This window comes from Pituophis catenifer, unplaced genomic scaffold, assembly GCF_029215685.1.
Source record: "Pituophis catenifer annectens isolate HBS135680 unplaced genomic scaffold, rPitCat1.0.hap2 SCAF_12, whole genome shotgun sequence".
NCBI lineage: Eukaryota > Metazoa > Chordata > Lepidosauria > Squamata > Colubridae > Pituophis > Pituophis catenifer.
In genome coordinates, this window is record NW_027256892.1 from 11874197 (window position 1) to 12129214 (window position 255018).

Genomic DNA, 255018 nt, shown 5'->3' on the forward strand with positions numbered 1-255018 from the left:
AGAAAAGTTGTAAAATGGGGCAAAACTCACTTAACAAATGTTTCACTTAACAACAGAAATTTTGGGCTCAATTGTGGCTGTAAGTTGAGGACTACCTGTATAACAGTTTGATATTAAACCAGAATTAGAGGGGCTCATGTCCCAGTCTAATTCTCCAGCTGAACATGGAACAATTTAACTTTCAATCCAATCTATTTTGCAGAGTTCTTGTAAGGAGAAAAAGAGATCTCCAAGTTTGTTGTTTTGAGCAATCAATCAGGCCGAGAATAATAATAATTAATTATAATTAATAATAATATATTTTTTAAAAAAAGAAAAATAGCAACAACTCATCCTATTCCAACCAAATTTAGTTTATAAAAATCCCATTTTTTAAAGCATTGAAGAGGTTTCCATTCTCCATTTTACTGGCTGCTCATACAACAGAATTCTTTTGCACTGGATTTCAGATGTATAAAAGATGTAAAGTATTCTTCAATTATTCATGCAGCATTTAAATATGAATCTTCTACTGCTGCAAAATTACAAGGAAAAAAAAAGAGTGGTGGAAATGAAAGACCATTGCCTCATTTTTCCCTTTTTCCCTTTTAACTGAATGGGGACAGTTTTTCATCTGATGTATAAGATGAAAATGAAGAGAGGACAGACAGACAGACGGACAGACAATGACTAATTCAGCAAGCTATACCTGCTACCCATGATGGAGCTGCATTTCCTGGGATATCCAAGGAGTTCTTGGATAAGAACAGGATTTTCTATTCAGACAAAGCAAAGCCAATTGTATATCCTATGAGTTACACAGAAAGCAGATATCTGGACTTTTGGTTTGTACTTCTAATGCTTCTCCATCTCTGACACATCAGAGAATAAGGTGTAGAGCCATTTGTTTGCAAAGAAAAAAGAAGTCAACCATTTCCAGACCAATTTCTTCTCAAATTATGGAATGAAGAAGAGCAGAACAGAAAATGAGCCTTGTGTTCTTCTAAGGTGGTGATGTACACATCATAGCTTTAAGTCTCTGTGTGGATCAAAAGAAGTTTTGAATATACTCCAGACCAAACTTTTCCAAAACTCACTGATTTAAGTTTCTCCTTCGTTCTAGGTTGCTTCTTTCCTTGATTAGGTTCCATCCATTGTTTCTTGTCTTACGTTCAAGTGCTTTGGAGAATAGGTTGAGCCCCTCTTCTTTGTGCCAACCCCTTAGATATTGGAACACTGCTATCATGTCACTTCTAGGAGTATTTGCTTATTGAGATGCATAGGTGCTAACTTGCAAGCCAATGCACAATTTCAAATATATGTAAGTTAAAGAGAAAAAATAATAATACTTTTCAGCAGAGAAAATCTCTGCTTTGTGTATACGCTCAGCCTCAAAACCAAATGCTTGATATTGATCGGCAATACAAATCATTCCCCCCCCCCTTTTATGATTTTTTAAATGGACTTGTATTGTGCAGCCCTTCAAACAGGCTGTCAGCCTCAGCTTGCCTGCTTCAGCTGCCATAAGAAACGGGGAGGGATTAGTTATGGAGCAAAGGGGGGGAAGGGAGCAGGAGGTGGTTTGTCTTTGTAGGAGGGGACTTCGTGAGAAACGAAACTGAATCTTCAAAAGGGGACGGCTGACCAACTGTCCAACATTCCTGATGAATGACGCTGCCAGACGTGTTGCCACCTGACCTTTGGAAGACCTTTGGATTGGCTGATGATTTATAAACATGAGGGGGGGAAGAAGCTTAGTAGATGCATTTCGCGCGTTTTGCTCACTTCCAGCTTTAACTGGGTTGTTAATCATTTCATATTCAGTAAAAGTACCAAATTCTTCAAAATGCTTGAGTTTGGGGTTTTCTTTCCTGGATATTGAAGGAAGCATACCTGACACAGGCTATTTTTTCAGAGCTGTTCAATAGAAGATCACAACTGTGCTGTGGCTGCTGGTTGCACTTTTGTTTTTAAACAACTGCCCAGACCTTTATTTTAAAGCTTTTTATCTCAAAAGTTTTCTTCTCATGATCAGTGGCTGTTCTTTGGAATTATTCTTGGGTTACTTGAAAATTTATGTAATTGTATGCATAGCATTTCTGAGTGTCTATGGAGAGTCTCAGTTATCAAGTTCATGGTTGTCCCAAAGGTGCTTTTTTTCTGTTCTTTGTCTAAAGGCAACTGGGCTTTGTTTTTCCTTGAAGATGTTTCACTTCTCATCCAAGAAGCTTCTTCAGTTTATTTCTAAGCTTACTTTATGTGATGGAAGGATGCTACCACCAAGGTTGCTGTTTTCTTTTAGGCCTTTTTCAACAATCCTAGCCTTACAATGCACCCTTATATAGTCCAATCGACCCCCTCCCCATCCCAAAAGACTAGGAAAGGTGTTGTTTCTTATTGGGTTGTTTTATTAAAAGAGGCACGTGGTCTTAATGGGCCTCCAGGGACTAGAACAAGGAGGTTGGGGAGCCACATGCAATCCACTGACGTTCCACTTCTGAAACACTGCATGCTTTCAAAACTCTTTAATCCACTGTTAGCTTTCTACATTAAGAATTAACATCCTTTGGGACATATGACCATCCTGGATTCTGAGATATTTGTAGGAAAACATCAGCAGATGATTCCACGGGTTTTCTAGACCTCTTTAAGAGTAGACCTCCTTTCATTTCCTTGTGAAACTAATGAAACTTTTTAAAATTTTCTTTTAATACAAAACATTCCATCATTCATTAAACAGTGTGTCGTCTGGGTACAAATTTTTGGTGCCATAACAATTAAAGCTTACCACCATATTCATTATTTATATCTACACTTATTTTAAAATTAATGTTTAATGCTTAACATATGTATTATCATAACATTTCTCTTCTTAACATTTAATTTTATTATACATTATTTTCATATTTATTCTCTAATCATTGATAAAATAAATCCCATATATTGTAATAATCAGATATTGTTAGATTTCCTTGTGAAACTGAGGACATCTTTGAACAGACTGAAAGAGGAATACAGGTAGACCTCAACTTACAACCACAATTGAGCCCAAGTGTTAACTGAGGCAGTTGTTATGTGAATTTTGACCCATTTTATGACCTGACTTGCCACAGTTGTAAAGTAAATCATTGCAGTTATTAAGTTAGTAACATGGCTGTTAAGTGAATCTGCCTTCCCCATTGACTTTGCTCACCAGAAGGTCACAAAAGGTGATTGCATGGCCCTTGAGATACTGCAACAATCATAAATATGAACAGTTGTCAAGCATCTGAATTGTGACCATGTGACCATTGAGATGCTGCAACGGTCATGTGATAAATGGTCACACGTCACTTTTTTCAATGCTGTTGTAACTTTGAATGGTCATTAAACAAATGTTTGCAAGTCGAAGACTACCTGTAGCTTCAAGGCAAGAAAACGTGCCATGCCAGGTACCCTGTTAGAATCCTGGCAGCTGCATTTGGCTCACAAGCACTAGTTTTATGGAGATGAATAGGAATCCTGCAACATCACCCAATGCTTTTGAATTGCTCCAATTTATTCCAATGCAGCTACATAGGAGTAGTGCCCAGAGTTGTTTTTTTTCCACATGCAGCCCGGCATGGGAACTGCAAGATGCAAAACATAAAAATCCTGATAAACATAAGCACAGCTTGATGCTCACTAATTACCCAGCAATACTATTTATATGCTGCTGGCACTCCCAGAAATGAAACTTCGACTAAGGGAAGTCCACATCAATATTAATGCTGCCGCTGTCATGTTAATACCCTGAGTTGTGAAGAGACAAAGACACACATTCAGGCAAAGGGAAAGGGAGAGGTGTGGGTGAGGGGGAAAAATAGTTCAGAGGATCACACACACACACAAATCCAGGCAGAGAGAAGAAAGAAATCTGCATAAAAGGAAAGATTAAGGTAAATTGTACAGCACCTGTGGTTAACTCTTTCTGTCCAGCCAGGGTTTTTGAGATCTATTTACAGCTGAAAATGAAACCACATAAAGGAAGAAATATACCTTAATGGGCACATTATGTCCATGATAAAAGGGGTGGTAATAGAATTTGTTCATGTTCAGATGTCCTGCACGTTCCAGATGGGTTTAAATCAAGACTTATATACCGCTTCACAGTGCTTTACAGCCCTCTCTAAGTGGTTTACAGAGTCAGCCTATTGCCCCCAACAATCTGGGTCCTCATTTTACTGACCTCGGAAGAATGGAAGGCTGAATCAACCTTGGCCGGTCAGGATTGAACTCCTGGCAGTGGGCAAAGTTACCTGCAATCAATGCTGCATTCTAATCACTGGGCCACCATGGCTCAAGATGTGATCCCGTTTTCAGCGTACCCTTGTTCTGCTGTTTGTTTCATGTACTGTATGTTACTTCAATTTCTGAATTAGTGGGCCACAAGACAAATTTCCATCATTTTGGAATACACGGGGGCTTTCTTAAAAACAAAATCTCTATGCATTACAAACTAAAACATATTATTTTATACGCTGCTTCCTTCAGTTGTTCAACTTAAAACCACACAGCAAAATTGACTAAACGACACAAATCAACCATTTTCCAGTCTGCTAATGAGACCAAGAATAGCAAATCAAATCGATCTGTTTATAAATGGGGGCCATTTATAAACAGAGCATCTCTGGGTGTTACTTCAGAGTCATGCTTTTAAGTCCTTAACTTGTGATCGATCACTTAATGACTGTTCTAAGTTATGACAGACCCCACCAGAGCTGCTTATGATCCATTTTCAAAGTTACAATGGCTGTACTGCCCTCACCCTCACCTCCCTGGTCACATTATGGGCGATTGGCAACCAGCTCACCTTCACGTCCGTTTGCAATATTCCGCAGTCATGTGACCATGTTTTACAATGCTTTTTGCAGTTTCCAATATTTACTTCTAGTTCTGGCAAAAAAAAAAAAAAAAATGCCCATTGGGAAAAATGGATTTGCTTAACAACCGCAGTGTTTGCTAAATGACTGTTGCAAAAAAAAAAAAAAAAGTCAAAAATTCAGATCATAGAATACCTCAGTCTATGACTGCAATGACTTACGACCATAATTCTGGGCTTAGTTATGGTCGTAAATCAAGGACTATCTATAGTCAAGATTGAGAAATGTTGCTCTAGACATTCTCCCATGCAATGGGCTTCCTAAGCCACAGAGAAAAATGTCAGGAATTTTCTATATGTAAAATCTCTGGTGTCTTTGTGCTCTTATCATTGAGCTGGTAATACAAAGCAGGCTTGAATACAACCATCAGGCCTGGTCCTGTGGATGCATTTTTCCCAAGGAAAATAATATGTGTCGCAATCTCTTGCGAACAATTCTTAAAACCAACACTTGCTTGTTGCAATTGTTAGAAAGCTTTGTCTTTTTCCTGGAGATCTTCAGCAGACATCACATCAAGGTTCTCCATGAAAGCAGCTGTCAAGAGAACTAGAAAATAATGCAAAAGGAAATTCTCCATTTGCTTTGCAGTCTTCTCCCTCATTTTATGAAACAGGACATGCCAGTTAAGAAGTTTCTGGCCCCAGTTAGCAATCACCATCATTTTTCATCTTGTCGCTGCTCTATGTGCAAAAATCCTCTCGACTGCATATATTTTAAGAGCCTTCTTCCCTCAGTAGCAGCAGTGCTGCATTCCAGTTCTTTAAGGCACATTAAATTCTCAAACAAGCTTTAAATCACTGCCTGCACCAGAAAGGAATTTCTTTGGAATGAGATTTTCAGGAGGATCTCTCAGCGTGGTACATAAATACATACCAATAATGCAATTCCTTTTGGGAAAACAGCATTATGTAGGGAACAGAAAAAGAAGACATACTAACCCCCCCCCCCAAATTAAAATCACAATATAAGAAACAGAAACAGAATTACAATGCGTTTATACCAAAACTATTCCCTGTATTTCTTTATACTTTCTACCTTTACAAGCACTCTTTGTTCTACTACAGTAGTCCTCGACTTACAACAGTACATTTAGTGACCATTCGAAGTTACAGTGACACCGAAAAAAGTGACTTATGACCATTTTTCACACTTATGACTGTTTCAGCAGCCCCATTGTCACGTGATCAAAATTCAGACCCTTGGCAACTGGCTCATATTTATGACAGCTGCAGTGTCCTGGGATCATGTGATCCCCTTCTGCAACCTTCTGACAAGCAAAGTCAATGGGGAAACCAGATTCACTTAACAACCGTGTTACTAACTTAACAACTTCAGTGATTCACTTAAAAAAGTCATAAAATGACTTGGTTTAGCTCAACAGACAGAAGCACTGTAATTTAACACCAGCTGTCTGCAATTAAAGTAAGATCGAATCTCGCCAGGCTCAAGCTTGACTCAGCCTTCCATCCTTTCTAAGGTAGGTAAATTGAGGACCCAGTTTGTGGGGGCAATAAGATGACTTTGTATAAATATACAAAAGTATGAAGGCTATTGCTTAATGCATTGTAAGCCGCCCTGAGTCTCCAGAGAAGGGAGGCATATAAATCAAATTTTTTTTAAAAAATGCGGCAAAATTCACTTAACAAATGTCTCACTTAGCAGCAGAAATTTGGGGCTCAATCGTGATCGTAAGTAAAGGACTACCTGTATATCTATCCCTTCACATATTGTCTTTTGTCTTTACACTTCTAACTTTTCTCTTTCTGAGGATCAACTCCATCCAAATATAACTTTCAGTCTTCTCCCTTCTCTTAATACATTTACTCTTCTAGTACTGTATTCACTGGGTTTGCAATTTATTCTTTCTACCTCAAGCTACTTTTTCCATGCTGGTTGTTTACTTTTCCATACAATCAAGATTCATTCATCACATGTGCACATATACAAACGCACATACAAAACCTCCATATATCAACCAATCCTAAATTGTCCATCAAATTTTAAAACATGGCGATTTGCCTTGAAGGATTTAAATATTTTTCCCTGAGGTTCTATTGTGGGAAAATCATCCCATTCCAATCCACTAACACTAATTTTCATAAGAAAAAACTCTCCATACTTTGTAGAATATTACTTTATCTTCATTTGGGGCATAGATTTAGAAGGGATTACCTTCTGCGCATGCCCAAGATGGCGGATTTGAGCTGAGACGCTCCCGGGAGAAAGGGGCGATTCCTTGCATTTTGGGGACCGCGGGGGCAAATTCGATCATCCTGGCCCCCAGTCCTAGCGAAAGGGGCTTCTTCCCAGCATGTAGAGAGATTTTTCGCCCTCCGGGACACCAAGACTGAGGAGATACGGCCATCAGAAGGCGCCGTGGGGTGGCGGCAGTAACAGCTGCTCGGCGGTGTTTCCCCCCCCACACTATGGTCGGTGGTGGTCGGGATGGCGGCGGCAGCTTTGCAATAGCGGCGGCAGCGAAACGGGGGTCTCCCCGCCTCTCCGGTCTCTCTGGGGTCTTCCTTAAGGACCCTGGCGTTTCTGGAGCGTGGTGGGAGCCCTGGTGGAGACGGCGGCTGCGGCACTGGTGCCTATGAGGCTTGGACTACTTTGGACGTTGGTGGAGGCGAGGGGGCAGCAGCCGAATGTGGGGAGAGGCAAACTGCCAACAACCCGGACCTGTCAGGGGCTGGCTCTATGGACCCATTTCCTGGCTGAATCCGGAGACCCCCCTGAATTGGGGCTGCAGACTGGGGATAAAAATGACTAAAGACCAGGGAGTGGGAGAGGCTGGAGGATGGCTGAGGGCTGGCCGTGGGCTCCTCGGGCCATACCCCCCCCTTTTTTGGCTTGTGTAGGCCTCATTATAGTCATTACCCCAGCTGCCTTTTACCTCGTAAGCCACTTTTTCCATCTTTCTGGGTGTCATCGAACTCTGCCCCGGGTTTACTATCTACTTCTGCCTTCTGGACTGGCTTATTCCATCCGCCCCGGACTATATGACAAACGGACAGCTTGAAGTGGGTTCCCAGGGAGTCCGGGTTACTACTACCATCCCTATTAGAGGGGACAGCTTCTGAACTTCTCCATAATATATTCCATCTGGCCAGACATCGTGAGAGGATGTCTGGGAGGAACATCCCCTAGATTTATCGGAATGGCATGGGACACCTCCCACTGTCATGAGAGGACAGTGGAGTCCAGTTACCCACGCTTCTGTGCTGCCTTTTGTCCTCAGGACCTTAGACTTTATGGAACCCTGGCCAGACGCCATCTTCACCCTTTCCCATTTTGTGGATGTATTCAACCATTGAGCTTCTTGCGCTGCGAGACTCCCCCCTCTCGCAGGTCTGGCCCTCCACATTATCGAGGGCCTACCTCGATGACGGGCTTTGGAACCCAGAGAGGTGGCATGCTGCGAAGAGGGGGTTGAGGGGTTTTTTAAGTAAATTGGGTAAATTTTTAAGGGGTCCCGGGGGGGGGAGGGAAAAATTGGAATTAGGGTTGTGGGTTTTGGGGAGGACCCACCAAGGGGAGGGTCAGGCCTGGCCACTATGCGCGACGGGGGGATGGGGGATCCGGAGGTAAGGTGGGGGGGGTCGAGCTTGTCCAGATTGTGTTTCTATCATCGGTACTGTGAGTGGGAGGGGTAGATATGGCCATATCATGTTAAGGGAGCGCGCACCCGCTGTCTTCGAGCGGTAGCATGCTCCGGCCCCCAAGGCTCCACTCGTTCTCCAGGTTGTACAGACCCTCAGGGCCTGGGCCTTCGACTGATGTTGTGCAACGCCAGGTCCGTAATAAATAAAGCCCCCCTCATTTGTGATCTGGTTCAGGAGGGGGGAGCGGACCTGGCGGGTATTACGGAGACCTGGTTGGGCCCGGAGGGAGGGGTCCCTCTGGTAGAAATGTGCCCACCAGGCTTCCTGGCATTCCATCAGCCGAGGTCACAGTGGAGGGGCGGGGGAGTAGCAGTTATTATTAGAGAACGCCTTAGGCCGAGGGAGGCCACTGTTCCTCAGACGGCCGGTTGTGAGACCCTCCTTGTGAAGTGGGGTCATGGGGTCCAGAGGGGTTTGCTGATCACATACCTGGCTCCCTGCCACGTGGCAGCAGCCCTGCCCGAGCTACTCAATGTTATTGCCGTGGTGGCGGTTGATACCCCCAGACTTATGGTCATGTGGGATTTCAACCTGCCATCCGTGGGTGAGACGTCTGAGGTGGCTCGGGAGTTCATGGCTTCCATGACGGCTATGGATCTGACCCAGCTAATTCATGGCCCTACGCACATGGGGGGAAACACACTGGACTTGATTTTTGTCTCTGGACAGTGGTTGAGTGATCTTGAGATAGGGGACATAGTCATCGAGCCCTTGTCATGGTTGGATCACTCTCTCCTTCGCCTTGACCTTCGAACCGCTGCACCCCGCTGCAGGGAGGCGGAACCGATGAGATGGTACCGCCCCAGGCGCCTGATGGAACCGGATAGGTTCCAGATGGAGCTTGGGCCAATTCCTGAGGTTCTGGCTCACGCCTCGACTGGAGACCTAGTGGCTGCCTGGGATAGGGCGGCCGCTGGAGCTCTGGACTGAGTCGTGCCTTTGCGGCCTCTGATCCGGCGCCAATCTCACCTGGCTCCTTGGTTTACTGAGGAGCTGAGGGAGATGAAGCGCCGGAAAAGACGCCTAGAGAGTAGTTGGAGGGCCAGTCGTACTGAATCTGACCGGACACTGGTAAGATCTCATATTAAGAATTACCTAGTGGCAATAAAAGCAGCGAAATGCACTTATCTTGCTGCTCTTATTGCGTCATCAGATAACCGCCCGGCCGCCCTGTTTAGGGTGACCCGCTCCCTGCTCCACCAGGAAGCGAGGAAGGACCCCTTGGAGGGAAGAGCCGAGGATTTTGTTCAGTATCTGTATGACAAAATCACTCAGATTCGGGAAGATCTGGACTCCGACTGGGTAGATCCAGTGGGGATGACGGAGGCCGGTCCTGAGAATGTTATCTGGGATGAGTTTGATTCTGTGACCCCTGAGGACGTGGACAGGATTCTGGGTAGACTGAATGCGACCACATGTTTGTTGGACCCGTGCCCCTCCTGGTTAGTGCTGGCTTCCCGGGAGGTGACGCGAGGCTGGCTCCAGGGGATTATAAATGCTTCATTGGGCGAGGGTGTCTTTCCCGCCGCCTTGAAAGAGGCGGTGGTGAGACCTCTCCTCAAGAAGCCTTCCCTGGACCCGGCAATATTGGCTAACTATCGTCCAGTCTCCAACCTTCGCTTTGTGGCGAAGGTTGTTGAGAGTGTGGTTGCACGACAGCTTCCCCAGTACCTGGATGAAATGACGTATCTAGATCTGTTCCAGTCGGGTTTCAGGCCTGGGTACAGCACGGAAACGGCATTGGTTGCATTGGTGGATGATCTCTGGAGGGCTCGGGACAGAGGCTGTTCCTCTATCCTGGTCCTATTAGATCTCTCAGCGGCTTTTGATACCATCAACCATGGTATCATGCTGCACCGCTTGGAAGAGTTGGGGGTGGGAGGCACCATATTACGGTGGTTCTCCTCCTTTTTCTCTGACCGGTCGCAGTCTGTGTTGACAGGGGAGCAGAGGTCGACCCCGAGGCCCCTTATATGTGGGGTGCCACAAGGATCGGTCCTCTCGCCCCTTTTGTTCAACATTTATGTGAAGTCGCTGGGCGAGATCATCCGTGGTTTCAGGGTGGAGTACCATCAGAACGCTGACGACACCCAGCTGTACATCTCCACCCCAGACCACCTCAACGATGCCCTTGAAGTGATGTCCCGGTGCCTGGAGGCCGTACGGATCTGGATGGGGAGGAACAGTCTCAGGCTCAACCCATCCAAGACCGAGTGGCTGTGGTTTCCGACATCCCGATATAGACAGCTGGTGCCATCGCTGACTATTGGGGGCAAAGCATTGGCCCCCACGGAAAGGGCTCGCAACTTGGGTGTCCTCCTGGATTCACGGCTGTCTTTAGAAGAGCACTTGACGGCCGTGACCGGGAGGATTTTTCATCAGGTCTGCCTGATCCGCCAGTTGCGTCCCTTTCTGGATCAGGACTCGTTACGCACAGTCACTCATGCCCTCGTCACCTCCCGTTTGGACTATTGTAACGCTCTCTACATGGGGCTCCCCTTGAGGAGCACTCAGAGGCTCCAACTGGCGCAGAGTGCGGCCGCGCGGGTGGTGATGGGAGCGACGTGGCGCTCCCATGTAACGCCTCTCCTGCACGAGCTGCACTGGCTCCCGGTGGTCTTCCGAGTGCGCTTCAAGGTTTTGGTCATCACCTTCAGAGCGCTTCATGGCTTAGGACCTGGCTATTTACGGGACCGCCTGCTGCCACCAATAGCCTCCCACTGACCAGTACGCTCCCATAGAGAGGGGCTCCTCCGGGTGCCGTCGGCCAAACAATGTCGACTGGCGGCCCCCAGGGGGAGAGTCTTCTCTGTGGGGGCACCTACGATCTGGAATGAGCTCCCCCCGGAGATACGGAGGATTCCAGATCTGCGTACCTTCCGTCGCGCGCTTAAGACGTTCTTATTTCATCAAGCTGGCCTGACCTAAATTTTTCCTCTTTTTAAATGGAAATTTTAAATTTGGTTTTAATTTATTGGGGTTTTAGAATTGGTTCAGCCAAATTTATTTAATTAGTTTTATCTCTATTTTAAATTTTGTATCTATATGTTTTATTTTATGGCTGTTCACCGCCCTGAGTCCTTCGGGAGTAGGGCGGTATACAAATTTAATAAAATGAAATGAAATGAAATGAAATAGATCTCAGTACCATATATGCACCAAATTCTGCCAAAATTCCCAGCAATGCCTGTAATTTTTGCATGTTCTTTTGCTACCTTTTCCTTTAATGTACAGGAAAAATATATGCAGAGCTCCAGCATGAGTCCAAAAGCTCAGAAAACCACACCTCTTGTCCCGGTGACTGGCCCAGACTGGATCTTGCAGGAATAATATATGCATTGGATTGGGTAATTTCAATTGTTGAGCACAAACTATTAGCTATTTGAGGTCAGCAGACATACATGTCAGGAATGCTCCTTCTTGTAGTAGATAGAATAACTGAATTTGAAAAGCCTGCCAGAGATTCTCTCTACCCCATCTTATACCAAACAAAATGAAGGCAGGGCTATTTTGAGTTTTTTTCTTTCTTTCCCCTTTTCTAGGACTCAGCAATCTTTCCCATTACCAAGATCAGGTCTACATTCCTTCACATATTTACATGCTGCACACTGCTGACCTAGGAACCACGTTACCAATCATGGATTTATGTCATTAGAATAGAATAGAATAGAATAGAATAGAATAGAATAGAATAGAATAGAATAGAATAGAATAGAATAGAATAGAATAGAATAGAACAATCATAATTGGAAGGGACCTTGGAGGTCTTCTAATCCAATCCCCTGCTCAAACAGGAGACTCTAGTCTATACCATTTCAGACAAATGGCTGCCCAGTCTCTTTTTGAAAGCCTCCAGTGATGGAACACCCACAACTTCTGAAGGCAAGCTATTCCATATTCCATATATTTCTAATGTTTGTAATACACCAGTACTTAGTACTGAAACAGTATAGGAAACATTCAGTAACCAAGAAAGTAACATTACACTATTTGTTCAATGACCACCAGCAAAGGTATAAATAGTGGGCAAAAGAAGGGAAACTTTTCAGAGGTTTCCTTTCCAGGCTTTTTTTTAATTCAGAAAACATTTTTGGGTGTACATATCTAGTGTATTAGCATTTCAAGCAGGCTAATTTCTCCAGATTGTGAGGTTCAGCAATAGGATGCCAGGGAGGAATTAAATTCTTGGAGCTCTTGGGAAGTATATGTTATCACATGCTGTTGACATTCCTTTGAAAGTTCTGATGTAGTTCTCAGCCAAAATCAAACAAAAATCAAAAATTTAAAGGAACAGGTGACTTGATAGGAAAGTGGTTTTAGATTTTGCAGTGTGGATTATTGAGAGGAAACAGACATGCTTATTTTGGGAGCCACTAGATTTAAAAATAAAGTGTTAACAGCAAGGCTCTGTGTGCATATATCAAAAGTGATCAAGAAGTGCTTCAAAATTTGCATGAGCAAAGCACATCTCTAGTGTCCATTAAACTAGAAAAGAATAAAGATGGGGATAGAAATGGAATCCACAAATGGATTTTCTGAATAGAGGTGTTTCTTCTGCTGTCAATCAAAAAGAAATAGTAGCTACTAATACTAAACATTTAGGAGGTAGAAAAACACGATATCATACGTAGAAGAAGGTGCAGGAGAAATTACGGATTTCTTAAAAAAAATAAACAACTTTTTGCTTTGACCGCATTCAGTTCATTTGAAAAGTTAACCATACAAATTTGCCAAATCTTAAACAAAGAACAGGTAATCCTCGACTTACAACAGTTCATTTAGTGACCGTTTGAAGTTACAACAACACTGAAAAAGGGACTTATGACTGTTTTTCACAGTTATGACCGTTGCAGCATATCCACGGTCATGTGATAAAAATTCAGACACTTGGCAAGTGGTTCATATTTATGACAGTCATAAGTCACTTTTTTCAATATCACTGTAATTTTGAACAGTTGTTAAACAAACTGTTGTTAAGTCAAGGATGATAGATAGATAGATAGATAGATAGATAGATAGATAGATAGATAGATAGAATAAAGTATTCCAAACAAGAGCCAAAAAAATCAAAAGAAGATAAAACAAAGCAAAATAAGTGAATTAGGAATAAGAATCACTTATTTTGAACAGTGGCTATCATTCAGAACTATCAGCCTTCTTCTTCAAGACTCCACATTGAACAAACGTTGCCAATATATAAATATATCTAAATCTATTATTTAATAATTTGAATTATCACCCTAAGCTCTATTTACAGCTTTCTCTTCCCAACCCATCATAATTCAACAAGCCTGTTAGTTCAACATCATATAGGTATCCAAGATCATACCTTGAGCAAGTTCTACTAATAGTGCATGGGCTAATCACATGAAGATATATTTTTTTCTCCTACTATTGCAATAGTAGCTTATCAAATGCTCAATCAATATAAATCAGAACTGTTCAAGTAGCTGACAGATGGCTTTGATGCGACGGGCGGGATAATGGGAGGGAGGGAGGGAGGGAAGATGAGTGGTAGGAAAAAAAATCTGCTAAGAAAATTAAACCTAGCTTAAAGTAAAGTGATTGCGCAAAAGAGGCTCCAAATGATTTCCCAGGCCATTTTTTAAAAAATCTGCCCTTGAGTAAAGGGAGGTAGAGAAAGGCATATGGGCCCTATATTAACATTTTATTAATTATATTTTTCCTTTGAGTATTTTTGCATGTCTGTGATTTACAGCACCATTTTTTCCTAGATAACTACAGAACTGAATTTCATAGCTTTAATGGATCAAATATCCTGCTGGGAGATAGCAATTTGAAGGACATTGATATCTTACAAATTAATATTCTGTTGCCACTAGTTTTGCTTTCCATTGGTACTATGTGTGGGAAATATTTGCTGGAAAATACATTTAAAAAAAATGTATAATGATCCATACGCTGCCTTTCTATTAAAAATATTCTAGTGATGATTAGAAACATCCATTAATAAGAACCAATTAAAAACTCATAGCAATTAAAGCTGCCAATATATATGGAAATGAAGAACAACATCAGGGAATTCTTTTGGTCCATATACTTAAATTCCAGATTTCTTTATATTTTGCAAATATATTCTCAGTTTGGAAATGTGCATGTTAAGAAAAATGGAGTATAAAATACATATATGGGGAAATTTGTATATGGCAGCAATAGATTTTCTTGTTGTATTTTAATAATTGGTTGATATACAACTTACAATTGAGTATTGGTAAAACTGAAAAGGAGTAAATCTGTATGCTCTAATGGAAAAATGCTCATAAAATATTTTATCTATTTATAGTATTGTTTTATGTCTGCACTTGAAAGAGATTCATCAGTCCACATGCTCTGTCTAAAAATAATTAAACACCCACCCATACAAATTATTCAATAGCGTGATATGGAATTGAACAAAATTCCCGAAGTATAAAATGTTCCATTTTTTCTTTATAAGTCCATATTCTTAACTAGAACATTTTTAACTGGAGTAATAAAAATGGTTTTTAGTTCAATGAACAAGTCAATATATAAAGCCATATAAAAGTTCAAAATATTTCACAAACATTGCCTGTGTTGAAAGCTACGCTAAACTGGTGAGCATGAAAAGACACAAACATACAGACATGCACACATAGAAACCTACAACATATACATAGTATCCTCAATTGATAGAATAGAAACATGGAGTTTCATACACTAATTGTATAAATTGTGTTCATTTGATGCTATCCATCTATTCCTCATTTTGGAAGAGATGTGAAAAGTAAGCTCATATCCATGTAATATGCATTGAACCAGGGATGTTCTGATTGAGCAAGAATTCTGGTTAGATTGTTAGGCCAGAATTGGGTGAAGGAACTACAAACACCAAAGTTTCTTTCTATTATTATGATTATGATTATGATTATGATTATGATTATTTAATCTTTAGTGAGATTCACAGCCTTTGAGGCTGGTTAATAGCTCAGCAGCTCGAGTCCTAACCAAGGACCTAGGAACTGTTAAGGTATTGTCGGAGGATGTAAGCTTTTGTAGAGTCAAAATGTTCAAGTCTGGTAAATTTAGAATCTCTAAATAGCGGGGTAGATTAGTGGGGTATTGCCTCAAGGGCTCCAATTACAATCGGGACAACACACAATTTCTTTTTCCACAGTCGTTCAACTTCAATTTGCAAGTCCCGGTACTTTGTGATTTTTTCTTGCTGCTAATCTTCAATCCGTGCATCACCAGGTATTGCAATGTCAATGAACCATACTTTTTTCTTTTCAACTATTATTATGTCAGGTGTGCTGTGGACCAAGTGCCTGTCAGTCTGAATCTTGAAGTCCCACAAGATCTTGAGTTTCTCATTCTCTAAAACTTTCTCAAATCCAAACTTCTCGCACAATTTCCAGTGAATGATCTTAGCAACGCGGTCATGGCGTTGAAGGTAGTCAGGTATTATTATTATTATTATTATTATTATTATTATTATTATTATTATTATTATTATTATTGTTGTTGTTGTTGTTGTTGTTGTTGTTGTTGCTGTTGTTGTTGTTGTTGTTATTTTATTAGTTATTTTATTTCTACACAACATTTAGCTAAAAGCTATCTGGTACTTCCTAGTTTGGTATTTATTCTGCACATAATCTATCCATTGTTTTCCACTTCCATACATAAGTCTCTTGAGTCCGGTCTTTTAAGTATGCTGATATCTTTGCCATTTCTGCAAAACTGGCCATCTTCAAAGTCCATTCTTGAATTGTAGGCATATCATCCCTTTTCCAATATTGACCAATCTAGCTGCTGTCACCATATACAATATCAACTTTGTTTCACCCACTGAAAAACCCTTAACTATACCCAGTAAGAACAATTGAAGAGAAAATTGAATTTTTTTCTTCAAGACATTTTGCATAACCCACCAAATTTTTATCCAAAAAGCCTTTACTTTCTTGCATGTCCACCATATATGATAATATGTAGCATCTAAACAATCACATCTCCAACATTTCGGTTGAACATTAGGATACATGCATGACAATTTCTTAGGATCTAAATGCCACCTATAAAACATTTTATAAAAATTTTCCCTCAAATTCTGCGACTGTGTAAATTTAACATTCTGAACCCATATTTTTTCCCAAGTTTCCATCATAACTGGTTCTCCAAAATTTTGCACCCATTTTATCATACAATCTTTAACCAATTCATTTTCTGAATCTCTTTCTAACAAAACATTATAAACCCTCTTAATATGCATTGGGCCTTTCTCTTTTATCTGTCTAACCAATTCTTCTTCATGCGACATTCAACCAGTTTTTTGATCTTCTCTCCATCTCAATTGAAGTTGATTATACTGTAACCAAGTTAAATTGATCCCTTCTTCCAACAGTGTGTTCAATGTCTTTAGTTGCCATTTTCCCCCATCATTAAAAAGTACTTCTTTGTATGAACCCCCCCCTCCGAGTGACTTTATATTTATATTCCGTATAATGTGACCAAGATCCAACCACAACGGTATTTTATAATCCCATTTGAGTCGGTGCTTCTTCCATACTCTCATCAAGGAGCTTCTAAGTATATGGCTATTAAATGCTTTATCCACCTTATTTTCATAAAATAAATATGCATGCCAACCAAATTCAAGATCATAACTCTCAATATTCAATATTCCAGTCTTTGTCCTTCCAAACCAGTCACTTGCTTGTGTAAACGCTGCAGCTTCATAATACAATTGCAGATTTGGAAGTTTAAGACCACTCCTTTCACGCACATCTTGCATAATTTTCAATTTAACTCTTGGCTTTTTCTCATTCCAAACAAACTTATTCACTCCTTTTTGCCATTCCGTCAAGTATTTATCACTTTTAAGCACCGGAATCATTTGAAACAAAAATAAAAATCTAGGTAGAACATTCATTTTAACTGCTGCTATTCTTCCAAGTAGAGACAGCTGCAGTTTTTTCCAGATTTCCATATCCTTTTGTACCTTTCGCCACAACACCTCATAATTATTTTGAAACAGTTTTATATTTGAATCTGCAACTTGAACTCCTAGATATCTCACCTTTGATACTATTTCAAAGCCTGCCTTTCTTTCCAGTTCCTTCTTTTGATCAACTGTCATATTTTTAACTATCATCTTGGTTTTTTTCTGATTCAGTCTAAATCCTGATACCATACCATATTCTTCTATAATGTCTTTCATCTGAATTATTGATTCCCTTGGCTGTGTTAGGGTAACAACCAGATCATCTGCAAATGCCCTTGTTCTGTAATCCTCTTGCCTTATCACTATTCCCTTCAAAGTGCTCGAGTCCCATATTGTATTCAACAAGACTTCTAAAGTTAGAATAATCAACAACGGGGATAACGGACAACCTTGTCTTGTACCTTTTTCTATAGTAAAATTTGTAGTTAAACTTCCATTAATAATAATTTGTGCTGTTTGTTCTTGATAAATTGCTGAAACCGCCTGTACAAACTGATCCCCAAAGTCCATCTTTTTTAAAGTCTTTAATAGAAAATTCCAATTCACTCGATCAAAGGCCTTCTCCGCATCCAAAAACACCAGCACTGCAGAGATCTGTTTATTCTTCTCAAGATATTCCAATAAATCTATAATTTGCCTCATATTATCCTTCATATATCTGCCTTCTATAAATCCTGCTTGGTCATAATGAATCACCTCTTGAATAACTGGCATTAATCTGTTGGCTAATACTTTTGCAAAAATTTTATAATCCGTATTCAGGAGAGATATTGATCTAAAATTTTCCGGTTTTGTAGAACCTGCCTCCTCTTTCGGTATCAGAGAGACAAAAGCTGCTTTCCATGAAGGGGGTATTTTTCCCCTTTGTTGTATGCTACAAAATAAGTCTTTAAGATGTTCAATCATTTCTGCTTGTAAAGTTTTATAGTACACCGCAGTTAAACCATCCGTTCCTGGAGCTTTAGCTGTTTTCAGTTGTTTAATAGCAACAATAATCTCCTCAGCTGTTATTGGTAAACTCATTCTTTCCTTTTGATCATTAGAAATTTTTATAAAAAATTTTTTTATAACTCTCTTTTCTTCTAGATATTTATTTATAAGTTCATTCTGTATATCATTTTTGGCATATAGTTTGGTGTAATAATCTAAAAAGGCTTCTTTGATTAGTCTTTGTTGAAATACTTCCTTCCCTCTATACTCAATACTCCCAATAGTCCGAGTACTCTGCTGTTTCCTCAGTGTGTAAGCCAACCACCTTCCCGGTTTATTGGCATTACAAAATGTATTGTGTTTCGCAAACTGTAAGTTAGTTGCTTCTTGTTCCGCTGTAAGCATATGGAATTGATCTTTCAAAAGCAACTGCTCTTTTTTCTTTATCTCCCCTTCCAATTCTAATCTTTTTCTTTGTCGATTTGATTTATGTTTAGAATTCATATAAATCAGTACCCCCCGCATATACGCCTTGCTCGCATCCCAAACAATTTCAATAGGGGTACCCTTATTCAAGTTCATTTCAAAAAATTCCTTCATTTGTTTTTTAAGTTCATTTACATTCTTTTCATATCTAAACAAATTTTCATTTACTCTCCAAGATCTTCTCTCATTCTTTCCCATTTCTATTTCTATCCATACCGGGCTGTGGTCAGATAAAGTCCTCGGAAATATCTTTGTTTTCTTTGTTTTTGAGAGTAAATCGACTGTAAGTAAAATAAAATCAATCCTAGAGAAGGATCTGTGTCTATCTGAAAAAAAAGTAAAGTCCAGTTCTTTTGGGTTATGCACTCTCCATATATCTTTCAATTCCAAATCTTCTTTCATATCGAAGAAAATCTGTGGTAGTTTAACACATGACTTTGCCAAGCTCTTTTTATCTTTTTTAAGATCTATTACTCCGTTCCAATCTCCCATAATTAAAATAGATCTATAATCCCATTGTAATATTTTGGAATACAATATTTTATAAAAAATTTCTTGTTGTTGATTAGGAGCATAAATTCCAATCACCAGAATTGGACCATTATCTGTATAATGTTCAATTGCTATATATCTTCCACAATCATCTGTTTCTATAATTTTAGCTGACAATCTTTTGTTTATATAAATCACCACTCCATTCTTTTTCTCCGAATTTGAAGCTATAAATTGTGCTCCTAATCTAGAATTTATCAAATATGTTTGATCTTGTGTCCTAATATGAGTTTCTTGTAAACAAATAACATCATTATTAAATTGTCTCAAGTAATGAAATAATTTTTTTCTTTTCTGTGGTGAATTCAATCCGTTCACATTCCAAGATAAAAACTTAATTGTCATTTGGATTCTCCTGAAGCGATAAGAGCATTTGCTGAAGTTTCTGTTCCAGACCAGAAGTCTTCGGCTTAGCTCCTCCCATGGCTTCAAGTTCTTGTGTTTTTCCCTTGACTCCCTTCTTGTCTTGTGGTGGCTTAGACCTCTGCTGTTGTTGTTTTTCTAGAATTTGCTTATAAGCTGCTCGATTTATACGCTGATCTTTAGCTTGACAGGACATCAAGTCAAGATCCAACGCTACTTCTCTTGTATCTTTAGGTGGTCCAGCTATAGCCTTTAAGGGAAGATCCAACAACGGCTCATCCACAAAGCCCCCTGTCTTATACTTGTTGACCATGGAGTCACTGATGGGAAAAACAGGTCTATTTATTCCTCCTTCTGCTATTCAGATATATGTAACAGAATAACAGAACAAAAGAGTTGAAAGAAACCTTGGAGGTCTTCTAGTCCAATCCCCTGTTCAAGCAGAAGACCCTACCATTCCAGACAAGTGGCTGTCCAGTCTCTTCTTAAAAACCTCTAGCGCTCACATCTTCAGAAGGCAAGCTGTTCCACTGATTATTTGTTCTAATTGTCAGGAAACTTCTCCTTATTTCTAGGTTGATTCTCTCCTTGATTAGTTTCCGGAATAACGATGTGAAAATGTTCATATGAGCTTTACTGCAAAAATCACAGAATGTACCGCAAAGAATAGTAGTAGGTTACATACACCATGAAGTCAGGCTGCAAGAGAGATAAGAACTGAAGCCTAGTTTTCCTAGCCAATAGGCATATTTTTATACCAACAAATGTAATAAAATCTTTCGGCTAAGACTTCTTCAATGAAACCAGTGGTGGGTTCCTCCCGGTTCGGTCCGGTTCGGCCAAGCCGGTAGCGGTGACGATGACATCACCGAACCGGTTCTCCCCCCCTGCCCTCCCACCCCCCCACCCCCCACGTTATTCTTACCTTTTATTTGGTACCACCCCCAATCTATTGCTGCCTCCTGAGTCCCAGCTGATGACTAGAGGGGAAAAAACTGTTTAAACTCTTGCCGCGGGGCTTCAAAGGGCCATCCTACAGCTGATCAGTGTTAAAAGCAAACAAATGAGTCGGGTCGTAAGTGCGAGAACTGGTCGTAAGTGTGAGGACCTTCCAGAAATGACTCTGACCAGCTAGCCATGCCCACCTAGTCACATGACCTCCAAGCAACACCCACAAAATAAGCCACGCCCACAGAACCAGTAGTAAAAAAATTTAGAACCCACCCCTGAATGAAACCACTCCTAAAGAAAGGAGATCACCCCATATTTCCTTCAAGTAGGCACACGTCACAAACTTTCAACAAGGAATGAGCAAGAAATATTTGTCAATACCTTCTAACCAGATTCTGTGATCCATTTTCTGAATCAGCAGAAATAATTTGATTGAGAATTACAACCCTATTATCACTCCATAATATGTGAATTGGCTTAACTTTTTTGTGCTAATATTGTTGAGTTGTTTTTTCAGCAGCAACAATATCAAAATAAGATATCTTGGCTGCCCTGTACACAACAGCAAAGGTCCCATTATTGATTAAAAGTAGCCCTCATTTAGCAATCATTTGCAGTTATGATGGGGGTGAAAAAGTAATTTTACAAGCAATCCTTGCATTTATGATCTTCACAGGTCTGTAAAATAAAGGAAATCTGAATTTACAATAGCAAAATCATGATGTTTCACTTAGTGCCTGCTTCACTTAATGATTGGGGGAACCAAGTTGATGGTCCCAATTGGGGGAACCGGGTTGATTGTCCCAGTGAAGATTACTTGTTGAAGACTGCCTTATGCAGCTCAAACTATGCCTATTTAACCTAACATTGGGTACTCTGCTTAAGAGATTTTTTCCAGTACTTCCTTAGAGTTTTATCCATGCAAAACAAGAGCAATATCATAGTTATTATTCTCCCATTAATCTCATCAACAGTTATGCCAGACAGAAAATGAATAGATATGCAGTGGGCAGTTACCATGGATTTTTCAAGAAATAGCATCTTCTGAGGCAACTGACAGTAATTGACACAATAAATGTAATTGATTAAACATATAATGCATTAATCTGAAATAATTATTGGATAGATTAAGAATCAATTGAAAATTCATACCTAGAAATTACTTTTTAATGGATTGTTTTGCAATTGGCAAGAGGTAGTAAGTGCAGTTCCTCAGTTCTCGTCTATTCAGATTCTGTTCACTGTGCCCATCAATGGCATAAATTAAAATGTGGAGAATGGTCCATCAAGCTTAAAGGCTTTACAGTTTCACCATGGACCATCGATAACTTGGTAGACAGGATAAGAATTCAAATCAATCTTCATCAGTGGAAGGAACGACCTGAAAAAAAGCAATTCACAGTTTACCTATATAAACATCTAAAATATAGAGACAGATGGGAACATGTGATCTTCCAGATGTTGCTGAACTCAAGTCCCATCAATCTTCACTACTGACCATGAGTGTAGCATCTCCATCTATCTCCACAGATAATGCAGTTCTGAAGTTTGGAAGTTAAATATTCATGTGCAAAATTCTGGAAAGGATTAGTTCTCTTATTAGGATAAATTTTGCTATTATTAAATTTATATACCGCCCTACTCCCGAAGGACTAGATAAAGGTGATTCTGCAGGACATACAGTGATGTGTATCATGCATCGTAGCTGGCCATCCTTTAATCTTGCCGCTGCTGTAGAGAATCCTTTCCTGTTCCTAAAACTGTAGTAAATGGCTTTTAAAAAAATGGATTAGGAGAAGTTTAACAAATTCTCTGTTGCTTTTGGGCAGAATCTATCTCTTGGTGATGGTCATGGAGGAAGATGGGAGGGAACAAGTGAGATGAACAGACTGATTAACTTGAATTCACTGAGAATTTTCATTAATATAAATGGAATGGAATGGAATGGAATGGAATGGAAGTGAGTGGAACAGAATGGATTGGAATGGATGACCAGGGGTGTCAAACTCAAGGCCCAGGGCCGGATTCAGCCCATGGGGTGCTTAGATCTGGCCCATGGAGCCACCTGGAAACAGTGAAGAACCGGCCTGTGGTGCCTCTGCCAGTGAAAACGGAGGTCGGGAGGGCTGTGTGCTGCCCTCACGACCTCCATTTTTGCTGGCAGAGGGATGCAGGAGGCTATCGCAGCTGAAAACGGAGCTCACAAGGGCTGTGGGCAGCACTCTCAAACTCCGTTTTTGCTGGAAGAGGGTTGCAAGAGGCCATCGCAGCCGAAAATGGAGCTTGGAAGCCTGGTTTCACTGGCAGAGCACTCGGGCCGCCACAGGTGCCCCCGACACGAGTGACGTCGAGCTGGACATGACCACTCTGGCCATGCCCACCCCAGCCCCCCAAGGTCAAACACAACCCTGATGCGGCCCTTAATGAAATCAAGTTTGACACTCGTGGGATAGACAGACAATCTATAAAAAGAGGTTACATCAACCAAACTTGTATGGAGTGTCCATGATATAAGCCCATGGATATTTTCATAAACATTTTCAGCACCTTTAAATATTGTTTTCATAGTAATGGTTTGAATCACAGGCCAAAAGTTGACTTTTGAATGATGTGCCAGAAACCATACTCAAACAAGCTGATTCAGCTAGAACAAAACCCATTTTTTTTATTACAAGGTGGAGGCCGCTTTTAGAGAAATTCCCAAAATTGGAAGCAAAGCTTTTGAGGCAAAGGGTTGCATATCACTGAGACCCCCATTTGTGTATATTTTCTACCAATTCAGGAGATGTCCACAACATGGATTGTTTGCAATGGTGAAAGCCTTATTCAAAATGGTAGCTCTGATGGAGCAATTCTTTAAGTTCACTTTTTTTTTTACTGCATTTCCCCGTTTTTTTCACAATTATTCACCCTGAGTGGTTCTTTACACTGTAGGCTATGGAAAAGACAGCATAAACTCAGTTCTGAGGATTCAAGTCCATCAGGAGGTTTATAACAAAGCCAACATTTAAAAACTGCACAGGGAATTTGGAAATTATCTTGTCTTACCACAGTCGTAGTTCTGACTCATGTTTAATTAAAACCAAGTTAAACATACATACACATTCAGAGAGTAACTATTTCAGATACCACTTTATTGCATAAATAAAGTTTTTATCATTGATTTTTTAATTTAGTGAAAGAACCATCCAACTGGATATTTGTTTATATTTTTTCAAGGAAAGAAAGAGAGAGAGGTTTATTATATATATCCCCATTATACAGTATATAGTAATATATGTGTCGAGCCTCGGTTGGGTCTCGCCATCACTTGGGAGGACGACGAGGAGGGGGCAAGCTGCTGGACTCTCCGGGGGCGTGTCATCAGCTGTTTGAGAAGTCTTTACCACTCGCGCACAAAACGAAGCAAACTCTTTCATCGGAGTTGGGGGGGCATGGAGTTTGCAGATGACGCTGTCTTGTGATGTAACAGAGGCGCGCTCCTCCTTCAGGCCAGCTAGGGGAAGGAGGGATGATGTTGACTGTTTGATTGCTAATTGATTTATTGTGCTCCTCCTACAGGCCTACTAGAGGAAGGAGGGGTGATGTTAACTGTTTAATTGCCACTTGATTTATTGCTGCGTATATAAAAGGCGCTACACTGCGATTGCATGTAGCGCTAACTTTAAACCTTGTTTCCGGCTTGTGCCTTTCTCCTGCCTGTGTTTGCTGTGCTGAACCTAATTAAAGGATTGCAACTGCTTTATTCCATTCTGGTGTTGGCTTGTTTCCAGTGCAGTTGGGTGGACTGGCCGAGAGAAAGTTAGCGCTCCCCCCACCCACCAATTTCAACTGACTACATTCCCTAGCTGCGGTCCGGTGAGAAAGGCTGTCAGTGATGGCAGAAGGGACGGCGCTAGGTGATTCAGAATTGGAGGTCCCTCTAGAGGTTGACGTGGAGGAGGTGGTTGTGGAAGAAGAGAAGCTACAAACAGCAACCCCTCACCAACCGGTGGTCAGACCCAAGCTGCACCAACCATGTGAGGAGGACTGTGTGGAGACGGCTGGTGCGCAGAGTCAAGGGCTAGACGCTTCGGGACAGGTTTCCGGTGGGGGCTGGTGGCCTAGTTCTACTCATACCGGGCCCCAATGGCCATCTACCCCCCCATTGGGTCCGTCATTTAGAGGTTGGCGGGAAAGACGTAGGACAGACGACGAAGAGGCGGATTGGGGCTATGATACTACAGGGCCTGAACCCAGTGATATGGATGCCATAAGAGATCGGTTTGGAGAAGGGAGTTTCCGGGACGCCCCATCTTGGCAACCCTGGGCCACTGGGGCGGAGCCGTTACAAGGCACGTCTTGGCAGGATGAGGGCCTTTCCAGGCCAGAGGCTCGGTTTCGCATTGCTAGCCCCAAATTCTGAAGGGAACAGGAAACAGGAAAAGGAAAGGGCCAAATCGAAGACTGGGACTACCACCTGCCTAAGAGGGAGGATAGCACCAGGGGCTCCGAACAACCATCGACCAGAAGACCAGAAGAGAGGTAGGAGCTGGAAGGTGGGCACAACGTCCTGTGGGGGAACGGAGGCCCGTTGGAGACCTGAGGAGAGATGGGGAGAACAGACCGCCTGTACCACCCCCAGCATGGATCCCGGTTCCTGGGATGTGGGCACCACCTCCAATCTGGGGCCCTCCTGCACTGCAAGCCACCTTTGACGGGAGCCCAGACCATGTGGCGTTGTTCTTAAGCCAGGTGGTTAGTCATCTAGACCAGTATGGTCGCTGGTATCCATCACAATGGGCCATGGTGGTAGCCATTACGGCTGTGTTAACCGGCGATGCAGCAGACTGGGTGGCGGGATTACATCGCAACCATGCTAGAGAACTGGTGGACGTGGATAGGTTCTTGGAGGCTCTCTGGTCTGCTTTTGAGGATGACTCCAGTGTACAAATCGCTGAAGGAGATCTTGTAGTCCTCAAACAGCAGGGTGTTCCTGCAAAGGACTATGTATGTGATTTCCGGAAAATTGCTAGTTGCTTAAGGGACTGGCCCGAACGGATGCTAGTCCAGCAATTTCGGATGGGGCTGGATCGTGAGTTACGTCAAGCCTGTGCGTACCGAGGCCTGGCTCCGCGCCTGGCTGTTTGGTTTAAAGCCGCTATTGAACTGGACATTACACTCCGGGAGTTTAGGCCTCGGTCGGAAGTTAATGTGGGACAGAGACGGGTTCCTATGGAGAGGGCCTCAGAAAAGCCGCCAACCACGCGGGTTCAAGTACCTCTGCCCAGCAGCGTCCCACCTGAAAGGTCTCAGCGACCGACGTTTCGTTGTTTTCGCTGCAATCAGATAGGTCACAGGGTGGCTGAATGCCCTGTACCTCCGTTACGAGTACAGGCCCAAAAGCCGGCTACGGGGGTAGCGACCAGAGGCCGACCACGGCAGCCACAAGAACGTACCCAAGCACTTCAAGGACCAAAGTCCGTCGTAGACCATCAGGCTCGTGATATTACACCAACCACTGTGGCGGGGAGATTCCCGGTGGTGTCGGGGGACAGTGATGACGACGAGCCAGAGGACCCTATGGTGAGCAAAACTGTGTTCCCTTTTGTCATACCTGTGGTGCTGAGGAATCCCCGAAGTTTTCAGTATGGTGCTTTAATAGACACTGGATGTACCCGTTGTCTGGTGCGGAGAAGTGTGGTGGATGCTCTGGGCCTACAGATAAAAAAGCTAAAAGTTCCTGTGAAGTTCGAACAGATGGACGGGTCGTTATTGGGGGGGGGGGGGCGCCTGCTAACCACGTAAATGAACAAGTGTTGTTGGCGATAGGTGAACATCAAGAGTCCATCCAGTTTATTGTGGTTGAAAAAATGATAGAGCCAGTTATTCTGGGTCTCACATGGTTAGATAAATGGCAACCTCACATCTGGTGGGAGGGAGGTTATCGTAAGCTTAGAATCCCTTTGGGACCTGCTGTCCCGTCCACTGCTTCTTCAGTGGGACAGTCGAGTGAAGGACAGGACAATAGCTGTGCCTCCACAGAGGTGTTGCTTACACCGGACTTTCCTATTGTTTACCAAGTCCTTTCAGCCGTGTTTAGTGAAGAGGAATGTGAAGTACTACCCCCCCATCGGACTACGGATTGTGCTATCGAGTTGGTGCCTGGGGCTAAGTTACCGAAATCTCGAATGTATTCCATGACCCAACAAGAATTATCCGAGTTACGACAATATATCGACAAAAATTTAGCTAGAGGTTTCATCGTCCCTAGTAGATCTAGGATGGCTGCCCCAGTCTTCTTCAGGGAGAAGAAGGACGGTGGGGTTCGGTTATGTGTTGACTTCCGAGATTTGAATGGAGTATGTATAGAACATCTATACCCCCTTCCGCTTATGAAGGATTTGTTAGCTGCGCTATCTACAGGACGGGTATTTACAAAACTCGATTTACGGGAAGCGTACTACTGAGTACGTATCAAACAGGGCGATGAATGGAAGACCACTTTCAACTGCCCTCTTGGTAGCTACCAATATAGAGTTATGCCGTTAGGACTTCAAGGCACTCCAGCGGTGTTCATGCAGCTTATCAACGAAGTTTTGCATGAACATTTGTATAGAGGAGTTCTTGTTTATTTAGACGACATTCTAATATATAAGCGCACATTGGAAGAACACGTTGTGTTAGTCCATCAGGTTTGGAGAAGTTGTTAGCTGCTAAACTGTTTATAAAACTTTCGAAATGTGAGTTCCATAAGTCAAAAATAGATTACCTCGGGTACAGGATCTCAAGCGATGGGATAGAAATGGATCCACGTAAAGTCCAAGCTATAGTTGAGTGGCAAGCACCGAAAACCAGGAAACAACTCCAAAGTTTCCTTGGTTTCGCGAATTTCTATCGCCAATTCGTCCCCGCATTTGCCGCTATAGCACTGCCGTTAACAGACCTGTTACGCACTAAATCCCCTGTGATAAAACCAAGACCAAACCAGTTATTGCAATGGACAGCTCAATGTCAAAGTGCGTTTGAACAATTGAAATATCTTTTCACCAGAGAACCAATACTTAAACACCCTGATCTGTCTCGTGAATTCATCGTTCAAGCCGATGCTAGTGACGTTGCTGTGGGAGCTGTGTTGCTGCAAAAAGATGAACAGGATAGGATACGCCCTTGTGCTTATACCTCACGCAAATTAAACACCACAGAGCGAGGATGGGCGATCTGGGAAAAGGAGGCCTTCGCTGTCCGTTGGGCTCTACTTACGTGGCGTCACATCCTGGAAGGGGCTACTATCCCGTTTGAGGTATGGACAGACCATAAAAATTTAGAGGCATTACAAACGCCTAGATGTCTGTCCCCAAAGCAACTATGCTGGGCACAATATTTTCAAAGATTCAATTTCAGACTCAAATATGTGCCAGCAGGAAAGAACTTCCTCGCCGATGCACTTTCTCGTATGCCACAATATAACAGTAAGCGCGAGGAAGTAGTGGAATCTCTTATACCACCTATTGAGAGTGGGCATGCGGTTGCGGCAGTGTTACGGAAAGAAGCGTCTTTCTTAACGAATCTTCGGATAGCTATCAGCCAGGATACGTGGATAAATCAAAACCAAACGTCAGTAATCCTACGAGATGGATTAGGGTGGAATGGGATCGTTTATACATTCCAGAACCGCTTCGAGCTACAGTTTTAAGACGGTGCCATGATGCCAAACCAGCAGGTCACTATGGTTTCCTTAAAACACTTCACCTGATTAGGCATCAATTTTGGTGGCCACGAATGCGTGGTGAAATTGAACGTTACGTAAAAACGTGCCCAACATGCGCGGCAGCAAAACCATGGTCAGGGAAACCACTCGGTCGATTACAATTGGTGGCTGATCCTAGTCGTCTGTGGGAGGAGGTGGCGATGGATTTTATAGTGGACCTTCTGCCCAGCAATGGACATACCGTTATTTGGACAGTAGTAGACCTATTTTCAAAGCAGGCGCATTTTATACCCTGTTGGGGTTTGCCATCTGCCCGACGATTGACAGACATGTTTATACAACATATCTACCACCTTCACAGGGTCCCGAAACGTATTATATCAGATCGGGGTGTCCAGTTCACCGCCCAGTTTTGGAGGTCTTTCATTCATAGGATAGGGTCTACTCAAGGATTAAGTTCAGCCTTCCATCCCAGTACAAATGGAGCAACCGAACGAGCTAATGCCGCTGTGGAACGATATCTACGTTGCTATGTTTCGTATCAGCAAACTGATTGGTCTGCCTTACTCCCGTTTGCTGAAGTCGCGTACAACAATATCAGCCACCGTAGCACGGGATTTTCTCCTTTCCAAATCATCTATGGAAGAGAATTCCCTGCCATACCTGAAGTAGAACCTCCAGCTACAGGGGTATCTACGCATTCCGGTTGGGCCGACAAGATCCGACAAACGTGGCCAGCAGTAAAAACGGCACTTCAAAAAGCAGCAAATGAATACAAACTTTATGTTGATAAAAAAAGAGCTGACCCAAAACCGTTTTCTGTAGGGGATCACGTGTATCTATCTACAAAATACTTGAAATTACGATTACCTAGTAAGAAACTAGGTCCCAAATACATAGGTCCTTTTCCTATAACACGTGTGATCAACCCTGTCACTGTCATGCTTAAGCTACCTTCACTGTTAGGAAAAATACATCCTGTTTTTCATAGCAGCCTCCTTAAACCTGTCAAAGAGGAAAGGCCCACACATCAGCCTGTTTCCCCGGGACTGAGTCATTCAGATCAATATGAGATAGATAAAGTATTGGATTCATGTCTACGTAGAGGCAGGTTACAGTACTTAGTACGGTGGAAGGTTATCCACTAGCACAAGCATCTTGGGTGGCAGCTCCAGACGTTCATGCCAACCGGTTGCTCCGTCGGTATCATCGTAAATATCCAAATAAACCAGGTCCCAGTGGGTAGAACGGTTGCTATGCTAACATCTTTATTTTATTCCTGCAGGTGGACTCCTGGTAGAGAGGACCCACCTGTCGAGCCTCGGTTGGGTCTCGCCATCACTGGGGAGGACGACGAGGAGGGGGCAAGCTGCTGGACTCTCCGGGGGCGTGTCATCAGCTGTTTGAGAAGTCTTTACCACTCGCGCACAAAACGAAGAAAACTCTTTCATCGGAGTTAGGGGGGGCATGGAGTTTGTAGATGACGTTGCCTTGTGATGTAACAGAGGCGCGCTCCTCCTTCAGGCCAGCTAGGGGAAGGAGGGATGATGTTGACTGTTTGATTGCTAATTGATTTATTGTGCTCCTCCTACAGGCCTACTAGAGGAAGGAGGGGTGATGTTAACTGTTTAATTGCCACTTGATTTATTGCTGCGTATATAAAAGGCGCTACACTGCGATTGCATGTAGCGCTAACTTTAAACCTTGTTTCCGGCTTGTGCCTTTCTCCTGCCTGTGTTTGCTGTGCTGAACCTAATTAAAGGATTGCAACTGCTTTATTCCATTCTGGTGTTGGCTTGTTTCCAGTGCAGTTGGGTGGACTGGCCGAGAATATGTGTGTGTATACAAACACACACACACATGCACACACACTGTACATATATAGCTAATCCCCCATAATCTCCTAGAGTTGCACCTAAAACACAGTTTCTTGCAAGTGACCTTTTGCAGAAAGGCTGTTTCTATGGCAACGGCATTGTTCACTTCAGTTACAAGAAAAATACTGCATGAGAGGAGCAAAAAAACAAAAACAAAAAAAACCCCTAATTTTGCTGCATTTGATGTCACATTTAATATGGACAACTTGCCAACGATAAGTAAATCTCGCCATACTGGTGTTTCTCTGAAATTTAGCACCCCAGCTCAGAATGAACCTAATAAGAAATAAGACAATTCCGGCAATATTTTGGATGGAAAACCAAGGTACCAATCTCCATTGAAATGCACATATAGGTAAGCACGTACAGTTTTACAGAGTGGCTATTATTGCAATTATAATGCAACTGTCATTTTGCATAAGACAGCTCATAAAAAAACTCAAGCAGTAATTACTATGTAAGGTGATGATTTCTGTCATTGGAGATTCTCAGTCATCCAAGTCATGGTTGCCTCAAAGATGCTTTTTCAAAAGGCAACTGGACAATGTTTTTTTTCCTTGAGGAAGATGTTTTGCTTCTCACCCAAGAAGTTTCATCAGTTCTAATGAAGCTTCTTGGATGAGAAGCAAAGCGTTTTCTTTCTCAAGGGAAAAAAAACCAAAGTCCGGTTGCCTTTTGAAAGAGCACCTTTGTGATAACTTCTGGTTCAATTATTGCAAATCTCCAAGGGCAATGGCAGACAATGTACAAAGACTCAAAATTTTCCAGTGTAATATATTAAGGAAAGGGCCCACAACTTGGGCATCCTCCTGGACGCACGGCTGTCTTTAGAAGAGCATACGACGGCCGTGGCCAGGGGGGATTTCTATTAGGTTCGCCTGATACGCCAGTTGCGCCCCTTTCTAGATCGGGACTCCTTACGCATGGTCACTCAAGCACTTGTCACTTCTCATCTGGACTATTGTAATGCTCTCTACATGGGGCTTCCTTTGGGGTGCACCCGGAGGCTCCAACTGGTGCAAAATGCAGGTGCGTGGGGGATTATGGGACGGGGCGCTCCCACATGACACCTCTCCTGCGCGAGCTGCATTGGCTTCCGGTGGACTTCCGGGTGCACTTCAAGATGTTGGTGACCACCTTTAAAGCGCTCCATGGCTTAGGGCCGGGGTACTTACGGGACCGCCTTCTGCCACCAATTGCCTCCCACCAGCCGGTTCGCTCCCACAGAGAGGGCCTCCTCAGGGTGCCGTCAGCCAGACAATGTTGGCTGGCGACCCCCAGGGGGAGAGCCTTCTCTGTGGTGGCACCTACCCTCTGGAACGATCTACCCCCAGAGATACGAGTGATCCCAGACCTCCGGACTTTTCTTCGGGCCCTAAAAACTTACTTTTTTCAGTTAGCCGGGCTGGCCTGATTCCATGTTGGTTTTAACGTTTGATACTGATTTTTAATTGATAGGTTTTAAATTATGGGCCAAATTTCATTTAATTATTTTTAATAATTATTTTAACTTTTGTGTACAAATGTTTTTATTTTGGCTGTTCACCACCCTGAGTCCGAAAGGAGAAGGGCGGTATACAAATCTAATAAAAGATAAAGAAAAGATAAAGATAAGGATCACATCCAAAGAACTATAGAATTCTTCAGTTTCTAGAGCTGTGTTGGAAAAATGGTTGATATTTTAAGTGTTTGTGAATACTTTCAATTTAAGGTCTTCCTGGCTTCCTATCCTTCACCAAAATCCTAATGGGAAACCCAGGGAGATTTTCTGAGAGGAGAAGTTTGGTGTTCAGAAGATTGAATACAACTACAGAAACAATTCCCTCTACCATTTCCAAGAGAATAACTAACTAAATAAAAACAAAATAAAATCTCCAAGAGAAATCCAAAAGAATTTCTCAAACTTCCTGAAAACAAGGTAGAAAAAGAACATCTTCTTTCACATAGAAGAAATTGGGGAATTGGAGATACTTCAGTTCTTCTCCAGGAATCTTATGTTTCTCTTCTATCAGTTCTATATGTGTGCTTGGAAACTTTTTTTTTCTAAATGGGAGTGATGTTCTTTTGCATTGGTGCCCATTTTCTCAGGTTCATGCTTCACAGAGATTTAATAAAGGATCAAACTAGAAATAGGCTGATCTTTTTTCCAAAATATTCCCAAAAGAGTTTTGCCTGTTTTGAATCCCCCTCCCTTTATTATCTGAAATATACTGGCATTTTCCTCTTTGGAAGCTCTTTGACTTTCACCTGTTCTTATCCCCTGTTCTAACCTTCTTCCTTTCTTTTTTTCGGCTTTATCCCTATCCCTCTAATCCTCCTTCTGTGATTGGCATTATAGGTAGTCCTCAATTTACAACCACAATTGAGACAAAAAATTTGTTGGGTCATTAAATGAGGATCGTGTGATTGCGCCTGATTTTACAGCTTATTTGCTGCAACGCTTTAAGCAAATCACTACGGTCATTAAGCAAGCCATCACGTGACCGTGACTTGTGACCTTTCCTGCTGGCTTCCCCATTGACAGGAGCTGGTTGGGAAGGACACAAATGGCTATCGTGATATCCCAGGATGTTGCAATCATTGTAAGAGTGAGCTGGTTGCCAAGCATGCAGATCACAAACATGTGACTTGAGTATGCTGGGATAGTTTGCAAGTGTGAGGTCCAGTTGTAGGTCATTTTCTTTCGGTGCCGTCATAACTTCAAAGAGTCACTAAATGAAGGGAATGATTTTTAAAGTGTTTCATACAAATGAACTATACAAAACCATATTAACGTCCATCCAAAGTTGAGTCAGAAGTTGAGAAACATTGGAGGGGGAAAACAAGTAGCAACCTGTGACCTTCCTCAACAATAATCAGAAGACATTTGTTAGGGAATACTGGTGGTGACAGGGAAAAACAACCCAGACTTGTGCAGTCATTCACACATTACAGTCAAACATTGCCTTTGATCACTACCTAGCATCCAATTCAAATGCTTCTCTCTGTGAATGTTTAAAGTTGGACATTGCATGCAGCAATGATGAAATCAAAGACATCTCTGACGTTTTTGAGATGAGATGGTTGAAGGCATGACTTAATGAAAGAGATCCCTTAAAAATGTTGTTCAAATTCAAGCTAAACTAATTCAAATCTTCCCTGCCCTGTTCCTGAAAGGAACCTGGGTAAGCAGCTGGAAAAGTCATCATACTTCAGTGTCTTCTAAAGAGATCAAGACAAACTATATCACAGCCACACCAGCTGAACAAGTTGTGTGTAAATGCTTGCAATAAGTTATCTCTAGCCACAAGGGGAAGCCAAGCATCACGTTTAGTGCCACCACCATTCAAAAACTAGATATGGGGAAAAACTGGCTTACCAAAAAGTAACATTCCTTATCATAATGTCCAGCTAGATAATAGTCTGCTACTCCCTTTCTGTAGTTAAAGCTATCATGTGATATATACTGTATATAGAACTTTCTCACAAATAGTTATTTACTTGAAGAACGTAAACAACTGTTGATAAAGTGGGAATAACAATCCAGATTTGCACAACTTTTTTCTGTTTTCTGTTAACTTTTGGACTTGGTTTCTGATTGCAACTGAAACATTTTGGAACTACAATAGGAGCTTCATCTAACCAAGAACTTAACAGAACAGAATAACAGAGTTGGAAGGGATCTTGGAGGTTTGCTAGTCCACCCCCCTGCAGAAATAGAAACCCTATACCATTTCAGACAAATGGTTGTCCAATGTCTTCTTAAAAGCCTCCACCGTTGGAGCACCTGCAACTTCTGGAGGCAAATCATTCCACTGGTTAATTGTTCTCACTGTTAGGAAATTCCTCCTTAGTTCTAGGTTGGTTCTCTCCTTGATTAGTTTCCATCCATTGCTTCTGGTCCTGTCTTCAGGTGCTTTGGAGAACAGGTTGAATCTCTCTTCTTTGTGGTCCGGTCTTCTTGTATGCAAGATAAACAATATAAAGCTATATGATGCTATTCCTACCCAGCCAGCCATTCTGAAATATCATTTTTTTCAATACCTGGGACATCCAGCAGCATGTCTTATCAATGGAATTTGTTCACCAAACACCTTCCAATGGTCTTCACTCAGAACTTTGTCCTTGGACAGCAGAGGGGTTAGATATCTCTCTCACCTGACAATTTGAAAAGATGACAGGCTTGTTTCCAGTTTATTTATTTTTTAAAAAAAAACTAATTGTTTTTCCCCCCTCCAGGCAGAAGTAAGGAACTTGTTAGAGCCCTGAGAGACTCATCAGAAACTACATCATGAGCAGTAGGAAATGTAACTCATTTGCATACTTTAGCGGCATGTAATCAACATAATTTGGATATCATTTTCATCATGAAGAGAAAAGATGATTCACTGTAGCCAGTGGATACTTTGCAATTAATCTGCAGAAATGACGGGTCTTAGATGAGCTCCTGAAGAAGCTGAACAACATGGGCTTGAAAAAGCACAAGGGAAAGCACACACTTGCCCCGCAGAAACAGAATTTATTTATATCAAATACTCCAGCATTTTCCCCACAACATTTTCCTTTGCAGCCTTAGGAATGCGGTAAAACCAAATGGTTCTTTCTGAGACAAATATGCAACCTCTGAATATATCGGTACGCATATATAAGGATTGTATATCAGGCTAGCCTTGGCCTAGCCCTATTTGCATAAACTCACTGCAGAATCCATTGTCTTGATTTCTGGAATGCATTCTGTAATGCATGTAATATCCTTTGTGCATGTAGGAGATTACATAGAGGTCTGTCAGACACAAGAATCAGGTTAGGTTGCAACACAGAAGATACTGTATATTCAAGCCTATACGCAAGAATATGGTCAACTAAAATTCAATACTAAATTGGCATCAGATAAGGGCCAACAAAATTCAGGAGGGGTTGGTCTTGGATTGTTTGTGGCAACATAATGATTTTTTTTTTATTTGATTTATATGCTGCCCTTCTCCGAAGACTCAGGGCGGCTTACAATGTGCTCAGCAATAGCCTTCATCCTTTTGTATATTTATACAAAGTCAGCTTATTGCCCCCACAACTGGGTCCTCAATTTACCTACCTTAGAAAGGATGGAAGGCTGAGTCAACCTTGAGCCTTGGCGAGATTCGAACCCTGCAGTAATTGCAGGCAGCTGGTCTTAATAACCAGCTTAATAGGGTGCCTTAAACCCCTGTACTACCAAGGCTCTTAGCTGATGACGTACTTGACTCCTCCCCCCAACTCTTCCTGCTCTTCTCCTACAAGATCAGAGTATCTGATTGTTCATGTAAAGCCCTTGGCCCCTTTCTGTAAAGTAGGACCATCTGTAATTACTGGGCCCCAGGACTACCTAAAAGATGTCCTAGCAGTCATTCCAGAAAAGTGCTGCTTCTATTATATTGTTAGTTTTATCTTTTGGTGACAGTCAATATTTTATAATAAGTAATTAGAATGCCCATTACTCAGAAGACTGAAAACTTGATATTGTATGTAGTTATAATGAAATATGGTCATCCTTTACTGAAAGTTGTGTAAATCTTTACATTAATATTTATATAAGAAGTCCTCACACATTTACTTCCCCATTCCTCCATAGTTTCTTTTCTTTGTTCTGAGCAGAAGGTGTCAAAGGAAGCTGGATGGAGGGGAACGACTGCAAGAAAACAGCTTCACCCAACTTAGTCCTTACCACAAAAAAAGATCAACAAAATATTGTCACCGGTAGAGGCAAGCTGTGTATTCTCATCCCAGGGTTATTACCTTAAAGACAACCAATAGCACAAGACCATAATATTCCTTCCACTCAAGAAATTCGTCACCCTCTGCAAAATTACATATTTAGTTAAGGAAGACATACTTCCTAGGAGCACCATTGAAGTTGTAATCAAGAGGGAGGAGCGGACCTGGCGGGTATTACGGAGACCTGGTTGGGCCCGGAGGGCGGCGTCCCTCTGGTCGAAATGTGCCCACCAGGCTTCAGAGTATTCCATCAGCCGAGGGCCCAGGGGAGGGGCGGGGGGGTGGCGGTTATTATTAACGAGGATCTGGGTCCGAGGGAGACCACTGTGCCTCAGATAGCTGGATGTGAGTCCCTCCTTGTGAGGTGGGGTCATGGGGTTCAGATGGGCTTGTTGCTTACGTACCTGGCTCCCTACCGTGTGACAACAGCCCTACCTGAGCTACTCGACGTGATAGCCACGGTGGCAGTAGATACACCCAGGCTTTTAGTCATGGGTGATTTCAACTTGCCATCCGTTGGTGAAACGTCTGAGGTGGCTCGGGAGTTCATGGCTTCCATGACGGCCATGGACCTGACCCAGTTAGTTCATGGCCCTACTCACAGGGGAGGTCACACTCTGGACCTGATTTTTGTCTCTGGCCAGTGGTTGAGTGGTCTTGTTATTGGGGATATAGATATGGAACCCTTGTCATGGACTGACCACTCACTCCTTCGCCTGGATCTTCGAACCGCTGCCCCCCGCCGCAGGGAGGCGGATCCAATTAGATGGATCCGCCCCAGGCGCCTGATGGATCCTGAGAGGTTCCAGATGGAGCTTGGGCCATTTCCTGAGGTTCTAGCACATGACTCGGCCGAGGACCTGGTAGCCGCCTGGGATCGGGCGGCTGGTGGGGCCTTGGACCGAGTCGTGCCTTTGCGGCCTCTGACCCGGTGCCGATCCCGTGCAGCTCCTTGGTTCACTGAGGAGCTGAGGGAAATGAAGCGCTGGAAAAGACGCCTGGAGAGCGGTTGGAGGGCCAGTCTCGCTGAGTCTGATCGAACACTGGTAAGGTCGCATATTAAGACCTACCTAGTGGCGATAAAGACGGCAAAGTTTAATTACTTTTCCGCCTCTATTGCATCATCAGGGAATCGTCCGGCCGCCCTGTTTAGGGTGACCCGCTCCCTGCTCCATCCGGGAGCGCGGGAGGATCCCTTGGAAGGCAGGGCGGAGGATTTTGGACAATACTGTATGACAAAATCACTCAGATCCGGCGGGATTTGGACTCTGACTGGGTAGATCAGGGCAGAGTGACAAGGAATAGTCTTGAGAATGTTATCTGGGAGGAGTTTGACGCTGTGACTCCCGATGATGTGGACAGGATTTTGGGGAGACTTAGTGCGGCCACATGTTTACTGGACCCGTGTCCCTCCTGGTTGGTACTGGCTTCCCGGGAGGTTACACGAGGCTGGCTCCAGGGTGTTATCAATGCTTCGCTGAGTGAGGGCCACTTTCCCGCTGCCTTGAAAGAGGCGGTGGTGAGGCCTCTCCTCAAGAAGCCGTCCCTGGATCCGGCAATATTGGCCAACTATCGTCCTGTCTCCAACCTTCGCTTTATGGCGAAGGTTGTTGAGAGTGTGGTCGCGCAACAGTTCCCACAATTCCTGGAGGAAACATCTTATCTAGATCCGTTCCAGTCGGGTTTCAGGTCTGGGCACAGCACGGAAACGGCATTGGTCATGTTGGTTGATGATCTCTGGAGGGCTCGGGACAGGGGTTGCTCCTCTGTTCTGGTCCTGTTAGATCTCTCAGCGGCTTTTGATACCATTGACCATGGTATCATGCTGCACCGGCTGGAAGAGTTGGGGGTGGGAGGCACCGTGTTGCGGTGGTTCTCCTCCTTTCTCTCCGACCGGTCACAGTTTGTGTTGGCAGGGGGGCAGAGGTCGACCTCGAGGCCTCTTATCTGTGGAGTGCCGCAGGGATTGGTCCTCTCGCCCCTTCTGTTCAACATTTATGTAAAGCCGCTGGGCGAGATCATCCGTGGCTTTGGGGTGAGATACCACCAGTACGCTGATGACACCCAGCTGTACATCTCCACCCCAGGCCACCCCAATGATGCCCTTGAAGTGATGTCCCAGTGCCTGGAGGCTGTGCGGATCTGGATGGGGAGGAACAGGCTCAAGCTCAACCCTTCCAAGACTGAGTGGCTGTGGCTCCCGGCATCCCGATATAGTCAGTTGACTCCATCACTGACTATTGGGGGAGAGTCTTTGGCCCCCACAGAAGGGGCTCGCAATCTGGGAGTCCTCCTGGATAGGCAGCTGTCCTTGGAGGAACATCTGACAGCTGTAACCAGGGGGACCTTTTGTCAGGTTCGCCTGATTCGCCAGTTGCGGCCCTTTCTTGATCAGGATTCCCTGTGCACAGTCACTCATGCCCTCGTCACTTCTCGCCTTGACTACTGCAACGCTCTCTACATGGGGTTCCCCTTGAAGAGCACCCGGAGGCTCCAACTGGTCCAGAATGCAGCAGCGCGGGTAGTGATGGGAGCAGCTTGGCGCTCCCATGTAACACCGCTCCTGCGCGAGCTGCACTGGCTCCCAGTGGTCTTCCGGGTGCGCTTCAAGGTGCTGGTTATCACCTTTAAAGTGCTCCATGGCATCGGGCCTAGCTATCTTCGAGACCGCCTGCTGCTACCAACGACCTCCCATCGTCCCGTGCGCTCCCACAGAGAGGGCCTCCTCAGGGTGCCATCAGCCAATCAATGCAGGCTGGTGACCCCCAGGGGGAGGGCCTTCTCTGTGGGGGCACCTACCCTCTGGAATCAGTTGCCCCCAGAGATAAGGAGAATCCAAGACCTTAGCGCCTTCCGCTGTGCCCTTAAAACCCACTTTTTCCAGTAAGCCAGGCTGGCTTAAGAAGAAATTTTAAATGTTTTAATTGGTTTGTATTTTTAATTTTGGGCCAAATTTATACATATTTTAATTGTTTTTAATATTTGTATTTTATGTTTTTTAATTCTGGCTGTACACCGCCCTGAGTCCTCAGGGAGAAGGGCGGTATATAAATTTAAAATAAAATAAATAAAATAAAATAAATAAAAAATCTGATTTTAAGAGTTTTAAGGAGATCTAAGAAGCTGTTTCTCCACCCCTTGTACTGTGTTGATACATTAAAACATAGGGCTTAGATAAAGATTCTAATTAATTTTGTGTAATCTATATAACTCTTTGATTATTGCAACAAAACTTGTAATTCAGACTTGAACATATTAATATTTCTGCAGAGGTCTAATATATCCCAATCATAAATAGGCAGCAATTTATTGTGTTGGAACACAATTTATTAATAACAACCTGTGTTGGTTTGAAACAGATTGAAGGAGCTATTTACCCACACCATGTGTTGTGCTGACTTGTTCCAAAATACACAGTTTAGATAAAGAACTCGGAAGGAATTCAAGTGCCAAAGTTAGTGGCCAATGATTACAACTTCACAGGAGAACAAATGTTTCACTCAGAGAAAGGTTTGAGGCTGGATGGCTTCAGTTACACCACTGTATATATTTGGGGACTATATCTGCTCAAAATCTAAGACACCTGTTGTCAGCCTGATTTTGTAGGAGATGACCAGGCTGAGCCCAAGAAAGGGGTCAAATGACATAAGTCATGAGCCCCTGTGTGCCTGCCTTGAATGCCTCTCTTATCTCCCATGCATTTCCCTTGACTGTTATTTGGTTGGATTCTTGTAGAGAGCTTAAGCTTGCAATAAATCTTTATACTCATTTGAATTGCCTGAATCTCCTGATTTCCCCAGTGCCTGACAGATTTAGCATTCGCTTAAGCATTAGACCCTGTAGCATTTCGGGCATCAAGGGATCTCCATCATTTTTGGTCATCGGCTACCGTCATCTTCCCATGTGATGTTTAGAGTCTTTAAGCCTTCCGTGAATGTTCTTCACCATGTATTTCAAGGGGATCCTATTGATGGTTTTGCATCCAAGGGGGGTGCGGGGTGGCAGGCACAGGGGTCCATCTCACTGCCACCATGGGAATTCAATTGTTCTCCATGCGGAGAATATGACCTGCAAGTTGGGGTCTTCTGCGTGTGACAATGTTGTGTAGTTTGCAGGAGAAATTCTTTTGGAGCACTTCTTTGTTAGTGATATGGTCAAAATAGTGAATCTTCAGGATTTGGCGAAGGCATCTTTGTTGGAAGACATCATTATTAATACTTGCTAATTCCAATAGCTTGCTATTATTTGTCAACTTGACTAATAAAAGAATATTGAAGTAGATGGATCCATGATCTACAATGCAGCTTTCATTAGCATATCCTATTTGCATGATGTATTGGAAAAGTTTTAAAATGTTTTCTAATTCAAGGAAGAAGGTTGGATCAGAGGTACGACAAATTTCCCGCCAGGTCTAATCTTCAAAGAATGCTATTAGATCATGCAAATGAATTACCCAAGGAAGAGCTTTGTGCATCTTTGAAAAAGTCCTGCAGGTTATTGCAGAGTTTTCCTGAAGGTTGTGCAAAGCCTCAGAGAAGCAGGCTGCCTCAATTGTAGGCTTGCTTTCCCGAACAGACTCTTTCTGGCTATTCTGCAAAACCTCAAAGGGGCCCAAAACATATCAAAGCTTGACGTGGCCAAGTCCCATCAAAGCAGCCACTTCAAGGGATTTTGGCGGTCTACTGCCTAATGTTTATGCATGGGCAGAAGCATAAGGACAACAGAAAAGAGGGGAGGGGGCTCAACTAAAGTTGCAGGCAGCGAGCCATCCTGCTTCCTCAAAATCAAGTCTTGTACAAATTGGATCATTCCTTTGAACCAGTTAAAGGCAGCTGCACTCTGAACGCCCCTCATTTTCACAGAAGCAATGAATTCACTCCACTTCCTGACCCACTGAAACAATACTTCCCAATGCAGAAGAATAGATAAAACAAGATTCCACCTGTAAGGTATGTGGGAGCCTTATGGGGGACCTTTTAGCCCTTTTCACAACAGAAGGCTTGGCCTTCTTTCGCTCTCTGTTCTTTTCTCTCCAATGGTTTAATTCAACAAGCTTTAACAGAATACAGGTACTCCTCCACTTATAACCACAATTGAGCCTAACATTTTTGTGGCTAAGTGAGACATTTGTTAAATGAGTTTTGTCCCATTTTATGAGCTTTCTTGCCACAGTTGTTAAGTTAGTAACGTGCTTGTTAAGTGAATCTGGTTTCCCCATTGATTTTGCAAAGGGATCACATGATCCCAGGACACCGCAACCATCATAAATATGAGACAGCTGCTAAGAATCTGAATTTTGATCGTGTGACCCTGGGGATGCTGCAACAGTCGTAAGTGTGAAAAATGGTCATAAGTCACTTTTTCCAGTGCTGTTGCAACTTTCAATGGTCACTAATCAAACTGATACAAGTTGAAGACACCTGTAACAGAGTTGGAAGGGATCTTGGAGGCCTTCTAGTCCAACCTCCCACTCAAGCAGGAAGCTGCTGTAGGAAAGAAACTAAATCATTGCTGGGCAGATCAGTTACAGAAAACTGAAATACAGTAGCCTCCTTCACACATCTATCCAATTTGTCAGCCTTTCCCAAATTCTTTGAAAAATGTTCAAGCATTTTGAGAAAGAGGTAGAAGGATAGAATCCTCTCTTGCAGAAGAAGGAAACTTGGGAGCCTACTTTTCCAGCCTTTGATTTCCTATGTGATAGTAACTGGCCTCCAAAATTGGAAAGTGGAGTTTCAAAAATTCCCTGAAAATCAAGATATCAAACTCTGGTTTCAACAAATTTGCTCAGATTAGAATTTCTTTTAGATGTTGTGGGAAACGGCATTGTAAGAAGCCAAGAAATGTTGTCTTAATGCATGAGAGAAAGAGGAAAAGAGGTGATATAGACAGTATAATCATTTCCACTCCAACAAACTAGGACAAATATTGTAATAACTTAATCATACCACTGGGTATCTCTTGACCAACATTATACAGTCTAAGATAAATACTCATGTTTCTGTCTAGCCACAGAAGATGGAGTTTCAATTAAATCTACCAACTGAGACTCCAGTGAGTGCTTTCATATACAAATTCTGAAGTTTGAAAATAGGATACTTCAAAACAAGTACAGAATAAAGAGATAACTTAATGGTCATTATTACATTGCCACTTACTCGGGAGTTTTGAAGCAGGGAAAAGCAGATGCCAGCTAAAAAGCTACAGTGAAACTATTGAGACTGTGTAACTGAACTGTCCCCAGCTCTGATTGGCCGATAACTTTTCCATGAGTTTTCCATGAAGGTTTTAAATCACTGCATTTCTTTCTGGGACTTGGAATGGCTTTTTAAAACAACTTTCCTTATTTTTATGTTCTTAAGATGCATATGAATTCAACTGCCACTATGCCAAGTAAAAATGTGTGATTCCTCAGTAGGACAATTCTCCCAGAGCGGGGGTGTACTGGTCAACGAGAGACCATCAGCTAGTGTAATAAACTGGCAACAGAAGGGACCTTGAAGGTCTTCTACTCCAACCCCCTGCTGAGCCAGGAAGCCCTTTACCATTTGAGACAAGTGGCTGTTCAGTCTCTTCTTAATAACCTCCAGTAATGGAGCACCCACAACTTCTGAAGGCAAGCTGTTCCACTGGTTAATTGTTCTCACTGTCAGGAAATTTCTCCTTAGTTCTAAGTTGCTTCTCTCCTTGATTAGTTTCCATCCATTGCTTCTTGTCTTGCCTTCTTGTGTTTTGGAAAATATGTTGACCCCTTCTTCTTTGGGGCAGCCCCTCAAATTTATTAAGGGTTGGACTAGAAGACTCCCAAGGTCCCTTCTATTATTCTATTCTGTTATTCTTCCACTCCAAGCCCCTGCTCAAGCAGGAAACCCTATACCAGACAAATGGTTGTCCAAAGATGCTAGACAAATAGTTGTACAAGATGCTACAAAAAGTCACATGCAGCCTATGAGCTACTTGGGGCCTCTCCCTGAAATAGAGAATGGACTTTAATAACTTTAGAACACAGGACTGTCCGGTCAAGGACATCAAGTGGCTCAAGATATTTTGTGGCAACTGGTATATATTAATCCACAGCACTTGGTAGCTAAATGTGATTTTATGCTCTGGACAGAAAAAGATAGGTCTGCAATGAATGCAAACAGTCAGTAAATACAGATCATTCCCTGCAAAGGAACTAGTTTAACTGAACACCACAAAACAACCCAAAGCTTCTAAATGTTTCTTCTTAAAAATTCCCCTTTTATCTTCCAATAATCATTCCAATTATTGCAATAATTTCAAGAGGTTACCAGCCTCTTAAGGTGACCAGCTTAGACCAGGGTGACTTAATGAGCTTAATGGCTGAGAAGGGCTTCCTAGCCCTTATCTACTCTTGCTCACTGGAGAAAGCAAGTATGTTTGGAAGAGTTACCAGTAAAAGGAAATTAGACTGCCAAAGAACACAATGGCTGGACACCGTCAAAGCTGACCCCAGCCAGAGCATAGAAAAACTCAAAGAAGCAGTGCAAGATCAGAAGAAGTAGAAAGACCTGGGCCATAGAATTGCCAAAAGTCAGACACGACTGAATGGATAGCATCATGATCATCATTCTTGCACCCTCTAAGAATAGTATAGTATAGTATTAGTATTAGTATTAGTATTAGTATTAGTATTAGTATTAGTATAGTATAGTATAGTATAGTATAGTATAGTATAGTATAGTATAGTATAGTATAGTATAGTACAGTACAGTACAGTACAGTACAGTACAGTACAGTACAGTATAGTATAGTATAATATAGTACAGAACACTTAGACACATGAGGAAATTGTCTTCTTTGTGAATAGAGACAACAGTTCTCAACTAACAGAAGCAAGCTGAGAATTCTGATTCTTTTTAGATTTCCCAAACATTGCACTGCTGATCACCGGCCACATTCTTAAACTGGCTTATGGCTTCTGAGCTTGGATTACTTGAGTGAAAATCAGAACCCCCTAGATGGCTGAGAAGTTATCTTCTTGAAACTTGGAGGAATTATATGCAGATATGTACTTTATATCCTGTTTCATCAATACCGTATGAAGAAGCAGACCAGGGCACAATCAAGGGACTTGTGCACAGCTGCCAATTTCATTTTTACTGTTGTGGTTTTTTCTCCCTCTCCCCAAATTTTAAGATACCCACCTTTTCATCCCACCAAAATCTCTCCCTTCAGGGTGGCCAGACGAATACCACCCCTTTCCCCCTCTCCCTCCTCCTACTGCATCTCAAGGGTTAAGAAGAAATTCAAAATATACACCCCCTAGACCTTGCTAACCTAGTGCTCTTGGAGACGCATACCCATCGGCTGAGCTAACTCTCCAACTCAGCCTGAGGAGAGGAATTGTTCTGCAGAAGTAGCCCATTGGCTGGTTGCTATGGAGACCGACATACCACAGTTCTGACCCTTGAGAGGTTTAGCACTCGGCGCAGCAAGGCTGCCAGCAGCTGGACTGCAGCTGTTGCTGGGTAAGATTCAGCCTGGTTGTAAGGGAGAATTCCCTCCTGCCACAAACAACTCAGCTTGGGCTGCCAGCAAAGACAGCCTGCCTTTGATTGAGATGAATTAATATTTGCTTAGGGCTGGGGCTGTTGTCATTGTGCAAAACAAGATGTACAAGGCCGCAGCATCCATCCTGCATGGGAGACCTTAGCAACCGTAAACGTGGAGAGAGCTAGCTGAATGGGGGGTCTCCTGAATTGGACAGGTGTGAAGATGGGCTGTACACATTGAGCCATTTATTATAGGTGACCTTGATAGGTAGGATCTAGTGCTGAACCCCAAAGATCTGTCACACTCAGACACAGACACATGCATAGTAATGCACAACAGCTGAGCTCCTAGGGAAGGCATCTCTATCCGACATGTGCACCCAGAAAAGCAAATCAGAAGAGCAAAGACATTTGCCATCCAAGGCAACGGCCCTAAATAGGAGTCTCTTTCTGCAAACAATCACCTCTACTAATGCATTGGCTAATGCTCTCAAAGAAATACCATCTGATGGTGGTTGGAAGCGGTGATGATAGCAGAGGAGAGAACGGCCTCTCTCCCTTTTATTTCAGGTGAAATTTAATGGTTCTGGTTTCAAAAAGATCATCTATAACAATCCCATCAGAGTAGAAAATTGTTCTACCTTGGACATTGTGAAGTCATTTAAGGAAAGAGGAAAACAATTAACATGTTCCGCACTTAGCCATTAGCTGAAATCCCACAATCCCTTGCTCTCCCCAAGTGGTCCTAGCCATCCCCGGCTAAAGAGGCTTTGGGTGTAAATGGCAAAGCAGCAGGGCTGCAATCAGTCTGATCCAAACTGGTGTTTGATCTAAATAGACTAAATGCAAGTAATTGGGTGATGTGTGTATGAAGTATGCATGTATTTGTGTTCATCAGTCAGAAACAGCGGAAGGTCCGGAAGGTCCGGAAGGTCCGGAAGGTCCTTTGTTGGTTTGCGCAGTTTTGCTAACTGGATTGTTGCCTCTTCTCTCACCACTCTATATATTCCTCAAATAAAACGGGTCAAGGCAAAGAACAAGTTTTTGCTGGCTTGCTTTTTTAGAAATGGGCATTTAGGAGCAGCACAGTCATTTTGTGTCTCATTAACACAAAGCTTCTCTTGCAAAACTCCCCTGAAAGAGCTTTCCTGTCTTGCATTGAGGCTTCAGGGATTACCTGCGCAGAGAGTGTTGCTGAAGAAAAGCCTGGTGTGGTTCCTGATTCACCCTTCCCTCATCTTTTAGGACTGGGTGGGGGTGGGGGTAGGGGAATGGAATGGAATGGAATAAACCTGGCATGGTGCTGTTTAAGGAATCCTGCCAAGGAACGGATTGTCGAAAGTCTTGTAAATAAATCAATTCAACCAGTAGCACCTGCATGGCATTTGCCCTGAAGAGGATAGTCCGGGTTCCCCGTGCTTTGACTGAGTTGCAAAATAGCCCTAGTTTATTTGGAGGCTGCAGTTCCTGCAGACAGACTGAGCTTCATAGGGACCCTTTTCAATTTTGCAGAAAGAAAGTGGAATGCGTGCTATGTCAGCACTACCTCCCTAATATTCTAGTCTAGAGCAGGGAATGGGATCCTCACCTTGGTTATGGACTGTACGTAGTCCTTGACTTATAACCATTTGTTTCGTGACCATACGAAGTTACAACGGCATTGAAATAAGTGGTTTACAGCTGGTCCTCTCACTTACAACCATCCTAGCATCCCCCTGGTCATGTAATCAGAATTCTGATGCTTGGCAACTGGCGTGTATTTGATGGTCCTGGAGTCATGTAATGACCATTGGTGACCTTCCGAGGTGGCTTCTGGCAAGAAAAGTCAATGGGGGAAGCTCGATTTGCTTAAAATGACTGCAAGATTCACTTAACAACTGCAGTGATTCATTTTTAGCAATGATGGCAAAGAGGTCATAAAAATGGGCATGACTCCGCAACATTCTTGCTTAACAATGGAAATTTTGGTCCCGATTTGGTCATAAGTCAAGGAATACCTGTATAATTCTGCAGTTGTATGACTCAGTTCCCACTACAGAAGAAGTGGAGAATGCATTCCTTACAGTAAACTTCATTTGCCCTTCTGGTTTAGTGCAGTGCTAAGAAAAAAGCTCATAAATCTGTCATGCAGCACCCAACATCCACAACAACAGTTTCTAGCACCAAACATCAAACCCTAGGAAAACGTGGGAATAAACACAAAGTTCTTGATCTTAAACAGAAGAAGCAGATTAGATCGGCTACCAACTCTCATTTCCTAACATTTTTGTTGTTGTTGTTCTGAACCTCTGGGATGCTGTCATGCTTCTGTCATCCATAAAGAGCTTGTCATACAGATTCATTTAGTCTGTATTTTGCCCAGAATATTACACAACGGGGAAACAAAACTGGCTGTATTGAAAGCCTGGAGGCCCTTCTGCAATTTAAGGTACAATTAGGGTGGAACTTGGGCCCTTCCAATATCTGTATTTGTTTATTGAATAGCCCAAAGGCCTTTTCAAACAAAACAGAAAAGAAAAAGGAAAAAAGGCAAAACAGTTACAGAAATAACAATCTAAAAATATATGATATATGACATTAAAATTTTACAATATCAGATTTCAATAGCTAAGTTGCCAAGACTAGATAACCCAAATAAGATAGCTCCTCTCTAACTCAGCTCATCTTTCTTACAATCAATGAAATTCTTTTTGATATAACTGGCTCGTATTGCTGTCATCCTTTTAAGATAGCGAATGATAGCCCTTACCATGGGAGGAGAGTCAGCCTTCAACAGAAATGCTAATTTATGCCTTATATTCCAGTGGGGAAATTTATTTATAATTGGGGACAGATATTGTTTTCTTACTTCCTCATACAGCCTACATTCGAATATTATATGCGCCGTGTCCTCCACGACGTTTAACCCACATATACATGTTCTTTTGTCATACGGGATTTTCCGGTAACGGCCGAATTTAACGTTGGTATCTAAAAGTTCGAATCTAAACTTAACAAATAACTGTCTCTCCACTGATGGCATTTCTAAATGTAAATACTTTTCCAGGGTGAAAGTTGTTTTAACTGCTGTCAGCAGTTTAAGGGAATGATTAGTTGAAAGAGTTGCCATGTCCATTTGCCCATGTATATCTTTAATCCGTTGTTTAACTTGCTTCAGTGTGTCACACAACGGGAACCCTACGCCATATCGGTTCAATATTTCTGACAGCTGGGTTAGCCAGGAATACCTTTGAGGATTTGAAATCTGCTGTTCCTCTAGGCAGATTTTGGGGAGTCTGCTGGCTTCCATCTGAGTCATTTTTAGCCAGTAGGCTACCGCCCTAGTGATTGTATAGGTGTAGAGTGAGAAATGTCCCAATTCAGCTCTGACGGCTGCAGCTGAAGTGGAATTGTTTACCCTGAGCATCCTCCTTAACAAATTATTTTGAGTTCTCTCCAATATGGGGGCCTCTGTAAAACCCCAAATTTCGGCACCATAGAGCATGATCGGAACAAGTTTAGCCTGAAAGACTTTACGAAGAGGTAAAATGGAGGTTGGTTGGATACGTTTACTTAATTTGGATACAAGGCTTGCTCCTGCTCTGACCTTTTGAGAAAGGTATTGATGGTGCGGAGTCCAACCTCCTGCACTGGAAAAAAACAATTCCAAGATAAGTATATTGGGTAACTTGCTCAATCTTTGTGTCATTAATCTGCCAATTGTGCTTTTTATTCTTATTGCCAAAGACTAAAACTTTTGATTTAGCTACATTTATAGTCAAGTGGTTTGTAGTACAATAACGTGTGAGCTTGGCAAGAAGTCTCCTCATTCCTATTTGGGTTCTAGAAAACAGCACTAAGTCATCGGCGTACATTAATACGTTAATAAATCTAGAGCCTATTTGGGGGCTATGCATCAGAAGATCTTCCAGCTGCGCTGCGATATCATTTATATAAAGGTTAAAAAGAGTAGGGTCCAGCAGGCAGCCCTGCCTCACTCCTCTAGTTGTCGGTATGCTGTTTGTTGAGGCCCCATTTGCTGCATATCTGACTCTAATTGCCATATTAGTATAGAGAGTCCTGATCAACAAAATAAGTCTGGGGTCCATCCCCATGACTTGTAGTTTCCTCCACAAATGGTTCCTATCTATAGAATCAAAAGCAGCGGTAAGGTCAATAAAGGCGGTATACAGCTTTTTCTCCTGGGTCTTGTATTTATTAATTAAATGGGAAAGGACAAAACAATTGTCAATGGTAGACCTACCTGATCTAAAACCTGCCTGCTCATTTGCCAGAATTTCCTTATCCAAGCACCAGTCCTCTATTTTATTTAGCAGATGTTTCGTATACATTTTTGAAATTATATTAAGAAGACTGATGGGTCGGTAGTTGGATGGGGCGGCTCTGTCACCTTTCTTGAAAATTGGAAAAACTATAGCTAACCTCCACCCTTCAGGGATTATACCTACTTTATTGATATAAGTAAACAGTGCTACCAGCACCGGTACCCAAAAGTCAATGTTGGACCTAAAGAGTTCAGGAGGCAGCAAGTCCTCTCCAGGGGCCTTCCCGGCCTTTAAGGATTGAATTATATGTTTAACTTCGGTAGAGGTAACTGGTGTCCATTCCGGACATTTCCTTAATTCCTGCTGGAGAATATCCAGTTGCAAGACATTTGTTGTATTATTACCATCAAATAAAGCAAGATAGTGCTTCTGCCATTTTACTGCTGATATATCAGTGTCCATAAATGGGGAACGTTGTTTTAATATACCGGCTATCTTATGCCAAAAGATCGTAGGGAATTGGGATTTCGCTGCCATTTCTACCTCTTTCCACATCCTGGTATTATAGCTACTTTTCTTGTTTTTCAGGAGGGATTTGTATGCTCTCCTGAGTTGAACCATATTTGAATAATCACCATTCTGTCTGGACCGGTTAACTTTCCTAACTGCGGCTCTTAGATTTGACCTCAAGCTATGGCAATCGTCATCAAACCACTTTCTAGAGATCCCATCTACTTTTCTATCATTCTGAATCATTAAGTTCTTAAGAGTAGAAGTTAGCTCTATATAAGCTGGCATTGGGGTGTTGTCTCCGGGCTTAGATTGGGAGATTTCCCTTGCTAGCTGCCTGGCTTCGTCTGAGCCCAAATAAGTGGTCACAGATTTGACATCAAGTCTGTGCCAATATAACCTTTTGTAGTTATAAACCCGGGCGTTTACTAAGGTGTCAATTTCCTCTCTTGAATGAGGCCTAACTTCTGAAGAGAGTGAAACCAGAGCCGTGATGGGAAAGGGGTCACTTTCCTCTCTAAATATAGCTCTTACATCTGAAAAATGGTGTACTAAACTAGAGGAAGTGCAGATATAATCGATAGAGGCTGATGTTTTGTTGGACGAGAAAGTATAGGGATATATATACCCATCACTCAAGCCACTAAGTACTTGCATATCATTCATAAACAGCAGGGAAATTAACCTCTGGGCATATTTATTGGTCCTCTTGTCCATTGAGGACCAGGTGAACTCATTATAAAAGTATCCAGTTGGTACCAGGCCTCGGTTAGCATAGCTCTTCATTGAAAGGCCTAGTCTTGCATTAGTATCTCCAGCTAATATAATTTTTGCTTGGGGAAAGCGTCCCTTTAAGGTAGCTAATACTGAATCTAATTCATCCCACAAATCCCTTCCTAGAAGGTGGAATGAAAAAGGAGCGATATATACATTAATTAAGATTAAGTCCATCCCACTGAACGAAAATCTAATAGGCAGAATATATTGGAATTGAGGGTCTAAAGAAATTTCTTCACCCTTCCATCCCGTATCCCTTTTGACCATCATGGTTAAGCCCCCAATTGCCCTCCCTCTTAAATTGACTTTGCCTGCCGGTTTATGCCATGAGGCAAAGCCCGGTAAGCTGATCTGTGGATCATTAGTAGTCAGCCAGGTTTCTTGAAGGAGGATGAGATGATGTGTTGAAATCAGTTTTATAAAATCCATCCGGTTTGCAATGCCTTTCCAGCCCGCTATATTCCAGGACAGGAGGGAAAGGCTAGGGATATAAGATACCCTAGTTATTTGTTGTCTAGTCAATCACCCCGAGGCACTACTCCTTGTGTCTCTTCCTCCACCCTTCTGGTGGAGGGGTCCGGAATTACAACCACCGCCTTCTCTGGAGTGCCAAAGGAGTCAAAAGTGGCCTCTGATTGTTGCGGAAGTGCCTCCCCCGTTCTTAAGGAAGACGAGACAGGTGAGGGCAGTTGCACAGTTGGGGGAGGGTGAACTTCTGCCACTACATTCATGGTCTTTGTTTCTTTGAAAGGTCTTTTGCCTTCCCTTCTATCCCGCTGGACGGACTTAACAACTTTAGGCCTTGTCTGAACATCTTTCCCCGTTCTTCCAACTTGGATAGCCTTCTCGTTGAACTGCAGGCTTCTGCTAGTGAAGATCTTAATAAGTCAAATTCAATTAACATCGACCTTTGCTCCTTTGGAGACAAGGAGACAAATTCACTGATTATAACATCCTCTGGCTTGTCGGTGCTTGCCTTCATATGTGGGACCTCCCTGGTCTGGCCTGCCTCTATAGCTTCTCCGGATTCTAGAGGAAAGACCCTGGAGGTAGCAGAGTGGTTCCTAGGTACCATTTTTGATGTTTGGTTAAGTCCTTGTAAAAGCGGTTTAATAGGCCCACTCAAGAAGACTCTTGTAGGAATGACTTCAAATCTGAGCAGGGATCCTTTTTTTTTCATTACAGCATTCGGAATAGTATTGCTGTCAAAATGCAGTATTAGTCGAACACAATTGCTATGCTGGGGAAGTTTTTCGTATCTGAGTAGATCTATTAATAAAGGATCAGATTTCAATAACTGTGCAAGTGAGAGGATTATCCTTTCCTTTGAAGTCCATCGTCCTCTATTGCATGGGATTTTCCTTATCCTTAAAGCAATTTGTTTCTTTAACAACCTTCTTCCTTGATGAGGGTTAGCGTCAGTACTTGCAATGCTTTGTTGTTTGGGTTGAGGTCTTATACCCTTCCACTCTCTCCGTGCGTCAGGACGGTGTGCAGTCTCACCCTCCTTAGCTGCAGGGTAAGGGCCATTTAAGAATTGGAAGATCCTCTCGATGTCTCTTTTGATTGATGTCAATAAATCATATATTGAATCTACTGTGTGCGCAGTTAACATACTCTGAGTACAGACCATCTCTCTGAGGTCTGAATATGTCGGAACTTCTTTTAAACAGCTAGAAGTAGGAGAGGGGATAAAGCTTGAAAAATCACCCATTCTAGCAGGCGAGTTTAAATCTGAAATCCGGGAAGAAAGCTCCCTTTCTGTATCTCCCTCTCCCAATGATACAGTCAACAGAGACAAAGTTCGAAGTTCAGATTGGGGTTCTGGATTACACCTCTCCATAAAGTCATCCAATTTAAACTGTTTAAGAGGCTTGGAGTAATTAAGTTTTGTCATAGATTTTGGGAAGAGAGAGTAAGCTGTCTGCCTCTTACTCTTCTTCACCATTCTGGTAGATAGTTGATCCAGTATCTCCCAGCGAAATTAAATATCGCAACAATTTATCCTCCCTCGGCAATCATAGTTAAGGTAGGCTTTAATGATGGTCTCAGCCGAGGCACCACGGAGGTAAAAACCAATCTCCTTTCCAAACAACGGCTTGTCTTTTACTCCCATTTCTTTGCTATCATCTATTTTCAGAATTGTTTAAATTGTTTAAATTATTTCACAGGGGAAATATGTGGGAGAAAGAGACTAAAAAGCTGATAGAGTTTCATTAAAAGCAGGCCTACCGAGAGCGTCTGCAGCCAGCCAGTTCCTTACTGTACTCGTTCCAAAAACAAACAGCTCAAAATCCCCTCCGAGGTTAGGGGCCTCCACTGAGGTTTGTCAACAAGTCTGGTAATCCGGTTTTAAATTTGTCGGGGCCAAAATTATTTAATTTGATTTTATTCTATTTTTAAATTTTGTATGTATGTGTTTTTATTGTTTGGCTGTGCACCGCCCTGAGTCCTTCGGGAGTAGGGCGGTATAGAAATCTAATAAAATAAATAAATAAATAAATAAATAAATAAATAAATAAATAAATAAATAAATAAATAATCCAAATTTCAGGCCTTGCAAGGAGAAGTCACAGGAGTAGCCTAAGCCAGGAATGCAGGTTGTAGTACTGTTAAAATATGTCTAAAACAAACAGTAGCCACACTATATGTGCTTTGTAAAAGTCCAGTATAAATTAAAAATAGATTAAAAATGAATTAAAAATATAAAAATACTTATAAAAATACTTTAAAACGTTAAAAAAGAAAAACCTAATTTGCTTTTGGGAGAGCTCCTTACAGCCGTTGCTCACCTCCAACCAGCTCCTCCACACACAAGAGAGACACCTGGGTAATTTTCTGCAGCTGGAAAAGGAGCCCGAGCGGCATTGCCCACCTGCTCGGGGAACTCTGCCCTCTCTCCGCAGATGGAGCTGGGGATGGGCGGGCCGGGCACCGGTCGACCGAAGAAGCTTTCCAATATCTGTTGCTCAGTGGAGGGACTGATTCGGAGACTACAGTTGGTCCAGAACACAGCCACGCGAGCTGTCGTGGGTGCACCTAGGTACACCCACATTATACTAATTCTCCGCGAGCTGCACTGGCTCCCTATTGGTCTCCGGTCACAATTCAAGGTGTTGGTTATTACCTTTAAAGCCCTACATGGCTTAAGGCCAGGTTATCTTCGAGACCGCCTTCTGCCGCATAGCTCCCAGCAACCAGTAAGATCCCACAGAGTTGGTCTCCTCCAGATCCCGTCAGCTAAACAATGCCGGCTGGTGGGCCCGCGGGGGAGGGCCTTCTCTGTGGCTGCCCCAGCTTTCTGGAACCAGTTACCTCCTGAGGTCCGGACCATCCCACCCTATTGGCTTTCCGAAAAGCGGTGAAGACCTGGCTTTTCCGGCAGGCCTGGGGCCGTTGATCTCGCTTTTGTGATCTGGCGAGATCCAGCCATGAATGGCGTGAATGAGTTTTTAATGTTTTTAATTTTTAAATGTTTTTATAATGATTTTTTAAAATGTATTGTGAGCCGCCCTGAGTCTTCGGAGAGGAGCGGCATATAAATTGAATAAAATAAATTAAAAAATTAAATTAAATTAAATTATTAAATTAAATTAAATTAAATTAAATTAAATTAAATTAAATTAAATTAAATTAAATTAAATTAAATTAAATTAAATTAAATTAAATTAAATTAAATTAAATTAAATTAAATTAAATTAAATTAAATTAAATTAAATTAAATTAAATTAAATTGTCTGCAGCAGATGTGCTGTTTCTGGGCTGCAGGGGTGATAAGGCCAGTTTTGCTGAGTCAGCCTCTTTCTCAGCACAGTCTACCTTCCAGAGTTGTTGTTAGAGGGAAAAGAAATTGAAGGAGGGAATATTAAGTACAGGGAGTTCTGAACTTACAACCATTAGTTTAGTGGACGTTCATTTCGTGAAGTTACATACAGCACTGAAAAAAGTGTATTGGTCTTTGTAGTTCCAAACATTGCAGCATCCCCACTAGATCAAAATTTGGGTGCTTGACAATGGACATGCATTTATGATGGTTGCAGTGCATTTGGGGTCATGTGATTACCATTTGGGACCTTCCCAGCCAATTTTTGGCAAGCAAAGTCAATGGGGAAACTGGATTTGACCATACGATTAATAATTGCAGTGATTTGCTTAATAACCAGGCATGGTTATAATCAGGTGTGACTTATTTCAACCACTGCCTTGCTTAGCAATGGAAATTCTGTTCCCAAATTTGGCCATAAGTTGAGAACCAGCTATACCCTACTTGAGAGCTCCATCCAAGCTTCATTTGCAGGTCCTTGCAAAATCCTTCTTGGCAAGACCTTCTCATGAACCATCTAAAGTATATAAACAGTTATGAACTATACCTCCTCATGTTAGACAGGAGTTGAGCTTCCTTTGCTGAATTAGAGGTGGAACTCGACATCTTGAAGATACAGATCCAAGGGTCTCTCCAGCAAGAGATCAGGTTCACCTTGGTCGCCACCAACTAATCTCAGTCACATAATGCTCCTCACTTACCTACACAACTCACATTTTTTGGCTATGAAATGGGGGTTTCATAGCACCTTTGTGGCTAATAGTCCTTAATAGTCATCTGTCTCGCTTTCTGTAAAGATCATTGTTATAGCTCATGCCTGTAAATTCAACCTGGGTTTTAAATAAGAATATAAAAAATAATAAACTGAATGAATTTTTGTTGATGTAAGTGGACTCTGTCATAGCACAGGCTGCAGGAGCAAAATGTTTTTAGCACGCATATTCTTTATTGCAGAAATGTTATGAAAAACAACATTTATTTTAGAAAGTTCCCTATAAAACGGCATATGTTTGTAAAGTTGCATAGCCAAAAGCAAGTGTGTTAAGAGCAGCCAAGTACAAAAACTGTATTATTTAACAGGTGGTTAAATAAATTGAGTACAGAAACACACACAGTACTGTGAGCCTATCTGCAACAAATATATTTTAAGTGAATTTCTAAAAACCCAGTTTGCTTAGTGACTAAACAGAGTAACTTAAGAGTACCTGTAAGGTACTGAAAAGATAATATTAACTTGTTGGTAAAGTTCAGGAAAAGATGCTTCAGAAAAGCAATATAATTAAAAAATGTTTAAGGAAGGGTGCCAGATTAGAGCCACGATTGTCTACTTCAAAAAAGATCCCACTATTTGTTTTTGTTTTTTTTAATTTGATTTATATGCCGTCCTTCTCCGGAGACTCAGGGCGGCTTACAATGCGTTAAGCAATAGCCTTCATACTTTTGTATATTTATACAAAGTCAGCTTATTGCCCCCACAAACTGGGTCCTCAATTTACCTACCTTAGAAAGGATGGAAGGCTGAGTCAACCTTGAGCCTGGCGAGATTCAAACCTGTAGTAATTGCAGACAGCTGGTCTTAATAACAGGGTGCTTTAGATCACTGTACTACCAAGGCTCTTTTCCTTTGTTTCCTAAAACTTCAGAGATGAATTGCCTCCTAAATCATTCCTGATGAACATGATCCCAAAACACTATTATCAGGCCATAAGACTAATGTTAAGTATCATTATATTACCATCATGGTGCAAGGAGTGTCTTATATTCTCTCTGAATTGGTTAAATCAAAGAGTTCCCTTCTACTCTGCTGAACTTACAAAGACCTGTATTTATTGCATAAATCAAGGGTTTTTCTTTCCATTTAGAGTTTGTCATTATGAAAAGCAAAAAAAAGAAGCAGAAACTATGCTGCTTTTCCCCAGACATCAACCACACCGTTTTAACTGGACCTGCTTTTTTTCCCTCCGATCTTTGGCAATAAAAACAAGCCTATAAAATGAATGTGAAAATGTATTCATTAGGGATTTATAATGCTCATTACAACTGCCTGGGTAGGAAACCATGACTGAGATCCAGAGAAGAAGGGGGAAAATGCAAATTGTAGCACATGAGATGGGAGAGACAGGAGAATTTCTCTAATCGACCAATCCAATGGCAGTCCAATTAACTGTGGCCAGCCCAATGGGTTAAAATTATACCATTCATTCTTGGACACAGTGTGGAGTCTAAAAAGTGTTTCATTTTAATAAAAATGAGATCTGGACACTGCAGAAACCAGTTTCACTAATGATGTGTTTACACAGAAGACAACAATTTCTATTTAATGGTGATTACTACCAAGAACAAATTAAACTTCCTGAAGTATATGGGTTAGAGATAATGGGAATTGAGAAGGGTGGGGAGAGTGACAAGGAAAGAATGTATGCAAATGTGTGCATAAGATACACACTAAACCTAGTACACTCAGTACTTCAGCAAAGCAATAATAGAACCAGTATGGTCTGGTAGTTAAGGAATCGGGCTAGAAAATGGGAGATTGTGAGCTCAAGTCCTGCCTTAGTCATGAAATCCAGCTGGGTGGCTTTGGACCAGTCACACTCTCTCTCAGCCCAACTCACCTCATAGGGTTGTTGTTTTGGAGAAAATAGGAAGACGAAAGTGTGCTGGATATGTTTGCTGCCTTGAGTTATTCGTAAAAATAAAAATGGTGGGATAGATGGATGGATGGAAGGATGGATAGACAGACAGACAGACAGACAGACAGACAGACAGACAGACAGACAGAAATTTAAATTTCGATCAGCTTTCATAGTGAGGAATAATGGGATTTGCAAACTGGCAATGTACAGAAGACTAGATATTTTGAGCTCATGATATTCAGTCTAGGTAAACATAATTATAAAAGGCTAAGGGGACATTCACATATAGAACAGGATATTTTGGTCAAAATGATTAGGCTTTAACTAAAATGAAAACAGAGATGTGGGAAAAACTTCACCTGGTTCTGAAGCCATTTCAGATCTTTCTCTGCATGATTGAAAGTTTGCTTGAGAAAAGTGTTCTTGTGCTGATTTGGGTTTCACAAATGGAAACTGGCTACATAATACCAGTTGGACGTCTATTCAGAAAGAGGGAAAGGATGCTTCCTTCTCTGTTGATTGATCGCATGATGAGGTGACGCTTCTGTCTCTGTGATCTGTGACAGTTGGAACTGCTTTGAGGCTGGTTTGTCTCAGGAGAAAGCCCATTTTTGTTTCTGTTTCTGTTTTGCAATGCCAGAAGTACAGATTGAGAAAAGCAGCCATTGCCAAGACTATCCAGAAAAAAAAGGAAGCCTGAATATTTAAATCTTATGAATATGTATGAGTGGAGCAGAGGGAGGTAGAAGACTTTTTTTAAAACAAAAATGTTGAACATCTATTTTATCTAATAAAAATAAAATGTTAGAATTCAAACAGACAAGCACCTGCTATATAACACTCCAGACTTAATAACTGTTGATAAGAAAGATAAAAAAAAGTTTGGATAGTGGATGTGGCAGTGCCTGGAGACAGCAGAAGAGAAAGAACTGGAGAAAATCACAAAATACAAAGACCTGCAAGTAGAAATAGAACGATGGCAAAAGAGAGCAAAGGTAGTAGAGATAGTAATAAGATGCCTTGGATGCAATCCCAAAACCACTGGAGCACCACCTGAACACCATCAGCAGTGACAAAAACTTCAGTCAATTGCAAAAGGCAGATTTACTTGGAACACCTTACATCCTGCAATGATATCTTAAACATAATCAACATATCTGCCTATCCCAAATCCTTCAGAAGGACTTGAAAGAAGGATAAAAATGTCAAATCCTGCCTAAATATTTGGCTGTGTGACCAATCATCATAATAATAATGTTAAAACCTGAAAATAAACTGGTTATAAATATTGCAGGGTTATCAATATACAAACTGATAAATCTTGGCTCATAACAAAATATTTTAACTGTGGTTGAAAAGTGTGGAAAATTAATGTGGCACTACCAGGAGACAGCATACAGCAAAGAATTGGAGAAGATCACAAAATATCAAGATCTGAGATTCAAAATTGAAAGATTATGGCATAAACTGGCCATAAGATTTACAAGAGCCTTGGACTTCTGGCGATGACGTCATCACGAACGGGTGAGGAAACGGAGGCTCCATCTCTGATACCCAAATTTCCTCATTAATTGCTCTTTAAGGGCATTCCCGAACTTGGAGGGATCGGGAAACGAAAGAGGAACTCGTGAAGCCCCCTGGTGTTGCGCTGTCATCAGGGAGGTCGAGTGATCAACTTCTTAAATTGGTGGAGAAGAAGTCGGCCTTATCGGCGGACAGGAGTGATGGCGTCCGCCTAGATCGAAGCAAATAGTGGAAGCAAATCCGAGTGACTGTCAGATAGATCACCTACAATAGAGGCGGTAAACAGGAGAGGCGCGATCGAATCAGAGGAAGACAAGTGAGTTACAACAGCGGCGGTACAAGAGGAGAAGGAAAAAAGGGGAAACAACTACAGCGCGGAAGAGAGGAACCCATAGAATGACTAAGCAAACATAAGAAAAGGAGAAATAGCGCTCGAAGCGGTGTGAGTGCGGACTTTTACAGTTGAGCAAAGGGAGCAGCCTGTGGACTCTGTGGATATAGACAAGCCGTTTGAACCTGGGAACTATAACTGACTCAAACCCAAAAATATCAGAAAACTGAGTGCAGAGACTGAAATACCAGACTAAGTGGTGAAATTCACGGATACAGAAGACCTGTCTGGATTTCGGACTTTGGATTTACAAATAAGTTTGGACAATAAGAACTTAAGTTTAAAAAAAAGATTTGAAAACTGAATGCAGAGATCCGATTACTGGGAGAAGTTAAAAAAAAAAAGACTGAGACGGACACAGATCGTGTTTTTATGACTGTGAAAGAACTGATCAAGAGAGGTAAAGCAAGAAGACAACAAAGACCAAAGAAAATAAAAATTAAGACAAGAGGGAAGTGAATTATTAATTTTGAACTGTTTAATTAGTTAATAAGTTTAATATTTAAAAGAAATATATAAGTAGATAATATTTTATAGCTATAAATTGTATTGTGAAATTGTGGTTAGATAAGAAATTATTGTTAAAGTGAAAGATTGATTTTTATACAAAATAACAAATGAGTTGACTGTATGTTTGAGATAGACTGATTGAAATAGGGGTAATTGAAAAGATTGCTAATTAGAAAATTAAGAAAATTAAACTAAAATCTTGATTGATAAGTAAATTGATTTATACTGTGAATAAGAATTAATTGCTCAATTGGGATAATTGGCAATATAATATAATATAACTATATATACGCTGTGCGGTGTATAAGCAGCGTTTGGAGGGGAAAAGAGATACTAAGGAATAACTTAATAATTGATGTTAAGGTTGGAAAGCTTTACACGAATATTGAAAATGTCTACAACATCCACCATAACAAAGACAGGGAAAAAACCTACAACCAATACGTTAGTAATGACTTCTACCACCTCACAACAAAAAACAATAGATAGCATGATGGGGAAAGAAAAAGAAAAAGAAAAACTGGAAATGGCACCAAATGTAATACAAGATATGTTTCAAACGATCCAGGAAACACTGCTCCAAACACAAGAAAAATAGCTGAAAATCAGGAAGAAATGAGAACGTTCCATGCAGAGATTAGAAATGAAATAGGAGAAGTCAAGGAGGATATCAAGACCATGAAGGATAAAATTGGGGGAATTCAAAATTCTATAGCAGAAAATGAACAGAGAATTAGGAAAACAGAAACAAAAATAAATCATGTGGAATTAAAAGTAGAAGCAATGGAACAAAAAACCCTACAACTAAATAAAGAAATGTCAGATTCCTTGGCCATGCTCGAAATGGAAAAGGCCTCATACTTCTTGCGTTTTCAAAATATTCCAGAAGGAAAAAATGAGGATTTAGAAGGGAAGATGGTGGAAATTATCGCAGGAATGACACAAAAAGAGCCAGAAGAAATAAAAGGACAATTGGAAGAAACTTACCGCGTACAAACAAATTATATAAGAAAACAGACTGGCGAGAGAAGTCCATGTCAAATTCTTAAAAAAATCAATCCGAGATGAAGCCTATAAGAAATCTAGAGAAGAAACGGTGATCTATAATGATAAAGAAATTATAATCTTAAAACAGATACCCCGAAGAGTAAGAAATTTATGACAACAATATCAGTTTTTAACACAACTATTGATCAAATATAAGATAATGTACAGATAGAGGGGATAATGTCCCCAATAGAGGGGATCTTAATTACATGGGAAGACAAAAAATATAAAATAGACACTCTAGAAAAGGCAAGAGAATTCCATAACACACACTTTAGACTAGAAGAAGAACAGGAAAGCAAGGAGGAAACAGATAGTAAAAGTCAAGAAGAAGAACCAATAGAAACAAATCAAGAAAAAGAAATAAGACAGAGGCAAGAAAAAGAGGGAGAACAGAGAGAAGGTGCAAAAGCTAAAGTAGGGATGGAAACAAGAAACACAAAAAAACAGATACGATAGGCAATGGATGAACAGATCAAACTCTTTTCGGTAAATATTAATGGCTTAAATGCCCCAAAGAAAAGGAATCAAATTTTCACAAAATTACGAAAATTAGAAGCAGATGTGATATGTCTGCAAGAAGTACACATTCAAAAAGACTATCAAAAAATCCTAGAAAACCCCAAATTAGGAAAACTATATTCATCTCTGGCCCAAAAAAAGAAAAAAGGAGTAGTGATTTATGTAAAAGAAAAAATACAATCTAAATTAGTTTATACTGATGAGCAAGGTAGAGTGGTGATGGTAGAACTAGAAATAGGAAAGAGGAAAATGTTAATTGTAGTGATTTATGCACCTAACCAAAAACTACAGGTTTTTTTTTAAAGATCTACACATAAAATTAGCAGAATTAGAATATGACGATATTTGTGTAATAGGGGATTATAATGCAATAGTAAATGCAAAGAAGGACTACAAAACTGGGAAAAAAAAAACAAAAGAAAAAAGAAATACTTCCAAAAGAATTCTTTACTATGGCTGAAAAACTAAACTTGGCAGATGTATGGAGGGAAACACATGAAGAAGAGGCCCAATACACCTTTTACACCCATCCGCATAACTCCTGGTCAAGATTGGACATGGCATGGATGACCCCAAATATCAAAATAGAAGTAGAAAAAATTGAGATAGGCACAAACCAATGGGCAGACCACAATCCACTATTCATAAACTGGAAAGGGGAAAGAAGATGTAAGAAATGGACAATGAACCAAAGATTATGTAAAGAAAAAGAATTTAATTCGATGTTAGAAAAGGAAGTAAAAATATTTTTTCAGATAAATAAAATAGAGGAAACCTCTTTACAAAACACATGGGATACTTTAAAAGCATATATAAGGGGCCTAGTAATAGCATATACGAGGAAAAAGAATAAAGAGAAGAAAAAACAATTAGATAATTTAGAGAAAGACCTAAAACAAATAGAACAAAAACTCCAGGAAAAGCCCCAGAACAAAACAATAAGAGAAGAATGGGAAATGATTAAGCATAAATTGAATTTGATAAACCAAATAGAACTAGCCCAAAAAATAAAAATGGTGAAACAAAATTATTTCGAACACGCAAATAAAACGGGCAGATAGCTAGCCTATAAACTGAAAAAAGAACAGAAAAAAAAGAACAATATACCAATTGAAAGACGATAAAGGAGAAATTCAACATAGTAAAGAGGCTAAAAAAGAGATTATTAAGAAATTTTATGCGAATTTATATAATCAGGGAAAAATAGAGGAAGACAAGATAAAACAGTACATAGGGAAATCAGGAATGCCAAAAATCACAGAAGAACAAAGAATAACTCTCAGTAGGCCAATAACCAAATTAGAATTAGATGAAGTACTGAAAAAGCAAAAAAACAATAAAACACCGGGACCTGATGGGCTACCGGTAGAAATATATAAAACAATGCAAGAATTATTGGGAGAGAATATGTTGCGATTATATAATGAAGCTATGGAGAAAGCCAAAATACCAAATTCATGGACAAAAGCCATAATAACAATCATTCCAAAAGAAGATATAGATCTCCAGTTAATTCAAAACTACAGACCTATTTTATTATTGAATGCCGATTACAAAATATTTGCAGCAATCTTGGCCAAAAGGATTAAATCAGTATTAAATACATATATACACCCAGACCAAAATGGATTTCTGCCGGGACGCCAAATAAAGAACAACATGAGAATAGTACTTAATGCTCTAGAATATTATGAATCACACCCGGAGAAGCAGGCGGCGTTGGTTTTTCTTGATGCCCAAAAGGCCTTCGATAATCAAAATTGGAAATTTATGATTGAACAATTACAAAATATGCAAATTGGGGAAAAATTTGGGAAAATTATAGCAGAAATCTATATCAAGCAATCAGCAAGGATAATTATGAATGATGATATAACAGACAAATTTAACATAACAAAAGGAGTCAGACAAGGCTGTCCACTTTCCCCCTTACTATATATTCTATCATTGGAAATCCTGTTGAAAAAAATTAGAGAAGACCAAGGAATTGAAGGTTTAAGGATCAATAGAGAAGAATACAAAGCTCAGGCCTTTGCTGATGACCTAGTGTTTTTGATAGAAAATCCTATGGAATCTATACCTAATTTGTTCCAAAAAATAGAAGAATTTGGAGAAGTGGCCGGACTAAAAATCAATAAAAGTAAATCGAAGCTAATTGTAAAAAAAACCTTACGGAAATCCAAACAAAAGAATTGACAGATAATATACAAATCCAAACAACAACAAAAATAAAATATCTAGGAATCTGGTTATCTACAAGAACATCAGCAATTAAAGAAAACAATTATGATAAATTACTAGAACAAACAAAGAAAGACTTAGAAAAATGGGAAAATTTATACATTTCATTCCTAGGAAGAATTTCGGCCATCAAAATGACTATATTACCTAAATTTTTATATTTGTTTCAGGTCACCCCAATTAAAATAGATAAACCGTTTTTTGAAAAGCTGAATAAAATAACATCTAAATTTATATGGCAAGGGAAAAGGCCACAAATAAAATTTAAACTGCTTCAGGACACAAAAGATAGAGGTGGAGCTGCACTCCCTGACTGGGACGTATATTACCAAGCAGCAGTACTATCATGGGTCAAAGATTGGATAGAATTAAAGGACTCTAGAATTTTAACAATTGAAGGACACGAACTCCAAACTGGCTGGCACTCCTTTATGTGGGATGAGAAATACAAAACACATTCATATTTTAAAAGACACACAATAAGAAACTCATTATTACAAATTTGGCTTAAAATTAAAAAACAACATTATATGAAGATACCAAATTGGCTAGCACCGGCAGAATCAATTAGACACCCAAATTTAACAGAGAAGACAAAAATAATTAGATATAAAGATATAATTGACTATCAAGGCAAATTAAAGACAAAACAACAATTGGAGACAGATTTACACAGAGAAATAGACTGGTGGACTTATACTCAAATACAATCCAAATACAGAGAACATATAAAAACATATGAAATTTATAATCAAAAACAAGAAATAGATAAATTATATTAGATTCAGAAAATAAATTAATTAGTAGAATTTACAAATTTCTTCTACGCTATAAATTGGAAGAAGAGACAGTCAAAGAAACGATGATTAAGTGGGCTCAAAACATCAAACACACAATACCTTTGGAAAAATGGGAAAAGTTCTGGCAGGAAAACCTAAATTTAACAAAAGCAACAGCGTACAAGGAAAACCAACTGAAAATGTTTTATAGATGGCATATGTCTCCAACCAGATTGGCAAAAATACAACCTAAAAATAGCCCGATTTGTTGGAAGTGCAAAAAGGCACAAGGGACTTTCTATCAATTATGGTGGACTTGCCCGGCAGCAAAGAAATTTTGGTCTAACATCAAAAAATGGTTGGATAAATAACAAAAACACAGATTGAAAAAGAACCAGAAACATTTCTATTAGGAATCTTTAACAAATCATACCCTAAGAATATCAAGTATCTCACAATTCACATATTAACTGCTGCAAGAATAACCTATGCAAAAAATTGAAAGCAAGAAAAAACACCAAGTGAAACAGAAGTAATAGGAAAAATTTTAGAATGCGCTGAAATGGATAGGTTAACCAAAGAATTACAAGAAAGAGAAGAATCAGATTATTACAAAATATGGAATAATTGGTATAATTGGTTAAAAATCAGAAATATACAAAAAATATAGGGGGAAAGATTACCAATTTAAATATATATATATAATAAAAAATGTTATTAGATTAAGGAGCGGTGAAGGAATATATCATAAGTAGAATTGTAGAATGTCACTCTGAAAAAATGCTTAAGAAGAAATTATACTCTTTTTGTGTATATGTTGTATAAATGTTTGTTGTGTATATGTTACGTATGTCTTTTTTAATATTTATATTCAATAAAAAATATTTTATAAAACTGTAAAAAAAAAAGATTTACAAGAGCCTTGGTGGCGCAGCAGACTAAAGTGCTGTTAAGTAGCATCAGCTGCCTACAATTACTACAAGTTCAAATCTCACCAGGCTCAAGGTTGACTCAGCCTTCCATCCTTTCGAGGTAGGTAAAATGAGGACCTGGATTGTGGGGGCAATAAGCTGACTTTGTATATAAAAAAAAGAACACCGTTTAGGGGGGATGAAAGCCCTACTAAGCAGGTACTGTATATACAAAAGTATGAACACTATTGCTTAACGCATTGTAAGCCGCCCTGAGTCTCCGGAGAAGGGCGGCATATAAATCGAATAAATAAATAAATAAATAAATAAATAAATAAATAAATAAATAAATAAATAAATAAAATGGTCCCAGTGGATATTAGGACACTGCATACTATACCAACAAATCTTGGATGGCACATAGAAAATGTACGCATTGACAACATTTCCATCTGTCAGTTGCAAAGGACCACACTGCTTGGATCCACACTATGCAGATACATCATGGCATTCTAGGAAGAACTCGGTGCATATGAAGGTCAACACCAACTAAAGAATTGGCAGTTGTGACTGCACATTTTCATGCGTATACTACTATTTCTAATGATAATAATTCATTAAACTCGTCTACCCGACTCCAATTACTGTTGTTGAAATAAATTCCCATAAGAATTTGATATTCATTCTAAAAGCACATCTTAGTAATGGAATGGGGAAACCACTTTTGGAGCAAGGAAAGAAGCCAATAATGGCTGTGCTGCTCCATTCACACACCCTAGTACTCAAGTAAGACTAATGAGTGTATGTAGTTTTGCACAAACAATAAATTGAATTGTTAGCTTCCTGTAACTGCCTGGGAACCCAAATTGCTTTCTAGGGGGAGGAAAGGGACAACTGTCATGATCATTAGCCATTAATGAGCTCTTTGGCAACCCTGTATTTAATAATTAAAACAATTAACATTTTTTGCAGCCAGTTGCCCATGAGTGTGTCATGTCCCACTTATTCTCTGGTTGACTTCATATTGGGAGCCTTGGATGGTATTTTATACTTTCTGGAAACTTCAATATGCATGCTACAATTTAAATCAGAATGGCCAAATTTTTAAAACAAGACAAAACAATTGATCTTTCTGATTTAACAGCAATTGGTTTTTCTGATTTAACAATTAATCATTTTGATTTAACAGCAATTGATCTTTCTGATTTAACATTAGGTGCTCTTATGTCCTTATAATTCCAGAAATTTGGAGGTTTTCTTTTTTCACCAATGCACAAGTAAGGCACTACTTTATCAGAAAGCTGTTTTGCAACTGTAGGAAACTGAGATTTGCATCACCAAGTAATCACAATTGCAAACAGAGCTCAAGCTATAAGCCTGTACTGTGGAAGGTTATGGGGATAAAAAAGCCAACTTTCAGGTGAACTGATTTTTCCATATTTGACGATCATCACAGCAATATGCAAAGCACTTCCCACTTCACTGCTTCCATTGTGACAAATCAGCCCATAACTATGGAACCCCTGGGGTAGCAGTAGCTTTAAGAGACAATGCAAAAAAGCAAGCTTCACTTCAAAGATATGACATATGGAATGAACAATCACAAAGCATAAAATGTAACCTATGCCAGGCATAATTTTTGCCTTTGTTCCAATACAGCATTCATGATGACCTCTTCAACACTTCGCCTTGCTTTGTTGATTCATTTGACTGATAAAGATTTCTTTTGCTCTCTGTGTCGAAGAATTAAACTCTCATCCACACTCATTTGTTTCTTTGGCTGCCAAGGCAGCCCCGAACAAAGCTAAAATGCCAACTATCTAACTGGGGTTATAGAAAAAAAAACCAGAAACAAAAACAAAGCATCACTATTCAATGTTAATATTGTTTGTTTTCTAAAGGACAACACTCCATCCTTTGCCAAAGTAAGCTTGGATGTTAATGGTTAGCAGTGCAGGAATTTAAGTTCAAAGGCAGTGTGTCTACGAAGATTTAATAATAAGAAAAATTGTGATTTTTCAGCATAATGAAAAAAGAATGTACCACAAACAGACATACAAACTCCACAATTAGCCTTTGTTGAATAGAGATCTGTTCAAAGCAACAGTAAACAATGTGTTGAAATACAATTCAATTATCTTCTGCCTTAAAAGGCACAAACCAGAATGTGATAATGTGACTGTGGGATAGGGTGGGAGTGAAGGCAGCAGTCAGAACTTTAAAGACATAAGTAGATCTGGGGAAAGTCCCTTGTAACTTTGAATGGTAACTAAGCGGTCACTTGTATGTTGAGGATTACCTGTATTGGCTTTCAGCCATTTTGGAACACACCATGTAAGTAGCGTTCAAAGGGGCTTGACATAGTTTAAGACCAAAGACGACACAATACAAGGTGTTGTGCTCTCAAAACTTCTCTCCTAAACCAGATAAACAACTGCAACTATAGGAAATCCTGGCTCTGTCCCATTCCATTGAGGACATATATACTGCACGAGTCAAAAAGAGGTCTGTGAAAATATTGACAGACCCCTCGCATCCTGGACATAAATTGTTTCAATTCCTACTCTCAAAACGACGCTATAGAGCACTGCACTAGACACAAGAACATTTTTTTCCCAAACACCATCACTCTGCTAAACAAATAATTCCCTCAACACTGTCAAACTATTCACTAAGGCTGCATTACTATTACTATTAGTCTTCTCACCCTTCCTATCACCCATCTCCTCCCACTATGACTGCATGACTGTAAATTTGTTGCTTGCATCCTTATGATTTATATTGATATTGTTTCCTGATTGCTTATTTGTATCCTATGACTACCTTTAAGTGTTGTACCTTATGATTCTTGATGAATGTATCTTGTCCTTTTATATACCCCGAGAGCATATGCAGCAAAGACAAATTCCTTGTGTGTCCAATCACACTTGGCCAATAAAGGATTCGATTCTATTCTATTCTATTCTATTCTATTCTATTCTATTCTATTCTATTCTATTCTATTCTATTCTATTCTATTCTATTCTATTTATATATACACACACGAGGACCCAGATTGTTGGGGAAATATACTGACTCTGTAAACCGCTTAGAGAGGGCTGTAAAGCAATGCCATCCATACCCACTTGGCATAATCACATTAGAAATTTTAACCATGATCCTAACAACCCTAGAATTCCCTTCCTAGTCCTTGACTTACAACAATTTATTTAGTGACCTTTCAAAGTTACAACAGCATTGAAAAAGGTGATTTATGACCATTTTTCACACTTATGATCACTGAAGCAACCCCATGGTCATATGATCAAAATTCAGACGCTTGGCAACTGTCTCATATTTATGATGGTTGCAATATCCCAGGGTCACGTGATCACCTTTTGTGACCATCTGGCAAGCAAAAATCAATGGAAAAGCCAGATTTGCTTAACAAGCATATTACTAATTTAACAATTGCATGATTCACTCAACAACTGTGGCAAGAAAGGTTGCAAAATGGAGCAACATTCATTTAATACCTGTCTTGCTTAGCAACAGAAACTTTGGGGCTTAATTTTGGTCCTAAATCGAGGACTACCTGCATTAGAATTCCACCTGCTTAAAATCTGACTGGAGATAAGAGTTGTTTGGACAGGTTTAGCACAAGAGCAGCAGCTCTTCCTCAATATGAATAAAACATGGAGTGACATGCCAAGACTGTCATTCCCAAAGCATATGAGGCAGAATAACCTGGATGAAGTCAGAATGAGATCCAAATTTGATGTAATTAAAATACAACTAAAATAAACCTAATACAATGATCTCCCACGCATCCTCCTGCCAGGGGTGAAATCTACTTACCTTCCCTACTGGTTCGGAAGTGCACGCACTGCGCACCATTGTCAGATCCAATTTTTGACCCTCTGAGCATGTGCAAAGCCTTCTGCACATGCGCAGAAGGTCAAAAACGGGTTACTTCCTGGTTAAAACCAAGAAATAATGACGTCTGGGCAGGTGGGTGGAGCCTCGCACTGCTGCAGCTACTGGTTCACACAAGCCGGACAGAACCAGCAGGATTTCACCACTGCCTCCTGCCCCACGGTCAGAGAATTTAAACTTACCATGGCACTTTCTGGAACAATTCCAGTAACCTCAACCAGACTTTATGGAGGCCACAGGTCTGTCTGTGTACCTTGGACTTCTTTGAAACAATCCAACACTTCCAAACAAGTCTGCATTCCCAACCTCCGGAAATTACTTTCATCCCCAACTGCAAATTACCACAAAAAATCCATTTTCTGCAATGGAGCAATTGACGTCCACCAGGTGCAGAACTCAAGAACTTTGAATATGGTATTAGGCTGATCAGGGGGTTTTCATGTTTAAAGAATGAGGTTTGTACATCCTCATCTGCCATTGATCTGCCATCAATCTTTGGAAGAGAAATATAGACAGGACTAGATATTCCAAAATCAAGCTCATCTCTGCTTGTGGTAAAAAAAAAAAAAACTTTATTGCATCAATAAAGGCAAAAGCTAAAAGTAAGGGTTGAAATGTAAACCATTGAGCCCTGGTGGTGCAGTGGTTAGAATGCAGTACTGCAGGCAAACTCTGCCCACAGCCTGGAGTTTGATCTTGACGGAGCTCAAAGTTGACTCAGCCTTCCATCCTTCTGAGATTGGTAAAGAAAGAGACCGAGATTGTTAGGGGCAGTGTGTAAATAATGCTTCTACATTGTAAACTACCCAGAGGGTCCTGTAAAGCTCTATGGGGTGGCATATAAGCCTAAATGATATTGCTATCTGCATGGATTATTTTTGGCAATTGCCTTTAATCAACAATGTGCATCAAGTCACTTTTAAAGGAGAAAAGACCTCAACTTTTTCTAGAGGTGGATTCAGGAGCTCTTTTCCCAATCATCTGCCGGAAAGAAGGAAGGATAGGAGAAAATTAAGGGTTTTCCTTCCATAGGCGGGTGAGAAATTGTGCTTTGGGAATTCAGCAAAATGTTTCAAAACATTTTCTGGTTTTCATTAACACTGTTTAACTCAAGGTTTGGTCTATTAATATTTAATGGTTAAATGGGTTCTTCTCTCAGTTGGTTAAGCTAGAAACTCTCTTCTTGCATCTATTAATTTGCAAGCCTGTCTCAGAAGAGCTATACTGGCTTCCCAGGTTTTGGCTTTGCTGAGGGATGCACTCGGAGAAACAGAATTTTCTGTAAAGTAAAACATCCTTTGAGTCAAGTTTGACTTCTATTGAACTCAACAATGCAGCTATCTTGACAGCAATACAGAGGTGATTCACTGTTGCCTCCATGGGAATGTCTTTTCCCACATCTCAATCTAGCCAACATCTCTGATATTCGCTGACATTCTCCCATCCAACCTCTCACCTGGTCTAATCCTGCTTATCTGCCCAGCCCAGCCAAGATTAGCGATGCTTTGGACCTAACATCAAGGCCTGAGACCATGAATGCAGATGTGCTTTCCCATTCCAGAATTCTCAAACTCAATGGCTGATTAGCATAGCACACAAATGTGTATTTTGTAATAAATTATTGGACATGCCTAGAAAAAGTCAAGATTGGATTGTCTATGGAGATTCTCAGTCATGCAGGTCATGGTTATCTCAAAGGTGTTTTTTCAAGAAGCAACTTGAAAAGTTTCTGGTTTTTCTTTGAAGATGTTTTGCTTCTCATCCAAGAAGCTTCTTCAGTTCTGAGAGAGCTGAAGAAGCTTCTTGGATGAGAAGTGAAATATTTTCAAAGAAAATCTAGAAACTCAAGTTGCCTCTTGAAAAATCACCTTTGGGTCAAGGTTGAATTCCATATGCCTTGGCGCTATGGGCTATTTTGACCATTAGCTACCCTCTCAGATTTAATAGTGTTTGTGAAAGCAAACGGCAATGTCACACCATGCATTTCTCTTACACCAAGTCAGATCAAGCACTATTGACTCGATATCAACTTTCTCTGAGGTTCAAGGACTTTGAGTTATAGACCCTGTTAAACCGCTGAACTAGAGGCCCAATCATGTCATATGTAGATCTACCCTTCAAACGGTTGCTCGAATGACATTACAAATACTAGGGTTGGATGTGGGCATGCTTGTTTTAACATCCCCTCTTTCTAAAAATCTGTTTTCCGGATTGATCCCATAAACAGTTTTATTGCCAAGTGACAAAATACTGCTTTATCAACAAAACAAAGTCTGACATCGACCCCCCCCTCCACCCGAATGTCACAAACTAGTGAAACAACTCTCAATAACTCTTTCATAATTTTAAGTGCATTCTGAAGAATGATTCGGGCTGATAGGATAATAGTTACCATCAGGATAAACAGTACGTAAAGCTGCTCTAAGAGATTTAATAGCAGCAAATAAAAAGATTCTGAGCTTAGCAGGACTCCTTTCCCCCAAAGAGTTTCTTTTAAAGAAAAAACATCCTTTTTTAAGGAAACAAATTAATAGTTTAAAAGTATCTATTATTGTCTGAATACTGTTCGGATAGAAACAGCAAGGACAGAATTGTTATTATTAGAAAAGCAAAGCAAAATAAAATGGGTGGGATATAGGCAAGATGTTTATTCCATTTCTGCCGCTATTTTATGGATTTGAATAGGGAAAATGTATGCATATCAGCCAGAGATTTCATCAACCTGCAGAGAACTGATTGTCTGCCCTGGGGAGTTGGCACACATAGAATGACTATTTTAAAGAAAGGAATTCGCAATCATTCGGGTATTAATAAGGGAAACATGTTATCTATACATGGTTGGGCTAAGGAGCAGTTGTCCCAGGACTAAACTGAAATTTCAGCTGATGGGCAAATCTGTCCACGTCAGTGTTACTCAGTTTCTCACTTTTCTAACTGTAAATTGGGCTCATTGCACAAAAGAGGAAGGAATAGCAATAGTACTTAAACTTATATAGTACTTAAACAGTACTTATATAGTACTTAAACTTCATAGCGCTTTACAGCCCTCTCTAAACATTATTTGTATATTGCCCCCAACAATCTGGGTCCTCATTTTACCAACCACAGAAGGATGGAAGGCTGAGGGAAGGAAGGAAGGAAGGAAGGGAGGGAGGGAGGGAGGGAGGGAGGGAGGGAGGAAGGAAGGAAGGAAGGAAGGAAGGAAGGAAGGAAGGAAGGAAGGAAGGAAGGAAGGAAGGAAGGAAGGAAAAAAAAACACACAGACTTCCATACATACTTTTTTATTCAATAAATGCCCTCTATCTAATGCAGAGATGTCAAAGGCCCGGGGGCTGGATCTGGCCCACAGGGCTGTCCTGGAAACAGAGGCCCCTGGTGCCTCTGCCAGCAAAAACGGAGCTTGCGAAGGTCATCCGCGGTCCTCCCAAGTTCTGTTTTCACTGGCAGAGGGTTGCAGGACACCATTGCCACCAAAAATGGAGCTCTAGAACCTGTTTTTGCTGGCAGAGCGCTCGGGCCACCACAAGTGCCCCCTCCGATATGAATGATGTCATGCTCACCACGCCCACCCCAGCAAGCCCCCCCACCCCCTGAGGTCAAACACAACCCTAATGCAGCCCTCAATGAAATCAAGTTTGACACCCCTGATCTAATAAATATGTGCATATGCCATTTTTCCCCTAATATTTATAATTTTTTTCAAAGCTTTTTCTCATGTACAGTATGCATTCTGATTGAATGCTTTTGAGTAATGAACTTATCACATTGAAAACTTTGGACAAGAACAATGAAGGTTGGATACAGTGTTCTCCTAAGATTTCAGGGTGCCTGAGTTGGGTAAGAAGGAGAAGGCAGAGGAGGAGGAAGAAAATCATTGACCAGGAGGCATCATACTTATTAAAGAAGAGTTGTAAATCCAAATCATAATTACCTCAACTACCTCCAGGTCACTCTGGGATGGGCAGCATGGGAAAAGAGCACTGCAATGAATCTTTGGAATCTATGCACACTCCCTATATGCACACATTATGTTGTCAAAGTGTGTGAGCTGACCACAGCAAAAGAGGCAAAGCAGAATCCTTTATCAGATGATGTTCTGGGCTACAAGGGATTGGCTGAGTCCAATTCTAGTTCAAAGGGGAGGGGAGAACAGGCACTTCAAAATTACTCATCAACTTGGACAGCAAACTGAAGCCACATATAGTCTCTCCAGCTCTGTCAACCATCTGCACTCTGCTTTGATGTGTTAAGAAAATGTGAATTCTCTTTGTGGTACGTAAGGAGGGGGCAAGCAAAGAATCAAGGGCCTCCTATCAATATGGGTACTAGCTGCAGATAGAGAAGTTCAAGACCCAGCCAGGATTGATACAAAGCAGAACGCCCTTATAAGGTTAACATGCAAAGCAGAAAATCTGTCCAAGAAGTAGACCGAGGAGGGATAAAACTGTAAACCTAGAGGAACAATAATAATATTCAAGAGGTTTGGTTTGCAGCAGCTGCTGTTCAGAAGTGGCCTTAGTTTGACATTGCCTTGCAAGGCTGGGAATATGACTCAGAAAGGAAAAGAACTCATGGATGCAAGATTCTGATAATTGGCAGGCTGAGAAAATATGAGCACAGGAGAAGGGAGGGTTGCTCACTCGTAATCATTCTACACATTGCAGGCCCAGCCTTTGTACAAATAGGGGAAAATCAGAGAGAACTGCATGGCCTACAAGCTAGTAGGGTTGGCAAGCCTATATTGGCATCTTGGGTACGGTAATATTACTGAAGCCGGCAGAGATGGTAAAATTAACTGCTTTGATTAGAGATAATGGAGTAGCCAACCTTATAACAGACTGAAAACCATTTATGGACTTTGTATGTGCTAAATATAATAACAGATGATTTGAAGATAATAACAGGGATTTGAAGATTAATGTAATGTTTAGCTCAATCTGTTGACTGCCTTTTTTATAATTTTTTTTTTTAATTTGATTTATATGCCACCCTTCTCCAGAAACTCAGGGCGGCTTACAGTGCGTTAAGCAATAGTCTTCATACTTTTGTATATTTATACAAAGTCAGCTTATTGCCCCCACAAACTGGGTCCTCAATTTACCTACCTTAGAAAGGATGGAAGGCTGAATCAACCTTGAGCCTGGCAAGATCCGATCTTAAGGTTGACTCAGCCTTCCAGATGTCAGCACTTCAACCTGCATTTAATCTAGTGCTGACATAAGAAGGAGAAGAGAGGGCAGCTAGCAAGAGGACGCTTGACTTCTCACCTACTTATTTTCCCTGAAGATAATATCCCCTAGGAGATGAGATGGGAGGGGGGACATTCCTGGGAGCTGAAGTAGTAGATATGGGGAGAGTGATTTGGGAAGAGGGCCAATGAGATGCAGAGAATTGGGGAACGGAAAGGGAAGGTTTGGGGTCAGAAAGTCAGTATTGGCTACGCCACAATCGGGGACAGGTTGTCATGCTTAATAAAAATGAAAGATTTCTTCAAAGACTATTTGTTTGGAAATGCAATTTATTTTATTTGAGACGACATCGAAACCTGACACCATTTTTCTGAGGTTGGTAAAAGGACAATTGTTGGGGGGCAATATGATAACTCTATAAACCGCTCAAAGTGCTATAAAGCACTATGTTGGCAGGGGCCAGCCCCTCGCTCTCTCCAGGGCAGCCCCGTGGGCCAGATCTAACCACATCATGGGCCGGATCTGGATGGCGGGCCTTGTGTTTGACATGTCTAAACTAAATACTCTGGCTTCCTCTAATTTTGGATATATTTTAAATACATTGTTGTATCTGGTGCATCTATTGTGCCTTTAAATAAATTAACCAAGCCATCAGTATGGCTATGAGTGTTTCTGAGATGGGATGTAGACTCCCTTGTCTCTACTGCAAAGATTGGAAATGTACATGAATAAATATTTTTATCCACTAATAATGTAGCATAGACAATTCTATTTTTTCCAATTATAGATTTTACCAAAAGCATGTAATTTCTCTACAGCTGACAATCACCAATCTTAACCCATTCTCCAGGACGCTAATCAATGCCAGAGAGGTGAGTTTGGAAAATGCAGTCTTAATCCTCCATACTGTGTCTAGTTTGGGGAAAACATGGGAAATTAAACTGGGACAGGCACCTTATTTCCATGCCAATATAACTGAGCTCTGATTTCATGCATTTCTTCTGTTATTTCATTTTGCTGGGATTGCCATGATATCTTTTACAAACTCCCCCCCCCCACACAACAGTGATGTCCTACATGGGCTTCTATTCATTAAATGTATATTCCACCTTCTCACCAACAATGTGTAAGACTGTAATGTTCAACATTTGTGAATTTATTAAGCTGGAAAATAACAAATAATTGATTCATCGCACCCCAAAGGATCAAAACGTAATACAGCAAGATGTAAATTTAAATTAAAAAAAAATGTATATACCCTTGATGCACCTGGAGAATGCCAAGTTGAAGTAGCCTATTATAAATTAAATTTGAAATTTATTTGATCTTTTCAGGTTTAGTAGAATGTTAAAGATCATGAGATGAATTCATTCTTAATCTTACTTATAAATCTACTTCAATAGTAAATCTATTGAAACCCCAGAACACAAATCAGTCATAACCTACTTGATCAATTGATTATGGTGACCTGCCTAAACCTGATCCATCTCAAGGACAGGTAGTCCTTGACTTACGACCACAACTGAGACCAGAATTTCTCTTGCTAAGCAAGGCAGGTGTTAAGTGAGTCACACACAATTTCATGACCTTTTCTCCCCATGGTTGTTAAGCAAATCATTCCAGAAGCCAGCTGGGAAGGTTGCAATCACATAATTCCAGAAAGTTGCAACCCTCCTAAATACTTGGCTGGTTGCCAAGTTCTCAAATTTTGATCACGAGACCAGGAGGATGCTGCCATGGTTGTAGTGTAAGGATTGGTTGTAAGTCACTTTTTTCAATGCCATTGTAACTTTGAGTGGATGCTAAACTAATAGTTGTAAGTCGAGGACTACCTGTATTTAGAAACAATGGTCATATAATGAATATATAAGCATGGCAACACTACTCCTTTTCAGATGTGTCACAACAAAAATGAGAGGGCAGAATATACTAATCAAGTAATAACTAACATCCATTAACCTTAACTCAACAAATATTAAGGTGATTCAATAAACAAAAGTCTTTCCACCCAGTGCCAAAAACATTATAAGTTTAAACAAGTCATTCCCTCAAAGGTAAATTTAGGAACAGTGATTTAGCAAAGATATTAAAGCCCATCAGTAAACCAGCATGTGAGGTGGTTCCAGAGAACAGCCCTTAGCACGGATGAATTCATTGTCTTCTCTGACAGCTAGGACAAAACAAATGGTAATATTTTATTAGCATATCAGTGTAAGAAGCCAATAAAAACATTGGTCTTTTCCCTGATGGAACCAATTACCATCATTCACCACACTAAAATAATTCCAGGAGATGCAAATGAAGCAGTTTGCTAAAGCTGTACTGATCTCGGGCTGGGCAGTAGCTTTTCCCAAGTCTTCTACATGCTAAGCATCATGTCCTATCAAAATGGAAAGAGGGACGATAAGAAGAACTGAAGGAAAGCACATATTGATGGATGAAATAAATAAGGACTTCATTGGTGGTGCAAGTGAGACCATTCATGAAATCACCGACGTTCACTAATATCAGCTTTAGGGACATAGTGAATTCCCCAATACAGGTAATCCTTGACTTACAACAGTTCGTTCAGTGACCATTCAAAGCTACAACAGCAGTGAAAAAAATGACTTATCACCATTTTTCATATTTATGACTGTTGCAGCATCCCCATGGTCACTGACTCACATTTATGACGGCTGCAATGTCCTGGGGTCACCTGACCATCTTTTCTGACAAGCAAAGCAAATGGGGAAGCCAGATTTATGTAATAACCAGGTTACTAATTTAGCAACTGCAGTGATTCACTTAACAAACATGGCAAGAAAAGACATAAAATGGGACAAAACTCACTGAGCAACATAAATTCTGGGGGGGTCAATTGTGATCGTAAGCCTAGGATTACCTGTATTAGCAATAGGAAATTATTTATTTATATTTTTACTAATATCGGCTCTAGGAAAATACGAATGTATTTAAATGGCTACTTAAATATTACTGCAAATCATTTTATTGTTTGTTTTTAAGTTGTATATCAGACATTTAAAATAAAGGAGAAGACATAAAGGCAGCAATTAAATTTTCCATATATCCATTTTTTTAAAACAAGGATCTTAGGGAAGAAATATAACATACACACACAGAGAGACAGAGACATGCAGGGATCTTGATCTGGATGGGTCCACTGTATGCATATTCAAATGTAAAAACAAATGAAAGACTAATTCGGTGCTTGTTTTTAACATATTGTGCAATTTGGTCCTTAGAGTCTTAAAACTAATTTAGTTTTAATGAGTGCTCTGCCAATTTTTTTTCCTGCATTATTTCAGCCATTGTCATTCAATCTGATGGAAAATAAATTGCTTTCAATTTTTCCCCCCAAAGAAGAAAATTTTGCTGAAATTCTCGCTGCTTAGCTGCCACTTTTTGGTGCTTAACTTAATTATGAAATAGATCAGAAATATGAGCACATGCAGAAATAGTCTTCTCTTTCCTCCATTGGCTTCCCACATTTCCTTTTCCATCAAATTCCAAGAAGATACATCTTGATGTATCATACATTATAAAGGAAGTTATATTATGGAGGAATTTACATCATGAAGAAAGTTATATTATGGAGGAACTTACATCATGGAAAAATTGACTTAATGTCTTAACCATGGATGTCTGGATGCAAGAAATATACAGTACGTAACTGGAACTGCTCTACCTTTCATTGAGCAATCATCTTCTCAGAGTCCTCCAGTCTTCCTAAATTCCAACTTTCCATTAAATCCCAAGAGAAGACCTCCTGAAGGAGCTTTCTGCTATAGGTCTTTTTTTAGACTAGCCTACATGGTCAGCTGCTGTAGGAAGGAAGCTAGATCACGCTAGGAAGATCAGTTACAGAAGACTGAAATGCAGTAGCCTCCTTTACAATCCAATCAATACATCAGCTCAAAACACTCTCCCAAAATTCTCTGAAAAATGCTCAAGCACCTTGAAAAAGAGGCAGAAAGGCAGAACTCTCTCTTGCAAAGGAAGGAAACTCAGAACCTAATTTCCCAGGAGATTTAGGCCTCCTGCCATCATCTAAGTGGAGTCTGAAGAAATGCTTAGTAATAGGTGTTTGAACACCTTAGCTCCTGCACCAAGAATACTTTTTCAAAAGGCAACTGGACTTTCTCTGTTTTGCTTGAAGACATTTCGCTTTTCATCCAAGAAGCTTCTTCAGTCCTGATGAAAAGTGAAACATCTTCAAGAAAAAAACAAGGAAGTCCAGTTTTCTTTTTAAAAAAAGCACCTTTGGCACAAGCATGACCTGGATGGCTGAGAATCTCCATAGACTATCTCCTGCAATTTTGTGTAAGAAATCCTGCAAGGTGATTGCTGAGAAGACTGAACAAGACAAAAAAAAATGTTAATGCCATTGTACCTTCATCTGGAGGGTGAGTTGGGCAGAGATAGACTGTTCCTATAATGAAAGCTACATCCAAACAGGAGAAATTATCTCATTTTTGAGCAACAAACTGCTGCTTCCTCAGCCTTTCTTGCATTCTAACTAGGGTAGGCAGTGGAGAAAAAAAAAACTGTGAGCGTACAAGCACATGGAAAAACAAAACCTTGCTTGCCACTAGAAGTTGCTCCCTACAATTTGAAAGAAAAGAAAAGAAAGAAAAAAAGCTGTTTAAATGTCTCCTTTCCAAGTCAGCCCCACAGAGTCTGAGCTGCGAATACATTAGCCTTTAATGAAGTGAAACTCTCATCTTGCTGGAGACACCTCATTTAGCGCAATTGTTTCAGAGCCATTACAGAAAGACAATTACAAGGAAGCGGCGAGAGTAATTGGAAATGCTGGCAGGAGTTGGGCGAAATGATAATAAATAAAAATATTCACCCTAATAAGCTTCCAGGAGGGGGTGGGCTGAAGAAAATCAACATAATTAGAACTGAACCTTGGCAAGGAAAAACAGACAGCAGGGTGGCAAGTGCTTGGCGGGTATGGGAAGAGGAGGGGGACAGGGGACCAAAGTGAAATGAACTCAATTATTTACTGGATCTTCAGATCTCAGCACAGGAGTGACCCGTAGAGAAATGGACGAGGGAGATGCTCTCTGTGCAGGCAAGATCTGGGATGCCAAAAATGATTACAAAGAGTTGGTCTTGAAAAGCCAGGCCAGAAATCATTTTTGCCAATGTTTGGGCTTGCAACTCAAAAAGAACTTCTCCACGTTTTAAAATCAGTGGATTGTCTTCTGAAACAGAGAGATCCTCAGCAAATGCTTGCACAGATCACCAGGTTCTTCTGGCTTCCTCTAAAAGGAGCTTGGCAAAGTGAAAGTCTCAATAGTCACAAATTCTTCCATAAAACCAGGATGGGAACAAAGATGGTTTGCAAGAGAAGACATGACATGAAATAGATCGTGAATAGGCTACGATCCCTCATCCCAGCAAATGTGGTTTGTTTCATTCTGCCTGAACCCCCTCTATGTGAATCAGTGATTCAAGAGGAGTGCAAAGTAGGAAGCCTGAATGAACCACACTCTAGCCTGGTTCAAACTGTAGGCTTGCCTGGCTAGCTTGTTTCTTATTTATTTGCTTTTGGCCAAGCATTTTGTGTGAATCCAACTATTGCAGTTTGCAAAGTGTGCTTAGAGCACTGTGATAAGGATTCAGTTTTTCTACCTGATTCTCAGGCTTCTTGAGAATTCTTTCTAATTTCTCTTGATGGTGCTTTTGAGCTTTGTTTATTGATGGAAAGACGGTAGTTGGTTTCTGTATCTATCTTTTCAGCTCTCAGCAGCTTTCCAGCTAACTAGACCTCCCAATTGAAGATGACATATGGGAGGCAATCTCCCATGAGGTGTGCCTTATGGGTTTTCTTAAAGGATGGGGAGTTACAGACTGTTGTAAGGAGACAGTATGATAAAAGACAGAACATTCACATATGTTCTGTTCACAGTTGAAACTAAACAGTTGCAGGTATGAGGATTTCACTCAAACTCTTTCTTCCTCTGAAAAACATTTTACAAGTTTTTCCTCCTTAGAGTAAGGACAGGCGATATGAAAAAAGTACATATTTTAAAGTACAAATATGAGATATGAGTTTGCCTTAAGGTACATTTAAAGCAAAGTTTGAAAGTTGACCTCAGAGCAAGTAAGGAGAGAGAGAAAAAACCAAGTATTGCGATATCATGATGAATGCTCTGCTGGTGGTATGTGATTTATGAAACTGGATGTATGAATGTAAGGATGTGTTTTGGTATATGGTTTTGTATGGATCAAGTGTCTAGATCCCATCTAATTTTTGCTTTACATTACGTTTTTATTGCTCAATATATTGTGAGCCATCCAAAATCAGATTGGAGTTGAGTGATAAATATGTTTAAAGAAATACATACAGGCATAAGAGGCAGAGTTTGCAACACTCAGATTCTAAAAATTTTGCCTCATTTCAATTGGAAGTTGGAAGAAAAAGAAAGCATGGCAAAGTTTTGACAATGATCCTCCTTCTCAACTAGGTGCATTCAAGCAAAAATCAAGATTGACAGGAATCTATGAAGGAGGATGAGGAGGAGGAATTTATGTTCTTGAATCAGGAAAAAGTGAATTTCTCTCTTTCTTTCTTTCTCTCTCTCCCTCCCTCTCTCTCTCTCTCTCTCTGTCTTCTACTTACTTTCCCACTATCACTTAATTACATTCCCTCTAGCCCCAGGAAAACTTACCTTCATAATGGCAACCACATTATATTTTATTTTATGCTTGCCAGAAAGACATCTGATCTACAGAAGGAACTTTAAGCATTATTCTGCAATATCTATATGAAAGAAGAACGTGAGAAAGAAAAGATTACCTATGGGAAAAAATAATTTCTTTGGGCTGGGTGGAAATGATGTTAGTTTGCAAGAAAAGGAAAAACAAGAAACTGTGATATAGGCTAGTTTGTCAGAAAAAAATCTGGCAATAAAATCTATCATTATAAGGGATAAGCCATTATCTATTTACTGTAATTTTTTAGGCAAGAGTTATGGGATTAGATGCAATCCTTTTTATTTAATGTGAAAACATTTCTTTATTAAGAGAAAAATGTTGACTCTGTACATCATCTCTCATGCAAATGCCTTTTCAAGACTTGTGTTTATATCTACACTTAGCAATAGCACTTAAATTGCCTTTATTTTGGCCTCTTTTTTCCCCTCCAATCCTTTAATATTCCTTTTTTCAAGCTGACTTGGAGTCAAGCATTCCTGGGGCACATAGATACAGGAAGAATGTTTGTGTTTCTGCTCTTAGGTTTACAGACAGAATTTAAAATCTAGTCCTAGGAGTCCTGCACTCTTCCCATCAAAAATACAGATATGTAACTCTTGAGCTTCTGTCTTCATTGAAAATGTTTGTTTGGTTTTTCCTGAGCAATAGTAGCTACCAGATACAGTAATTCAAGCAGAAGAGACATTGGGGAAAAAAATCAAGTCCTCGTCACCTCTTTCCTAAGAACTGCACTGTACATTTCTGAGTTTAACCCCTCAGATGTTGGTTGTATGCTAGAACATTCAACGAAACACAGCACAATAGGGACAAAGGAAAAATGCTACAACCATTCAATCAGATTTTGTCTCCAAAGGAGGCATTCTTGGCAGTTCTGTACACTCACATTAAATTAGATGAACCCAAGAACAAAGGTAGCTCCCCAGGTTTAACTATTGCAAAATATCACAGGAAGAAATCAGTACATATTACATACTGCCATAGCTTCCCAGTCTGTCTGTCTGTCCATCCATCCATCCAAATTTCTATACTATCCCAATTTCATAATTCTGGTATACAAGAATATCAATAGCAATCTTAAATTATAATCTAACAAGTCAAATACAACTAATCAAAAGTACAAAAAAGATAGCTATCGTTCTTCCCCAGGTGGCTTCAGATATCAACAGACCACTTTAAAAGGAAGGTTTTCAGTAGTCTATCGAGATTCTCAGTCATCCTGGTCATGGTTGTCCCAAAGGTGTTTTTTCAAGAGGCAACTGGACTTTCTTGTTTTTCTTTGAAGACATTTTCAACATGGTGGATGGGAGGGGCAGATATGGCGGGAGCAGAGGACCTTATCTTGTGCCGGGGGTGCGCACTCACTACTTGAGAGCGATTGCACGCCCCGGTCCTCAAGGCTCCCCTCGGATACTAGGTGGCTCAGATACTCAGGACCTGGGCCTCCGGCTGATGCTGTGCAACGCCAAGTCCGTGGTAAATAAGGCCCCCCTCATTTAGGATCTTATTCAATAGGGGGGAGCGGACCTGGCGGGTATTACGGAGACCTGGTTGGGCCCGGAGGGAGGGGTCCCTCTGGTTGAGATGTGTCCACCAGGCTTCAGAGCATTCCATCAGCCGAGGGCCCAGGGGAGGGGCGGGGGGGGTGGCGGTTATTATTAACGAAGGTCTGGGTCCGAGGGAGACCACTGTGCCACAGATTGCCGGGTGTGAGTCCCTCTTTGTGAGATGGGGTCATGGGGTTCAGATGGGCTTGCTGCTTACGTACCTCGCTCCCTGCCGCGTGGCAACGGCCCTGCCCGAGCTACTCGACGTGATAGCCACGGTGGCAGTTGATACACCCAGGCTTATGGTCATGGGTGATTTCAATCTGCCGTCCGTTGGTGAAACGTCAGAGATGGCTCGGGAGTTCATGGCTTCCATGACGGCCATGGACCTGACCCAGTTAGTTCATGGCCCCACTCACAGGGGGGGACACACGCTGGACCTGATTTTTGTCTCTGGCCAGTGGTTGAGTGGTCTTATTATAGGGGATATAGACATGAAACCCTTGTCATGGTCAGATCACTCACTCCTTCGTCTGGACCTTCGAACCGCTACACCCCGCCGCAGGGAGGCGGACCCAATTAGATGGATCCGCCCCAGGCGCCTGATGGATCCTGATAGGTTCCAGACAGAGCTTGGGCCAATTCCTGAAGATCTGGCACACGACTCGGCCGAGGACCTGGTAGCTGCCTGGGATCGGGCGGCTGGTGGGGCCTTGGATCGAGTCGTGCCTTTGCGGCCTCTGACCCGGTGTCGATCCCTCACGGCTCCTTGGTTCACTGAGGAGCTGAGGGAGATGAAACGCCGGAAAAGACACCTAGAGAGCGGTTGGAAGGCCAGTCTCGCTGAATCTGACCGAACACTGGTAAGGTCGCATATTAAGACCTACCTAGTGGCGATAAAGACGGCAAAGTTTAACTACTTTTCCGCCTCTATTGCGTCATCAGGGAATCGTCCGGCCGCCCTGTTCAGGGTAACCCGCTCCCTGCTCCATCCGGGAGCGCGGGAGGATCCCTTGGAAGGCAGGGCGGAGGATTTCGGACAATACCTGTATGACAAAATCGCTCAGATCTGGGGGGATTTGGACTCTGACTGGGTAGATCAGGGCAGGGTGACGAGGAATAGTCTTGAGAATGTTACCTGGGAGGAGTTTGATGCTGTGACTCCGGATGATGTGGACAGGATTTTGGGGAGACTTAGTGCGGCCACATGTTTACTGGACCCGTGTCCCTCCTGGTTGGTACTGGCCTCCCGGGAGGTTACACGAGGCTGGCTCCAGGGTGTTATCAACGCTTCGTTGAGTGAGGGTCACTTCCCCGCCGCCTTGAAAGAAGCGGTGGTGAGGCCTCTCCTCAAGAAGCCGTCCCTGGATCTGGCAATATTGGCCAACCTTCCTGGCGAAGGTTGTTGAGAGTGTGGTCGCGCGACAGTTTCCACAATTCTTGGAGGAAACATCCTATCTAGATCCGTTCCAGTCGGGTTTCAGGCCTGGACACAGCACGGAAACGGCATTGGTCGCGTTGGTTGATGATCTCTGGAGGGCTCGGGACAGGGGTTGTTCCTCTGTTCTGGTCCTGTTAGACCTCTCAGCGGCTTTTGATACCATCGACCATGGTATCATGCTGCACCGGTTGGAAGAGTTGGGGATGGGGGGCACCGTATTACGGTGGTTCTCCTCCTTTCTCTCCGACCGGTCGCAGTTTGTGTTGGCAGGGGGGCAGAGGTCGACCTCAAGGCCTCTTATATGTGGAGTGCCTCAGGGGTCGGTCCTCTCACCCCTCCTGTTCAACATTTATGTGAAGCCGCTGGGCGAGATCATCCGTGGCTTTGGGGTGAGATACCACCAGTACGCTGATGACACCCAGCTGTACATCTCCACCCCAGGCCACCCCAACGATGCCCTTGAAGTGATGTCCCAGTGCCTGGAGGCTGTGCGGATCTGGATGGGGAGGAACAGGCTCAGGCTCAACCCTTCCAAGACTGAGTGGCTGTGGCTCCCGGCATCCCGATATAGTCAGTTGACTCCATCACTGACTATTGGGGGTGAGTTGTTGGCCCCCACAGAGAGGGCTCGCAATCTGGGAGTCCTCCTGGATAGGCAGCTGTCCTTGGAGGAACATCTGACGGCTGTAACCAGGGGGACCTTTTGTCAGGTTCTCCTGATCCGCCAGTTGCGGCCCTTTCTTGATCGGGATTCCCTGTGCACAGTCACTCATGCCCTCGTCACCTCTCGCCTTGACTACTGCAACGCTCTCTACATGGGGCTCCCCTTGAGGAGCACCTGGAGGCTCCAACTGGTCCAGAATGCAGCAGCGCGGGTAGTGACGGGAGCAGCCTGGCGCTCCCATGTAACACCGCTCCTGCGCGAGCTGCACTGGCTCCCAGTGGTCTTCCGGGTGCGCTTCAAGGTGTTGGTTATCACCTTTAAAGCGCTCCATGGCATAGGGCCTAGCTATCTTCGAGACCGCCTACTGCCACCGACGATCTCCCATCGACCTGTGCGCTCCCACAGAGAGGGCCCCTCGGGGTGCCATCAGCCAAACAGTGCAGGCTGGTGACCCCCAGGGAGAGGGCCTTCTCTGTGGGGGCACCTACCCTCTGGAATCAATTGCCTCCAGAGATAAGGAGAATCCAAGACCTCGGTGCCTTCCGCCGTGCCCTTAAAACCTTCCTTTTCCAGCAAGCTGGGCTGGCCTAATTTTTTAAGTGTTTTTAAGTGTTTTGTTTATTGTTTTTAATTAATGGGGCCAAATTTATATATGTATATTTTAATTGTATTTTAATATTTGTATTTGATGTTTTTACTTGGCTGTTCACCGCCCTGAGTCCTCAGGGAGAAGGGCGGTATACAAATTCAAAATAAAATAAAATAAAATAAAAATAAATTTTGCTTCTCATCCAAGAAGCTTCCTTAGCGCTGACTGGATGGTGGGGAATGGAAGGATTTATATTCCTTGCAGACAGCTGGTCAACGACTCTCTAAAAGCATGCAAATGACTGGTCATTTGCATGATTTTAGAGAGTCATTGACCAGTTGTCTGCAAGGATTTAAATCCTACCATCCAGTCAGAGCTGAAGAAGCTTCTTGGTCTTCAAAGAAAAACAAGAAAGTCCAGCTGCCTCTTGAAAAAGCACCTTTGGGACAAGGTTTTCAAAAGCTTCCTAAACAGCAAGAGTGAAGCTACCAACTGTATCTTTGGAACCAATACACTACATACCGCTTTGGTCACAACAAAGAAGACTGGCACACACCCCTCGTTTCATGTAGGGGCAATACTCATAACTATGTTGGCATCGGAGAAATTGGACATTGAAATCCAATTCATTGAGATGGTACCAAGTTGGTGAATTAGAACCCTAATATCCCATATAGTTCTTCATATACACCATCCTCAGCATCGGAGCTCTTGAGATAGGGACATCAGAAAGTAAACACACATGTGCATATGCACATAGAAAAACACATAGAAAATGAGGATGTCGTCAAGATACACGAGATACACTTGATACAAGTGCTCATGTAACACCTCATTGATCAGCTGCATAAATACAGCTGGAGCCCTCTGCAGGCCGAAAGGACAGTCATATGGACAGTCATCGATTTATTTTCAAAACAGGCCCATTTTGTATCCTGCCCTGGCTTACCATCAGCACGGAAGCTGGCTAAACTGTTTCTGTTACATATCTATCGTCTCCACAGTGCGCCATGGAGAATCATTTTGGATCGGGGAGTCCAATTCACGGCCAAGTTCTGGCGGGAATTTGTCAGGATGCTAAGGTTGTCCCAGGGATTAAGCTCAGCATTCCACCCGAATACTAATGGGGCAGTAGAGAGAGCTAACGCTATAGTGGAACAATATCTTAGGTGCTATGTGACTCTGCTTGCTGTCTTCCAGGTGCGGTCCTGGTGAGGGGAGCCACCTGTCAAACCCTGATGTCTGGGGTTTGCCATGATGGGGCAGGATGGGGCAGCACTGGTGAAGGGGGGGGTGTCGGGACCATAGTGATGGAGCAACAAAGCACCAGTGATGGAGTGTGTAGGGAAGGCTGCAGAGGCAATGGAGGCAGCGACGGGGCTCAGCTGTGAAGCGGGGAGGCGTGGCAACATGAGGAAAACTGCCAGCAGGGATCAAAAGCTCCAAGCGATGACCAGCTGTTCCGGCCCAACAATCAGCTGTTCCGGGGCAAGGAACGGCCGGGCGGAGCCCCACCAGCTAGGCTAACACATGACTGATGACAGGGCAAGGCCAGCCAGGGGAAAGAGTGCATGACTCACCTTGATAAAGCATGCTGGGAGGCAGAAGCTTCCAGCGCTGACTTTGCATCCTTACAGACTGTTGTTTTGCTGCTGTGCCAGAGTCTGGCTGAATAAAGCCAGTTATTTTATTTATTTATTTATTTATTATTATATTTCTATACCGCCTTTCTCCCGTAGGACTCAAGGTGGTGTACAGTCAAGAAAAATATAGACACACAAACATCATAAAATTGCTAATTAAAATTATTACTTAGTTTGGTCAATTAAATAAAACCCAGAATTAGATCACATTTAAAAATCATTCACATGTTCATATGTTTAGCCCCGCCTGTTGGAACATCAGGGTCTTGAGGGCACGGCAGAAAGCACGGAGATCAGGGATATTCCGTATCTCCGGGGGCAGTTCATTCCAAACGGTTGGAGCCCTCACAGAGAAGGCCCTCCCCCTGGGAGTCGCCAGTCGACATAATTTGACTGACGGTACCCTGAGTAGTCCCTCCCTGTGAGAACGAACTGGTCGGTGGGAGGCTATTGGTGGCAAAAGACGGTCTCGTAGGTACCCAGGTCCTAAGCCATGGAGCGCTTTAAAGGTGATAAATAACACCTTGAATTGCACCCGGAAGACCACCGGGAGCCAGTGCAGCTCGCGTAGGAGAGGTGTTACAGGGTGTAATGAGCTGCGCCCATAATCACCCGCGCAGCTATGTTCTGGACCAGTTGGAGCCTCCGGGTGCTTTTCAAGGGGAGCCCCATGTAGAGAGCATTACAGTAGTCCATACGGGAGGTAACTAGGGCATGAGTGACTGTGTGCAAGGCATCCCGATCCAGAAAGGGACACAACTGGTGGATCAGGCGAACCTGATAAAAGGCACCATTGGCCACAGCTGTCAAATGATCTTCTAAAGATAGCCGTGAATCCAGGAGGACACCCAAGTTGTGGGCCCTCTCTGTGGGGAGCAAGATCTCATCCCCTATTGTCAGTGATGGTACCAGCTGACTATACTGGGACGCCGGAAGCCACAGCCACTCGGTCTTGGAGGGGTTGAGTCTGAGCTTGTTTCTCCCCATCCAGATCCGCACGGCCTCCAGGCAACGGGACATCACAGCAAGGGCATCTTTGGGGTCGAGATGTATAGCTGTGTGTCATCAGCATACTGATGAACACTCACCCCGAAACCACGGATGATCTCGCCTAGCGGTTTTACATAAATGTTGAACAGAAGGGGTGAGAGGACTGACTCTTGCGGCACTCCACAAATAAGGTGCCTCGAGGTCGACCTCTGCCCCCCTGCCAACACAAACTGCGAACGGTCAGAGAGGAAGGAGGAGAACCACCGAAGCATGGTGCCCCCTATTCCTAACCCCTTCAGCCGGTGCAGTAAGATACCATGGTCGATGGTATCAAAAGCCACTGAGAGATCTAATAGGACCAGGATAGAGGAGCAACCTCTGTCCCGAGCCCTCCAGAGATCATCCACCAACGCGACCAATGCCATTTCCGTGCTGTATCGTGAACTGAAGCCCGACTGGAATGGATCCAGATAGATAACTTCATCCAGGTATCGGGGTAGTTGTCGCGCCACCACACTCTCAACAATCTTCGCAACAAAGCGAAGATTGGAGACTGGACGATAATTTGATAATATAGCCGGGTCCAGGGAAGGCTTCTTGAGGAGGGGCTTCACAACCGCCTCTTTCAAGGCAGCGGGAAAGACACCCTCACTCAGAGAAGCATTTATAATCCCCTGGACCCAGCCTCGTGTAACCTCCCGGGAGGCCAGTACCAACCAGGAGGGACACGGGTCCAATAAACATGTGGCAGCATTAAGCTTGCCCAGAATCCTGTCCACGTCCTCAGGAGTCACAGAGTCAAACTCTTCCCAGATAACGCTCTCAAGACCTGCCCCTGTCTCCTCCCCTGGATCTACCCAATCGGAGTCCAGGCCTTCCTGAATCTGAGCGACTTTATCATGCAGGAATTGTACAAAATCCTCAGCTCGACCCTTCAAGGGATCTTCCTGTACCCCCACCTGAAGTAGGGAGCGGGTCACCCTAAACAGCGCAGCTGGGCGGTTCTCTGCAGATGCAATAAGAGCAGAGAAGTAGCTAGACTTCGCCGCTCTTATCGCCATTAGGTAGGTCTTAATATAAGATCTCACCTGTGTTTGGTCAGATTCAGATCGGCTTGTCCTCCAATCGCTCTCCAGGCATCTTTTCCGACGCTTCATCTCTCTCAGCTCCTCAGAAAACCAAGGAACTAGACGAGATCGGCATCGGGTCAGAGGTCGCAAAGGCACGACGCGATCCAAGGCCGCAGTAGCCGCCCTGTCCCAGGCGACCACCAGGTCCTCAGTCGAGTCGTGAGCCAGAGTCTCAGGAAATGGCCCAAGCTCCATCAGGAACCTTTCGGGGTCCATCAGGTGCCTGGGATGGAACCATTTGGTTGGTTCCGTCTCCCTGCGGTGGGTAGAAGTGACTTGAAAGTCCATGTGAAGGAGAGAATGATCAGACTATGACAAGGGCTTGATGTCTATATCCCCTATTCTTAGATCATTCAGCCACTGATCAGAGACAAAAATCAAGTCCAGAGTATGATTCCCCAAGTGGGTGGGGCCTTGAACTACCTGGGTCAGGTCCATGGCCGTCATGGAAGCCATGAACTCCCGAGCCGTCTCCGACATCTCACCAGCAGATGGCAGGTTAAAATCCCCCATAACAATAAGTCTGGGGGTTTCCACCACCACCCCGGCTATAATGTTGAGCAGCTCAGGCAGGACCGCTGTTACGTGGCAGAGAGCCAGGTACGCAATCAGTAGGCCCATCTGAAGTTAGCCTACAAGCATGTAGCATTTTCATACTGGTTTAAGTCCAGAGCTTGGACCTCTAAGACCGAGATAGGATTTTCTCCCTAATTTTCTCCTTCAAGTCTGTATATTTTTACTTGTTTTAATTCTGGAAATATGTTAGCTTGGAATCGTTCTTGAGGTTTTCTTCTTGTGACACCAAGGAACTTCTTAGAGAAATTCAACTGATTGACCCCCTTATTGACAGTTACAGAATAATATATTTGATTTTAAAATATAATTAATGCCAGGGGTGGGGGGAAATGAGTTTGGCCCATATTTTAATAAAACTTAAATGAATTTATAGTTTCCAAATTGATAGGGAAACCAACATATATGTTTCTTTGTTTTTTCCACAGTTCTCCAAACATGAGGCAATGCCCTGATCGAAAGACCCATACAAAATAGACATGAAAAAGTCTTGTGCACGAGAATATGCAGACCTTTTAATGCACATGAGGTTACATACAGATATTCCTGTGGATTAGAGGAAGACGAAGGATTAAGGTGAAATGGGGGTAGAATGAATGTGCTTGAATAAAATGCAAATCTTACAGAATGCAGAACATATTCTGACTCTCCTCTCATAGTCACCCCCACCCCCACGCCACCCCGGGGATAAGTTCCCCTCACCTTATAAGTTATAACTAAATTTGTATTTTATATAACGTGATAATCCTCTTTGAGTGTAGCTTAGCTGAACACTGAAGATAAAAACTGAACAAAACCTCAATTCATTTTGCATCATCAGATTTTTGTTTTTAAAGGGCTGTGGGGGAAACCAATCAATGCATGAATTTAAGTTTTTTTCTCCCGCTCCCTTCGGGAATAATTCTCTCTTAGCACCTTCTGGAGGAAGGGAGAGAAAGCACATTGCAAATACTTGTGGTATCACTTCACATGGCCCTGATAGCTGTGGGCAGCAACAGCATATAGAACAGCTGGAACCGAGAGTGTAGTTGTACATCTCCTCCCAGAGCAGATGTTGCTGCAGGGCAAGGAGAGAAGGCTGACATACGGCTGTTTGAAATAAAGAAAATAGAATTTTGGAAGCTGCAATATGCCTAAAATAAGAGTTATTTTTTTTTTTTAAAAAAAAGGGAGGGAGGGAAGGAGGAGCTTGGAAACAGGCAAGCGAAGTAGAATCCCTCGATTGCCAAGTGGATGGAATATCTGACTGCTTCTCTTTCTCCTTCAAAAAGGGCAGCAGCTTTTAATCAATAAATGCACACAAAATCCACAAAATAAAAGTATTTTAGGCATCAATGAATCAATGTGAAGATGCTTCTTAAAGCTCATGTAAACATCACCCTTCTCTAGTCTTTCTTGACAGAAAAGATTGCTGGAGCTTTCCAACTGATCTGTGTTTTACAGAGACAATCCCTGTTTGCTGGTGGTTATTCTGTTTGATAGTATAGGTATTCCTTGAATTAAAACAGTTTATTTAATGACTGTTCAAAGTTAAACAGCAGTGAAAAAGGGATTTATGACTGTTTTTCACACTTACAACTGTTGAAGCATCCCCAGGGTCAAATGATCAAAATTGGGATGTTTTGCAGCTGACTCATATTTATGACAGTTGCAATGTCCCAGGGTCATGTGATCAACTTCTGTGACCTTCTGAGAAGCAAAATTAATGTGGAAGCCAGATTCACTTAACAACCATGTTACTAACCTAACAATTGCAGTGATTCACTTAACAACGGTGGCAAGAAAGGTGGTAAACGGGGCAAAACTCACTTAACAAATGTTTCACTTAGCAACATAAATTGTGGGCTTAATTGTGGTCATAAATCGAGGACTACCTATACTAGTTCCTAATCAAACAATAACTTTATATTTATCCTTTGGAAGTAGTTTGTTATAATCGGTACAATTTCTTTAATGCTCTTCACTGAAGACCATCTTAAGTATCTCTAGTAGGATGAATATTTATGCATCATCCCTCCAAAGATCAGAGATTGGTATAACATATGCATATGCTGATTTACATTTACAAAATTACATCAAGAAATAATTACAGGTCATCCTAACGGGGAAGACGGGTATGAGCAGTTGTTTTGAGTGCTACCTCAGTCTGTCATCTAGTTAAGAGTAAGACTCACCCCAGTCTTTATTTATTTACCAGAAACACAGTGGACATGTTCAGATTTGTTTGGAATCTCTTTTCTATCAAATTCCATTCATTGGTTGGAAAAGAATTTGTTCTGGCATTCTCTTCTCTTAAGAGAAGAAGAAACGTGCAGAAATTCTCATGGAAGGACCTTAGTGTTCTTGCGCTTTTAAAACCTATGTAAATGATTGTCTTGCTTCCATTGCATTCTGTCACTATGAGCCATAGTGGCGTAGTTATTAGAATGCAGTATTGCAGGCAAATAGCTTGTGGGGGAGAGGAAGAAGCTGAGGAAAGAACATCCCAGGCTTCTGCTGCTCAAGGGAGGGATGCAGCCGACCAGGGACCCCCAGCCTTGCAGCCCCCCCACCCCCCACAGACGTAAAAAGCCAAAAATTTCCCCCCTACCTGGGAAATATGATGGAAATCCGAAAACCTTGGGGTTTTTCCTGACCCAAGTGTGGAACCACATGCAGGACTGGGGGGAAGACTACGTATCAGATGCCGCCCGAGTGAGATGTGTCACGAACTCCCTAGAGGGATTAGCAGCTGAATGGATGGTGGTCCTCCACAATAATAACTCCCCCTTATTGACAAATTACAACCAGTTCATGCGGGCCCATGTCGCCCCAAGAAAGGCGACAAAATACCCGCCAAGACCCGCGGCACCGCCCTGAAAGGAGAAGTCATTGAGTTCGTTCCCCGAAACCAGGGTGAGTTGAGAACTCCGACCAACGATGATGACAGCGAGACGGACTCCGACTCCAACACCGACAATTGGGTGAGTCATATGGAAGAACCCCTACTAATCCCCGTAGAAGTAAGGGTTCCATCCACAGGGACCCATGCCAAAATGTTAGCCTTGTTGGACTCGGGGTGCACCAGATGCATAATTAGCCCCCAAGTGGTGGAGGAAATGGGACTAAGATTAAAAATGCTAAAAAGATCCATTGCGTTCTGTCAGTTAGACGGATCGATTGCAGGAGGAGGCCCAGCTAGTTTTATGACCGAACCCCTGGAATTGCAGTTGGGAGACCATGTAGAGAATCTCAGATTTATTGTGGCCCCTGGGATGGAAAGACCCCTTATACTTGGACTGCCCTGGCTTCGAAAATGGAACCCACGGGTAAATTGGAAGACAGGGGTCTTGCGCATCCGCACGGCAAAACCGATCCCAGAGAAGGAAAATTTAACCGTGAAGGACGAGATACAAACAGAAAGGGCGGAAGTAGCATTAGACTATATTGAAGGGCAGGAGAAGATTCCAAAAGAATATTGGGACCTCAGGGAAGTTTTTAGCGAAAGGGCCTCAGACACGCTGCCTCCCCACCGGACTACCGACTGAACCATTGAAATACTCCCCGGGGTGAAGCTTCCCAAACCAAAAATCTACCCATGACCCCTCAAGAATTAGGGGAATTGAGAAGCTTTATTGATAAGAATCTAGAACGGGGATTCGATAGTATTGATATTGGAGGGAAAGAAATTTTTCAACAAAAATTAATTAAAGAAGCTTTTGTGGATTATTATACTAACTTATATGCTAAAGAGGATGTGCAGAATGGACTTATAGAAAAATATCTAGATGATAAAAGAGCTATAAAAATTACTGACCAACAAAAGGAAAGAATGAATTATCCTATAACAGTGGAAGAGATAATAGTAGCAATTAAACAATTGCTACTGCTATTGCTGAGCACATTGTAAGCCGCCCTGAGTCTCCGGAGAAGGGCGGCATATAAATCAAATTAAAAAAAAAAAAAAAAATTAAAAACAGCTAAAGCTCCTGGTACGGATGGCTTGACTGCAGTCTATTATAAAACTCTGCAAGTCGAAATGGTGGAACAACTTAGAGATTTATTTTGCAATATTCAACAAGGGGGTAAAATACCCTCATCATGGACAACAGCTTACATATCTTTGATACCAAAAGAGCAAGCCGGTCCTAAAAAAACGGAGAATTATAGACCAATATCTCTTTTGAACTCCGACTATAAAATTTATGCGAAAGTATTAGCCAACAGGTTGATGCCAGTAATTCAAAAGGTGATTCATGATGACCAAGCGGGATTTATCGAGGGTAGATACATGAAGGACAATGTAAGGCAAGTAATAGATCTATTGGAATATCTTGAGAAGAACAAACAGATCCCTGCAGTGCTGGTTTTCTTGGATGCAGAGAAGGCCTTTGATAGAGTGGATTGGAATTTTCTACTAAAGACTTTTAAAAAGATGAACTTTGGGGATCAATTTGTACAGGCGATTTCAGCAATTTATCAAGAGCAAAAGGCACAGATTATTATTAACGGAAGCTTGACAACAGAGTTTAAAATTGAAAAAGGAACAAGACAGGGATGTCCGCTGTCCCCACTTTTATTTATTTTAACACTAGAAGTCTTGTTAAATACAATACGGGACTCTAATATCTTGAAAGGTATAACGATAAGGCAAGAGGATTACAGAATAAAGGCATTTGCAGACGATCTAGTTGTTACCCTAACACAGCCAATGGAATCAATAATCCTGATGAAGGACATTATACAAGACTATGGTAAAGTTTCAGGTTTTAGACTGAATCACAAAAAGACTAAGATGATAGTTAAAAATATGACACAAGATCGTAAACACGAGCTTGAAAGGAGGGCAGGTTTTGAGGTTGTACCAAGGGTAAAATATCTAGGAGTCCAGGTTGCAGAATCAAATATGAAATTGTTTCAAAATAATTATGAGGTGTTGTGGCGAGAGGTGCAGAAAGATATGGAGACTTGGAAAAAACTGCAACTGTCTCTACTTGGAAGAATAGCTGCAGTTAAGATGAACATTTTGCCAAGATTTCTCTTTTTGTTTCAAATGATTCCGGTGCTTAAAAGTGATAAACAATTGAAAGTGTGGCAAGCTGGAGTGAATAAGTTTGTCTGGAACGAGAAAAAGCCGAGAGTGAAATTGAAAATTATGCAAGATGTTCCAGAAAGGGGAGGTCTTAAACTACCAAACCTACAGCTACATTATGATGCAGCAGCTTTGACTCTAACAAGTGATTGGTTTGGAAGGAAAAAGACTGGAATATTGAATGTAGAAAGTTTTGATCTTGAATTTGGATGGCATGCCTACTTATTTTATGATAACAAAGTCGACAAAGTATTTAAAAGCCATATACTTAGAGACTCTTTGATGAGAGTTTGGAAGAAGCACCGATTCAAATGGGATTATAAAATACCGCTATGGCTGGATCTTGGTCATATTTTGTGGAATACAAATATAATGTCACTCGGGGGGTTTTTATATAAAGAGGTTCTTTTTACAGATGCGGGCAGATGGCAGCTGAAGACACTACAGACACTGTTGGCTGAAGGGATTAATTTAACTTGGCTACAATATAATCAATTGCAATTGAGATGGAAAGAGGACCAAAAAACTGGTATTATGTTGCACGAGGAAGAATTGGTTAGACACATAAAAGAGAAAGGTCCAATGCATATTAAAAGGCTTTATAATGTTTTGTTAGAAAGGGATTCAGAAACCGAACTAGTTAAAGATTGTATGATTAAGTGGGCTCAAAATTTTGAAGAACCAGTGATGTTGGAAACATGGGAAAAAATTTGGGTTCAGAATGTTAAATTTACACAGTCGCAGAATTTGAGGGAAAATTTCTATAAAATGTTTTATAGATGGCACTTAGACCCCAAAAAGTTATCATGTATGTACCCTAATGTTCAGCCAAAATGTTGGAGATGTGAATGTTTGAATGCTACATATTATCATGTTTGGTGGACCTGTAGGAAAGTTAAGGCTTTTTGGATAAAAATTTGGTGGGTCATGCAGAATGTTTTGAAGAAAAAAATTCAATTCTCTCCACAATTGTTTTTATTGGGTATAGTTAAGGGTTTTACATTGGGTGAAACAAAATTGATATTGTATATGATAACAGCAGCAAGATTGTTGATAGGTAAATACTGGAAAAACGAAGCTTTGCCCACTATTGAGGAATGGACTTTGAAGATGGCCAGTTTTGCAGAGATGGCGAAGATTTCAGCATACTTAAAAGATTGTTCACAAGAGACTTATGAATGGGAATGGAAAAAGTGGATAGAATATGTTCAGAACAAATATCAAACTAGGAAGTATCAAATAGCTTTTACTTGAAAATAATGTATTAGAAATTTTTTAATGTAATGAAGATAAAAAGAGAAATTATAAGGGGGAGGGAGGGGTTCAAGTTTTATACAAGTTTTATACTAAGGGGGGTTTTGTATCGGATATGAGTATATTGTGTGGAAGTCTGGGGGGAGGGGAGGGTTAGGGAGGGTTAGGGAGGTTTGGAAGTTTGGGGTGGGTGGTGGGTGGGGAAAAAAGGGGAGAAAATGTAATTGTAAAACTTTTGCAATAAAAAAAAAAAGAATCTAGAACGGGGATTCATCGAACGAGCCAAACCCAAGGTGGCGGCGCCAGTGATGTTCCGCGAAAAGAAAGATGGCTCCTTTCGTTTGGTGGTCGACTATAGAAATATAAACGCTATTTGCGTGGAAAATGTTTACCCCCTCCCACTCATGAAGGACATGTTAGCCCATTTAGGGAAGGGAAAGGTATTCACCAAACTTGATTTAAGAGAAGCGTACTACCGAGTGAGAATTAAAGAGGGGGATGAATGGAAAACAGCATTTAATTGCCCACTGGGATGCTTCCAGTTCAGAGTACTCCCTTTTGGGTTACAGGGAGCTCCTGCTGTATTCATGCAATTGATCAACGAAGTATTGCATGAGCACCTGTATAAGGGGGTGCTAGTCTACTTGGATGACATTCTTATCTACTCTGAGAACATGGCCGACCATGTCAAATTGGTGCGAACTGTCCTGAAAAAACTCAGGGATACGGAACTATATGCCAAACTTTCTAAATATGAATTCCACCAAGACAAGATCAACTATCTTGGATATCGCATATCGCATGATGGGATAGAAATGGACCCTGAGAAGGTTCGTGCAGTATTGGAATGGGCCGCACCACGCACCCGCAAACAGTTACAGAGTTTTCTGGGGTTTGCTAATTTTTATAGACAATTTATCCCCTCGTTTGCAAAAATTGCACTGCCAATTACTGACCTTCTAAAAACAAAAGGTGAAGTAAAGCCCAGACCCTCGAAACCACTGGAATGGACTATGGACTGTCAAGCCGCTTTCAAAAAATTGAAATGGCTGTTTCCGGCTGAACTAGTACTCAAACACCCAGACATGGAACAGCCTTTTGTAGTACAAGCTGATGCCAGCGACGTAGCTGTGGGAGCAATACTCTTGCAAAAGAATGAAAAAGGGGAACTACAACCTTGTGCCTACATGTCCTGTAAACTCTCGGAAACGGAAAGGAGATGGGCCATATGGGAGAAGGAAGCTTTTGCAGTGAGATGGGCCCTGTTAACCTGGAGACAATTTCTAGAAGGAGCGAAACACCCTTTTGAAGTCTGGACTGATCACAAAAATTTAGAGGCATTAAAAACACCACCTAAATTGTCCCCAAAGCAAGCTCATTGGGCCCAACATTTCAATCGCTTCAATTTCACTCTACATTACCTTCCTGGTGGAAAGAACTTCATGGCAGACGCACTTTCCAGATTGCCTCAGTACAACAGCATCAAAAAAGGAGGTGGTTCAGCCTATTATCCCCTCGACTCAATTGGCAGTACCAGTAACTACCAGAGCACAGGCAAAAGTCGAACCAAAACTCACGGGAGACTTACTTAAAAAATTGCGAGAATCTCTGGAAACTGATGAGTGGTTTAAAAACCACTCAAATGAACGTACACTCCATGACGGACTAGCTTGGATTGGGGCGAAATTGTATGTTCCGGCCAAGTTAAGAGCAACAGTATTGCAATATGCCCATGATTCCAAGGCAGCGGGACACTTTGCATTTGTCAAAACACTACATTTGGTTAAGAGACAATTTTGGTGGCCTGCACTCAAGAAGGATATACAGGCGTATGTCACTAGTTGTCCAGTGTGTGCCTCGGCTAAAAGACCTCCAGGGAAGCCACCTGGATTACTTCAAAGTGTGGCTAGACCGAATGCCCCGTGGAAGGAAATATCTATGGATTTTATTGTAGACCTGCCAGAGAGTGAAGGGTGTACTGTCATTTGGGTGGTGACGGATTTGTTTTCCAAACAAGTACATTTCATCCCTTGCTCAAAGATCCCTTCAGCAAAAACCCTTGCAAAACTGTTTATTCATCAGATTTACTGACTACATGGAGCTCCAAAAAGAATAATCTCGGACAGGGGTGTACAGTTTACTTCCAACTTCTGGAAGGAGTTTTTGAAATTGATAGGCTCCGCCCAAGGGCTAAGTTCCAGTCACCACCCCCAAACAAATGAGGCTTGTGAAAGAACCAATGGGGTTTTAGAACAATACCTGAGATGTTATGTAAATTACCAACAAGACAATTAGGTAGACTTATTACCATTTGCAGAAGTGGCATATAATAATTCTATACACAGTAGTACCGGCTTCACTCCATTTAAGGTTGCATCGAGCCAAGATTTCATACCAATCCCCGAACTACCGCAAGATGATCCCCAAAACCCTTCTTTGATGGACTGGATTGAACAATTAAAGAGCACTTGGGCAGTAACTCGAAAAGCGTTAGATGAGGCACACCGAGCCCATTAGGCACAAGCCGATAAAAAAAGGTCCCCAACACATGTCTATAAAGTGGGTGATAAAGTCTTCCTCTCCACTAAGTACTTACAAACTACCCAAAAATCAAAAAAGCTTGGTCCCAAGTATGTGGGTCCATTTCGTGTAATTAGATTGATTAATCCAGTAACAGTGGAATTAGAGTTGCCAAAAACGCTGAGACGTATACACCCTGTATTCCATGTTAGCTTGCTAAAACCTGAACACTCGTCTCCGCTGTGCAATATCTGGTGGCCTAGAAACATTTCCCTTTGTCTCAAGCTGAATGGGTAAATAAACGGGATGTCCGGGCTCCAAAGAAAGTACAGCAATTCTATACAAAATATCCAGATAAACCTTAATTCTTGTACATATTTCGTTTCCTCTTTCTCTTTTTTCCTTCTATTTAGGACTAACGTCCCTTCTGCAGAGGGGCCGAATGTCAGCCTCCGCTTTCACTGCTTCAGCTGCCATAAGAAACGGAGGGGGGGAACTAGTCAGGGGGGCGAGGGGAGGGAAGAGCGCAGGAGGTGTCTTTCCAAGAAACGAAACTTATTCTCCAAAGGAGGCGTTAGACCAACCGTCTCAAATTCCTGATGGATGACGTTGGCAGATGAGATTCCACCTGACCTTTGGGAGACCTTTAGATTGGATGATGGATGATGAACACAGGGGGGGGAAATGCTATCTAGATGCTATTTCGCACGTTTTGCTCACTTCCAGCTTTACCTGGGTTGCGATCATTTCATATTCAGTAAAAGTACTAATCTCTATAAAATATGGAGGTTGGGTCTTTCTTTCCTGGATTTTGAAGGAAGCATACCTGACAGTCCCCCACTGCCATGGTGCAGGAGGCCGAGTAGGCCGTGCTGCCATGGCCACGCCCACCCAGCAATCAGGGAGAGAACCAGTTGCTGAAATTTTTCAATCCCACCCCTGGGATTGGATATGTGGACACTGAATGGCCCCTCCCTGGCTGGGGAATAAATAGGAGGAAAGGGGAGTGGTTGTCATAGGAGACAACAGTTCGTATTTCTGAAGATTTTGCTCATTGTGTTTCGTGCCACAAAGACTGCTTGCCAGAACTTAATTTGCAGCCTTTCGGCTGGAAGCTCTCAGCCTTGCAATTATCGCAAGGAACTGTTACTGCAGTTAACTCCTTGAAGGACTACTGACTGGACTTTTTGGTGGGTGAATACAATTAATTCACTAGAGGTAAATAAGGAGGGATTTTTTCCTGACAAGAAGTTTGTTTCTTGCTTCTGCTAAGACTGGGTCAGAACAGATGGGACAAAATTCTGGTAACATTCAATCTTTACGCTTCTCCAGATCGCTCACATCTGCTCCAATTGCAGATGTGATCTAATCAGCCCAACTTACGAGACTTTAGTTTAAACGGATAGTAAAGCTTTTCGTCAAGTGAATCTTGGAGAAATGCCTTCTCATCTGCATGGTCATTTTTCTGGTGGGTTTTTGGCTGTTCTTGTAACTGAACAGGCATTTTATTCTCTACATCTTGGTTACAAACCTACAGACCTCTGGGGGAATTCCTCAAAGATGCCTCAATTATTTTGGCCTCCCTTTCTTGCTTCCTGTGGAATTGGGAGTCAACCAGTGCTATTGCTCAAGAGGCAGGAGTGGAAGCCAGGACCGCCTCCCCTTAATGGGTCCTGTTGTTTGTTTTTTCTGTTTCACAAAGTCTGAACTGGTGTCAGAGCTGTGCCCTCCGCCTCTTGCAACATCCCCCACCTCTATACCCAGGGTGGCATTCTGGGCTCCTGGCCAAATGTTTCTCACTAATGTGGATTCAATAAGGCTGGAACTCAGGAGTATTAGATTTCTGGCCACCTGTTGGGACAGCTTAAGATACATTTCTGAAGGCATTTTGTAGCACCTCAGACATGGGCAGAACTGCTTTTATTAGGCAGGCAAATAATTCAGCTACACTTTCTGTCTGGGGCTACTGGTCTTCTTTTAGCAGAAACATGCCCTGGGCTGTTGAATGCAACCCCAGTTGCAAGTGTTTCCCCAAGCTTCCTGCCTTGTCTGCAAGTATTTTCCCTGTTCATTGTTGAAAATTTGGGGATAATATCTGGCATCAGTAAATATAACAAGTGCTCTTGATTCAAGGATATATCAACTGGCCCAAGTAGAAGAGTCTTGGTGTGGTTGCTCTAGAGAACTTCATTAGCCTTATCTGGAGACATTTGGCTGTTGCGGTGGTGAGTATATTTTTTTACAATGTTCTTTGTCAGTGGTTGGAGAGATTGTGGAAGTCTCAGGTTCAAGTCCACTTTTAGGCACAGAAATTCCTTAGGTAGGATAATCATTATCTCTCTGTCTAACCCAATTCAACTCAACTCAACCCAACCAAACTCAATCCAATCCAATCCATAAAAGGTTGTGGAGAAAAATGGAAGGCAGGTATGCTGTGGGTACCACTTTGATTTCCAGAAGGAAAGATGTAGTATAAAACTAACAACCAAGCAACCAAATAAAGAGAATAAAAGCAGACAGCTTTTAAAAACAAACAAACAAACAAACAAACAAAAAACACACTGCTTAAAAATAAATGAAAAATAAACTTTTGGTAGGTAGAAAAAGGATTTCAAATATGAAGTTTGTTCTCAAGCAGCTAAATACCCCACGCACATCCACAAAGGCTAACTTGAAGAAAATAATTGTTTGGAGCCCTCATTTCATAGACTGAACAATGGCACGTTGTGTTTCTTTTTCCTGCACAAGATTCTGATGATGGGCTAAATGTAAGAAGAGAGGGCTTAGTTCAGGCTTCACGAGAGATCTCTTTTATACCTTGCCAATTTTTTCACCAATCACACTGCAAGTGAAGTATCCCTGAACTGATTTAAAAGGAGGACAGCACATAGGGAAGAGCAGAACTTCAAGGAGTAGAGCTACAGTTCATTAAACTGTTAGCTATGATTTACATTGCCACAAATTGCTACAGAGCATATCAAGGATTTGTCATTGACACCAGCAGGAACTGGTCGGGAGACATAAATATTGTTCATTATTGTGAAGTGCCCAACATCACTGAGATACTGCAGAATCAATTCAGTCGAGATACTCCCTCCCGACCCCATACCTTCAACTTACAGGTGAGATTCTTGTCATTATGCTTCCCTTCCAACCATGAACTTGAGGGAGAGGCCAATTACTCTTGTGGCTTTAGAAAAAGTTCAACAAAGGATAAGATTATACACCACATTAAGTTGCTGTGTATGTCCCATTTTCTTTTTGATCAGTAGGAGAAAGTGTGCAGAAGCGCAAGGTCACCTGCGCATGCCTTAAACCTCCTCAATATCTTTTCAAGTCCTTGACTGGCAAAACATTTGCCTCCATAAGCAAAATTCAAGAAATTATAAAATAGATAAGGACATTCTCCATGGCACCAATGGATTTTTAAAAATTTTCTAAGCCACTATCATGTCAGAGATAGGAACCGAATTTTGCAAATCCAATGGGCAGGGTAGGAAGTAGCAGGAATAGCCTTTTTCTTTTGGTGGAAAAGTCTTGATCTCTATCAAGCACTCACATGCTTCTACTAACATTAATGAAAAAAATGGAAGACCACCTACATATGACATTTTTAAAAACCTTGTGTAGTTCAGTCATTATTTGACTCATGTTCTACTAGTGTTTTCTTCACTTTTGTGCCCACAAGAAGCACCCTGTGAAATATATTGTTTACAGAAACTGGCTGGTCACTCAGAAAGTCTGGGAAACATTCCCTTTGAAAAAAAGTCTAGAAAATGTGTATGGCCAGCAGAGCAAATCAATCAACTGACAATGTATTCCTGCAATTTGGAAGGAGGTTCGCTGTTTTCTTCCAGTTTCCAATTCCACTGGAAAAAGTTGGTTTTCCCCTCAAAAGGATCTGCACCATTTGGAACCCAGCTTTATTATGAATCATCTTGTTCACGCACCAGAGCCAACTTTTGGTTTGAGGGGGTCCCTGGGTAAAATGGGCTTTTGATGAGCCCCTTTTTTAGAGGCTTGAAATCTGGCCAGGCTTCCATTAAAAATCCATCATGCCTCCAAGCCGTGGTTTACTTGGAGAGAGATTAAAACTGGTCTGGAAGTGGTCCCAGAGAGCTGTAAACTCGTGTTGGGCTTGCCCTATCGCAAATGTAAGGAAGAAGCTCTACTCTACTCCTGGCCAGCACAATAAATCACAAAGTATGGGGTATGGATGAACTTTCTACACCTTGGGCCAAGATGGCGTTCTCAGAGCCAACTGGCAATATGTGTCATTACTGATAGCGCTTGTTATTTCCATTTCAGCTAGCCCTGACTGAACAGAAGAACAGCTCTGAAAGGATTTAATTGTGAAATGGAGGAGAGCAATGGAGAAGATGTCCAGAGAGTCAGTGAAATATTCAGGCAATTGCAATTCCAGTGTCATACAAACTATTAGAAGAAGAAGCAAGCTTCCAGCATCATTTTATAATTATGGGATGCGTTAATTACTTGGCATCCAATGCTGGTCCTGGTTTGGAAGAGCATTTCAGAGTTAGTGGTTGTACCCAGGATCTGAATTTGCAGGGACACACTTCCGCATAGAGGAGAAAAAAATGTGGACAAAACAACTGCAGCTCCTTGATTTAGCAGAAAGCTTGAAAACCAGAGGGAAGGCTGAATAAAACTGGTTGGCTTTAAAGCTGGCTGGAAGGCCAGAAGTGTATTATCCACCCTTGCCTCGCACACAACAAAGCATCATTTCTGGGAGCTTTGAAAGCTAATTAATTTCCCAGTTGCTGTTGGGAGACAAGCATTTCTGATTTGGTTTTAGTTTTGTTTTCCTTCTGTAGGAAAATGGAAAGGTTTATTTATCCAACAGTGGGGTGAGCTTGGGGTGGGGAGAAGAGGATTCACTAACGTTTCCCCATATCCCTGTAGGGAGAGAGAGTCACACCAACCAAAAGGAGATTTAATTAGCAAAATCTCGTTAGGCAAATGAAATTATCCGTAAGACAATCCTCCTCTGGACAGGGGGTATGATTAAACAAAGCCATTAATTGAAAAAGTAGCTTCAGTAGCTCACAGAATCCATTCATCCTCTATGCTGGCTCCATTTTACCTCTTCAGGGTTGAGTTGACTAGACTCTTTTCGGAGTTTAATGGAAAGGTTTCCCCCTCCAAGCGTTTCAGAAATGTGGGTGGGAGCAGCGGGAGGGGGAAGAATCAGGGCTCTGGATTTATTTTTTATTTTTTTGCGTCTCATCAACAGGCTTTCCTTGCCAGATTTCGGTAAAAATGGCTTGATTGCATAATGCCTATTTGCATAATGTAAATTGCAATCTACTGGCAGAAGAGCCGTGTTTCTTTCTTTTTTTTTTTTAAGAAAAAGAAAAAAACCCCACAAAAGTCTATACTTTGCAGGCAGATTTGAATGGGTTAGGGGGAGGAACAACACTTACATTAAAATGAAGATGCTGCATGTCTTTGTAGATGATGCTGATTAACCAGAATAGGAGTGATGATACTGCATAAGCATATAAATGACCCTGAAGTCCTTTGATCTGTAAAATCTTTTAAGCCCGAAAGGGTTTTATTTCAGTTTGGGTCTGCCCTTAGTGGTGCTAAACCTGGAAGATTAAGTGACATGTTATCCAAATAGTCAAGGAGGCATCCAACATACTTGAATAATAAATGTTTGAAGAAAAACCAGGGAGGCACATCTACACCTGCACAACGGCAGGCAGGCTTTTCAAAACAACAAAGAATTTGGGTGTTGTGGAAGTTCCAACAGACACCTTAATCTGTATGTCCAAATCGGTTCAGTGTTTCTCAAGCTTGGCAACTTTAAGAGGTGGCTAGCTAGGAAATTCTGGGAGTTGAAGTCTACACATCTAAAAAAGTTGCCAAGTGTTGAGAAACACCGTGCTAAATGTTTTTGGAAAGGAGGTGCCTGCTGTTCAACAAAACAGGATCAAAATTTGAGCATTCTGTCAGTACATGCATCCTTCACATCCTCTAAGTATACACCTTCTCCTGCTTGCTTAGTCTTCTCCATCACTTCCTTTCATTACTTTTCATCTTCATACAGGACTAGCTTCGGTTGGAAAGAAGCCTCAACCAAATGGGCTCTGATGCCTACCTGGTGGGTTTACCTGGAAGCAGCCCTCCCAAAGGTGAGGGCTACCATATTTATCCCCCATTCAGAATAACAGAATTGGAAGGGTCCTTGGAGGTTTTCTAGTCCAATCCCTTCTCAAGCAGGAGACCCAATGCCATTCCAGACAAGTGGCTGTCCAGTCTCTTCTTAAAGGCCTCCAGTGATGAAGGACCCACAACTTCTGGAGGCAAGTCATTCCACTGATTAATCTCACTGTTAGGAAGTTTCTCCATACTTTAAGTTCTTCCTGGAGGTTCTTCCTGCAGGTTCTTGGCTCAATAAGGTATCCTCCATCAATTATGTGTATAAATAGGAGTTGAGATCATATTTCCCTGGATAACATTAGAATGTCCTAGGATGATACTAGACAACAGCAGTGCCCAGAACACAACATTCCAAGTTCCCAGCTTTACACCATATATTAATGGGATAAAATAAATGTTAGCAAATGTGGATCGGTTAGTCTGATAATGCATCATAAGTCTTGATTGTCTGCAGCAATAAGGTCAAGATGCACATTCATTTCTACTCTTCAATTTTAACCTTGGGTGAACAGGTTGAATGAATGCAGCTAAAATCACCTTGAAATGCACAGTTTGTCATGTTGCACATGGAGCAATGAAGGTTGTTTTGAACTGCTGAACAGACACTAATGTGGAGGACGATTGTGTTTTTCCAATGCATCTTTTAGCTTAATGAACAAAAGCTCTTTGGGTTGTTTTTTTTAAACACTAAAGCAAGTCTGACTACTGCAAAAGTAAATGAGCATAAGATCCAGCTAGCAAAGGGCCTTCAGCAACGTGTAATTGTGAGGCTGGGGAGCTGCAGTTCTTGGCGTGAAAACAGGGGCATTACAAGTACATAACAATGTCCTTATTTTCATCTGTGAAATGCTAGAGGATATGATATTTCACATTAATTACTCTAGTTCTAAACACCTATTAAACTGGAGCCTTGCCACACGTTTTAAAAAGGAAGGATGCATAGATAGATTCTAAATTGCAGGCTGCTACTTATGGCAATAGACCAAGGGTCTTTAGATGTAATCAATAACAAAGAATAATTCAGTATATTAAAACTGTGGACAAAGAACACAAATGATCACCCATTAGGAACACTAAGACTTTTTAAAAGGGCATTGTTGTTTTTAAATTTACCTTGATGTGATATTGCTGCCATTTGAATTGATCTTCCTAGGAACTCAATACTGGGAGTGAAAACACTGATTTTAAAAATGTAGCAGTGTTGAAAATCTAAACACCCTTGTTGTAATGTGAAGCCAGAACTACAAATTAATTATAACCTCCCCTGAGCATTCTGCTAATTCCACTTGGCTTTTTCCCTAAGTGATATAAAAAAAATCAATCTTGACTCCTGCTGACCACCTGGACTAATCCATGCAGTTTTCTTGGCAACATTTTGTGACCACGCTTGGAATACTGCATCCAGTTTTGGTCATCACAATCTAAAAAAGATGTTGAGATTCTGGAAAGAGGGCAGAGAAGAGCAACAAAAACAATTATAGGCTAAAACATATGAAGAATGGTTGCAGGAATTGGGTATGTCTAATCTAGTGAAAAGCAGGACTAGGGGAAACATGATAGCAGTGTTCCTATCTTTGAGGGGTTGCTGCAAAGATGAGGGAGTCAACCTATTTTCCAAAGCACCTGAAGACAGGACTAGAAGCAATGGATAGAAACTAATTAAGGAGAGAACCAACCTAGAACTAAGGAGAAATTTCCTGACACTGAGAACAATAAAGCAGAGGAATGACTTGCCTCAAGTTGTGAGTGCTCCATCATTGGAGGCTTTTAGGAAGACATTGGACAGCCACTAGAATGATATAGGGTCTCCTGCTCATGCAGGAGGTTGGACTAGATGACCTCTAAGATTCCTTCCAACTTCCTTAACAGTTATAGCCATAGCAATAGCACTAGTCTTATATACCACTTTTCAGCCACTTTTCAGCCCTCTCTAAGCAGTTTACAGAATCAGCATATTGCCCTCAACAATCTGGGGCCTCATTTTATTGACCTAGTTATAGTTGTTAATCACCCAATCTCTAGCCTTGAGTCTTTAACCACTACACCAAATTGGCTCCCAAGTAAGATAAACCAATTGAAGTGTTTTTATATTTTTCTGATTGAAACAAGGCACAGAAAAATATGAAAGGAGTAAATAGGGCACTCCAATTGTATGGATACGTTATTTCTGGTTCACACCAAAAAGCTGTTTGGGACAGAAATATGATCTACTATTAGAAATCTATAGAGATAGCAAAGTCTTAAAATGTCAAGAACACTTAGCATCAGTTGGTTCCCTTTTCCCTGCAAAGAAGTTATATCAACATGATTTGGGATATGAAAATTGGAGCCAATGCAAGCATGCTCTAATTTTTACCTATACAATATTGACAAAATGTACATTTAGGACAGCTGTAATCAGGGATTGCTTTGTCAATGCAAAATCTCTTCTTGGATTATGTATTTGAGATAGTTTTGCACCACCGATAGATAAAAACAGACATTTAAAGAAGATCAATAAGTAAGCTTTGGTGGCAAAAAAGAAGTTTTAAGTAATGCATTGCCCTACCAAATGTCTTGGAAACAAGTACCCAAACAGAAACAGCATGCAACATTAATTTTAAAAAAAGTCCCAGTTAAATTCCCTTAGACTTCCTATAAGGACAACACAGCTGGAATTCTGGCTATCCGTTGTATAAAACAGAATGGCGAAGAGGAGAAATGTTTCTGGGACTTCTCTACCAAACTCAAGGGAGAACTGTTCTCATTGGTTTATGAGCCATAACTAAATGAACTGGACCAGAGATGCTTAAAAGGCCAATACATCGCTCCATTCACTCCCCTTTGGAATACGCATTAATAATGTCCTTTAATGGGAGCCCAACTTCAAGCATGAATTCAATCTTGCCAGTAGGAGGAAAATCTTGAAAGAGTTTGACCAGTGGTTGCCAAATATTTCTTTACTCTCTTCTCCTTCTCCTCCTCCTCCTCCCCCCAAGGGAGAAAAAATAGAGGTGACTTTTCATGGTTTGAATAATGTTTTTGTGCTCACCTTAGTGATGAGGTAGCTGAGGTATGTAAGACCACTCTGGTTGTGTTCTTACAATCCTCTTTTCTGCAGTCTACATCCTCATTGATTTCTCATACTTCCATTAATTTCAAGAAAAGAACTCAGGAGGGAACTCCTCCTGTGCAGCTTTTTCAGATTGGGCAGCCAAGGAGGCTGCAGAGCCAGAGAGATGCCTTCAAAATAGGCCAAACAAATTCTAAAATACTCCAAGGATAAGAAAGAAAGCAAACAAAAACAAAAAACAAAACAAAAAACCTACTTTGGCAAAGGGGCTGGAAATAGAAGTTACCACTTTCATACAACCCCAAGAGGGTCTTGGGGAGACCCTAGGGGTCCTAGGGCCACAATTTAAGAAATTCTAACCTATAGATTTTTTTTCTTCAAAAGTTGGGTGACAGACATTTATGGCAAGATGAGTTTGTCCAGATCTTTGGACACACTGGTGGCGCAGTGGTTAGAATGCAGTATGCAGGCAAAGTCTGCCCACTGCCAAGTCGATCCTGACCTGCTCAAGGTTAACTCAGCCTCCCATCCTTCCAAGATTGGTGAAATGAGGACCCAGATTGTTGGGAGCAATAGGCTGACTCCTTAAACCTGTAAAGCTGTAAAGCACTATAAAGTGGTATATAAATCTAAGTGCTATTGCCAGCGCTAGTGCTATCTCAAAGCTCTGCTCCCACAACTGAATGTCTTCCATATATCCTCATAGCAAGAGTTGAGGTTATTCTGAGCATGGTTGCAACTCAGAAAAAAATAGTGTGGTATAGTTGATTGTTATTTTCTGTTGACATGGGAAGGAAGAAAGCTTTGAAATGATCTTATCTGCTCTGTAGCCATAGTGGTTCTAAGAGCCCCCCTGCCATCTTTTTCCATCAATACATTAGACATGAACATAACATACTGAATTTACTCTTTTTGTTCTCTTAATTGAGATGTTATTTTCACAGCATGCATAAGCTATTGCAGTTGGTATTGGGCGTATGACTGCTTGTTGATGATAAAGAAATAATAATGAAAAATTAGCTACGATTTACTGAACAGAAAAGCAGAATTTTTGGAAAAGGAGAAGCATGCAATCAGATCTATCACCTTTGTAGGCAAGACTGAAAATCCAGTTTTTATTTCATGCAAACATTTTGCATTTTACAGTTAATACACCTTCTCTGTTTTCAAATTTAAGTCTCCAAGTATGTTTCACAATTCCTAAGAGTTATCTTCGATTAAGCTGCTCCAGCCTTGAAAGAAAATAAAAATTTACAACCTTTCCCTCCAGCTAAGCTAGATGCTAACTTTATTTATTCTGGGCTCCATTTAAAACAGCAGCAACAGCACCACTGTAACCTGCTAATTCAATTTAAAGAAAGGACAGGTGACAAGTGACTTATCCCTCTAACCTCCTCCAGAACTGCCCAAGGGAAAAAGTTATGGATCTGTGAGTTACAACAATTAGCTACACAGACCGGGGGGGGGGGGGGGGGGGGGCTTCATATCATCATGTTGCTCAAGGCTATTCATGATCTGAATCAGCAACCTAAAGACTGTCTGCAGGGGATGGTAAAAAATCAATGCACGGCCACAAAGGAAGCTCTATCCGTTACAGGTAGTCCTCGGCTTACAACCATTCATTTAGTGACAGTTTACAATGGCACTGAAAAAAGTGACTTATGACCATTTTTCCACACTTTCCACTGGTGCAGCATCCTCATGGTCACATGATCAAAATTCAGATGCTTGGCAACTGGCATGTATTTATGACGGTTGCAGTGTCTCTGGTCACGTGATCCCCTTTTGCAACCTTCTGACTGGCAAAGTCAATGGGGAAGCCAGATTCACTTCACAACTGTGTTACTAATTTAACAATGGCAATGATTCACTTAACAATTGTGGCAAGAAAGGTCGTAAAATGGGGCAAACTTACTTAACAAATTTTGGGCTCAATGCAGTGCTGAAATCTAAAATTTGTTACTACCGGTTCTGTGGGCGTGGGTTGGGGGGTAATGTGACTGGGTGGGCGTGGTCATTTTTTTTTTTTTACTTTTAAAACCATTTTTTCTACAACCTCTTCGGCGAAGAGTTGTTAAAAAATGCTTTCAAAAAGCTCTGACGATCCCAGCTGAGTTGCCTGATCAGCAGAGGCTTTTTTTCTTTTAAATGCCTCTGACGATCAGGCAACTCAGCTTGGATCGTCAGAGGCATTTATTTATATATTTATTTGTTGGGACTTGTATGCCGCCCTATCTCCACAGAACTCAGGGCGGCTCACAACAATTAAAACAGAACAGACAAACCATAAAAACAAAAGTCCAAGTTAAAATTAAGAAATTCAATAAAACCCAGATTAAAACCCCCATCAATCCAAGACGGCCAAGTGAAATAGCCAAGTTTTCAGCCCACAAAAGGGTTTTTTCTTTTAAAAGCCTTTGAAGATCCCAGCTGAGCCGCGCGATCGTCAGAGGCTTTTTTTTTTTTTTTTTTTACTTTTAAAAGCATTTTTTGGGCGAAGAGGTTGTAGAAAAAATGCTTTTAAAAGTAAGAAAAAAGCCTCTGATGATTGTGCAGCTCAGCTGAGCGGGGGGGGGGCAGGGATTTTTGCTACCGGTTCTCCGAACCACCTGCCTCCATTCCGGTCCGAACCGGAAGCATTTCACCCCTGGCTCAATGGTGATTGGAAGTCAAGGACTATCTGTATACATATATAATGGATGCATACTGTATGTGTTACATAAAAAAATCAGAAGGAGCATCAATAGCAATAGCAATAGCATTTAGACTTATATACCATTTCACAATGTTTTACAGCCCTCTCTAAGCAGTTTACAGAATCAGCATCTTGCCCCCAACAATCTGGGTCCTCATTTTACTGACCTCGGTAAGCATGGAAGGCTGAGTCAACCTTGAGTCTGTTAAGATTCGAACTGCCAAATTGCAGTCAGCAGAAGTAGCCTGCAGTACTGCATACTAACCACTGCACTACCACAGCTCTTATTCAATCATACTGTTTGCCTGCCATTTTGATTTTTTAAAAAACATAACCTGTGGAAGGCTCCGGTTTAGAACTAAGTAGTCCTTGTCTATGGAGATTCTCAGTCATCCAGGTCATGGTTGTCCCAAAGGTGCTTTATCAAGAGGCAACTGAACTTTCTGGTTTTTCTTCTTCAGCTCTGAGTTGAAGAAGCTCCTTAGATGAGAAGCAAAACGTCTTCAAAGAAAAACCATACAGTCCATTTGCCTCTTGAAAAAGCACCTTTGAGATAATATGGTAGTCCTTAATTTACTGCCGGTAGCTTAGCAACCCTTTGATGTTACAAAGGACCTCCCCTGCCTTATGTGTGGCCTGGATGTGAAGTCCCAATGGCCTGATCACATGATCACAGTTTGGGTGCTCAGGAAGTGGTCTGAATCTACAGCTGTTATAAAAATAATAAAGGTGGGATATAAATAAAAGAGTAAAATAAAAATAAATAAATATGGCTATGTAAGATAATGAATCAAGGAAAGAGAATGGGTCCTGTCCAGTGGTGAAATCCAAATATTTTTACTACTGGTTCTGTGGGCATGGCTTGGTGGGCTTGGCAGGGAAGGATATTACAAAATCTCCATTCCCATCCCACTCAGGGGCCAGGCAGAGGTGATGTTTGCTGGGACTCCGAACTGCTCAATATTTCTGCTACCAGTTTTCCAGAACCAGTCAGAATCTGCTGGATTTCACCCCTGGTCATGTCTATGCTTTACTTTCACTACCTAGTTGCAGACTATCACAATAAAAGTTGGAGGCATTTCATAGAAGCTTGTTAAAAATTAAAACATACCCCTTTTATGTGTTTAGCTTGCATTCTGTGGTTCCTTTTTCCAAATTCTGCAAGCAAAGATCCTGGAAATGTTTTCCAGTGTATGAAATAAGCCACCCCTAGATGGAAAATTACGAAGGTTAATATTCTCTCTTCCCATTCCTCACCCACCTCTCCCTCCCGGCTCTAGAATGCAAGTGGAAGTGATATGGAAGAACTACAGATGGAAAAATATAACAACCCTAATTTTACTCATTACACAATTAAACCACAATCAAAACAAAATATGTAAATCTATTTCTAGCTGGCTACCGTGCAGCTCCACATGTGAGCGGATCCAGACAAAACAGATGGGCTTCTGTTTGACGGCATCTGGGAATATCATTTCATAGTGAAAGTAGGAAAAAAAATCTGGTGTCCAGGAACTATTTCCAGTGATACAAGGAAAAGGGAGAGCAATTTGGCCAGGCCTCCACTCTGCCATTCTCGGTCTTTAATTGCCAGTTGGGATCATTTTGTGTTGATGAAGAAGCTGTAAACCAACTGCACTTTGATGGTCTCTAAGTGTTTCAAATTGTTGTGCCAGAGGTCATCCTACAGTTCTGTAGCTTTCCTTGGTAGAGGTGGCCCTGCCAACATAGCTAGCTGGGAAACAATTATAGGCCAAGGGTGTAAAGCAATCCTCTGGGAAGGAATCCAGGGTTATTCAAAGACTATTTTCAGGCATTCAGTTCTGTACAGAGTACGCCGTTCAAAAGCTATCCAATTGGGTAATAAAAATAATTGGCTACGTTCAAGGTTCTGACTGAAAAACAAAATTGGTCTGTACAGCTGGTGGGTGGATGGTTGTGGTCATCTAAAATTTGAAATGAGGTTCCCATCTCTTCAAAATTTCTGAAGGAGACCGCACTCGCTCAAGGCATTTCTCAGAGATGAAACATTGGTCCATTATGGGCAGTACCGTTTAGGAAAAAAAGGCTACGTTGCACCATTCAGGCTGGTGCTGTCTGCTAAGCGTTTCTTCTGCATTTGTTTCTGGTTTCGTTTTGTTTTTTTCAAAATGGGGAAGAAACCTCAGTGAAATTTCATGGTGATGTGCAAGGTTCCTGTGCTTACTTAGCTACCTGGTTGATATATGTGCTGTGCATTTCTCATTGGACAGCAATCCATGGACTGGCCCCGAGCCACAGCATACCAGCAACTGGGCCATGCAAACAAATGAAGCCCCATCCATGGGATGCAGCCAGCATGCAAAACCACATCCCCTCTGGTCCTCAGAAAACTCCCTATCCACAGAACTGGTCCCTGGTGCCCAAAAAGTTGGGTGCCGCTCAGAGGTGGGTTCTAATTTTTTTTTACTACCGGTTCTGTGGGTGTGGCTTATTTTGTGGGCATGATTTGATGGTCATGGGACAATTCTTTAGGATTTAGCAGAGGTACTGGTCTACCAGGCTTTTAACTGCTTGCAGAGCTGTACCGGTTTACCCATTTGTTTTTGGAGGCACTGGTCTACCCATTTGTTTTTGGAGGCACCAGTCTACTCATTTGTTTTTGGAGGCACCGGTCTACCCATTTGTTTTTGGAGGCACTGGTCTACCCATTTGTTTTTGGAGGCACCGGTCTACTCATTTGTTTTTGGAGGCACCGGTCTACCCATTTGTTTTTGGAGGCACCGGTCTACCCATTTGTTTTTCGAGCGCACTGGTCTACCACCACACTGACTTTTAATACTGATCAGCTGTAGGGCAGCCCTTTGAAGCCCCGGGGCAAGAGTTTAAACAGTGTTTTTCCTTCTAGCCAATCAGCTGGGACTCAGGAGGCAGCGAATAGATTGGGGGCAGGGCCAAATAAAAGGTAAGAATAACATGGGGGGGGGCAGCTCCCAAACAAAGAGAACCAGTTCGGTGACATCATATCATCACCGCTACCAGCTCGGCCGAACCGGGCCGAACTGGAAGGAACCACTGGTGCTACTGTTTTGGGGGTTTTCAGTCTTCCTGGCTTTTCCTACCAGAGTTAAATTCCAATCAAAAGTTATAAACAGTTGGGGAGAGGATAGAACAATTAAAGGCATTCTCTCTCTCCCCCCTCCCTCTCTCCCCCTCCCCCTCTCTCTCCCCCTCTTCCTCTCTCCCTCCCCCTTTTCCTCTCACTCTCTCTCCCCCCTCCCTCCCTCTCCCCTCCCTCCCTCTCCTCCCCCCCCCCTCTCTCTCACACACACACACATACAAGAAGTTTCTTCAGCTTTTCATTCTTAGATGAGAAATGTCTTCTCAAAGGAAAACCAGAAAGCACCTTTGGGACAACCATGACTTATTTATTTATTTATTTAATTTATTTATTTATTTATCAAATTTCTATATCGCCCTACTCCCGGAGGACTCAGGGCGGTGAACAGCCGAGATGAAATACAGATAATACAAACATTAAAAGTCCCTTAAAATTATTAAATATTTTGGCCGAAACACAGATTAAAACACCCAGTTTATAAAACAAATCAAACGATTTAAAAAATTTAAAAGGGAGAGTTAGGCCAGGCCAGCCTGCTGAAATAAAAAAGTTTTGAGAGCACGACAAAACGTGAGCAGATCCGGGATCCTCCGTATCTCTGGGGGGAGCTCGTTCCAGATGGTAGGTGCCCCCACAGAGAAGGCTCTCCCCTTGGGGGCCGCCAGTCAACACTGTTTGGCCAACGGCACCCTGAAAAGCCCCTCTCTATGGGAGCGTACTGGTCGGTGAGAGGCTATTGGTAGCAGAAGGCGGTCTCGTAAATACCCCGGTCCGATGCCATGGAGCGCTCTAAAGGTGGTAACCAAAACCTTGAAGCGCACCCAGAAGACCACCGGGAGCCAGTGCAGCTCGCGCAGGAGGGGACTTAGATGACTGAGAATCTCCATAGACATCAGTGGCATCAGTCCGTTAAGAAAAGAAGCCCAAAAGCATCGCACACCTCCCAGGGGAATTTCATTGAAATTAGGTTCTTCTCAGAAAGGAAATTCTCCTTCATCAAATGGAATGACAATCAATGCCTTATACAGCTGGTCTTCAACTTACAACCATTCATTCAGTGACTGTTTGAGGTTACAACAGCCCTGAAAAAAGTGGCTTACAACTGGACCTCACACTTACGATGCAGCATCTGCATAGTCACATGATCAAAATTTGGACACTTGGCAACCGGCAATATATTTACAATGGCTGCAGTGTCCTGGAGTCTTGTGGTAGCCATTTATTATCTTCTCAACCAGCTTCTGATAAGCAAAGTCAATGGGGAAACTGGATTCCCTTAACAATTGTGGCAAAAAAAGAATGTTAAATCGGGTGCAACTCATTTAACAACCACTTTGCATAGCAATGGAAATTCTGGTCTCAATTGTGGTCTTTTATCAAGGACTACTTATAGTAGTGACGCTGTTGGATTAGGAAAGGGGCAAACCCAGTGTCAGCCATAAAAGTTCTCTAAATAACTGGATAATTCTTTCTCAACCCAACTGTCCTCACAAGGGAAAAACAGAAAGAATAATGTTACAAGTGCCATGCTGAACTCCTGTTCAAAAGACAGAAGGAGGAGGAGAATATGCCGAGAATATTTCAGCCCATTACTCAAATCAATTAAATCTGTATCAGTTTTCATAGGAAAGCAAATGTACCTGTATGCACTATATACTTTGAATTTATTTCAGCTAGATATTCCTCCCTGCGCAAAATGGAGTGAGTGTCTTTGCTCAAACTGCCTTCAGAAGTTTTTGTAAGTTCCTGCCTCAGTGTAAAGATTTTTTAAAAATTAAATACCCAGTTGAGGATATTTTTATCAGTTAAAAACTGTTTGATAGATTCGAGGTTTAATTCAATTCATTAAAAGGCTGTCACTGACCTCTTGAATTGAGCCTTAATTTGCTGGATTGAACTGCTTAGGGGGAAAATGATCACTACTAACCAATTAATGAATCCTTGACCAAACTGGGGTTCACTCTTCTCCGATTAATTCATATGAATCCATTGAATGCTGTTGAATTAAAGCAGATGACAGGTTTAACATTTAAGTGTACTTCACATTAACGAAAAATGGTGGCCCAAATGGAATTGGTTTCTTATTTTGAAATAGATTCTCCTGAGCATTTGAGAAACCAAAAAAGAAGCAGAAGATCACATAAGAATCCCAGTGGCAAAAGAGAAACCTATAAGGGTAACACATTAAATGAAGGCAAGCCTTAAATGTCAAATAATTTTTTCCAGTATCCTTTTATTGGACTGATCTATTGATTCAGAAAACTCAAGTCGAGATTATTAACTAGGGCAGAAGCAAACAAAAAGGCATGACATCTCAAGAAGGAACTCCTCAGAACTGATATCAGAAAATTGCCAAAGGAAATGTCAAACCAGACAGGAAACATGATCAGATAGCAACAACAATAGCACTTAGACTTATATACCACTTCACAGTGCTTTACAGCCCTCTCTAAGCAATTTACAGAGTTGGCATATTGCCCCCAACAAACTGAGTCCTCATTTTACCGACCTCGGAAGGATAGAAGGCTGAGTCAACCTTGAGCTGGTCAGGATTGAACTCCTGGCAGTTGGCAAAGTTAGCCTGCAATACTGCATTCTAACCACTGTGGCATCACAGCTCTTAGAATTAGATAAGATAATTCTACTTTATTGTAATGCTATTTAACATACTCTTGCAAATCACGATACAGCACAGAAACGGCATTGGTCGCATTGGTGGATGATCTCTGGAGGGCTCGGGACAGAGGTTGCTCCTCTATCCTGGTCCTATTAGATCTCTCAGCGGCTTTTGATACCATCGACCATGGTATCTTACTGCACCGGCTGGAGGGGTTAGGAATAGGGGGCACTGTTCTTCGGTGGTTCTCCTCCTTCCTCTCTGACCGTTCGCAGTTTGTGTTGGCAGGGGGGCAGAGGTCGACCTCGAGGCACCTTATTTGTGGGGTGCCGCAAGGGTCAGTCCTCTCACCCCTTCTGTTCAACATTTATGTAAAACCGCTAGGTGAGATCATCCGTGGTTTTGGGGTGAGTGTTCATCAGTATGCTGATGACACACAGCTATACATCTCCACCCCAGACCACCCCAATGATGCCCTTGCTGTGATGTCCCGTTGCCTGGAGGCCGTGCGGATCTGGATGGGGAGAAACAAGCTCAGACTCAACCCCTCCAAGACCGAGTGGCTGTGGCTTCCGGCGTCCCGGTATAGTCAGCTGGTACCATCACTGACAATAGGGGATGAGATCTTGCTCCCCACAGAGAGGGCCCGCAACTTGGGTCTCCTCCTGGATTCACGGTTATCTTTAGAAGATCATTTGACGGCCGTGGCCAGGGGTGCCTTTTATCAGGTTCGCCTGATCCGCCAGTTGCGTCCCTTTCTGGATCGGGACGCCTTGCGCACAGTCACTCATGCCCTAGTTACCTCCCGTATGGACTACTGTAATGCTCTCTACATGGGGCTCCCCTTGAAAAGCACCCGGAGGCTCCAACTGGTCCAGAACGTAGCCGCGCGGGTGATTATGGGCGCAGCTCATTACGCCCATGTAACACCTCTCCTACGCGAGCTGCACTGGCTCCCGGTGGTCTTCCGGGTGCGATTCAAGGTGTTAGTTATCACCTTTAAAGCGCTCCATGGCTTAGGACCTGGGTACCTACGAGACCGTCTTTTGCCACCAATAGCCTCCCACCGACCAGTTCGTTCTCACAGGGAGGGACTACTCAGGGTACCGTCAGTCAAATTATGTCGACTGGCGACTCCCAGGGGGAGGGCCTTCTCTGTGGGGGCTCCAACCCTTTGGAATGAACTGCCCCCGGAGATACGGAATATCCCTGATCTCCGTGCTTTCCGCCGTGCCCTCAAGACCCTGATGTTCCAACAGGCAGGGCTAAACATACAAACATGCAAATGATTTTTTAAATGTTATCTAATTCTGGGTTTTATTTAATTGACCAAACTAAGTAACAATTTTAATTAGCAATTTTATGATGTTTGTGTGTCTATATTTTTCTTGACTGTACACCGCCTTGAGTCCTACGGGAGAAAGGCGGTATAGAAATATAATAAATAAAATAAATAAATAAATAAATCCAAATGTACCATTCTTCCCATCTTTACAGCCCAAGAAATTAGGGAGGGTCCCTTCTTAGTCTCTTGCCCTACCCAGTATCCAGCTGCAGGCTATGCTGTCTCTTATCTGACCATTTCCTAGGCAGCATTCTTTGCCCCACTCCCAAGGTCTTTTTCACATATGATTACAGGAAAGGAGGAATGCAGAAGTTCAATTAATGACAAGTCATCCTACTTATAAGCATAGGAACTCCAAGTTTAAGCATATATGAATATGGGTGAACTGATCAACAATTGAATATTCTGAGAGGGCAGACACAACAACGTGAAGCAAAAAATGTCAGCTGCAAAGGATCAGGACCATATATTAAGTAGCAGGTCAAGATTTATTGTTCAAACCTATAGAAAAGAATCTAATTCAATACTAAATTGGCACCAGATAAGAGTCAACAGAATTCAAGAGGGGATGGACTTGGATTGTTTGTGACAACGTAATGATTCTAAGCTGATGACGCTCTTAACTCCTCCCCTCAACTCCGCTTTATCTTCTGCTGACATGAGAGCCTCAAATGCTGATGAAGAAAACTTTATTAATCAGCCCCAACTTTTTCAAATATGTCTTTTTCAAGGACTCTCTGTATAGCTGGTGGAAATCTATTGCCCTGAAAGCATTAGCACATTGCAGCTGAGGATTTAGAAAGAACTACTGATTTCAGGTCAATTGGTCTCATGCAAATCTACTAAATGCCATTTAAAAAGATGAAAATTGAAAGTATGTCATAAGGGCTCCATTTATATCTCCCAGCATTTTCTTTTTGCTCTGACTTGCGGAGTTATCTCATCCCAATGCAACCCAAAACCCCAGGTCAGATAAATCTGGTCTAGACTCTCTTTCTTGTGTTCTCCCCCAGCCAGCAGCCAACTTTGGTTAACCCATGAGAGTTAGGCTGGCATTTCTAAGTTGGCTCCCAACAGCCAGCATCCAAGATTTTCCACACTGCTGCCCCATCTCCCCTGTTGTGCAAGGAGAAAACCAGACACTTCAATCTTGAATGTCAGGGAAAAAATCCTGATCATATTGGGGATACCTAGCATCAAAGGCTTATTTTCACAGAGATGTGCCCCCGCTTCCGAGATCAAAAGGGAAAATCCCTCCAGGAGGTTTAAGATAAATCGTGTGACAAAATTACCCACCCAGCCCCAGTAGAAACCATTGTTTTGCAGTAACTGCGGCTCTCCTGCTGCTCCCTGTTTCTATCGCCACAAGGATTTTGAGCTGGCAAACTGTCTTTGTCTTAGTGGCTTTATGTTTCAGTGCAGGGATTGGGGGAAGGAAGGAAGGAGAGAAGAGGCAGGGAAGGGAAGGAAGGAAGCATGGGAGGAAGAAGAAAGAGGCAAGGAAGAGGAAGAAGAAAGGATGGGAGGGAGGAAGGAAGAGGCAGGGAAAAGAAGGAAGGAAGGATGGAAGGGAGGGAGGAGAGAAGATGCAGGGAAGGGAAGGGAAGGGAAGGGAAGGGAAGGGAAGGGAAGGGAAGGGAAGGGAAGGGAAGGGAAGGGAAGGGAAGGGAAGGGAAGGGAAGGGAAGAAAAAAGGAAGAAGGAAGGAAGGAAGGAACGCAGGCAGGCACAAGGAAGCATCTTCTTCTTTCTACAAGGCAAACTGCTTCTTCATTTCATTCTGCAGCACAATCATCTGAGCTTTTCCCCAAAGCTTTTGTGCTTACCTAGCAAAGCAGGAAAGGGTGCAAAGGGATATATGCAATCTAACAACCTGCTGTCAGTTGTACCAACTGGGGGGAGAATGGGAGGCAGGGTAGGAATAACATATTTGCACTGACTTTTTTAAAGCCAGTTGGTGCCCCCTCCCCCCTTTTTTATTACAAAAGAGTTCCAAATAAACTCCAACCTGACCCCAGGTTGGAGTTCTGGCTTCCTACAGAGAACTGCTCTGGGACATCTTTTTGCACCCAAAAATTCTGTGGAATTGTCTTTGCACATCACAACTATTCTCATCTTCAGTCCTGGGAGCTAAATTCATAGTAAACTAAGATGTGGTTTACTATTTACTGAATACAGGACAATGGTAGGCCACACAATGTAGCTTAGAATCATAGGCATCTGATGATGTGAGCTGCAGCTCATGATTTTTTAATCCCTTTGTTAGTGGGAGAAGGTGCTTCCAGATTCCTGATTTTTTGCAAAGATGGACTAACATGGCTCTCCTCTTCAAAGGGCTAAAATGTGGCTCACAGAACACATTAATCCCACCCTAACCAACCCACATTTTGACTTCATGCCCTCTAAATCTATTGCATGCATCTCAGATGGTAGTCTAGTTTTGAAACAAAGCAAAGTCCATAGCAGTGAGTGGGTTGGTTCCGTCCTATCATGAGGTTTGAATGTGGAAATCCAGCCAAGGGATCTCATGATGTGTTGAAATGCACAGCCAAAAGGAATTCCAAGAAAATACTTTAATTGCACATTACCAAATGCAGCATTACAAAGGTTCCTCTTTGCTACGCTGGTCCCACTGCTAACATTTGGTCCATCTCAGAGGCTTTATATCTGTCCTGACCTTTGACATCGATGTTCCAAGGGGATGATCAAAGGGGTTAGTTTCATAAAGAAAGCAAGAGGCGGATTTTGCTAAACAGCTGGTGAAACATGTAGAGCTCTTTTTTTTTCCTTCCCCCAAAGGGACAGAATGCGGATCTGATTATCAAGCTTTCGGGATAATGTGTGTTGAGCTTCCCAGATCAATAACAAAGGTTCAAAAACAGGAAAGACTCATGCAAACAGAATGGCTATCAATGCTTCTGAAGAGAGAAAGGAAAAGAAACCAAGCCAATCAAAAGCCAAGCATAGCATCCAAGTGACACAAAAGGAAAGCATAGCATATTTGCCACAGTAAGGATTAAAAGAGGTCTGCTGCAAAGATTTCCAGCAGCTAAGGTGGAGTTTTATTGCTGATGAGTCTAGCCATCCTTTTTCTAAAAACCATCCATGGATGAGGTTGCATTGACTTTCTAAAATTTACAAAGTCACCAAACAGCAGCACCAGGTTCTTCGAAGGTAGGACTTCTCCCATGGTGCTTCTTGCAATGGCCATGTTTCTACAAAACTGTTCAGTGGAGAAGACCCACTTCCAATAAAGCTAGAAGTGTAGGTATAACCTGGCCATTCTGAAAACCTGTCCACACACAAAATCAACCTGTGCTACCATTGCATATCTTTCAAGGTTTCTCATCAGAAAGATTTCCTACAGGAATCCCCACTTGTTTGGTGAAGTCCTTTGTGATAGTAGTCCCAAAAGTGCTTTTCCAAAAGGCAACTGGACTTTTTTTTGGGGGGAGGGGGGGAGGTTCTTAAAAATGTTTCACTTCTCAACCAAGTCTGAAAAAGCTTCTTAGATGAGAAGCAAAATATTTTCAAAGAAAAAAACCAAGAAAGTCCAGTTGCCTTTTGGAAAAAGACTTTTGGGACAACCCTCACCTGGATGATTGAAAATCTCCATAGACAACTTGTGATAGTACTGTAACTGGGATAGAGCAATTCAATGTGAAAAATTCTTAGAAGGCAGAACGCCAGTGAGTGCATACAGCTCTCTCTAATCAAACTTACATTTTTGAAGCTTTCAGATAGATTGAAGAACCTTTTTGAGGCTTGCCTCTGCTCCTTAACATTTCCTGAAAGTCTAATCCTGGCTTGAAAAAAAAAAAAACCATGAATTTTTGAACTGCAATACAGTCACTTTTCGGATGCCAGGATCAATCAGCCTCTGTCTATGATGTGACAGACATTCATAGAACTGAAATAACTGAATCTAAAATATTGTATAAACCCTGAGAACAAAAGTATACTGTGAACAGATCTTCCATGTCTGCAAAAAAATAAATAAATCAGTAACTGATAGCTCACTTATCTGCTAAAATGCTGTCATTTTAATAGCATTCCTGAGATTGTTTCACTGTTTCCATAAGATCTAAACATTTTGATTACTATTCCTTCTGTGTGGGAGGATAGAATCCTTTGCCAGTCTCCTTCCCTTCATACAATTTTAGCTGTGACTAACAGATGAATAACAAATGAACATTACTCTGCAGTCATAATTTGAACAGAAATCTGGCTGCATTTGGCTTGTAAGAATAAAACAGGAATATAAAAACAAAGAAACCTTGACTTCCAGCCCTTCTTTTAGTAACCAAAATTACAACAGCACTGAAAAAAATAATTTACAATCAAACTTCACACTTATAGCCATAGCAATAGCACTTAGACTTACAGTATATACTGCTTCACAGTACTTTACAGCCCTCTCTAAGCAGTTTACAGAGTCAGCATATTTGCCCCCAATGATCTGGGTCCTCATTTTTACCAACCTCAGAAGGATGGAAGGCTGAGTCAACCTTGAGCCTGCATTCTAACTCCTGCGCTACTATGGCTCTATTGCAATATTCCCATGGTCATGTGATCAATTTGAGCACTTGGCAATCAGCTGGCAACAACAGTTGCACTGTCCCAGAGTCATGTGATCACCATTTGTGACTGTCACATCTGGCTTCTGACAATGGGGGAAGCTGAATTTGCTTAACAGCCACATAAGACATTTAACAACTGCAATGATTTCTTAATATCTGTGATAAAAAAGGTTGGGATATTGGACAATGACTTACATAACAACTGCCTTACTTAGCAATGTTAAGTAATCCCAATCGTGATTGTAAATCAAGAGCTATCTGTATATTGATTTAGATTTAAGTTATATTGAAGCTAAAATTAACTTCAACCACCAGCAGTGGTTCTCCAGAGTTCAAGGTGTTTCCAGCCCCACCTGTAAATGCTGGGATTAAACCTGGCATTTCTCTATGCAAATATCAGTGCTACTGTGCTGGATTACATAGGAATCTGGGAGTCTTGTATCTCCTTCTCTTCTGGAATGTACTACTCTTTTATTAATGCATTTACAATGTCATAGAACAGGGGTGTCAAACTCAAGGCCAGGGACCGGATCCGGCTTGGGAGAGCTGCATGCAAGCTCCATTTTCGCTGGCAGAGGATTGCAGGAGGCTGTCGCAACTGAAAACAGAGCTCGCAAGGGCTGCGGGCAGCACTCCCAACTCCGTTTTCACTGAAAGAGGGTTGCAGGAGGCTGTCATAGCCGAAAATGGAGCTCAGGAGCCTGTTTTCACTGGCAGAGTGCTCGGGCCACCACAGGCACCCCTGACACAAGTGACGTTGAGCTGGCCATGCCCACCATGGCCACACTCACCCTGGCCCCCCAAAGTCAAACACAACCCTGATGCAGCCCTCAATGAAATCGAGTTTGACACCCCTGTCATAGGATCATTCCATGGCAGTGTTTCTCAACCTTGGAAACTTTAAGATGTGTGGACTTCAACACCCAGAATTCCCAGTTGAGCAAACATGCTGGCTGGGGAATCCTGGGAGTTGAAGTCCACATATCTTAAAGTTGTCTAGACTGAGAAACACTGTTCTATGACAAGACGATGCATCAATTCAAGACTGACTGTTAGGGAAGGGAAAAAAGGCTACTAGGTGCCATAGTTTGTCCCAAACCTCCCCACATTTCTGAAATGTCATTCTCTGTCATTAAATTTCAAAACTTCTCTTTCTTTCATAGGATCAAAGAGTGCTGAAAATGAACATTCAGTTCAACTTAAGCTTTAAGTGCCATATTGCAGACTGCCCAGAGCCAGGAGTTCAATCCTGATGGGCTCAAAGTTGACTCGGCCTTCCATCCTTCCAAGGTCAGTCAAATGAGAACCCAGATTGTTGGGGAAAACGTGCTGCCTCTATAAACCATTTAGAGATGATCAGGGGAGGAAAAGATTCAACTGCTTAACCAAGATTAAGTCTGAGTCACAGGGAACCAAAAATTAGGAATCCAGGGGAGCAAAACAGAAAGACCACTCAGAAAATCAGGTTGGAGGCGCACAGGCAAAACATTAATCCCAAGAAAATCCTCACTACTCAGACAAAATACCAGCATTAACAGGAAGCATTTGGTAGCATTTCTTCATCAAACAGGCTTCAAAGTTAAAGTCAGTTCTGAGCTAGTCAGTTCTTTGCCCAAAATATTCCAATTTATATTTCTGGAGATTTGCAGAGAACTAGAGCTTTCTTACTCTATTCACGGCCAATTCACAACACTTATGTTGTTTATCTTCAGTCCCCTGACTTTAAAATTTGTGGCAGGCCTTTTTGAGATGTTCTTCCTCCCCATCCCAAAATCATGTATTGATTAGTTATTGATGTATTATTTGATGTATGATTAGTTAATTCAGTCCACTAGGTGATATTTTCATTTTTGTCCCCAAACACACAAAGTTTTGATGTCATTTAAACTAATTTATAACTATTAACATGTTCTCCATGTAGACAGTTTTAATGACTGGAAGCAAAAAGGAAGAGAAGTTGAATAGGCATATCAGAAGTAATCTAGGAGCATTTCTTCATAGTGATGGATAGCTTCTGCTAATGTTATCCCCACCATGACTGAGGCCATTAACATTTGTACGTATTACTGTTAGTGCATACCGATGGCTGAATCACTAGTGGGGATCTTTCCTAGGATGACAGCAGCTTGAGACTTTGGCAGACTCTGCCAAGCTCATACAAGTGTCACATTTGCTAATGGGCAATAAACGTGGCTATCTGAGTTACAAACCTTATGCTGGTCTGTGACCATAATAAATATTGATACTGTTAATAAATAATATAAAGGTTAGTCAATTCATGAGATTCTGCTTCCAGCCTTGGGCTTTGGATTTTGATTATCTGTGGTTGACTTTATCCCCAGCTGAGAAGGCTACCCAAGGGTTGGGGTTACATGTGATCACAACACCCCCTCTGCCTACCTTCAAAGGAAATGATACCAGGGTGCCAAAGGCGGAATGTGGCATGATGGCCCAATGATATAAGGACTTCTGCTTTGGGCAGGGGGTTGGGACTAGAAGACCACCAAGGTCTCTTCCAGCCCTATGATTCTATACTTCTACTTTGATTGACTGAGTTACAAACCAGAAGTCAGCTTCCTTAAACAGGAGTTCTGAAAGTGTCAGGTCAAGCCAGACACTGCTTTGAAAAGGAAGAATTCATTTGGCCTTTTCTATGAAGATGATGAAGAAATCAAAGTAAATACTGGCTATTAGCTTTGTCAGCTTTATTTTTAGTATGAACTCTCAATTTTTTGAGAGTTCCAGAGGGTTGAAGTGCTCAAACATGGAGAGATTTTGCACACTGTAGTTTGTTACTCAGAAAGTCTTAACTAAAGAAACAGATTCCATATGAGCTTTTTTCCATCCAACCTGAACATATTAATCTCATTAAGCTTTTAAATAGTAAGGGCTTCGCTATAACACACCTTGTGGCATGGCAAAAACATCACACTTCTGGTATGATTTTTAACATCCAAGATCAGGATAATTTAGCAATAATTTTCCCTTACCCGCTTGAAAGACAGAAGTCTCAGGATCCAACTCCAGTAACCATCTGTGAATACAGCAAAAGGGCATTGTATTAAAAAAGGCCATAATCTCAGCAAAAATGCAGCAATGTTGACCATGTTGGAAAAAGAAAAGGACAAATCCAAAGTTGGAAAGTCGATACATAATCACAATTGTGAAAATGTAATCAGATAACTAAATCAAAAGCTAATTTATGAAGGGCAGAGCACTCTTTGGAAGTCTAAAGGATATGGGATAGAGTGTTGAAGTAGCAAGGAGATTTAGCCAAAAGATCAGGATTCTGCTAATATTGAATATCTCTTTTAAGATGGTCCCAGTAGTAATAAATCTTTAGAAAAACAAATGCATCAATCTTTCACTTCAAAAACACCTGCTAATTGATGAAAATATGTTTACAACTAGCTAGTGGTGGGATTCAAATAATTTAACAACCGGTTCTCTGCCCTAATGATTTCTTCCAACAACCAGTTCACCAAACCACTCAGAAAGTTAACAACCAGTTCTCCCGAAGTGGTGCAAACTGGCTGAATCCCACCACTGCAACTAACCCATCATCAAAGGTTAAAGCAAGATGGAAAGTTTAACTTCTGATGTATTTAAACTGCATTTCTTCATTAACTCGGTTCTTTTATTTAATTTCTTGTCACAATTGCTTTGAAAGGAAACCCAGTTTTACAGTTGCCTTTGCTGCACTGGAATTTTGTTTTATGACTGACTTTAGTCTGTAAAAGTTTTATACTGTTTTACGTCATTTGATCTGAGGATTCCCACCATTAAATTAAAATTCCCAAATATGGTATAGTGAGTGGAACACTAAACCAGCCAAAGCTCAGTTCGAACTTTCTGTCAGCAATAGTACTGAAAAGACATATAAAATAAATCTCTGATAAATTTCTTTAGGAATGGATAAATGTAAGAGTTCAAATAGTCTCTGCTTCAGCATTGAGGGGTGGAACACATTGGTTATCATCCATTTTTCTCAGATCAAAACCTTCACAAAAATGTGTATGAGCAATACGCTCAATACATCTATAAAAGTTACACATTGAAAAATGTAGAGCATTGGTGGCGCAGTGGTTAGAATGCAGAATTGCAGGTTGACTCTACCCACAGCCAGGAGTTCAATCCTGACCAGCTCAAGATTGACTCAGCCTTCCATCCTTCCGAGGTCAGGAAATGAGGACCTAGATTGTTGAGGGCAATAGGCTGACTCTGTAAACTGCTTAGAGAGGGCTGTAAAGCACTGTGAAATGGTATATAACTCTAAGTGTTATGTAGTGATGTAAAGAGAAACAGCGCTTACATTGGAAAAATGTCAATTTACAAAAGTGCATCATGGAAATTGATGTAAAGAAGATAATCAGGGAAATATATACTAAAAGGCAATTTTTTTTGAAGAATAAATGTGAAACACTACATGTATTATATTTAAGTGAAGCTATATACAGAAGCACTGAATGATAGAAAACATACCTACAAAAAAGATGTAGAATTTTAAAGCCTTGCTAGGTTAAATTATTTTATGTGATTTGGAGAATTATATAAAGAAACAAAGAAAACAGGAAAAGGCAGCTTTAGATTATAACTCCTTTTTCTCCATCCGTATAAAAAAATAACTCTTATCTCTCCACATTGCTTTCACACTTTTTTTCTCAAACTAAAGCTATTTGAATCATATGCAAAAATATTAGAAGTATCTGGTTAACAAGGTAGCCATTCATATGTTTAATTTATTACATTAATCTTGGGAATTTTTTTTCCAGTTTGTGCAGTTACCCAATGGGGAAACTGCACATGTATCTGTCCTTTACTACAAAATAACTCGTGTGAAACAGCTCATAATCTTCCAGAGTTTACAAATCTTATTCTTTTGCCTCCTTCCACTCCTCAGCCTTCCATTACCACAAATTATTCCTCTACCCCCCCACCACACCCTCCCAGCCCTCTTTTGCACTGACCCATTGTTCAAAGCAATGCCTTAAACAGTTCATATTTTGTTAATTGTACAAGCCTAATGGAGGAATGTATTGGCAAGAAGGGGAGGGTAACGGCCATCAGGCCAGCAATAAAACAAAATTAATGGTCCATAGGAAGAAATCATGTCCACTTAATATCAGCTTTGAAACTCTAATAAAATAATGTGATATCAACAGCAGCAGTGCGTTCTGTCTCATTCTCAGACACTTATACACAATGTACGCAGATTGCTTACACCACATTAAATCACTCATAAAACAGGCCCAGTTCAACTGAAGCTCACAAGATCCTCCAGGGAACATAGCAGACCAAAAATATGTTGTGTAAGGATCATTACCAGCATGCGCAGCTGCTGCAAAATCCAGCCCAGAGGCAACACAGGGGGGAGAGAAGTGTATCTAGAATAGAGAATGAGGTCTTCATCAGGGCTTTAGTAACCCATTCAAAAAATGTTGTTCTACTGAACACTTTGGAAACTCAAAGCTGGAAATCTGGCTTCACAGCAGATAATACTGGAGAGAAAGAGAAGGAGAGAACTTCAGACTTTCCATGGATGATGCTGTAATGTCACCAGGAGTAAGACAAAAGACAATACTTGGAAGATAACTGACTTTGGAAATTCTATCAAACTAGTAGAGAACATTCATGAAATACAAGTGGCTGGAGTATAATTTTCTTACCTCTTTCTTGACAAGGTAGGTAAAGGATTTAAGTGAACATCCTTGCCTTTAATTATCATCTGTTAAACCACATGCTAAATTTTATGATTTCAATAAAATCCCAAGGGAAGATATTCCCTTCCATCTGGGTTTTTCAATAGTGGGGACCTTGGAGTGTCACCCCAATAGGGAAGACTGACTCAAGCTTTCCCTTACTTGCCCAATAAATGGTAAGAAAGATCATACTGAAGGATGAGCTCCTACAGCATCATTCTTTGGGCTGCCTGGTAGCTTTTCTACCATCTCTATCTAGATTTCTTTCTCACTGGAGTTCCATCTGAGTTGAGCTCAATTCCTGATGACTTCATGGACACAACCATGAAGATTTTTTTTTTGATGTTCTTCCTAGTCTCATTGACATCCCTGGTATTTCCTAAAGTCGTCTCATCCAAATACTAACCAGATCTGGCCCTGCATAACTTCTAGGCTCCTAGATATTTTGGCCAAGAGTTACTAATTCTTTATTCAGTTTTCGTTTTTATTCAAAGGGGATGTTCCTGCATTGAATTATCCTTCCTTATACCCATTCATCTAATGAAGCAAAATCCAATCACAGAGAGGCTCCATTTGGATAAGATCACTACCATGTTCCAACACATATCAACTCTATTTCTTTGGAAACCCCAAAGCCGAACAGAAAGGTGGAAAATATTCTTCACTGCATTGTGATCCAATCACCACTTTCTGGCACATACAGCCTCTGAATACAAGATTTTAGCTGTGTGCCAAAACAAATCTAATACTCTATCAAGGGTCACTAGTTGTAGGTAAATGATGTATTCACTATAACAAGATTAACAAAATTACCTCATCTGGAAAATGCAGACCAAGGTAAATTAACAAGTGGTGGCTACAATAGAAAAAAATCATCTGCAACCATGCATAGCCAATGGTGTTTTTAAAAGGCAGTAAAAGCAAAGGTATATACATTCTTATTGTTAAAATGCAATTAGAACTTCCCTTGATATATACCACCTCTGGTCACAATGGCACGTTCCATGCTGTAGATGCAATTAAAAAAAACTCAGTTAACCAACTTATACTGTTTTCCAGGCTGCTCGGTGAAAACCCAGGCAATAAAGTGACATTTCTGTCACATTTGAACTCCCTAGCTAATTCAGAATAATCTACTTTTAATGGAAAGCAATATATAAGAGGTAGTGACATTTGGCTGAGTTCTTCTTTGTTTTAAGCTCCAAGTGTCTTGGAAGTTACCAGAGTTACCAATAAACGTATTATTTCTGCACAAGCTGGGTATATTACCATAAATATCTACAGATTTTTGAGAGGCATATTATTGCATTTCTTTTTATTTCAAGCTTCTGTATTCCATATAGGATAAAAATAAAAATAAGCATGTCTTCCATTACATTGGCTAGTAACCAACATTTTTGTGCACTGGTGAATTCTTTTACTTATTCTAAAATAAATATTCAGTACATCCATTAAGGATGGTCTCTTTTGTTCTCTTTTTTTTACTAGGCCCCAGACCTGTAAGAAATTGTCCCAAAATAACAATTTAAGTGGCACCAGATTTCAAAGGACCAGAACAATTAGATCTGCATCTTGCAGTCATTCCAGGACCTGCAGAGATGGTTCTTCTAATAGAATCCTTTTTTAAGTATCACCTATCGGAATTCTGAAGTTCAAAGACACACAGAGAAAGAGACATACACAAACAAAGGCTTACTGCTGATATGATCCAAAGACATAACATATTCCTCTGCTGCACACTGAATGATTGCAATCAATATTGCTTAAAATCAAAATGCACTTTTATTTGAAGATTAGTTCCATCGACTCTGGTGGAATTTATCTCCAAACATACTTTGAGATCCTACTCCTACTTTGAGATCCTGATTGGATCCTACTGACTAGAAAGAGATGAATGTTTGTTGGGAGAGTTGATAGTTATATTATATAGACAACTACTGGCTCTAATATCCACACTTATCTTGATATTGTTTGGGGCCTGGATTTTAAAGCAATGTCTTAAAACCCTCCAAAGCTGTTGAACCAGTAACCATCAAGGCCTGTAGTGTCCACCAAGGGCCAGGATAGGTTTATATATGTCTCCTGATTTCCTTTCAACCCTGAGATCTGATAAAACAAAGGCTAGATAAAATGAGATTTCAAAATAACCTTGCAGTTGCCCAAAGCTATATCAATTTTATAACAAATCAAGGAAACTGCAACTCACACAATATTGTACCGATATAAGTTTCCAATTCAATATTGCTGGGGCTTCTCTATACTATGGCCCAATGCCCTTCCCTCTTTAATCAGGGATGCACTTATAGCAACATAACAAGAGAAACTCCCTTTCTTATTGAAGATGCCCCTGGGCCTTTGATGAAATTGAAAGCTGAGAACATGCCTTTTTACAGTGCAGATTTTGCAAGGAAACAGCATTCCCAAGTTATCTAACTCTTAATAAAGAAACTGTCTGGCCATTCAAACCAATGGTATGTAAGAATGTTTCCAAAATGATAAGCACTCTGAAATAGCTTATACAAATGCTATATTTATAGTCCAGGGTATAAAGCTTTACTATGTTCAAACTCAACATCTTCACCAATTTATTAGAATTTGCTGATATCTGAGATTGTACGTGGTTGTTTTTAAGTTTTATGATCTAGTCTTGGAATGTAATTCATCAAGGTCCAGGAAAGGTATTACAAAACAAACCTTAGTGATCCAAAGATGCTTTTTCAAAAGGCAACTGGACTTCCCTTGAAGACGTTTTGCTTCTCATCCAAGAAGCTTCTTCAGTTCTGACTGAATGGTGGAGAATGGAAGGGATGACTTATTCCTTGAAGTCATCTGGTCATTAGCACTCTCGCTGAGAGCTGTTGAGGCCACTGGAAGGTTTATCTGTGTGCTCAGGGTCACCTGAATAGTGCAAATGGGTATATGGAACCTTCTTGGAACTGCTGAAAGGACTGTGTTGTAAACAGGAGATAGAAAGTCCATTTGCCTTTTGAAAAAGCACTTTTGAGACAACCATGACCTGGATGACTGAGAATCTTTATAAACTTCACTTTCCCTGTTTCAGCCAATATCTTACTCCAATGGATTGAAAAATGCACTGGTGTGACATAATGTTAATCAATCAGCATTAACAACATGATCAATCAACAAAGTTGATTTTAACTGTGATCTGTAATATTACAAAACCCGCTAATTATCAGCTATGGATAAGCACACTGACTAGTACCAAACATATTTAGGGATCACATAAAAAGATTGGCAATTAGGCTGTACTGAAAAAAAGAGGCCGCCTGAAGTTAATTTGACTAGTTTGAAGTTTAATTTGGTTAAACCAAGTCCATGCTAGTTTAGAAAAAAAATCATTGCTTTCTCTCCGATAGTTACATTAAGATAGGCAGCTGAAATTTATGTAGGATATCATTGTACTATCAACTCCTTTTCATGGCATATGACATCACCTGGCACTGTCCTTAAAATTCAACTCTTTCCCTATATAAATTTGTTTTATATTTTTATATATCTGCCTCAGACAGATAGAATAAATTGAATACTACTCAGCTCAAGCAACAGCCAAATAACTGAAGACACCCTATAACTATTCTAATTAATCTTTGTTTGGGCTGGATGTTTGAAAACAAAAGACACAGCTCATCCTTGCATGGTGTGTACCAGTGGTGGGTTGCTCCCGGTTTGGACCGGTTCGCAAGAACTGGTAGTAAAATCGGCAGGAGGCCCCACCCACTGCCCTGGATGTCATCATCAGCGATCTGCGCAGAAGCAAGGTGCGTGTGCGAGTGACTCAAGTGCGTGTGCGTGATCCTGTTGCGAACCAGTAGTAAAGGTAAATAGAACCCACCCCTGGTGTGTACAATAAGGCTCTTAAAACATAGGTTTATAAGTTTATGGTCTTTGTGGACAGGTTTAAAGATCAAGGGGTTTTCTTTACAGCCCACCTTAAATCTAGAGGTAGTTCTCAACTAATTAAGCCCAACATTTCTGTTGCCAAGTAAGACAGCTATTAAATGCATTGTGCCCCATTTTATGATCTTTTTGCCACAGTTCATGCCATTGTTAAGTGACTCTGGCTTCCCTAGACTTTGCTTGTCAGAAACCAGCTGGGAAGGTTACAAATGGTGATCACGTGACCCCAAGACAGTGTAACCATCATAAATACATGCCAGTTGCCACACACCCAAATTTTGATCAAGTGACCGTGAAGATACTGAAATGAACGTAAATGTGCAAACCAGTTATAAGGCCCTTCTTCCAGTGTTGTAATTTCAAATGGTCACTAAATGAACAATTGTTAAGGACTACCTGTAGTATCAAGGCCTACATCTAAGGTAGAAAAGATAGATCAGTACTAAGAAATCCGGGAACATGATTTCTGCATCTTGGACCTGCAAACAAAGCTTTTATCTAGCACATCAAGAAAGAAGGCCAAAATCTCTTCATGCTGATAAATTACACATAGAAAGATTCCTTGAGAGGAAAATAGGATTGCACCTGCCATTTCTTCTGGTGGTATGTCCAAGCGCTTGTATATTTTCCTAGGAACATGCATAGGCTTGATAGGCAGACCAGCTTAGAACAGTGTCTCATCAGTTGCAATAATGCAATGTGCCTCCTCCATGGACTTCTGCATTTCCAAAATCATCTTTAGGGATTTCCAGAAAGGGTCAGAAATGTCAGCTCTCATGTGCACAAGAAAAATGGAATGGAATGGAGTGGAGTGGAGTGGAGTGGAGTGGAATGGAATAAGGAAAGAATGAAAAGGAATAGAATAGGATAGGATAGGATAGGATAGAATAGAATAGAATAGAATAGAATAGAATAGAATAGAATAGAATAGAATAGAATAGAATAGAATAGAATAGAATAGAATAGAATAGGAAAGACTGAAAAGGAATAGAATAGAATAGAGTAGCTTAGACTGGACTGGACTGGACTGGACTGGACTGGACTGGACTGGACTGGACTAAGGAAAGAATAAGGAAAGAATAAAAAGGAATAGAATAGAATAGAATAGAATAGAATAGAATAGAATAGAATAGAATAGAATTTTTATTGACCAAATGTGATAGCACACACAAATAATTTGTCACCGGTGCATAAACTCTCAGTGTATATACAAACAACAAACTATATAATCTATGAAAACTAAGAAAAGCCCAGAAATAAGGGATAACAAAGCAATGGGACTGTACTGCTCTTTAGAAGGGGGGGTGGATGGCAGTGGTGGGCGTGGCTTGGTGGGCATCGCAGGGGAAGGATACTGTAAAATCTCCATTCCCGCCCCACTCCAGGGGAAGGTTACTGCAAAATCCCCATTCCCTCCTGATCAGCTGGGACTCGGGAGGCAGAGAATAGATGGGGGCAGGGCCAGTCAGAGGTGGTATTTACCAGTTCTCCGAACTACTCAAAATTTCCGCTACTGGTTCTCCAGAACTGGTCAGAACCTGCTGAATACCACCTCTGGTAAGTGGGCTTATTGCTTTACGTGAAGTATTTTGAAGCAACTGAAATACTCTGCCCAGCCCAATTAGGCACAGGTGTAATGATGAGGAAAAAAATAGATTATAGAAAAATTATAAACAATGTAGTGGTTAATTTACATTTATACTTATAAGAGCTGTAAAAGAAAATCGGAAATAATTTCTTTATGTTTCTTTTCTGCATTTTGGTTTCTATTCTTCTCTTATTCCTTTCCTATTCCTTTCTTCTTATAAACTTTAGTTCCTGTTAGTTTTTATCTTTCACCTTAAATTTTTTAAAAAACATATATATATATGTTTTTAAAAAAATTTAAACCTTTACCTTTACCTTTATATATATGCATACATACATACATACACACACATATATGTATGTGTGTGTGTATATATATATATATATATATATACAGACACACACACACACACACACACACACACACACATACATATATGCATATATATAAAGGTAAAGGTAAAGGTTCCCCTCGCACATATGTGCTAGTCATTCCTGACTCTAGGGGGCCAAAGAGCCAACGCTGTCTAAAGACGTCTCTGTGGTCATGTGGCCGGCATGACGAAACGCCAAAGGCACACGGAACGCTGTTCCCTTCCCACCAAAGGTGGTCCCTATTTTTCTACTTATATTTTTTACATGCTTTCAAACTGCTAGGTTGGCAGAAGCTGGGACAAGTAATGGGAGCTCACCCCGTTAGGCGGCATAGGGATTCAAACCGCTGAACTGCCGACCTTTCGATCGACAAGCTCAGCATCTTAGCCACTGAGCCACTGCATTCCTCATGCATATACATACACACACACACACACACACACACACACACACACGTGTGTTTTTGTGTGTGTGTATATGTATGTATGTATGTATGTATGCATATACGTGTGTGTGTGTGTCTGTATCATATATTTTGTTTGAAATGAGGATTCCCAATAGGATTATAAAATCCATGAGTTCACCTTGCACCATCAAAACATCTCCTTAATTTTCATCTGCAGCCCTCTGGGTGTTTATGAAAGATTAAAAATGTTCCTTGCTTACTAAACAACTTATTCCCCAGATAAAATAACAACACACTTTCTGCCTGACCCTGACATACAACCCCATCCTGGGAAGCTTGTTAATACATTCTTGTGAAATGTTTTCAGACCTCACTTTTGAAGCATGGCTTTTGTGAAGCCTTCTCAGACCTTCAACTCTGCTCTCCAACATTAAAGGAAAGAACTCAGTAAAGGGGATTTGACAGGAAGAATTATTCAAGATGCATAAGACTCATGCATTTTTAATGCTCATTCTGAACTCTAGAAGTTGAGGTCGGAAGACACATTTGTCTAGGGGAAAAAAAATCAGTTAACTATTTTTCTTTTTTCAGTTCTGGAGTTGAAAGTACAATTTGCTTCAGACACCAACAATCCTATTCTAGTAATTTGCCTACATTTGATTTGACTGTTTTATAGGATTATTTCTATAGAAAATAAACCAGATGATACAGCAGACAAACTAAACTAAAAATCCAAACTAAAAATTTAGAAAAATTTAGAGGAAACCCTGCAAGTAGGAAAGCATCTATGTGTTTTATATATTTGAAATGTTATGCTTCCAATGAACTCTGCAGAGGGAGGGAGGGACGGAGGGAGGGAGGGAGGAAGGAAGGAAGGAAGGAAGGAAGGAAGGAAGGAAGGAAGGAAGGAAGGAAGGAAGGAAGGGTTTTAGCACAAAGACATGACAAAGTCAAAGAGGGGTTATTGGTCTTCTCTGAGCTTGGTGGTTTTCTTGTAGACATTTCATTCAAACTCGGTAACATCATTCTGTCGGTAGATGACAAAGACTTGTAAATAATCTGGGGCTGAGTGTATTTTCAAACACATGTAATCATGGTAAGGCATTATTAAAATGCTTTCATTAATAAGCCTTTATCTTCTGAACATTAGGAGAGAAAAACAAGATGGAAACTAATGCTTTGGTGATTTATGACTTGCTGATTGTCAACATGGCAGGAGGTTTTTAAGAGCTAGCAGGGAAGCATTAAAGAAATATTAGTTGATGGAACTGGATCTTAAGTTAACAGAATGATTTCTTAATTCAACTTCTTCACAGGGGACTAAAAGTGTGCACATACAAACACATGAGTTATATCTCCTAATATCTGACAGAAGATAACAAAGGTGTCTGGTTGTCTGCTGTAGAATTGGACAAGGGGAGGAACAGCAAGGAACAGGGAAGGAAGCATCATTAGTCGTAGAAGACAAAATACTGAACTCTATATTGTAATATTGTTCAGACTCTTATGCATCCAGAGAACCTCATTCAAAACCAGTAAGAGGATTTACAAAATTCCCAGTATATAATAAGCATTTAAGTAGGTTCTTTTTCTTGGTTACGTCTTGCCCTTCAAGCAAATGCTGATTGGTTGCTCAAGGTGGATCCTTAGCAGATCCCAAAGACCACAATACTAAGGTTGGCTTAGAATTAAATTTCACAAATATTAGAAATAAGAACTAGCTCTTTGGGTACTAATACGGATGGAAAATAAAATATCAAATTAGTTATACTGAATCTGCCCATCTGGTAACCCAAGTTTCTGCATTATTTTGATCGTTATTAATAAACCCTGGTTTAATCCAAGTCCTTTCTATAACCATTTCCATAGCACATGAATAAAAATCTTGATACTAATCAGCAATACAGTATTTGAAGCTTCTAAAAAAAACCTTGGATCATTGAGTTATCAAATTTTAAACATAGCATTTTTAATATTTCCAGGATCAAGGTACTTTAGATCTAACTCTTGCTGGGGTAAAATATCTGTTTGGGGACTCAGACTTTTCATTGGTCCATGAAAAGCAAGATGGGTAAACAGGGAAATAAGAGAGGTATGAATCTTTCAGGAATTGTTGAACTACTATTCTCATCATAATTGTCAGGCACAAAGGATCAGGACCATATGTTAAATTGCAGTGCAGAAGATTTATCGCTCAAGTTTATACACAAGAATCTAGTCAACTAAAGTTCAGTACTAAATCGGCAGCAGATAAGGGTCAACAGAATTCAAGACAGATTGCATTTAGACTATTTATGGGAATGTAATGATTCTAAGTTGATGACACACTTAACTCCACCCAACAGCTCTGGTTTTTCTTCTCCAACAAGAGGGAGGAGAGATTGCGGAGAACTGTATTTCAGAAACATTTGGAGGGCCACAAATCTCCACCCCTAAGAAGTGGAAAAGTCACACAGGGCCACACAACTTACCCCTAAGAGGTAGAGTAGTCAAAGGAGAAACAAAGTTTAGAAATATCTGAGGTTATCATGCCTCAATGCATTTCAAAATGTTATTGTTTGTTTCCATTTTCAGAGTCGGCTGGAGAGATTAGACCTTATGTTTATCTCGTCTTTCTTCACCTTGGTCTTTTTCAGATGCTTTGAAGTCCAGACCTCTCCTATCCAGGATTATATATATTTGAAGTCTAATACTTTTGGTCAGCATAAGAATGGGAAAAACTGCTCTGTGTAATTCTGATTCTGGATTCACTGATGTAGCCAACAACTGTGGGGAACAAAAATGCCCCTGGGAATGACATTATGTCCTGATGTAGTGTCATTCCCACTGAGACATTCTCAGTAAGGAATGTCCCCAAGCTGCCATTAGTTGCAGTTCCACAGTCTCTGAAGTAGTGGAAAGCACTCTTTAAAAAGCAGTTAAAAGAAAACAGTACAGCCCACTTAATGATAACCCTCCCTTCCTTCCAAATTAACACTTTTCTACTACCCTGAAATATCAGTAAAAAAATTTGAAGAATGCAATAAATAAATAATTTGGAAGTCATTTTTTTTCCTCAGGAATTTTTTTTTTAAAAAAAGCTCTGGCTACTTGGCATCTAAAATAAATAAATAAATAAAATAAAAAGACACAAAACCTCACAACTGAAGAATTAATTTAGTCAAGAATTAATTTAGCTGACAATACAAAATCTGAGGTTAGATAAACCAAGCTAGTCTGTCTTCATGTAAGACAACTTTCATTCTTCACTGAGTTATTTCCTTTACATACCTTCTTGTTTTAAATAGAAATGTTACGGACAGATTTGCATTTTATTTTCATCAATCCCAACAGGATGTTGCAAACTGCAAAAATGAAGGAAATGAAGGGAAAAAAACTTTTCTAAAAAAGAAAAAAAAAACATCCTTCGAGGGATGATCTCAGTGTAGAATGTAAATGACTCCTTAATTCAAGAGACCAATTGCCAAGGAAGAAAACGTTACGATAAACACTGATTTTCTCACAGTGTCCCAGAGATATACCTATATCCGCCCTGCACAGGGAGGTAAGCATTTATCAGTAATTGGGCATGTTTAAACAAGCATAAAAGGAACTGAATAAGTAATGAGATTATTGCTGTGCCCCTAAAGAGTGTAACAAAAGAAACAGGATCACGCTTACTGCACAATGTTGAGTAAGCACAATTTCTCTCTGGTAAATCTACGGGCATACAATTCTTTCTTTTAATACAAGTAGTTCTTGATTTACAAATGTAATGGAGCCTGATTTCTATTCTTAGTCATCATGGTTGTACGTCAAGGCACCCACATGGACAACCTGATTTTGTGACCTTTCTTGCAAAAGTCATAAAGTGAGTCCATTCGGGGGGATCCTTGGTGCTCCCTGAGCTTGCTTGTTTTCATGCAGACATTTCATTACTCTAACTAGGTAACATTATCAGTGCTACCGGTAGTAAGGAGTGCTCTTTGCTGTCAATTTGTATTCTGGTGACTTGCTTGTCTGTGTGGGTTGAGGAGGTCTTAGGAATTCTTTGGTTGAGCTGTTTACTGATGGCACTGGCAGTTTCTTGATTGGGGTACTGCTTACTTGATTGTTGGTCTGAAATTAACCTTGAAATTAATCTATGATAATCTGGTGGAGAGGTGCTGTAGTCTTTTTCTCTTTTGGGCTGATTGATAGTCTCTTTTGCATAGTCTATAGATGTTGTTAATGTCTATGTGTCTATTGATGGCTGCTTTGTCAGAGTGCCAGGCTTCTAGAAATTCCCTGGCATTTTGGGATTTGGCCTGGTCTAGGATTGACACCTTTTCCCAATTGAAACTATGGTTAAATCTGTCTATATGTTGTGAAAATAAAGTGAGTCCATTCATTCCTACAGCCTTTTTTTGCCAGAAACTAGCTGAAAAAGCTGAAAATCAGCAAAAAAAAGTTGTAAATTATAGTCACACTATAAAGACCAACAATGTTTTCAGTGTCTTCTATAACTGTATGCCCAGATTTTCATTTTCAAGAATAAATATTACAACACCTTCTATCTTTGACATCTTCACAATTTTTCCAAATAAATCACTCAACATCCCGTGATATTTGGAACAGTCACTAATTTAAATTTGGGGAGCTGGTGGGGGTCCTACTTTCCCCAGGCCCTATTTCACCAATCCTGCAATATACAGCTCACTGTAATTTACTGCTGATAGTCTAATGCCTTGATGGCATTAAACATTTATTGATAATAGCTGCTGCTCCCTGTTTATGAGGTTGCCTTAGGGAAGAGGGCCACAGCAGACAAAAGGAGCAAACACTTCAGATATATAACATTGAACTCCCTCTTATCTCCTGCTAAGAAAGGATTTGAGATAGAAGAACTGGAAATCTTTGGCATGAGATCTTGGTGAGTTACTGCCAACCTGAATGAGTAATATCGCCTGAAAGAAACCAGTGGTTTGAAGTTCCTGAGACCTATAAACAGCCTAGTCTATGAGAAAACTAGCAATTATTGTGGCTTGTTCTGCATAAAAGCTATGGAACAGAGAAGGAGGTGGTAGGATGGCTGGAAGAATGGATGTGGCTTTGTTATTTGTTCCCAGTGATTGCTGCATCAAAAGAAGGGCTTACTCTGTACATCTCAAGACAATGGATCTGGGATTGGGCATTTCAAGGAAGAATATTCTGGGCTGATCCATTGGATCAAGGACCCTTTGGTTTTCAGCAAATGCACCAGCAACAAAGTTGTAAAGTGCAGTCAGATGTATAAAGTCCAACAATCATTACAGTCTCACCCATAACTATATGCCTAGATCGTCCATCCTTTCATTTTCAAGAACAAATATTCCATTGTTCAATCTTTGGTAAGAGAGATTTAGGCCCTTGAATCAGTTGCAAAGAAATTACTTTTCCCCTGGCTGCAAGATCAAATTCCTTATGATAGTGGGTATCTGGGCATAAAAAGTTGAGCAGGCTACATTTACAATATATACCACTTTATTTTATTTATCACTCAGTGCAATTAAAAGCAAACAAATCTTTTGCATTTGTATAATAACATGCAGCTGTTAAAAATGAATTCAAATTTCAATTGTGGTTCTTGACAAACCTGCTAAATGGCCCTTAATCCAAAAAACAGATGTTCACCATTGCCATATCCTCTCACTCAACAGCTGCATAAGGTTTTAGGTTATCTCCTAATCTATTTTACAAGGTTGTTGATGATAAAAATACATAATGTATGGAAAGTGCACGGCACATTATTCAAGCATTTTGCCACTTATTGCCACTTATTCAAGCATTTTAACCACTGTACAGTCCAGTCGTGGAAATTTCAAGGAGAGGCTTTACACACAATCTAATTCTTTTGGATGGAAATAGTGACAGTAATACACATTCCAAAGACATTGTGTATGCATGCACTGATGTGCACGCACACAAACACACTCTTCGACAGAAAGGTAGACAAACATAAATACGTAAAGAAGCTCCAAAAGAAGGTTGAAAGCCCAGAGAGTTCAATTCTACCTATGGATCTAGGCTGCATTTTAATCTGGCCTTGAAGACAGAGTTCATCCTTGGGGTATTTTAAACTTTTGAAGTTCACATTTTATTCCCTAGTGGCAAAGAAGACTTAGGAATTCTTCTCTTGTTCAATGGATTGGTAAGAGACAAAGGTCATTGGGAACCTGTCTCTTCTCCAACCTTTAGCCCCAGAAAGAAGTGATTTTAAGTGGTCTCTGTGGGATAAGAAACAGCCATGCAGTTTCTGAAGCACCTTCATATTGAATTTGTAGCAGAAGAGAAGAAAAACTCACTATTTGGGGTGCTTGCAAGAGGAAAAGAAAGGAAGAGCTGCCCAGTTCTTGAGAGTCACTTTAAATTCCTTGGGGGACGTTTTTGTTATGCTATTTCTTTTCTAACAATCGAAAAAGGGCAAGAATTTTATAGTAAGCAAAAATGGGATTTATTAATGGCCATTAAAATATGGAGATGTGAAGTACTACCAAATTATTCTTGAAACACAGGTAGTCCTCGATTTACAATAATTTCTTTAGTGACCATTCGAGGTTAAGAATGCACTGGAAAAAAGGTTCTATGCTAAATGAAGGGTATCAGTATTGTTACACAGTACTTGATTTCTGTGAAAAATGAAGTTGCAAGATTTGAGTCTCAAATACAGTTCTGGAATTATCAGTTAACTACTGTTAATTCATAGCCAGAATTGTTATGCTTTATATCCAAGCAAAAAAGATTGATTAAAGCCGTGGTGGCACAGTGGTTAGAATGCAGTATTGCAGGCTAATTCTGCTGACAGCCAGCAGTTTGATCCTCACTGGCTCAAGGTTGACTCAGCCTTCCATCCTTTCGATGGTCAGTAAACCCAGATTATTGGAGTAATACTCTGACTTTGTAAACTGCTTAGAAAGGCTATAAAGCACCGTGAAGCAATATATATACTATTAGGTGCCACATTTTTTAAAAAAGTCAATGAAAACACTAAGAAATATTGGACACAGGTGAATGCTTATTGCTTGGTGGTGGCGCAGTGGTTAGAATGCAGTACTGCAGGCTATTTCTGCTGACTGCTGGCTGCCGGCTGCCTGCAATGTGGCAGTTCAAATCTCACCAGGCTCAAAGGTTGATTCAACCTTCCATCCTTCCGAGATGGGTAAAATGAGACTCAGATTGTTGGGGGCAAAATGCTGGCTCTGTAAACCACTTAGAGAGGGCTATAAAGCACTGTGAAATGGTATATAGATCTAGCTGCTATAGCTATTGCTATTAAGTTTAGAATATACACTCCCTGCACATAGAACTGATTGGTGTGGAATAGAGAGGAGAAACATTGTCCACAGATCTAGAAAAGAACTGTTTTTAAATGCAAGTATAAAGGTTTTCACATACCATTCTTGATTGCTTGGTTGGTGGAGAAATACAGTTTGTACTCCTAAACGTATCTTCCAAATCACAAACATGTGCACTTTTAGAGTGATCAGTATACTCTGCTGTCTGTGGAGAAGAATGAAAGCTTTCTTTAAAAAAAGCAACAAATCTATACCCAGGAGCCCAAGAAGGAACACACAAACATCTAAAAGGAATTTGGGGAAGATGATAACCAGATAAAATATATAGCAAGTGCACCTACATCAGTTCCAGAATTAAAGTGGCATGGAAAGAAGGCCAAAAAGAGAAACAGAATTCAAGGAATTTATAAATGGAACTCATTTAATCTCTGAAATTTGCTATTTTGTAAAGTTTGCAAGAGTTGTTGGCTGTACTGTTAGTAAGGCACTTTACAAGGCTAAACTGCATACAGAAATGTATGTTGAAGGATAAGATGTATACAAAAATAGTTATTAAATATTTAAATGCAAATTTCAGTTTTGAAAATAAAAAAAAATCAGCAAGGGAACAGGGCATAATAAACACGTCTGAGATTAACAGGGACACAAAAGTTTAACCTGTTCTTCCCCAGTCCAATAATCCCAAGAGTTGAGAAGTGAGATTCTCACATCTGGGAGGGAAGAAAAGAGGCATCCATACTAGTATCTTCACATTCTAAGCTTGTGTCCAAGCTAAAAAAAATCATCTTCCACTTAAGAAAAAGGCATAAGCAGATTCAGAGGAATTTTGAAGTGTTGTAAAATATAACACTAATATCATCATTGAAAATTAAAAGGGGGAGGGGCAGGGGTGAAATGCTCCCAGTTCGGACCGGATCATCCAATCCAGTTGCGATGGCGGTGGATGGTTCGGAGAACCGGTAGCAGAAATCCCTGCGCACCCCCCATGCCCAGCTGAGTCGCGCGATCATCAGAGCCTTTTTTTTTACGTTTAAAAGCATTTTTTCTACAAATGCTTTTAAAAGTAAAAAAAAAAAAAGCCTCTGATGATCGCGCAACTCAGCTGCGATTGTCAAAGCCTTTTTTTTAAAAGGCTCTGATGATCCCAGCTGAGTTGCCTGAGCATCAGAGGCTTTTTTTTTCTTTTAAAAGCAAAAAAAAATGCTTTTAAAAAGAAACAAAAGCCTCTGACGATCAGGCAACTCAGCTGGGATCGTCAGAGCCTTTTAAAAGCATTTTTTTACAACCTCTTAGAAAAAATGCTTTTAAAAGTAAAAAAAAAAAAAAGCTGGCCACGCCCACCCAGTCACATTATTCCCCCACCAAGCCACACTCACAGAACCGGTAGTAACAAATTTTACATTTCACCACTGGGGAGGGGCCTAAATAATGTAATACAAATAGTACTCGACTTACAACAATTCATTTAGTGACCGTTCAAAGTTACAACAGCACTGAAAAAAGTGACTTATGACTGTTTTTCACACTGACGACAGTTGCAGCATCCCCTGTAGTCACATGATCAAAATTTGGACCAGCTTGGCAACCGGTTCATATTTATGACTGTTGCAATGTCCTGGGGTCATGTGATCTCCTTTTGTGACCTTCTGACAAGCAAAATCAGTGGGAAAGACAGTGGAATTTACTAGCAACTGCAAAAAAATGGGCATAAAATGGGGCAAAATTCACTTTTGCCCCAGAAATTTGGGGCTCAATTGTGGTTGTAAATTGAGGACTACCTGTACGTATTGACCAGCAATGATTACTTTGAAGCAGAAATAATATTTCCTGGAAGACAGTATTCCTGACTTTCTGAAGCAGAATGCTGCTGCTATAATATCCTATTAAATGTCAAATGGAAACATGGGGCTGTGCTCAAAACAAGGAGCATCTGGTAAGGCTATTTTTAAAAAAGGTTTGTTAACTTAGCTGAAAAACAATTACTTACTAAGAGTATTTGCATCCTCTAGCCACTGAATAACTAAGAGTGGAACATGAATTTTGAAGTGTGCACTATTGATCATTTTTAATTACTTGTTCTGATTTGTTCCAAATCCCCACAAATATTTTTACTTTAGAATACTTGTAAAATAACAAGATTAGAAGGGCATGAATAAATCCCAAGGCTTACACTCTCCTCGGCAGCTATTCATTAGAAATTCAATTACACAGGTTCACAAATTGGCACCTGAATTTATTTATGTTATTTTTAACCTGTTGAACTGCCTGGTTATTAGTTAATAAGTCTTGGGGAAGGCATCGTGTGCATATCTAAATTTGAAACAAAACCTTGCTACCTTACCTCAAAAGTTGCAATTGGCTTTACAATAACCAATACATAAATAAAGGCTGGGGTGACATTAGCTTTAGGAAGTAAATCCTATCTTTAGTATTATCTGCCTCAGACAGGTTTAGTGAGCTGAGCCAACATTTGTTATAATTTCCACAGAATCACTGCATGATGAAATATAAACATGTTCTTCTACAATCAATCCATAGAAGGAGATGAATAGATCAGTGGCCCCAATTTTTTGGGCACCAGGGACAAGGTTTTTCCGCAGACCAGAGGGGGTGTGGTTTTGTGTACTGCCTGCATCCGGCGGATGGGGCTTGTTTGTGTGGCCCAGTTTCTGGTATGCTGTGGACCAGGGATTGGGGACTCCTGCCTTAGATGACAAAAAGTTGGCAGAGGGATGAAGTATAGCTGAAATTTAGAGCTGAGGAAATTTCACAGTTTAAGTGCCCTCTTCTAAGCTTGCTTCCAGCTAATGCAATCTCCCATCCTGGATGGAGTGCTCTGTTATCCAAAAAGTTTTGGAACTAGCTTTAAACAGACTCACAGTGGTCCGTATACTGGACAGGTCCCTAGGCTATCACAACAAACTTAACACACAAATGTCAGCATTCTCAAGCTGTATAAAAAATAAAGGTTGTAATGATGAACTCCACGTTGTTAAGAATCCTCACACTTCAGCAGGCAAATGGAACGTAAATCACTTTTCTATGTATGCCACAACTGTCTTAACTGTCTTAAATGCATTTATTACATAAACACCCTTCATTTAACTAATTAACTTTTCCCCCCTTCATTTAACTAATTAAATTAATACAAAGATGATCTTGTAGGGTTGCCAGGTGTCCACTATTTGAGCGGACAGTCCACTTTTTTCACATTATGTTCACTATTTTTTTTCACACAAAATAGTGGACATTTTTTTTATTCAAAAGCTTTATGATGAAATGGTACGTAATCTAAAGCTGCACAGTCTAAGAGAATAAGGATAGGAGAATCGCGTTTTGTCTTTTTTTTCATAAGTTAGAATGAGACAAAGATTGAATGCTCATTGCAATAATCACATTTTACACAACAGCGCAAAAAATGCAGTTATCTTTTGATATCGAAAATGTAGTGCTGAAGGTTTTTGCTGAATTTTCGAATTCTGCGAAGAAACGAGAAGAGTTGAAATCATTTTTTGAGTTTTGCAAGTCAGAATTCCATGAAGTTTTGCGCCATGTTCCAACACTTTGGTTAAGTTTGTTTAAAGCGGTCGAAAGACTTTTTTAAACTGGATACCTCTAAAATCATATTTTATTTCTCTTGGATCTGATGAGTGCCATAAGGTTATCTGGAACCTTATTTCGGATCAGGAAAATGAACTCGCAAAGGACGATGAACCAACAATTTCAGAATTGGATTTATATTTCACGCACTTCTTCATGTCAATAATGCAAGACACCCTACTGAAGCTGGAAAGCAAGAAAATTCTTGCATGTGATCTTCACATTATCAAGTGTAAGCTGCGTGATTCTTTGCAAAAAAAATACGATGAGCAGTTTTTGGACTGAAAGTTTTATTTGCCTTACGTAAAAAACATTTGCCTGAGAATGCCGTGCAAAAGTTCAAGAAAGAAGCCATCAACATGTATCAAACAGCCATTGCGTACCTAGAAAAGTGGTATAATTTCACCGATTCAGTATATGAGATGCTAAATTGTTTCAATCTAATTGATCGCAATAATCCTCCAACTTTAGAAGAAATGACGAACATCTGGTTATTATCACCATGGCGAGAAGAACTTCCACCCAACACTCTCTTCGATGAAATTTCTGCCTTAGAAGAAGTTTATGTTCATCTGCAGGGCGATTCATCCCTTGATAAGTGGACGTACTTTTTCAAGAAAGAGCCAGCTCCGAGTTTACTGAAACTGTTCCAGTATTGTGCATCAATTCCAGTATCAAATGCAAATGTTGAACGAATTTTCAGCGTCATGGGAAATTTGTGGACTGACAAATGTAACCGACTGCTTGTACCATCAGTTCGAAGTGAACTTTGTATATTTTTTAATATTTCTCAATGTTGTACTGAAATTAAAGAATTATTCCTTAAACACAAAGAATTGATCAAAGCTGCGCAGTCAAATAAAAAATACACACGACAGCAAAGTAAAATGTAATTTAATATTTTACATATTATTATAATATATTTGATGTTTTGAATTTTAAGTAAAGTTTTGAAGTGATTATTTTAATACGTGTTAAAATGTTTGTAAGAAAATATATAATTTAATTGTAATTTTTTTTTTACTACTTAACCCCCCCCCCCCCGTTTGTCCGCTATTTTTTGGAAGCAGACCTGGCAACCCTATTGAGAACTTGAATATCTTGGTGTGTGCTCTCCTCCTTCTCCTTCTCCTTCTCCTTCTCCTTCTCCTCCCCCCTCCCCCCCACCCACTCTCTCTGCCAAACAGGAAACAAAGGGTTTAATTCTGTCTGGTTTCATGAAGAGTTCTGTATGTCAGTAGCTGGAAGCCAGCCAGTTCCTTGGACCAGCCATTACAGAGGTTGTTAGAGGGGAACCCTCCCTCCCAAACTCCTGAGGTTTTTTAAAGATAAATAAATAAATATTTTGGAGCAAGCGTATCATCAGCAAAAAGCAAAGCAGCTTGTGAACCAGCTCCAAATACCAGCTCAGCGGGGAACTGGCAAAATGAAATATCAAACTTGAAAGACAAACAAACAAATGCAGAAGCAAAGTGTGGCAAACGGAAAAATGAGGATTAATTTGAGTTCAGTATGGTATCTGCCACTTATCTCGAGATGTGAGGGGGTTTGCTAAAGCACATTCAAGAAGCAAAAATTCTAATTTGCTGTGTTCCTAGAGGGCCTGGTTTAAGCTATTAAACTGACAAATATGTCCAACAGAATTCTCCTTCTCTGCTTGCTATTCCTGACCACCCCCCTCCCATCCATCCCCAGGCGAGTTAAAGCAGACATTTGTTTCAGATGCTTGGCGCTGCTCACAACACACCTCTGCATCATCGAGGTTATTTGTGGAACAAAGGTGAGGTGTGCATTTGAGGAGGTGCAAATTATTAGTGCAATGATAAGAATTAAGACTCCCAGAATTTACCGGAGACAGGAAAATGACCCTATTTGAGATGAATTTTTCCCTGCTCAAAAGAAGATTAGATAGAAAAAAACCCCTCATCTGCACACAGTACTGTACTGTCAATGAATATAAAACACACATAAACCTCCCCAAATGCATGTGCACACAGAGAGAGAGGGAGGGAGGGAGGGAGGGAGGGAGGGAGAAAGGGAGAGAGGGGGGGAGGGAGAGAAAGAGAGAAAGGGGGGGAGAGGGAGAAAGAGAGAGAGAGAGAGAGAGAGAGAGAGAGAGAGGGAATATTTTGTTCTAAATTAAACTACAGGTCTATTTATTCTGTTCTATTTTACATCAATCTTTGGAAGATCTGAAAAACCAGATCAGACACAGATTGCCATGAAGAATATTTATGTGATTGTTAAAACTGACAATGACTTGATAGCATGTAATCAATCAATCAATCAATCAATCAATTTTACATTGGGGCACAGAGTTTGTGTTCTCCCAAAATCCTTTCAAATGTTGCCATTTAATTGTAGTCTTTTTCTTAATGGATTGATATTACATAGATAGCAATCATACAAAAATTAACTTGTTTACATAGAGTTAATATATTTAAAATTAAATGAAGCTAGAGAAGGGGACATTCTCTATCCTGGGCCCATCCTCTGGAACCACATTCCCCCCACCTCCAAGATAAGGACAGTGCCCTCTCTCAGAGGGGTCTAGAAAGCTTTTAAAACCTGGCATCTGTCCCAAGACTGGGATTAATGTATTACTGTATATTTTGGGAAGAGGGCAGCTGTTTTGTTTGATTTGTGTTGCTTTTAGTTTGGACTGTCCATATGGTTTTGTCTTAAGTGGTTTTTATGGTTTTGTACACCACACTGAATCCATTGGTGGCTAAAATAAATCTGAATAAATAAAAGGCCATTCAAATGTTAAATGTGGCCCTTAGTCTGACAAAAAATGTGCAACTCTTTTTTATACTATTCTTGCCCATAACTTGGTGCTTTTCCTATGGACTTCAACTCCAAGCAAATACGACAGATGCTTTTTTTCAGCAGTCATTAAGTCAATGGCATGGTCATTAAGCAGGCCCCTTTTTTTTCAATGGGTGGGGTTTTTTTCTAAGCAGGAAGTCCAAAAAGCAAAAATTGCAGTCTTGGGGGCAGTGCAAATGGCTGTAAGTGTGAGCCAACTGCAAAGTGTCCAAAATACGATCATGTGTTTCGGGGGACAGGCCAGTCATCGGAACGCAGAACTCAGGTCATAAGTAACTGTGGGGAACACCATTGTAACTTTGAATGGACACTAAGTGACCAGTCGTTAAACGAGGACTACCTGTATGGAATGGTTGAGATTAGGGAAGTCTCAAATTCTGACCTGCAGAATTTATTTGTTCTTGGGAAGAAGTGTTTCTCAACTTTTTGGCTTTTGCATCTGTAAACCATTCTATCACAAAACAATAGTTTTTTGTAGCAGTGATTCTAAGATTAAGAAAGTAGGAAGTAGCATTTCATTCACTGTTTAACAACCTTGATTAATGGTAGGAAAAAAATTTTTTTTTCTATTTTGGATGAGCTTGTCTTGAAAATTTCCATAGTAGTTTTCCCAGCAGGAGCTGCAATATACTGCAAGATTATGCCAAGAAGCCAACTTATTTTCCTCAAGAAGGTTCCTATAAGTATATCATCCCTTCTGCCAAAAGTAGGACTAGAATAGATCAGATCAAGGGCCCTCTTACTCCAGCATTTTGTTTCTCTCCGTGCCCGGATGATCCTGTCATTCCCAGCAAGGGGTCTCTACAAGTTGGCCAGGAGATGACATGGAGGGGTTTTATTTATTTGTTTAATGGGTTTCTATGCTGCCCATCCCACTAATACAGCAAATCTTACAATATAATAAAATATAATAATAAAAGTTAAACAGTGTGAAAAACAATTAAAGTAGAATGCAAAGCTATAAATTAAAATTAAAAACCAAGATGATGGGTAGCCTGGGAATGAGAATCTTCTCTATTCCATCAGACACCCCCAGTGGCCAAGTGGCAAGCCAAGAAGGCCAGGACTGCTGGGGTGGATCTCACCTCCAATGGGAAAATATTCCAGAGGGTAGGATAGCAGAAAAGGCACTTGTCCTGGACCTCACCAGCCAAAATTCTCTGGCCTTAAGGGAGCCAAATTAGATCATTCTACTGGTCTTACATTCTACTGATTAGTTCCAATGGTATCAGGTGCTTCCTTAGATACCCTGGCCTGGACCATGGTTGTCTTCATAAAATATATAATAGAATCAAGGTGGAGGGGAGGGAGCTGCAGAAAATGATCTGGGCTAGATTCACCTTGATTTCTGTTTGCAGAGTTAAATTTGCATAGTTTATCCAAATTATTCTTCTCAACTTTCCTATTACCTATCTCCTTATTTTCTTATGACTATAACTTTGTTGCTTGTATCTTACGATTTATATTGTTTTATTTAGTATCCTAGTATTATTTATGTTGATTGCTTATTTAGTATCCTATGACTATCACTAAGTGTTGTATCTTATGATTTATGATGAATGTATTTTTATGATGACTATGATAATGATTTATCACTTATTGCTTGTACGTACACTGAGAGCTTATGCACCGGAGACAAATTCCTTGTGTGTCCAATCACACTTGGCCAATAAAGAATTCTATTCTATCCTATTCTATTCTATTCTATTCTATTCTATTCTATTCTATTCTATTCTATTCTATCCTTCAAAAAATCCATTTCAGCAATAATTCCACATAGAAATAAGAGGCAAAAAGATATATAAAACTGTGAGCAGTTTAATTAGGCGTAATAACTCTCCCTTTGCAACCAACTGTGCAACTTGTGATATTATATACATGCACACACACACACACACACAATATACATAATACTGCCTTTCAAATTCAGATTGTGTCAACACAGATGCATGGTCGAAAACAGGAATAGAGATCAGTCATAGTTAGGGCTGGTTATTGGCTTGACTTCTGTTATTTATTTTGCTTTTCCTGGGGATTGTTAATAGGCTTTAAACAATAAAAAAGTTGGATTACTTTTTCTTACTTTCCCTTCTGCTATTTGCCTCCCTTTATATTCATTCCCTTTTTACCAGTTCCCCATCTCTCTCAGGAGCCATTCTCCACCGTTGAGTTGACTTGCTATCAACCCACCCTGGAAAGGAAAACACTCCATGACATTTGCTATTCTCATTGCTGATACCTATCCTGACTCTATTGCTTGTATTCCCAAATCGCTGGCAGTCACTGGTTTCCCCCCCCCCATGGAATTATGTGAAAAAGCCTTCAGACTTTATAGGTTGAGGTTATTGATGGCCAGTATTGGATGTGCTTCAAGGTGGTACAGCTAATGAGAACTTAAAGGCTAGGACAAGGTAAGCACAGAATCAAGGGACAAGTGGAAAATAAATATTGTCAGGGCATCTTTGTGCCATGGTTAAATGCATGGAGACAGAGCCATGGAATAAAAATGCTGCTGACATTGAGCAGCAAAGAAGAGAAATTTTGGGAAAGACTGAAAAGAAAATCATGTTAAATAGAAAAGGACATGAAATTTTAACATAATAATCATTCTTTAGACTTCTAAGAAAATCAGCATTCAGTGCTTCTGGCTGTACTATAGCTTACACCTGCTTTTTGTGTGTTTTTTCCTTAACAAAGGAGAAAAATAACCTACATTTTAAAACTATCTGGAGGTAAGTAGAAAAATACATGGGCAATACAGGTAGTCCTTGACTTACAACCACAATTGAGCCCAAAGTTTCTGTTGCTAAGCAAGACAGTTATTAAGTGAGTTTTGCTCCATTTTATGACCTTTCTTGACACTGTTGTTAAGTGAATCACTGCAGTTGTTAAGTGAGTAACACAATAGTTAAATGAATCTGGCTTTCCCATTGACTTTGCTTGTCAGAAAGTCACAAAAGTGGATCACATGATCCCAGGACATGCAACTGTCATAAATATGAATTAGTTGCCAAGCCATCTGAATTTTGATCACATGACTCTGGAAATGCTACAAGGGTGCTAAGTGTGAAAAAAGATCACAAGTCACTTTTTTCAGTAGCACTGTAACTTCAGTCACTTCAGTCAGTAACACCCACTAAATGAACTGTTGTAAGTTGAAGACTATGTATAAGTACACCAGGTAGTCATTACCAAAAGCACCCCATCTCTTCCTCTTCCAACACAACAGCAATGTGCAGAAGATATTTATCATTTTTAAGCAGAGTATCTCCAATACAATATTTGTATTTCCAATATTTGAGGGGCTTCTACAAAAACGAGGGAATCAAACTATTTTCCAAAGCACCAAAAGGCAAGATAAGAAACAATGATTGGAAACTAACCAAGGAGAAAAGCAACCTAGAACATAGGAGAAATTTCATAACGGTGAGAGCGGTCGACCAATGGAACAGGTTGCCTTCAGAGGTTGTGGGCGCTTCATCACTGGAGGCTTTCAAGAAGAGACTGGACAACCATTTGTCTGAAATGGTATAGGATCTCCTGCTCAAGCAGGGGGTTGGACTAGAAGACCTCTGAGGTCCCTTCCAACTATTATTCTATGTTCAGAGTGGCACTCAAATTTCATTTCTACTGTTTTTGCAAAGGTGACTATTAACAAGACAAATTGGCTGGGAAGAAAAAATAAATAAGGAGAGAGAGAAGGAAAGAGAACCTTATAGGAGCCCCTCCTCCTGACAAAAAGAAAAAAAAACTTTGAGTGCATCCTGCACTGCAGGTGCTATTTCTCAATCCTTCGCATAAAAGCGCTGACTTTGTTTTCACTTCTAAAAATAAAGGGTTGGCGACTTGAGAAGATCAAACAGGGATAGTCTTTCTTCTCACTAACTCACAGCATTGAACAACTCGCGTCCCCCTACCGCGGAAGTGTGCCGGCAGAATCGGAGCAATTGACTTAAGCCTAAAATGAAAAGGCCCCCCATCTGGAAGAGGCGGTGTGTGTACAGCACTCATCTGGGGGCCTGTTTTTGCAGTAATAGGCCACTCTACGCAGAAACCACTCTGCCTCGTGCCATATTTTGCAACAATGGAACTTCGTGGCTCCCACCCCAATGATGCCTTCCAAAGTCATGGCCTGCTGGGTTCCCAACTTGACAAGATCATAGACTAGAGATGGTGCACTAAGCCCCTCGAAGGGTACAATTAATTCTGAGTGAAAAGCTTTCCGTAATTCACACAGAGATAAAAGCAGAACTATGCCCAGGAATATCAACCTGGACGGGGGGAAATGGTCTTTGTGTAGAACAAAATCCAAACAGAAATGGTTATGGGGAAGGAAACAATATGGTGACCTATCTTGAGAAAACCTTGGCTGCATTCCAGCTATCTTACTAGCTTTACTAGGAAGCCAGATTGTTCACTTAAGTACCCTCTAGTGTAAGAACTTTATTTGGTATTAATTCTCCATGGAGTCTCTGACCCAACATTCTGAAAGAACTTGGGGTTCAGGCACTGGTGGGATGGGGTGGACAGAGAAAACTCAACCTGTGCCCCAACAGCTTCCTTCTTTAGAAAGAAGTATTTGAAGTTATCAACATTGAAGGATGAAGAAGGGGGCTGCAAAAAGCTTTCAATGTGAGATTGGAGAGAGGGGAGAGAGAGGGAGAGAGAGGGAGAAGATAGCAATCACATCATAAATGTATAATATCTGATAGCAGGGAGCATTTCCTAATGGAGAGGACTATTATTAGATGGTGGAATTGGCCACCCAAGAAAAACAGTGAGAACCCTGTTGCTAAAGAAATAGGACATCAAGGTCTACAGTACTTTGAGCTATAAGAAAATTAAACACTATGGGAGGGGATTAGGATTTTTTTTACTTTTTCTGATTTGCCTCCTTCATCTCTCGGAATGTCTTGATCACAAGATAGCTGGGTTTGCACAACAGATCAAAATGAGGGTGAGTATGTAATAGTGGAGTAGGTTGTGTACCTTCAATTATGCCTAATGTCACTTCGTTGCTTGTGCACAGCATGCTGAAGTGAGCACAGCCACTGCATTGTTAGTGTGGATTTAGCATATTGTTGTGAAGTGTCAGGCACAAAAAAATCAGAATCTTTTGTAAAGTGGAAGCATAGAAGATTTATTTAAACCTATACACAAGAATCTAGTAAACTAATTAAATTGGTGCTAGGTGAGAATCAATGGAATTCAAGGGAGGCTGAAATTGGATCTCTTGAGGCAATGCAAGGACTCTAAACTGATAATGCATTTAACTCCATCCTTCAATTCTGCCTGCTCTTCTCCTACATGAAGTCAGCCATTGGGGGAGATTGTCATTTTACAAACCCAAGCTTTTCTTCCATTGAAATTGGGATGCAACCTAAAGGAAATCTGCAAGATTCAGTGGTTGGCACATTTAATTCAAATGGCTGATTGCTAATCATATTGGTTACCCCAAAATGACAAGTCTGGGCATAATGTTTATATCTCTAGAAATGTTTTCTGTGCCTTTGCTGAAGAGAATTTTATGAAAGTTTTCATTGTTGCTTTATCTACTTGAAGGATGTGTGATTTCCTTGACTATTCTATTCATTCATTTTATCAGATGCCCTTGTAATTCCAGGTGCTCAAGGCCAGGGGTGAAATGCTCCCAGTTCAGACCAGTTCGGTCGAACCGGTAGCGATGGTGGCCGGTGGTTCAGAGAACCGGTAGCGATGGCAGCGCGAGGCTCTGCCCAGCCGCCCAGTCATCGTTACTTCCTGGTTTTAACCAGGAAATAATTTGTTTTTTACCCTCTGTGCATGCGCAGAAGGATTTGCACATGTACAGAGAGTCCAAGCGTGCACCGAACCAGTTGGGAAGGTGGGAACCTGCTCAAGGCCATAGATGAAAATCCAACTAACGTATTAAAAACAATCCAACTATTAAGCAAGTTTAATTAGGCTGCTATGAGATACACCTGCACGATAGCAATCCTATCTATTGTTTAAAAGGAAGTTTTTAGTTCTTTCAGTCAGAACTAAAGAAGCTTCTTAGATGAAAAGCAAAAAGTCTTCAAGGAAAAAACAAAGAAATTCCAACTACCTTTTGAAAAAGCACCTTTGTTTTTTTTAGTCATTTCAAGCTATGGTTCACCACACCAGATTCACAAAAGAACAAGGGAAGATCTAAGGATGTCATATTCACATAGGCAACTCTACAGACCCTAATTGAGTTCATATATTGCTTTATCCACAATTGGCCTATTTGTTTTTGGTTGAACCTAGCTGTTATCATTCTCAAACCATTATGTGTTATGCAAACATAGCCAATGAAGATTTTTGTTCAACAAACAATGATTAAGCAAACCATAACTTAATATAAGACAGCTGTGTATTTGAGAAATGTATCTGATACGCAGCCAAATGAGAAAAATCTTTAATTAAAGATTTTAAAAGCTTGCCTATAGATTGCTGCATGCAGCCAAGAATTAGACTATGAGAATTTTTTTAAAAAAAACCATAAGAAACTAAAGGGTCGAAGTTCCCTAGTTTTGTCGCTACCAGAGAATATTTATTCTCTTGTATCCACCAAACCCACTTTGGAATTATGATTTCAAGATGAAAAATGGGTAACACGGTTTTATATACAGGTAGTCTTTAACTTACAACCATGACCCAAAATTAATGTGAGAAATTTGTTAAATATGTTTTGCCCCATTTTACGACTTTTCTTGCCACAATTGTTAATTGAATTACTGCAGTTCATTTAGTAACGTGGTTCTTAAAGAAATCTGGCTTCCCCATTGACTTTGCTTGTCAGAAGGTCATAAAAGGTAAATCATGTGAACCTGGGACACCGCAACCATCATAAATATGAGTCAGTTGCCAAGCGTCTGAATTTTGAACACATGACCATGGGGATGCTATAATGGTTGTAAGGGTGAAAGTCGGTCATTAGTCACTTTTTTCAGTGCTGTTGTAACTTCAAACAGTCACTAAATGAACGGTTGTAAGTGGCGGACTACTTGTATGCAAACTGAAGCAGTCTTCAACAAAGGGCATTCAAGATCTGCTGCTGAGACTATAAAAATCAAGATAATCGTTTTTAATCACCTAGTCCGTAACTTACCAAAGCTAAAGGTTTAGACTTCCTTTTTCCTACTAGTCCCAGGACCAATAGAATCCATGTTTGCAAATGCTATTTGAAAATGGAAAGAGAAAGAGAAAGAAATAATTCCAGTTGGGATATAAAATTCAAAGCAATTGTTAAAAGTATATTTAAACGTCTCTGTCTCTCTCTCTCTTTCTCTCTGCTATCAACACCCACATTTGTTCCAGAACTGACCAAGATAATGACATTTTTCTCCCTGAGCACTCCAGCCACTGTATTTTGTGAGTTCTGCTTTATGGCAAACCTTTTTAGATTGCAAATGTAGTGAGCTTCATTCATAACTTAGAGGGAAGGCAAAAACTCAATCAGGACCTGCCGGAGCTATTAAATGTTTAAGCATCACCCTCCTATCAGTATTGTATTGTACAAAACGAAAAGCTCAGGAAGGCAACCAAAGTGATTGTGTAAGAGAAAGGACAGTGTGCTTAGTTCCTGATCCAAAAAGTAAGCCGAGTCTCAGCCATTATTTATTCAAGTCAGCTCCACCTTGATGTCTCCAGTTATGTTAAGATAAACACTCCAAAAATTCCCAGCCAGCATGAGAACCAATGAGTGTCCAGTTAGCAAAAGCAGATCACTCTTGTTTTAGAATTTTACTCACTTCAAATTGCCATCAATAAGAAAAGCCAAAAATGGTTTACTTGATATTGGCTTAGCCCAGGGGTGGGGTCCGGATCCAGTCCATGGGGTGCTTAGATCTGGCCTGTGGGGTTGCCTGGAAACAGTGAAGGACCGGCCCGCGGTGCCTCTGCCAGCAAAAACAAAGCTCACAAGGACCGCGTGCCGCCCTTCCGAACTCCGTTTTCGCTGGCAGAGCACTCAGGCCACTACAGGCGCCCCCAACATACCCAGCCAGGCCACGCCCACCCCAGCCCCATAAGATCAACACAACCCTGATGTGGCCCTCAATGAAATCAAGTTTGACACCCCTGGTTTAGCCTGTGTGAGTCCAGCCACTGTGGTTTTTAAATGAATGTTGACCAGACTCAACCAAACTGAATTGTTCAATATGCCATGGTCAGACCATGTCTTAAAATAATGAGTGAACCCAGCCCATATACAGAGGGAATCTCTTCTAAGAACACTATCTAAGCTTCACTTTGTCAGTAAACTCATACTGGAAGACAACTACACAACCAATTACTCATATATAAGAGCTAGAATCAAAACAGCCCCATGATCGATAGATAGACATTTCCAATTCAATTTCCAAAATCTTTAGGAAGAGCTGGGAAGATTCCTCCCTGCCTGTTGAGATACTATGGCTAATAATAGCTTATTGAAGGACCCCCAATCACCTGAATTCATACAACTCATTAGTTTATAAAACATATTAGATTATAAAGCAGTTAGAACAACCAGTGGAATATTGGTGCTCTAACACTGGAGGTTTTTAAGGAGAGACTGGACATTACAACCATTTGTCTGAAATCATATTGGGTTTATTGCTTGAACAGGGGGTTGGACTAGAAGACCTCCAAGGTCCCTGTTTTTCTGTTATTCAAAACAATATCAAAACAATCGGATTTGCACAATACATTAAGCTGATCCACAATGAAACAAACTGCAGTGGGCTCTAGTGGGATATGGGGCATATAAAGCCAGCATCCAAATACTGCTGAGTTATTAGCAACAGGGATTAGTAATAAAGATAATATTGATAATTTGCCATTCTTGCAAAGATTCTTACCTTATCTGATACACTACCACATTAAGAAAGTAATTTGAACCTACAAACATGAAAATAAATTATTGTTGGAAGATGCAAAGGTCCAATAATGTTATCTGTGTTCAACAATCACAGGCAATGAAAACATAAAGTGCATTTTTGGAATAAAATTTAAATATCGTTAAATCAATTAATATTAAGCCAGTTCACTGATCGTCGGTTCCTGGTCTCTCAAGAGAGATAGAAGGAAAGATGGAAATTCCTGCCAATGTTGTGTAATAAGTTTGGACTAAGAGCATCTTATTTAAATCCAAATATTTTTTCCTCTCCTTCTGTACTCTTCTAAACTACACCTTTGCCACACAAATCTCTTGCTCTTTGCAAACAGGTTTTCAAAATGTATTTAAATTTTTCTTTTAAAAAAATAGCCCTAAATGGCACTAAAACAATGTCTTTCAAGAACAGTTCACAAACAAAAATTTGTGAACAGGGAAAGCAGCTCAGCTGACAAAATGTTCCAGGTTTTTTTTTAAAATGCTGCTATATTAATCACTGTGGTTAGGGAGTTGGAGCTGGAGCTGCTGTTAGCTAGAAAGCAACCAACATACAAAATGTACCAGATGAAATTTCCCAGATTTTTTTCTGCACAAATGCAGAAAATTTTCTTTTATACTGGTAAGAAAATGTATAAGGAGAATAACTGTCCATTGTGAACATTTGGTATGCATTTAACTCACAGAGTTGTCCTCGACTTATGACCACAACTGAGCCCAAAATTTATGTTGCTAAATTAAACATTTGTTAAGTGAGTTTTGCCCCATTTTATGATCTTTCTTGCCACAGTTGTGAAGTGACTCCCTGCAGTTATTAACTCAGTAAGATGGTTGTTAAGTGAATCTGGCTTCCCCATTGACTTTGCTGGTCTGAAGGTCACAAAAGCTGCTCACGTGACCCCAGGACACTGCAGCCGTCACAAATACATGCCAGTCGCCAAGTGTCTGAATTTTGATCACATGACCACGGGAATGCGACAACGGTCATAAGTGTTAAAAATGGTCATAAGTCACTTTTTTCACTGCCGTGGTAACTTTGAATGGTCCCTAAGTGAACTGTTGTAAATTGAGGACTACCTGTACTGGCTTGGGGATTCTGGGAGTTGAAATCCACACATCTTCAAGTTGCTACATTTGAGAATCACTGGTCTCAATGATCCTATTTGACAAGAAGAGGGATTATTATGGTTGGTTTTACAGTCAGCCAGATGTTTAGACTGGATTTGTCATTTCTGTCCACCTATCAAGTCCTCCCCAAGGATCTAGAATAGATAGACGGTGTTGTTCGATGGTGTTAAATGTATTGTTGCAGGATACGTCTTTACTTGTTCTGAATAAAACTTTCTTTTGCAATTGACTGATGGTGTTCAAGTGAAACTCCAGACGTTTTGGAATTGCATCCAAGGGGTCTATTACCATTGGTACTATATTTCCTTTCTTTTGCCACAACTCTTCCATTTCATAAAGTCCATGCAGGACTTTATGTTTTGTGATTTTCTGCAGTTGTCTTCTATTCTGCTGTCTCCAGGTTTCCCAACATACAGCATCCAGACTTTTACCAACAGAAAATTTTTGACTCAGCTGTGGTCATAAATCGAGGACTACCTGTACATGCACATATGCATATTCCACTAAGAGACGCAAAGCAATTTTGCAGAGTTTTATTTGTCGCATGCATTAAGAAGTGACATCTCTCATTTTCACAAATTGAGGTGCTTGGATTTCCTCCCCACTTTTTCTCTCCTCTGGATTTACTGCTTAGGAGCATTAAAATGTCTGAAACAGTTTACATCCATCGTCACAGTGGGAATTTGCTGGGGGATAAAGAAGCTTGTAATTGCGATTCTAAAACCACCTCTGTATGCTTATAGTAGCGGGTTTTTTTTTTAAAGAAAACAACTTAAGGGTTTTACTAAGCTATAAAGTGCCTTCGAACAAACTTAAAAATAATATATCTTTAAAAGGATGGGGAGAGAGATTAATCTCCCGGTAAGTTATAGAGAGGGGATTACCCACTACTGATAGTTATAATGCAAAATTCTCATGCCTAATACCAGGAAAATGAAATATAAATTTAGACGGGACTAAGAGCACATCTCCCAAATAAAGGGAGAATGAGCTGTGGTTTGTTGAGTGGTTCCTTCCACAAACATAAAAGTGATTGTCTTCTTCAATATTACAATTGACTGTGAGAAGCATTTCACTTAATTTTTGGTGGGCATACTGAAGCTTCGCACTTTTTAAATCTTGTCACACATTATAGGAAATAATAGCTATGGTAAATGATCTGCCGATTTGGTAGATCTATCATAGACTTGCAAATTATTGTTGCAAAAATTCAAACCACCACAATACACTACATGGAAGCAAAAATACAGATGCTCCTCGTCTTATGACTAGTTGCTTAGTGATCATTCAAAGTTACAACGGACTCCTCAAAAGGTACTTATGAACCAATTTCAAAATTTTGATAGGCGTGCAATTTTGACAGACACCCCTGCATGGTCACGTGATCACATTTTGGATGCTTGGTTGGGGACCAGGTCACTTTTACAGCCACTTGCAATATCCCACAGTCACATGACCAAGAGTTTTGATATTTTTTTTGACGGTTTCAGATTTTTATTCCAATTTCTGGCAAAAAATTGCCCATTGGATAAATTTGATTTGCTTAAATGACTGTAGCATTCACTTAACAACTGCCACAAAAGAAGTCATAAAATTGGGTCCAGTCATATGGTAAGCTGCTTAACAACTGAAAGGACTTATGACTTATAATTCCAGGCTTAATTATGGTAGTAAGTCAAGGTCTACCTTTAAAAAAAGGGTTAGAAAACTCACTCTTTGCCATTATTTAGAGGGCATTCAGATGTTCGCAGCAAAGAGGAGAATGAATCCCAAAGGTGCTTTTTCAAAGGGCAAGTGGACTTTGTTTTTCCTTGAAGATGCTGCAGTTCTCCTCCAAGAAGCTTCTGAAGTTTTGAAAAAGCTTCTTGGATGAAAAGCGAAACATCTTCAAGGAAAACAAAGTCCACTTGCCTTTTGAAAAGCACTTTTGGGACAACCATGACCTGGATGACTGAGAACTCCACAGACAAAGAGGGGAACGCATGCAACTTTAGGCTGTGTTGAGGGAGAGATTGCTTGCAATTCACCCAGTGAACTTCCATATTGAGGATGGACACGATCCTGGATTTCCCTTCTTCTCCTAGCACACCACAATACATACTCTCCAGATACATACCAGCTGACTGAATCTAGACCAGCAATAGGTGTATGTTCAAATAAGTGACATCTCTAGTTAAAAAAAAAACGGAATCACGAAGCAAGGCAGAGAATTAGAAAACTGCCATCACCTTGAAGATTTTTTAATATTACTTCTCCCTGCCATTGCATGCAACTTTTGATAAAAGTCAAAATTTCACTTGCATCTACCTTTCCCAACTTAGCCAATTTCCCATCACAGCAGGTAAGTGGTAAAAAGATTTGAACTCAAAATCATGTTCAAATCTTTAATTTTGAATATTGTAAGACTCTCTTCCATTAATAAGCTTCAAGATGAAAATAATTATGGGTCAGTCTTTAAATTAAATTGCAATTTTAAGCATGACCCAAGAGGTTCTTCAAACATGCTTTGGTAAAGCATTTTTAAACTGTAAAATATACTCCCTTATTTTAACTATTTATTTATTTGTAAAATTTATTAGCCGCCCATCTTATTGTGTGGTAACTCTGAGTGGCTTACAATATTAAGAGATTATAAAATATTAACAATACATCTAAAAATAATCCATGTCATTTTGATTCATTAATATTGTATAGACAAGGCAGGGAAGCAACAGATTGCATGATGCTTTGTGTTTTCAAAGTGGATTTCATTTCTTTTCTTTTTGTTCCTTTCTTTTGGCAGGACAAAGCTTTATGTTGTGACTGGGGAAAAGGTGAACAGAAGTCACACTTGCTGGACAAAAATATTTTTTTGTTAGTTTTGTTTTTAAAGCACTTCATAACACCTTATTAAAATTGAAAGCTATACACATAAAATTACTAGAGGTACTTGTATCCACTGAAGTTGTATTTCATTACACCAGCTCTGGAGGAGGAGGAGGGGGAGGAGGGGGAGGAGGAGGAGGAGGAGGGGAAGGGGAAGGAGGAGAAGAAGAAGAAGGAGGAGGAGGAGGAGGAGGAGGAGGAGGAGGAGGAGGAGGAGGAGGAGGAGGAGGAGGAGGAGGAGAAGAAGAAGAAGAAGAAGAAGAAGAAGAAGAAGAAGAAGAAGAAGAAGAAGAAGAAGAAGAAGAAGAAGAAGAAGAAGAAGAAGAAGAAGAAGAAGAAGAAGAAGAAACAACTACTACTACTACTGTTGTAGCGCGGGAATAACGAGAGGTACAAGCAAGCTAGTGACAACAGCTCTTTAATTCAGGGTGAGACTTCAGCAAATAACACAGGCAACAGCCTTCCTTATATACAGTTCTGAAATAACCATTAACCAATCACAAGCATTCTATCATTCAGATCTCCCGCACAAAATGGATACAGACATAACACCCCTCCATTCCCAGAAGGCACTTATTCTATCTATTTACATATTTACATACAAAATCACGCAGGTGACCAGGGCGTGACTTCACTCTGGTTGACCTGCACAGTTCAGTTGTTGGTGAGGCGTCGAGCCGGTCAGAGGGACCTCCTGTCTCTCCTGGCTCCGCCAATGGAACCTCCTGGATTTCTCCAGAAGCGTGGTCATCCCCGGCTGGGAGTGTCGACTCGTTGGGGCAGCGCTGGAGTCTAGGCTTACCCCATAAGTAATCCAGTTTACTCGAGCTTGAGATAGCTGTTTTGGGGAAACTTTGGAAGTCAGGTTCAACAACATTTGGATTTTCATAGGCTTCACAATTTAAACGTTTACGCAATTGATCTATGTGCCTTCTCCAAATTTTACCTTGCCCAACGTCTACAGTGTACGATTTCGGGCCGGTGATTCCTACAATGGTTCCCCCTATCCACAGTGGACCACTAGCATAATTCTTTGCGAATACTGGGGTCCCTATTTGAAATTGCCTTAATCCTATTTCTTCCCCCTTGAAGTTATCTTGGGAATAGTTGGGATGCAGATGATCGAGAATACATCTAAGTTTCCGACCCATTAAAAGTTCTGCTGGACTGCGCCCTGTGGCAGTGCATGGGGTGGCATGTTATATTGTTAAGAATTGATCGATTCGAGCTTGCCAGTCCCCGCATCGAGTCGGGAGAGAGCTTCTTTGGTTGTTCTTACGAATCTCTCTGCAAGGCCATTAGAAGCCAGATGAAACGGAGCTGACAATGCGTGTCTTATTCCTAACTCGGCCAGATAACTTTCAAACTGTGTCGCCGTGAATTGGGGCCCGTTATCTGATATCAGGGTGTCTGGTAACCTGTGGGTTGCAAATAGCTTCCTGAGAACCTTGATTACTGCCTCGGAAGTGGTTGACGGCATTAGGGCTATTTCCAACCATTTGGAAAAAGCGTCAACAATTATTAGAAAATTCTGCCCGTGGAATGGCCCTGCAAATATGAATCCTCCCCCATGGTCCCTTAGGCTTCTCCCACTCTCTAACATGAGCTACAGGGGGATCCGGTCGGGACTTCTGGCAAGGCCTGCATTTCCCAACCCATTCCGTGACGTCCTGATCAAGTTGTGGCCACCACACATAACTCCGAGCCAGACCCTTCATTCTGACTATACCAGGGTCCCCCTCATGTAGCAGTTCTAAAACCCAATGCCTCAACCGTGAGGGAATGACCACCCTATCGCCCCACAATAAACAGCCACCCAGCATAGACAATTCGTTCTCTTTGGCAAAAAAATACTTGAAATTCCCCACTGTCCACCGTAGTTGGCCACCCTCTCATGACCCAGCCCATAACAGTTCGAATAACAGTGTCTTTGGTAGATGCCCTTGCCACCTCGCCAGACGACATAGGCCTCAGGGATACAACATCGAGCAACAAGACAGGGGCTTCCAGCATCAGGTTTTCCAACAACTCAGGCAAGGGGCATCGGCTGAGGGCGTCAGCATGGCCCAGAGTCCGGCCCGGTCGGTGGATTAGTCGATACAAATAAGCGGCCAGGAAGATAGACCATAATAATAATAATAATAATAATAATAATAATAATAATAATAATAATAATTTTATTTCTATACCGCCCTTCTCCCGAAGGACTCAGGGCGGTGTACAGCCTATTTAAAAACACAAACAAAACAATGATATAAAATTTAAAATAATTAAATAAATGGCTCAAATTTAAAACCCCAATAAATTTAAATACCCCAATTTAAAACTATTGTATTGATAGTCCGGCCTGGCGGAACAACAGGGTCTTCAATGCGCAGCGAAACACCCGGAGGTCAGATATCTTACGAATTTCCGGGGGCAGTTCATTCCACAGGGCTGGGGCTCCCACAGAGAAGGCCCTCCCCCTGGGCGTCGCCAGCCGACATAACTTGGCTGATGGCACCCTGAGGAGACCCTCTCTGTGGGAACGAACTGGTCGGTGGGAGGCTATTGGTGGCAGAAGACGGTCTCGGAGGTACCCGGGTCCTATGCCATGGAGCGCTTTAAAGGTGGTAACCAACACCTTGAATCGCACCCGGAAGACCACCGGGAGCCAGTGCAGCTCACGCAGGAGGGGTGTCACATGGGCATAACGGGTTGCGCCCATAACCACCCGCGCGGCCGCATTCTGGACCAGTTGGAGCCTCCGAGTGCTCTTCAAGGGGAGCCCCATGTAGAGAGCATTACAATAGTCCAACCGGGAAGTAACAAGGGCATGAGTGACCGTGCGCAGGGCGTCCCGATCCAGAAAGGGCTGCAACTGGCGAATCAGGCGAACCTGATAAAAGGCCCCCCTGGCCACGGCCGTCATATGCTCTTCTAAAGACAGCCGCGCATCCAGGAGGACACCCAGATTGCGAGCCCTCTCCGTGGGGGGCAAAGATTCACCCCCAATAGTCAGCGATGGCACCTGCTGACTATATCGGGCCGCCGGAAGCCACAGCCACTCGGTCTTGGAGGGGTTGAGTCTGAGCCTGTTCCTCCCCATCCAGGCCCGCACGGCCTCCAGGCAGCGGGACATCACATCAAGGGCATCGTTGGGGTGGTCTGGGGTGGAGATGTACAGCTGGGTATCGTCAGCGTACAGATGACACTTCACTCCAAAACCACGGATGATCTCACCCAGCGGCTTCACATAAATGTTGAACAGGAGGGGCGAGAGGACCGACCCTTGCGGCACTCCCCATGCGAGACGCCTCGAGGTCGACCTCTGCCCCCCTGCCAACACGAACTGCGAGCGGTCGGAGAGGAAGGAGGAGAACCACCGCAAAACGGTGCCCCCTATTCCTAACCCCCTCAACCGCTGCAGCATGATACCATGGTCGATGGTATCAAAAGCCGCTGAGAGATCTAATAGGACTAGGACAGAGGAACAACCCCTGTCCCGAGCCCTCCAGAGATCATCCACCAACGCGACCAATGCCGTTTCTGTGCTGTACCCCTGCCTGAAGCCCGACTGGTACGGGTCTAGATAGATAGCTTCATCCAGGTGCCGGGGAAGTTGTCGTGCCACCACGCTCTCAACAACCTTCGCCACAAAACGAAGGTTGGAGACTGGACGATAGTTGGCTAATTCAGCCGGGTCCAGGGAAGGCTTCTTGAGGAGGGGCCTCACTACCGCCTCTTTCAAGGCAGCAGGAAAGGCACCCTCACCCAAAGAAGCACCTATAATCCCCTGGAGCCAGCCTCGTGTAACCTCCCGGGAGGCCAGTACCAACCAGGAGGGACACGGGTCCAATAAACACGTGGCGGCACTAATCTTACCCAGAACCCTGTCCACATCCTCGGGAGTCACAGGATCAAACTCCTCCCAGATAACATTCTCAAGACCTGCCCCGGTCTCCTCCCGTGGACTCATCCAATCGGAGTCCAAGCCATCCCGAATCCGAGCGACTTTATCGTGCAGGAATTGCACAAAATCCTCAGCACGACCCTGCAAGGGATCTTCCCGCACTCCCCCCCGAAGAAGGGAGTGGGTCACCCTAAACAGGGCGGCTGGGCGGTTCTCTGCAGATGCGATAAGAGCGGAAAAATGGTTAGATTTTGCCGCTTTTATTGCCACTAGGTAGGTCTTGATATAGGACCTCACCTGTGTCCGGTCGGAATCGGATTGACTAGTCCTCCAAATGCTCTCTAGGCGTCTTTTCCGACGCTTCATCTCTCTCAGCTCCTCAGAGAACCAAGGAGCTAATTGAGATCGGCATCGGGTCAGAGGCCGCAAAGGCACGACGCGATCCAAAGCTCCGGCGGCCGCCCTTTCCCAGGCGGCCACCAGCTCTTCAGTCGAGTCATGTGTTAGAGTCTCAGGAAACGGCCCAAGCTCCGTCAGGAACCTTTCGGGATCCATCAGGCGCCTGGGACGGAACCATCTGGTCGGTTCCGTCTCCCTGCGGTGGGGGCAAGCGGTAGGAAAGTCTAGTTGAAGGAGTGAATGATCTGTCCATGACAAGGGTTTAATATCTAGGTCCCCTCTACCAAGATCATTCAACCACTGACCAGAGATAAAAATCAGGTCCAGAGTGTGTCCCCCTATGTGAGTGGGGCCTTGAACTAACTGGGTCAGGTCCAAGGCCGTCATGGAAGCCATGAACTCCCGAGCCACCTCTGACGCCTCACCTGCGGATGGGAGGTTGAAATCCCCCATGACAATAAGTCTGGGGGTATCAACCGCCACCCCGGCAATGACGTCGAGTAGCTCGGGCAGGGTCGCTGCCATGTGGCAGGGAGCCAGGTACGTAGTCAGCAAACCCATCTGCACCGCACGGCCCCACTTCACACAAAGGGACTCACATCCGGCTATCTGAGGAACAGTGGTCTCCCTCGGACAAAGACTCTCCCTAATGATCACCGCCACTCCCCCACCCCTCCCCTGGGCCCTTGGCTGATGAAATGCACGGAAACCTGGCGGGCACATCTCTACGAGGGGGACCCCCCCCTCTTGGCCCAACCAGGTCTCCGTAATACCTGCCAGGTCTGCACCCCCCTCCGAAATAAGATCACAGATGAGGGGGGCCTTATTAACCACCGACCTGGCATTACATAACATCAGCCGCGGACCCTGGGCCTGAGGCTCTACACAACCCAGGACACGAGTCACGCATTGGGGGCCGGAGTGCGCAATCGCTCGGAGACAGCGCGTGCGCACCCCCGACACTTGATATGACCCCCTGCGCCCGTCGTACCTGCCCCTCCCACTCATGATTTCAATTACACAGCCCTTTCTATCGTCCCCCTGCCCCCCAGTTAAATTTCCTGTCACGACCCCTCTGCTGCAGCTAACCAACCCCTCATCCCGCACAGTCGCTATCTGGACCCCCCCAGGTCCACTTTTACAACTCCCACCCGTCCATCTGGTCATTTGGGGGGAAAGAGCGGACGGGGTTGGTTTGTTGCCAGCCAAAAGTCCCAACAATGGCTGATGGTCCGTTACTAGTTCAAAAGTCCGGCCAAACAAATATTCGTGAAATTTTTTAACCCCCGCCACAGCCGCTAAGGCTTCCCTGTCCAGCTGGCTGTAATTTCGTTCTACACTGAACAGGGTGCGAGAGTAATAAGCAATGGGCGCCTCTAACCCATTCGGTAGTCTATGGCTCAATACAGTGCCCACTCCAAAAGGGGACGCATCGCAGTCCCCAAACCCAAGGAACATTTTTTCCTAACAATCTATGTAATGGTTCCGCAATGGTCACCTTATCCTTAAAGAACATAATATAAAAGTTCAGAAGTCCCAGAAATGCCTGTAATTCGGCCTTCGACTTCGGTGTGGGTGCATTTTGGATGGCCCTTACTTTGCTCTCTGTGGGTGTATGCCCGTGCCGTCAATTTGGTAGCCCAGAAATTCTACAGACGGTACTGCAATTTTACATTTAGTCTTTTTGAGTTTTAGTCCCGTTTCTCTAAATCTGGTGAGCACTTGCCTAACTCTTTCTCCAAGCTGCGCCTCATTCAGGGCACTAATGAGGACATTGTCAAAATAGGATACAACCCCCAGAAGTCCTTGAAGAAGGCGCTCCATGGTGCTTTGAAAAAGCCCTGGAGCAATGCTAACCCCAAACTGTAGTCTAGTGCATTTGAACGCACCTCTGTGCATTACTATAGTCTGCGATTCTGCCATAGCGTCATCTACTGGCAGCTGCTGGTATGCCTGTGCAAGGTCTAATTTAGCAAATATCTTGCCAGGGCCCAGGGAATGAAGCAAATGATGGACAATCGGGACCGGGTACATGCTCTGTTGGAGCGCCTTATTGATTGTGCATTTATAATCAACGCAGATTCTGATTGATCCATCTGACTTGACTGGCATGACTATTGGGGTTTCCCACTTAACATGATCTACAGGGACCAACACCCCTTGCTTAATCAGTTTGTCAAGCTCTGCGTTATTTTTGGTTTTAAGGCAAATGGTACTCGTCTTGCCTTTAATCTAATCTGGGCTACATTAGGGTCTAGGTTAAAAGAAATAGGGGTCCCCACGTACTTGCCTAGCATCTCTTCAAAAACATCCTGGAATTCGTGCAGGAGGCTGTCCTATAGAGACGGTCCGCCGAGGCTGTGGACACCCGTAAAGCCCATGCCGAGGGCCCGAAACCAACCTAGGCCCAGGAGGCTTGGTAGCGACTTGCTGACGATCGTCAGGGGAAGCTCCTTTTGGAAATCGCCGTAGGTGACCCGGAAAATGCCCACACCTTCTACAGGAACTCAGTTTCCTTGGTAATCGAGGAGGCGAACTCGTTGCCGTGAAAGCTGGTTTCTCTGGAACTTCGGTAGAAGTGACTTAAGCATTGACCAGGACATGATTGACAGGGCAGACCCGGTATCGATCTCCATGTCGCATGGTCTCCCTTCAATCTCTACTCTGGTGTAGACCTTTTCCTCTACAGATGTGCTGGCTTGGCCGATTCTCGTGCTGTAGGTGTCTCGCTTTTGATTCTCGCGCCGTTTTCTCGCGCTGCCATCTTTGGTTGGCTGGTTTAAACGTGGCGGTTCTGATTGGTCGTTGTGGTCATGTGACTTGTTATTTCTAGGAAATTGAGCTCTACAGACCCTAGCCAAATGGCCCTTTTTTTCACATCGCCTGCAAACGGCGTCTCAATATTTACAGGACTGTCTCTCGTGAGCTCCACCACAACTCGAGCAGTTTTGCTCGCCTTTCTTTTTGTCAGTGTGGAAAATGTCCTCGTCTGACTCTTCTTCCATACTGGTCCGCGCCTCCTCTCGATGAACAGGTGTTGACTTTGGGCCGTCTTTACCCGACTGTGGATGTTGTAGCGCTTCAGAAGCCTTGGTGGATGCTTTGTGCGCTCTTGCTTCGTCAAGCGCCCCGGCTAATGTCAAGTCTGGCTTTGCGAGCAGACACCTCTGTAAACGAGTGTCTCTAACGCCACAAGTCAACTGTTCAAGGAGTGCGTCTTCAAGATCCCGGTAGTCGCAATGCATTGCGGCTTTTCGAAGGGCAGCCATGTATGCGCTGACTGGTACTCCTTCTTTTTGTACTTGTTGCCGGAGCTCGTAGCGTTGTACAAACTTCGAAGGAACGGGAGTGTAGTGGGCTCTCAGATTTGCTTGCAGGACGTCCCAGGACCGTCTGAACCAGTGTAGGTTCGCAGAGAGATTCGGCCATCTCTAAAACGTCTGGCCCGCAGTGGCTCAGGAAGAGAGCTCTTTTCCGATTTGCCGAGAGACCTTGCATCTCACTTGCTTCCAGGGAACACTCGAACCTGGTTAGATACGACCCCCATTTCTCTTGGGTCGGGTCGAAGGGTTTTGGCGGAACGTAGGCAAACATCGCAGTATGTCTCCGCAGTCCGCTCGTCACCCTGGCTGAAACTCAAAGCTCTTTTTGCTTTGCTTCTTGTAGCCTCAATCCCACCTTCATCGCCAATGTTGTAGCACGGGAATAACGAGAGGCACAAGCAAGCTAGTGACAACAGCTCTTTAATTCAGGGTGAGACTTCAGCAAATAACACAGGCAACAGCCTTCCTTATATACAGTTCTGAAATAACCATTAACCAATCACAAGCATTCTATCATTCAAATCTCCCGCACAAAATGGATACATACATAACAACTACTACTACTACTATTTCAGGCTTTGTTTGCCAATATCTTTTCTCTGAGTTTCTGCAGTACCAGAAAAGCCACATCCACCATCTACTTTCAGATGTTTGTATGCATTTTACTTGAGGGCTGACAATAAATTATAGGAAAACGCACCTCTCAACAGACTGTTGTTATAAGTTTGAAGGAGATCTGGCAAGTCCCTTTACAAATCACTTCCTCCCCTCCTCCCATATTTTAACAAACCTGATGGTCATAAAAAGAGTATTCTTTAATGACCAATCTTCTTAGGAAGAAATCATCTCCTGCAGTTCAGGAGTTCAGCTTCCCTGTCCAAGGATGGAGAAATTACAAACAATAGTTTTAGACTCACAACAGATGGACATATCCTAACTGCAAATGTCTTCAAAACCAGTGGTGAAATCCTCCACGGGTTGCCACTGGTTCACTGCCCGTTCATGTGCAGTGTGCGCCAAATGCACGCTGCATGTGCATGCGCAGTGCATGCCAAACACATGCTGCATGCACGTGCATGCGCAGTGAGCACCAAATGCACGCTATGCGTGGAAAAAGGAGCTGCTTGAGGGTAAGTAGAACAGTGAGGGGGGGAACAGTTGTGCCACACGATTTAGATAATATAAATCGTGTGGCACAGCTGATCGTCAGAAATGCCAGTTTGACGAACCAATAGCTTTTTTTTAACTACCGGTTTGCCTGAACCAGTAGCTTTTATTACTACCGGTTTGCCCGAACCGGTGCAAACTGGTAGCATTTCACTCCTGCTTCAAACCTTCCCTACTTCTACTGCAAGACACGGCCTTCAAGTGATATCCTAAGTACTGTAGGATGGTAGATGAGCCGAGGTGGCACAGTGGTTAGAGTGCTGTACTGCAGCTACTTCAGCTGACTGCTAGTTCAGCAGATCAGCAGATCAAATCTCACTGGCTCAAGGTTGACTCAGCCTTCCATCCTTCCAAGGTGGGTAAAATGAGGACCCAGATTGGTGGGGGCAATATGCTATTTAGTATCCTTGGTGTAAGCCGCCCAGAGTCCTCAGAGAGTGGGTGGCATAGAAATATGATTAATAAATAACAAATAATAAATAGAGCCAAGAGCAAGCCAAGGCATAGAAGAAAAATGATATTTGATTTCATTCAAATTACACGGTATTATTTAAATACAATTCATATATTTTTTTCCTCATACATCTAATGTCTAGCACACACAAAATCAACATTCTGTGGTATATGTGATTGGGGAGTCTTCTTCTGGTGCAGTGTTTCTTTACATTAGCAACTTTAAGATGTGCAGACTTAAATTTCCATAGAGCTGGAAAGAACCTTGAAGGTCTTCTAGTCTAACCTCCTGCCAAGCAGGAGACCTTATATCATCACAGACAAATGGTTGTCCAATCCTTTTTTGAAAACCTCCAGTGATGGTGCACCCACAACTCCAAGAAGCAAGCTGTTCCATTGGTTAATTGTTTTCACTTCAGGAAGTTCCTTTTTAGTTCAACCCCCAGAATCTATTGGCTGGGAAATCCTCGGAGGTAAAGTCTGCACAACTTAAAGTTGCCAAGTTTGAAAAACACTTTTCTAGTGGATATAGATTTGAATCTTTCTGTTTTCCGATTCTTCTGCAATAAAAAAAAATAAGGACTATTCCCTTTCCATTGCCACACCGGGACCTTTTAAGCCCTTTGTGTGTTGCCACTATGCTGTTTTCATGGCTGAGTCTGGGGAATGCGATACAGCATAAGAATATTGGATTTTGTAGCAGCTGTGCAAACAGAAGAAAATAAGCACTGGTGATATAATAGGGATTTAAAGCAAGGATTCAGTTCCAAGTCAGTGTGCTTCAGTATGGTTTGGGGCCACATAACCTGCTGGCCATTGGTTGCCTTTTCTTCTCTCCATATTTATGCTTTCCTCACAATGGCCTTAAATTAGAGGGCTCTTCTCGTGACATTCTTAAGCACAAATATACCACTGGGAATGTCAGAAAAGTGAAGTTTGAGGGCTGTGTTAATACGATGTCCTGAGATAATTTTCCTTCAGGGATGATCTTTTAAGCCAAGCATAACCAATAGTTAGGGTTCCAAGATCCATGATCTACAGCCAAGTACAAAATAAAGCATGCTGTGAAATACATCCTAGAAGGAGACTACCATTCAGATTTAGCCAATTCATCCTTGGCTTCTCCGGACAGCCTTTAACCCTTCAAAGACAAGCATCAGCCACATAGTCATATGAATTTTAAGTAGACTCCATGTAGGGACTTAGATAATCTCACAGACTCAAAATGACATAAAATCTTCCCTGACAAAGAACTCCATTAACATGATCCCAACAAATTAGTTATAGCGTCCAAATTAGTTATGAGTTCCAGATTGAAAAACAGCACTTTTTAAAAAAAAATCAGAGATCACAAATGACCATCAAGTTACCAGATCCTAAGACAAATTTGGGGATTGATTTAGAAAAGTGGCTTTTCATTAGAATCTAAAGGTAAATGAGATTCTTTTATTTAGCTAAATCTGACTGTAATTGTAGAACACAGCATATTTTGAACTAATATATTTAACTTAAATCTTTGAAGAGATTATCTGGTAGAGACAATTGCTGGAGGCATCCTACAGACTCTGAGACAATTTACAGTTCATCATCCAATTAAGGTATTATCCTTGGAAATCAGACTCACATTTGGTGATCCATAGAAATACAACTCACAACCGGGAAAGGCCTCCAAATGGCTTCTCTATTGACCCTCTCCCTTTGAACTCAATAGGCAGATTATTGAATAATTCCAGGAATTTATTCAATGTATTCAATTTATAAACTTATATCATGCACAGGTCATAAACATGAGAGATTCTGTGAATTAGTTCAATGAAAATGAGACACAACTTTTTTACAATTGTCACATTCAGACCTGATGGAGATACAGTAGGATAAAAACACATGATCAAAAATCAAAACTCAATTATACATATAAAAGCAGTTGCTCGTGTTTTTCACTTCTTGAAGATCAACTCCATCCAACAGCTTTCTCAACCTCCCCCTTCCTCTCAACCCTTCACACTTCTCTCATATTTGTTTTACAATATGAAACTCATTCATTCTCCTATGACTAAACCACCTCGATGTATTTCTCTTGTATACAGGACATTGATTTTGTATACAGTCTGCACAAATTCAGCTCTCATTCATTCTCAACTCTCCCTTCTTGTTTGATGACAAACAATTGTTTGGCACAAAGAATCAGGACTATTCGTGAAGTTGAAGCATGAAGAATTATTCAAGTCTATACACAAGAATGTGGTCAACTAAAGTTCAACACTAAATTGGCACCAGATAAAGAGGATGGACCACTTGTGGGAATGCAAGCACTCTAAACTGATGATGTGCTTAACTCTGCCCCCCAATTCTTCTTGATCTTCTACACAGTTCTCATCTCAATGCAACATATTTTTAAGTTTGTCCTGACTTATCAAACTCTATCACATAATAGAATCCAGTGGTGAAATCCAAATTTTTTTACTACTGGTTCTGTGGGCGTGCCTTGGGCGTGGCAGGGGAAGGATACTGCAAAATCTCCATTCCGTCCTCACTCCTTGGGGAAGGATACTGCAAAACCTCTATTCCCACCCCACTCTGGGGCCAGCCAGATGTGGTATTTGCCGGTTCTTTGAACTGCTCAAAATTTCCGCTACCGGTTCTCCAGAACCTGTCAGAACCTGCTGGATTTCACCCCTAGTTATAATCACATTCTTATACCCAGTCATTTTTGCTTCGTTTTGAATTCTTCACAGTAAACTACCTGAGCTGCTATTTTATACCAATATGTGTGTCAAGCATGGGGGAAATCAGGAGATTCAGGCAGTTCAAATGAGTATAAAGATTTATTACAAGCTTAAGCTTTCTACAAGAATCGGACCAACTAGTGGTCAAGGGAAGTGAGCAGGAGATAGTGGGATGGACTTAGATCTCTTGAGGGTGCACAGGGACTTGTGACTTATGATGCTGATCATCCTCTATATTATGCATACCTTTGAATTTCTCCTATGTTTAGTTAATACTTAACCAAGGTATGCACCTTCATCTCAGTTTTCACCATTTATGTTTAACTAGGAATTGTTTGCTGTTTTCCTTGTCGGATGCAACTACTGTATATTGGATACATTAATTTTCAAATCCATACTCCATTGTGTCATACAATCTAATGCTTACTGCAAATTGCTCAGTCCTTGGCCACCAATGTGGCACAGTTGTCTTCTAAAACTACAAATACATTCACAACCCCATCAACACACCTGCAGTTGGATATAAATAAAATAATCATAAAATGGACCTGAAAAGTTGCCAAGCCACCTTTTTTCTTTGAGGATCTAGCTAAAGAACGTTATGTGAACTAAACATGGGATATCAGGAGCCAGAATGAATTTAAATTTTTTCTTGCTCATAGGAAAATTTGCCCACAAATTCTGCAGAACTTTATGGCTGCAGAGTGATACATTTTTCCTTTTTTTTTTTTTTTTGAAATTGCAAATACATTTCAGTTGAGCTTCTTATTAATTGGCTTAGCTGCTGAATAAAAACAGGATTCAGGAAGACTGCAAAGATTCAGTATGGAGTTAACCTAAACTGTAAAATACTCAGCAACATCAAAGAATAAAGTAGTCGGATTATTATCTCCAGATCTAGAGGTACATGGAGACAGGGGCAGTAACTGTTTTGCCCCAAAGTCATTTAATAAATAAAGTTATTCTCCATGGTGATAATTTGTTATGGTTCCCTGACATTTTCAAGAGAAGATTCTATTGTTTAAGACCAACAGATGTAAATGAATAAATAAAACTGCTAGTTTAAGGGATTTGCAAGTTCCTCTTAAGGAAACATCTTCTAAATATAAATTAAAAGATGGGGGGGGAGGAGGAGGAGGAGGGAAGCATGATTGCATCCAGCTCTTCCTGAATTAAATAGGAAGTGTGGCTAACTCCAAAGGGTAGAAGATGCCAAAAAGCCTTACATGCCGTCAGCTCAGGAGAGACAGCTGCTGATGGGGAACAAACTTCAGCTTGTATGAACAAATTCAGATATAAAAACAGGTCTTAAGTTTGCAGCTGCTTTCCTGCAGCTGCCAAGTTGTTGTATCAATTCCAATATTTACCTTCAAAGCCTGGTGATAATTTTAGATCACAAATATATCAGGGTAAAATTAAGAGAATTCAAAATGCCTTCCCCTCCTTCCCCTGGGAAAGAAGCAAAGCCAGCTCCAATCTGCTCCCTAAAACCAGCTGGCTGTACGGATGTGTAAGTCGTAATTAAACTATGGCATGTTGAGCAAATCTTAATTGGCTGGACTTATATGATGTACCCAATCATAAAGTTATATAAAGTTCAATTTGTTCAGTGATCGCAAAAACAAACAAACACTTAATGTGAAGCAAAAAATGGCATTGCGTAGAATACCTTGTGGATTCAGTCAATGGGTAAGTTAAATGCAATTAAGAGGATAATGAAGAAATTAAGGAAGGGAGGCCCTTTGGCACAGTATTCATTCATTCATTCATTCATTCATTCATTCATTCATTCATGGTTGGTTGGTTGGTTTTCCAAGTCCAAAACATCTTACATTAAAAGAGAAATATATTTAAAATTAGTATAATAATTAAATTATTATACAACCTCCCCCATGCCTGAAAAGTTTTCAATCAGTGTGTGTTACCTGTTCTAACATATGCCAATGAAACATGGACACTAACCTCACAATCGAAACAAAAGCTACGAGTGATGCAGAGACATGGAAAGATACATGCTCAGTGTCACAAGACAAGATAGAAGGACCTGCACATGGATTAGAGAACAAATGAAAGTATACGATATCATCAAGAGAGCAAAAGAACTAAAAATGGAAACAGGCTGGTCACATGGCAAGAAGAACTGGTGGCAGGTGGACTAATGGATCCCACTGGATAAAAACCGTCCATGAAAGAGACCTAAAACAAGATGGAGCCACAACATCAGCAAGTATTGCAGGCCCGATTGCAAAAGAAAGCTGAGGACCATATAGGTTGGAAACATATGTAAGAGGCCTTCATCCTGCAGTAGATGGCTAGAATGATGATGATGATGATGATAATGATCTAAATAAGGAAAACTTTCAATATATGACAAATATAAAAATTAAAACACAGAAGGAATTTCAAATGGTTATGTGAGTTTATATAGCATTTGAAGCCCAGAACATCAAAAAAACAGTTTTGTGACAGTAATTCACTGCTTCTTCTACATCAGATGTAGGAAACCAGACTGAATTCATTCTGAATTGACCTGACCCAATTAGTTCAAGGCCCCACTCACATGGGGGGACACACTCTGGACTTGATTTTTGTCTCTGGTCAGTGGCTGAATGATCTAGGAACAGGGGATCTAGACATTAAGCCCTTGTCATGGACGGATCATTCTCTCCTTCACTTAGACTTTCGAGCCGCTAACCCCCGCTGCAGGGAGACGGAACCGACTAGGTGGTTCCGTCCCAGGCGCCTGATGGACCCTGATAGGTTCCTGATGGAGCTTGGGCCATTTCCTGAGACCCTGGCACATGACTCGGCTGAAGACCTGGTGCAAATAGCAGGGCTATTTGTGTAATGGAGTTTTAAATTTGGAGTTTTAAATTTTTGGGTTTTTAATGAATCTCGGCCACAAATGTAAGAATTTTAATAATTTTTAAATTTAATTGTGATGTTTGTATTGTGTTTTTACTTGGCTGTGCACCGCCCCGAGTCCTTCGGGAGAAATAGAAATAAAATTATCTTATCTTATCTTATCTGAAGAGTGGGGCCACAGATAATCATTAACACAAAAAAAGAGGGGTGAACTCCAGTGTTTTAGCCCCATCCACCCAACTTCTGCAGAGGAGACATTTACATGCCCACCACCAAAGTACATACGGGCAGCCCTTGACTTAAATCACAACTAGAACCAGAATTTCCATTGCTAAGCAAGGTGATGGTGAAGCACCTGATTTTGTGACCATTTCTGCCATGGTTATTAAGCAAATCACTACTATGTTAGGTAAAACATTCAGTTCTTAAGCAAATCCAGCTTCCCCCACTGACTTTGTTCGTCAGAAGCCAACTGGGAACATCACAACGGATGATTGCATCACCTCAGAGTAATATAACCATGGTAAATATATGCTGGTTGTCAAGAAACAAAATTTTGATCACGTCACCATGGAGTTACTGCAACAGTCAAGTGCAAGGACCGGTTGTAACTCACTTTTTTCAGTGCCATTCTTATTTCAAATAATCATTAAATGAATGGCTCTAATTCAAGGACTACCTGAAAGACTGCTGCTATCATAGCATGTCTGCTATCTTTTTTTTCCATCGTAAATAATGCCCTCTATTTAGAAAGACACATGGAGATATGCCTATAATTAACTTGTACCAGAATGCCTTCTCGCATGCGTGGAGTGACGTAGACACCACAACAGCCAAAACTGACAGCCAAAATTGGAACATACACAAGAAAGGACCTGCATAGGAAATAAAGGGATTGGTATCAGAGGAGCACAAAGATCATGGTCTTCTACGGCTCATGGTCAAAGAAAAGGCCATGCTGATCCAGGTAGTCCCATTGCCCAATTATATCAAGGGAAGATGTTGTTTTTCATACCATTAATCCGTGGAGTCCATTAAGGTGGAAATAAGGGATAGAATTAATCTCTAGCATTTTGTGTGTGCCTGGCATGTGACATTTCTTCCACTGATTCACAATGAAGGGTGCCATCTACTGGATCATAATAGCTATTTCCAGGCTATTGAGGACAATAATAAAACACGGAGTTTTCCCTTCTTGTCACTTGCATCACATAGTTTCGTTCACCAGTGGAAAAAGGGATCTCTTATCTTTGCAAACTTAGGTTGTCCTTTTAAGGAACAGTCTGTAGAATGGTCCACTTTGCAATGACCAGGAAACTGTCATTAATTCTGTCTGTAGAGGTCATATTTGTCCCAAAGGTGCTTTTCCAAAAAGACAACTGGGTTTTCTTGGTCTTTTTCTTTGAAAATGTTTCACTTCTCATCCAAGAAAAAGCTAAACTGAAGAAACGTCTTAGATGAGAAGCAAAACCAAGAAAGTCCATATGCTTTTTGGAAAAGCACCTTTGGGACCGTCACTAATGCTACAAGCCCTCTTTGTTTCATAATCTATTCATTCTGTCTGCCAAATTCCTTGGCTGCTTGAGGAATCCAATCCAAACAATATTATCTACTGGGATGTGAAGGAGGCTGATACTTAGCAGGATCAGAATTACACAGAGGAGGCACATAACCTGGATCCGCAGCAGATCTCTGGAAGGTCCCTCTTCTGAAGCTGCTGCTTACAAGGAACGAAAACGTCACCATCCACCATGCATATAGTTACACAAACAGTAACATGTTAAGGGTCTTCCCATTCAGCTGATGCAATTTGCACATTTCAAAAGCCACAAAGAAATATTTAAATATTTAAATTGCTGCACCATTGAATTGGATTTGGTCCCTGGAGTGATCAAATGGAGCAATTCTTCTTGCTTGCAGAATGGATAAGTTAGCAGACAGCATCAACGGAGCCATCTTCTGGATCTCTTTGCTTCCTTGCCTGCTTGGAAGCTCAGGCTAAGGATTAAAGAGATGGCATTTTTCTGTGCACAAAATACCCCTTTCCTCTGGGATTTAAATAAGACCATCTTCAAGATCCACGCCAAACTTTCTGTTCTACAAGTAAGTAATAACAGAAGCCCTCTCTCACATATGAGAATCCCAGAGCTGAAGTTCTTTGCACAACAGAACACATTTTGGGTCTCAATCTCCATGCGACATCTGCCCTGTAACACGCCTTCTGCCCTGCAACATGCCTTCATAGCTTCAGCTATCAGAAACTTCTGTGACAGCAGATGGACAAATCCGTGCACGTAAAGCTTCAGCATATAAATACATGGTCACCGAGCCATAACACTTCACGTTCAATATTTCATTCGGCAAGATGTCCTGTTTTTAGAGGCTAATCCAATCATTTCATCTAGAGAAAGTGAAAATTCAGTTGGCTTTAGCATTTATGGAAGGGAGAAGGAATGCATTTACTGGAAAAAGAAGAGGTTTTCTTGCCTATAGGCAGAAGTAGCAACTAGGAGGAATGGAATGGAATCTAGGAGGAAGTGTATGGCTAGTCTAGTGAGAAGAAGGACTAGAGGTGACATGATAGCAGGGTTCCAATATTTGAGGGGCTGCCACAAGGAAGAGGGGGTCAATCTATTCTCTAAAGCATCTGAAGGCAGAACAAGAAGCAAGGGATGGAAATTAATCAAGGAGAGGCACAACCTAGAACTAAGGAGAAGTTTCCTGACAGTGAGAACCATTAACCAGTGGAATGGTTTGCCTTCCGAAGTTGTGGATGCTTCATCACTCTTCATTTTAAGAAGAGACTGGACAACCACCTGTCAGAAATTGTATAAGAGCTCCTGTTTGAGCAGGGGTTGGGACTAGAAGACCTCCAAGGTCCATTACAACTCTGTTATTCCGTTATTCTGAATTCATCACTGATGGAGATACAGGCAAGAAAACATCAAACAGAAAGCCATTTCTCCTTTAGTTCCCCACTTTATTTCTATAACTATTTCCCTCTTCTTTCAAAATCCTTCTACTTGTAGTGGCAGCTCATGGCCAGATGTTATTTCTAGTGATGTCATCATAGATATTTATAGCATACCACAATGATGCAAACATATTGCAACATACATCATGATATCACAGTTCAGGCCTTGGTCTTACGTACTTGCTTCCATCCTTTAACCGAAATACTTAAGTTATATGATTTCTAACATGATGCAAATTTTGTGGTTTCCAGCCCTTTTTCTTCTCTTAGAGGTGTCACTAAGTTTGTCTTTATTCAGACAGTACAGTGACAAAAATGTGTTGTCTCATTTACTAATTACACTACAGCAAATCTAATAAAATATAATACACACAATGTTAAAATAACACCCATTCTCTCTCTCTAATGAAACACCAGCATTTCTTGTTCTTAGTCATTTTAAAATATGTGGACTTCAAGTCCCAGAATTCTCCAGGTTATTCTCCCACTATTTATAAACTATAATAGCTGGCCTCACCATTGTAAGTACTATTGTCGGTCATAATGTCTGGTTTGGGTTTAGCTTAACATAGAAATCTGATGCTTGAAAAAATTGCATTCCTTTGTGGATTTCTTGTCTACAAGCTACTACTATGAAATCACACTGTTCTGTTCCCAATGGCAATGGTACTGGGATGAGTCCAAACTGTGACTGAGGAATAGCTAATATTGTCCAAAAAAAGTATTAAAATGTGTATTAAGAACTGCTTGTGCATTCATTGTGCATTTTCTTTTATTCTCTTAGAAGAACAGAAGCGATCAAGAAAATCAAAAACCCATTTTCAGTATATGACAATTCCTGTTCCCAAATCAATCAATCTCTCTATCATCTATCTATCTATCTATCTATCTATCATCTATCATCTATCATCTATCATCTATCTATCTATCTATCTATCTATCCATCCATCCTTCCTTCCTTCCTTCCTTCCTTCCTTCCTTCCTTCCTTCGTTTCTTCCTTTTTCTTTCTTTTTCTTTCTGGAATGTTGGCATATGCAGTATGTTGAATGGTCCCAGCTAATTGTAGTTTATTCTGCAGACAATGATAGATATTCCCAGACACGAGAGTCAGAATGTTAGTTAGAAATTGTCATGTAGTTTTCATTGGTCTGGACTGCTTTCAGTCCTTTAATTAATGCTTGTTTTACATTATATAATTGTATTGACTTTAAATGAGTAAGCCACCCAGAATGACTATTATGAGATGGCCAGCTATATAAATCAATAAATAAATATCCCAAAACATGGTTTACCATATGATGTTAGTATCCCTGGTGATACCGTGGTTAGAATGCAGTATTGCACACTTATTCTGCCCATAGCCTGAGATCAATCCAGATGGGGCTCAAGATTGACTCAGCCTTCCAATCTTCTGGGGTTGGTAAAATGAGGACCCAGATTGTTGGGGGCAATGTGCTGACTCTGTAAACTGCTTGGAGAGTTCTGTAAAGCATTGTGGGTGGCATATATATCTAACTGCTCTTGGTATATTGCTAATATAGTGCTGCTAGTTGACTGTGTTCTTTATAGAATAATATATACTCTTGAATTACAGCCCCAGGATCTTGGCTAACAAAATGTTTCCATGATACAGAAACAAAGTTCTCTTTGAGATTTAGTTTTAGGTCAACTATGTCAGGAGTACAGAAGAAAATGTGCTTCAATAGTTTTCTATAGAAGTCCTCGCAATATCATTCTCTATATATTATCCAAAACTCATATAAAGCCATATTGGTGCTAGCAGACAAAATTCTTAATAAGTTAGATATCAATTTCATCCACACCAGTTATATAGTTTAACTTCAGCTACGTTTTTGGTTGACTGTTATGTAAACCTAGCACTTTGACTGGTTGTATGGTTCAATATATTGTGTCAAATCCAAATTATAGTTAAGCATGCTGTACAAACATAGTCTTCATAGTTCATCGTTCACACTCTATTAGGAGAATCAGGTAACAGGCTTCCAGTATAACAACAGCTCTTTGACTTCTATACCACTTCATAGTGCTTTACAGCCCTCTCTAAGCGGTTTACAGAGTCAACACACTGCCCCCAACAATTTGGGTCCTCATTTTACTGACTTCAGAAGGATAGAAAGCTGAATCAAACTTGAGTTGGTCAGGATTGAACCGCTGGCAGTTGGTAGTATTAGCCTGCAATGCTGTATTCTAACCACCGCACCATCACAGCTCATGAAGTATCATGGATAGTTATTCATATATCTATTAAGTTGATTGTTAACAAACCAGAGCCACTAGCTCAGCTTTCCGGATGTTAGTGTATTTTAGTGCCTAGCACTCTCCACCACGGGCCCTGCTCAGGGAGCCCTGAGATTTCAGCAACATCTAAAGAGTCATTTCAGACAAGAGTGTTTTCCTGCCATGTCTGGAGATTAGGATCTTATGTTTTATTTTTATTTCCTTCTATTCAATTGTCTCCAATTCTCAGAGACTGCCTGGACAATTCAATTCAGTTTTCTTGGCAGGGTTTCTTGGCTTGCCATTGCCATCCTCTTAGGGTTGAGAGAGAGTGATTGCTCAAGATCACCCAGCCAGCTTTGTGTCCGAAGCAGGACCAAGAACTCACAGTTTCCCGGTTTCTAGCCTGCTGCCTTAACCATTACACCAAATTGGCTCTCGTATAGTCTCTAGTCTATTCCGACACATCAGGAAATGGTGGGTCAAGACCAGCCTTTACTAGTTGCGAGATCGGAGGCCCAGAATATATGCCATCAGCTATTATGCTATCCACATGGAACACTGTGATTCCTTGGACTACAATTTGCACAGATGTATTTGTGTATCGTACACCACTCAGAGTCACGCTTTGTATGATGGGTGGCTATACAAACTTGCTAAATAAATAAAAATAAATAAATAATGCATCCATTCTACGTCTACTAACACCTTGTTCAAACATTTCACAACAACGCAACACTCCCGCGAGAATGCTCCGGTGAGAAAATTGCTAAGGTGGGAATTAACCAAAACAGAGCCCGAGTTAAGCAGAAATATCAAGAGTTTTACCATTACAGTTATGTATACAGGTATGTGTGTTTAAAGATAAATGTCCATTTGATGGAAGATTCATCTATATTTTAAGGAATGCAGGTTAGAGGCCCACAAATCCCCAATGTATGTCTTTTAGGTTGAAAAAAACAGCAACCCAGATAGCATGGTATCTGCTTTCTCTAAACGGCTAGGCTCAATCTTTTAACATTTTCAGAGAAAATCAGAAACCAAATGCACTGGACAGATCCCTATATTTAAAAAGCTGCCTATTCATCATTCATTAGATGAAACCCAGTGTGGTGTAGCATTGGTCCAAAGCTGGAGAGATTCAGTTTTAGGATGGGGTATCATATCTAGGCTGCAAAGATCTGGACAGCTTCTAGATGGCACCAAACCCTTAGAGAAGACTTTACTGTCATCTAGAAGCCTAATTGGCATAGTCCTATTTCAAATCTATTACCCTGATTTAAAAGATCAGAAGGAGAATTCTTGCTACTTCTCAACCCATTTGAACCAAAATCAAAGGACCAAAGCTTTGTTTTTAAAAGGATCCTTGAGATGTGGAATTAAATATATTTCTAACTGGGATTTTTTTTCAAAAAAAAAAAACACTAATTACCAAAATATGGAAAGGATAATCTGCATGTGTTAACAGATACACACTTAATGATGATATACTGTATAGTTATTTGCAGAGTTGTAAAATAAATTGATGAGAATACAACTCTTTTATTATCCACTTTGTATTTGATTCCATATATTAATGTACAGTAGTCAAAGTTTGATTCCAGTGAAATACAGAAGTTACATAAGAAGAAATCTGCGACTGATACAAAATCCAACTTGGATTTTCTTATTTATACTTGATTTTGTTTTGCATTTGAGGATAGTGTAATTTTCATTTCAAATGTAGGAGATTCTGTAGCCACTGATCCTGCCGCTTTCTAATACATGGATGGATGGAAGGAAGGAAGGAAGGAAGGAAGGAAGGAAGGAAGGAAGGAAAGAACAGAAAAGTATGGAAAGATATAGTGAATGATATGGTATAAACTGGATTTAGCTGTTTTATCTCAGCACTTTTAATTTCATTAACTTTTTTTTTTAATTTGATTTTATTATAACATATAGTGATACAATTGGTACATTTTCGGTTCATTGGTGCAATTATATACATATATACATCTATATACATTATTGCTTGTCTTTTGTTAATATTGTTTCTTGAAGCTAGATTTAATTTCAAACACTTAAAAATAATAGTGCTCAACTCTCTAAGACTAAATCTAATACTATTCATATAGATTTTGTTAATTAGTTAAAATTTAATCTCTATTACCTTCTTTATTTCTTTCCCCCATCCATTCGTACCACATGTCCCACACGCTATAAAATTCTGAATCTTCTCTGTCATTAATTTCTGAAGTCAATTTGTTCATTTCGGCGCACTCCAATATTTTTCCAATAACATGTTCTTGAGGTGGTATTTGTTTTTCTTTCCAATACTGGGCAAAGGAAATTCTAGCGGCTGTCAGAATATGTATAATTAAATACTTTTTCTTTTTTGCATATTCAGTTTTCAAAATTCCCAGGAGAAAAGCTTTTGGGTCAAAATCAAAATTTTCTTTTATTATTTCTCTAATCCACACCCATATCATCCTCCAGAATTTTTGTGCCTGATTACATGTCCACCAGCAATGATAAAAAGTACCCTGCTGATGGTCACATTTCCAACATTTAGGGCTCGAATTGGGGTAAATCTTCGCTATCCTGGCTGGGGCCATATGCCATCTATAAAACAGCTTGTATTGGTTTTCCTTATAAGCCGTCGCCTTTGTCATTTTAAGGTTATTATTCCATATTGAATCCCATTCGTTCAAATTTATATTCTGTCCTATATTTTTGGCCCATGCTAACATCGGTTCTTTAACTACTTCCTCTGCCATATCGTACTCCAATAAGTAATTATATAATTTAGCTAAAATTTTGTCGTCCGTACCCATCCATATCTTGTCAAGTCCATTTATGCTCATTTCAATGCCAAATTCCTCCTTATCTTTTTTATATCTGGATTTAATTTGGTTATATGGCCACCAGTCTATAGAAATACCTTGTTCCATCAATTCTTCCCTTGTTTTAAGGTTCCCTCCCCCATCTAATAATTCATTGTATCTGACCGTTTTACCCATTTCATTAACTTATTCTTGTCTTCCGAGACCGTCTTCTGCCACCAATAGCCTCCCACTGACCAGTCCGTTCCCACAGAGAGGGTCTCCTCAGGGTGCCATCAGCCAAGTTATGTCGGCTGGCGACACCCAGGGGGAGGGCCTTCTCTGTGGGAGCCCCAGCCCTGTGGAACGAACTGCCCCCGGAAATTGGTAAGATCTCCGACCTCCAGGTGTTTCGCTGTGCATTGAAGACCCTGTTGTTCCGCCAGGCCGGACTATCAACACAATAGTTTTAAATTGGGGTATTTAAATTTTTTGGGGTTTTAAATCTGAGCCAATTTATTTAATTATTTTAAATTTTATATTGTTGTTTTGTCTGTGTTTTTAAATAGGCTGTACACCGCCCTGAGTTCTTCGGGAGAAGGGCGGTATAGAAATAAAATTATTATTATTATTATTATTATTATTATTATTATTATTATTATTATTATTATTATTATTATTATTATTCTGCACTCTGTGTAATGTTGCTTACCATGAAAGTGGATCGCATGACAGTATGTTAGATATTTCTGTATGTATTAAACTTAAATCCTAGCCTAAATCAAAGTCCTTTGTGAAGAAGCTTTGCCAGTGTACAAGTTTGTTTTATTTTCAGCTCCAATTTGCAAGGATTTACATCGGCTTCTCATCACAAACCTCTGCATTTTATCCTTTTGTCCAATTCTTGATCAAGATTAGCAGTCCAAAATAATCCATCATTCCCTTCCTTCTGAAAATACTAACTGGATTGGAAAAATCTACCTAGCTGTAACTAAAACTACTGTGAAGCAGAAGGGTTATCAGTTGTGTTTACGGGTAAGGAAAGATCTTTACATTATTAAAGATAATTCGGCAGCAGACTGACTTTCCTTTTGCTTTCTGGAAATAAAACACAGACCTTTTTGGGAAATCTCGTGGTGAAGGAACCTTCATACAATCTGTTTGGGGATCATTATCTCAGCTCTCAAATGAGGAGCACTAATTCTGCAGTCATGTGCAATCTGCTTCAGGGAAGGAAAAGCATCACAACACAAATGAGTTTAAACCCTTGCTGAGTAGAGGGATCCAAGCTAAAACATCCCTGACAATAGTTGTCCAACTTTGCTTGTACACATTCACTGAACAGGAGCTGTTCCATAAAGCTGCTCTGTTAGAAACTTCGGTCTACAACCTCCCCATGTGGAAGCTGGGAGGGAGCTCTATTAAGATGCACTTGAAAGGAAGCAGCATGGTGCATGTGATCAGGAACCCTGCTTTCTTAGGCTACCTGGCTATACAGAGACCTCAGCTCCATAGAGGTATTTAACCTGCCAATGCCAAGGATAAAAGTACAGCGAACCAATGAACTCCAGTTGCTACTTTACTTCAGATCCTCCTGCGCTGAACAAGATGTAGAGCAGGGAACTATAAGGTGGTTGAAGAGAAGACACTCGTAAAACTTCTTGCCGCAACTCTAATATTACACATATTATCTGTACTGTAGGGAGGTTGATAAATACCCACAGATCCTGGGAACAAAGTCTGGGTTCTCCTTGCCCAACCAGTTTGGTTTTGTGAAGATTGATGATACCAGAGGTCCTTTTAGTTAGATTTAACTGAACAGATCCTCCCACTTCTGTCCTTCCCATTCAAAAAAAGTGAGGGACTAAGAGGACGAGGCATAGAGACTTTAGAGGTTGAACCAATCCATACCCCTTGAGTATGTCCCAAAGAAACTTTTTTCAAAAGGCAACTGGATTTTGTTTTTGGAAAAACAAAAGTCAAGTTGCCTTTCGAAAAAAGCATGTTTGGGACAACCAAGACCTGGATGATTGAGAATCTCCATTTATCCCTTGAGTAAATCTCAGCTTTCTGTGCCTTTATGAGTACATGCAGTATTTATCATGCTTCATTGTGTTTATTATTTATCTCCCAGCTTTCTGTTTATTCAACACTTCAGGCAGCTTGCAGTGCAAACTAAAATGACAATATGAGGAGTTCAGACATAATTTTATTACTGGCAATTGTGGATTACAATTTTTGTAATTGGAGATCAACTCCCCTGCACATCATAGCGTGTTGTGCAGAGGTCTTCTCTCAACTCAAGGGATACAAACATCCCACCCTGATTTTCCAAGGGACTTGTAGAAAAGACAGAAAGAATAACAAGGGAGGAGGGAAGAATCCCACCCATTCTTGAAACCCAAACTGACATTCTGACCCTTGTCAGAGACAGCTGCCTTCCTCCGCATTCCAGCCAAAAATAATAACAGAAGAGAAGAGAGAGGTTTGAAGGAGACCTAATCTAATCTTCACTGCTTCAGTTTTAAAATATCCTGCTTGGTTTAGGGTTACATGGAGGGATGTGCGTTCAGTGAGACAGATCTTTGCGTAAAGGTCCTTCATGGAAGGTTCGTGTAACCAGAAACCAAAGAAAGCCAGCTCTGTTGCAATCCAAACAACACACACACACACACACAACTTTTCTCCAACACACTTTCCGAGCCAGCTCTGCTAAAGCTAAACTTGCAATCTCAGTAATTATGTTAATGCCACTGCATTTTTTATTAAACTATTTATAAATTGTGTTTTATTGTCTAACCTTGTGAAACAAATCTATGTGTGAGCCACTCCCCGAGTTTCCATGAAAACTTTCCCTCTTGAAATGTTTCTTCAGATATCTACATACCTGGATAATTACATTCTGAAAAAGGATGATGACTGTTTGCAAGCCAAAAAATCTGCAATTACTATGGAACAAACTGAAATGTTATTCTTTGCAGGGTGGGGAGAAAGGGACTCGGGAGGCATTTCTCCCATGTGAAATAATTAACACGCATATTATATTTTGCTAAATAAACTGGAATACAAAATTACAGGTGATAAATTATGTCAAGAAATTTGATCCTTTGGTCTTCATCTGTCTTAAGAGGAGAGCTGAGCAAATTCTTAAGGATTTTTCATGAAAAAAAAAATGGGGAGGGGACATTAAACCAAGTCTTGCCCTTTAATTTCTTACTTTAAAACCATATTGAAAGAAGTTACTAGGAATGTAAAATGTTTGAACATCCTGAAACAGAAATATTCTAAAATTCCAAACCTCATCTTGGACCATGCAGCTTCAAAATAGCTTCCAGAAGTAAATTCCTTGAGCTAGAAATTGTTACTGGGATGATCCAGCTCTGAAACAAGGCCATTTTATGTAGGCCAACATATTATAAACACTTGGTTTGAAGAACTAGTTTGGAAGATTTACTTTTAGAAACTGATTCCAGAATACAGATTTAAGATGGTTCATAGGAAGAGAAATTCTAGAATCTTGTCTTCTTGGACATTTCTTTATGAGAAGATATGCTTCCACCAGTCTAAGGGCCTTTTCCTACTTGCATCTAGTTATGAGTGACCAAGAGTAGGACCAACCATTGGAAGATCCCAACCTCTTTATCCATACAAGAAATCAACTGGCTGTCTGGTCACATATGTGAGTTGGGCAGCCATAGAAATTGGATGGATGGATGGACGGACAGATGGACAGATTTCTGCTTGAACATCTCACTGAAGGATTCATCATCACCTTTTTTGAGAATTGGTCCTAATGTCAAACTGTGCCTAACATTTCCCTCATCATTTAACTGTAACTCTCCTTTTTGGAACAAAATCATTATTCTGTACTCCAAACCCTGGGTTGATACTAACTCCTGGTGCCTGCAGTAATGAATCCCTACAATTTTCTTGGCAACCTACAGATCACTCCCTTCCTCTACGTTGCAGGTAAGTTATAGTGCTACTATCTCTCTCTCTCTCTGACATTTTTTTCTTGAGGTTAAACATATTCAACTCTTTCAGCCTCTCCTAGGACTTTATTTCTGGTCTCCTGACCATCCTTGTTGCCTTTCTTTTCATCCTTTGTCTAACTGATATTCTCTTGCACAGCATATACAACCACATCATTCCTTTTTTGCAGCTTTGCTGTTTGGTAATTTATAGGCCCATAAATCTTATGATGTTATTCAATCCACTAAAGGTGAACCAACTGGACAGAAAGCTGTGTTTCCCAATGTTTTGCCTGAGGCCACATTAACTAGTCAACTCTCCCTGGTTTATTGATAGTGTTGGACCCCCTGTATTTAATTATTTTTAAAATCACAACAGCTTTCGTGTGAGCAGTGCCTTTTATACCTGTGCTTCCTTCTCCCTATAATACAACAAGGGGTTTCAGCGTCCTAAAGCAAAGAAAGGATGAAGGTACCACCACTATGGAGAAGACAAGGTGAAATTTACTGAATGGGTATGGTTGAGGAATAGTTTTGTACTTCATTATGTAGTCTAATAACACAAAGTGAGCATTGGCAGAAAACTTTGATGGCTTAAAAGAGTTTAAACCAGCTCACAGAGGATAAGACTTCCAATTGCTGTAAATTACCTCCAGCATCAAGGGAGAGTCTGTTTGGTCTAGTGGTTAAGCACAAGGCTAGAAACCAGGGGACTGTGAGTTCTAATCCTGCCTTAAACACAAAGTCAGCTGGGCGACTTTGGGCCAATCATTCCCTCTCAGCACCAGGAAGAAGCTACTGGTGAGCAATTGCCAAAAATGACACCAGGAGTTAGGACTGATTCAAGGAACCAATAAGAATAACGTGAAACCTTTGGGATCAGAGTCAACGGGTAGCATAATGGATGCTAGGAAACACAAACAGGGATATAGTTTTAGTTCCAAAATGTTTGATCAAGATGGGAAGATTTGACCTCATGGACAAGAAGCTCTGATGATGATGTTAAAACTATTGCTATCCATAAGCATTTTCTATGAATTCCACACCAGTTATTGTCTTCCTCCTCAGTACCGTAGCATTTATTGCTCTCTGTTTCTAAAATGCAAATACCTTGCGCTGTAAAAATAGGTTGGGAAGTAGAAAGTAGGTCACCATTTCTCTGTATAGAATATATACTCTGGCAGTTCATTGAAAATCTGATCTTTGAAGACTGACCTACCAATTCCATGCTAAGATGAAGCATAAGTAATGAGACAGATCAATCCATCAACTAGGATCCATTGTGACTTATTACAGAGGTTAAACCATGATATGCAAAGTCAGCAACCATGATTACACCCTAAGTTGTTTACTAATTTTACCCCTTTTTTTCTTTATTTGTAGAATCCAATGAATCAAAGCAAAGATTCACCCCAAACTCTAACAAAGTGTAAAACTAATCAAGCTTAATGTGTTGCATGAGTGCAGCTGTAAAGCCTTTAATGGGCTCAGGTTCAGCTGCTCGGTGAACAGAACTGTTTGGGAAGCAAAAAGACAGCAGCTACGTCTTCTAAAGAAAAGCAATATTTCAAGAGGTTTGTTCAAAAATATTTTGCATCATGAACGTTTGTTGCACAGAGGACAGGTTCTGTAGGATCACCGCCCCAAGCAAACTCCAAGATCAGATCATCTTCCTCTGTTATTTTCACTAGAAGTCCATTTGAATCTTGGCACGCAAAGGTGGGATAATGTAGCCACGGAGTTGCTGAGATTTAGAAACTCTTGTTCAGATTTCCTCTCAGCCAGGAAATCTGCTTTGAGCAGAGGTCTTGCTGCTCCCTTGGTGCTAACCTATCTTCAAGGGCTGCTATAAACAAGCCTGAGATCTGTGGAGGAAGAGCAGGATTTTTTAAAAAGAGAGAAGTATTACAAAAGCCCAAGAAGAAAGGAAAGGAAAGGGGAAAGGAAAGGAGAAAGGGGAAAGGGGAAAGGAAAGGAAAGGGGAAAGGAGAGGAAAGGAAAAAAGAAAGGGGAAAGGGGAGAGGGGAAAGGGGAAAGGAGAAAGGAAAGGAGAAAGGAAAGGAAAGGAAAGGAGAAAGAGGAAAGGAGAAAGGAAAGGAGAAATAGGAGAGGAAGAAGGAGAAGGAGAGGGAAAGAGAGGAGAGGGAAACAGTGGAAAGGAAAGGGGAAGGGAAGGGGCAAGAGAGAAAAAGGAAGGGGAAGGGGAAGGGAAAGGAAAAAGAACTCACCTATCTAAATAAATACAAGAGTTAAGCTACCCATCATACTGCACACCACTTTCATTCATAGACTTTCAGGAAAAGTTGAAAAATATAGCACAAATGAGGAAATGCACTGGGGAGTGGGGTTCCTTTTGTGCATTGGGGACGCTGCGACCTTTCCTTAGAACTTCACTTGGCTTTTTTTGGTCCTGTGCATTTCATGTCCCTTTCAAATCCATCCAAGCCTGCTTCGATTACCAGCTCAGAGTCCAGCAGGTCTGTGCGCCGGATAACCGTTTTCCATAATCAAGACAAGGTACTTTTCCAAGGAAAAAAGAAGGGGGAAGCGTGGTGGAATACAGGCTGCTTTTGTTTTATTAAAAGCCAGCTTGTTGGTTTTTCTGCTCAGTCCCGCTGGGAATCAGCACCCCGCACCATCTTTTCCCCTCCGTTTCATCACTAATTTACCGCAAATCCATACATGCAATCTGTGGCTAAGTTACTGCCCGCCCAAGGGCGAGGGGCTCGGAGTTCACCACGCGCGGCTATCGGGCCCCTCGGAAGGACAACCAAAGGCGCGGCCGAAGAAGCCGCCGACGGGGAGAAAGAGAGAGCGCGAGAGAGAGAAAAGGAGAAGAGGCTAGAGAGGGGGGAGAGAGAAAGAGAAGGAGGGAGAGAGCGAGAGAGAGAAGAAGGAAAAGAAAGAGAAAGGGAGAAGAGAGAGAGAGAAGAAAATAGAAGAAAATAGAGAGAAGGAGAGAGAGAAAGAGGGAGAGAAGAAGGAAAAGAAAGAGAAAGGGAGAAGAGAGAGAGAGAAGAAAATAGAAGAAAATAGAGAGAAGGAGAGAGAGAAAGAGGGAGAGAAGAAGGAAAAGAAAGAGAAAGGGAGAAGAGAGAGAGAGAAGAAAATAGAAGAAAATAAAGAGAAGAAGAGAGAGAAAGAGAGAGAGAAGGAGGAGAGAAGAAGAAAAAGATCTATTCTCTGTCTGAACCGACCCAACGAAGAACCTTCCCATCGGAAAAAAAAAACTCAAACCAAGAGGTTTTGCTTTATAAATTTACAATAGTGCGGTTGTTTCATAAGCCCACTAAATCAACAATCGCGGGAAATTTATCCGAATCTCCGCAGCCACCAAAGCCGGCGCCTCCAGCTGCCCAAAGGGATCCCAGCCACCCTCGCTTACACGGAACTGCGCTTCCCCGGATGAAAAGCGACCGGTTTCCTAACGACGGAACCCTCGCTAGAGAAGCCCCCTCAGCCGCTTCTTAAGGGCGGGCGAAAGGCGGCCGGGGACGCCGCTTCGGCTCTCCGCTCTCTCGCCTGCATTTCGGGAAGCCGGCCCAGCTGTCCGCGGGCAGGAAGAGCCTGGATTGTCCGCAGCCCGCCGAGCGGCTTTCCTGGCGAAGTGCGCCGCACCGGCCTCGCTGGCTTCCGAGGCGCCGAGATCGCCGCCCGCTTTCGGCAAAGAAGGGTTGGAAAGCCGGTCATTGGCGAGCCGGCGGAAGACGCCGCGGCGGGGACGGAAAAAGCCCAAAGGAGGCGACGACGGAGAGCTCCGCTGTCCCCGCGGCCCCCCGGCGGCTGGGCGACGGCAGGGGGGGAGTTGCCCGGGGACAGCCACGCGCCTCCCTTTGTCTCCCCGGCAAAAGAAGCCGCGGCCAGTTGAAGTTGCGGCCCGGAGCCCCAGCCGCTTCGCCTCCCCTCCCCTCCCCTCCCTCCGTCTGGTCCTCCGCAGCCCCGGAGACACTGCGCGGCCCCTCCGTCCGGGAGAAGCCGCTCCAAGTCCCGCTCCGTCCTCCGCCCCGCCTCCCTATCGGCTTCGCCAGGCCGCCGCCGCCGCGCGGACGAGGGATCGCCCCGCCCGCCTTTGACTGCAAGCGCTGCCCGCCAGGCCCCTCCGAAGCCGCCCCGGCCGCTCCTTCCCGCGCCTGCCCCTTCCACCGAATCTCCGGCCCCAGCCGGCGACGAAGCGCTTGGGTGGCAGTCCGGCTCGGTGTCCGGAGTCGCCCGCGGCAGCCTCGCCCCTCCGCCGCTACCCCAAGCCCAGCTCCGTTCCCGGGCGCGCGCGGGGCTCCTGGCCGCCTTGAGCGGAGCCCGCCGGCTCTCCCGCAACTTCTTCGCCTTCGCCTCGCCAACTCCCCCCAACGAGCCCCCGCTCCCCTCTCCCCGCCCCTTTCGCCCCCGCCCCCCCCCCAAGCAACTCGACCCACTCGCCCCGGCTGGGTCCCCTTTGCTTCCAGCCCGCCTGCGGGGCTCTCCTGCCCGGCTTCCCCGGCACCCGCATCCCACCTGCAGCGCAGCCCTGGAACCCTCCCCCCTCCCCCGTCTCCAACGCCGAAATCCCGGACTAGTTTCTCTCCCCGCTCGGTCAGCGACTCTTTGACCCCGTCCGCCCCAACCGGCGGCGCCCCTCTTCCCTCCGCTCCAAGGCTTAAGTGAGCCGAGCCAAAGTTCAGGGCGAGGGAGGCCGGAGGGACCGGAGCCGTCGGCGGCGGCAGCAGCCCCGAAGAACGAGCCCCGCTCGCCTCCCTTCCTCCCCCGTTGCAACGCTCGCTGGCGGCCGGTGCCCGCTTAGCCCTTCCCGGCTGCTGGAGGAGCAGCAGGAGCGGCTGGTTGTTGCTGCTGCGAGCGCCAGCCCGCTTTGCCCGCCCCTGCGAGGCTGCGACGCGCCGCAACTCGGCTCTCTGAATGACAGCTTACCTGCATGCCAATCTTCATCAGACTGACACCGGCCTGACAGCGCAGCCTATACTCACTGCCTGGCCCTGCCGCGCGTCAAAGCGGCCCCGCCCTCCGCGGCCACACCCCCTCCTGCCGCCCGCGCACCGCCCCCAGGCCAGCCCCGAGCGCAGGAGCCGCCCCCGACGCGCGCGCACACGCGACCCCCCCCTCCCCTCCCCTCCCCTCCCCTGCGGTCCTCGGCCTGTCTCCCCCTAGCGGACTCGCTCTGCTTAACCGCCGCTGCGGACACGTCGGGAAGCGAGCCGTGGGTTGTGTGCCCAGACGCGAGGCTGGGAGAGAAGCTGTTTGCGAGGCTCTAAAGCAGGGGTCTGCAACTTTGGCCACGTTAAGCCTGGCGGACTTCAACTCCCAGAATTCCCCAGCCTGGGAATTCTGGGAGTTGAAGTCCGCCAGGCTTAACATGGCCAAAGTTGGAGACCCCTGCTATAAATCAGCGTTTCTCAAACTTGGCAAACTTTTAGCACTTGTGGATTTCAACTCCCAGAATTCCCCAGCCAGCCGTGGGTGAGGAAAATTGTTGCTGTTGGATATTTTTTGTGGGGCAGGCATTAAGGAGAAACAAACCAAACGGCTGGAAATAAATTCTCAAGCAGTCGAACCAACCTGTGGAGATAGCAGGGTTTTATTTTTTTCCCCTAACTTATTTCTATACTTTTCTTCAACTCAGGCGGAGAAACGGGGTATGCTATGAAACTAGATTGGATAAACCACAGGGCCTTCGAAGCCAAAAGTGTGATTGATAACACCTAATAGTTTGTGTTCGCACACCACACCTAGGAGTTGTGGGTTCCAAACTCGATTTATTTCAGTAGTTCGATTCATTTAGTGATCATTTGAAATTGCGGTGGCCCTGAAAAAAGTTACTTGCAACCAATCCTTGCATTTAATAACCATCCCAGCGTCCACAGCATCATGTAATCAAAACTAGGGCACCTGATTTGCTTAGAATTAGTTGAACATATTGGAAAGTTTTTTTTATTTTATTTTTTCTTGTATGCTGCCCAGAGTCACTTTTTCATCAGAAGGTCACCCATACAAATTGGATAAATAAATAAACAAACAAACACAGAAATATTCCTTATAGTCCCCATCATTTCAAAATGTGCTTGTATTACAAAATCAGCCCACTGGGGCTTCTAAATATTTATTCATATTTTTAAAGCCATAATTAAAGTAAAGCGGAACTACTTCTACAAAAAGGGGAAGCTCACCATTTGATTGAAAATGTCTTCAGATCAAAAATAGAGCAGCGGCTTTCTAAATCAGGATTAGAGGAGGAGGAGTGGTTTATTCAAGTAAAATGCCCAGGGGAACTGGGCAGCATATAATTTTGTTAAGGCTGGTCTCCAGGTTAGTCAGATATTTAGGCTGGTTTTGCCATTTCTGTCCATCTTTAGAGTCTTTCCCAAGGACCTGAAATTGGAAGATGTTGTTTAACAATATTGAAGGTATCATTGCAAAAAGAACTGGAGAAAATCATGAAATACAGAGATCTGAAAATAGAAGTAGAAGGGTTATGGCAAAAAAAGCAAAGATAGTAACAACAATAACAACAACAACAACAATATTGCAGCTTCCTGCAATAACACCAGCAGAACTGCAAAAAACTATGCTACTCGGAACATCATATATTTTAAGAAGATACTTGATTGATACCTAGGACGCTGGCAGCCACCCGTATCAACCATTAGCACCAGTCAATCGTTTTCGTGACACATTTTTAAGTGTTCAGTTGACTGAGTTTCATGTTTAATGAATAAAAGTTTTATTATTATAATAATAATAATAATAATAATAATAATAATAATAATAATAATAATAATAATAATAATCCCGATTGTAATTGGAGCCCTCGGAGCAATACCCAAAGGGCTACCCCGCTATTTAGAAATTCTAAATTTGCCGGACTTGAACATTTTGACTCTACAAAAAACCACCTTACTCGGAACAGCTTACATCCTCCGACGATACCTTAACAGTTCCTAGGTCCTTGGTTAGGACTCGAGCTGCTGAGCTATTAACCAGCCTCAAAGGCTGTGAATCTCACTAAAGATTAACCAATAAATAATAATAATAATGCTGGCAGCAACCCATATCAACCATCAGCACCAATCAATAATATTTGTGATACATTTTTAAATGTTCAGTTGACTTGAGTTTAATGAATAAAAGCTAATAATAATAATTATAATTATAATTATAATTATAATTATAATTATTATTATTATTATTATTATTATTATTATTATTATTATTATTTTAAAAAGTCATGGGAACATAAAGTGGAAAAAGTTGTCAATGAGAAGGTGAAGATCTCTAATACAGACAGATCATCATTTAGAACACAATACACAAGATATTACAGTTGTCAAAAACTGAAGCGTACGATTTGTTGATATCGCTGTACCAGGAGATGCCAGAGTCAAAGAAAAAGAACTGGAAAAAATCACGAAATATCGCGACCTGGCCATCAAAATTATGCGATTATGGATGTAACAGTGATACCCCTTGTCATCAGAGCACTTGATACCATGACCAAGAATTTTACAAAATACATCAATAAATTGCACCTGCAAGAACACCAGTGGAACTGCAGAAAACTGTGCTACTCAGAACATTGTACATCTTAAGAAGATACTTGGTTGATACCTAGGATGCTGGCAGCAACTTGTATCAACCATCAACGCCAGTCAATAATATTTGTGATGTATTTTTAAATGTTCAGTTGACAGAGTTTCATGTTTAATAAATAAAAGTTTATAATAATAACAACAGCAGCAAAAACAACAACAATAATAATACACCTTGGATGAAATCCCAAAACAACTGGCACACCATTTGAACACCATTGGTTGCATTGACAAATTCACCATCGGTCAATTGCAAAAGGCAGCTTTATTTGGAACAGCTTACATCCTGTGTCAATACCTTTAACATCACCAAAAACCAACTTCTGCCTATCCCAGGTCCTTGGGAAGGCCTCAATAGGTAGATAAAAATGCCAAATCCAGTCTAAACAGCTGGCTAACTGTGTGAACAAATGTAATAATATTTTAAACTGGAGTTCTTTTAAGCATGGGGATGACATGCCAACCTAGCCATTTGTACACTTAGGAAAGTGGGAGTTTATTTCTTGATACAGTTAATATGAATTCATATCAATAGGTCTTCAGTTACCATGAGGCTTTTTGGCAAATTTCCGTTATGTTTAAATAGCAGTAGCACCATATGGCTCAATTTAAGATTTGAATAAAAAAATGCAGAAAGAAGAGGAAGGCAGAAAAAGATAACAGAAGGAGCGGGGGGGGGAGAGAGAGACAAGCAATTGTTCAAGGGCCAAGAATCCAGAAGTTGTTTCTATTTTGGCTATTTCCAGAAGTTTTGGCAGCTCTCCGCAGACTTGGCCGAGAGCGTAACATTGTTGACCTTTTCTTGTGGGGGGCCTCATCCCCAGATATCACACACTCCAAATAGGAAACCAAAAACACAGTAAGATTTCTTGGCACGGTAGGTGGCAGAAATACAGAACTGTTGCTTGAGTTACAGTGATATATTTTGTAAAAGGTAATAAACCGAAAGAATCACAAAAAGAGAAAACCAGGCTAATTGCTGTAGAAGCACTTGAAAGAGAAAAGGGGATCAGGACCAAGGAGAGCGCTCCTGCAACTGAAGGAAAGACAAGTTACTCCGGAACTACATGGAAAAGTGGCAGATTTTTGTCTTCCTTCTTTCCTTCCTCCCTCCCTTCTTACTGCTTTCTCCTTCTTTCCCTCCTTCACATCTTCCCTTGCTGCCATTATTCCCTTCCCCTTCCTTCCTTCCTTCCTTCCTTCCTTCCTTCCTTCCTTCTTCCCCATCCTCCCTTACTACTTCCTTCTTCTTTCCCCCTTCCTTTCCATCCCCCTAGCTGCCATTCTTCCCTTCCCCTCTTCCATCTTCCCCCTATCTCCCTTACCACTTCCTCCTCCTTTCCTTCCCTCCCTCACCATCCCCCCTTGCTGTCATACTTCCTTCCTGCCTCCCTCCCTCTCTTCTTCCCTCCCTCCCTCCCTTTCTGAATCCTACGAGGTCATATTGAAAAGGATGCTATTTGAAGTTGAGGGATGCATTTAAGATCCCTAATATCCATGAAGCTATTGGGGGGAGAAAACCCCAGAGATTGATTCCTGCTCTTCCTCATATCGGCTGTCTTCAGTACTCAAAATCACTGATTTTGTGTCATAACTGTTTTAAGACTTTCCAGCTTAGATTATTCAACTGTAAAATTATGGCTCCCGGACAACATTCCATAGGTGGGTCATAAGGTGACTTGAATTCTTCTCTCCTAGATCAGAGATAAGACACTGGCCTTGAAGGGGAGATTTGGATACCCCACCCTAAAATTCAGACTCTGCAGCTGTTGTTTTCCCAGAGCAGGAAATTAAGAACACTTACTATCCACACTGATGCCCTCTTATCCCGGAATTAATGTGAGATAAACCATTATGTTACCTGGTGGCTTGCAACTCAGCTTTCTGCAACTCAACTGTATTAGCAGAATACCACCCTATACATTTGGACAGCATTTTATGGCCAGGAGTTTTGATTAGAGAAATATTTAGACATTTGGGCTACCTATGCTAGTTTGCATGATTAATTCTGAGGGTATTCTTAATGTTAAAATAACCCAATTTAAATTTGAATAACTGAATGGCTTAGTGTAGGAATATATTTGTTAAAGTAGCTTTTATTAGTTTGTGTGAGATGTAGTTTTCCTTTCTCTTGCACTCTTATTTTCATTTTTGTACATTAGCAACCCATTATGCTGCACTATATGCCTGCATCAACCATTTATAATAGTTCTTGCCATGGTTATAATAATAATTTTTACAAATTAATAGATTTCCGCATAGACTAGGTGCCTCTCTTCATAATCTAGGGTGATTTTTTTTTAAAAAAAAAAAACAAAACAAAACAAAATAAATTTCATGTGGGAATAATCATACAAGGCTGCTAAAGTCAGATTTGTTCATGGATTGAAGCCCATTTCAGATGAGAAGGAAGTGCTTTAAGTTAGATTAATCCTTTTTCTTTAATACGCATCCCCAACTGTTTGCAAGAATTGGATCTCAAGTTACACAGCACAGCATGACTAATATCTTCCCTCCATTTTTGCTGTTCCTCTGTCATCATGCACAAATTGAAGAAGTATGCACCATTTCTTTTGTTCCTGAGTAATGCAAGTTCTTCACCTTCTATACTCTAGAGACGGAGGTAGAATTGATAAATGTACCCAGAAAAAAAATGTATGAGTTTGATCTTTACAGGACATAGCATCTAGGAATCCCATTCCACTCTATACAATCTTGCTCAAGATTATGCTCAGTTTTTTCAAGTGGTCAGAGTAGAGGATATGGTAGTGCCAGAACACACTAGGGGAAATGGGATCTGCACCAGGTAGTCCTCAATCTACGACCACAATCGAGCCCAAAAGTTCCATTGCTAAGCAAGACCGTTGTTAAATAAATGCCCCATTTTATGCCCTTTTCTTGCCACAGTTGTGGATTAAGTCATTGCAGTTGTTAAGTTAGTGACACAATTGTTATGAATCTGGCTTCCCCACTGACTTGTCAGAAGGTCACAAAAGGGGTTCACGTGACCCCCGGGACATAAATAAATTGCAGTTAACAAGTGTCCAAATTTTGATCACATGACCATGGGAAGGCTGCAACGACCATAAGTGTGAAATGGTCATAAGTCACTTTTTCAGCACCACCGTAACTGTAGATGGTCACCAAATGAATGATTGTAAGTCAGGGGTGTCAATCTCAAGGCCTGGGGGCCAGATCCCGCCTGCAGGGTACTTAGATTTGGCCCGTGGGGCTGCCCTGGAAACACCAGAGGACTGGCGTATGGTGCTTCTGCCAGTGAAAATGCCACACGCAGCCCTCCCGAGCTCCATTTTCACTGGCAGAGGGTTGCAGGAGGCTGGGGCAGCTGAAAACAGAGCTCGGGAGCCCGTTTTCGCTGGCAGAGCATTCAGGCCACCACAGGTACCCCCCACATGAGTGCTGTTGAGTTGGCCACGCCCATTCTGGCCATGCCTACCCCGGTCCCCAGAGATCAAACACAACCCTGATGCTGCCCTCAATGAAACCGAGTTTGACACCCCATTAACTGTATAGCTGAAAGATTTGGCAAGAAAATTAATTCACTGAGCAGAAGTGGTTGAAGAAGCCTTTGAAAGTAAAAGTTTTTGCTGAGAAGCTGTACTTACAAAGTGCATTCTGAACTTCAGCTATTTTTTGTTTGCTTGCTTCCTTTCTCTGTGTGTGCAAATGTATGTTTTTCCACTGTCTCCGGATGGGTGTTGTTTGAAGAATTGAGCCCTAAATCAGCTTTATGGGAGCCTGCTGTCAATGATAGCTCCGGAGTGTCACGACATTTTTCTGGGCAACTGCAATAATGATATCGACCAATCTTTTTAAACTTGGGAGGCCGTGCCTTCGGGCATCAGATTACGTGTGAGAATTACTGACAGTAATAGAGTGGGTCTCAGTTGGAGGCAGGCAAATAAAAGATATAATGGGTTTAGAAATAAGCTAACCATCCAACAGAGAGTTCTTTTAGATGGTGGTTCTCAAGAGCAGGTCATTAATAAATTGAATTGTTTTACTGTGCAGTTGTGCACAGTTCTACTCAGAAACAGGCTGTGCTGAGTTCAAGGAATTTGTTGCCAGGTAGGGATAAGTGGATTGGAATATTTCCATCCTGTGCCACCTTTACTGAGTTCATTCATGAATTGCTTCCACTCCGAATCCAAATATTTCTGCATTCTTGGAGGGGGGGGGATTGCAGATACTGCATTTAAATGCATATATGTGAACATATTTTCTTGCAAAATAAATTTATATGTATATTTTACATAGTTGGTCCTAGAAATGGGGGGGACAATTCATCTAAAATTTTAAGGAAATAAAAGTCCTTAACATAAGACTATAATGGAACATGACCAGTACATATATATAATGCAACACTTCTAAATGACTGACCCAGTTTTACAACATTTTTTTGTGGACGGTAGTTAAATAAACATGGTGGTCATAAAATGAACATGTTGTTGTTAAGCAAACACTGCCATTGCCTCAAAGGTGCTTTTTCAAAATGCAACTGGACTGTTGTTGTTTTTTCCTTGAGGAAGAAGGAAAAAACGTTTTGCTTCTCATCCAAGAAGCTTCATCAGCAGTGAATTTAGTTATTTTGATCCATTGCCTCAATGGTGAAATGTAAAATTTGTTACTACCAGTTCCATAGGCGTGGCTTGGTGGGGGGGGGTAATGTGACTGGGTGGGTGTAGCCAACTTTTTTTTTGTTTTACTTTTAAAAGCTTTTTTTTTTTTTTTGCTTTTAAAAGAAAAAAAAAGCCTCTGATGATCAGGCAACTCAGCTGGGATCGTCAGAGCCTTTTAAAAGCATTTTTTCTACAATCTCTTTGGCAGATCATCAGAGGCTTTTTTTTTTACTTTTAAAAGCAATTTTCAGCCGAAGAAAAAATGCTTTTAAAAGTAAAAAAAAAAAGCCTCTGATGATTGCACAGCTCAGCTGGGCATGGGAGGGCAGGGATTTTTGCTACTGGTTCTCTGAACCACCTGCCTCATCGCTACCGGATCGGGCGATCCGATCTGAACCGGGAGCATTTCATCCCTGCATTGCCTCCACCATCACAACTGATGAAGTTTCTTGGATGAGAAGCAAAATGTTTTTTTCTTCTTCCTCAAGGAAAAAACCAGTCCAGCTGCTTTTTGAAGAAGCACCTCTGAGACAATTGTGACCTGGGTGACTGAGAATCTCCACAGACAAACCCCGCAGTTGTAAAGGAAATCAGCGTTCCCCTAGAACTGATTTGTGCACATGGATAGGGTGCGTTGAATAGAGAGAGGCAGGCTAAGCAGGATGCTAGTTGGAAGCTAACAAGGTTTTTTATCTTTTCCTGAGAACTGTGAAGAAACAGGTCACTGAGTCCTGACACTGCAGTCCCTAAGCTCTGACACAGCCTCCTTGCTATTGCACCAAAGGACAGGGCTATAAATCAAAGGGATGTTATTCAGACAATGAGACAGATGGAGAAGATTTCTTTGCAAGACACAGCCAGATTGCTATCGGCACAGCATGTCAGCGTGACAAACATTGTTGGAGGAATCACTTGGAGCAACTCTGGGTTGTCCCTCCCTGTCAAAATGCCTTTGGAGATTCTGAAGGGACTAATGATTTATAATTTTTCTTTCCTGTTCTGGGCTCCACCTACAGTAGAGATCTTGGAGAGTCTTGTAAATCAAAATACAGGCTGGTCTTCACACGCTCATTATTATTCTACAAGAGCAATGGGAGACAAGAAGCTATAAAAATTGCCTTCATTGCTAAGTTGCTTTTCAGCTAGATTTAGTTCCAGGAAGGGAAGAGAAAGGAAGGCAGTAATATAATTGGAGTAGGAGAAATAACTAAGGCAAAAGATAAAATTTATATCTTCATATCTAGGTCCACGGGAATGTTTGCATATTATTCTTAGAAGAGAAATGAAAGCAAGAAGCTAAGTTGTAACAAAAGAAATCATATAAATATTTCTGCATATCTCCCCCAAATGACAAGGCAACATAATTATTCATGTCTGGAACTTGACTGTCTTTCTGAAGATACAAATTTGTTCTTTCAGCCCACAGTGTAGTTCAGCAGTAGACTGATAGAGCTCCAACTAAGAACATGGGGTGTCTCCATTCCATTTTCTCTTTCTGAAGTTATTCTCCAAAACAAGAGATGATGCTTTCTGATAAGTATGTCTCTTGTATCAGAGGTGGACAGCCCGTCTCTGGCCCCATTAGGACTCTTCTCTTCTCTTCTCTTCTCTTCTCTTCTCTTCTCTTCTCTTCTCTTCTCTTCTCTTCTCTTCTCTTCTCTTCACACTGAAATTCAATGACAAATTATTCCCCCCCCACACTTTTTTTTAACACAATAAGTCCCAAAACAAGTGTTTAGAACTCTGGTAGATTTAATGCATGAATTTTCATCCAATTGCTTCCCCAAAACTTGAAAATATAAGCCCTACAATATCATTACATAAACACCCCCCAGTTCTGGAAATCAAAAAAGAATAATAACCTCTGGCCATAAAACAATATCCTTCTCTGATCCATAACCTCTGGATTTTAATCATAAAGCTTTCCTGGTTCTACCTGAGATGCTGTTGATTGACTGCAGCGTCTTCTGAAGAAGTCAGCATCAGAATAAGAATCAGAATCAAAACAGCTTTATTGTAGTAACCCTGGAATAACATAGTACAACTCTGTCATAAAAATATAATACATGATTAATAATGTAATGTGGTAATATATCATAATACATATACTGCCATAACACAGCATAAGAGAATAACCGTAAGGTTTAAAATATAGAGTACATAAATTAAGACGGGGAGTTGGAAACATGGGAAAAGCTCAATGAAATATAGATAATATTATATTATGTACTCTTAAATGCCTGCTTAAATTATATGAATAAATTCTATAAATAATATGAAGTTAACCCCAAAGTTACAATTTAACCAAGACACTAGTCTTTCAACGTATAAAGGAAAACATAGTAGAAATGACCACTTGATAAGAAGCTGAAGTCCACAAAACAATTATGCAGGTATTCAACTTTTGAATGCATGAATATGCATTTTGTAGTAAAGTATGGTGTTAACTTTAATGTCCCCTATTTATTAATGAGTCTGAGTGCCAAAGATTTATGCTGCTAATCCTTTCCTTTCTTTTTACTTACAAGTAGACATCCTATTTTTATTCTCTATAACTTTAATTTTTTCTTATTCTTGCTGGACTTTAGGAAAAGAACATTCTTCTATTACAGCAAAACATGAATAAAAATCCTCATATTAGGAAAATTATGCACAGGGAAATAACACACCATATACTTGCAGGCAGGTTTAATTAAAACTTTGGGGAAAATTAGATCTAAATCTGGAAGCTGACATTCTAATGGGACCAAAGCAAAATTCAGTAGCCAAACGATAAGAATTAAGCACAAGCAAAATTGATCAGTATGCCCATCCTTTCTCAAAATATACAGGTAGTCTTCAACTTATGACCACAATTAAACCTAAAATTTCTGTTGCTAAGTGAGACATTAGTGAGTTTTGCCCCATTGTTAAGTGAATCCCTGCAGCTGTTAAATTAGTGACATAATTGTTACATGAATCTGCTTCCCCATTGATTTTGCTCATCAGAAGGTTGCAAAAGAGGATCACTTGATTCCAAAACACTGCAACCGTCATAAATATGAATCAGTTGCCAAATATCTGAATTTTGATCAGGTGATCATGGGAATGCTGCAATGGCCATAACTGTGAAAAACTGTGAAAAGTCGTCACTTTTTCAGTGCTGTTCTAACTTTGAACAGTTATTCAGGCTCTTCCTTGTTTTTCTATTTATGGGTCACATTCTCTATATTCAATCAGTATTTCTTCTTCCCCTCTGCAAAAAACTGATAACTACTTCTATTACACACTCTGAAAAAGATATTCTGGCAAAAAGCATAATTTCAATGTGCTAATAATTTACTCTAAAGGACGTTTTTTAATAGCTGTTACAATGGTGACAAGAAAAAAAGTTCACTCCAAGTTTGTTAAAATAATAAACTCTATACAAGTGAAATAGCCCAGATAATTTGTAACATTTACACTTTTGCATAATAAGCTTAGGGGAGAAAACAACTTGCAGAAAAATCCACTGAGTTTGATTGCAAAGTAATTTCACTCCTTTTTTGAGATAAATAATTAAATTCTCTTTATAAGATTATATTATTGTTAGTGTGCAATTTCTCTAACAGAACTATGTCAGGTTGCAATGGGAAATTAATGCTTACAGGTTTATGTGTACATAAACAGAAAAAGCTTGTTAAATATGCATAAGATGGAAAAGGAATACATTATTGAACAATCTACTTTCAAAAGCAAACAGTTTTAAAATTATTGTTGTGGAAGTACACATTTAGGTATTCGGAAGAGGAGGAATGCTTTATATAAATGAAGTTATATTCAATACAAATGAATATATTTATATTGATAAAAAAGAATTGTCTTTTCCCCAATCGTTAAACCAAATGACGCAGTAACTTGAAACAAATATCGCTTAGGGGATAAGCAGTCTTCTATTCCGTCAGCCCCAGCCCAGATGTCCAGTGCCAGGGATTGATTGATTGTGTACAATGTAGTCCTAAAACATATGAAGAGTATCACATTGCTCACTTCTGGGCAATGAATCCATTTATGGGGCGGTCAAAAGTGAACCTTATTACTATTTTATGAATCTGCTGAATGAGAGAGACAGCACACAGGCAAAGAATTTTTTAAAATATACATTTACACAAAAAGAGGCAGGAACATTAATAATGTCCCTCAAGTTTCTAGTTTCCATGAAGCTAGAAAATCTCAAGCCAATACACAAACAAATCAGTAATATAGGTAGTTCTTGACTTATTAAGTGAACATAGTTTCTGTCATTGACTTTGCTGAGCCACGGTAGTGTAGTGGTTAAAATGCAATACTGCAGGCTACTTCTGCTGCCTGCCGGCTGCCTGCAATTTGACAGTTCAAATCCCACCAGGCTGAAAGTTGACTCAGCCTTCCATCCTTCCGAGGTCGGTAAAATGAGGACCCAGATTGTTGGGGGCGATATGCTGACTCTGTAAACCGCTTAGAGAGGGCTACAAAGCACTGTGAAGCGGTATGTAAGTCTAAGTGCTATTGCTATTGCTGTTGTTGGAAGTTAGTTGGGAAGATTGCAGGTGGCAATTACCCGACTCCAGGATGCTGCAACTGTCATTAATACATGCCAATTGCAAAGTGCCCAAATTCTGATCATGTGACTGTAGGATACTGTAATGGATGTAAATGCGAGGACCTGCTGTAAATCACTTTTTCAGTCCTCTATAAATTTGAATGGTCACTAAATGACCATTGTAAGTTGTCGGTTGTAAGTCGAGGACTACCTGTACTGAATATGCTTCTTATTCCAATGGTTTCAGACTGAGATTGGGTGATTTTGGCAGAGGTGCTCTCCAAGCTTGTTTCAATTTAGTTTCTGATCGTTTTGTTACCAGACGAGGTAACATCATCAGCAAGATTTTCTTGTCCTATTCCTCTTTAGCTTATTATCTATGTCTTGTGTGATCAGTTGGCTGTGTGATTGGTTGTTTGCAGCTATATTTAAGTTCTGAGCAGCTGATTGGTTCTCTTGTTGATTGATTATTTGAATGGTCTGGTTTCTTACATATTCATATGTTGGATCTAGATCAATATGCTTGCTAATTGCTCCTTTGAGAGAATACCAGGCTTCAGTAAATTCACATGTGTGGCGGGTGTCAGCATGGCCAATGATTTCTGTTCCTTCCCAATCGAACTGGTGTTGTTTATTATCAATGTGGTTTGAGATCAGGGATTTTTGGTTGTGAGATTGGGTGAGTTGAAAGAATGGGGTTAAAAGACAAAAAGATTTTTACACCGATGAAGACTGCCTCCTCAGAAATTTCACAAGAAATTTTACTGGAATCCTAAAACCAACACAACACCACATTCCATGTTAATCCTGCAAATGTGGTAAATAAATTGTTTATCACAAAATGCCAAAAGCTTCTCATATTTCATTCCAAAGAAATGGAACCTGTTCTTACCGGCTCAGAGAATCGGCATCCATATCACCATAAATCTCAGGAATGGCCATAAATTATTAGCTGTCATTCCTTCAGAAGTAAATCTTTTGTCTTTTAACTTGTGGAAATATAGGAAAAAATAGAGCAGTGTGTTTTCTCCAATTGTCTCCTAGGTTGTTGCTACTTCCTACAACTTTGGGCAATGAGGCACCATTGTGGCTGATGAATACAGCATTGATGCTACTGGACTATTAACACCACTATAACTGATGTGTATTTACTACCATTATTATAGTACTATTGCAATTACTACTACTACTACTAGTAGTAGTAGTATTACGACTACTACTACTACTAATGTTTGCTACCTTTACTGCTAAGTGAAGACTATGAAGCCAGCATCACAGCAGTTAGCTGATATTAACTCTTTAAATGCCACAATCTTGTAAACTAAGGAGAGCCTTTAGGAAGGTTACACTGTATAGTATAATGGAGCTACTAGAGTCCTGAAATGTTACAACAAACAAACAAACAGAAATCATTTTTTAAAAAAATGGGGAATGGAAAGATTTATATTCCTTGCAGACAGCTGGTAATTTGCATTCTTTCATCTGCTGTCTGCAAGGAATACAAATCTTTCATTCCCCACCATCCAGTCAGAGCTGAAGAAGCTTCTTGGATGAGAAGCGAAATGTCTTCAAAGAAAAACATGAAACTACTTCTTGAAAAAGCACCTTTGGGACAACCATGACCTGGATGAATCTCCATTAGATATTGTGCCAAAAGTGCTGTTCAAAAGACAACTGGATTTTCTTACTTTTTCTTTGAAAACATTTCACTTCTCATCCAAGAACAGAAGAAGCTTCTTACATGAGAAGCGAAACATTTTCAAGAGAAAACTATGAAAGTCCAATTGCCTTATGGAGGCAATATGTATTAAATATATATAGCTATAATCTACAGTTATGCATATGTTCAGCCAAACACTTCAGTTTTGGTCGCCACGATGTAAAAAAGATGTTGAGACTCTAGAAAGATTGCAGAGAAGAGCAGCAAAGATGATTAGGGGACTGGAGGCTAAAACATATGAAGAACGGTTGCAGGAACTGGGTATGTCTAGTTTGATGAAAAGAAGGACTAGGGGAGACATGATAGCAGCATTCCAGCATTTGAGGGGCTGCCACAAAGAAGAGGGGGTCAACTTATTCTCCAAAGCACCAGAAGGTAGGACAAGAAACAATGGATGGAAACTAATCAAGGAGAGAAGCAAACTAGAACTAAGGAGAAATTTCCTAATGCTGAAAACAATGAATCAGTGGTACAGCTTGCCTTCAGAAGTTGTAAGTAGTTCATCCCTTTTTTAAAGAAAAGACTAAACAGTCACTTATCTGAAATGGTATAGGGTCTCTTGTTTGAGCAGGCTGTTCTGTCCCCGTCTCACACACACACACACAGACAGCCGGGGATTAAATAAACTGGCAGACAACCAATTCTTTTGATAAGAGGATTGGCAGCAACCCAGTAGCTGCTTGCCAAGAACTTTACTCATAAACAAGATACACACAGTTCAAGAATTGTCAAGTCCAGTCCGTAATTAAATCCAAGGCAGATAATGTTGTTTCCAAAGATGCAATGTGACTCGATAGTAGTTAGTTTTGTCCGTCACAGAGTCTGAATGGCCACCTCACCCCCTTTTATACCTTGTGGGGTGTGGTCCAGTGACTCAGCTTAATCTCTGGCATGCCTCTTCTTCTGTTGCACACGCTTATCTCTGCGACGCTGCCGAGGATCCAGCCAAGACTCATCTCCCTCATTACTGTCCACCTGTGGCTGCGTGGACGTGCTTAGCCCCGGGCCTATCTCTTGACCTTCGGCGGACACCAAAGGCATTGCCAGAGAGGAAGGTCCTGGAGAGAGAGGCCTCGCCAACTCCTCTCCTTCACTCTCAGAGTCCTCTCCTGCCGATGACACAGGCTCAGGTAACGGAGCCACAACACAGGGGGTTGGACTAGAACATCTCCAAAGTCCCTTCCAGCTCTATTCTGATGGAATGACTGAAATAGCTGTCATCTTCAAAACAAAAGCAATGCAGTTGTGTTGCATGAATGGTGTACCACGAAGCCTACGCACCTTCACAGCTCTATTTTGGTTCAGCCTACCCCAACAGTCCATTTCTCATGTGGCCCTTAGGAAAACTAATTGCCCGCCCCTGCCATAAGCAGTAGGAGGATGCTGAAAGAAGAAGACAGAGAAAGCAAGCGGCAATGAACTGAAGGGGGTGGATAGGTAGAAAATAAAAAAAAATAGGCTGTATACATACACATACACAATGCCAGGAAAAGCTGCCAAGCCTAGAACTTCTACAATGCAAAAAGGAACAGAGGTTGAATTAGACATGCTAAATGGAATAAAAAAGCCTGTTTATCGGCTGTGGGCTTTCTAATATATATGTATAATAGTGATATAAATGTGATTATTTCCCAAAGGTAAAAGGCATTCAATTTTGGCTGGGACAATATTTTATCCTTACTGATTCTTGTTCTCTTACCATTACCCCCAGGCCTATTGCAGAATCTTGCTCACATACAGCACCTGTTCAAAAGGTAATCAAGCAGGACTCCAAAGGCATAAGATCATTCAGGAACCTAGATGTGGTCACAACTCTTTAAAGATGCAAATTGAGAATCAGCCATCATAACAAGAGACTTCTGCTAATTCTCTTATGAGATCCAGATTTCAACACCAACTTTTGTGAAGCTTATTTGTTTTATTTAGCAATAAATTTATTACTGGCTCCCTGAAGCAAAAAGACAGATGGACTATAAACTTTGCATTTTTAGTGGTTTTAGTTACTAGGTTACAGTAATTTTTTTTATCCCCGTTTAAATTATATCCTTGCACGTTTGTATTGATTGAATTTTGACTTTTAAAAAAAGTGGCCTCTGGTGTGACTTGTCTGTTTTTGCATTAGAATCTGCAGGAATACATTTTATTGTCTTCAAGAATTCATTGGATTTGTTTATTCTTATTTTACTTTCTTGATGCATAAATGGATTAAGATTAAATGTTTGCATTGAATATCATTCAATGGATACCAGTATAGTAGTTATGGTCTCACATGTCAGGCCCAAGAACTGAGAACAACACATAAAGTTATTTCCCAATAATTTTTCCCCCCGCCTACAAGCAGAATCTTGCCAGACTAAAGCAACTATCTGCCTAACTTTAGATGCATTCCGTGAGCTGCTACGGTACGGAGGGTCCATCCTTGCCCTCTTCCCACCTATCAGACATTCCAGAGTCCACTGCCTCTTTGCCCTCTGGGACTTCCTCTTGAGTCTTCAGACTACATTCCACCATGCATGATGAGATGTCCCATGTCCAAGAAGCACTTTTTCAAGAGAAGGACTATAGACTTGGACAGCTCATCAGTAGTTCTGGTTTTTAGGTAACTTGCTTATGTACTTGCTTCATCATGTCATTCACTCACCTCACACGTCTCCAGCAAAGATCAGATGGATGAGTTTTACATCTCTGAGAAGGTGGTAAAAAGTCAGTAAGTAGGCAGAAACAGCAAAGATAGTCTCACCAGCTAACCATGATTTCAATGATTGCTGATGGTGAAGATCATGGAAGGCACGTTGTCCAGCCTCTTTGCCCCACCTGATAGGAGGAGAGCTATAGTAGCCTATAATGGCCAAAATCAGAAGGAGTCTGGTCATACCTTTTCAGTCTAACACATTTTGTAAAAAAGAATAAGTTAATTCCAGCTCACTTAATCAGATGCATAGAACAGCTAAACTGACACAAGATTTACATTGGGAAGAGGTAGATGAAAAGAAGGAGAAGACAGATTGCTTATGCAAATTGCAGGATAGACATGAGACAGATTGAAAGGATCTTATTAACAACAATTGTAATGTCTGAAAAATCCACTGTGCCTGTTGCAACCTCCCGAGATAGGCTGAAACAATATGTGAAATCAGCAATTTCTTGCTCAATCATGCTGCTAAGCTTTCTTTTTTCCAAATGGCTACTTTGAGATCCGTAATGGAAGGTCTTTGGAGACCAATATGCTCAGAGAGGTGAGCTGTAGCTCATGAAAATGTATGCCTTTTTAGAAAATTCAAGTTGTAACTAAGATCGTCCCAATGTCTGTTCCACATCATAAGACTATATCAATAAACGATGGCTACATGTAGGCTAGTTGAACTTTTATTGGTGTCTCTCATGCTTCACCAGTTACTGTGCTGGGAAGTTTTCATGCTGCCTCTTTGAGGCTTTAACTGTTCACTCAGATATTGCCATTGTCTTCTTAGCAGTGGTGGAATGAAGAACTTCTTTTAGTTCATGGCTGAATGCAAATTCATTTAATTTGGCACTAGAAAAATGCATTTTGCTTTGAATGTTTCTAAACAGAGCACATTAAGAGAAGGAATTGCAAATAAATTTGGAGGCGTGTGCAGCGCATAACCATTTGAGTGGATTTTTAAAATAAGAACTCTAACCTGACAAATGAGAAACTGAAAAAGTGAATTTGATGTATTTTTATTTATTTTATTTTATATTGAATTTCTATACCGCCCTTCTCCCTGAGGACTCAGGGCGGTGTACAGCCAAAATTAAAAACATGCAGGACAAATATTAAAAAACAATTAAAAGATATATAAATTTGGCCCAATTAAAACTCATTACCAATTAAAACGTTTAAAACATTTAAAAACAATTAAAAATTTCATCTTAAGCCAGCCCGGCTTGCTTGAAAAAATGGGTTTTAAGGGCACGACGGAAGGCACTGAGGTCCTGGATTCTCCTTATCTCTGGGGGGAGCTGATTCCAGAGGGTAGGTGCCTCCACAGAGAAGGCCCTCCCCCTGGGGGTCACCAGCCTACACTGTCTGGCTGATGGCACCCTGAGGAGGCCCTCTCTGTGGGAGCGCACGGGTCGATGGGAGGTCGTCGGTAGCAGCAGGCGGTCTCAAAGATAGCTAGGCCCTATGCCATGGAGCGCTTTGAAGGTGATAACCTTGAAGCGCACCCGAAAGACCACCGGGAGCCAGTGCAGCTCGCGCAGGAGCGGTGTTACATGGGAGCGCCATGCTGCTCCCGTCACTACCCGCGCTGTTGCGTTCTGGACCAGCTGGAGCCTCCGGGTGCTCCTCAAGGGGAGCCCCATGTAGAGAGTGTTGCAGTAGTAAAGGCGAGAGGTGACGAGGGCATGAGTGACTGTGCACAGGGAATCCCAATCAAGAAAGGGCCGCAACTGGCGAATCAGGCGAACCTGACAAAAGGTCCTCCTGGTTACAGCCGTCAGGTGTTCCTCCGAGGACAGCTGCATATCCAGGAGGACTCCCAGATTGCGAGCCCTCTCTGTGGGGGCCAATGACTCACCCCCAATAGTCAGTGATGGAGTCAACTGACTATATCGGGATGCCGGGAGCCACAGCCACTCAGTCTTGGAAGGGTTGAGCTTGAGCCTGTTCCTCCCCAACCAGACCCGCACAGCCTCCAGGCACTGGGACATCACTTCAAGGGCATCGTTGGGGTGGCCTGGGGTGGAGATGTACAGCTGGGTGTCATCAGCGTACTGGTGGTATCTCATCCCAAAGCCATGGATGATCTCACCCAGCGGCTTCACATAAATGTTGAACAGAAGGGGCGAGAGGACCGATCCCTGCGGCACTCCACAAATGAGAGGCCTCGAGGTCGACCTCTGCCCCCCTGCCAACACAAACTGCGACCGGTCGGAGAGAAAGGAGGAGAACCACCGTAACACAGTGCCTCCCACCCCCAACTCTTCCAGCCGGTGCAGCATGATACCATGGTCAATGGTATCAAAAGCCGCTGAGAGGTCTAACAGGACCAGAACAGAGGAGCAACCCCTGTCCCGAGCCCTCCAGAGATCATCAACCAACGTGACCAATGCCGTTTCCGTGCTGTGCCCAGACCTGAAACCCGACTGGAACGGATCTAGATAAGATGTTTCCTCCAGGAATTGCGGAAACTGTCGTGCGACCACACTCTCAACAACCTTCGCCATAAAGTGAAGGTTGGAGACAGGACGATAGTTGGCCAATATTGCCGGATCCAGGGACGGCTTCTTGAGGAGAGGCCTCACCACCGCCTCTTTCAAGGCAGCGGGGAAGTAACCCTTACTCAATGAAGCGTTAATAACACCCTGGAGCCAGCCTCGTGTAACCTCCCGGGAAGCCAGTACCAACCAGGAGGGACACGGGTCCAGTAAACATGTGGCCGCACTAAGTCTCCCCAAAATCCTGTCCACATCATCGGGAGTCACAGCATCAAACTCCTCCCAGATAACATTCTCAAGACTATTCCTCGTCACCCTGCCCTGATCTACCCAGCCAGAGTCCAAATCCCCCCAGATCTGAGCGATTTTGTCATACAGGTATTGTCCGAAATCCTCCGCCCTGCCTTCCAAGGGATCCTCCCGCACTCCCGGATGGAGCAGGGAGCGGGTTACCCTGAACAGGGCGTAACTGATGTAACTGATGTAACTGACAAAAATGAAAGACAGAAAGGAACTGGATCAATGCAAAAGTGAGAAACTTAGATTTTACACCTTTAACGACGGTTATCGTTATACCAAACTTATCTTCACTGTCTCTCTTATCCATCCATTTCTTTGCCTCCTGAGGCTTTCCCCACATAAGAATGGAGGTTACATCTTAACAGTAGCTCAGATTCATAAGGCAGTGTCATTTGGGATGACACACAATTAAACATTACAATTAATATTGTAAGTTGCCCAGAGTTATTGTGTGGCAACACAGGTGGCTAATACTTTTTTTTTTTTTTTTTACAAATAAACAAATACTGACAATACTGGCTTAATTGCCAGTATTCTATGTCTTCTTTTGCTTAAGCAGCGGGAAGAATTTCATAATATACCTCCCTTGCCTAACTCCTTAATATTTAGGAAAACATTCTTTCCCCCTCTTTATAACCAGACCCAATTCATAAGCTTTATTCTGAAACAGACTTATGAATCCCTTTCCCATAAGTGGGCATTAGCTAATGCCAAACTGCAATAGAATTGCTACGAATTAACATATGGCAGCCCTATTAAAATATAATGAAGGTTTCGTGATTAATGTTATTATGAGGAACACCAAAGGAACTAATGATGATTACCCACTGTACAGTGGAGAATTTGAGTTTCATTATCAATGACTGCCTGGCTTCTCTTAGAACTCAGTTTGGGCCATCTGGCCATGTTTGTCCTGAACATGGGGTGTGGGGTTTGTTCTACAGCAGGGAACCAAAAGGTGGAGAGAGAAAGATGTGCATCTGTAGATCTATGTGTGAATGTGTGTATGTTGGAAGAAGCATTTTTAACCCAGCTGTACTGAATCTGATTGAGATGTGCCAAGAAATACTGTAATCTGTGTAGAAGAAAGTTCTCCACTTTTTTTTCAAGTAAATATAAAAATACTGGATAATGGAATGGCTGCTTATAAATGCAGCCAGTAGGTACATTGCTGTTACAGAGAGACGTTTAGTCCTCAACTTACAATAGTTCATTTAGTGACCACTGAAAAATGTGACTTATGACTGTTTTTCACACTTACGACCATTGCAGCATTCCCGTAGTCACATGATCAAAATTTGGAAGTTTTGCAACTCATATTTATGACGGTTGCAATGTCCCAGGGTCATGTGATCATCTTTTTGCGACCTTTTGAGAAGTAAAGCCAATGGGGAAGCCAGATTCACTTAACAACCAGGTTACTAAATTATCAACTGCAGTGATTCACTTTACTGTGGCAAGAAGGGTCGTAACATGGGGCAAAACTCACTTCACAAATGTCTCACTTAACAACAGAAAGGCTGGGCTCAATTGTGGTCATAAGTCTAGGATTACCTGTAATTATAACATCCACGATACGGTGCATGTGAGATGTGACGGATTGATTGTCTCTTGCAAAATTACCATCCAGGTCAGGCTCTTCAGCAGTCTGGTTTTACGTATCCTGCTGAACAGTCATACATTTGGTCCAGTTTGGGCTTAATGAGCTGTGGGAATGCAGATGCTATGGTTTATGAATCATGTTTTATGATTTTGTATAGATAGTGAACTAAGCCAGTTGGGGATTATTCCACAAATTAATGATAAGCAAATCATAGTTTATTGTCAAAGGTGAACCCAGACATTATCTAAAATCAGTGAGTGTCAGGAGGTAGTAACACCTATTCTGAAAAGTGGGAAAGGAGGAGGAATTGTACTAATAGAAGAGACTTTTGGAGCTATGACTCTCTTACAATCTGAGTTTCATTATCAACAATTGCATGGCTTCTGTTAGACCTAGTTTGGGCCACCTGGCCATATTTGTCCTAGATGTGGGGTAGGGGGTTTATTCTACAGAAGTGAACCAAAAGGTGGAGAGACAAGATGTTGTCATTACTACATTAGCCAGGCTACTAAGTTATTCTTCAGTTATACACTGTATGGCCCCCACCCTCTGAAATCACATCCCACCCCCTCAAGATTAACAGATTAACAGAGTTGGAAGGGACCATATAGTCATCTAGTCCAACCCCCCGCTCAAGCAGGAGACCCTACACCATAAAGAAGGCACCCTCACTTCTGGGGTTCTGAAAAGTCCTTGTGACTTGGAAAGGAAACTATTTCTGCAAGAGATGAAGTCATCTCTTGCAGAGAATTTTTGAGGTGGAGTTGAAGCCCAATGGAGTTGTTAAGGCCACAAGTTGGCCAGGTCCCCTACTTAGCATTCCTGACTCACTTGGCCTATTCCTTCCTGGATATTTTGGCTTACTTCGTCAAATTGTGGCTATCATGCTAAAAGAAAAGAGAGAGAGTGAGAACAAAAAAAAAAAATGTCGTTGCTGTTTTTGTTGGGAAAATATCAAAAGAAAATTGTACCTGCAGTGTTCTACTGAATAATTCACCGAGAAGAAATGTAATCAAATTACTTCTTTCAAAAGGATTAGGATACCTGCATTTTATCTTCTGGCACATCTTCAGTGATTCAGTGCTTCTCCACCCCCATAAGCCTTCACCACAAAATATCTGGCCACAAGCCAGTTCTACTCTCTCTGACATCGAAAATGCAGGGCTTCCGGTTTGGCTTCCGTCGCTGTCAGACGGTCCCTTGGGACCGCCAGCCCCGTCACCCCTAAAGAGCCGCCTTCACAACTGAAAGGCGGCTCGAAAAACTCCATTTCCATAAGGAAATGTGAGATAGAGCAGGCGAGGGCAGGTAGAGCCCTCTGCGAAGTCCCCAGAGTTTTTCTTTTACTCTTGGGGACAAAGCAGGATGAGGCTCCCTATTTCCTTCGCTGCTGCTCTGGGCTTTGGGAGACCTCTGCCTTTTGCAGAGCCAGGCGACGTGACCAAGCCTCTTAACGAAAATCAACAGATGGTTTAATTAAAGAGGACGAGATTTGGACTTGGGACCCTAAATTGCAAGTATTTTTAACGATTTTACAAGCGTTTTTAAGTGAAGGAAAAAAAAAAGAAAAATATCTATTTTAAGTTTCTTTTTTCTTGGAGATTTGTACTTGATCTTGTTTGGGGAGAAGTTTTCTTTCTTTAAAAAGAGTTTGTTTGTGTGGCAGGATGGCGTTAAAACTAATAAAGCCTGACAAACAAGCAGTGGGGGGGGTTGTTCCCCCATTCACAATTATGTGAACAAGTTTTGAGCTTACAGACTCAGAAAAATGGCTTTAATTTAAAAGAATTTGTCCTGGACGAAATGGCAAGATATCACGAGACTGTGAACCAGAATTTTGAAAAATTTAGGCAGGAAATTAAAGAATTGATACAACTAAAGTATGATAATTTGCAACGAAAGATTGTAACAGTGACTAATGCTTTTTCAGAAATAGTTATAAAGATGGATACAAATATCAAGTTATTAGATTCTAAAATGGAGGAAGTTGATGATAAGATTTATAATTTGGACAATAAAATACAAAGAATTGAAAATGATTTGATAAATATTCAAGACAATAGTTTAGAAGTAAAGTCTAAAAAGGAAGCTGGTCACGAGACTTACAATGCAGAAGATATAAAGCAAGGGATTGAAAAAGAAGTTACAATGATGCAATACAGGCTCACGGAATTTGCGGTTAGAATGAGAGGGTTACAGGAAAATAATAGAGATGATTTAAGAAAAATATCTGCTCAAGTTCTGGCCGGGATTTTAAAGGTTCACCCTGAGGAGGTATCTTGTAAGATTGACAAGGCCTATAGAGTAAATTCTTGGATTGCAAAGCAAAGGCAATTGCCTAGAGATGTGGTGATTTACTTTACAGATAAAGAAATAAGAAATGATATTGTGCAGAAATCCTTTAATTCTACTCTACAATTGTATGGAAGAAAGATCTGGATATATAAAGAGTTGCCGCCCAAGATGTTAAAAGATAGAAAGAAATTTGGATTTTTGGTGGCTGAGCTAAAGAAACAAAACATCTCATTCAGGTGGGACATTCCAGTTGGCATAATATTGAGATATCAAGGAGAAAGATATCAACTAAATAGCAGAAGAATTTTACTACAAGGTTCTCAAAAAGCAAAATCAACAAGAGATAGAAATTCAGGATAAGCAGAAGGAGGTGGAAGTAATGGAAAAACAACAAGTTACAGAGGTTTTTGTAGATGAGCCGCTTCTGGATTCTCCTTCAGAGGTCTCAGCTGGACTATTTATAAATACAAGAGAGGCGGCTCTGGATTCTAATGTGATGACTTATCAAGTTACAGACCAGCATGGAAATCAATCAGTTGATATACAACTTATAGAACCAGAATGGAGATTTAAGCCACAAAAGCAAAACCAACAAGATCAAGTTATAGATCAGCATGAAAACCAAACAGTTGATATACAATTTATAGAAAGGAAATCAGGATGGAGATCTAACCCACAAAAAGTCAAGAAAAGAAGAAGCAGGTCTCACAAAAACAAAAACTTTTAAACTAAACAACAGTGTAATGCCAGTTATCTAAGAGATGATTGAATATATGAAAAGATAGCTGAGGCAAAGTATTGGTTTATATTATCTTGAGGAGAGTGACAGACCTCTGCAGTGCTGTACTTTTGGGATGTGAAAAGGGCCTTAAACTGAATGGATTGGAACTATCTTTTTTTGGATTCTTTGACAAATGCACTACGTTTATGCTGAGCTACAAGGCAAGAGAGTTATGGGATTGGGGCACGCAGATGATCTGATTGTTACCCTATTATGGTGGTTGGAATTAATAATTTAGATGAAAGACACTACTATAGACACTATATGGAATACAAATATAAAGTCACTCGGGTGGTTGTTGTTTTTTTTTAGAACATATTTGCTATTGATGGGGGCAGATGTTAATTGAAGATACCGAACATACTGTTGGAATTAGGATGTGATGTTACCCTAACATGGGTGATGGAGTTAACAATCCAGCTGAAAGACATTACAGAAGATATCATATGGATTACAAGCTTAAAGTCATTTTAAGAGGATTTTATTTACATAAGGGAATACTTTTTAGTGGTGTGGGCAGAAGAATAAAGATATTAAGAATTATTAAGTATGGTAGTCCTGTAGAAAAGTGGGTGGAGACAGGTTAGCTTATTGATTGCTTAGTTTAAGAAAAGGGATATTATGTTTAGATATGAATATATGTAAAAGATTTGAGTTAAGAGATATATCTATGGGGCAGACTATGAGTTGAATCAATGTTAAATTAGGAATTATTATATAGTCTTATAGTGGAAGGTTGCTTTGAAATGTTATATTAATATACATAAAAGATTTGACTTAAGAGATATATGTATGGAGGGGAGAAAAAGGTTAGATTATGAGCAAAAATTGCTAAACTGGGAGATATAATAATATTATTATGCTAAATTAGGAGTTATTATATAATGTTATAGTAGAATGTTATTTTGAAATTTATAGTATAAGGGGGATATAATAATATTATTAGAAAGAAAGGGTCAGCGTATGGGGGATGGAGCAAGGGGATGGTAAAGTATTATATAATCTGTTATGAATTTGGGTTTTATTTTGAAGAAGCCACGGGGGAGGGGGGGAGGGGGGTTAGGGAGGAGGGGGGAAAAAAAGGGGGAAAAATTTGTATTTGAAAAACTTTTTCAATAAAAAAAAAGAAAAGAAAATGCAGGTGGGAAGCATTCTTGTAAATCTAATATCCAATAATAAGACATCGAAACTGATCCTGAATCATGCCTTTCTCCATGTCCTTACTAAGCCCTAATATATGGTGCCTCGAAACACTATAAACTATTGATTACACACATGTTCCAGTTAATCCCCCCAAAGGATGCAGAGGAAATGGCAGTGCTTCAAGAGGGATATTCTTCAGACGGACCTATTGCAGGTGATTAATTTTGATTTGCTCTGAAATTAATCTTCTCTATTAACTTTTCTGTTCTCTCTCCCCCACCTTCACATATTAAGGGATCATAATACACACTCATGTAAGCATGATTTGTAATTGGTTGTATCAAAAACATGGCAGAAATCCAAACTCTGGCTGGACTATTTAGATCAGGCACTGGGAATAACAACATTCCAAATATTCAGTCTGAATTCCAAGGCCCTGGGTGTTGAGGGTGATAAGGATGCAAAATCTGAAGAATAAAATTGTGTAAGGTTTTTCTTGCAGTATCTGACAATGTGACTCAGAAGCAGAGGAATAGATCCACTGATTTTTCTTCTTATTTATACATAAGATAAATCAAGTGATGTTTCTTACCATACATGTTCTCTCACAAACACACAGCCTTCCTCAAATAGGAAAGTATTATCCTTGTCCTAAAAAAGTTGCTTCCAATTTATATTCTTATATTTCAGCTCTGCAGTACATTATCATTATAATATCATATTCTGGCTAAACTATTGGAGAGACATTGTCACCAAAAGCCATTGTGTTAGATCTTTCCAGAAAGCTGTGTGTTTGAACAGAGCAGATTTTTTAAACTTTTTTTTAAAATGACTTCATATCTCATTTTATTATTTCTGAACCTTGCAGGATTTGTTCTATTTGAAGTTTTACATCCTCATTTCCTGTCAGTTCTATTAAAATTGATTTCCGCCATCAGCAAGAGAAAGATAATACAAAATGAGCTCCTGTGAGAAAGGGGGAAATATACTTATCCCCAGAGGAGACATTACAAAACTGTTATATTATTTGAACTTTCTTTTCCTTGTTGTTTGCTTTAGAAAAGGGCAAAATCTTATCTTTGGGCCAGTTAAAGAACAAATACAAATCGCAAAGAAAAATTGTGAGGAAAATTAAGCCGGCATTGTGCCCAACGTTGAAAATAAATGTGATGGAATCTCTCTCTATCACAATGAATAATTGGTGTTATTTTTGCTTACATGTTGGTTTTGAACATGAGCTGGTTACGAACAATACTAGTATTTTCTTTCATTGAAAACACAAAATACAGCAAGGAACAATGGCAATATTGGAAGTAGAACTGAAATAGGTTGATCACAAGGTTTGAAGGGGGATTGGTTAAAATGAAGGGGCTCCATGGCCAATTTGGTCTAGTGGTTAAGGCACCAGGCTAGAAAGGACCAGACTGTGAGTTCAAGTCCCACCTTAGCCATGAAAGCCAGTTGGGTGATCTTGGGTCAATCACCAGGAGATGGTGAGTTCTAGTCCTGTCTTAGTCATGAAAGCCGGTTGAAAGACTTAGAGCCAATCACCAGGAAATGATGAGTTCTAGTCCCGTCTTAGCTATGAAAGCCAGTTGGATGACTTTGGGCCAGTCACTCTCAGCCCAACTAATCTCACAGGGTTGTTGTAGTAGGGAAAATAGGAGATGGAAGGAGGATTAGACGTGTTCACCACCTTGAGTTATTTGTCAAAACAATAAAGGCAGGAAATAAATAAATATTTATTTCAAAAACACTTGGCAGGAAGGGTGAAAAACAGCAGCTTTCTCGGAAGTCCTAAGGTGATGAAAATCAGCCACCATTTATTTCCCATAATACTCTAGAAGATGCTAACTTTGGGTGTTGTGGAAAGGCAAATTAAAACAGTGGCTAGTCTTAGATATCTAGAATGGATAAACATCTGGCCAGTTTTTTTTAAGAAAAACAAATATGGGAAGCTCAGGGCAAATGTCACAGATGCCTCAGAGGCTTCACTGTTTTAATTAACTTTAACAGGTTTATAATTGATGCATTTTATTTATTATTATCGGACGCCCGACTGCCAAGTTCTCCACGTAACTTGCAGAAGGGATTAAAAGTATAAACCAGAAAGAAAAATCAACTATATAATAAACATGCAGGACAGAAGTGCAGTTGGTCAAGATCACCAGTTTGGGGCCACAGGGAGTAAAACAACAAGTGGAGAGATGTTTAAAATGACCTGGTACCACAAGCATGTTTTTGACTGAAAAAGCAAGCAAGAGGGTACCAGGCAAACTACACTAGGAAAAGCACCACACACTTAGGATGACACATCTCTCAGTGCCCATTAATTTTTCCATCATCTATCTGAAAATAGATGATGATCATGACAATAGAGAACAAAGAAAAGTAGAAGCAACTGAGATGCTTCAAACCAAAGTGACAGCCTTTAGTATCATCTTCATTTTCAATACACTTCAGTGTTGTCTAAGTGTGTCTATCTGTCTAAGGCAGAAAAGAGAAAGAATAAACAAAGGTGCAAGTAGGAAGCAGGCCCAGGGCCAAGAGGTAGTGGTAGGAAGCACACCCACCATTTTGGTTTGAGGTAATTGGGTGCTTTATGGCTGGTGAAGTTAGTGACTTGTCAATGCATTTTGAGATTCGCAACATGGCCGTTGTTTGGTGAATGGATCAATCCAGTCCATGGTAGCCATTGGGCCTGAGCATAAATGTGTTGATCAAAAATTTGAATACCTCAGAGGACTTTCTGGTTCAACTCAGATGTTTCTAATAGATTCTGCTTCATTTATGCAGAAAATATTTATTAAGTTAATTAGGTGATTATTATATATTTTCTAGAATATTTTTTTTACTCTTCTCTTCACTTCTCCCTTCCCTTCCCATTATACAGTGAATCTGCAGTTTTCTCCAATAATTCTAATTTATATTTGTATTACAGTATTAGAATATGTTGAATCTGTAGTTCCACGTGTACACACACACACACACACATACACACACACACAAACAGTTATGTGAAACCTGCATATTGTCTGCACTGCTGGGTGATTATGAAGACACTGCCAGAAGAGGCTTCTAGGATGACTGGATTAACTTGTTGTGCCTTTTCTCAATAATATCACATAGCCCATCACCATGTAGAGTCTTTCACTGCATTCTGATCATTTCTGCCTCCACTTCTTTCTAAACATTCAACAAACACATTCATTAGTTTATCTGGACATTGCCAGAAAAGCCTTTGCATTGTTCCCTTGGCAATGGCTATGATCTATCATGAGATCAAAATGGGAATGCTGATTATGTACTAGCTGGTGTTCTAAGAATATCTCAGCTGAAATTTGTGGCCTCCAAGATGTTACTGAATGGCAATGCTTACCATTTTTAACTACTGAGCACACTGTGCCAAGCTGCTGGGATTTGTAGTTCACCAACATCTCAAGAGCTTCAGGTTCCTCTACCCTGAATATTAATACGATGTCTGTTGTTGCAGGTGGCAAAGCCTGTAGGGAGAAAATACTTTGGAGAAAACAATAAGGGGGAAATAGAACCGCTTAGAATTTACAATTTATGTGAAATTAAAGGCTTAATTTATGGAAAGAGAGGAATGCAGTGCTTCTCTCTGTGTCTCCTTATCCCAAAGCTCTCTGCTTTAATTGGGAGACAAAGTGGTCCATATGGAACTCTGATTTTAGGCTGCCTATTTGAGAGCTAGAGAGACAGCCCGCCACCTCGTGGTTGCTTTGGGAAGGCAAAGAGAAGTTAGTCTTTAGAAGAGAATAATTTAACGCTACTTCCAGTTAAGCACCATATCTACAGGGCGTGAAATTAGTTCCAGCAAGCAGCTAATAAAAATATTTAGCAATTCACTAGTCTTTAAATCAGCAGCAGAATGTTTCTTTATTTGCATCAGTGCTTGTTTCTTCTTGTTCTAATATTTGATGATCAAGCCAGAATGGCACTTCTAAAACTATAAATTCCAAAGTTATATCTTTGTGCAAAAAAAAAAGTTTAGAAGATATCATGTATTCCTTTGGAGGACTGTCAAGTGGGGAGCAGCATGAAGAATCACTAGTGATGCAGATGTTGGACTGCTCTCAGTCCATGGATAATGGGAACTCTAGTCTGAAAATATCTGGTCAATGGTAGCATTCACAACCTCAACTTTTTTGAACCTGGTAATTCCCTTCAGATGATCTAAAACACACAATTCTCAGAATTCCCCAATCAGTTATGGGGCAATTTGCTGGCCTTCTAACACTTTTAAAGCATGTTGGAGAAGCCAATGAAATGTTATGCATTTAAATTAAATTTAATTAATTAAATTAACTTGTTTATAACTTTGATGGACTGCCAAAGTTCACATGTAAGAGAAAGCAAAAGTGAACAATTAGTTCAGCCAGTTAGGTGACTTTGATTCTTATCTCTTAGGACTTTTGGTTTTGAATCTTTGGATCTCCAAAAAGCTTTTTTTTTTAATGGAAACACACTCAGTCACCATTAATAAGAAAATAGACTGTGCGTAAACTCTGCAGGGCTGAAATTAGTTACAAGAGAATATCCATTTTTCTGTGGTTTTAAATAAGCCGTGGTAGAGGGAGAAATAAATTCATTCCAATCTGAATCAGTCCTGGCTGATATGGATCCTAAGGTAAAGGTAAAGGTTTCCTTTGTCCAGTTGTGTCCGACTCTAGAGAGCAGTGCTTATCTCCCCTTTCCTACCTGAGGGAGCCAGGGTTGACCAAGGACGCTTCCATGGTCATGTGGCCAGCATGACTGTACACCGAGGCATATGGAATGGTCTTACCTTCCCACCCAAGTGGTACCTATTTATCTACTCACATCTGCATGCTTTCTAATTACTAGGTTGGTAGAAGCTGAGACATCCCCTCAAGTGCCATTCCCAACTGACAAATTCAGCATCTTTAATCACTGAGCCATCGTGCCCCATGACACAAATGGCTTACAATAGGTGGGATGCATTGGATTTGTCTAATGAGCATATTAAAGTGCTAAGAAAGGAGGTGAAATCTTAGTCATGTCAGGCCCTGAAAAGTGGTATCTCAAAGGTCTCTGGAAGTTTTGATCAACTCTTGTATCTTTTTCCTTCCTTCCTTCCTTTTCTATGATTTTTTTGCTCCTTCTATTCTTTCCTTCAGATCTAAAACTCATCTTTTCTCTTAAACCTTTAAGTTCCTCAATGTGGCACTATGAACAATCTCCTTTTTTCATCCATCATGTTCTTTGCTTGATGAGAGCAGTAACCTTTTCAGCTTTTTTTTTTTCAGTGTGCATACATTTGTATATATTCTTAGGTAATTGGGCTAGTAACTTTCCTTTTAGCTTCACTAGTTGAATGCAGGTACTCTGATTAGCCATGCTCTTCATGCCTATTATTTTGATAAGTGAGTAGGCCTATCCAACCACAGATATTTTGCTATTATGGACTTTTGGAATTATAAATTTTGTTCTTAGGTTGTGCAATCTATGGCCTCCAGATCTTCCTCAACTTTCATTCCCATCCACTTTTGCAGATGACGAAGAATGCTGGGAGCTGTACTTGAATAAAATCTGGAACATCTACTATTCATCCTCTGCTTTCCATTAAGGATCCATCAGCTGAGGATGTAAGAGAAATAGTTAATATTATTTCAACAGCTGAATACACTATGGATGTCTGGGAGCTTTCTGTTTGTTAGATGTTTTGGTTTCTCCTGCCTATTCCCTTGCTGTCGTTTTTTCCCCCATCGTCTACAATAAATAGCTAGAACATTCTCATTATTCAAGGTCTTGTGATAAGTGGCAAGAACAAAGAAACCAGGCCTAGGAATAACAGCAAAGAAGTCTTTGCTTGACTTTGAAGTTTTACAATGAACTCTCTCCCACAATCCCATCACCATATCAAAACTGCTTTCGTTAAAACACAATGCAGAAGGCTCCCAATTTTATTTCCGGCTCTCTCTTAAACTTACTTTGGGGAGGCGGGGAGGGCAGGCAACCGGACTCAGATTATAGAGATGTATTAAACAAACACAAAAAAAGGAGCAAGGACATAGCTTTTGAACAGCTCACACAATGGCATTTCCTCTCCTTTTCTGAAGGCATGAGATGCTGCTCCTCTAAATGCAAACTGCTTAGACGGTAACAATGCAATTTGCTATTTTTGTTCAACTCACTTTCTTTCCATACAATTTCCGTTAATTAAAGCATCCTTTGCAGAGATTTAAATCAGCTCTTTGATCACCTTGTGCTGATTGTGATTATACCTTTGCACATCCCCAGCAGAGTGGGAGAACGACAAATGGGGACAGCATGGGCTTAAGGTTTTATATACTCAGGTTGATGCTAAATGCTGACTTGACCTGAAGCCAATGGCCACCTTCAGGTGGAATAGACTTCTTTGTTATTCTAAAGGTAGTGCTAGAACTAGGAGTGGTAATTAAAGGAAGAATGTTTTAGTTAAATAATAGGGAACAGTTAAAATATAAGTTGTTTAGAAGAGAGCAGGAAGTCTTGGAAGAATGGTTCTTCTTCAGGCTGGCTGAATAATTCTGAGTTGAAGTCCACAAGTCTTAAAGTTTCCAAGTTTGGAGACTCTTGGATAATCAAATGTCCAGAAGATGGATTGATATTTATTAGGGAGTTTAGTAAAGGTCCTGTACTTACGGTAGAACAGGATTGAACTTGATGCCCAATATTCCTTCTAGCATTGATTTTGTTATCTGAAATTCTTTACTAACCTTCATTATGAGGAAATCAGTGATGGATATTCTAACAATGATCTCTTGATGGGTTTTGATGCAAGTTCAAATAAGTAAGAAGCAATTACAAAGATGTAAACAGTGAAAATTATTACTCTTGTCCTTCCTTCTCCAGCTTTTTCTCCTTCACATTTTAGGGTCGCCCATTGCAATCCAGATATGATATTCTCTTGAATTTCAAACTTTACATTACAGCATTCTTTTATCTGGACTATCAAAATGTCACAAACTAGCATGAAGATTTTTGAGATGTCCAGAACTGATTAATATACTAGGTACTGTGATGGTTTCAGATTCCTCAGGTATATATTTTTTAAAATCTTCAGGGGTAAAGAAACAATAATTGCTTGTTCTGAATAGTTTGTATTTTAACTGAGGCCTATTATTTAGCTGCTCTCCATTTTTAAAAATACAAAATCTATCAATTACCTAGAATTGTCTTTGATCTTAGAAAAAATGTCCTTTGCAAGTTTTTTTTTTTTTTTTACTAAGAATTATGTATCTTAGAAGAGAAAAAATTAACCTCTAATCCAGTGGTGAAATCCACTTTCCTTCACTACCGGTTCGGGAATGGGAGCGTGCGCGCCTCTTCTGCGTATGCGCAGAGCCTTCTGCTCCTGTGCAGATGGTAAAAAATGGGACATAATGACGTCCCAGCGGGTGGCCGGAATCTCCCGCCACTGGCGCTACCGGTTCACATGAGCTGGATAGATCCAACCGGATTTCACTGCTGCTTTAATCTAAAATGTTTTAAAACAAGGGGTTTATCAGGGAAAAACTTCGCCTTTTAATTTCTAGATATCCAATAAATTAGGAAGGTTAAGCGTAAATTAATATTAGGGAAGTTGGCTAGATAATTGATAAAATAGATAAAGCTTGATCTGTTAAATAGACATATACAACAATTTCTACTTCTGTGCAGGTCACTATAGTTAAATTGCTAAGGCGAAAGTGAAACATTCTATGGTTCAAAATATTGTAAATTCAGTGCTGTAGATAATATACACGTTTCGCCGTGCTCTCAAAACTTTTCTATTTCAGCAGGCTGGCCTGGCCTAACTCTCCTCTTTTAAATATTTTAATTCGTGATTTTATAAATTGGGTGTTTTAATCTGTGTTTCGGCCAAAATATTTAATAATTTTAAGGGATTTTTAATATTTGTATTATCTGTATTTTATCTTGGCTGTTCACCGCCCTGAGTCCTTCGGGAGTAGGGCGGTATAGAAATTTGATTAATAAATAAATAAATAAAAAATAAATAAATAAATAAATAAATAAATAAATAAATAAATATCATAAAATGTTGCAATCTGGAAATGCATGGAACCACTGTGAAATGCCATTTTAAGAAGCGAACGCAAGTATATTATGTTAATACTGTATTTATTCTGCTTTGTTAAAATTAGCACCACGGTCTTCTATTTTCTGTCAGCATAACGCTTCTATTTAGATGTAACATCAGCTGTTGTGATTTTTAAAAAGATGCCCAGCTTTAATTATTTTATTATTCTACTTCTGTTCTACAGGTGTTCTAAAAGCTCAGCATTTGATTAAGACCACAACAAAAGAAGATAAACATAGAAGAATCTCCCCTCAATAGTAGCACGGAGTTTTCTTCTTTATGATGTGATAATAAAGAGAACCTTCAGATATTTTAGGCCTTGTGTTGCAAAAGAAAAGGTTAAAACAAACATGGGTTCAGGGAGCTGGAAAGGCTGGTTAGAACTGAGTCAATCTTTTGAATACCAGTAGTCCTCGTCTTACAACTATTCATTTATGACTGTTTGAAGTTACAATGGCATTGAAAAAGTGACTTATGACCATGTTTCACACAACTGTTACAGCATCCCCATGGTCAAAATTTGGACACTTGGCAACTGGCTCAAAACTGGTTGTAAGTCAAGGACTAACTGTATGTCTGGTGAAGGAAAGTCACCTCTTTTCTTGATTTGATTCTTGAATTGTACTTATTTTAGGGAGTTTTTCCTAACATTGACAGCTTGAATCTGCAGTCTTGTATTTTGAGATTATTATTCCATGTCTTTCTTGGAAATTACAGGTAGTGTTTGATTTATGACCACAATTGAGCCCAAAATTTCTGTTGTTAAGTGAGACATTTATTAAGTGAGCTTTGCCCCATTTTACAACCTATCTTGCTACAATTGTTAAATGAATCACTGCAGTTGATAAAATAGTAATCTGGTTGTTAAGTGAATCTGGCTTCCCCACTGACTTCACTTGTTAGAAAGTTGCAAAAGGGGAATCACATGACCTTGGGACAATGCAATCATCATAAATATGAACCAATTGCCAAGCATCTGACTTTTGATCACATGATCATGGGGATGCTGAAAAGGTTGTAACTGTGAAAAACGGCTATAAGTCACATTTTTCAGTGTTGTTGAACTGTTGTAAGTCAAGGACTGCCTGTATACTGTATAAAACAAGCCTTGACACTTTCTCTGTGAGATCTGTTCAGGTATTTGAAGTCTGCCATCATACCTTTCCTCCACTCCTATCTGCCCTTCAGAGGAAGATATCAGGAAACAGACATCATACAAATGAATGTAACTCTTCTTTCTTGTTACAGGGAATAATAAGAGACTCTTGAAGGCCTGTTAGAGGTTCCTGTTCTCCCTTCTTACACTAAAGACAATCAAGATGGGGCAATCTTGAGTTTCTTCTTCCTCTCCTATCTATCTGGGCTTGAATTTCTTCTTCAAGGCCATCTCTGTGCTCCTCTACAACATCATATTTTTTGTCAAGGCTAAACATTCCTAACTTTCTCATTTTAATAAAAATTAAACATGCAGATCACTTTGAAGAACTATCTATGTATGAGTAGCCTTGTCCACCTGATAGCTTTCTTTATTGAGCACAACATGACAGCGATGAGCAGACCTGTTCTGAGTCAAACATCACTGTACGTTGGATGTCACCGAGCTACATGAGAAGCTGGTTCTGCATGAATACAGGGTGATCGTAGCAGAGATTTTACATGTATCCAGTGTAATGTGAAAACCATGGCATGGTTGCAAAGTCTCCACATTGTAGACAGGATGGCTTCCTGTGTACTACTGTTGTCAGCCCCATAGATAAACCAAACCAAAAAAATCAGTTCCACAAAAAGACTAAAACTACTTTAATGAGATTAGTTATAATATCAGACTCTTCTAAGTTTAATTTAAGATATACCTCCTGCCCTTTCTTATACTCCTGTAAATTACGGAACAGTTTGCCTGAACTGTTTGTGATTACTACTATCTTCCTATTATGAACTTTAGATATTTTTTAGTCCTCATCACTTTGGTAACGGAGCTTGCATCTCTATCAAGGTCATCTTCCTTACTGTCTGCAACTGTTATCACAATACAATTTGAGGATTTTAGAGATGGGTGTTATCTATTCAGCCTGAATTAAGGAGCTTGGTTCCTCATTCAGTTGTAATGGCAAGGTTCTTATTGTAGTGAGAGGTGATGATAAGAGGCTTGGTCTTCAGAAAACTGCAGTAAAAATCTCCAGATCTGATATTCAGAAACTTGATATCCTTCATTTTAGGGAATAGAACTTTAAATTAAAAGAACTATCTATCCAACAGAGAAATTCATTGCCTGTGTAAATTTGAAAAAGGTCAAAATAATCTTTCATTTTCACAAAGTAAAGACTTATTCTTGAAGCTGTCTTAATATTAGCATTTATGAGGCAGTCAATCCCTCAGGGCATTTCTTATGAAGTACTGGCAAATTCACCCAGCGGGGAGGATAAATTGTTCATAGTTAAATGGATATTTGGTAGTTTTTGATTAAGTGAATCATCCAGATCTAGGAGTCTATTTCACTTCCACTGTACCAAATTCAGAGGATGGTAGGAAGGCAGATGAGGAAGCAACTTAATGGGAACAGAATGGGGTATGATCACGATTTAATTAATAAATCATTTAATTAATTTAATTAATCACGATTTAATCCATTAATAGGATCAGAATGGGGTTGTGCTCTGTCAAAGCAAGAATAGATCATCATCATCATCATGGCATATATCCTGCTCTTATATCCCATTTAGTAGTCTAGCCCAGTGAAGAGGTCTTCTCAGAGTAGAGGCTGTATGTGTGCGTTCCAGATACAAATGCAATTTGCAGCAAGAGAAGCAACAAAGATTAAACACTACTGGTTGAATTGGCTAAGATTTTGAACTATGATAAGGTTTTGAAATAATAGAAAATACTTGTAGCTGAGGTTTTAGATTTTGGCAGAGGTTTGCTCTCCAAGCTTGTTTCAATTTAGTTTCTGAACATTTCGTGACCAGACTAGGTAACATCATCATCAGGATTTTCTTGTCCTATTCCTCTTTAGCTTATTATATATGGCTTATGTAATCAGTTGGGCGTATGATTGGTTGTTTGTTTGGAGCAGGGGTGGGTTCTACTTACTTTTACTACCGGTTTGCAATGGGATCTCATGCATGTGCTTGCTTCACTCATCTGTGCACCTTGCTTCTGCACATGCGTAGAAGCTTCTGCACATGCGCAGATCGCTGATGACAACATCCGGGGCAGTGAGCGGGACCTCCCGCCAGTTTTATTACTGGTTCTTGCAAACCGGTCCGAACCGGGAGCAACCCACCACTGGTTTGGAGCTATATTTAAATTCTGAGCAGCTGATTGGTTCTCTTGTTGATTTGTTGTTCGAATGGTCTGATTTCTTACAGATTCATATGCTGGATGTAAATCAATATGCTTGCTAATTGCTCCTTTGGGAAAATACCAGGCTTCAATAAATTCTCGTTTGTGGTGGGTGTTGGTATGGCCAATGATTTTTGTTCCTTCCCAATCAAATTAGTGTTGTTCATTGTCAAAAGCAGTTTGAGATCAGGGACTTTTGGACATTGCCATTTCACTGCCGATTGTGGTTGATGCAACATGCCATGTCCCAACATGCATAAAACAAGAGATAAGAAAGCTTCCAAATACACCAAAATGGCCGTGGAGACTTCATGAAATGTTGGCAAAAACGAATTCAAACTGTACATTGTCACCAAACAAAACCATCTCAGACTTATGAGAAATAAAACTGCAACTCAGTCTTGATTCTGAAGTTCAAACACATTTACACAACCTGTTTGTGCTTCATACAAACTATAAAATGGCAGGTTTTTACACATACTTTCTATTGTGGTAGAATTGTCAAGGGTCAGTTTTCAGCACATAATATCTTTTAGGGAGATGCCCCTAGCCCTAATTATGGGGACCTCATCATCATGATGAATTCTGCTTACATTTATTTCTCGTCATCTTCCCAGTATTCCCCTCTACACACAAACACTTTGGCAACCTATTTTTTCTGCCATTCTGGCTTTAAGTATAGGGAATGCATTTTTTATGCCTGGGTTCTCTACCCATTCTCTTTACTGACTTTATGCTTCAATGCAGGGGTGAAATGGTACCAGTTCGGTTGAATTGGTAGTGGCAGTGGCGGGTGGTTCGGAGAACCGGTAGCAGCAGCAGCGCAAGGCTCCACCCACCCACCTGGACATTGTTACTTCCTGGTTTTAACCAGGAAGTAACCTGTTTTTTACCCTCTGCACATGCACAGAAGGCTTTGCACATGCACAGAGGGTCCAAAATTGCACACGATGCATGCACACACTTCCGAACTGGTAGGGAAGGTAAGTAGATTTCACCCCTGCTTCAATGGTATATACTAACTTTTAAAGTTTTGAGACCAACAATGTAACTATCAATGTGACTGTGAAAGAAAAATAGATACAACAAATTATTATTTTGCAATTTAAGGAACGCATCAGGAATTCACTATATGTTGAATCAAGTTGTTTGCTTTCTAGTTCTCTGTGGTTTCAATTTCAAGACATTGATTCTTCAAAGGTCAATCCAATCATCTGTTGCTTGAGCTTTCTTTTAGATCAGAAATAGCAAGGGCTTTGTGAATTTCTGCAAACAGACCTGGTCTTCCTCTGAACTACAGTCCAACCCTCTAAATATGAGATGCTTTATCAGCTTATGTTCCAATAATTTTGGCAGTCAAATCAAGAGGAAAGCTGCATTAATGGGAAAGTTTATCAGTAGAATGTTTTCACTCCTAAGTGATCACTCAGGAAGAAAGTTGCTAATCTGGAATGTATAATGAGTTCTACTTCATAGCTGAAATGCTGTCACAAATTTCTCAGATTCTTCTCCTCCCCTGTGTTCTTCTTTGCTGTAATTTGGGTGAAAGAAGAAATGTCTTCCTTTAAAGATTTGGAGTGTGAAAAGGGGTTCCTCAATTTTAACATACATTTTGGTATTACTGAGAAAGCTCTAAACAGTTTTAGGTCCAATTACATTTAGGAAGTCCACTTGATGGCTGAAGTGATCTGCCTGAGAACAATCAAGCAACAATGAAGTGACAAAAATCACATCTCAACTTGCTAATAGAATAAAATCAAATTTTTTATTGGCCAAGTGTAATTGGACACACAAGGAATTTGTCTTATTTATTATTTATTTATTTATTTATTTATTTATTTATTTATTTATTTATTTATTTATTTATTTATTTATTGGTTCGATTTATATGCCACCCTTTTCCGGAGACTCAGGGCGGCTTACAATGCGTTAAGCAATAGCCTTCATACTTTTGTATATACCTGCTTAGTAGGGCTTTCGGCCCCACTAAGCGGTGTTCTTATTTATACGGTTTGCTCCCACAAACCGGGTCCTCATTTTACCTCGAAAGGATGGAAGGCTGAGTCAACCTTGAGCCTGGTGAGATTTGAACTTGCAGTAATTGCAGGCAGCTGGTGTTACTTAACAGCACTTTAGTCTGCTGTGCCACCAAGGCTCTTGGTGCATATGCTCTTGGTCTTGGTGCATATGCTCTCAGTTTACATAAAAGAAAAGAAAATTTGCTAATATAGAATAACAATGTTGGAAGGGACCTTGGAGGCCTTCTAGTCCACCCTCCTCCTGAGGCAGGAAACCCTTGCCTATACCATTTCAGACATTCATTTACCTATAAATTCAGAGATATTCATTTGAGGACATTTCCAAGCACCCTAGGAAAATGAATAAATAGAGAATACAGTAAAGGCCCTCTTCAGCATTAGCACTGAAAATTCTGAATATCTTCCCAAAAGCAACACATTTATTTTATTGGCTGATATGGGTTTCATTGCAATTTTCATCTGTTGCTTTGTTGTAATAAATGTTATTACTTTTATCTATATAATGATGATGTTTTATTGCTCTATGGTTTAATCTGCCCAAGGATCAGAGGGTATTTACTGGGCGTAAAATAAAAGATTATTGCTATATTTTGGTTCCTTACCAGTGGTGGGTTGCCCCCGGTTCGCACTGGTTCTATAGAACCAGTAGTAAAACCGGCGGGAGGCTCCGCCCACCGACCCTGATATCATCAAAATGCTTCTGCACTTATGCAGAAGAGCGCGCATAAAGATAAGTAAAGATAAGTAGAACCCACCTGTTCCTTACATATGAAATAAATCTATGTTTTTCTTTTGCTCATCTGCTTGACTGCATCTGCTAAAATACTTTTGCTAATGATTCAACTACCCATGTTCAATGCCTTCCATTTCTATGCTACCATTGGCTCTGGCATTCACCTGTATCGTATCAAAGTTCTAATTAATCCAGCATTTTATTGTTATTATTATTTAGACTTCTATACCACTTCATAGTGCTTTACAGCCCTCTCTAAGCGGTTTACAAAGTTTACAAAGTTAGCATATAGCATATTGCATATTAGCATATTGCATTAGCATTAGCATATTGCCCCCAACAATCTGGGTCCTCATTTTACCCACCTTGGAAGGATGGAAGGCTGAATCAACCTTGAGCCAGTGAGATTTGATCTGCTGACCTGCTGAACTAGCAGTCAGCTGAAGTACTGCACTCTAACCACTGCGCCACCTCTCATATCCTAAATGGCTGGTCCCAGGTTCTTCCAAGAAGCCAGACTGTTCTCCCACTGTTGTAACCCTCTACTCCAAGTAGCATATATTTCACATATGATTAGCAATGAGTGATTGATAAATGCAAGGAGAAAGTGAATTCTTTCCATTTTGAGAAGGCCTGGGGATAATATAGAGCAGGGGTCCCCAACCCCCAGTCTGTGGACTGGCACCGGGCCGCAGCATGCCAGAAACCAGGCCACACAAACAAGCAAAGTCTCATCCGCAGGTTGCAGGCAGCACACAAAACCACACCCCCTCCGGTCCACAGAAAAACCATTGAACCGGTCCCTGGTGCTCAAAAGGTTGGGGGCCACTGATATTCAGAATCCAAGTGTAGGGAAACAATAATATAGAATATAAAATACTGATATACTAGATTTAGTAAAAGCTTGTTATTCTGTAATCATTAGGTTCCTGTAACATATATATTGTGCTTTTGTATCACATATATTATTCCTTTCTATTTGTATCTCCTGTTACAAACATATTGTCATTAGGCCTCTGAAATGTATCTGGTATTTGTCAAACGTATGTCCCTGCCATTTGACCTGCTCATATCAATCTCTTTCTGTGCCACCTAAAAACATGGTACGTATCTGTTGGAACTCCAGCCATCAACAAAGGGGTAATTTACATCTCAATCCTAATTTATGTCTGATCTGGATAAGATCTGGTCTTCAGGAGCCAGGGGCTAAGTGGCCAATTAAGTAAACAAAGATAAGACTAATTGGAAGTTTAGATTCCTTTGCAGGGCAACAAAGAATACACAAACATAAATTAAGGGGCCAGAATTGGGGATCTAACTGATGCTTTAAAGGTATAAAATGTGGTTACATCTTCTCTGAAGATGTGAACCCTCCCATATACATATCTCTTTGTATGTGTTTGGAATGGTTTTACCCAGCCTTTTGTCTTTGATCAAAGATTAAATGTTGATTCTTATTCAAGCCTCCGTTTAAGTCTTTCTTTTTGGTTCACTGAGAGCTTAAGCGTATAGCCGGACCTTACACAAGCAACTCCTGTGATCTTGTATTATTTAAACATGTTCTGATGAAATTTAAAACTAACCAGAAGGATAGCAATTCCTTACACATATCTGAAGTGGGAAAAGAAAGGACAGATGGCAATTTTCTCAATTGGATATTACAAGTGTTTCTATTTTAGATGTTCTCTAATGTTGAAAATAAGCAAGCAAAACAAGTGTGAGATGTTTTCCTCTTATAACATTTTTAACACATGCACACACCCGCACAAGCAAGTTTTTGCCAAAGTGGGGTGAAAAAATAATTGAAGAATGATCTCAATTAGCAGAAGCATTTAACAAAGCCCTCCCCCAAAATTTGTTTTCCAAATTTGGGCCGGGGCCGGGGGCAACCACCTATTCATGTTGCTGATTTTGTATTCTAGTTTATTAAACATCTTAAACATCATATAGCTAATATCTACGCCAATTGGAAAGAGAGAGAGAGAGAGAGAGAGAAAGCTGTTCTTTTTGTTATTTCTGTTACTGCAGCCTGTTTTTACAGGTGCTTCATTTTGATTTGCCAGGATTTGGTGGGTTGTTTCTTTTTTTTTAGCTAATCCTGAGTGCTAAATTAGCACATATTTCAGTGCCATTAAATTGTGCTTGTTTGTTTCTTCAACCAGGTGAGCTAACAACTGGGCAGGAAAAGACATAAATTTATACTGTAAATAACTTTCCTTATTAAAGAGAGAGAAAAGGCGAGGGGCGAAGCTTTGATTCACATTAGAAATCCTGCGATTTTCCAGCCAGACTCCCAAAGATCACAATCCCAGATTTAGAGGGAGAAAAGGCGATGACGTCACGCCGTACGGGCGAAGGCGATTGGTGAAAAACCGCTTCTCCTCTGAACCAATCCGTAGGCAGACGGGCGACGGGAGGTGCGCTCGCGCTCTCTCCGTCTGCCTCTCCGCGAGGCTTCGGGTTGCCCCGAGCAACCGCCAATCCGATCCGACAGTGAAGAAGCAAGATCAACGCTTATTGGCTCTCCCGGGAAATATCTCGTTCAAAGCTTTCTCAGGATTGGTTAAGATTGCCCGCTTTCAGAAGGCAAGGAATTTGGGGGTAGGTCCGGTCACGCGTGGAAGGCCTCCGCTTGCTTATTTTTATTGTTTTATTTTTATTGATATTATTTCTGTCTCGTGGCTGGATCCTTAATTAAAAAAAAATGTTTTTAGTTGCTTTAAGGCAGGCAGGAATTCCACCGGGAAAGCTTTGACCAGGATGGTCTTTGCCTGCCAGATTTACAATGTTGATTCTTTCAACCTTTTCTTTTAATCCTGTTTGTGCCCTGGGGGCCACTTTGACTGGTCCGGGTAGGGGAAGAGAGGGGGAATTGGAAGTATTTCCCCTTTAATGGCCATGATTAAAAGCAGGAAGAGGCACCGATTTAAAACATACAGAGTTGGATACAGCAGATCAGCCAGATGTCTTTTGGTGCACCATGTTGTGTGAATGCAACCCTTGTTTGGTCTTAGGCTGTACAGTATATTGTGCAGATTCAGCAGATTTATTTGGGAATCATGCATAAAATAACATAATGTAAGAATACAGCCATTGAGCTGCTTTTTCCTCAGATTTGTAGAGCTGGGCTGCAAAAATCCACATGAACAGACTCTTTGCTGCCATCTAAGAATTATCAGATTTTTGTAACAGGCAATCTCCACTTACAACCATTCATTTAGTGACTGTTTAAAATTGAGTGATTGAAAAAAAGCGATTTATGACTGTTTTTCACACTTCTGACCATTGAAGCATCCTCATGGTTACATGATCAAAATTCAGATGCTTAACAATTGGGATGTATTTATGATGATTGGCAGTGTCCCAGGGTCACGTGGTCACCTTTTGCACTTTCTGACAAGCAAAATCAATGGGGAAGCCAGATTCACTTAGCCCTGTTACTCACTTAATAACTGCAAGGATTCACTTAACTGGCAAGAATGGTCGTAAAATGGGACAAAACTCACTTTACTGTCTTGCTTAGCAACAGAGATTTTGGCCTCAGTTGTGGTAGTAAATTGATGATTGCCTGTACTTTCTTTTCTTCCTGTCTTCCAACCATGATGTGTTACCTGGTTTTGATTAATCTTGTTTCACAGGCCTGGGAGAATTTTATGCATGTGAACCACCTATGCAATCCAGTGCATCCTGGAGGAAGGGAAATACCAGTAGTAGCACAGCACCTAAATAAATGAAGCAACAAAGAAGAATGGCATCTATTGGTTTATTTTCCTCCATGGTTGCCATACAGCTTGGAAAACAGGAGTGTTGGTGCAGATGGAGAAAGAAGTAACAATTCAAACACATTAAATAAACATAACAGTGGTTCATGAAGCTTCCTTTAACTTTTCTTGATCTTTCAGAGAAAAGGATGACTGGTACAATACTTGGAGTTGGGCCTGGAGTATTCATCTTGGCAGTGGTCTGGGTCTTGACTTTATTGCTGTGCATGTTGTTATCCAGAGCTGCTGGACTTGCTAGGTGAGATCTCTATTACTAGCAAAATAAATGGAGGGGATGCTGCTCTTCAAAATAATTTCAGGCAAGGCTTAAGAAAGCAGATTTTTGTGCAAATGCTGGAGATTCTTAACCTGAATTGTTTTAACATTATATAATACAAATGAGATGTTAACAAAGAGACTTTTCATGGTGATGAACGCTGGTAACCTGAGCAGCAATGAGGTGATTTTTTTTTATTAGATCATTCAACTCTCTGGAGTGTTAGCTCTGTAAATTTCCTAATGTTGATCCATGATCATGTTTACCTGTCAGGGCAGTAGCTCTTAGATATGCAGAGTATGATCCAGTCTCCAGGAAACCTCCCCAGCATTTCTTCTGCTCATTCACCAGGTTCTGTTTCTTTCCACCGTTAAACATAATTTCTGCGCTCTTAAATTGGCTGTAGCAAAATGCTGCGATGAAAGACTGCCTGGCCCTAACAAGGACATTTTACACAGCCTGCCTCAGTGCAGTTGCAGGTTTCTGGACCAGTGGAATGGTCCTACTTGATCATGTTAACTATTGATCTGCTAACCTGTGTACAAAGGTGATTCAATCCTTTCAACAGAATCATTTCTCTTATTGGGCACCTGCTGTTTCTCATTAATGCTCCCGTTGTCCTCTGTGAATTTTCTTAATTGTATCTGGCATTGTTTCTTTGTATTAGTGTCACATGTAAAGCTTTCTTTGAAGTAGCAAAGCTTTTATACAATTTGAAACGTCTTCGCTCTGTGCTATAGCTATATAGCAAACTCCACTTTCTATTTTTCCCCTCTTTCTGATTTGCTAGTGAACTGTTCTCTGAATATCTGGAGTGGCTATTTCAATGAGAGTATAGAGCCTGTAATAAGCAGTTCAATAATAGGTCAATTTTTCTCAAGTGAATGGAGCATTCTTACATTGCTTATGCATATTTAGCATTTCAGTAACAGAGCCAAACTAGAGCTGTTTATGGTTGCTGTAAGTATTTCATAGTATACAAGGTTAGGAAGTAGTTGAATTAACGACTTCTTGTAATGCTGAAGGTGACTATTAAACTTTAAAGAACCACGGTGTTCCTTTTTTAAAAGCAGAAGTTTAATGTACATCACTTTAATATTGTTTGGATGAAAGCATAAGAAATGTTTGAAAATTTTTTGCACTTCGTTGTCAAAAAATAATGTGATTTTGCAGGAGAGATTATTAAAAGGTACTCTGAAAAGTTGCATGAAATGAAAATTGACAGATATGTTACTTAATATAAGACATAACAATTCATTTTCTAGATTATCCTGACATAAAGACAGATCCTCCCCAGATCAATTCAGAGTTGTGAATTTCAGTAATTAAGCTGATTAGAAGCATAAATATGAGAATGTGTAATTAAATGTTAAATTGTCATTTTATAACCTGATGCCAGGCACTTCCTGTGCCTTCTTCCTTTTCCCTTCCTGGACTTGATGGCCCTTGTTCTTAGGGTTCACAGAAGATGTTATGTTCTGGCTGGAAGGGAAAAAAGGGAAACCCCAGAGTTTACCTTCTTTTCATCAACAGAAGTAAAGACATACAGGAATTCCTCGATTTACAATCTTTCATTTAGTGACCCAAATTCCAACACCTCTTGAAAAAAGGTGAATTATGTCTGGTTTTCAAACTTATTACCGTTGCAGCATCCCCATGATTACGCGATCAAAATGTGAGTGTTTGGCAACTGTCATATATTTATAAATGGTTGCACTGTTCTGGGATCATGTGATCACCATTGTAACCTTCCAAGCTGGCTTCCAAGAAGCAAAGTCAATGGGGGAAGCCAGATTCATTTAATAACCTCATGATTCACTTAACAATTGCAGTGATTGACTTAACTGCAGCAAAAAGGTCATATCATGGAACAAAATTCACTTAACTGCCTTGCTTAACAGTAGAAATTTTGAGCTCAGTTGTTGTAGGTCAAGGACTACCTGTACATCTAATATTTGGCTTATGAGCAAGAACTAATGTAGATTATATACAAGTAAGAGATGCTAGCATTCAAATATTGTGATGATTCTGCATTAACTTTCTATTTCTCTAGGTTTTCAGTCATTCTCGTTTTCTTTGCTGCTGTGATCATCACTTTAACCTTGTTGCTTTTTCCTCGAGCCGGCAAGTTTCCCGCACCAGTTATAGAAATCAAGGTAAAAGCATCTGCAAATCAACGTGTTCTGTCTCAGCTGTTGATGAAACCAAGGCAAATGCAGTCTTTGAGCTGATTGAGCACATGGGCTAAGTATAGTCTCAATGAAATGCATCACCCCAAGCAGAGAGTTAATTGCCTGTTTCTCAATTGTGGCCAGAACAAGGGAAGCATTGCTGGAAGTGGTGACAGTAAGAACCAGAGTTAGAATGCTAGTGCTGCCCCAAGTTATTAGAAGCTCTGGGCTGGCTTGGCAGTTGGGTATCAAAGACTCCAACTAAGAGTGAGTGGATACTTTGGATCAGATTGAATTTATGGCAGGCTAAGGGCTCAAGGATAGGATTCTATTTTGAAGCAAGTATCTGGCACTAAAGGGAAATGAAGCAGCCTCTCATAATGAGTTATTTGAGCATAATCAAAAATACTCGAAGTAACTTCTTTTGCTTGCCTGAAAATCTAGACGTCTGACGTTAAAAGTGAAGGTTGTTTATCGAGTTTAACTGAAAGACCAAGCTGCTTGTTTTAGTTGTTTGAATTCCCGTTCTGTGATCAGAAGCAGGCACTAGAGGACTCCCATTGATTACAAAGACTTGCCAAATGAATTTTGCATTTGTGAAGCTTGTGCTGTGTCTTATCTAAAGAAATCAAAAAGGCAATAAGAGAATATGGGCAATAGGAAAATGAAATTAAAATCTGAAACTAAATGGCTCTTTATCCCCAGGCATGAAAAAAATCAGCTATAAAAACTAAGTATTTAAACTGGAAAGAGAAGTCTCAAAAAGAATGCTTGCTCACCTTATTAGGTGAGAGGAAATGCTTTTACACTAAGGCTTGTTTGCAAAGGGAACGTGCTTCCATGTTGTATTATTCATAGAATTTTTTCCCCCATTAGACACAGAGTGCCTTGCTTTTCTAGGAGTCCGTTGCATCTTAAAAAGGAAAGTTCAGTTATAACTGCTTGTTAAACTTTTGGAGATACTGTCTCATTTATGCTTCAGCTCTTTTCTTGTTTTGATGAAAAAATTCTTCAACAGGCCACACAATTACATTTGCATTCTGAAGCTTTGATTTGGATTCATACAATTTCCTGCTTCCTGTCTCCTGAAATTCTATTCTGCTGCTTATAAATCTGTTGCGGGTCAGACTAATAACGACTAATGACTGTGTTGTCTTTACTTACTAATAGTTGGCACTCAGTTGAATATTGTCTCAATATAAAAATTTCATTAGCCATTATGGCTGCTGTTTATTATTAGGGTCAGCCAATATAGGTTTTGCTTGAACTTCTTTAAAGCCAGTGCTCTGTGCTATAATTTGCAGCAAGTTATGAAAATTACCCTTCATGAATTCTTTTTTTTCATCGCTCAATCCAGTGCTGTTCTTTTTATGGGACTCTCCCATATCTGCCACTACTTAATGGCTTGCCTCTCATAGTTTCAGACAACTAATCCTACAATTAAATAGGGAAATGGATGCTTTATTATAGTTTTTCTAAAAAAAAAATATTTCACACTGAACTGTCTGAGCTTCAGATTTTTTTAAAAAAATACTATTTTTTAAATCTAGAAATAAGATCCATCATCTTTTGCAAAAAATAAAAAGTTCCATAATTAATGGCAGTAAAGATGTGAACTTTGAGCACTGATAATGTTACCTAGTCAGAGAGTGAAACATCCACAAGTAAACCACCAAACTCAGAGAGACATTAAGGATGTCATGATAACCTTAATTGTGATGAACACAACTTGTCTTCTTTGATCTCAGGAGCTGGTTCTTATTCCTCTACGTGCAGATCCTTGGCTTCTGCTTTTACCTTATTAGAGTGCATCCTAACCCCCTCCCCATCTTTTCTTTGGTACCATGTATAGTTCTACCTTTTAACTTTTACTAACGTAGCTGATGCTTCCAGCAGATTTCACCAATAATCAAATATTCCTTTAGGCTTTTACCTGCTGCTAGATTAACCCTCCAAAACAGTCTGAATTTTTATTAAGAGCTGTGTGTGTGTGTCTGTCTCAGATCAACTTTAGAGGCAATTGATTCCTCTTTCCCATAGATTTCCCAGACTTAATTCTTTAAATTCTATACTCATTCTGAAGCTCTTCTGTCCTCCTCTCCTTGATGATGAGAGTGTTGTGCTTCTTGCAGGGCTCCTTCCTGCCCACGTTCCTGCCCAGTTCTGCCATCAGCACACTTGTGTAACACAGACCGTTGCCTTAGCTGGAGTTACATTCTGAACTATTTTTTATCCAGCACCTCAATTTGAGGGACAGCCAACGCAGCCCTTCTCCACAAGGGAGGTCAATGTCATTTCTGAAGGAAAAGCATCTGTGAAAGTTCCATGTATCACTTTAGTTTTGTTTAGATTGTTCCATGTTTCCTAAGTCTAATTCAGTGTAGCAGTGGCAAACAATAAACACCTATCAAGTCTGGTAGATTTTTTTGATATTTGAGACAGGGCAATCACTATTGAGTGTTAGATAAAATTCAAGATGTAAGTGGAACCCCTGGTTTGGCTAGAAACAAGAATAAATCTACCCTTCATGCATCTCCTTGATTTTCAGAACCAGGAATAGCAATGGAAAGAGGGTACCAGAATATGTGGGTTGAGAGAGAGGGCAGTATTATAGAAGAGTCATTTGGGATATCTTTAGAGTTAATTTCAACAGGAGGTTAAGCACAATAGAATATCGATAATGCCTGCACAGAGTTTTCAGCACCCACAATGTGCTAATTGACTAATTAAAAAGTAAAGCTTGTGGAATGAGCAAACACATCACCCACAGGAGGTTTGTCCTGTAGCCAGGAGAGGTCAAACTTGCATTAATCTTGTTTTGTGAAACTTGCCTTCACTCAACACAGAGGATCATGTAGGCCCAGAAGCTGAAAAGTTGATTTTTGCATTGCTTCTCTCTTTGCTGGGGTAAAGACAAATTGGATCATACACTGTACGTTTCATACTCGAAGCATGAATTGGCGTGTTTGTATGTCTTTTTGTGTGCAATCAAAAGTTTTTAATTCCTTTTATCCCCCTCTGCCCTGGTTTGTAAATACATCATAAGGGGATGAATGGTTAAGAAATATGAAATATAAATTATATATTTTAGATAGGTTGTCCATAGTTACTGTCTAAGTTCTGAGTGACCAGGCCAGGCCACATGGAGTGAAACAGATGCCTCTATTCAAGCCTATATTGGAGTCTGAAATTATTTTCACCTTGGATGTTTCCTTGGTTTCTTTATTCATTTCTGCATATTTGTTCTTTTTTCTTTCTAACTCAATAGAAAGTTGGAAAGAAATTATATAAAGGAACTCCAAATTCCACCTATTAGGAGCATAACCTTCCCCCAAACCTATGAAACTGCATTTAATATTAGGAGGCCAAGGAAAACGTCATTGGGAAACTGGAGCCAGGAGAGGTCCTGCTTGCACAGGAGTGGGCAACTATGACAATTTTACAATCTGTGGACTTCAACTCCTAGATTTCCTGCTGGCTCAGGAATTCTGGGAGTTGAAGTCCACGGGTCACAAAGTTGCCATCATTGTCCATCTTTGTGTTTGCGGGTTCCTGGTAGGATATGATCAGCTAGAGTGAGAAGAGAATGCAGGTTTAATAGGTTTTTGACCATATCTTGCAGTGCTCTTCTATTCGTAGTGCTTCTCTATTTTGCTTATTTATGTGCTGCATTTCAGTTGTGTTTTAGTAAGTACAGTAGTGGCCAAAATTGTAGAAACCTTTTGGGAAAAGTGTATTTTTGAGGTTTGATAATATCACTAATAACATCACTTTTTTTTTTTTTTTTTGAGTTTCAAGATATTCCACTGCTAGAATGGCCTGGGAATAGCCCAGATCTTAACCCAATTGAAAATCTATGGAGTCGACTAAAGAAACTTGTTAGTCAGAAGCGACCCAGCAATAAAACTCAGTTAATAGAAGCCATCATTCAATCTTGGTTTCACATTATAACAGCTGCAGAACTAAAAGACTTGGTTCACTCCATGGGAAGACGCTGTAAGGCCGTAATTCATGCTAAAGTTTACCCAACTATTAACTTGACATGGTGATAATTTTTGTATATTTCATTTTTTCTATGTGTTTCACTTTTCTTCTTTATACTGTAACTGCTATTCTAATAGCAAATCATTCATAAGTTATTGCATTACATTCTTGATTAAATTATCTTTCCATTGATATATAATGTTATGGTACTATTCCCAAAAAAAAGTGGTGTTATTAGCTAGTTTTAGAAAATATACTTTTCCCAAAAGGTTTCCACAATTTTGGCCACTACTGTAATTTGAAAAAAAAAATACAATTAGTAAAATCAAAGCAATGCAAAAATAAATAAATAAAGTCACTCTATTATTTTTTTAAAAATACTAGTGACTACAAGTAGATTTAGGCACCAAGGATTTAAAAGTTTGGGAGAATAAACCCGCACACACACCCATCAGAAAAGCTAGTGCAAGTATGTATCAAGCAAGCCTCCCCAAAGAAGTGATTGTGGAAGTGAAGGGGCCACAAAGGAATCAGAATAGAGCTGGAAGGGACCTTGGAGGTCTTCTAGTCCAGCCCCCTGCTCAAGCAGGAGACCCTATACCGTTTCAGATAAGTGACTGTCCAGTCTCTTCTTAAAAACCTCCAGTGATGGAGCACCCACAATTCCTGAAGGCAGCTTCTGTTCCACTGGTTAATTGTCCTCACTGTTAGGAAGTTTCTCCTTAATTCCAGGTTGCTTCTCTCCTTGGTTAGTTTCCACCCATTGTTTCTTGTCCTGCCCTCTGGTGCTTTGGAGGATAAATTGAATCCTCCCCCCCTCTTTTTGGCATCCTCTCAAATACTGGAATACTGTTAACCCTTAGTCCTTCTTTTCTCTAGACTAGCCAAACCCAAATCCTGCAACTGTTCTTCATGTTTTAGTCTCCAGACCTTTAATCATCTTAGTTGCTCTTCTTTGCATTTTTTTTCAAATGAAACAGCCCTGCTCAGTCCCCAACCAACTCATCTCAGTTGTCAAGAAAATATGCAGGGAGCTTTAGCACCTGCCAAGACTGATGCAACACATTTCAGTTTAATGACATCTAATGCTGAAGAGATCTCCAGCCACAGTTGTGACTTAACGGTGTTATATTCTCAGGTTGTAGACACCTTCTTCATTGGCCGTTTCATCCTGCTCTTCGTTTTAACTGTGGTTTTCCTGGGATGTATGTTTTTGCTTCTGACTCACCACCTTCTGCAACCTGTGTATGCCAAACCGTTGAGATCCAGCACTTAGAATAATCAGCTGTGAGTCCTTGATGATACTTTAGCCCCAAGAACATTTCCCATTCCGGTGACTGAAGACACAAGATTCAGTTCAATGAATCAAAAAGTATTGTTCACAAATACAGAATTTGTATAATACAGTATCTTGAGTTTCCTTCAAGATACGAGAAGTTTCAAATACAGTAAATGAGTACAACCAAATGCATCGTGAATATTAAGTTTGTTTTTTCCCCTTTGTGTTCTAACTTTGGTTAATTGAAAATGTATTTGTATGAAGATGTGTTTGTATAAAAGTTCAGAAAATGCTGATTCAATCCCATAAAACATGTGTTGCAGTATTGGTAACTGCCCATTTACCAGAACACTGTATTAAACAAATAAAAATGCATTCGCATGAAATGATTGAACGTCAATCTGGTTTGTAATCAGATTGCTTTCCTCCAGGCTCTGTATGGTGAAACTTTGCTTGTGAATTTCTTTTTAGTACTTTCTGTATTTATTGGATTTAATTTAATGGATCCCCCAGGGCTTATTTATTGTCTACTCCGCCTGTGTAATACAGGTGAGAGATGCTAATGAATCCCTTTGAGAAGCCTCTTGGCCAAATTGTTCCAGGAGGACAGAACTGAAACAGATCATTTTTCTTCACCAACAGATGATCAGTGTTGCTAAATCACAGTTGAGCAACCAATATCATATATTTGTTCCGATGGTTACATCTAACGGATTTGTTTGGCAGAGATAATGTTCAGCTCTATGTCTGCCCTGATACACAAAGAAGAAAGTAGTGCCTTAACAGAGTTGTCAGATAATATCCATACTTTTTGTTGGATGCAGTGTTTCTCAACCTTGGCAGTTTTTAAGATGTGTGGACTTCAACACAGATTTGGCTGGGGAATTCTGGGAGTTGAAGTCCACGCATCTCGAAGCTGCCAAGGTTGAGAAACATTGCTCTACTGGATTCTGGATTTCATATGTTAATATGCCTTGCATGAATGCATTTCTAAAATTCTATTCATGTTAATTGCAATTATTCTCCATGAATGAGATGTCCAGGACTTTATATAGTCTAATGTTATCCATATGCGTTGGACCAATTCTCATAATCCCTAACCAGCATAAGCCACTTGGTATTAAAGACGTAAACTGATTGAAATCAGTAGGCTGAGGCATAACTGAATTTTAACATTAAATTAAATATTAAAATTAAATATTTTATTATTATTATTATTATTATTATTATTATTATTATTATTATTATTATTATTATTTTTCATATTTGTATACCGCCCTACTCCCGAAGGACTCAGGGCGGTGAACAGCCATAATAAATACAAATACATATAGAAGTTAAAAACTATTAAGAAACAGATTAAGTAATTTAGGCTCAAAGATTAAAAACATCCAAATTTATCTAAAGAGGTTTAAAACCCAATTTAAAAGCCAGTTTAAAAGCCAATTAAAAAGGGAGAGTTAGGCCAGACCAGCTTGTTGGAATAGAAATGTTTTCAGGGCACGGCGGAATATGCGTAAGTCTTGGATGTTTCGTAACTCCAGGGGAAGCCCGTTCCAGATGGTAGGTGCCCCCACAGAAAAGGCTCTCCCCCTGGGGGCCGTCAGTCGACATTGTTTGGCCGACGGCACCCTGAGGAGTCCCTCTCTATGGGAGCGAACTGGTCGGTAAGAGGCTTTTGGTGGCAGGAGGCGGTCTCGTAAGTACCCTGGTCCTGAGCCATGGAGCGCTCTAAAGATAGTAACCAAAACCTTGAAGCGCACCCGGAAGACCACTGGGAGCCAGTGCAGCTCGCGCAGGAGGGGGGTTACATGAGAGCACCACATTGCTCCCATTACCACCCGCGCGGCTGCATTCTGGACCAGTTGGAGCCTTCGGGTGCTTCTCAAGGGGAGCCCCATGTAGAGAGCATTACAATAATCCAGGCGTGAGGTGACAAAGGCGTGAGTGACCGTGCGTAACGAGTCCCGATCCAGAAAGGGATGCAACTGGCGAATCAGGCGAACCTGATAAAAAGTCCTCCTGGCTACGGCCGTCATATGCTCTTCAAAAGACAGCCGTGAGTCCAGGAGGATGCCCAAGTTGCGAACCCCATCTGTGGGGGCCAACGACTCACCCCCAATAGTCAGAGATGGCGCCAACTGACTATATCGGGACGTCGGAAACCACAGCCACTCGGTCTTGGATGGGTTGAGTCTGAGTTTGTTCCTCCCCATCCAGATCCGTACGGCCTCCAGGCACCGGGACATCACCTCGAGGGCATCATTGGGGTGGTCTGGGGTGGAGATGTACAGCTGGGTGTCATCAGCGTACTGATGGTACTTCACCCCAAAACCACGGATGATCTCACCCAGCGGCTTCACATAAATGTTGAATAGAAGGGGCGAGAGGACCGATCCTTGTGGCACCCCACATATAAGGGGCTTCGGGGTCGACCTCTGCCCCCCTGTCAACACAGACTGCGACCGGTCAGAGAGAAAGGAGGAGAACCACTGTAGAACAGTGCCCCCCACCCCCAACCCTTCCAACCGGTGCAGCATGATATCATGATCGATGGTATCAAAAGCCGCTGAGAGGTCTAGTAGGACCAGGACAGAGGAGCAACCCCTGTCCCGAGCCCTCCAGAGATCATCAACCAATGCGACCAATGCTGTCTCTGTGCTGTACCCGGGCCTGAATCCCGACTGGAACGGATCTAGATAATTCGATTCATCCAGGTACTGAGGCAGTTGTCGTGCAACCACACTCTCAACAACCTTTGCAACAAAGCAAAGGTTGGAGACAGGACGATAATTTGCTAATACAGCTGGATCCAGGGAGGGCTTCTTGAGGAGGGGCCTCACCACCGCCTCTTTCAAGACGGTGGGAAAGACACCCTCATTCAAAGAAGCATTTATAATCTCCTGGAGCCAGCCTCGCGTCACCTCCCGGGAGGCCAGTACCAACCAGGATGGACACGGGTCCAATAAACATGTGGTCGCATTTAGTCTGTTCAGTATCCTGTCCACGCTTTCGGGAGTCACAGGATCAAACTCTTCCCAAATAATATTCTCAGGACCTGCCCCTGTCATCTCCTCTGGATCAATCTAGTCAGAGTCTGGCTGTTCACGAATCTGAGCAATTTTGTCATACAGATATTGTACAAAATCCTCAGCTCTACCCTCCAAGGGGTCTTCCCGCGTCTCTTGATGGAGCAGAGAGCGGGTCACCCTAAACAGGGCGGCTGGGCGATTATCTGATGACGCAATAAGAGTAGAAAAGTAGTTACTCTTCTCTACTCTTATCGCCACTAGGTAATCCTTAATATGAGAACTTAACAGTGTTCGGTCGGATTCAGAACGACTAGCCCTCCAACTGCTCTCTAGGCATCTTTTCCGGCGCTTCATCTCCCTCAGCTCCTCAGTATACCAAGGAGCCAGGTGAGACCGGCGCCGGGTCAGAGGCCGCAAAGGCACGACTCAGTCTAAAGCATCAGCCGCCGCCCTATCCCAGGCGGCCACTAAGTCCTCAGCCGAGTCGTGTGCTAGAACCTCAGGAAATGGCCCAAGCTCCATCTGGAATCTCTCAGGATCCATCAGGCGCCTGGGGCGGAACCACCTGGTCAGTTCTGCCTCCCTGCGGCAGGGTGTGGCGGTTCGAAGGTCCAGGCGAAGGAGGGAGTGATCTGACCATGACAAGGGTTCAATCACTATATCCCCTATCTCGAGATCACTCAACCACTGTCCAGAGACAAAAACAAGGTCCAGTGTGTGTCCCCCCATGTGAGTAGAGCCATAAATTAACTGGGTCAGGTCCATAGCCGTCATGGAAGCCATGAACTCCCGAGCCACCTCAGATGTCTCGCCAACTGATGACAGGTTAAAATCTCCCATGACCATAAGCCTGGGGGTGTCAACAGCCACTGCGGCTATAACATCAAGCAGCTCAGGCAGGGCTGCTGCCACATGGCAGGGAGCCAGGTACGTGACTAGCAAGCCCAACTGCACCCTATGACCCCACTTCACAAGAAGGGACTCACATCCAGCCGTCTGAGGAACAGTGGCCTCCCTTGGTCCAAGACCTTCGTTAATAACAACCGCCACCCCTCCGCCCCTCCCCTGAGACCTTGGCTGATGGAAAGCACGGAAACCTGGTGGGCACATATCAACAAGGGGGGCTCCCCCTTCCTGGCCCAACCAGGTCTCCGTAATACCCGCCAGGTCCGCACCCCCCTCCTGAATAAGATCACAAATGAGGGGGGCTTTATTTACCACGGACCTGGCGTTGCACAGCATCAGCCGAAGGCCTGGGGCCCGAGGTTCCATACAACCTGGGGAACGAGAAGAGCTTTGAGGGTCGGAGTGTGCCACTGCTTGTAAACAGCGAGGACGCACTCCCGTAGGATGATGTGGCCCCCTGCTCCCGCCATATCTGCTCCTCCCACCTACAGTATCGATGTTATGGGCATCTGTATCATAAGATCTAATCATCTCCTTGACCCCAGAGTTCACACCTCCCATGCCACGCCGTATGGCTGGCCCAGATACCCTCCCCCGCGGGTCTTCCCCCGAACCCACGTAATCTACCCCCCTCCCAGAATCCCTTAAAATCTTATTAAGAAATTTTGCCTTCCCACTAAAAATACTCAAAGTTAGCTAATATTATAATATGGAAAATAGTTGCATAATAACTGGCAAGGGGAAAAATACCCTGTATTTATCAGACTACAACCTGTGTCACATAATTTTAGAGTCCTGATCATAAGCATAAGGTCTCTAGATCTGCTCAAGTATAGAATGTAGAAGCCAAACGTAGCAAATTCTACATTATTATTTGACTTGTTTATGTTATTATGATGTTTAATTGATTTTGTGGATCAATACTTATCATAAATGTTTGTAACTGTTGAGTTATGATTAGGATTATATATCAGGAGTCATTGAGACATTAGATGGTACACAAATGGAATGAAATTAAATGAATAACAATAGTTACATCATGAATCTGCAAAATTGTGGAATTACATCAGCCTTAATGGTGGCTCAGTGTTCATGGTACTGTCTCTATAGGTTTGTTATCATTGTATGCCACTGACTGCATGACATTTTTGCTCTATGTATTTTTAAGGATATTTCAGGCAATTCCAGTGTCCATCTTGGTGGTATTAATAATGGAATGATTTTAACATGGCGTAAAGCAAACAAACTCGAAATGGAGAAAAGATCTCATCTACCTTTCTTCCCTTAATAAAGAGGTATGGGAGACGGTCAAGGGCTCCCTCTAACAAGATTATAGATAAGATTTCCTAACTTCATTAGAAACTTGCCCTGGGAATAAATAATAATAATAATAAAAACCTGAAAGGATAATTTTAAAATAGCTGAACCTTCTTTTTAACAAGAGAAATAAGTGGGAAAGTAATTGGCCAACGAAGGAATACTTAAAAACCCAGCAGGGATAGCTTCCTGAAATAGATTAGTGGTGCTTCCATATCACATATTAATTGGCATCAGATGACTTGGAAAGCCATAAAAACCCAAGTGGGGAGAGGCGTCATCAAGGCATCACAAATTCCGGAGATCCTGGTTCTTCTAATTTCATTTTTAACAATATTTTTACAGACTAACATGGCAGTGTTCTTACAAAACTGCTTCCATTTCTACAGAGTAAAGTTTTTAAAACTAGCTGTTTGATGTTCCAAGAAGCTGTAATGTTGCATTTTTTAAGATTTATTTTTCTGCTTTTCCCATTTAAGGATAATCTCTCTGCATGCTCTATTGAAGTGAATCACTTCTTGTAATCTGCTTCCCCATCTTTGAACTCTTTTCCTTTCTGATGTTATATCTAATGTTTTAAATACTCTAATGACTATTAACTTGCTGATTTGATTGGCTTATATGCTACAAGCCTCAGATATTTGGAGGGGATGAATTCCTTATAATTCCTTATTGTTTGATTGTTCTATATACTGTTAAGTCTCAAGTATTATTTAATCAATTGTATTGATTACAATTACTCAGTAATAATAAATATCACTTATTTAATTTTATTTATTTGTATCCTGCCTTTATTATTTTTGCAAATTACCTAATGGCTAAAGCAGGTATTGAACTCGCAGCCTCCTGCTTTCTAGCCTGGTGCCTTAACCGCTAGACTAGACCAAACTGACTCTCAATTATGCTTTCAATATTGAACTTTTGGAATGCATCAACCTGTATAATGATCTATAATATTATGGTCCCAATGGCACTGAAGGACTGGACACTGGACATTGGACAGTGTCCAACCTGCATAATGTTAGGATTAAAAAACATAAAGGGAGCATGATTTTTCTATGATGTTTGAATAGACAATGTTCTGACCCAGCTCCCAAACACTACAAACCCTCTGTAGTTAAATAAATATTCCCTTTATTGTGAGCACCAGCAGCCCCGGCAAAAAGTCTCTCTCTCTCTCTTCTCACAGCAGGCTAACAAGCCTGTCCGGCAGGGAGATGAATAGTTGTCTACCACACCTTTTCATCTCCACCCCTGTCTTTTGTCCTGAAAGTTAGGGTCAGGCTTCGCTAGCGTCGGTGACTCTTCCATTCCAAGGATCGGTCCATAGATTTCTACTACTCTCCTCTCCTCCGCCTTCTATGCATCCGTGCGTCAGGCACTGGACTCAGCTGTTCCTCCTCTTCCTCATCAGCCATCTCCAGACCTGGAGGCTGATGGACGGCCCAGGCTCTGTCTCTGCCTCTATCACTATCTCTGACAGCTCCATTCTCTCTGTCGGTCGGCAGCCGACAGGCCACAACAGACAACTTCATTCAGGCCTAGGTCTATATGTGGCTGAACTACATTCATTCTACATCCTGAAACAATGGCAGGAACAAGAGCAAAAGATGACTGTGTAGGATAGAAGCTATCTTTGACTCAGTGGGTGTTAATTTGGTTTCCACATTTGAAAAAAGCTGGCTGGGACAACACCAAGGAATTGGGAAGATGTCAGACACAACTGAATGGCTGACAATAGTGATGATGACACTCTATTCCAGAGGTCTTCAAACTTGGCAGCTTTAGGACTTGTGGACTTCAACTGGCTGGAGAATTCTGGGAGTTGAAGTCCACAAGTCTTAAAGCTGCCAAGTTTGAAGACCTCTGCTCTATTCAGGGCTTGATGTTAGCAATAGCACTTAGGCTTATATACCGCTTCATAGTGCTTATAGCCCTCTCTAAGGGGTTTACAGAGTCAGCATGGTGCCCCCAACAATTTACATTCTCATTTTATCGATCTCAGAAGGATGGAAGGCTGAGTCAACTTTGAGCCGGTCAGAATCAAACTCCTGGCAATGAGCAGTGAGTTAGCCTGCAATATTGCATTCTAACCACTGTGCAACCATGGCCCATGGTTAGGATGGGCACCTGTGATGGGGGTCCTTTTCACACACTTTGCCACTGTCTGAGGTCAATGCAAATAGGACAGGCCGCCAACCTTTTGGGCACCAGGGACTGGTTCAATGGAGAGAGGTTTTTTCTGCGGACCGGAGGTGGCATGGTTTCGCGTGCTGCCTGCATCCTGCAGATGGAGCTTTGCTTGTTTGCGTGGACCATTTTCTGGCATGCTGCAGACAAGGGCTGGTCAGGAGACCGGGGGTTGGAAACCCCTGGAGTAGCACATTTCTGTATCTAATTTCTTTTGTCCTTTTTGGTTAAGTGTTTACCCTAACCAGGAATTCTCACTGATGGGGGAAGAGATAATACTGATGGGAAATCTCATCTCATTGACCTATTCACAAGACCTCCATGGAAAACATACTCTTGCCGTCTTTCTAGCCTAAGGATGCTAAAGTTGGTAGCTCAGCTCTTTCCTTTCCCTGTTTGTTTGAACAGCGTATACTGCTGGTCTGAGCCCTGAGAGGCTTAATTAAATGTGTTAATTCTGCAGCCTCCTGCTGCAATTTGTCAAGTAGCTCTGTTTTAAGTCTCACAACCCTATGGTCCGAGAAAGCGCGTCTGGGGAGACAGACATGCTCCATTGATTTCTGAAGATTTCCAGGGTAATATCCTGAAAGGTTTGCTTTTATTTTCTCAGCACAGGACTGCCCCCCTTGCTACATAAAGCACTGCTGGGGATTCCTTGATCAGGGTAGCATATAAAACATTCTCTGGTACAACTGGAAATGTGTTTCATTCTCAGTCTGGGTCCAGAAGCCCTTGGGCCAAGCTCAAATCTTGTGGACAAGGCACCTTGACAGTAGTTTTGCCCAGCATTTTTGACTTGCTGGATGACCCTTTCAGATACTAATCTGATCTATCTCTGCATTGCTCTTTTCAATATTTACCTTGACAAAGTACAGATAGTCCTGAATTTACAACAGTTTGTTTATTCAAAGTTACAATGGCACTGAAAAAAGTGACTTATGACCAGTGGTGAAATCTAAAATTTGTTACTACCGGTTCTGTGGGCGTGGCTTGGTGGGAGGAGGGTAATGTGATGGTGGGCGTGGCCAACTTTTTTTTTTAACTTTTAAAAGCATTTTTTCTACAACCTCTTTGACCAAAGCGGTTGTTAAAAAATGCTTTTAAAAGCCTCTGCCGATCAGGCAACTCAGCTGGGATCATCAAAGCCTTTTAAAAGCGTTTTTTCTACAACCTCTTCAGCCGAAGAGGTTGTAGAAAAAATGTTTTTAAAAGAAAAAAAAGCCTCATCAGGCAACTCAGCTGGGATCGCCAGAGGCTTTTAAAAGCATTTTTTTTACAACCCCTTCGGCCGAAGAGGTTGTAGAAAAAATGCTTTTAAAAGCCTCTGACGATCCCAGTTGAGCCGCACGATCATCAGAGGCTTTTTTTTTTACTTTTAAAAGCATGTTTTCGGACAAAGAGTTTGTTGAAAAAATGCTTTTAAATTTTTTTTTAAAAGCCTCTGGTGATCGCGTGGCTCACTGGGCATGGGGGAGGGGCAGGGATTTTTGCTACGGGTTCTCCGAAGTACCGCCTCCATCGCTACCGTATCGGGCGATCTGGTCTGAACCGGGAGCATTTCACCCCTGCTTATGACCATTTTTCACACTTATGATTGTTGTAGCATCCTCATAGTCACATGATCAAAATTCAGGTGCTTGGCAACCGACTCATATTTATGATGGTTGCAGTGTCCTAAGGTGATGTGATCATCTTTTTTGACCTGACAAAGTCAATGGGGAAGCCAGATTCACTTAACAACCGCATGACTAACAAGTGCAGTGATTCACTTAATAATTGTGGCAAGAAAGCTTGTAAAATGGAGCCAAACTCACTCAACAAATGGCTCAGTTAGCAACAGAAATTTTGGGCTCAGTTGCGGTCATAAATGAAGGACTACCTGTATTCCAGTTACACGGAGACCCTGCTAGAAAACTACCAAAGCCACTTCTTGGGTGGGTCTAATCCTTTAGCTACTGTTTTCTGAAAGGATAAGGAAGAAGGATCAAGGCCTCAACTGGAGAAGATACTGAGAGAGGATCTGCAGTTTGTAATTCTGCCAAATGTCCCCTGTCTTGGCTATCCATTCTTGTCTTGACTATCCATTCTAGTCGATGCACTCATAGGCTGCCTGTTCTCTTCCTTACCTACTGGAATATGTCCAGAGCAGCTTTTTTAGCCTGTAGCCGTTCTGCCTTTTTTTACAGAATGTTAGGGGACATCCAGATGTAATGGTTTTCATCACATTCTCCCCTCTTTTTGCTTCTTATCAAAATAATAAAAATTAAATTCATTATACGAGTGGGAGGGGAAGCAGGATGATTTTGGATTGGCAGCCCAAAGAGATTTACTTCTAAAGGGAGCCTTGGCCAGTTAGATCATCTACCTTGGCTAAGGCAGAATGAATTGTCCATCATTCGTTGACATGAAATCCTTCCTGAAGACAGCTATAATTTAGTCTGGATGCAGAGTGTAGATTTATAATCTTTACATGAATGCCATGTTGACCTCCCATAGCATTGGGGTTGCTCGATATTCATATCTCACAGTAATAATATATTTTGACCAAAAAAAATGTATTTTAGCAATAAAAATAATAATTAAAAGAAGAGCAATAAGGAGCTGTTGTAGAACATGTACAATCAGTTGCCTAAGGTATCACCTCTCCCTGTTTATCAGTAGAAGCTTCTTCTTCTTCTTCTTCTTCTTCTTCTTCTTCTTCTTCTTCTTCTTCTTCTTCTTCTTCTTCTTCTTCTTCTTCTTCTTCTTCTTCTTCCTCCTCCTCCTCCTCCTCCTCTCCTCCTTCTCTTCCACTTCCTCCTCCTCTCCTCCTCCTCCTCCCACCCTTCCCCCACCCTCCTTGTTTCTTAAGATACTCTCCCAATACTTTTTCCAACAAATACAATCTTCTAAATTAATTTAACTGGGAACTAACTATTTTCAATGTGGCTGTTGGTTTGTAGGGCTATTTTCTGTTTACGATATTAAGTGTTCTCTTGTCTTCTACACAAATTACCTCTTAAGTTAATTTTTATGAGCTTTGCAAGATTAAGCAACGTTGGTCTAGAGCAGCATTTCTCAACCTTGGCAAATTAAAATGTGTGGACCATCTCCCAGAATGCTGGCTAGGGAATTCTGGGCGTTGAAGTCCACACATCTTAAGCTTGCCAAGGATGAGAAGCACTGCTTTAGACCAAGGGCCTAGAGGTTTTTGCAAGATGTTTCAACATTCAACTTTTGTACTTCAGCTTTGAAGTTTGGACATCTTGCCAGATGAAAATAAATATCCTTTAAATTAAAACAAATTCCCAACACAAAGGGGTGGAATGGAACTTTGAAACGGTTTTCAGAAAAGAATTAGAGGAACAGTTTCAGAAATCAACAATTCCATTTTCAAGAAAGCTTGCCGTCAGCCAGGTTAACATGGTTAACGTCCATTCAGGAAATTTCCTCAGATAACAGATTGACGCATAAACTGATAAGAGGACAAAGCAAGAGGACAGAAATGAAAACAGAAGAGAGATGTGCCAAAGGGGAAGAAAAGGATAGGGTGAGGTCAGGGATACAGGATCCGAACAGCCTATTCTGAAAGATGTCAGCAGCTTCCCACCATTAACAAAAATGTCCTTCCAATTTACCTGGCAAACTTAAACAGCAAAGATTTTAATTAAGGGTTTTAAGAAATTGGTTTTATGCAAATTGCTGCATGGAGGAGTCTTTTCTACCTGCATTGAGGAAGTAGACAACTCTGGGCAGGGAAGAAGCCAGGAGGGTCCTCCTGTGTTATGCAGGCAACATTGCTGATTTTATCACAAGTCTTATAATACTCGGTGGTGTTTTTTAAGCAGCTTCTGCTGGGAATAAGTGATTAGATTAAGGGGAAAAAAGGTTTTTCTTTTAAAAAAAAAAAGTTGGAAAAAATTTAAAGGTCTCTGTGTGTGTTTTAAAAAAAACTTTAGCATGTATCAGTAAAACAAAACAATAAAATAGTTCCCAATAGAATATAAACTAAGATTCTACAAGTCAGAAAGAAGAATCTGAATTCTCAGTTGATCTCAGTTGTTTCCTGACTAGTATTTGGTTGGACCAAGGGGAAGTTTAAAGTTACAGTCCTAAAACACAAAGGAATAAGCAAAATTGAAAAAAAAGAAGGTGCTTTTATTAGCATAAAAGCTTGGAATGGTGTGGATTTGAGGGATCCAGATATTTGTGTATGACAACTTCTTCTCCAGACAGGTGCGTGGCATTCAGTGACAGTGTATACTCTGAATGTCTGCAAATTTCTTAGATAGAGAATGGAACCATAGCTGATCAAAGCTCCAGGATTCTGCATTTTAACCTCATTCCGTGCAAGGGAATTCATCCAAAGGAAAGGTCCATGACACAAAATGGATAGACAATGAAGGGGATGCATGCGGGGAATTATATTGCCGTGATCACTTCATAATGGTCAGAGCTAATGGACAGAACATCAGCATTGCAAGGGTCCCAGGTTCAATTGTTTATATCTCCAGATGGAACAGGAGCCGACAGGGAGCTTTTTAATCATTATTTTTTATCTCATCTTTATTATTTTTATAAATAACTCAAGGCAGAAAACTTACCTTTCTCTTATTTTCTCCACAACAACAACAATCCTGTGAGGTGAGGTGACTTGAAATCGAGTGACTGTCCCAAAGTCACCCAACTGGCTTTCATATCTGAGACGGGACTAGAACTCAGAGTTTCCTGGTTTCTAGTCTGGTCCCTTCACCCCTGGATCAGACTGGCTCTGAGATTGGTGTGTTTCAGGTTAAAGCAGATGTTTGTCATTTGCATTTTAAATCAAAGTCTGCATCCTTCACCTTTTCTGCCTTTCATGACTGTTAAGAAGTAGGTATCTTCTTTGTTGTTATTGTTAGTCGGGAAGTTGTGTCTGACCCATTGTAACCCCATGGACAAAGTTCCTCCAGGCCTTCCTGTCCTCTACAATGCCCCAGAGTCCATTCATGCCGACTGCTTCAGTGATTCCATCCAGCCGCCTCGTTCTCTGTTGTCCCCTTCTTCTTTTGCCCTCCATCGTTCCCAGCATTAGACTCTTCTCCAGTGAGTCCTCCCTTCTCATTAGGTGGCTTCTAGGTCTCCATTATAATTCACCACAACATGCAGAGTCTCATACAGGAGAAATCAAGGTAGCTGAAAATATGTTTGGGGAGGGGGGAATTGAAAGAAGGTCCCCTAAAGCAAGAGGAATAGAACAAAGAACTGAGAGGAAGTGCCAGGCAAAAGAGAAAACAAAGGTGCAAATGTTAATTGGGAGTTGTGAAGTATATAATGGGTTATACAGAAGCTGACATCCGTAAAACAAACCAAAGAGGTCTTGATGCC

At 41.1% G+C, this 255018-nt stretch overlaps 1 protein-coding gene and 2 long non-coding RNA genes across 5 annotated transcripts; 2 read left to right on the plus strand and 1 right to left on the minus strand.

Annotated features, from left to right (window-relative positions):
- Positions 1 to 22023: 22023 nt before the first annotated feature.
- LOC139323253 (uncharacterized) lies at positions 22024 to 140825 on the minus strand. The gene is made up of 3 exons (XR_011600974.1): positions 140757 to 140825; positions 124370 to 124413; positions 22024 to 22185 (listed from the first exon to the last, which is right to left on the minus strand). It is a non-coding gene; the product is annotated as an uncharacterized lncRNA (long non-coding RNA).
- On the plus strand, positions 99743 to 159984 carry LOC139323252 (uncharacterized). Of its 3 annotated transcripts, none has more exons than XR_011600972.1 (4): positions 99743 to 100030; positions 111991 to 112165; positions 122543 to 122669; positions 159871 to 159984. It is a non-coding gene; the product is annotated as an uncharacterized lncRNA (long non-coding RNA). The 3 variants fall into 3 exon arrangements; XR_011600971.1 differs by lacking the exon at positions 159871 to 159984 and adding an exon at positions 135939 to 135959; XR_011600973.1 differs by lacking the exons at positions 99743 to 100030; positions 159871 to 159984 and adding exons at positions 103897 to 103963; positions 135939 to 135959.
- A 74421-nt stretch (positions 159985 to 234405) lies between these two features.
- TMEM218 (transmembrane protein 218) lies at positions 234406 to 242287 on the plus strand. Its single transcript, XM_070952461.1, has 3 exons — positions 234406 to 234775; positions 236847 to 236949; positions 242087 to 242287. The coding sequence occupies exons 1-3, from the start codon at positions 234624 to 234626 to the stop codon at positions 242222 to 242224; spliced, it is 393 nt and encodes a 130-aa protein (XP_070808562.1). The 5' UTR covers positions 234406 to 234623; the 3' UTR covers positions 242225 to 242287.
- Positions 242288 to 255018: the final 12731 nt, after the last annotated feature.

What these genes read in the sequence shown, in the direction of transcription:
- TMEM218 (XM_070952461.1), top strand. Translation starts at nt 234,624, where the DNA reads ATGAAGCTTCCTTTAACTTTTCTTGATCTTTCAGAGAAAAGGATGACT. An exon ending in AGAGCTGCTGGACTTGCTAG is followed by an intron (nt 234,776 to 236,846) that starts GTGAGATCTCTA and finishes CTATTTCTCTAG; the next exon opens with GTTTTCAGTCATTCTCGTTT. An exon ending in CACCAGTTATAGAAATCAAG is followed by an intron (nt 236,950 to 242,086) that starts GTAAAAGCATCT and finishes TTATATTCTCAG; the next exon opens with GTTGTAGACACCTTCTTCAT.